The sequence below is a fragment of the Chelon labrosus genome (genome assembly GCF_963514085.1).
Source record: "Chelon labrosus genome assembly, chromosome: 23".
Lineage (NCBI taxonomy): Eukaryota > Metazoa > Chordata > Actinopteri > Mugiliformes > Mugilidae > Chelon > Chelon labrosus.
The window spans coordinates 8897060-9182370 of NC_140356.1; the positions used below are offsets into that span (position 1 = coordinate 8897060).

Here is a 285311-nt window from a genome sequence, read left to right on the forward strand (position 1 = left end):
GCTCTGTTTCCATGACTCAGAGACTAAAATAGTAAAGCTGCCACCAGGCCCTGAACCCGAGGCCCTTTGTAGTAAAAAAGGCCAAATACCTTCGAACACACAAACACAGCGGCGAATGGTTAGCAAACGGGCGGTATGCGGATTACTCAAGCTGTAAAGCTCGCGCATTAATGCTGAGTGAACGCAATCCCATTCGGCTTTGATTCGCGTCTCAGCAGACTAAGTTCAGTAGACTAACTCATTGAAACACTTCTCATATTTGCTGTAAAGTGATTTCATCATTTCATGTGCGCAAACGGGTGGATGGAGGGAAAACGCAGCAATGACATAAATGACACGGACATGTAATCCAGTGGTCGCATGACGAATGGCCCTTTGTTTTGATGGGGAAACAACACGACAACACCGAGACAACAAGTCACCACATCAGAACCAGACCATATTTATTCAAATCACTTGTGATGTTGTCACTGTTATGACTGTAAGAAAACTGAGGGATTTGGGAGCGGGAAAGCAAGTTCCTGTGGATTTTTCTATTCAGCCACTGTCCGGGTCAGGTTCAAGAAAGACATGCTACTGCCCCCTGGTGGATGTGGAGAATACTGTGATCCTGAACTGTCATGCAGCACACGAAGCACATAAATCACCCCAAATCATTCAGTGACCCCTGCATGCTGATATATTTTCATGTTTCCTCTTTAATAATACTGTCACTTCCTTCATCTGGGTGATAAAGCAGCATTGTCCCATGGCAGGAGGGTGTGGTGGAGAAATGGCAGAAGAAAGTTGTTACCGCAGCCGCCTTGTCTGTGTCGCGATTCCTACGGCGACAATCCCAGTTTGTTGGAGTCCGTGAAGTATTTTCTTGTTTCAGTGCTTCTTCTCACAAGTTTGCGTCTTTTTTTGTGCAATTAGTGGCATTATTTCTTGGAGAGAAACTTCATTTTGTTTCCTGGAGAAACAGAAAAAGACAAGAGAGGTTTAAAATGAGCCTATAGAAGACTGTCTGAGCTTGTTTCACACTATGAATCAATCATCCTTACCCAAGCCTTTAAGAAACCTGTTAACCCTCCGATGTTCATTCTCATTGATAGAGTCCAGATACTCCTGCACTCTTACTTCAAACAGCCCTGGTGAGGATAAGAAAAAAAAAATGATGAAGCACTGGAGCAACTCCCAAAACCTTGAACCTCTTCTTTCCGCGGTACCTCTCAGTGCCTGTCTGTGGAGCTCCCTCTCCTGGATGAACCAGCCAAACATCTGGGTCTCCATGAAGACATCCAGGAAGCGGCGAATGGTCTTGGATGGGATGGCTTTGCGAAAACCCTCACGCAGGAACGAGCAAGGGACGGGGGAGGAGGACGAGGAGGAGTAGCCGTCCTCCCGTTCGCCGGTGATGAAGAGGGGATAGTGGCCCACGAGCTCCACGAAGAAACGGACAAAGGCCTCGGACACAACGGTGCTTAGATGGCTAGAGTCTGGAGGGAGAGTGGAAGTTAGATATGAGCAAATTAGAGATTACAAATGAATCCTGACATGTAAAAGTTAAAGTGTAGAAACATGAACTGGTCTCTCTGAACAAAATCATGTAAGTCTTGTCACTGTGATCTTATGATTTAGCTGTAGCTCAGCCTCAGAGTGCCTCAAGCATGGCCGCACACTGTCCATACACAATCAGAAATGCTCACAGGAGAGGTTTAAGTCTTCATTCACTGTCTCACCACCGGTTGTATCTCCTCCCCGCTCATTAGCAAGTTCTCTTCTCCTCTCCAGAACGTTCTCCAGGGCTGACTGGAGCTTGGACGGCAGGATGGTGTCCTCATCATCCAACTAGATGTGACGAAACAGGGCGGGAAATTGAAATGCATATGTGCTATGGCTGAAATAATTTGTTCCACATTTATATGCACAGAGCCACAGAAGAGCCACAAAAATGCTTGTTTGATGCCTACCTGCCTGAGAAATCGACTGTTTCCGAGATCCACAACCAGAACCTGTGCACAGATAAACCGTTATTGATGTATTGACGTACTGACGTGTTACAGCTGTTTACGAGTAACATTCCTCTATGTGACTGGGGTTTAAAGTCATGGTCCGTGGCTTAGACTCTTGACTCTTGCCAAGCAAATTTACACAATGCTAATTACATTAATCAGCGGCCAGTAAATCTGTCTGTATTGGTAGTGACTTTACGTCAGTCAGCAATGACTATTCGCCAGAGGTGAAGAGAGGAGAAACTGTATCGACGAGAGATGAAGCAGCAACTAGGAGTATGGCGGAGAAACTAGAGTTACAAATGTAACTACTGTTCTACAAAATCTCCATATATTATTTTGGCATTTTTCTTCGTTAGTGAGAGCTGAAAGAAGAGAAGGAGTGGATTAAATGTAAACTGTAGGCGTAAAACGCATGCGCCACTAGTGTTTGTAAAGTTAGAGAACAGTTCCGCGGTGTAACATAAAATCTGAAGTGTTTCCCCTCCCTCCCTCTCTGACCTCCTCCAGGGGCAGCTCAGTGAGCTGGGGCAGGGAGCTGGACAGCAGGCCGACGATGAAAGGGGTCGGGGTGCAGACGATGTCGAGCATAGCGGAGGGCAGCACGGGGATGTAGGTGTGCTGCCATACGAAGGGATAAAGCAGCGCCACGACTGCATGACAGCACTGGGAGAGAGTACTGCAGGAGAGGACAGGGGAAATTAGTGAAAAGGACGCATGAGGAGAAAAACACAGCAATGATATTATTACAACGCTTTAATTGCATGTTGTATTGCTTTTGTTATCATGTTTATAACTCAAAAGGTCAAAGGTGATGAAAGCTACAGAAAGTCGACTTACTAATCCTCACCACATGAGGGTGCTATAGTGTAAACACAGTCTAAACATAGATTATTCCCTGAAGTAAGAACATTTCCCAGAGAGGATGGCAAAGCTGCATTCTTCTCTCCTTTACATCACTGGACTTTGCATTCCTGTCTTCTACTACTGTGACCAGTCTTTCTGACTCCCACTGGCTTTCTTCTGTAAAACAAACAAACTGGCCCCAGCTCAACGGCAATTCAACTGGGCGTCCTCAAAATATCTCTCTGGCATGTTCCCTGAATGAAACCAGGGCTGGCTTAAATTTATTTTGCAACGTGGGTCCGGACCACCCGCGCTTCTTATAACTTTATAATGAAAACATTATTAACTTCCAGCTAATAACTGCCATCTGCATAATTACACAAACAGCGGTGGAAAAACCCAAGACGAGGATATCAGCGCGGCGTGGCTCCACTGAAAGGGACCGACCTGAGCTTGTCGGCGGTGAAGATGACCCGTCTTTCCAGCAGCAGGGAGCCGAACACCCTGAGGAGAAGCCGCAGACTCAGACAGGAGAAGAGACATTCAAAGTCAACATGCTCCAGGCGTGAGTCAGACGGTCGACAGAGCTCCATCACCTGGGAAATGAATGCACAAAAGGATGCTTCTTAATCCAAGGGCAAGACCGAACATCGCAGCTGTTATTATACAATTTGATTTTCATCACCCTTAACTACAAATTATGTGGCTGTCAGCAAATGTGCTAAAAAAGATGGAAATTTATGGTTTATGCGTGTGTGGAAAATCAAGTGCTTTTGTGAACATTTGAGTGCAGATACAAAGCAGAAAATTAAGTGCTCAGAGTTCCCATGATTTTCCGTGACACATTAATTCATATCACCTAAGATTTACTTTTTCTGTGCTGAGACGAGGAGGAGATTTTAACAGCCAGTATCAACTCCCTCACCTCAGTGCCTGATCCAGGGAGAAACGTCTTGATGTTGATGGTTCTGCCAGGAGCTGGAAACTGGGCCTCCATGATGGCTCTCATGAACGGCTGCACCAGGGCAGGAGACAGAGCCCTCCGCCTCTCCACCTCATCCAGCACCTACGATGCAAGCGAATACGCGCACAGTTTTGATTTATAAGATGTCAGTAATATTATCAGAGGGGACTAGTGGGATCAGTTTACCTTGGAGAACAGGTTGAAACAGCCAAGGTGACTAACAATACAATAGACCTCTGGCAGACGTCGGCCTTTTCCACTGGGCTGAAAAACAAGACGAACATTTACGTGCTGCTGCTTGAAATCCGCTTTAATGCAAATGCTTTCTAAATGTTTTTGGGGTTCAGCATTGCGAGATTTTCCCATGGCAGAAGACAAATGATTTTTTTTAACTCTTAAAGTATTCTTATGGTCACATAAAACTTAGGAAAATGGAAACACATTGACATACGCATCAGCACACGCACACATACGCAGTTCCCAGTCTCACACACTTCCGGCCAGACTCTGAGATGGACCGTTTTCCCACAGGCACGCCGACTATTTTGGCACGCTTATTTACTCAGCCGTCATTGTGGTATTTAGCCACTTCCTGCTCAGTAACAGCACCCTTATTTATTCGACTCATTTCTATTTACCAGTAAACGGCGGCAGTACCCGAATCTCCTGCTCCCATCCTCTCCAGTCAAAACAAAGGAGAACATCTCGCTGCCAGGGAAGAGCCACAACAAATAAAAATGTGATTGATGGTTTTTTTTTTTGTGTACATGAAAAATACACATACATATATCCACTATACTGATATTTAATATAGTTGTGCAGTCATTATGAGCTTGAAACCGTCAGCAGACACATCACGTGTGTCTTGGGTTAAAGAAACTTTATAAGATGTGTATTCTTTTATATTGAGATAAATGGCTCTGGGGAAAGTATTTCAACAATCTCACCTTGGGAAACTCTCCACCGGCGCCCAGTCTTTTGCGTCGGGGAAACAGAACTGAGGGATGATCCTCAGCTGATCTTCCGTCTCCCTCATGAACTTGAAGCTTCGCTCCAGCTGCACCGTAACACAGAACAATTTTTTCGTTCATTTTCAGCAGCTTTAGTTCGTCCACTATGTCGTCTAATTGTCCTCAATTAAAGCTAGTCAGCAGTCTGCAGGCAACTGGACACTCAGTCAAGCGAGTTTCTGATGGGTAACACCCACAGACATTCCTATTCTGCTTGCATTATTGGCAGAACGTCTTCAAGAAACTCTCTTCTTTGAGTGCACTCTATCAATTACTTTTTTAGACTCATTCTTACCTCTGAATGTTTTCTTTCTAACCACCAGGGGAAAATGGATTCATAGAACCATAGTCACATTTATAACTGTGTCTCTCTACCACAGGCCACGCCTCCATCATTGCGGCCCCTCCCCTCTCCAGCTCCGACAAATAATTGTTGCTTAGCTTACTCTGCATTGCTTAAATGCAACAAGTTCATTTGCGTAAAAAAAAAAAAAAGCGTCTTTTGACTCATCTCCTTTACTTCCTTTAGCTTCTTAAACTTTGCACTCTTGATCCCTTGATCCCAGTTACATTCTTAGATTTGTTTTTTTTTATGAACCATTGCCTGCATCTATTTTGGTACATTTGGAAATTACTAGAAACAATAATTCAAGCACTCCTCTGGTCCTGACCTTAGGGGGGAACTGCTGTGTGACCTCCGGCAGATAGTGGCCACCAGCCTTTGACTTCTGCAGCGACACAACCAGGAAATACTCAAAAAGTTTGCGCTGGTGGAGCTCCTGTTCCCGAGCGCCGTTTCTGCTTTTGGTGCCGTTGTAATGGGCCTGGCTCGGCTGGCTCAGAATTGACTGGACTGACACGAGACGCTGACGGTGAGCTGGGATAGAGGGAGTAAGATGTAGTACAGTTAAAGACGGCAATGACAAAAAAATAGAACAAAAGACGACAATGTGTGGTATCCTACCTTTTGCTCTTTCTTCAATTTCACTCTCAGAGTCGCTGTTCTCGTCTGTTACTGTAAACGAAAGCCAAAAACTCACATTCACAACTTAGGCATACAAATAAAATGAAGTTTCCTTTCTTTGAGATTGTTTCGACGTCGTCACCTCTCCCTGAACTTGTCTCTGCATAATGATAGATCCGTCTGAGGTGTTTCTTCCCAATCCGAGCCTCAAACGTGCTGTTGATCCTCAATACAACCTGTTGAATAAGTTATAAGACATTGTGAAGAAATATTCCGGTGTGGTGTTTGTTCCCAAGAAGGAGAAGAAAATAATCATATGACAGTAATATTGAAGTGGAATTAAACATCAACTCATTCTGAGAAGGTGATTGCAGGTGAGTGATAAAGAAATCTCAAAAAAATAAATCAAGCGCAGACCGTGGGTATCCTGCGACAGGTGCGGCTGTAGAGATCCCCAGGCAGCCAGGGAGTGTGTTCAGACCCGGTTGGGGTGGACGGAGGGCTGAGCTGGGGCGGAGATGAAACACCCTCTCTGCCGGCGCTGTGTGTCTGCTGGGTGGACTTCCGCAGGTCCAGCAGCTTAAAACTCCTGGCTGAATTCTGCCTGAAGAAACCAGGTCTTGAGGCCTGTGGATATATAAAAAAAAAAAAGATTTTTAATCTTTCTGAATCACCTAAATCAAGCGCTCGCATTATTATGTTTAACTTCAAAAACCTTAGCTGTATCAGCGCCAGGAGAAGAGGGCAAGGACTGCTGGGAGCACTGACTCTCCAGCTCTATGTCTTCATAGGGGTTCTCCTTGGACGAGTCTGCAGAAAAACACCAGCTGTGTTCAGTTCATGTTGTCAGTCATTTTCCAGTTGCTGATTGAGTGCATTAACATGATCAGGGTTCTGTGTCAAAAGAAATCTGTCTCATTCTTTCTATTGAATACGGCCACATTTCAGCGATGGAAAGCAAGTGTATCATTTAATCAAGTAATTTGAGAATTTGGAGCATCTTGTGATTAAGTGGAGTTCATAGATGCGTTTCAAATTTGTGTTTTACACAAAAGAAGGTCAGTTAAAGATTATAAACTAGTTATTCAGCCTATTTGGATGTGGGACTTTGAGGTCAGTGGTTCAAGCCCCTCAGTGTCCATGACTGAGGGGCCTTGAGCAAGTATCTAAACTCCCCCGGAAACAAATTCCTTGTATGTGTGTACATACATATATATGTGTGTGTGTGTGTGTGTGTGTGTGTGTGTGTGAACACAGTCTATATGGCAAACAAAGCTGATTTGGTTTTGGTTTGATGTAAGTAAAGGATCTGAATCACTGTTCATGATGCACAGATGTAGGAATATCCAGTATTTCCCAAAAAAGATCGGGCATTACAGAAATGCCCAAAAAAGGAATACTTACTTTTTCTATTCCCTGCTCCATTACTTGTCTCATGATGGCTTAAGTTTATTTTCTGACCCTCCTTTAATTGCAAATAATGTAGTAGAAACTTGCCTCAGGACCAGTTCCAACAGTTGTTGTTTGTATTAGCGATTCAGTAATGTAATTAATCATCTGGACCTATTACCAGAAGCATATCATACTTGGTACGCCCACCAGTCCTCCATTTTTGGAATATAATTATATTTACTGATTTCTTCTGCAGAATAGCGTGTATCATAAATACAGGTGTCTTACCCAGTATGTCTTCATAATGATGTTCCTGTGACAGTGAGTGAGTGAAGATTGGGCTGGTTGACCGTGCAAGGTCTTCAAATTCAAATGATCTCCTGTCATGGTGATCAGAAACAATTATTCCATGACATCTGAGTGAATTTGTATGAGAATAGAATATAGTCTAAATCAGCAACAGTGCAGTTTTGTACCTTTTGAAGCTGTCTCTTGCTCTGTCACCCCTGGGTCTCCCATAGACACCAGAAGGAGGTTTTAAGGACGTTTTTGAAGAGTTGGAGGGCAGTGGTGGGAGGTTCCTCTGCCCTCTTCCCTGCCTATGACTCTTTCCCATAGGGGCAGCGGCAGGGTGCTGGAAAGTACGTCGAGGTTTGGGTACAGGGTTGATTGGGGGCGCACCCGGCTCTGTGTACACATTGTCCGGAGACTCCTTCCCTTCTTTTTTCTTCACATCCACCTGTTTGTCCCTACTTGGTGGGCTGAAGTAGTTTCCAAGCTCTGTAGGGGTTTTCCCGTGGTTCTCACCCATAGCCTCAAGCTTTTTAAAAAGAGTAAATACGTCTCTCTTCTCCTGGCTTGTTTGTTCTGCTCCTCTCCTGTCACTGCTTTTCCTTAGTGTCCCCAGCTGCTGCTTGCCTATCGCTGTAGGCGAACAAGGCCTCGAATCAAGCTTGCCTACGTTTTCTTTCTCATGGTCCTGCTTTTCTTTGTGAACTCTTCTGCAGTCTTCCCCGGTTTGACTGTCACTGGACTTACTGTCATTGAGGGTACCTTTCTGCTGGTTCCCAGGTTCAACAGGTGAACAAGGCCTTGAATCTTCAAGTTTTCCCATATTCTCTTTCCCAATATCCTGCTTTTCCTTATGGGCCGCTCTCCTGCAACTCTCAGTACTCTTTTCCATTGTTTTATTAACGCTTTTTGTCAGGGATTCTGTCCTTTTTACACTAGCACACTGGCCCAAAGTACCTGAGGTAAGAGATGAATGAGCGGGCTCCTTGCACTCCCATAAAGAAATCTTGTCCTTGATGTTGCCTCCATTGGCTCTGGGCAGCTTGGTTCCTACTAAGAGAGCATTGTCATTGCTGTGAGGGTCAAACGTCTGCCTCCTGTGAGCCATCATGGATGAGTCTTTTCTCTGGTTGCTCAGGTTTTCTAAAGGGGTGAAGGGAAGTTTTGATATCCCCTCTTTACTTTGCACAGCTCCCTTGTTTTCCAATGAAGCAATGTGGAACCCGTTGTTTGGAACAAGATAGCCCCTCTGTTGCCTTAAAAGACACATGAAAAAATGACTTTAAAAACTCAAACACATTATCAAAACTAAGTGTCAAATTAGTTTCCTAGCCAATAGCTACATGGAAATATTTTGAATTAACTTAACCCCAATTAACCTTAAGCCTAACCCTTAAGCAGCTAATAGTTTAATAGTATTAAAAATGAAACATATCCAATTACATGTAGGTTAGCTAAAAGCTAAAGCAATGGCTAAATGTGTGAAATTAGCTAAAAGTTGCTAATTCATGAACTATCAAAAGAAATTAGCAAAACGCAGCAGATAAACAAGTAAGGTAGTGGGTATAGCTTGTGAAAAACTAGCTAAAAGTATAAATGTGTATAAAATGTGTTACTATGTAAAAGATGTTAGTGTCATTGTTTGCATCTACCAAACATTTAGAATGAGTGGGTGAAGTCAGTGGCTAATAGTTAGCTTAACGCTGAACAGTTGAAATGGCTATTTATCCACCCTTTAGCCATATATGTTTAGCTACTGCATAAAAATGGACTTGGTCAGCTGTATGAAAAAAAAATGCATCTGATAACCCTTTGTCAGAAATCACCAGTAGGCTAAACACTTTTTGCCGTATATATGAATTCCGTCAGCAAAATGCAAGCAAAAGGCGAACTGACTGCTACCAGAGTTCCCTGAACTTCCCTTTCACTGCTATTCAGGGGACACTGAGTCTTTTTCTGGCGACAGTGGGAAAATTAAGCCTGAGAGTAAATGCCAGAGGACAAGCCTATGACCAAGAATCTTCTTTCTCATCGGCCTTCCTAAATAAACACATACTTGGATCGATGCCCATTTCATCAAACTGTTATGTTTTAATAAATAAACGGGAGGAAATGGGAAGCCCTAAGTTGAAAGACCTTTTTTGACTTTTCCTTAATGGTTGTGGTGATTAAATGGTTCTTATTTCTCAGGCTTAGGAGGAAAGTATTGAGTTATAATGTTTCTAACGTAGAGAACTTGTTCTGATACCAACCTGTTGACAGTGGAGTAGATGCAGTCTTGCTTCTTTGTCATTATCTCAGCGGCCTCCATGATCACTGTACACCTGAGAGAGGGAGACAGTGTTACCTGTCAGTGCTTATAATGATTACTCTGGTTTGTTGAGTTTGATTACAAATAATTTTTTAAGTGACATCCCTTCTGGCTTTGCTCAAATTTCCGGCTCGGGCTCTTTCTGTGAGTTATATTGTCATAATGTTTTCACATTTCATTGTGAGATTGTCCCCTCGATAAGACTGAATATTCCCTCTATGATCGCTATTCAGGGGACAGCTGTTCAGGCTCAAGGAAAAACCCAACAGCCAGGGACTCATGTGCAACTCCCTCAAGCAGTACATCACACAAATCAACATTTCATTGAGCAGTCATCTGGGGACTCCTGCATTGCACGAATCACTCTTCTCTCCCTTTTCTTTCCTACGTAGTATGCTACTCTGACACTAACATTTGGCCCCCACAGTGACTAAAAAGCTCAGCTCTCCTCTTCTTGATTCTCATACTTTCACATCTCTAAGGCCAGTGCTTCAAAGTTCATTGTCCTCTCAGATAGTGCTTGGTAATTTCCTGGAATTGAGGCTGCTGTCACCATTTTTTAAAGTCCATATGACAGACTGCATCAGCAGAGGGACTCCATGTCGCTCTTAAAGCTGTAAAATAGATGATTATGAGACATAATCATCCACAACTGCACAATCAATCAAAAAGCACATAAATTGCTGCAGGTTCTGTTATACAAGAGACTGTGTGTCCCTTTCGCACCACGCATAGTGACTACTTTAATGATGGCGTCAGGTATCACTGTTTTATTTTCATCCCTCACAAATGCACTTTAGCAAAGACAACTATATTTCTACATTTAACTTTAAATAATTTAGTTTTAAAAGGCAAGCTGAATGAAAGAGTACAGACTGGTGAATCGTTTTCAACTTTATGCTATCAGGTTACAACATTAAATCACTTTCTTACCTCTTTCCATTGTACAGTTTCCATGTGTTCATTAGTGAAGTGGGAGCGTAATGCACCAGATGCTGCTATAACAGTATCCATTGGTAGTATTGCTTCCAAACCCCGATGGTGTGCTATGTCCAGGATCAGCGGACTAAATCAATTTGATTTAAGCCCTGAAGTGATTCATCGGATAAGAGTTTCACCTCAGACTACTATACATACACTCCTCTCCCTGTCTCTTCTTCAATCTTCAACTTTCATTCAACCCTCACTCTCTCCACGCCCTGGATGTTACTTCCTCCCTCTCTAGCTCTCTTACTGTCTCTCTCTCTCTCTCTTTATGTAAATCTGTTGTCTCTCTCTATCACAGCTGACTTACGAACTAACTACGTAACTGCATGTGTCTCCTAGTACTGACTGGAACTGCTTGGATGCCACACTTTTTCTTTTTCTTTTTTCTACTAGCTGTCTTGAGATTTGTGACACATTTGGGACAGACATCATCGAATTACGTTATTTCCCTCCAATTCTGAAGTTCATTGGAATTTTTGCCCCAACTGTTCTACAGTTACTCATGCAGCTGTGGCACAGTGGCCAGAAATGCATTTTTTCATTCCCATAAAGAAATTGGTAAGAGTAAGGGAAAAGGGAACAGCAATGGGCTTAGTGTTACATTAATTAATGTTGTTTCCTGTTATGATACATCTATCTATCTTATTGTATATAATAACTTTCCAAAGTTGCAATATAACTATGTCTACCTGTGTCTCTGTACATGCACGGTATCTTTGGTTTGAAAGTGAAAGCTGAATTCAGATTTCATTATGTACTGTAACTATGATTTGAAGATGTTCAGGTAAATAGATGAGCCGCCAATCTATAAACAAACTAAATAATTCATATATATTTTTGTCTTGACTTGTAATCAGTATAGTTTTTTTTTATCTAACATCAATTTGTCAAGCTAGTCTTCAAGTTTAATAATGTGCGTATAAACCTTTGAGTTTTTGACATGTAAAGCTATAAAGCTTTGCAAAAGTATGTGAATACAAAAAATACCAAAGACTCTTTGTTGAACTATAAATAAGCAGTTGAAACAAAATCCATTACCGTAAATATTGTCATAGTCTTACCAGAATCCAAGTGCTGTTCAAGTTCACTGCTAGATCCCTGCTGCCTTGTCTGCAAACTGGAGCATTTAACGACAGTATTTTTTGGCGGTGAGCTTTTTAAACTGGCAATAACAGTTGGTACTCGCATCCACAAGTGGCAAAGTGACAGGTGAAAGCTGAACAGCTGGCTCCTCTCCTAGTCGCTTGAGGTATTTATTTATTTATTTTTTATACCTGTAGTTCCACTCCTGTCCTGTGGGTGGCATCAGTGCGCCGCTTTTCCCTGCGCGCAGTGACGTCATGACGCCTCGGGTGACACAGGACTCCACAGTAAACAGACCGTCGCCCCACAGATTACAAGCTAGCTGAAGAGAGCCTGGGCTGAGAGGTAAGAAGCCACTATAGCGCATTTATTCCTTCTTCATAGTGTGTAATTGTCACCTTTATCCACGCAACAAATTGTTGAGAATTTAAGGCGTGACACAGCCGGTACTGACTGATAACCGCTGTAGCTAGCTTTAGCCTTGTCACTCAGGAAGAAAGAAAGAAAGACAGGTGGACATAAACTGTTCTGTAGGTGTAAAAGTGGCAGTTGCTAAATTCAAGACAACAAATTAAATAGCCTGAGCAGTCGTGTCAGCTCAAATAATATCGGAACTGTCCGTTTACAAACAAGCTAAGTCGTTTCTTTAATCACAAAAGTCAGAAAGTAGTGATTTACACGGCTGGCACACACAGAAGCTAGCCTTGTTTTCTAATCTACTGGACGCTGATGGCGTCCTTTGAACAGGACGTCCTGCTCATGGTATTTATTTACTGCAGTGTGGTGCAGACGGCGTGCAGCGTTATACCTGTCAGATAACGTTTCCGCAGGAGTTTAAACACCGTTACAACAGGGCAAATAAATCTTGACAGGTCGTATTTGCCTTTGAGGAGCTTGTGGGACTTCTTCAGGTTACAGACAGTCTTTAAAGAGCTGGTAAAAGTTGCCAGGGGTCTGTTAAAGCATGTGAGTTACAGAAGACCACGGGGTTGTGGTGAGAATCGCCTCAGTTCTCACATTCCTTGTGTATTTTTGGAGCCCTGCCTGTTATCCTGTTATTTGGGTGACACTTGGGACTTTAAAAATACAGATAAAAACAATACTTGTTAATGTGTAAAAAAGGTCACTTGCCTGGGTCAGAAGGACAAAAGAGTGAAACATAAAATAGTAATTAAAGAGTAATTGTTGTCTGACAGGTACAGTGACTTCTTGGATTAAATGAGAGCCATTTATTGAGGATGTGGAAGCGAGGCCACTGACTTTCACATCACTTTAAAAATCCAAAGTAACCACTCCAATTTAAGTTTCATATACTGCCCTGCAAAACAAGTGAATCAGTCCCTTCCTGTTTGCGTAGTTTCTATAATGTGTCTTAGCAGAAACTTGCACTGAACCAGAGTACAGGTGCCAAGAGGGCACATCTTAGTTAGACCTGAATTATCCCCTAAATGTTTTCTCAACGCAACTTATTAAGCAGCCAACATTTGACGGCAATACCCTGCCTTGAGTTATCGAGACAGAAGTTTGATTGTAGTTCTTAGTTTGGTAGACTCCTGTGCAAAAGACTTGAAGCAAGGCAATGTAGGGGCAGAACAGGCTGCCGGGGGAGGTGGCAGTTAAAATACACTGGGCCCCATTGATACCCGTTTTTAGCAACACACGCCCCGGCCTTTCAAACCAAGCGCATCTGTTCATATACAGCTCCCACCCCATAGCAGTGGCTGCTTTCAGCAAGATAGTATGGCCTGTCATAGTACGGGAACTGTCCAAGACCTGTTTGAACAAGTATTTAGTAGGTGTTTAAATAAGTAGATCAGGTAAATATTTAGCTCCGGGTCACCACAGTCTTGGGTGAACTCAAACACTGGATTCGTTGAAACGTCCACCATATTATACTCTGTGAAAATGCACTAAACATGGCCTGTTCAGGTTTAAACTTTAGGGACACAGGTGGTCCAACATGATCTTTTATGTTATTCACTGCATGTATGTCCATTTTGCGGAAAACCCTGAAGTTTTTGTATCTACTGTAGGTTTTGTTCTCCAAAAGTTTTTTTTTGTTGGTCTCTTTTTTTGATTTCTCTTTGGCTTCCTTCCTTCCTTCCTTCGCAGGCACAGTTCACAGGTTTGTTCCCTTAGTGATGTGATTTTCCCGTCTGGTGTAGTGCAAGACCCTAGCTGAACCCTGCTCCCTATCCTTGAAGACCTCCACCAGCGCCACCTCCTTCCTCATCCTAAACCTCCTCTTCCTCCCTCTGGCCACTCCTGTGATGCCTCCCTCGTGCTGTGGCTGTCTGTCACAGTACACCCATCATCACCTGGTTGTCTTCCTCCTCACCTTCTTTAGGTAACGCAGAAACTGAAAGGACGCCTTTGTGACCTGTGTGGTGTCGTAAATATACTCTTCGCTCTAGATAACCAGATATATCCACAAAGGAAGGACTGGTGCACCTGACACAGAAGTCCCTTGTATGGTCTTGTCCAGTGTTTTCTGTTGCTTCAGTGAATACTCACTTGAAAGAGTCACAGGATAGATTAGATAACTAACATTTTTTGCCGCAGCTTGGAAACAAATTGTCCGAGTTAGCCTCCTGAGCTGCAACAAAACGGTCGGGGTTACATAAGAGGATGCTAAGGGGAAAATCAATGTAGCTAGTGCAGGCACGCTCTGTGAATAGATGTGAGGTGTTAATTTAGGTTAAAGGTCTATGGGGCAAGGTTAACACAGGTCAGACAGTCTTAAGATAGCATGAACTGTCTTTGTTGAGTTCCAATACACAAGATCGCTGCCAGGAAAATGTACCATTATGTGTTTGTGTTGAGTTTTCCTGCCTGGACCAAAGGTTTGTACGTTGTAAATCGTTGTTGGCTTCAAAGCCTGTATTTTACATTCATTTTATATTCATCAAAACATGTAAAGCAATTCATTTAATACTGAAATGAGGAACATGGACATGATTTATGTTTCTGACCATCTGGTGAGCTTAACACGTTTCTTTCTTTCAGCCCAGCCTACTCATATAGTTAATCTTTAATTAGCGTAGCTGTGGTATCACACGCAACTACTCCTTATCAGGACACAGTGACCTCTGCTTTTCAGTAGAATATGGATTGGCTATTGGATTGGCTGCAATTCAGTGTTTACTGTAAATTCTTTCATTCCCTATAAATGATTTCCATTTTAACAATAATATAGACGTTAATTGTTCTTAGTAGTTTATTAAACAAGCATTGAGCAGGAGTGTAAACTTTTATGAATGCCTTTCAGTACATTTCGATCGAATAAGTTTAGCTTGAGTAAAACTGTTCTCTCTCTCTCTCTTTAGCTATGTGTTGCTGCATGCATCCAGGAAGACGTTCAGCAATGTGAAAGTGAGCATCTCTGCCCAGTGGACGCCGTCCATCCAGAATGACAGCGCACCAGCGTTCTCCCCCGGCGAGGTACGAGGCACCAAAACAGTACCGTGTCTTTTACAGTTAAAAGCTGTCCCTGGAGCTGGAGGATGGTTGTTTAGAGGGAAAGCCCAAAATTATTTGGGCTGGCGTCAATATTGTGATCAAGTACTGAGATTGCACAGCAAAAGCATTTATTTTACTGTAAAAATATTATTTTGTGTTTCCATGCTTATCACTGTTATTCTAACCTATTTTAACATAGTTAACAGTCCAATTTAACGCCAAATACACAAAAGAAAAATGTCTCCTATCACGTCCCTGGGAAAAGGTCCCTTGAATTACCCTTGTAGATGAATGCCGTTCAATTAAGTGTGCTTTCTCTGACTGTTCCAGACATGGGAGGACAATCACCTGTTTGCAGATGAAAATCAGGCCACTCTGTTTTTGGGAGCTCTGGACTCCATCTTCCTCTTCTCATATGCAGTGGTGAGTGGAGCACGTAGTGTTTTGGGTTGGCGCCACAGAATTGGGCAGTCTGTCTGACGCTGTGTGTTCACGCTGTGCCAAGTTGCACTGAAGGAGGACACCGGATTTCCCGGTTCCTGCATTTGTTCAGGAATGGTAGTTTCTGCCGGTGTTAAAAAGTCTGCATATAAATCATTTGAATCTCACGGTGACCTGTGCAGGTCGCAATATAAGTTAAAATGCCTCTTTAACACTTTTCAGACATGTCATTTTTGTTCCTGCAATCAATATCATGCCTTTCATTTGTCATTTCTGTTTGTTCCTGTCCACAGGGTCTGTATTTAAGCGGTATCATTGGGGACAGAGTGAACCTGCGATATGTGCTCTGCTTTGGCCTGTGTGGCTCTGCTGCAGTGGTCAGTACTCAGACAATATGCTAAATTATATATCTTAATTTCTGAACCTGTCTTATATATCAGCGTATACAGTACATGTTGCCTGATGTGTGCACAAACAAAAACTATATTTTAAAGAAACAAATAGTGAATTTTCTCCCCAGTGCCAACATTATAACAGAGTAAATTCCCTTGTGGAATAAATTAAAGGATTATCTTATCTCTGTCGAGATCAGAGCATGATAACTGACCTCACTGTGTGTGTGGATTTCCATGATAATTCGTAATACAACACTCGCTGTGTTTGTGTTTGCAGGAGTTTGTGTTTGGCACGCTGACCGAATGGCTCCAGATCTACAACGTCTACCTGTACTGCGGCCTGTGGGTGTTGAACGGCCTGCTGCAGTCGGCCGTCTGGCCCTGCGTGGTGGCCGTCATGGGCAACTGGTTCGGCAAGTCGGGGTGTGTGTGTGTGACATTTGTGTTGAACCAACAAGCATTGCTTGAGTTGTATTACTGGTGTTTATGTTTGAGCCACAGGCAAAACGTCCACCCAGCCTTGAAATATTTAGTCGAGCTCATGTCTGTCAAGTTTCTCTGCACAGTACAGCACCACACGAGCTCACACAGTGTAGTCCATTCACTGCTGAAGCGCTGGACGCCGGTCGGGCTCAGATTTCCTCCCGCAAATACGATTTGCTGCGCGTAAAAGCAGAAAATCATCGAGATGTCTCCTAAGTTACGCTTCATAAAGTAAAGATGTTGTTTTCCAGGCGCGGCTTCGTGTTTGGCCTTTGGAGTGCTTGCGCCTCCGTGGGCAACATCCTCGGTGCCTTCCTGGCTTCTAGCGTGCTCAAGTACGGTTACGAGGTGAGACCCACGCCCGAGCTTAACTGATGCTTTTTATTTAACACTAAATACTAATGCCCACTGTTGCTGTGTGCAGTATGCCTTCCTGGTCACCTCTGTTGTGCAGTTTGCTGGCGGAGTTGTGGTGTTCTTCGGCCTTCTTACCTCCCCAAGAGAAGTTGGTAAGGACAGCGAGGAACTTTTAATATACTTGAAGCCAAACATAACCCATAATCCTGCGTGGATGCCCATAACCTTGAGGCACATAAACTTAATTTCTTCTGAATACATATGTGTGTGTGTATGTGATCTTATTACTGCTTTTTCAGCAAGACCACCCAACTTTGTGTGTTTACTTTAAATTGACCTTATTCCCACGAAGGCCGGCGTGAACTGGTGTCACACTATGCCTGTAATAGAAATGTGTTTGTGTGACCTAAACTCTTAATTAAATTTGGTCAGTCTCCTTCGCGTTAATCAGTGTGTGTGTGTGTGTGTGTGTGTGTGTGTGTGTGTGTGTCAGGTTTGAGCTTGGAGTCAGGGACTGGACTCAGCCCGGTAGAGACGGACACAGAAAGCCACAAGCCTCTGATGAGCGACGAGGAGGACGAGGTGGAGGTGGAGGAGGAGGGGTACAGGCGATACCGGTCGGTTCAGGAGCCGGACGAATCTGTGGTCGAGTCTTCTCCGCAGGCCATCGGCTTCTTCCAGGCTTTCTGTCTGCCCGGAGTGCTGCCCGTGAGTTTTTCCACTCTCATCTCCAGAGATATTTTATAATAGAAATGCCATTCTCACTCCATTATATCTCTGTTTGGACTGCAGTACTCCCTGGCTTACGCTTGTCTGAAGCTGGTCAACTACTCCTTCTTCTTCTGGCTTCCTTTCTACTTGAGCAACAACTACGGGTGGAAGGAGGCCCAGGCTGACCGGCTGTCTGTGTGGTACGACGTCGGAGGAATCATCGGTAGGCAGCTTCTGTTGGTGTTTCCCCATCGAGCGAAAACAAAATTTGTATTTTAATAGTAAAATTGAGATCAAAATTGAGATCAAATTGAGATCAAAACAGCTGCCTCTCCCCCCTCCTCATTCCTTTTCACTGCTAGCACAGTGAAAAGGAATGAGGAGGGGGGAGAGGCAGCTGTTTTGATAAGTAGCTGTTTTTCAAGAAAATCATTCCACAGTTCCTGCTTCTTAAAAAGCAGAGTGTCTTTGAGTCTTAGACCATTAGTCATTCAAAGATAACGAGTGAAACGTGTCGTGGCGTATCTTTTGACAGTGATCAATAACTGCCAGATAAATCTATTCTCAAAGCGAGCACAGATTGCAGAGTCTTCATCTTTTCTTTTTCAGAATGTGTGATGCATCTCTCGCCACATTACTTCCTATCTTTCTCCACCACTGACTATCCAATAAAGACACAAAGAGCCTTTGTGGAAAAAAAAAAAAAACATATTTGCAGTTTGCAGATTCTCGCTTTGATTCCAACTTATTTGTTTGTGTCAGGAGGAACAGTTCAGGGTCTGATCTCTGACTGCATGGGGAAGAGGGCCCCTGTATTAGCAGTCAGTCTGGTGCTGGCAATGGGAGCCCTGGTGGGATACAGCCGTGAGTATATTTACAATATCTGTAATGTAGCAGCTATAAGCCACACACACAGGATGAATGAATTTCATAAATTTTGTTAGTTTATTTATTTCAACTCATTAGGCGCAGTGTTGCCCAAGATTTCTGTTGTGTCCTGAGTTTATCATTTGTCTCTCTCAGGATCACCCAATGACCAGGTGATAAACGCAGCCATCTTGGCTGTCACCGGCTTCTTCATCGGGGGTCCGTCCAACATGATCAGCTCTGCCATATCCGCCGACCTGGGGAGGCAGGACGCGCTGAGGGGCAGTCAGGAGGCTCTGGCCACTGTCACCGGTATCGTGGACGGGACAGGAAGTATAGGAGCTGCCGGAGGACAGGTAAACAAAATAACAAAAAAACAGGATATCCATTGCACACAAGAAAAACGCTAGACTGCATTCAGATCATTGTGTCATCGTCTGTCTTGACAAACTTGTTCTTGAAAAGCAGAAATCCTGAACATAGTTCTTTGAAATCTCCAGCCGGCTTGATCAGAATGACATTTAACCTTTGCATTCCTCCTTCGTCACGTAGTACCTGGTGTCTCTGATCGAGAGCAAGCTGGGCTGGATGAGTGTCTTCTACTTCTTCGTTGTCATGGTGAGTTTTTTTCTAATTTTCCAAAATGTCTGAGGAAAGTAGCTCGTGTTCCCAACAGCTTCATCCTTTCATTACGCCTTTACACTTCTTACGTTATGCTACCCGCTCGTTAGCTTGCTAATAAGTTAGCCTCGGTGGCTTATAGACTTTCGGCTGATGTTAAAATATGAACGACAAGTGCTTCATGTGAACACCTTCCCATGTCATAATCATGAGCTCACAAGTTCCATTTTAAAGCAGCTTCTATGAGAATTATAGTAATGGTGGCTGCATACCATTTAGCTGCTTCCGTTTCAGACTCACGGTTGGACTTTACTTGAATATATGTCCATTTTGATTGTTTGTATAGGTACACCAGCATAAATATGACCTTTTCTTTTAGGTACATAAGATTTCTTTTGCCTTTTGCCTCTCTCTTGGGACTTAACATCTCATGTTTTTACATCGCAGACTGGCGGCTCCATCTTGTTCATCACTCCCTTGCTAATCAAAGAAGTGCGTGCCATGTGGAGAGACAGACAAGCGCTGCGACGTCAGCTGTGAGAACCTCAGCATCTGCCGGCCTTAACATTTCTACCCTACTTATCAGCGACGGCGCAGCAGGTTTGGTCAGTCTCAGCTCCTTAGGTGAGTTTCAGGACGTAGAGAGATTCGGCTTGGATCTCCCACAGCTAAAAAAGTGTTAAAAGTCCTTAAACGTTGACTTACACTCCTTCTAAATACAAACGTTTGGAGGTTGAGCTGAAGTACCGCGGTGGAAAAAAAAAAGGTTTTGAAATGGAGCTTTGCAAGACTATGACAGAACACACTAATGTACATATTTTAAGTTTTAAATGGATGTAGATACTTTAAAATATGGATGTACTTGAGACAACATGACTGAATTTGAATTTTATACGAGGAGTTGGAAGATCAAGCCCTTTGAGACAGCTTGAGGGTCAGAATCATCTAAAGAATGTGAATAGTGATTGCAGTGTGTAAATCCAAAGTTAGCTGTTGTAGATATGTATGATATTTTTAAATATTGCACTCTAGGATATGAGTCCAGATAATTAGACAAAGTCTGAAAAGACATTTTAAACCACTTATATTTTAGCCTTTCTTTAGCAAAACTTTGACGTTGCAGCCACTTGATTTGTTGTTTTGTACAGTTTTTATTCGTAATCGGGTTTAAAAAAAACTTTACTGTAAAGCCTGTCCAGGACAAGACTGGTTCTCATGGTTGTCTATATGAATCGCGCTCTGACTCACTCGACATTCCCCGTTCATGTTTACACGTTACGTTTTAGTGTCTTAATGCACAATGAATCCACACACTTGCAGAAACACACTTGGAAATTTGTGTCTGCTGCTGTGCTCTCGTGTTTTAAACTGACTGTTTAATATCTGTAAAAACTGCACATTTGACTCTTCAGGAGACTTTTGCATGTTTTTTGGGGGGGGGGCGTTGGTAGAAATTTTGTTCTTATTTCATATTTTATTACATTTCAAAGTTTCTTTTAACAAATCTGGTTATTTGCTAATTATTGTCTGGACAGTTCTACATTGCTTGACGCTTTTGGTCAGTGTGCAGCTATCGTCCTTGTTAAGACTAGCACTGGTGATTTACTTTGCACTACTCCTGGGCGTCAATAAACCAATCATCTTGTCAAGTGCTTTTAACATATAGGAATAATGATGTCAAGGCATCTTGTCATCAATGTGAGACCTTCACTGCTCAGCGCGAGCCGAGCAGATGGAGTAGAATGTAAATGGGAATGTATGTAACACTTAATGTGATGTATTTTAAATTTGTTTTTATTTATGTCAGTTTTTCTTTTAAATAAATGCAAATTACACTTTGCAGATGATGAATATTTAATTTAAGGTTCTCGTGTGGAAACTTTCCTTATCAATAATATAGAAACGTATGTGCAGTGTTACATCGGAACCACCAGGGGGTGCTATGATTGCAAAATAATGCCAGCCTATTTTGTGTTAATACTTTACGTAAAAACAAAAACTTAAGAGGAGACGGTACGTTATGGTTTATATCAATATCTTTCATCGACGTTTTATTCATTTGAGCACACTATATGAAATCAACATTATAAAAGGCAACAGTGCACCAGCAACCCAGCAATGGAATCTCTTAACATGTTCTATAAAAACATTACCATCAAAAGAAAGGATATGATTCTGATCTCGTACAATTACACTTCTTACATGTTGAAAGGATACATTAAATTACAACAAAATTATTACAAACATTACACATTCATGCATATACAATGTCAGAAAAAAAATGACACCTTGATACAGCTGCGACGGGTGAATTAGGAAAGCAAAGTTTGCTCGAGCACAGTGAGACACCGACTGATTCATCTCGGTATTTTACTTTTGAGTTTTTTTATTTTTTATTTTTCCTCCCAAAAGACAGGAGGAAGTCTAACAAGGCTACAAAAAGAAAGAAACGTTAGAAATCCGCGTCCAACTGTGTGACATGTCTGATGGGAGGAAAGAAAAAAAGGTTTATTCGAACCTGTCTCAGTTTCTCATTGAGGAATTGTATGGTTTTTGCTTTTTTTTGTAGGTTTACCTTAAAAAAATAGTTCTTTCGTCAACAATGTTTAAAGTAGTGCAAAGATATAGTTTCAGAAATAACACAATTAGTTAGTTATAGCGAAAACGGGGAACCTCTAAACATTTCCCCACAAACACAAACTGAAAATAAGTTAATATAGACTTTTGTAGGTTTTGTCTCAAGAAGATAGATGCACACAAACGCTGTCACACACTTACACACATAGATAAGCTGACAAGAAACATAACAAGTAATCCTGACAAGTTTAGATCGACTCTAATTAGCCGTGTCTGCTATTTTTAAATTTGTGAATTTTGGCCGTGTAGAGTTATGAAAACCCCAACATGTTTATGAACAACTGCTTTCATGCAGATTTTTCACAGAGGCCGAGGCAGCTGGTTCATAAAAGAGAGACTTTTAAGGGGGCAGACAATAAAACGTGTCTGAATCACAGACCACTTGTCTGGTTAGAGAAATCCTTTGATCCAGAAGGGGTCTGAGACATTTTCTATTAAAGTTTGTCCCTTTTTCCTCATCCTTCCCCCCACCGCTATTCCTCTGCTATGTCTGTTCTGGGAAAGCTGTCAAAGCAAAGTGAGGCAGGGAGAGAGGGAGCGACAACAAAAGCTGTCTGCCCGTCCGACCCACCCCCCTTGTGGGAGCAGAGTTTCCTCTGCGTAGAGGAGGGCCCCGCACTCTGACACACTGACTCTTTTACCTGATGTGAAACTCTACACAGAGCTCTGAACTTCAACAGCTTTGACCACAACAGAATAACAAGCTCCCCCCCCTCTCTGTCTCTCTTTCGTGCCTGTAGACACAAACAACCTGAGCTAGATTGGCTTTTTTTTCTTCTTCTGTTTTTCTCGTATTTGTGCCACTGAATCGTTTGATGAGGTAGTAAGAGCGGATGAATCCAGGTTATGGCTTTTTATCCACACACAAATTGGAATTAATGTAGCCGAGGAAACAGAAGTAGCCACGTCCAAATTAAGTCAAAACTACTTGAGCAGTTATAGACCTTCAGAAGAAGGTCAAGGCCACCATTAGGAAGAAAAGTCAATATTCTGAAGAAACTTGCAAAAAAAATCTGCATTTTGGATAAAACTAAAAATTCTGTGGTAAAGAAAAAGTCAAAATCTGGCTCTTAACTCAGAAAAAGAGGTCAAAGTTCTGAGTAAACAGGAAAAAATCTACAGGAAAAGGATTAAAGCCTGGATTATGGATAAAATGTGGGGGGGGAAATGCCAGAATTCTGGTTTTGGGTTAATTTAAATTTTGACTTTAAAGTTAGAATTCATAAAGATAAGTTTAAAAGTTTAAAAAATGAATTCTGGTGTAAAAATAAGTCAGAATTTCAACTTTAAACAAGAAAATTCAGGGGGGAAAAAAAGTAGTGGCCCTAATCATCTTCCATGTTGAACACCTAACTTGCCTAACTTGTCTTTAAAAAAAAAAAATGCAAGTGTTTTTCTTAACTGATGAGTCGAACATTTAGCAACGTTAAAAAAAAAATCCTAATTTAATGCCTCAGCTGCCAACTTTAAATACCTGTGAAAAACCTCATGACTACACACCACACCAACACATTCATACCCGAAACACATATATCCTTATATGTATATATACATAATGCCAACACCTGCACAGCGACAGAAAGTGTGACACAGCTAGTCTCTTCATATAAAATAATGATCAAGGGCGGAACCAGGAAGTTTTGATTCCTCTGAGCTGCAACACAGTGATTAAAAAAAAAACAAAAAAAAAAAACACTTCATTCCCTTCATGGAGAAAACAGGCATATAGAAAACCTAGGAGGTGGACTTCACATGAAGAAGAAGAGTGGAAAATGCTACATTAAAAAGCACAAAGCTGATAAAGACATACCGTCGTATAAGGTACGTTTAGGTCTGTTGCCAAAAAGAAGAATTTTATAACCCCATTATGCAAATAATACAAAGCAAAAAGAAATATAGTTTGTAATTTTTTGCTACGATGTTATGAATATTTTTAAGTGGTGGCTTGAGTATGAGCCATAATGACTTATAGTCTAAAGCATCATTTAGGGGCAATGGCACGCCTTATTTTACCTTGTTTATGCATTTCTATTTTTGAAATTTTAAATAAATATATAATAAGAAACATCATTATTATTATTATTAATATTACTCAAATTTTAAGTCCCTATCACACAAGTACGACCGCATTACCTCTGGAGCTGAACCTCCACCGCCGACCTTTAACTTGGAGGTAATCACGGTCGCGCCGCCAAATTTTAAACCCCAGTCGAGGTTTTGACCTCAGGCTCAGCTTGAGCTTTCGGAGCTGTGGGGTGAGACTAAAGGCTTGTGTGTGGAGCGTGGGCCAGGAATAGTAACTCATCTAATCAAAACCTCTTATGACTCATAGCAAGAGGGGAGGGGAAAAGGTCAAGGCCTGAGGTCAAATACTATTCGAGGCCTGTTCAGAGGAAAATTAACCTCTTAAAAACTAGAGCCTGTTTTCTTTATCCTGAAAGAGTGCATTCAAAAATGATTTCACAGTATAGTTAAGAAAAAAAAGAAAAAAAAAAAAGCTGAGTTAAAACAGAATATACAGTATATATAATATTTATCCACAAAAACCGTGTCTAGAGTCTGTTAAACTAGGGGAATGGTAGCTTCCTTGTGCTGAATATTAAAAGTATGTGGTGTCAGAAGTTTTTTTAAGCTCATGTATGTGTGAGCTTGTGGACAGTCATTTACAAATTGCTACATAATATACACATGATCTATGTGAGGTGACGTGTAGAGGGATGTCGACCACTTAGTGATCTTCCACCGGGCCCCGTTGTGTTTTTCTACTGCCGAGACGATGCCTTATGATGCTGGGGCGTCCTCTTCTTCGCCTTGAAGAAATCTGGAGAGGGAACGAGGACAATGTAATGAGTATTCATGACAGAAATCAAAGCAGTTCCAAAGAATAATGTGCCAGGAGATGGTTAGCTTAGCATAAAGGCTATAAAAGGAAATCGGCTAGCTTAGCTCTCTCAAACGGAAACACAATCTGTCTACAACTTGCCAAAAAAAAATGAAGTTGTGGTTTTTAAGCCAGGCTAGCGGGTTTCTAGCCTAGAAGCCAGTCTTTCCGCAAAGCTAAGCTAATGGCCGCTAGCTTTAGCTTCCCATTTACGTCTTCTCATCTGATCCAACTATTTATTTATTGGTTGAAATTAAAATATTTTGCTGAGCTCACCTGTGATGGCCGACTGCCTTCGCTTCCCCAACCGGACTCTGTAGCACCCCCTTGTGGTCACCTCTAGGTACTCATCCCCAGAACCCGCCCCCGACGAGCTGCTGGACATGGGGGAACCCTCGCCCGACGAGGACGACATCCGCCTCGAGCACTTTGTCGTTCTGGTCTGCGCCGCCGGCCGCACCATGCAGCTGCGGTAAAACGCCGGCACGTCCTGGTAGCTGAGCTCCTCCCACTCGATGCTGGAGCCCTCGCCCGGAACGTCGCCCTGGAAGTCAAAGTTCCAGCGCTTGTTGGCCACCTCCACGCTCATGCAAAGCAGCCGCTGGAAGTCCTGCTGCAGCTGCTTGTGGTCCACGGGCCCGAAGAGGTTCCTCCGCACCGGACCCGCCTTCAACCTCAAGTCCTCGATGCCTCCCAGGCGCGAGAGCTCCGAGTCAGACTCTCTAGTTGGTCCTGATTGTGATGTAGTCGATGTAGAAGCCATCTTCATGTCCCTATCAGAGGGCAAACGCATAGGTGAGAAAGGAACAGTGGCAGAGGTCAAGTGTTGCCTCTGTTAGGTCTGCAAAGTTTCAAAGAGGTGTGATCTGTTTTTTTTTTGTTTTTTTTACACACACACACATACAAGCTATTAAAAGTCAAACAGCAATATCTGCCCTCTTCGTGTTTTATGTGATCAAACCCACATGTGCCCCCAACCTGCTGAGTAATTACAGCAGCGACAGGTACCTGGACCGACACCAAATAAATCTCCGGCAATGTTCACAGCCGCGCCGTGTCAAAATGAAACTGATTCCCCCACCTGCTCTGGTGCTTGCCAGTCAAAGGTCGATAGTAGAGGTCAGTGGGTCACACGGGGAAAAGGGCAGGAATGTTTAATGCATCTGCCACATTTAATTAGACGTGGTGACCAGTATAGCCTGTGTTACACCTAGAAAAACAGACAGAACTGTAGCTCCCACTTAGGCTGTATCAGCGAGGGAATCCGTTATCTGGGGGAGGGGCAGTTATTTCTGTAGAAATATATGGTTTGAAAAGTTGCTGGCTGCAAACAGAACACGGTTCTGAAAAGGTAATGTGTTAAATCACCAACAAATGCACTTTTCTCGGTCATAAAATCCCCAGGGGTCCCGAAGGCCCCACTAGCACTTTCGACTGATATATGGTAATAACATTAACTTATGTTTTTTTTTTTCCATATTCACACACAGTTTACAAATGTGACCGGTCCAACGTGTATTTCTAAAAATAATCCAAAAGAATAACTTCTATGATCAGCCTGAAGACAGCAGCAAGGGAGAAAAACACCCGCAGGGGGGCTGACAAGGAGTAAGAGCGTTGCGCAACTGAGTGACACCTAGAGTGCACAGTCTAAGTAGGAAAAACACTTTCACCAGCCATCTAGACAGTTTTTATGACTGCCTGTCTGTCTGATCATTCCGCCTCCTAAAAACACCGTGTTGTAAACCATAACAGGCGACGAATTCAGACTTTTTATAAGTGCGTAATTTGGACAAGTTGCAGTTTATGGCATATTTACAAGGCGCAACTTCAACTTCTTAGTGTGTTTCTATAAGAATGTGATAACAACTACAGTTTTTACATTTTCTCTTTCTTTTTCTTTCTTTTTCTTTTTCTTTTTTAATAATAACACACATATAATTGCTTTCTGCCGCCGACGGGGCCGCTCTCGCTCCCCTCTCCGAGTGAAAGTTGTTTGCGTCGAAAATGAAGTGGGCGCGGTATGCAGGTCAGGTTTCCACTGTGGTCGGTGTCCCCACTTCCACATTAAAAAAAAATTAAAAAAATAATTCACACATTAACCCCCAAGACCCCACCGAAAAAAAAAAACTGAACAAAACCTAAAAATGCACCGACTATCTCCACAGCGCCAACAAACCGACGCGCAAGGGTGAATCAAAAAAAAAAAAAAAAAAAACAGAAAGTGCGTTTTCTGACTTTTTTTTCTTCTCTCCAAGTGACTTCAGTTCGGAGGTAGAACTCGTCGTGACGCAGTTTGATTCACGGAGGATGTGGGTCAATGAGATGCGGCACACAAACAGTCCGCATCTTGCCAAAGCGTTTAACACATTGCACACTGCGGCAGCATCGCAGTTTTCTTTAGTATATTAGGAGCAACAATGCAAGAGTGTTTACCGAAATATCCCGAGGCTTATTAGTGCGTCCCAACATATGGCACAGCGAGGACAGCGACTGTGCATTAAAACCGAACAAAACAAACCCAAATGACAAGCCTCTTAAACAGCATGTATATGTTTTTAAATAATAACCACATAAACTACAACTTCAACCACCGCTTATATCCAATAATATTCTCCTCTTACCATCAGCGTCTCAAAAGTTTTCAAAGCGGAGTTTGACGGGCTGCGTTTCGTTTTCCAACTCTTACGCACAGTGGGTCATCCAACGAGTCCGAGGAGCGAGCGAAAGGTGCTTCTTGACAGCCCCGTGGAAATAAACAAGTGTCACGTTGAACGGTTTCAGTAGGTACTGCCCACGGGAGGGTCGTGCCTGTCCCCTTATCTACGACTTGTTTGTTATGGACTCTGGAGAGACAGGGGAAGGGGGACGTCCTACTAGAGAAGTAGGTCACGTGGTTGCCATCAACACAGTCATTGTTGGAGCGCGGCCAGGAGGTAAACAACGCTATCATAAACCCATACTATGGCTATAAGGTGCTGCACGTTGACTGCAGTGGATGTTGCACACGTGCACGAGAAAAATGCATCCAAATTGCATGCGAGGAAAAAAAATAAGTTCTGTGGTTGCATGTATGTGTTTATTGCATATGCGTTAAAATGTTAATAATAAATAGTTTAATACCTTGTTATCGTGAAAATCCCCTGGATGTCTCTTTGCGTGCGCTCCCGCTCCAAAACCTGCTGCGCCTGCGCTCAGCCGCGAACACTGAGCTTCACTTCTCCTTCCCGGCCTCCAGAAGTAGGTCAAATATCTTTGGCAGTGGCCGCCATTTCCCCTTCCCTCCATCCAATGTGACACACATTCTCGTGTAGTGCTTGCGTCACGTTTGGTTTTGGCACCGCGCCCACATCCTCCAGTCACGTTGAGCTGCAACGTGAGCTCCGCTTTGGCTCCTTCTCCCCTTCAGGTTCACCACATCCTCGTCTGCACACCATGTACTTAAGTTTTACCAAAAGGTGTGGAGAAAGAGAAGAAATGAAGTACATAAACTTCCTTTACGTGATTCTGAGCATGTAGTTTCAAAAGGAAGAGAAAGTACAGCGATTTCTCCAGTTGACCTAGTGACCTCTTAATTGACTTCGTCTCATAATGAATTGAAAGTCTGACTGTAATGGAAAAACTTCTTTTTTTTTTATCTTTAGCCCTAGTTGCATACAAGTTTAGCTTAATTGGGAGTTACATTGAAACATCCATATTAGCAGCACTACAGATGCACTTTTCTAATCTGTTCTACTTTTTTCTTTTTCCAATATCTTTGCTTCCAGTTTTTTGAATGACTGCTTTTATTACGACACATTCTTTGTTTCCACTCTCTGTTACAAAATACTCTTAGGTTCTCCTTTCCTATTGTAATTGAGGCGACCTATTTCGTATTATTACCCGGGCTTTTACAGGCGGTTTACACGTGCGGCAGATTTACGGTTGGAATTGCTTCTCGGTGACCTAATGTAGGAGTCATCCGAGAGGCTGCTGGCCGGCCAACGCCCCTCACAACCAAAGGTTATTCCAGGTTTTAAGTACATACACAGTACGCTCACTGTCTATTTTTACACCACTTAGCGCCTGGGCTGTCTCATACAAGTCATGTTTTCCCTCCACAGACGGCACCTTCCACAAATGCACCCAGTGTTTCTACAGAAGTTTATGAGATATACTGCTTAATGATGTCAAAGTGACTGACAGCAGTGGTCATGGGTGTGCAGTGTGTGACAGTAGTGGCCCAGATGTGTCACCACCATGACCATGTTTCCTGGACAAGGCTAGAATCAAACGGGACAGTTTCCCCAAATGCATCCAAGTGTGCTTATGACGTTTACCATAATCTGTTAATAGGACCTTATTCATTAGGATTCTGGATGGTAAGGCGCTGTGGAAGAAGTCTTAAGGTTGGGGGATGGGGTGCACCCAAGTGGAAGCCTTTGCGGCTGGAAAATGTGGCTAACGTGGAAATGGCAAAGCCTGCAGTACCTTGGATGACCACTAGAGGCTGGCGCCAAAAACAAGTTAACCTCATGTTCAACAAGCTTACACCTTGGTTTAAAAAAGTTGACAATTTTGTGTAACTCACCTGTTTAAACTGCGCTGACGCTTACAGGTGGTCAAATTGACGCAGAAGCTGCGTGGACGTGTAACTTGAAATGTAACTACACTTTGCGGCGACGCAAACCGCAAAAGCTGTGATCGGTGCGCTTGGTAGTAGCGTGTTTCCACTTTAGTATTTTTGGCTGCTTCTCCATCTCAACAGTTTTCAAATTGATTGTTTTGGATCAATAAAGACGGGGCACGTTGAGGAAAGGTTAACTGAGGAGGTCCGGAGATACAAACGTTTGTACGACTCGTCTTCTGCGAAATTTCGGCGAAAGTTTCGTTCGCCATTGTTGAAAGTGAAGCAGGAAGTAGAAACAAAAATTAACCCGACTGGCAAAAAAGGCACAGCGCCGACTAGTGTGTGGATGGCGTTTTTACAGAGCGAGCCAGACTGACGAGCGCACAAGTATAAATGCCTCGCGCCGGCGTAGGGTATGTGCAGAGGTTACGGCGTCTACGTCCCACAGTACTCTAAAAGAGCCTTCAAGGTCAGGCATAATTATTGGCTTGACAAATTTGAGTGACAGGTTAGTACCGGCACACGTTGTTAACTGTCACCAGAGACACCACGATGAACTTTAAAACCACTCTTCAGGAAACTTACGAGCGACCTCATGGAGGGTTCATCCATCTCTATGTACGGTGCATGACTGAACCTCGAGGACATCCCGCTGAAGCGTTTTCTAGTGTGACATCACTGTCAGCAGATGGCGCGAACACCTTCATGAATATCTTGTTGAGGTCAGCGAAGCTTTGTTGTCACGGTTGCAGTCATAACCACGTGGTTACATGTAGGGGACATAAGCACAAGCAGTGAGCAGCAGTCTCCAATGTGTAAGTCAGATGTTTGACTGACCCATCCATCCGCCCCACCTGCTGCAAAATGTGTCCTATTACGTAACAGTATGTAAACAAGGAAGTACTGGTTGAAATAACTGATATTGCTTTTCTTATGTGCATGGTTTTGTTAATTAGCAGTATGTTTTTAATATTCATCAAATCAAAACAAATGTTTTAACAAAAACACTGTACGGCTGCTAAATGGTGAGGTTGTTCGTTTTCCTCTGTAGAAGAGCCGCCGTGGTCCGTGATGACAGCAAAAGGCATTTTCTCACACGTAACAACATTGCTATTCATTTAGATTCCATGAGAAACGATGCATAACCCGCCCCCCTTTTCTGCCGCCATAAGCTTCATAAATAATAATAATCTCAGGATGATGTGTTCACTGACATTTATTCAGAGCAAATTTCTATTGTTTTTTACTGCGGAGTTATTTTAGCTCTCTCTCTCGACACATAATAGTCAATTAGGGTTGTGGCCCAGTTCCCTAATGCCTTACTAATCTGTGTGTCAAGTGGTCTTTATGCACTGTCATTTGAGGATTCAGTGAATGCACAATGAGGCCTGAGCAGCATGATTCCTCCGTGTTTTGTCAGCGCTCCGACCTGTATTTACAGTCAGCTTATTGTCCCGCACGAAATTCCTAATCCTCCTCTTGTTGACAACAGTGTCATGTGTGTTTTGGTGTGCCCCCTCCACCCTTCTTTAATCCTGTGCTGTATGTTACAGTTGGATACGCAGTCATTAAGCCCATTGTTTTCCCCTCCACGGTCAGTGCCCTTTGAATACATTAGCACGCTCGCAAAACAACAGTCACATAGCATGGTGTGACTCTGGTCAGAAGACTGGGGACTGTCATGGTGGGTCTTGTGCTTGCAAAAAAAAAAAAAAGTTCTTTTTTTATTCAAATGTTACTGATTCACTGTGGAAACGAGGCAAACAAAGGACACAGCAGAATCCATTTTGAAACTTGCCGTGCATGTCCTGCAGGCCTGCAGTCTTTTGTGATCGTACTAGGTTCATTCATCATGAGTGAGGATAGTAAATACAACAAAAAAAGGACCTAAATGAACTAATAATAGATTGTGTTTGGTGTGTCGTCAACAGCTGGATTCAGGTTTGATTTTGATTGATGACACTCTATCAGCTGAGGTATAACCAGATACACTCATTACACTTTTACAAGGTGGTTGTCTAATTAAAGAAACAGACAGTACTAGAAAATATGCCTCAACTTTGCACAAGCAACCCTATATCCTAAACTACACATATAGCTATTGCTAAATAGCTTTCCTAATGAAATTGTGCTGATAAGTCATTATTTTTTGAAGAGCCTCATGTGAGTTGTAGGGTCTGGTAGAAACTGCTGGACCGTGACATCAATTGCACTGGAGGAACTTTGGTTACGGTTATGGAAAGATGTTGTCCCAGGATAAATGTTTAAATCATTAAACACATTACATACAGATGCAGTGTGGAATATAAGTGACATATAGCGCATGTTGCCAGTGAGTGTTTCGCTGATATTGGTATTTGTGCAACAGCAAATGCCAGTCAGCATTACATTTCCTCCTGGCTCATATCAAAGGTCAAAACCTGACAAACTGTGGTTTTGTGGTGGGTTTGTGTGCGTGTGGTTTGTGTCACCTAGCTATAAAGGAAGACATACCTTTACCTGATCCACTTCACAGTCGTTGGGTGTATTGATGTGGACCCGTGTGAGTTGAGCTGGAAGTCATTTCAGTGAGCCTAACAGCGCCTTTCTTTTACACTCTTACAGCAATTTTCAATCACAATCAATCTTTTCAATCGTCATCTTTTGACAGGTAGCTACTTGAGAAACGTAAAGCTACCCGCTTAGGGTAGCATAGTGTTGGAGGAAATGTGGTACGTCGTCGGTAGGCCTTTTCAACTGACAGCATGATCAGGACGTTTTTTACTTACCTGATAATTCCTCAACTAAAGCCGGACAGGCAGGGTTTGCACAGGTGCTACACCGTTTAAGGAAATTAGGAACGTCGTGACACAGCTAACAAACTCCAGCTCATTCAAACTGGTACTACAAATGGCTACAAGTCATAATCAGTCCTTTACAAACACCTTTTGAACGGTCACTTTACCAGTTTCTAAAAATGTTGAACTATTCCTTTAAGGTCAGAGTTTTCAGACTTTCAAAGATCACACATCATATCTATATGTATCTCTATATATAAATATCTATATCTATATATCTATATAGCTATATATCGGATCGATATATATATATATATAGTTTCAAAGACGGCATGCACCAAAGACGTCAATCTATGAGTTTTAATTGACGTAATGATACAAAATCCATTAACTAGGACGGGATTTTCACATTTCCAAGTTCACAAGTCCAAAAGTAACTATCCAATACCACCTCGTTTCGAGATTTAAAACCTGCTCGGTTTCACTCCGGATGAGAGGTTTTCAGAGAGCTGCAGGTCAAAGGTCATTGGCCAAACCGCAACCTTTAAACTGAGAGTTTGACGCCAAAAACGCTCTTCGGCAAAACGCTTTCGTGCGGCGTATGCCGGTCTCGTTTCAACAGGAAGTCACCCTCTTGAGGGGTAAGCTGTGACAGAGAGAAAGAGGGCAAGAAGCAGAAGAGCGGAAGTTGTTGGTTGACAGGTGCAGCGCGGGGGTTTCCACATCCTTCTGCCCTTCGGTTGCGGAAGCAAATACGGAGACGAGTCTCACCACAGGCAGGAGATTGTTTACGCCGTCATTATTTCCTAACATACCACAACAAACTTTATGCAAGGAGACGAACGCACAAGTAGCAGAGAAACATGGTAAAATGTCAGGCGGCTGTGGTAAGAAAACTTAAGACGTGTGTTACATCATAGATACTCAGAAGCTACCAGGTAATATAAGAGATGCATTGCCTTGCATTTGCAGATTTGTGTCGACAAGCCCCCCTTTGTATGTGCCGACATGTACATATACACGTATACATGCAAACATTCATCCAGTTGATAGAGATCTACCACAACACCAGCTATGCACAACTGCAATATGCATACCTGTAGGCTATAACTGTGCAGCAGCTACATTATGTACAGAATGAAAGAAGTACGGCAAAGAACTAGTTAAATCTGGGCTTCATTTTGGTGCTTTTGGTAGGAAATGTGTTCTACGCTGACTGGTAAATAAATAGTCACGCTAAAAGAAATGTTCAGAGCAGACTGGTGACTCATAAATCAAGGGCCTTTTGGATGTTGTTAGCCTTATATGGACTGCCCTCTGCCATGACACTGTCTAGATTTTTTATTTTCTTTGTAATGTGTGAATGAGTCGTGTATTATGTGTCCTTGCATGCTACTGTTTGCCTCAGATTTCCCCTTGAGGGACAAATAAAATACTTTGAAATTGAAACAAGGAAAAAGACAAAGGTACAAGAACTTATTGTTTTAGAAGCACATTGTAACAACACACTGGTATATGGTTGCTGTAATCAGTGGTGGTTCTAGGTTCTTGGGGGGCCCCAGGCAAAGAGTACGTGTGTTATCCCCCGTGGTCCAACCTCAACTCAATTTGCCTATAAGAAATCTGTCATGGGTTAGGTACAAGGGGCCCATTGAGGGGTTGTTGAGTATTGTTGATGCACTGTAGGGCCTTCATAGGTTGAAAGGGGTTTATGGTGGCCATTGCAAAATAAGCCAAAAGGTAGCCAGCTGGAGGCCTGGTTTGCCTGTCCTAACGGTACGTCCCTGATTCTAATGGCGTCAACAGAAGTCTTTAAAACTTTGACATATTTGGTTTCTTACCTTGTGAATGCCAGTCACATCTGTACAAAAACTGAGTAGTTGGAGCCTGTGAATGCTTAGCTTAGCTTAGCTTAGCTTAGCATTACTTAGCATTACTTAAGATCACTTTTCTTAACTTAAATACTGTAAGCAGGTTAAAACAACTCTCCGGGCTCTGCATGAAGGTTGCAAAAAGAGTAATAAATGTATGTAATGTGTTTTTCACTCGCTGTTTCAACCTGTCTTTATGCTAAGCTAAGCTAACCAGCTGCTGATAGTTGTTCATATTTATTACTCAGATAGCGTGACCTATAAGCATGCTGTCTGCTTAAGACTGGCCTCAAGCAGATGGATCCGTCCGTATGAGCTGGGTTCTCCTCAAGGTCTCCCCCTAACCATGGTCACCTTGGTGCTTGCTCTGGGGGTTTTATAAGGGCAATCTTGAGATGGTTTGTGACGCTATGTAAATAGCACGAACATGAAAGTGGTATGACAGCGTACATGGCGTTTTAGCCAAGAAAGCAGAGGAGCTACTTCTCCAAAACATCAAACCATTCCTTCAACAAGAGCTACATGTTAAAAGCTAAATACATATGTGTCATTTATTCACATAAATATTGTTTTCATTTGGCCTAGTTACAACATCCAGACATCTGACCTGCAAAACCCTACGTGTTTTAAATGGACCAGATACTGAATGAAAAACAGACTCTTCTTACCTGGGGTCTAAACTCAATTAGGATCTTTGAACTTCTAGGGTCAAGACAAAGACGAATAACAAAAAGTCATTGAGCGCAGAACTGCATTTGTAAGTGGGAGGAGTTTCTATGGGAGTGTTCGCCCAGCTGTGGAGGCCACAGGTGGGGTTTTTGAGGGGAGGAGGGGGGGACATTTGCCATTCTCTGATTTCATATGTGTGTGTACTCTGGGTCCGGAGAAATTTGGGGTTCATGGAGAGCGAGGCAGCTTGCTGCCAGCTGGATATTGTCAGGGGTTCACTGGGGGATCTTGTGTGTCAGGGTGAGAGGGTTTGAGATGAAATGTGCCCAAGGAGACCCTGACTCACTGTGTTTGTTTTGGGGGCTCCTCAGGGGCTGGCCTTGGGGCTCCCTGAGTAACATACAGATTTCTTTGGGTGGGTTCTCATATTTATTTTCCTTCAGCGGCAGAGGCTTGTGCAAGTTTTCTGAACCTGTGTACCGTGTGTTGAACTTGTGCATTTATCTGTACATGTGAAGCCGTTTTAGGAGCGGGCCGTGCTTTGAGGTGATAACATCGTGTTCTTTGAAATATTGTTTTTGCAGAGTGCGTTTGTGGGCGTGGGGAGAGGGAGGAGGAGGGCCGAGGAGGAGGAGGAGGAGGAGGAGGCAAAGGGGGTTGTAAGGCGGGGCGAGGCGGGTGTAAATCGATCCTTTGTTTTCGTCCCTGCATATGTGAGAGAGGAACTTGTTTTGGTCCCGCTGAGTTAGCTTAGAGGCAAGTTCAATGTCAAAACCAGCGAGTAAGTCGCTGCAAGGCAATCTGGAGTTATGTGAAAGTCGAGCAAAAGCAGAACAATGAAACCCTGCCTTCTAATGAAACCCTGTATTATATAAGCTTATTTTCAATGCGGTGCAACATCAACAAATGCAAGGAGGGCACTAATAATCTTAACTCACTGAAAATATACTGTACCCGCCATTCATAACTCCAGGAGGTCTGTTTCTTCTCCGTGCGGCTGAGGTGAAAAGGTGGTGCGCTCCAGCTGATGTGTTTTTTACCCTTATCTACATCTGGGGAACATCTGGTTTCCATCTGGCCCCGGCCGTGTCGTGTTGGAGCACTGTGCGTGAGCGTGACAGTGTGTGAGAGCGAGACGGAGAGGGGCATGGAATATATTTGAGAGTTTGGATGAGCGTGACTGGCGGGCCGGGGGGGGGGGGACAAATAAATGAAGGAGAGAAAATATGACTGTGCTTACGAGAAACGGAGAGAGAGAGAGGAGAGAGGGAAGCGTGCCTGCTACCTGGCCTGCGCCCAATAATGTTGCAGTTTCAAATTGCGCAAATGTTGACCACATGTAGGAGTCTGCACGTAAACGGCTAATCTGTTTGTTTACACGAGAAACCAGATCTTTTATCATTCAACACCTGCCGCTGTGATTCGAATCTGCACGGATGACTTGGAAGGCAGACTTATCTGTTCAACACCGTGTAGATGGACACCTCGAAATGAAGCATGGCATTATTATTATTATTATTAACAAAACAACTAATAATGATTACAATCACGTGCAGAATGCATAATTAAGTGATGACATTGCTCAATCCTGACAGTGAGCAGTGAGGCCAGATCCAGATTAAGATCTTTAAAAGAGGAAGTGTGGTGAGATAGAGATGGTAGAGGAGAAGGAGGAAGAAGAGGAGGAGGAGGAGGAGGAGGAGGAGGCCTCCGACTCCTAAGGGGGATCTCGTGAGTTGGGGCCACATGGTATTGATGGTAACAGGGCCAGCTGGGCTTTTGGTTTCAGACTGTCCAGGGCTGTGGACAGTAGAAAGACACAAGAATGATAGATGGGGAAAAAGGAAACGACGAGAACTATCATCCTCCCTGTTGACAGTAAGGTCAAAAGATATTTATCTTGACGTGAGGTTATAAAAAAAGGACAAAAACGTCTGAAATATTTAGTGTGAAAACTTCGGATGATTTTCATAGTCTGTGGCAATAAACGGCGCACCATACAGCCACAACATTAAAACCACTGACAGGAGGTGTAAATATCACAGACCATCTTGTGACAATTCAGTGTTCTGCTGGGAAACATTTGGACCTGGCATTCGTGTGGATGTTACTTAAACATGTACCACCCACCTAGACCAGACCAGACCAGGCACCCCCGCCCCATTGCAATGACACTCCTTGATGGCAGCAGCCATCCCCAGCAGGATGCAGCCTGACACAGGCACACACACAAAAACGCTTTAGGAACAACTCAAAAAAACATGAAGAACAGCACAAGGTGTTGACCTGGCCTCCAAATTCACTAGATCACAAACTGATCAAGTATCGGTGGGATGATCCACAGATGGAGACCCCTCCCCTCAATCCATAGGACCCAAAGGCCCCCTACTAACAACACTGTGTTCCCAGACACCACAGGACACCCTCAGAAGGCCCATGTCCATTCTCTGTCACAAGGGAGAACTACATCATATTATGAAGGTGGTCATAATGTTATGCTTGATCAGTTGCAAGACAGCAAGTAAACATTTTGTCCTGCAGTTTTAACTTGCAGATTAATGGTCGAAAAAGTATATATATTACTTAAATACCTAATACTAGTCAAGTTGCAGTTTACACCTGTGTCTGTACAAACATAATACATAGATAGAGATGGTAGAGGAGGCCTCCGAGTTTAAAGTGGGATCTCGTGAGTTGGGGCCACATGAAATTGATGGTAACTGGACCAATTCATTACGGTGACCTTTTGATTATTACCACTTAAACTGCGGAGGCCTGCGGGTGGCTGGAGCCTGACCCAGATATCATTGTGCGAGGGGAGGGGCACATCCTTGTCACGTCACCGGACTATCGCAGGTCTAAAAGAGAAAGATAAAAAATAAATCATTTATATGCACAGCTACGGCAATTTAAAATCAATAATTAGCATGTTTTTGGAGCGCGGGAAGAAGCCTGGAGAGATGGAGAACATGCAAACTCAGATAGGTTTGGTTATTTGTGTGGTTCGCGGTCACCTTCACCTTTGACCTTTGGGTACTACATTCTAATCAGTTCAGTGGAATGCTAGGGAACGTTGGTGCCATATTTGAAGACGTTCTGTCAAGGCGTTCCTGAGATGTCACCTTCACAAGGCTGTACCAAGAATGTACTGAGGAATGGATGACCCTAAAGACACAATGCCTCCAACTACAACTGTTGTAGTTACAGGCATGGAAACATAAAAACACAGAAGTCATTTAACAAACCTACATTTATTTTTCTGTGTCAAACCACTGCTGTAGACCCTCTATTGTCCATATCTAAACTGAATCAATGAGGCCTAAATTAGGTTAAATTATAGACAACAACCTTCACATAGGACCTCTTTATGTATCTTATCAAACAGATACAAAAATAGTTTCAGTTTTATCTTGTTTGATTCGTCAGTAGGTTCGTAGGACAAGGAGGTGAGTGTCAGGGAGACATGGCGTTTTTTCCATCCCTGGCTGGAGTGCGTAGATGAAGGGGCGTCCACAAATCTGGTTAAGATTCCACATAACTACGATCTGGAACAGTGATCCCGGAGTGGCCAGCGCCGGTGTGGGCTGCAGAGGCGAAGAGAGTTCCCGGGTCTTTTTGGCGGGGAATAACGCCTCTATTATGCTCGGCATGCGGCGACTCCTCCGTTCCTAACGGGTCGCCGCCCGATCCGAGGTGCTCTGTGTGCCGTCCACTGCGTGCACCTCTTCGGCTGCTTCTGCCCACGTGTCCTTTTTCGTTCTGAGTGGCGGGAAAAGCATGCACGAAAGCCGTAGTGACAGTGAGAGAGCAAATATGTGTGTGTGAGAGAGCAAATATGTGTGTGTGAAAGTCTGTGTGAGTGCGAAGGAGTGAGACAGGAAGCAACTAGGGGCCCCACTCTCGGCCGCAAAGTAGTAGTAGTGACTAAAAAGATTCACTTTAGGGGGGAAAATTGGTTGACTTAACTGTGTGTGTGCATGTGTGTGTGTGTGTGTATGTGTATAAACTTAGCATGGGTCTTAACAGCACACCGAGGCGTATATATATACATGGACATGTGAACACGAACTGCAGCTTGTGTGGGTATATTCACACTGTTTGCGTGATAACGTGGTGCGCTTCCTCTTAGGGGGGCCCACTATGGAAACTCATCATGATCACGCATGTTGCGATTGTGCGATAACAGCCGAAACAGACACGAGGGAGACGTTACTTTTAAGTGTGTAGGCACCTGCCAAGATGTTAGATAAGTGCTGTAGCTGGGGTAGAAATTTAGAGGGCTTTCTTTTCATTTAAAATGATAATCCTTGAGAGAGAGGCTGCAATAAACTCAGAATGAAGACTAGGAAAACACATGATGTTGTGAGGTCTTAGAGCTTCAGGCTTGGGGAGAATCACATGTCTCTGTGCTGAAACACAGGGGTCATGGGTTGCCTTCAGGCTTTATCTCAGGGATGCTAAAGCGCACGGACACATTCCTCCACAGCAGCTTAATTCCGTGCTCCCGAGTGCTGTCCAGAGGCTTCAAGCTTGTGACCTGTGACATGAAAGTACTAGACCAATACTACTACATACTGTATTTACATACTGCATAAGTGACTTTTCATCGTTTGTTTCACGTTGGAGAAGAGTTGTGTTCTCACTACTGGAAGGTCTTCTTCCTCTCATGAGGAACATAACAAAAGAATATCAAGGCAGAGAGAGGCCGAAAATAGCTGACATACTTTTGAGGAAGTCTCATAATTGTGCCGTTTTCTCCTCATTGTGTTGCGCCATCTGGTGCTCATTGGAGGCTACAGCGTCACAGTCATGGCTTTCGATATGAGTCTCAACGACTCTAACAGGCAGTGCGGACTGACAGCTCCCTCTGCTGGTGACAAAACATGAATGCAGCTTTAATGCTCTTAGGATCCAGAAAGTAGGAGGTTTTCTGATCAGCGATTTGTTTTTAAATCCAGAGGTGAGCGTGCTGGTATATTTTGAAACAGCCTTCCCCATTTTTTTCAGATCTGTTTAATATATCTGTTTAATATTTTTGTTTGTATGTAGGCATGTGTGTGCTCTATATTTTTAACTTATATTATATGGAAAGCACTTTGTAATTATGTGTTTTAGAAAGACCTTTGTAAATAGGGAAGCGCACTGACAATGCACTGAGAATTTAGACTTGCATGCCGCCTCACGTATTAAAATAGCCAACTCTCAACTTTATGTTTGTTGTACTGTACTGTAGATTATGTAATGAGTGTGATCGATGGGAGTGCCCTATATTGGCATTGTCAAACACGAGGTTCACCCACGTGTGTTGCCAGGAGGAACCAGGCTTAGTCGCACCCTCTGAATAATCAAAACACAGTATGTGTTGTCCGCACAGCCTGCCTCAGTTGAATATAGCAAGAGCTGAAAAGAACGCATGAAACTCCTGTCGAGTTGAAAGACTCGCAAGAGATTTGAAGGTGCTCAAAATCTGTGCAGAAGAGGCTGACATTAGACTTTAATGTTAATTCCTTGCATCTTCTGGGCTTAAGATCCTACAATTCCCATAATGCAACTCAACTTGGTCTCCTTGTTAGATCATACAAAGCAGATAAACACCAACCTCCATCAACCTTTACAACCCAGTTCATAATGTGACGTTTCAATCAAAAGCCAATAGGGTTCAAAACTCAACCTGAGACCTTTAAAAATCTTTCCAATCTTAGGTCTAAAGTTAAAGTCGGATATTTTTATCCTGCACTTTTGGGGCAGGGGGAAATTAAATTAGGAAGTAAAAAAGTGACACAGTGACAAGAGGAAAATAATACTGGTTGTTGTTGTCACTGGAAAACTGTAAGTCTGTATTTCAAACATAAATGTGTTTTTTATCAGTGCAGTAGCAGGAAGTACTTTCTGTAATGTACAGTTCTCTCGAAGTACTTTTGTTTTTGCATGTTAATAATACTTACACTTGATGATTCTTTATTATTGGGCTAAAATTTGTCAAATTTGTATTTGGCCTAAAATATACAACGCCAAATGTTTTTACAGTATGCAACTGTACAGATAAACTCTACAGTATTTCTGTATCTTCATCGTGTTATGAACATTTGGCATTTGTAGGAAGGAAAATTAATTTCACTTAAAAAGAGTAATCTGATCTTCAGGTATTTTGAAACACTTGTGCTTAACCTGAGTGATTACATGTTAATAATAAAAATTGTATTTCTAGTTCACTATATATCAGGTGGAAATGTTTACTCTACTACAATACATTTTGGCTCATTAACTCTTTCAAACAGACAATGTCTGACAAATGTCATCATCAAATATCTCAGAGTTTCGTTTGATTAAGTCTCTGACATACTTAACCATCAGACAATGATAAATGGGTTGGATAATGTTTTAAGTTCCACAGTTGCAGCTCCACCTCAGCCAGCTACAATAGAGAAATGCTACATTACATTTGTTCCTGAACATATAATAACATTATTGGAATAGTAATTTTCTTACTACTTCTTAGTACCTGGGTACTTCCTCTGCTGTAAAATATTCCCCAGTAGTACTTTTACTCCATTTATTTTGCCTATAGAGGCTTTATTTAACATTTTGATGGCATTTTCTTCCTTCTTAGATGTTGCAGCACACTAAAATCCTTCCTTTAGTGTTATTGTGGATCTCCATCCAGGCAGTTTTAGCCCAACGTAATGAAAAACATGTGCCACTGATTTTCTGTTGCCATTGATGGCCCGAACAGCTGAGGGCTCTTAGTAACGATGTTTATTTCAGTGCACCGAGTCAGAAATCTCCCTGTTTGTTTGTCTTAACAGTTGCGTTCGGCACTCCTCACCTCAGCGCTTACACAGATTGCATGATCACTCATCCTCGGGTTATGTCACATTCCTGGAAACATGTTGTGACACAGTGCGCACCCGAAGCCATGAGATCAAAATAATTGCATGCGCTCTCTTTTCTGTCAGCGCAGGAATTTTCATGTTTAAGTTGGAGGATGATTTTTGGAGAACTCAGCCAATTCTTGAGCTGAGAAACACTTTCGGAGCTTGTTTTCCACCTCTATCCTTTCAAAGCTTATATGTCAGCTGTTACTGATGGATACAGAAGCTGTTGTGATCACACCTGCATCCTCTTCTCGAACCGCCCATCCCCGGGTTCATATTCACATTTCCTGCTCTGCGCTTATTACTGTTGTCTTTTCTCTTTTATCCAATCCAGCCCTGCCAGTTTCACCCATCTCTCCACCCCAGCTCTCTCTCTTTGTCACTCTCCATGTCGATTAACCAGTCGTGGCAGTGACATGTGGAATTTTTCATTACCTCGCCCCAGGGGCACCATGCTGCCCGTGCCTGTGTATCATGCTGCTTTTTTTTCCACTCCTGCCTTCCCTCACTCGCCCATTCTCCCTCCCTCTGTGGTATTATTCTGAGTCAGCCAGCGGCAAGCTGAGGTTTGTTGTTTGTGGTCGAAGCCAGCTGTATGGAGTAGTAGTAGCTGTCAGTGACTGATCCCCTCTCCATGGCCTGTCATCCCCCCGGCTCTGGCTCCTACACTGTGGTTATCATCCCGCTCAAGACCAGCCTTTACAGCCTGGACGCACTGCGCTTCTACCTATGGGTGAGGCTCACATCATGTGTTTGTTTCCCTGTTTTCAGCACAGTTTTTATAAAGAGTCTGAAGTATACTGCAGTATACTACACACTGGTATTGCCAAACAAACAAAATTACACACCAAATGTCAAGTTAAGTATTTACTGTTTCTTGTTTCTGTCAATGTGTCACCAGTTTGCCACATGTGGCTAAGCTGCATTTACGTGACCTTTCATGCTCTTCCCGAATGTAGCACCTAAACGTACATTTTGCATAAGCAGGCACGCTGTGGTGTTAAAGATTTGCTAAAAGGACGTTTTAAGACGCACATAAGACGCATTTTTCTGTAGCTGATTCGGGTCCAACTGCAGCACTAAATCCAGCTTCGGCTGATTTTACAGTGTATTTAATATATACCTTGTGCATCTTACCGAGTACAAGCAAGAACAAGCCGCCAGGGAAGGACTGCCTAAGTAAACCAGAAACTAAAATACAGAGACGTACTGTAGCTCCAGATTTCAGACATACAGTACAATCTGGTGTTTAGGACTGAAACTGTTAAATAAATTCATTAGCAAATAATCCACCGCCTACCTCTGTTAAAATACGGTGAAAATGTCCAGTTTGCTAGTGTCCAGTATTTTTTGACAAAAAGAAACTGCTAGAGCATTAAATTAATACGATATTTAAAGGACCAAAGTGTAGGATTTAAGTGTTGCTCAAACTGTACTGTTGACTGAGTAATATTGTCTTGTGGAGGTTCGCCAAATTTCATTGTTTTGCAGTGACACAGATTTGATTGACTGATCAGAACACTGTGTTTTTGTTAGCTTAGCCTGAGCTCTTTGTATGAATTAATGTCGTCGTTCACGGAGCCTACTACATTTCTTAAAACACTGTCTCAAAAGGGCCCTTTGTGTCTTTACGGTGAACCACAAGTTCTTTTAGGTTGCTTCCATGGCTTCTTTGGTACGATATTAGGGCTACACAGAACTTCGCAGACGTCTACCTAATGTAGCTGTACCGTCTGTTGCCACGTGATGTCAAAAAAAAAGATTTTGAACAACTGTATTGGTAAACTACTTGTGTCCATGTTTTATTTGTTGTTGTTCATCTTTTCATTTTGGGAAAAATTCTCGAAAAAAAACGTCATTGTTGTCAAGTGAAATGCAAGTTTTGAATATGTAGCCTTTTTTTTTTATCTGCTTTGTCGTTCTTAGTTCCTTTTTCATGCTTTTCATAGTGAACTCTATGGTTACTCCCTTTGCAGTTCAAACCAATGTTAAAACCAATCAGCATTCAACCTACGCCTAATGTGGTTACCCAGAAGTGACGTGAGTTGTCGGGCCTTCTTGCTAGTTGAATTCCCATAATCCTTCATGCTAATCCTTCAGACGCTGAATCATAAATTGTCTGTAACTCCTACACACACTTTCACCTAAATTATTAATAACTCATTATCAAAATAGTTTGTAGCTGTAATAGTTGTTACAGCTGTAATCATAGTACTAGGTCACCACAAGTAACCACTCCCTCCACAAAGTATTACCAGCAACAGAGAAATTTAAGATATCCATGAATTTACTGATACCACCAATGAATTCAAGAAAATTGTTTGATGACACAGTGATTCAATGATTTTTTAAACAATATCACCCATTCTAAACTTTGTCCGTCAAATTTTAAAATTTGTAAAACTGCCAAATGCAACAGAAACTAATGAACTGGTTCACCTACTGGCGAACTACTGTTTTTTACAACCTGGACCTTATTTCTGGCATAAAATACAGTCGTTTACTCACCCATATAACTTTTGTGTAATTCGTATTCCTTCGGGAGATATTTAGATCAGTGTATATCCATTTAGTGGGAGTGAATGGGGCACCGAAACACAGCCTCTAAATAACGCATTATGCTAGTTTTTTTGCAACATGGCTGAATATTTTTCTATAATCTGAGGTTGTGGACGAATCATAGCAGTAGCAAATTACAGGTAAACAAGCCGACCGTCGCAGGAGCGAGGGGCGCTCAGAGACGACATCATCCAGGTCAAAAGACATCATCCGGGGTCTGGAGGTCAATTTACAGACCCTGGATGATTATAAAAGCTAACTCCAGACTCAACGGGGAATAGCACTAGCATACGATAACAAAATATTGGTGAAATGAACGAGTTTTGCGGCAGGTAATGCGTTATTTAGAGGTTGCGTTTCGGTGCCCCATTCACTCCCACCACATGGATATAAGCTGATCTAATTATCTCCCGAAGGAATACAAATTACACAAAAGTTATATGGGTGAGTAAACGACCGTATTTTATGCCAGAAATAAGGTCCAGGTTGTAAAAAACAGTAGTTCTCCTTTAACTGGAACACTTACAGTCTGCTGATGTTTTCAGTCACTTTTTCCACCTTTCCTCCGTGACTGAGTGTTATATTGGAGGTTGCATGGTTGCAGTCGTCCCAGTGACACATTCCCGCATGTCAAGTCTGATCCTCACAGCTTCCTGTTAGAGGCTCAATATAACCGGGTTTCCGCCGACTGTAATGATCATGATAATTAGATCATAGGTTCAGTGGACTTTATTCACTCACAGTATCATCAAATTAGAGCAGTTAAAATAAAATCGGATGCATCCAATGTGACAACGTTTAATATAAATCATGTCATGAGCTTTTAGCGTTTGCTGTCAATTGCCTTCGAAGTGACAAAATGTCTGAACTCGTGATACCAGAGGTGAATCACTGCCACCATATATCACGATTCCCTGCTGTTTGTGACACTGTTATCTTTGTTTGAGCCCATTTAAAGTGCATGTAATCCAACTGAGTGTAGACAATAGAACTAAAGGCCTCCTGCTGCTCAGTAGTTTGTTGGTACACAATGCGTTGGGGCCTCTGGAAGACAACAGGCAGCACTGTGCCAATCACGCTGCTTTACATCAGGCTTGTGGTCCAGCTTGTATCATTAAAATACATGAACGTGTGCATCACACAACCAAAAAAGAAAGTCATCTCACTTGTTCTTGTTTCAGATTAAGCGTCTGAAGGATCTGGAGAAGGAGAAGGACGCACTGTGTTCTGGGCTGGAGATTCTGGAGAAGGCTCGTTTCTGGTACCGACAGCGTCTGGAGGAGAACCGGGCCAGGCAGGTCAACGCTGATAGCACAAGCGGGTGCAGTGGAGCAGAGGTACGTAACAGGGCCTGCATGATTATACTTATTAACTTTAGTGACCATCAGACAGTGTATGTTGTGTTTTAAGCATGTTTGAAGCAAGAGGCTGGAATGGAGCAAAGATTGGAGCAAAGCAAACAGTTGGAAAGTGGTCTCAAACGATAGGAATAAGGATTTGTCTCCAAAAATGACCAAACTAATTAATAGATTATCAAGGTAGCTGTAGTTGTGGTCTTTGTACCAAGTTACTATGACATGCTACTCCCCTAAAGAAAGTTTTACCAGACACAAAATATAGCGGTGGGCTTGCTCAAGAGTTCTTAACAGGTACTGTTAAGTTCTTAACAAGTCTCAGTTCCATCTCTCTAACCACTCGTCCACAAGCTTCCTAAAGAGTGGTTTCCATATGTCCGCCTGGAAAAGATATGTCGATGCCAGGAATTAAGAAAACTTTGAACCATCATCACTATTTTAAAGTTTGTTTATCAGAGAGAAGTTTGTAAAATGACCTGTCCATTTTAACCTTAACAATGCTTTATCAGTCAAACTATAAAGATTTTTTTAAATTATTTTGGGGGATTATTTATTCAATTTCCTGAAGATGTTCCCAAAACTGACTCATAAATGCAGTTTTTGAAAGAAATGTTCTTTCATGAGTCATTATTGTCAGATTTCATAAACAGGATCCGATTTAGTCTCTTGATCTGCGTTTTAGAGTCACAAATTTGGTGATATGTGTTAATATTTTGTTGCTAAATCTGTGAATTTGTTTGAAAAGTGCTTTTTCACTTCAGCTTTAATGCCAAAATTAAAATCACTACAGTTTTCAGTGCGACTTACAGAGCATTTATCTGATTCTCTTATGCCTTTTGAGTAAGTAATCATATTCACCAGTCATCTCTTAATGGATGCCACAAGATGGGACTTAAGCCTGTTGTCACCTCAGGTCTTTCTAAAGTCCCTGACTGTGCCTCTCTCTTTCTCCAGGCTCACTCCTGCCTCGTCAGGTCTCGTATCCAGCGGGTGAATGGCTCTCTGGGCTCCATAATGACTGAGCCCAATGTCACCAGCAGCTGCAACCTCTCTCTGCCTGAAGCAGCGGCAGACTGCGACCTCCGGTGGCGCAACTCAGTACTAACTCAGGTACAAAAAGACAAAAATAATCTGTAATAGTTGTTATAGTAGCCCTACGACCTGTCCAGGGTGTACCCCGCCTCTCGCCCGATGACAGCTGGGACAGGCTCCAGCCCCCCTGCAACCCTTCAAAGGACAAGCGGTTACAGTTGTTATAGTCACATAATGTTTTAGCATAGTTATATGAAATAATTTTCTGCAGGATCTTTCAGTCAGATGATCCTAATGGGTTATCTTTGGTCATACATATTACTGTCATGTTCATTTTCATTTTTTCAGGAAGTCAGTGACAAGAACAATCAGATCTCCCTGTTAGAGCTGGAAAAGGACGCGCTCCTGAAGAGCCTGGTGGACTGCAGGGCTGTCGACTACCAGCAGCACACGAGCATGTAGAATAAACCTACATGTGCCGCTCTACCTTTCTCTGAATGTCACAAAATTGCTGACATTTATCCACTTGTAAATATGTACTTAAATAAATAAATTACAATACAAAATGCATCATTTGCTCCTTTGTGTTACTTCCACTGCAGTGAAGCAGCTTTACCAAAGCCTTTTTCAATAACCTCAAGTGCAGCTTCTCATCAGGGAACACAGGCAACAGCTTGTTTTGGCCCCAGACCGGAAGGGGGCACCCAAGGACTCACAAACTTTAAACCACAGACAGTAAGTGACCTCCCAAAGGGGCCCTATTTGACACAACTCTGCCTCCCGTTACATGTCATTAGCATGACTCTAATTAAGTTGTAGTTCAGTAGTTAACTCAGCTGGCAGTGGAGTGTGTCCAGCTCTTTGGAGTTTTTGGCTTAGGGTGCCAAGGGGTTCTTTTAATAACTGACATGTGCTGCAATGAGTCCGCAAAAGACTTTATTAAAGCTGAGAGAATTTAAGAGAATTTATGTGCTCACATCAGATTTTCTCTCTCTCCTCGTCCTCTCCTCTCTTTTCTCTTTTTTTTCTTCCTCTCTACCTGGCTAGCCTCAATAAGCAGATGTGTCCTCTCCATATATCAAGGTTTCTTCCTGTTAATCTGGAATTTTTTTTGAGACAACTATATAGATAGATAGATAATCCACTACCATCTCCTCAGTTTTAGCTGTGTTGATCAGAAGATGGTTCGTGCCGCACCATGAGACGGCGTTGCTCACCAGATTCTTGTACTCCTGCTCCTGTGCATCCCTGATACAACCCACAATTGCAGTGTCGTCAATACAAATATATATAAGCATGAATTCAATAGATGCCATGTGAAGGTACATCTGCTAGAGTGATCTATATCACAACAATGCAGCATAATAATTCTACGCCACTACATTTCAGGGATTAATATTGCTCCATTATATATTTCTCCTACTTAAAGTTGTCATTTGAAATATTCAGGATCCCAGAACCTTAAATGTGCATCCAACAACCTCATTGTCAAAAAGGCCCAGCAGAAGATCTGCTGGTACGTTCTGCTGATCTAGTTCATCCATCTCTGCCTTCCCGCTCTGGGTCTGCCACCAAACACTACAAAGACGACAGAAGGCTGGAATGGACACTGCAGAGAAAAATAACTGGTGTCAGCCTAACCCCCATCCAGGATTTATACACGTCCAGAGTCAGGAAGCATCATTGCAATGCCGTCACGCCCTGGAAACAACCTGTTCCAACTTCTCTGGTAGGCGCTACAGAACACTGCATATCAAAACAAACTAGAAACATTCATCCCACACACCATCAGTGTGATAAAAAGTTAAACTAGTCACAGAGTGTCAGCATGCGTGCACTATACATAATTATCCACTCTATCGATAGCAATGCAATATTTATTTCCCTTTGTATCTTTATTTAAAATACAGTGAAACTAATGAAGAAATCAAAGCCAACTCTGATTTAACAGTTGCTAATTGTACTTTTCAATTTAAAAGCATGGGTAGATATAGTTTATGAAATATGTATATTCAGTAAATGAATATGAAGCCGATATAGTTAGATCTGGATTACTGCTCCACTTTAAAGCGTGAACAACAATGATCCAATAAGACAATACAGCAGGAGTTTTACCTATACCTATATATTTAAAAATACTATTGAAGTAAAGCTTCTAAAATACTGTAAAATACAAGAGACGTCTTATCTGATGTGGCTCATAATGTATTGCAAGTTATACATTCACTACAATATAATAATATATAAGATCCCGATGGAAGTTTGTCAGCATTGCTACATGCAAGACTTGCTTCTTAAATTGTGGACATTAAGTTCTGAAGTTGTACCGCACCAGTGTTTATCTGCAGCGTAAAGAGGCTCACCCAGCATCTTTGTGCGTCCTGTTTCTCCCGGTTGTTCCGTTTCCGTCCCTGTATGAGGGCTGTCTGTCTGAACACGTCGCTGCAGCCTTTCCCGGTGGTCCCGCACTGATCTTGCTGTGACTGATAAACTTTATCTCGCCCAGTCATCGTGCGTGTGTGGAGGAATTTTGTCTCCTGCCCAAATGTATAGCCTTGTACACTCAGGAAATCATTAGTGGGATTAATAAAGAGCTCGGAGAGAATGTATGTCTGTCTCGTAGATGCTGAAAGGAGAAAAAAATGAAATAACTAAAACCAGTCTAGCATCTGTCTTCCTTGATTATTCTGTGTTATCGCACTCGTGTGTTTTCATTTTTTGCCATGTTTTTTGTATTCTTAATCAAAATCCAGGTCAGATTGCTTGTCCCCATAAGGTGAACTATAGACTCATCATTGTCCTCAAGAGTGTGTTTACTCCGGGGCCCCATGGCGGCCCTGTGTCTCGGGCTCTCTGTTTGGATGAGATGTTGTTGTTAGTCTGAAAGGAATCAGTTCTTGGACAGAGCTTAAACAGAACTGAAAGAAGAAATTATGCAATATAATGTTTGTGTGTGTGTGTGTGTGTGTGTGTGTGTGTGTGTGTGTGTGTGAGTGTGTGTGTGTGCACTCTTGTACAGCTATCTTTCTGGGGACCAGTGTTCAGTTTTACACCTTCGGAGTGAGGACATTTGTGCAAAGTGAGGACATTTTAGCTGGTCCTCACTTTTTACAAGGCTGTTTGGGAGTTGAGACTTGGTTTTAGGGAAAAGGTTACAGTTTAGTTGTGGTTAGGATTAGGGTTAGGGTTAGCGCTTAGCTGAGATGATTAGGGTAAGGGTAAGGGGCTAGGGAATGCATTCTGTCAATGAATGTTCTCACAAAGATATCCATACAAACATGCGTGTGTGTGTGTGTGTGTCACATGTTGTGACAGATTCCCAAAACTGATGTGTGGGAGGTTAGGACACAATACAAGAAGATGAATTAGAATTATCTCTCTATTGCATGAATTGTTCCTTATACATGAAAAAAATAAGAAATAAAAAAATAAGGCAGTGTAATTGGTTCCAAAAATGCAAAATTATGAAAAGTGCCATAAAATCAACTTTGTTCCCTAATAACAAGTTTTTATTGAAAACAAAACTAAACAGACCTAACTTATACTTAATAAAATGTATTTATACAGTGACATTAATATAACTTTAATTGTAGTTTGTAATATATGTCAATAATAACATTGTAATTACTGTACTATATGGATTTTATCACGGTGTTTTTACAAGCTGTGGAATATTTACAATATACTATTTTCCAGGAAGAATATTTTATTTACTGTATGAAACTTGTTTGCAGTGACAAAATATCATTTCAGTTAATAATTTGCCTTTTAAAGTTAATAAATACTTGTAAATAAAATTGTGATATGTAACGTTGTTATAGTCTATTAGGTTGACTGCACACAGTTCAGTTCCATTTGCATATAGTTGCAATATGGCAAAACATTTTTTTTTTCAAAAGACATTATAAGACATTATAATTGGTTTAAATGCTAAAAAAAATAAATAAAATAAAGTAGGCTTACGTCGGATAATTCTAAATTAATCGAAAACTTTTGTCAAATTTCTGCGACTTCAGGTCATGACCTGTACAGTGTCACATGTCCGTGGAAAAGGAAGGAGAAGACAGGATTTTCTGGATAAATAAAATCAAAGTATATGCCCATTTTCAGAATTAAACACGGATTTTATGTGACTTCCTTTTAGTGCAGTTGAGATAAAGTAAATGTTGCCATATGGCTGCACCAAGCAAGTGTTCAATCATGATCCAAATCAACCTTGTCTAGTATCTCATGGATTCAGCCTCATGCATGCGTAGGCAACAGTGAAACCGAGCAGGGCCTGCAAGGAATCTGTGCAGGAATCTGATTAGAATCTGCCTGTGTGGATGTGGAAAGAAAACATCCATTATGACGGAGGCTTTCATTTAAGTAGCTTCATGTTTTCTATCTCCGCAGTGCCACTGAACCATCAAGCCCAGGGTACCAGCACTCGACTAATTATTGGGTCTAATTCACACACTGCTCTGCCAAACACCTTTTGTCGAAGGGTTGTCACGCCTTCGTGGCTATCAATGGCATTCTCCCATACCAGTACGGTTCACTTGAACTGCGCTCTGCAGGTTTTTGCAAAACCCCATTACTTGTATACAACATAATGTTAACTTTTTTTGTTGTTTTTTTTATTTGTGGTTTTTAGTGAAAATCAGAAGAGAGCTGTTTCCATGCAGGTCAGCGGAGGTGGGAAACATAAACACCAAATAGTATAGTAGGGGAGAGGTGCTCTTTATGAGGCTGAGGGCTCCCTGATAAATACATTCCTTAAGCTATTAGGAGAGGAAAACTTCCTGAGAAAAATGAGATGGCACAGTAAGTAGGTGGTCTTTGAAGAGCACTTAAAAAAAAAAAAAGACATTCTTATTCTTTACTTTTTCAAGCTTGAGATGTAATTTCTCCTCTTAGGTTACCACTTAAGAACTCGGTTTTCCATAACTAAAGCTCAAGAGTTTTAATCTCTTGCTTGACAAGTCAAAAGCAAACATGTGCTGCAAAAAAAGGGTCTTTGTCAAATGACACAGATGGAAAAAATTGCCATCAGCTGCTGGTTAGAGCAGGTCGTCTAATTTTAACGCCACAGGACAACATCATGCGTGCATTAGAAAAGTTCAAACATTGTAGGAGTTGCTCAGTAAGCCACTATCAGTGATGCAAATGCACATGATTAAACATGAGTGCATTTAAGGATCTGTCAACTTAAAACGTTTATTTCTGTGAGAATATATGCCAAGAGAGTTTAAGAGAAAACAATAGAGTAGAAACACCGTGCAAAACCTTTGCTCCTTGTGTGGACTTTCCAGTCTTAATTTAGAGCTTTAGAGGGGAGTAATTTAATTTGATGTAATGATGATTGAGTCGTTGAAGGCCACAGTAGCGTAATATCCTTCAAATTACGCCTTGATTCGTACAAATTTCTAATTTTTTACTGCGCAAAAAAGATGAAGTGATCAACTTGTCACAGATTTATTCAAAATCCTAATTTGCATTCATACAGCACGGCCACTCGGCTGCCCTATTAAATCACAATAATGACACCAAACACAATCACGGTCAGAGGCTCACACAGCTAAGACAGAGTTCTTTTCAGGAGTTCAGAGTTTCACAAAGGGGAATGCATTAGTAATAGAAAGCACATGGCTGTCAATGTGCATTCCCACAAGTGAAGGAAGGTCAAGGAAAAGTACAGTTTCATTTATTTATTTTCAGTCTATGAAAGGATTTCTAGATGACATTGTAACATGTTCTTAAAAGTCAAGGAGATCCTTTCTTTCTCTGATCACATCCTAACTCCCTATGTTTATTGTCAATGTAGACTTTATGGAACAAATGCAGACAGTCACAGTATATTAATTAATAACTATTACAGTCTATTTCATTCATGTGCACATTTACTGTAAAAAACACAAGCTCATCTTGTATTATCTGTTAATTATTTTGCATTAAGGTTGTCTTTTTTTTAGACTTTATGAGAGAGAAACAACTAGTAAACAATCTCCCCACTGTCGCTCAGGCTGGTTTTGGACTCTCCGTCACTGTTACACTCGGTCCTGGTTGGCATCGGCTCGCGGTTGCGCGCGTCTCCAAGCGACATCTCCATCCCGGAGACGTTCAAGTCCAGCAGGCTCTGCAGGTGTTTGATATAGTCAATAGCCGCACGCAGTGTCTCCACTTTGCTGAGCCGTTTATCTTCGAACTCCTGCGGCAGGTGCTCTCTGAGACGCGCGTAACCCTCGTTTACGCAGCGCACCCGGTGCCGCTCCCTCTCGTTTCTTTTCCGGATAAACGCGGGCTCGAAGGAGTAATCGCACACCCCGAGGGGTCCGTGGAAAGGGAAGTAGGATAATCGTCCGTAGGGTAACCTCTGGCCGTGCACGGGGTCAAGGTATGAAGCCTCCAGGTGGAAGGGCAGTCCAAGCCGGAGCGCATCTTTGTAGTGCGCTCCCCTGTTGTCCATGGAGATGCTGTGGAGAGCCAGCGGAGGAACAAATGGAATATTCTCCATTAACTCCTTACCATGATAAGACATCTTTCTAAAAACAAGAAAAAAGTAGACACATTTATGTTAAACACATAAAAGGAAGAAATCGACGTAAATAATTCTGCAATTGACCTGTAATCGTTTCAACTCACCCTGTCAGAGTCTCCTCAGAATCATCTCGTGTGTTTTACGCAAAGGTTTCCTTTTCAATCTCGGCACTTGGTGATAAAATAAGTGTCAAGAAGGTCGACTTTCCTCTATCAGGACGCTGTCAGTGTAAGTGACACCGTGTTTGTTGGGGTTTTGAGGCGGTAGATAGCGTGTGGGTGTGATCCTGGGCGGAGATGCAGCCATGTAGCTTTCTTATCAAGATAAATCTGTTTACATAGCATTTGCTTCCTTCCGATGACACCGTGAAGCAGTTCTCATCATGAAATAAAAACAGCCGACTATTAGGAAAACACACTTTATCGTTTCCAGTAAATCGTTTATTAGCAACCTCTTTATATCAGTAGTGAGGCTTAAGCTCATATTTTAGGACAAATTTGGACAGGAAATCTCAGTTCAATGTATCATGATTTTTGTTTTTTTTGTTTTTTTTTGTCATATGCTGTGCAAAAATCTGTAATATGAAAATGATTACTATAGTCAAACCATACTATAGTATAGTAGAAATGTGCTACAAGGCATAATCAAATTGCAAAGGTTAAGCTTTGATGAGTGTGGATTGGAAATGAAAACCACTCATGAAATTGTACATGTTGGTTGTGTTGTGAGCTTATTTATGAAATATAGAAGTTGCTGAACTTCTTTCTTTCTTTCTTTCTTTCTTTCTTTCTTTCTTTCTTTCATCAGCACTTTTGGGTGATTTTGTGTCTGAATTTGGCCCCTATAATAACGTCAGATAAAGACAATATATTTAGCATTTCTCAGAACCTCTCTTAGCACAGCTTAATACAATATCATAGTACTAAAAATAAGCAACGTTTAAAGTACACCTTTTGGGGCGCCTGAGTGGCCTCAACAGGTTTTGACGCTTGGACAGAGAAGCTGACCTGACGTTCGCTTGCTCTCTGTTGCGCATGCGCCAAAAGGCAGCGATACTGTCATGGCCCCGTTCAGGGAGGTATTGTGTTGGTATGTTGTCGTTTTTATCGCATGTTCCTTCTCAAATTATCAGTGTTTCTCAAATGAACCATCACAGCCGGGTGTGTTGAGGCATGCCAGTCCTCTTACCGAGCCGAAACACGCGAGCTGCTTGTGTTTCGGCGATTTATTCTTATGCAAGCTAACGATGCTAACGTTAGCACTGTGACAAAAACTGGCTAGCTAGTTGCAAATCAGCTATTTAAATGAAACATTAGCAGCTCTTTTCGCTGTTTGAGTGAGAATTTTTATATAAGGAGCCTTTGGCATGTCGGTGCTTTACGTTATTTTTTATACTCGGTCTGTTATTTTACAGGGAGAGATATGTAGAAGAACATTTCTGCTGTTCACGGTTACTAATGGACATCAGCTGTTGAATTCAGGTAAGCTAATGGAGCTGACGCTTTATCATCTTAGTAGTTTGTTGTGTGTCAGTCACGACGTTACGGTGACCGAGAGAGCTCAACGTCCTCATCAAATTGACAGCAAATGCTCTGCAAATGCTGAAAACAAGAGCAGCTACAGAAACGTGCTGCAAATACTCACAACAACAACAAATAAAGAAAGGTGCTGCAAGTAGCAGAGACGACAGCGCCAACATTTCCAGGGCACTCCAGGAAGTGATGAATAGGCTGTTTAAATATTGATAACGCTGTCAATCTGCAAGTGGATTGCGCCTGTGGTCAGATTATTTCAAATTGAAAAGCTAATAAAAAGCAAACAAGGCTTGTAAGGAATCATGTGATCAGGATGCCAAAACTGAAAGTGAAAACAAGCAAAGAGAAAACTTCCAAACATTTCCATCGTCCTTTTTCTTCCCACATCATGTTTCTGGATTTGCTGGTGTTGTGATATTTGCAGTGCGTGGGTTTGTCAAATTGATAAGGAAGTCTTATTTCTTATGTGTGTGTTTTCTTGAGTTGCAGTGTGTTGAGCTCTCTCGTCCACCGTCCCAACATACCGTGACATAAGATTCAAGATGAGGTTCATGTCACATACTAGCACCTTAACACCTGAGCACTTGGCTAAATTTATGTAGGCGTTGGTTTACTTTCTGGCTCATTGCTCGGTGTTAACTCTGACGTTGACTCTCCAGGATGAATGACATGAACTTGAGTCCCGTGGGCATGGACCAGCTCAGCGTGCCCTCAGTGAGTGCCAGCCACCTGGGTCTGCCTACATCCCCCACGCACAATACCATTCCCACTCCAGGTATGGAAGACGCTAATTGTCTCACCTCTTTACTCAGGCAGAAAATACCCTTTATCAGATGTTTAGCGGCTACCTACACAGGTGTATAGAGATATTATGCATTCTTTTAGTATTCCACTTGTCTTAATAAAACTGGTTTGATGTACTGGGGCCAGTTTGAATCCTGTACTTCAAAATTCCATATAATAACTTGTATTGTCTTTATAATCTGTTTAATTTAGCATTTAAATATGTTGTTTCTTTGTCGTAGTCTCACCTTACATGTGTGCATTGTTTAAGGTATGCCGGTGGCCATCCCCAGTTTGGGTCCTTCCCTTGGTTCCCTCCCTTCTGCTCTATCGCTGATGCTCCCGATGGGTCCGCTAAGTGACCGAGGAGTGATGTGCGGCCTGCCGGAAAGGAATTACTCCTTGCCACCTCCTCCATACCCACACCTGGAGAGCAGTTACTTCCGACACATACTGCCAGGTTGGTTAACATTCGTGAAATAAATAAATCACCGCTCTTAAAGCACTTGTCTGTGCTACTGTTGGATGAATGCCTCTTTAATCGGCTTACGTGTTTATTTGCTCATGTAAAATTAAAAGAAATAGTAGATAAGAGTTAAATTACACTGTGACAAACTTATCCACTCTCTGTATGCGCTACAGGAATTCTGTCATATCTGGCAGACCGTCCACCACCTCAGTACATTCATCCCAGCAGCCTTAACATGGACGGGACCCTGTCTGTGGCGAGCAACAATCCCTCAGGCCTGGACCCCTACAGCGGCCCCGGTGGCCCACTGGAGCAGGGCCTGGTGCCCATGGACTCCAGACAAGTCAGCGGCCAGGGAGACCTCCACCAGGGTGGCGCTCATGAGCTGGACTCTACAGGGTTGGCCATGGAGTCGCGTGTCAGCAGCCCCATGTCCCCAGACCGGATGGGAGAGGAATTGGCGACGATGGATGGGGTTGGGGTGGTGGCGGTGTCTGACACCCAGCAGCAGCTTGGCGGGGGAAGGCAGCCTCAGCCTCACGAGGGCCTGACGGGTGTGGACTCCTCTGGAGGGGTGATGCCCCTCCACGGGCCCCCTGTGCTTGAACTACCAGTGGTAATGGAACCAGATCATATGGGGCCGCGAGTGGGCAACTCTGGGGGAGGAGGAGCAGGAGGACTTGGGGAGCAGCTACACTCAAATGGGGAGCTGAACTCGGGCGTTGTCAGTGTAGTGCTCACTGGCTCCATGACCAGCCAGAGCCAGCTGGAGCCGGTCTCTCTCCATGGACACTCTGGGATGGGACTGGAGGCCGTTAACGTGTCCCCCATCACTGCGGAGGTGTCTCTGGGGCCAGAAAACAACCTGGTGCTCGTCAATTCCACCCTGCAGCTGGAGGATTCTACATCCAACAAGGAGAACATGGTCAATGGCTTCACCATCTGTGAGTTTGTTTTTTTATTCTTTCAGGAATTATTATAAAAAGTGGATATGGAAATTTTTGTTAATTTGACAAAGGTAAATCACAGAACTCTATAGAGAATGAGAAATCAGGATGATGATACTGTTGTTAAGTCTAACCTCTACTAACTTTTGTTCCGTTGATTTTTCTCTAGGGTGCACACTGTGTGAGCGGTCGTATACCTCTGACTGTCCAGAGCATGGCCCAGTCACTTTCATCCCTGATGCACCCATCCAGAGCCGGGCTCGCCTCTCTCTGCCACGCCCTCTGTGCCTGCGCATCTCAGTGGCCGACGAACCACTTGGTTAGTCAAGCTATTAATAAAGATCAAGTCATTATTGTATGAACTCAAGCAGGCACAGATTCCTGCTGGTTGCTTTAAAATTTATCTGCCATATTAGTTCTTAAATGTACTCATGCCTGACTCTTAGGAGTTTTTGCACGGGATGTCATTCCTCAAAGGACCTGCTTTGGACCAATGGTGGGCCAGCATTGTGGCAATGTTGATCTCTCTGATTGGCCAGAAAAGGACGCACCTCAAGTATGGAAGGTGTGTGCCGTGGCTTCTATTCAACTAGAAAATAATTGTAAGTAGATTGAAATAATAATCAATTATCGTTTCACAGATGTATCACAACAATGTGCTGGAGTTCTATATAGTGACAACGGATGAAAATGAATGCAACTGGATGATGTTTGTCCGCAAGGCAAGGTATGACTTTAAGAGACTGAAGCTGAAGAAACTGATTGTTGGGTCAAAGAAAACTGAAGTTGAACATGCTGTTAACATGTTGACATATTATCAGAGTTACAGTTTGTGTATGTGTTTGTGTGTTTAGGACACATGAAGAGCAGAATCTGGTGGCGTACCCGGCAAATGGTAAACTTTTCTTCTGTACAACCACCGAGATCCACCCCGACCAGGAGCTGCTCTTCTACTATAGCAGAGACTACTGCAGGCTGATGGGTGAGATGACAGAGGAAGACAGAGACTTGTTGTTCTGTTGTTGTCATCACTAAGCCACCGAGTGCCTTTCAATTGATATTAATGACATTTTTATGTTCCCAGGTGTTCCTCAAGTACCTGAGGGCCAGATCTGCCAGTGTGGCAAAGAGTGTTCCTCCTTCCCAGAGCTCAAGTCTCACCTTAGCAGCCATAATAGTAACCACAGCCATAACCAGCCTCCACACAGCCACAGCCCGTCGCAGCAGGACCACTCTCAGCAGCAGCAGCAGCAGCAACAGCAGCAACAACAGCAGCAGCAGCAACAACAACAAGAACAACAACACAATCACCAGGACGAGAAACTAACCAATGGAACCTCAAGCTCTTCCTCCTCCCCTTGGCCCTGTCATAACCATGCTCCCGGACAAACAAACGGTGACAACAACAGCAGCGGGGCCAGCAATAATAGAAACTCTAATAATGTTACCTCCAGAGCAAAAGGTCAGGGCCATGTGCGGGAGAAGAAATTCAAGTGCAGCATGTGTTCCCGGGCTTTCATTACATCCACTAAGCTCAATGTGCACTTCATGGGGCATGTGGGGATGAAACCTCACAAGTGTGAGTACTGCAGCAAGGCCTTCAGCGATCCCAGCAACCTCAGGATGCACCTTAAGATTCACACAGGTACTTTACAGGGACAATTTAAGTGTTAACAGTGAATTTATTATTGGTCTCCCGAAAAACACATGTGAAATCGCATAAAAATAATCAACTTTGCCAGAAGTTTTTCAGAAGAAGTCTTGTCTGGTACATTAAAGCTTACCCCAAGCTTCTTAAAGGAATAGCTTGACATTTTAGGAATAAGTGAAATACATGTATTTGCTTTCTGGCATAGAATTCAGTTGAAAAGATCAATGAATTGATATCTGTCACTTTAAAAAGTCGATTTTGTGACTATTTGATAGATTGCTCGACTCTCTAATACACATTTTCCCACTAACAGGTCAGAAGAACTATAGATGCACGGTTTGCGAGAAGTCTTTCACTCAGAAATCCCACGTGGCGTCGCATATGCTTATCCACACCGGGGCAGAGAAGCTCAAGTGTGACCTCTGCGATCGATCATTTATCAGGAAGCATGACCTGACGCAGCATATGCTCTCCCACACGCAGTACGTATGGATTACTTATTATAAAAGTCGTCCGACTGATAGATTGTGGTGTGTATTTGGAGCTTGTTAAAGTGGTGTTTTCATCTTTTGTCTCTGCTCCACATCTCAACAGCGAACGGAGGATCCAGTGCCCAAAGTGCAACAAACACTTCCTCAAGACCAACCACTTAAAGAAGCACATGAACTCACACGAGGGCCGAAGAGATTTTGTCTGCGAGAAGTGCCACAAAGCTTTCCTTACAAAATACCACCTCACCCGTCACCTCAAGATATGCAAAGGGCCCAAGACGGAAAGATCGTCCCGTAAGGAGCAGGATATCGAGGAGGAAGAAGAAGAGGAAGAAGAGGAGGAGGAGGAGGAGGATGGCAGAAGAAGTGGAGAGAGACTTGTTGACAGTAATGACGACTGTGGTTTAGATGTTGGAGGTTATAACTCTGAAAAATCCCTGTCACCTGCTCATTGACGACACTGTGCCTCTTTACATGTTTATTTATTTACTAAAATACCAACGTTTACCTCTATTTCTTTTGCCAAATGTTATAACGTCTATTCTAATAAATGAAACGTATCTGCCAAGTTATTAATTACATTTTTTAAAGGCTAAGCATATCATTGCTGCTAAAAGAATCTTTATCATGGTAGAAGCCAACCTATAGAGATTTGACTGTAATCTTTATTTTCTGTGAACCTACTCTGTTTTCATTAACTCAGGCCTGTGTACATTTATTGTGAGTTGTAGGGGTTCATATAAGCTATCATCCATCCTTTATATAAATTTCTCAACTCGTTAACATGGCTGACATACATTTGTAGTTGCGGAACAGAAAAAAAATCCATATTTCTGCATTTTAGTCTTGAACATATATAAATATCAAACGGCCTGTGCTTTCATTCTTAATTTATTAAAAGGATTTTGTATTCTTTTTTAAATAATTTTTTTCTGTGTGAATGAAACCCTTTAAAATTATTTCAGAAAGTATCTCCACCCTATTTGTTGCATATGTTAATAAATAACCATTTCCAGATGTGTTGTTGGTTAATGACTGACATTATTTTGTGTGTGTATGATTTATGCATCCATTGTGGATTGATAATCATAGCTAACCTATTTTATTTGTATTAAATACATGATCTCATGTACAGGATGTAATATTTGATATTTGAAAATAAATATTTTATTGTATTTAAATGAGCTATCGATACTGATGTGACATAATAATGTTTTACAACACTGTATGAATGAAATACTTTTATTTTAAAATTAGACCGGGCGGAGGTTACGGGTACGCTACCGGAAGTAGAAGTGGTAACTTCCGGTTGAAATACGAATTATGCAGCGCCGCAGTTCTCATTCACTTCAGCGTGGTATGAATTTATAATTAATTTTTCCCCCTTGTATTTCTATTAAAGCGCCTTCGAAAAAATGTTTAAACTGGTTTAAGTGTTGACAGGAAATCTTAACTGAAACCCAGCTTCTGCACATTCAACACTGTTTTGTATGTAAGCTAGCTAACTTTAGCTAACCTAGCTAGCAGGTAGGCTAACTTAACTACTGTGTTCTGTGCTACTACTAGCTGTTAGCCAAGCACAGTTGTCATGCTGCGGTCATGTCAAGCTAAAGAAAAGTGGTTTTGTCTAATGTTTGAATGTCTTTTGCATAAAGCTCCTTGTTTGCTCATTTCTTTTTACCTCTGAGTGCTTCTCTTCTTCTTGTCCTAGCCTAGCTAGTTTGATAAAATCATGTTGACCCCACCGAAGGAGGGGATGCCCAGTATGATTGACAGGGCACTGAGGATGAGGAGGGAAGAGCAGGCTCGGCAGGTGGTCCTCGCCTGGGCTGTCCTCAACGTGTCCCTAGCCGGCATGATTTACACTGAAATGTAAGTAGGTTTGAAGTTCCTTTGTATGAATCTCTTGTCTCTCGACTTCCTGTGTGCAGTGTAGTTATATCTTTGCGTCTTTTATTACTTTTATTAAAGGTCAGGGAAACTGCTGAGCCGATACTACAACATCACCTACTGGCCTATCTGGTACATCGGTAAGGTCCTGTACACCATAAAATCAGGTGTCTGAATTATGTGTATTTGCTTAGGTGTTCACACACTTAATTTCCACATTTATCATCATTTAAACACCAGAAAATGATCACACACCAGCTGTTTCTCTTTGCTCCATTGTGTTTTTCTTTCTGTCCTCTTTTACAGAACTGGTGCTAGCTTCTCTCTTTAGCCTCAATGCTCTTTTCGACTTTTGGAAGTATTTCAAATACACGATGGCTCCGTCCACCATCGGCGTGTCCCCTGAGCAGCATGTCCTTCTGGGTCTGAGAAACACAAGTGAGTTTCTGATTTTTAGTGATGGGATCCTTGTTATGTTTATGACTCTTTGTAGTGAGTATAATAGTGCAGTGTGAACGACTTTATCCTAAGACGAGGTGGTGGTTGTTGTCTGTTTCCTTGCAGGCATTCAGGCCTCTCCGCCTCAAAAGCCAGAAAAGAAGGAATCGCCGGCTCCAGCTCAGTCGTCCCCGCTGCAGGGCCAGAGCGTGCTGAGCTTTAGTCCCTCTCGTCCAGCCTCAAGTAGCCCCAAGTTCTCCCCCAGCTGTGTCCCTGGGTACAGTCCTTCTCTCAGCAACCCAGGCACCCCAAACAGTGCAGGGGGACCATTTTCTCCCTCAGTGGCCTTTGAAAAAGTATGTTTTGTTTTTATTACAGTGATATGAGTTAAATGTACATGTTCACAACTCTGTATTGAACCCATTATGTTTTCCCTTTTTCAGGTTTTGAACTACAGTCCATCCTCTGGCTCTTCTCCCTATTCTAACAATATTGGCTCAGCAGAGGGCTCCAGCTTGAGGGCTCGATATCGCACGTCTCCCTCGGTGTTCAACTCCCCTGGAAGCAAAGAGGACTACATGCAGGATGTGAAAAGTCTGGAAAGGTTCCTGCGCACAGAAGAGGAGAAGAGTCACCGCAGCCAGCTGGGTTGGTAGCTTGTAGGAATTGTGTTAATAATAATAAAACCGGAATAGATCAGAAAATGAAATTGCCTTGGAATATTACTGACACAGGCAGATGCAGATAAAAAAAGATATACAGCGTCAAATAATAAAAGCCTTCTAATACTGTGACTATATGATTCCCTCTGTAGGCAGTCCAGAGTCTGTGTCCCCAAACCACAGCCCAACATTTTGGAACTATAACCGCTCAGTGGGAGACTACGCCCAGAGCCTGAGAAAATTCTTGTACCAGCCTGCATGCCGCTCTCAGGCGCCCTCTGCCCACAAGGATGAGACGGATCTGGGTTCCAAACAGGCAGCAGAGGAGGTTTGTATGTTAGCATGTCATCGTTTGTTGTTACTCTAATAAATTTGGTGACTTAATCTTGGCTGACCAAATACTAGTTGTCATCCCTTGGTCTGTTGACACATTTACATTTTGGCATTTTTAAAGTAAGTATTTGATTTAAAAATGTCCATTTGATACGTAGGTGTGGGCTAGAATCACAGCCAGTCGCCTTGTGGTGGATCGCATCGACAGCTGGACAGCCAAACTCAGAAATGTAAGTTATGTCATTTACTTGATTACAGTCATGTTTCTCATTATACTGCACCTACTATATACGGTTGAAATGACAATTAAAAACCTCTTTGACATTTGTTTAATGGATCCCAGGTGTGCTGCTAAGGCTATAAAAGGTCTAAAGTCATACGTAAAAGTCCATATAAAGTTGATACCAGTAAGAAAATGCGTCACTTGTGTCAACAGTGGATCAGCGACACCATCTTGGTCTCCTTGGTCAAAGAAATAGACTCTGTCAACAGCCAGCTGAGGAGGATGGGCTGCCCTGAGCTGCAGATTGGAGGTAAACCAGTGGCCAAATAATGAAATCAGTATCAACCTAGAAATGTATTTTATTATATGAGGTGACAACTGTATCTGTTCGATACTATTTTATGTATTAGGTGTGGGATCGACAACACGATTACTGCAGTTTTAAACATTTTGCAATAGATTATTGAGATGACATTCAGTATGTTGTGAGTTATTACCGTTTTCAGCTGTAAATTATGTCCCCAAAGGAAAGCTTCAACAATTATTCTATCTAATAAGATAAATATCTAATAAGATAAAGTTGCTTTTCTCGCCTCTGTCATTGTTATTGTTGCAAATATGTCAATCAAGAATAGGCGCGTTCGACTTCATGCAGATCTGAGCAGATCTGACTTGACGTGATGCATGCTGGGTAGAACAAGTTCATTTTAACCAATCATATTCGAGATCTATGAGCATGACAACCCAGCATGCATCACGTCAAGTCAGACTCAGACAGATCTGCATCAAGTCGAACGCGCCTATTGTTGCATGCATGTGACAAACTATAACTAATTTAACTCAATGGAGGATAAACTAAACAGCACCATCTAGTGGGTGGAAAAACAATCGCTATATATTTGTACTAAGTATAATATTTGCAGTTTATACAATAAAAAGTTAATATTTGACGGCCATGTTTCAATACAGTTTTGACACACAATTTATTGCAATACTGTGCCATATCCATTTTCCTCCCAAACCCTTTGAATTTAAATGTTTTATTGGTCATAAAATAACACCATTAACACTTGAACACTGTAACAGGCCTCTTCAGAGTTGGTTCAGATGTTTTCTTGCTTCAGTTGTGAAGCCAACTCTTTGGATGTTGACATATAAATATCAGTATCAAAAAGGCAGATTGTTTAGGCCAATGTCTAACAGACATTTCCAGTACAGTGGAAAAATGTTACAAATTGTCACTACTGTGATTTTAGTGTCATCATGCATTCAGGTCTGACTAGTCTTCTCTCTTTCCTCTGCCAGAGGCCAGCATTAGCAGTCTGAAACAGGCAGCGGTGATGAAAGCCTCGTCGATCCCTACTATGAACTCGATCGTCCAGTACCTGGACATCACACCCAACCAGGAATATCTAGTGGACCGGGTCAAAGGTATGTTCAACAAAACGACCTGAGTGTTCCTAAGATTTAAGTTTTCTCATATTAACACACATATACTTGCATATAACAGAAATTTATTGTGTGCACATTATTTCATTGATGAAAACTAATTGTTTAATTCTTTGTGGTTGTATAAGAGGAACAATGATTTGATTCCATGTTTGTTGTGTGTTTGATTTATATCTTGTCAGAGCTGGCTCACAGTGGCTGCATGAGTTCCTTTCGCTGGAATGGTGGTGGAGATCTGAAGAACAGGAAGTGGGATACGGATCTACCTACTGACTGTGCTGTGAGTCAATACATACATAGAGATGTTGGTGCTGCCACCTGTTATCTTATTGTTTTTGCCATGTCCTGAATTTTGATTTTAGGAGTTCTGGACAGAACAAACGCACAAAAGGCCGTTTTTGGAAATCCAAGCCAGATTAATTTTGATTTTATAAGTATACCTTGGTTTGGACGCTCACATTTGATTACACTGTACTGTGCATCACTCGCAGTGTGACACACTGGCAACATCAAATTGAGAGTGACAGAAGCTGGGCAGAATCCATGAAACGCTGCTTCTAGCAGATTGAGATGGAGCACTACCTGGGGACAAAAGCTGAAACAAATTGTCTGCTGGCACTCTCGGAGGAGGCCTCTGTACGGGCAAAGCTGGACGAAATCTACTGGAACAAGCCCCAGCAGTTACAAACAAATCAAATGATCTTATTATTTGCATCTGACAGTGTCGAGAGTCTGTCCTAAAGATCTGATTTGAGAAACAAATGAACCTCTGCCCTCTTTTTGCAGTTTCCTGGTTGTGCTTTCCTCGTCTCCTCACCTCGCTTCTTAAGCTTGGTTTACACTGTTGCAGAGCCTGTACGAGTGGTCTATATGGAGTCAGAGCAAATAAATCTTGATCATCTGTTACTTTGACTGAAATCACAGTCTAGCCAACGTCAATGATGGAATATCCCACATGGGGAAATTGAACAGCTTTTGAGTCACTTAAAATATAGGACTGTGTATACATAAGGCTGCAATTTCTAGACCTTTCCTCCAATTTTTATGTGAACACTCTCAAAGCCAAGAGTCTCCACTTCAAGCCCATAATCAGTAATAACTGCAACTTTAGCATATCTTGGTATACAACTAAAATAATGTCTATTTTATATGTCGCGGATGCTAAAAAGACTTTTACAAACTTGCTTATAGCCCGTCCAGCAAGCCTCTTCTCTCCAGATGTATTTAGGGAGTTGAGACATCCGCGCTGTGTGTGTAAATTTCCAGGTCGCAGGCTGGAGAATGAAGGAGAGTCTGTTCAAATGGAGATGTGGACATTTAAATTGCAAAGAGTTGGATTGTTTTAAAGGTTTCTGTTTTTCTTGTTAGCTCCACTGGTTGGGATTAATTAACATAACAATGATTTGGTTCTTAAAATGAAATGTGAAGTTTCCCTCTAAGTCTTTTACTGTAAAAGTTACGTTACATTAGCTGCTATGGTTTGACCAATCAAACCATATTTGTGAATTATTTTCCTCCTAATCAACGTCTTTTGTCTGTCTCCTCAGATCCTCATGCATATGTTTTGCACATACTTGGACTCCAGGCTGCCCCCTCATCCAAAGTACCCAGACGGGAAGACTTTCACCTCACAGCACTTCAGCCACACCCCGGACAAACCTGGTAGGTGCACTTCACTGAAACGCCCCCTGGACACATTTGAAGAAGAAAATATTTCCACCGTATGCTTCTCATCATTGTAATGACAATCATTGTTGTCCCTCGTGTAGATGTTACCAAGGAAAACCTCTTCTGCATCCACCAAAGCAGCACCACTCCCCCTCACTACCAGCTCATATACCAAGGACACATCTATAGTCTTCCCAAGGTGACGGCAAAAACTCCTTTATTGTGTTCCATCTAAGTTGTGCTATTTATAGGTATCACAGAACAAAGCACAACTCTTTTATTTTTTAACCTTTGTGTCATACATTTTTTCTGACATTATAATCTTCTTGGACTTAAATTTGCAGTTATGCTTTTTCAACAGAACATACAAATCATTTTGCAAATAAATCTGATCTCCATCTTTATTCATTTAACAGTTACAGTGAAATACAATTAAGGACTCATTTTAATTAGTTTTTATTCCTCACCCCTGGTCCCACATGTAATTTCCTTCAATAACAAATAAATAAATAAATAAAAAGAATAAAATACAATTAATGATCAACCATTTCTCTTTTAACACAATGGTCCTGAAGTGTCTTTAATTTTATTCTGTAGATAGTCTTTTTTTTTTTGGATAATGAATTGTTTATTTATAACCACAGGACCCAACAAACCTTCTTGTTAGGGTGTCCATGGAAAGTGTTGTACCTGACTCACTTAATCCTGAGAAAAAGCCACTATCACAGCAGACATCTTGTTCAATAACAGTCTTGACGCTTTCGCTGCAATAACATGAACCCTTTTTTATTTCTGTTACAGGGCAGGAACAACCTGTTCCACACTGTCCTTATGTTCCTCTACGTGATTAAGACCAAGGAGTCAGGGATGCTGGGGTGAGTACTTCTGCCTCTATAATCCTTTAAAAGGTTGGCTAGCGCAAATAAATCTTGCAGCCATTTTTAAGTATTAACTCATTTTCAATAAGAAGTTCTTACACCAGAGTACACATGGCACATCGTTCCACCTTACTTGTCTTGTGTAGAACCATAAAACAGATTTTCCTGTTTTCTTTAGGAGAGTAAATCTGGGCCTCTCTGGTGTGAACATCCTGTGGATATTTGAAGACTGAAGACTTTATGAACAGCTTGCCCCACCCCCCACAGTGTCACACAGGTTGGAATATCGCCTCAATTTTTGGACCGCTCTTTCAGGAATAAAGCTCTTCGAGTTGGAATTAGTACGCACATATTTTTTGGACATTTTCTCTATTTCACTGCAGAAAATGCTGTACTTTCATCAACATTTTAGGAACTTTTACACCTCAGAGTGCTTACGATGCAACAAAGAGCTGTATTTTTTAACGTTTGGTTGTCTGATTTCCGTGTTGTGAGAATGTACCAGCATGGCAGCCTTGTAAATAAGATACCTCAGATTTATCTGGTGGATGGTGAAGGGCTCCGACCCATTTGCTTTGAATGTAAATACAGTATGTGTGCCGTTTATTTTTCATTGTTCTGTTGTAGAAATGAATGTCTGCAACAGTACGGTTACTCCTGGCATGTGCCTGAATCAAGTGTACAAACGGCAATACAGAAACATGGTATTGTAAAGTATTCTATTGTTGCAGACTTTTTCATTTTAGTAGGCTGTAAGTGATGGAGAGCAAATGCAAACTTTTGTGTATAGTTTTTTACTAAAAAGCACTGAATGCCATCCATCTTGACTTCACATTTCTGCCATTGGTTATATTTCCAAACACAAAAACTGTTTGCGTGTTTTCAATAAATGACGTTTTACAAATGTGACATGAGACTTGAAAATTAAACTGAGAACAGAAGCTTTTTAACTGTACGTGGTTTGTATTTTTGACTATCATAGACATCCACTTGGTGTCTCTGTAGCTCATTTTCAACACTTTGACCTTACCCCTGCACTCATTTTCTCATATGATGCAGAACTGCATACGAATTGTAATGTGATGCAGTGTCTTCTGCAGCCACATCCATTAGATGAGCTGAGGCTGGAGAATATGAACAACCCTGTTGGAAATCTTAAAATAAATTTGTCAAAACATAACGAGGCCCATTGAGCATGCCTACTGTAATGTGTAATATTAAGAAAGTGCTTATACTTGAGGTAATTATTGTTAAATATCTACGTGTGAAATGGAAAATTAGGGATATAATTTGTGAAACGAGAATAATTTGACAAGCATCGTATTTGTTTTGTAGTTTCGTGCCGTCCTCCTTTATTACGAACTACATTTTCCATAATGTATTTAATAATACGACTTTCCTTGTTGGGAAATGTAGTCCAAATGTTGACTGACTTTTTTAGCTTACTAAATGGAATTATGTTAATATTTTATCATATCTCTTATGCAGACTCATGTGTTTTAAGGGTCAAATGTTATCTCATCATTCCCATGAGAAATGTTAAATGGTAGAGAAAAAAAAGGGTTAAAATGCTTAGTGGAACTACAAGGACCACAATGCATTTGGCGACCGTTGCTCCTCCGCTCACATCCGCTTGACTCGCTATCAGCGCTGGAAAAAGGACTTTGAGAAACTGCAGCGATGTCAGTCCAGGTTGTGGCAGCGAAAATGGCAGAGGTCGAACTCAAAGACGTCCCCACCGGCAAAGACTTGCCGGCTCAATCCCCGTTGACTCCAACGTCGGAGGGCAAGAACCTCGGCAGAAACGACCCGCACGAGGCCGGCTCCTCCGCCGCTACGTCCCCCGCCGCGGAGCCCTCCGCGAAAGCCGGGGAAGGCAGCCTGGGATTGCTCACTCCGAACCCCGCGAAGATGCCTCAAGCGTCGGCTATGAAGCGCACGGACCCGCAGCAGAACGGCGGGGAGGCTTTTGTCAACCGAGACGGCACCGTTGCCGAGGCTCCGCGGATGAAGAAGGTGAGTGAGACAACATTTTTCTCCATAACTGCTACAGAATACCCTCGCTGTTATTGGACCACCACTAAGGACCTCGCCGCAATGAAAGCTCCTGTATTGTGTGGCGATGCTAACAGGCTAGCTGGTCCCAAAGCTGATTCAGCTGGACCAGTTAACGCTTTTAATAACAGTCCTCTGTGCTAATAACACGATGGAAGCTATAATAAACGCTACACACCTTTTAATATATATATTTAGTTTAAGGTTGTATCTTTAAGGACATGAACTTAAGAGGTGGGTATCCAACTGTTTTTATAAGTTTTGCTGAGATTGAATATTTAAGAAGGACTGGACTAATTCCCCCTTTTAAAATAACATTTATTTTTATTGTTTTGGTGTCCTCATTGCTATGCTGAGTAAAATAATACACAAACATGTTAACACGTGTGCACTCAGTTCCTTAAATGATAGCTTGACTTGCTGTCTAAGCTTGGTTAACATGTTAGCTTGAAGGAAAAAATTGACAGTTTAGTAACTTCCAGATTCAGGACACGTGGTGCCCTGTTGCGGCACTGTGCTAGCAAATCATACATGGTTGTTGTCAGCCAAAGCTTGTCTGTCTCGTATGGCAGTCACTGTTGCATGAGTTCAAAGATTAAGGCACAGATAAGTTGTTGGTGTCCCACCGCGGCAGGCTCCTTGTGAGTTCAGGTGAGCCTGTTTGACCCCAGATTAGTGTATTAAAAATATTCACTGCTTAAAATACACGCCACGTTAAATTTAGTCAAGTTTAAGCAGTGCCACCCACCCAAGGTGTGTGTGTGTGGTGTGATCTAACTGAACGGCAGTCACTAATCCGTGACCTCGGGGCACTCCTGTCACCTAGTTTTCGCAAGCCAGGTTTGGAAACTTCTGCGAAGGGAGTTCCCTGCCCTTGTGGATTAATTTTAGAGGTCATGTTGTCTAATCATGTCTTTTTCTTACTTGACTAATACGGATGGGGAAAAAAAAAAACACGGCTTGGCTTTGTTGGTGACCTAAATACATCTTATCTTTCTGTACCTTACAAGGATTTTATTAGGACAGAGGTGGGAATGAAGGGCAATGTTCAAGGAAGGTTTTGGATAAGAAAGCTTTTGAAGTAGTTGTCAGCTTTAGAGTTATTAGAAACTGCTGATATTAATGTACAACCAGTGATCACTGTAGTTTTTTTGTTTTGCTTTGTCAGTGGTGGCCAAAGTTGGGAATTGCACAGCTTGGGATTGATCGTTTATCTCAGGGAGAATGCTCTTAAGCTAAATTGTAGTTTTTACTTAGACTGAGTGTTCTTCAGTTTCTGCTCCACCTCTGACATTAATGCAAAAATACTAGTTTAGTGGCTTTTTCACTGAGATGCGAAACCAAAACTTGAGTGAGCCTCAGAAAGCCTCAGAATGGGGTGAAACCGAGAACAAGTCCGATTGGATGCACCACCCGCACCGGCTGCTACCCTCCCCAGAATGATCCCATCCCATTAGACAACCCCTAAGGAATCCCAGGGAAGAAAAAAAAAAAAACTTTAGTCAAAAGCAGGATAGCACAGTGAGAGAATGGCTTGCGCATCGACAGCGGCACGGAGCAGATGGGTTCACGTACCTCAGACCGCCGAGGCAAGCAAGCGTACGAAAGTCAACCAGCAGCCTGGAGCCACCCCAAAGCCAGATCAACCGGATAGCAACCGCCACATCTGGATTATTGAGGAGACAAAGTTCGCCTACAGGACCATGGTACAGAGAGAGTTCATATCCAAAACGCTATGGGTTCATTTCATTTCGTAGAAATAAAACCATAGCTGAGCATTTAGTATTTATTTTCTGTGAAGTCTGTCATTGAGAAATATAATAGAATATTTCTTGAAGTAGCGTCCAAGTTGTTTTTGTACTCATACTTGTAATTGCTCACAAAGGCTAGCCGTCTTTCAACAGCATATGTATGATTATATTTTATTTACGATATGTCATTATTATACCCCTTTTATCAGTACATTTAAATAATTACAGTGATGCATTGGATAGTCTCTGTTAGCACAAGTGTGTGTGGTTCATTTTAATTTAAAGGGATAATGGTAATGGAATGCACTACAGAGATCGTTTATCCTGAGCGCAGGCATCTTTGAAATTCCAGGGACAATGTCTTTTTTTAAATTCTGGTAAGCTTGAGTAATGTATAAACACACAGGACGTGGAAATCTGTCTCTTATGTTAACTTAAATACTCTTACTTTTCGTGGCTGCATTTATCTGATCATGCACTTTAGCATACGTGTACGTCCACTGGGACAGGAGGATGCCTGCAGTCTATTTATAGATCAGGAGCTATAGCGGGTCTCATGGCACCGTATTATAAATATGGCCACAGCCCGGCCGTGAGCGTCTGCGGATTCTGCTTGCCCGCTGCAGTGAAGGATGAGTGGAGCGCTGGGGCCGGTGCAAGTACGCATGCAGGCAGCGTTGACCGACTGAGTGACTAGATGGCTGGCTAGCTTTTAATCCTGGTCTTTGTCATGTCGCCGCATCAGGGGATTAAAAGGCCAGCTCTCTGTTGTAGGTGAGTCCAGATGTGAGCTTTTTGAGTCGGCCATGAGTTTGATTGCGACCCACGTAGCCTGGCACGAATAACTCTGGCATCTGGGAAGTCCGTGGGGATAACACCATCTGGGAGGGGATGGAGAGTAGCAAAGAGCTCTGCGGGACGCATGCTTTGTTGCTGTTATGGTCGGTGTCTGTGGCTCTTGGGGCAAGTAGTTGTAGTTGCTTATTGGTGTGGTAGGGGCACCCGCGTAATTGCCAGTACCTAATTTTAAGTAAGTGTTTAACCTGTTGCATGCAGTTTTGGAGTGATGGATCTGTACTTTTCTGTACAACACAGGAAACAAATTTATAGGGTGCACACTGTCAATAAAAAGCAGGCCGTGTAATTTCAGTCTCAGATTGCATGAAGAAACGCTGCCTTTCTCTCTCTTTGTCAACACTGAGGACATGGGTGCCTTGTTTGTCTGTAGACAATTTGTCGGTTCAGGACTTCGCATGTTGGCTGACTAAGCAGTCGATCGAACCCCAGAGTTTGAGCAGAGCGGCTGCAGCAGGTTGTGGCTGCACAGGAAGGCCTGGGAAAAACCCAATATGAACTTGTAGCGCGAGTTAAATCTGCTTACATACCGTACAACTGTCAAACATCAGTCAGGCAACAATCGGCTTGAACTAAGCTTAGCATGGCATGTTGCTAACTTGTTAAGGGCTTACAGCTTAAGGTTTCCGGGTGCAGTTTGGTTTTGTGAAATTAGGTTTTGCGTTGTGTCGGTCGGCTCGGAGTACATGCACCAAACTTTAACATCCGCACCATGACTGCTGAAGTCTTATTGCGCACTGGCCAAACAAACACGGTGCTCACCGTAACAATTTCCCACCGACTATGATTTCCAGTGGTTTTCAGGAAGCATGCACGGTGATATTTTTGAATGACTGTGCAGAACACATTTGGTTAGCGAGATCATCCCTCTCCGATGTAACGTTATGTCACCCTTTAAGCTGGTGTTCCCGGTAGTGCTCACTGTTTAACAGGCTTACAGTGACCCGTGGCTGCTCTGCTCGGGAAGAGAACTGTCTGGAAGAGGCTATATATCCAAGAACTAAAAGTGCCTTCTGCACTTTAGCACTCTGCTGGGTCATGCAGTCTGTACCGCAAGACTCTAGTTTGTCCAGTCATTGCTTTGAGCTAGCGAGTTTGCTCATTAGTTCCCATTCACATTCTCATTACTGTTCTAAGTCATCTAGTAAAGGATACGCAATTCTCTGCGGTTTGTCAGCATTACCATCTTCATGCAAGCTCAGTGAGCGTCTTCATCCCCCCCCCGTGACTGTCCTCTGCTACAAAGAAGAGTCATGTGTCATTTTCCGTCCCCCTACGCCTTCTCGTTTGTGAGTCACTTCTTCGATTGAGCTGATCTGTGCACGTAGTTGTAATCACATGCAGTTCAACAGGGGATTCCGTCTTCTTTCACAGAAGTCACCATTTTCTTCACTAAATAGATATTTTTGAGTCTCAAATCAGAGATTGCCAGTTTGCGTTTTAACAGAGCAGTTATGTAGATAATTGGCCCAAGTTTGTAATATGTTAATATGTCTTAGTTTTTGTTTTGTTCACACCAAAACGCTGTTGTCTTTTTTGTTTTAAAGATACTAGAGCTTCAAGAGGAACCGATGGCATTAGACCAACATATCTTTATGCACGGTGACTACATTTAAATAAAACAACAGTGCTGCATTCCAAAGCAAATTTAATATCGCTTGGACCCTAGACATTTTAACAAAGGTGTAAAAAATCATGCGCACATACTTTTGCTGTGTGTATTGATGGGGAGGAATGTGGCATCATGGTGTGAAGTTTGAGAGACGCCACGAGAAAGAGAGGCCATGAAAGGGAACGTTGGTTTTCCACCTATTTTTCCGTGGATGTTGAGCTAAAAGGAAAAATGGGCCGTCCACAAATTAAAATGTGGAGGGTTTGAGAGAACCTCTGTCAGTGCACCATGTACCACCCTTTCCTTTGGGACAAACGGACACCCCTCCAATTTATTGCCGGATTCACTGAAAGATTAAATCAAATAAAATGTTCATCTGAACTAGAAATCCATTTAAGAGCCTAGGGATGCCCAGATCAAGTTTGATTTCCCCCTATCTGATCATTTTTATATTGAGTATCAGCCAATAAGAGTCCTGATCCAATCGCATTTCAATCAATCCACTGTAGGCCTATGTGCCTGTCAGTTGAATAGGTCTGAAATCTACTACTACTTCATGTCTACTTCAAGTGAGAAGAGGAAGAACTTAGCGAGGCCTCAAAGTCCCTTTGAGCTTTAGCTCATTGTCGGAGGTCACTGAGGAACCAGGAACAATGATGGATGGATGGTTGCCCAGGAACAGAGAAGAATACAACAGAGATTTAAAGAGATATCCTTAATGGGAGGCCTGGTGATAAGGCCCCCAACCAGACCTCCATATGATGCTCCTGCTAATGATATTGCAGGCCTGGTTAGAGCTGTAATGACAAATGGGGGCGGTGAGTGGATGAAGAATGTTTGAGTACGTACCTTGGGATGTGAATGATTAATCGATCAATTAGTCACCGGTAAGACTCACTTGGCGGTGTAGTTTTAAGTGTGTAGAAGAAGAGGAGAGCTGTTTGTCTGCAATACTGCGTAACTCTTACCAGAACAAGTAATGTACCCCAAAGTAGATGCTTACTAGGAACTAAGTGGTGCTGTTGTGCAATTTGGCATGTCTTAGCTGCCTCTGCCACTCATGAAAGAGGGTGTATATTTGGCAGGCTTTGCCCTCGTTGCTCTTAGCCGAGGTTTATCACTCTTTTTAATGAGCCACAAGTGAAACCCTGATTTATCTGATCTTTCTCTGGTGCGCTCAGTATACTCTTCCTCAAATTACCATGTCACAACACTTTTATTTTTGCTTCATCTCCTCCCTGCTTTTTACTCGCTCTGTTTGCCTCATCTTACTCCACAATTCTTCCCAACAAGGGCGACTTAAAATAACCTCAAAGACGGTCTGGGTTACAAACTACGCGCACCCCGGGACGCCGCGTCCTCCGTTGTTTTTATTGTTTTGTTTTTGAGCCCTGTCGTGGTTTCTCACAGTCTCATTGTGTTCCTGTACCGCGCATTCTCTGTCTGCCTTCTCGCAGTGTAAATCTCGGTGGCGCACGGCAAAGACGTGCGAGATCGCACCTCCCTAACCATCTTTAGCCGTGCCACTTAGAACAACTCAGGAAACGGACTGTTGGTACTTTGCACCAGCTACAGTTTCTCTCACCCCGGGTTGCCAGATAGGGATCTCTTCATCACTGTGCAGACGGCTTGTTGTAGCGGCTGCTGTGCTGTAGGGCTTAATGAATGGGTGGATGAAGTTCTGACTTTCAAAATGTGCGATTTTTCTCTTGGTCTCTTTGTCTAAGTAGAGTTACCGTCGCTCAAATGGGCAGTTGATCCGGTCGTGACAGGCAGCAGAACCAACCGATAAAGATAACGTGCTGTTTCGCGTCTTCCATCTTTATCGGTGACAATGGTGACTCTACCTGGACGTTGACAGACACATCCAGAGTCATTCGGTGCTGCAGATGGGTTAATCACTCTTTAATCGTTAAATTTTTTAATCAGATTAATCCTGATGATGGATTAATCCGCGCTTGACAGCCCTAGAAAAATTCTACATTTGCTGTTCTCAACAAAATCTCACTAACTTTAACCGTCGACATGATAACGAATGCAATTACATGAAAGTAAGCGATTCTTCTTGGGTTAAAAAGCTAAATGTCACCGGTTTTAAATGGGGATTTGTAAAACGAAACTACAGCGACACCCGTGCCTTAGGTACAGACGCCGAGTTAATAAGTGGATGCTTTTATTACGTAATTCACGGAAGCAATCAACTCTTATTTGTGTGAGGTCAGAACTACAAACTAATGTGGGACAAACACACACAACATAAACGTGTGTACTGCAATTATTAACTCTGTCCTGGCTCAGTATCAATAATATGATTTAGTGGTTTCAATGCAGTGTCATAAATGAAGTTTCATAAATGTGTCTGCCAATTATTGCATAATCACAACACATTTTCTGTGGCCTTTCAGAGAACAATAATTAATTAGGATGTGACATTAAGGTTGCTTTGCCCTTTCTTCTGGCATGTGGGCCTGGGTTTTCAGCTTCTCTAATGAGGTTGCTCTGTTTCTAGGCTGGCATCTGCAGTGCAAGTGTTCCTCAGTGTACCACACACACACACACACACACGTATATCTGCATCTGTGGTCCCCCAGTTGAAACTCATTTCCTGCCTCGTCATCCCAGCGTGCTATCACTGAGCACGTTCAGCTGATTGAGTTACACATCTTTCCATCAGAAGGCTTTTTGCAAACCTGGGGAGCAGAAGTGAACAGAGTGAAGGGAGAAGGAGAGCGCTCACTTTTCCTGGAACCTGTGTTCACATGAAGCCAGTGTAGTGTGAAATTTTAAACCCCTCTGTGTAGTTACTGTTGAACAAGTGGGCGAGCAGCAACCCAGTTATGGTGTGTGTATGTGTGCCCTCAAGCTGTAAGTGTTGAGTTTATATGAGGATCAGCAGACAGTAGTGGACATAAACACTGAACTCGCTATATGGCATGACGAGGAATGCAGCTACGAACTAGAGCAGTGCGTGTGAACAAAGGGCCAACATTGTTTTGAAAAAGTGCTGCCTCACAAAAGGGCCCTCACAAAGCCTGAAATGAACCCTCGCACATCCATCGGTCTACCCTGCTTCCTATTAGTCAGGCCAAACCGCCCACCCCTGGCAGACAGAGAAGGAGGCTGTTGAGGCCTGAATCACCTCAGGAACAGGATATTGGGTTGAAACAAATTTTATACATCTAAGTTCCCGAGCTCTTTAGTTCCAGGGTCTTTTTAAGTGTCTAAAAGGTTCCTGCAGCCATACTTTCTGTGTTTCCTCCTTGTTCTAAAGAGCCACAAAGAAACAGCAGCATCTGTTTATACTTCATTTTTGCTTCATACTATATAGTAACCTACTCCAGTTCTGTGAGGGTGGTAATATATAGTGTGCATGATTTTTTGAGACTGTGATATTACATTTGCTTGGGATAAAACAAAATAATGGTTTGGACAAGCATCGGTAAGCTTGAGGAGATTCCATGTTTTTATTGGGATAAGACAAAATTCTGTGAAATGAAGGAAATATTCTTTCCATTACAAATCCCCAGAATCATTAATCTGTGCTCTTGCTAATCAGATAGCAGTTCTGCAGCCATAGTAGTGTTTACTAAACATTTCTGGAAATGATTTGCAGATATTTTCAATATTATTTCAGTTAAAGGATGCATTTTAGAAATAGAAAGTGAACTAAAACCTTGAAATTGCATTTTTAAAAAACAAAACAATGCTGATAATGCTGAATGATGCTACAATCCTCCATAAAGCTCAGTGGAACTGCAGAGACAAATTCATCACATTACACAAAGTCATTTAGAAATCAAGAATGCTCATTAGAGCTAATTTAAACTACACATTTTCTCACATTGCATATTGTTTGAGATTTATTCAGTGGGATTAAATAAAAATAAAAAAATCAAATCATCCTAGTAATTAATGAAGAATTGCGTCACACTTCTAATTAAACCTAGATCATTGACCCCATAATGGGTTTATTCAAAAATAGAACAGCACCAGCCCCACATGTGAGCCTTTCATGTAATTATACCTTCCCCACAGGGAGAGACTGCTATTTTTGGAAATTCAAAAGGACACAAGAAGAAAGCAAACATGCAGCTCCGGAGATGGACCACTTAGTTTTTTTTATTTTTAATTATTTTTGCCGTTAAATCATTTGCCGCACTTTTGATTCTGCTTCCCAGCTTGTGGCGGGATTTCATTTAGCTCAAACGACGGCTATCAGTGTAGGTTTTGTTCCTATCAAAGGATTTATTGACACCGCAGTAGCGGAGCGGTCGAAAGAAGTGACTAATATGATGGATCTCATGTGCTGATGGAGGTGGATGATTGTACGAGTGAATGGATGGCTGGATTACTCTGGATACATAGAGTAGATACAGTGATATTTGCAGAAAAGCCACGGTATTTTTTTGATCCATCTTTGGCTCAAATGTCATCCTCTACTTAATGCAATAATTAGTTTCCTTTCGGATTTGACAGCCACACAATTTCTGGAACAATGGATATAGATGAACAGTCTGATCAATAGTAATGCCGATTACATTGCTGCCAGTGTGAATGGAGGTTATTTGACTAGCATCGCTGAGTGGGATCGTTAAGCCTTGGGGCTCTAAACCGTGGCCTCATTTGGTCTACGTGGGGAACAAACACTTGTTACGCAACTTGTGTAACGTGTGAGTGAGAGAGATAAATGTTAGAGTTGGACTAGAAAAGAAAAAACGTAATAACTTGAAAGAGAAGATGTAAGAAAATAGATTCTGAAACAAGTTGTTCAAATAGCCTTTAAATTCTATTTATCAATGGCATTTCATGGGTTCAGTGCAGATTAAACATTTCAGTTGCGTGAAAGACAATCAGAAGGCGCAGAAATTTGTCCTTGAAAGAAGTGAAGAATGCAATCTTGGCCCTCTTCCTCTTCCTCCAGTTAGTAGTGGATAACAAGGCATGTGTTGGAGAATAAAGAAAGCCTCAGAAAGCCCTGAGTGCGTTGTCCTCTCCCTGTCTCTGTTGAGAAGCGGGTTGGGTTTAATCTGTCACTAAACCCCATCATTCATTGCCTGCACTCCTCTAGTATCAGTGTCCCTGGCTTTTTACTGTGACTATCAGACCATATCAGAAGGACAGGGATTGTTCTAGGAGCAGGGGAGTGCTGGGTGTAGATGGCCCTGCATAGTTTCCATAGTTTTATAGCGGCGCTGGGATCATTCAAGGCTGCGGCGGTCAGATAGAGCCATCCACAGGGAAGCCGGATTACTTGGCGTTCGCACATTTTTGGACACCCCAGAGTAAAAATATTAGTGTAGCTCATGGGATGACACTAAAGCTCACCGCTGTAGTCCAAACTGAAATAAATCTCCTCTTGTGTTGGATTGCTGTGATTTTTATTTTTTATTTTTCATGTCCAGCTTTAATGATAATGATGATCACCTGTTTCTTGTGTGCCGTCTGCTCTTCTTCCGTGTAAAGCCTCTGTACGAGGTTAGACACTGTATATGCTGACGCTGTATGTATTCAGACTGAGAGCGGTGGGTGACTTCCTCCGGGGTTGCTGGTGACGTGGCTGCACTGAGCAAAGTGAAGCTCTGTGTGGCACACAGCCTCTGGCTACGTATACACATTGTGTGTGTGTGTGTGTGTCGGGGCACGTGTTGGGCCACTGGTAATTGCGTGTGGGCTGAGTAACTCCCAAGTGCATGCGTGGTAAACGGGGGGCACATTTGACTCGTGACTGCGTGTATATGTGCCATTATTTACAGGCCGAGCACTTGTCTGTGTATATAAATCAGCAGGAGCCGTTCTTACATCATAGCCACCCTCAAGGCAGCACACTGTGCTCTGATACGCAAGCACAGTCGCACGCACGCACACCACACCGCCCCACACTGCTTCCTTCCATACATGTATGTCTTCTATTGGTTCAGGGCACTCAAAAATCCTCTACTATTGGATGAGAGGAAGGCAATTGAAGCAGCCACCTTTTCTTTTTTCTCTTTTCACGTAGATATGTTAGCAACTTGTGGCTTTCATATGTTGCATAAATCATTTCATACGTGCCATATAGATACCTGAATGTACAAGTAGTCCAGTGGTGGCACACTGCAGCATTTTGAGCCTAGCATGGAAATGACATGTCAAGGTCATAACAGGGAGCTGTACCAGCTGGCTCACAGATACCACCCATCCCTACTCATGAACATTACAGCGAGGCATATAGTTCCAGGCATGCATTAGTAATCCCTGCGTTCTGTACTGAATATGTGCAGCCTTAATGTTTCTTTCCCGTGCTTTCTCTCCTCGTCTCAGTGCTCGTCTACCAGCCTTTTTACTCGCTTGTCTGTCCTGCGCTCGCAGTGCCAGAGCTTAACAACTACAGAGCCGCTTCACTAAAAGCCAGGCCTCTCTGCCAGAGTTTGATGCCTGTTTTTGTGTCTGCAGCAAAGTGCCTCAGTTCAGGACACGACCTCTGCCAGGGGCTTTTCCGGTAGCTCTAGTTGCCACCCAGGTAGCTGTAAAAAGCAGCTTGATTTTCAAATGCCGCCATTTTTCTTGAATTCCTGTATTTACGCAGAGAATATTTCTAATTTCACTCTGACAAAGCAGTTTTTCTCTCTCCCTTTCATGTGTAATATGTTAGATAGTAACTCGACTTTTGACTCAAAAAGTGCCAGTGATGTGCAAAATGGCACGTTATTCAGACATAAGGTGCACAGCGGGGGTGATGACTCTCATTAACATGCACATGTTGCCTCCCTGCTCGCCAGTTAAAGCTCAACAGACTGTGACCAGTATAGGGATTCATTGTGCATGCATGAAGCTCTAGGCAGTTCTTGTTATCTTGAAGGTTCAGTGTCAAGACTATAACAAAGGCACAAACGGCAAAATAAGAGGGGGGGGATTGATAAATTTGTACCTATGGAGTCAATTTCGGTACAGCTATCATGCAGCGTACGGATCATTTCCTCTTAGAGGTCAACAGCCTTTCAGTGATCTCCTGTGTGGTGTCCGTGAGCAGTCCTCTACGACAGGGATCATCTTCAAGGATCTCTCTGCCTCGTTTGAATACATCAGCCACATTGTTCACCTTGCTGTTAAATGACGCACCCTCCCTTCGCGTTGACACCGTTTCCTCATAGACCTCCTTGTGACCGACGTAGTGGAGGACTCCACTAAATCTGATGTTGTCCATCCATGACTTGCAACGTAAATACCACGAGTTGTTAACTTAAAACTTTCTTCATAACCACTCAGAGTTCAACTGCACATACATGTTATAAGAGCTCAGTCACCCCTTTTGAAGCAGTGAAACCACGTATGTCTCACAGGCCTTTGTTTGTTATCATACTATTTCCTTTTGTAACATTGAAACCATTAGGCACACATCTTGATACGGTTCTTCCGAAACAGTAACACTAACTAGAGATGAAATTCAGCTGCTCTGGCGTCATCCAGTAGCGTGGCCTGTGGTGTGACAGATTGTCCTATAGTTGACAGTAATGGCAACAGGCTCAACTGTCAGCCAGCGTGTCAATCAACAGCCCTGTGCTCGATCAAGACCAGGAAACCTGTCGGCTGTGTCAAGTTGATAACAATGGGAGCCAGATGGATCAGTTGTGAAGGTTCATTCTAGGTGCCTAAAACCTGGCTTATATTTCTCAAAGTTGTAAAAGGACAGCAACCAGAAGGGAGGGGAGAATCGTAAGAAAACAAAAAAAAATAAACCTGCATCGTCTCATCTTTTTTTCTTGTTACCACAAGTCTATATGCCGCACGAGCTGTACTCGTAAGTTCTTGTTAAATGATGCCATGTGAGTTGAATCAGAGGGCACTGTATCCCAAGCCGGCTGCAACTGCGTTTGATCTAGTGTCCAATACGGAGACGGGGAAGTTGTGAAAAGACTAAGATTGTACGTGCGGAACGGTGACGAGGAGACAGACCACGAGACCAGTATTTTTAAAGAAATGAAGGCACCTCTCTGTCTGCCGCGGCCTATTTTAGTTTTTCTTCTACACAAACACAATAGTAATCCAGAAATAGCAAGTAGAAGCACTGTGAAACATGTCCACAATTCTTAGATGTGGCATCCAAGAGCTTCTTAAAAACATGGCCATCATAAACTGTGGGCTGCTCTCTGCTCCGGATTAAGTAGTGGACGGAGGGAGAGACTGAGAAGAAGCGGAAAAAGCATGAACAACTGCACGTCCGCTGCAGGGAGCTGTGCGTGGGAGATCTAGAAAGCAAGACATTTGTTGCTTTTTCTAGTGGACCCTCATACAGGCATAAGAGACTGAAAAATAAAGGACTGCTTGACGGGCTAAGGCCAAATCTTCAGGTAACAGGATGTCACAACAATGTGCTTTTCCATCTCAGCGCGTTGACAGCTCATTGCTGCCAGTGGATTGTTTTTAACAACCTTTTCATAAAGGAGTGACACATTGGTGATGTTTATTTGTGCCCCAGGAGCACAAATAAACAGAAAGTTATATCCTAAGTGCAGAACGTACATGCTAGTTTAGTTGTAGACACTGTGTTCATTGATGTGTGTAACTTTTTGCACAGACACAGGAAACATGAGGCAACACCACAGTCATCCACCTTCTGTGATGTTGGTTTGTTATTTGGGCCTTCATCTTCATTTTATTGAAATGGCCCCTTATATCACTTAAATAGAGAGATGTTTAAATGTATTGTAATATTGAATTATGTTTTGTGCCCAATATTTTGCATATATAGTTTATCACATCATTTTGCCTCATATAGTTTTTTATAGCGAGCTAAAGGTCTCTGTTTTCTTCCAAAATAACTACCAGATTGAGGACAGTCAGGCAGAAGCACTTTTAGGATTTGGCTTTGAGGATATTTCCAGATATTTGTTGGCGGCATTAAGCCGTTAACAGGACATGTTCCTTTTTTATGCCATCACTCACTTTTCCAGGCCTTTTGGCAGACGACATCTAAACATAAAGCTATTAAAAGCTCACTGGCACTTTGATTTAAGAGTACTCATCCTTGCACTTAGCCCGTCTGATCTTCTCTGCCTGTGTGTTCTCCTTTTAACTTTGTTTAGCCGTCATCAGCTATTATCCTGCTATCATAACACAAAAACCAGACCCTAATGTCCAGCAAAGCATTATGGAAAAGGAGATGCAAAGTTTTTCTACCAGTAGTTTTTCTGTCATTTATCCACATATCTGGATAGAAAGCATGTCACAAGCCGAGTAGCTTCCTTCCAACACTATCTGGTAATACTAGATTTCCTGGTCAGTGCTAGCTTCCCGGAACAGAGCAGGTGTTGACACAACACTCACTATACTGTATAGTAGCAAGTTCAGTTTTCAGTTAACATTCACTGAAATGGGTCACTGGTGCGTAGTGTTTTTGGTTTTGGTTCAACAGCTGCTCATGGTGTGACTCAGTTTTAAAGAATCACTCCTTTCCCACCAATTTCTTCAATATATTTTTCACAATTTTTTTTATTGTGTTAAACTTAGAGAAGTTAGTTTTTATATCTTTGTTACTGTGTCAAATTGGTGTCCTCTGTGGAAACTGACATCAGACCACAAAAAAATAATTGGAATAATATATGTAAAGTATAACTTTCAGGATTTGTCTTCTAAGAGGAATAATATCAACACAAAAAGACTCCAACCAGACAGTCGTGGCACATTACATGTGTGTTCATGGCTGGAGCTCGGGATGTGTTGCCATTAGTGGAGGCCGGGTTCCCCCAGAGAAGAGCAGCAGTGAGGAGATATAAACAGCCAGCTCCCCACTGGCCCCCATAGAGAACACTTCCTTCCCTCTTCTCCCTTTGGGTTTCCTCACAAAGGACCTTGCATCAGGCCTCTGCTGGCCCAGGCTAGCTTGCCTCGAGTTCATCTCCTCCTTTGTTTAGATTTAGAAGCACAGCACTGAAAGCCCTGTCATACCCTGTTAGCATTCAAGCTAGCAAGTTGTGTTGGAACTGTTTTGTAGTGTTTTTAAATTGTTAGCTGAGTATATACTAACTGGTTGTACAAATGGTCTCTCAGCTCTGACGTCCATTCTCACATCTCACGTTGCTAGACAGCCTGTAAACAAGGCTCAGCACACAGAACATAAGAGTCTTGGCCCGGACGTCCATTATCTGTTATCCAGATATCTGCTGGCTGCATGAGAAACCCAGAAACATTGCCTGTTGCCTCCAGAGGCCAAGTCACCAGACAGTAGCTGACAAGCTGGAAAGATTAATGTTAAGATCCATTAATTGAAAAAAGGTATAAAAAAAAAACTACCACTCCTGTCTGAGCTGTCTGTGATCTATGAAGGCCTGCCTCTCGGTGACAAATCCATAACTCATTCTGAGAACAACTACGCCAGCAAGAAACACGCATAAATCCTTTGTAGTGAAGTCATAGCCAGTCAGAGGTCTTGTAATTCTTTCTCAGTGTTGAGCTTTTTAAAATGACTCGTGATGTGTCATGCTTGCTTCATCAAAATTGATTTGTGCTGTGATTCATTGTGCTATTATATATATTCATTGTGCGATCTTAACTTTGCATAACCCCATCTCACGACCTCTCTGAAGGTTTGTGCACGCTAACAAAAGTGGAAAATAAGAATTTGTTATTTTTTTTTGTCTATCATTGTGTCTTTTCACAAGAGTTTCAAAAGAAATGACTCGACATAATGGAATGCTTCAGAAATCGCAGCTTTTTTTTTTTTTTTTTTTTCTGTATCAGAGACGCACGCACACAATCTGATCTCGTCCAAACTGGGCTCCATTTCACTGCACATGGGCCCTCAGTATCTCTGACACAAACATTCACAGCTCTCTCCCTGTGGACAATAGCTCTTTGGTTTGGGCTGGAGGAGGAGGAGCTGGGATGGCCTGGCTCATGATCATCTGAAGCTCTTTAATCTCTAGAAACAGTAGACAACTGTTTTAAATTGGCGGGTGATCCAAGTTTCTTTAAGGCAGTAATTAGAGATTAAACATCTGCCTTGAGGTGATAAAATTGAGGGAGTGAATAAGATTTAATGACGGGAGACATGGCTCTCATTTTGTCAATCACTTCCTCTCTGCATGTTGTCCTCACTTCACCTCAACTAAAAAGCTGAAAATGAAAACTTCTATAAAACATGACACTGCAGACAAATATCTGCACGTCAGTGTAATTTGAGGTCTGTTTATGTAATGGCTTTGGCACCAGATGGAGCAAACTAATCTCCTGTGAAAAATCTGTGTCTTTTTCAGGCCCTATGTTGTGTAGATGTGCACAGACACATAGTAAACAAACCAACATGGAGCCCACAGGGCCTATGCAGGACAGTCATGACCTTGCTGACCAGTTCAAGGTAATTGCAAATTGTGTAGCGGTGAAAACGGCTGAGTAAAAATGATTTTAGCCTCTGTGCATAGCAAATGAAGCCAAAGCAAGCCTGCCATTCTGCCTGTGTGACCGTCATCAAATTTCAATTTTCTTTCTGGTTCATTACCGCTTCCCAAGAGCATGTCAGCGGCAAACTCGTTAGTTTTCTATTCTCATTTAGGATTTCTCATTTTGATAAACGTGGCAATCTGTGAACAAGCCACGCTCTTGCTGTCCACCCTGAGGCTGCATGTCTGCTTTATAATCATGTCTGTTAACAATGCGTCAATTAGGACGGGGAAATGAGCATCAAGCAGCAGCTACATGCAGATCAGTTTTTGATGGGCTGCTTAAATAGTGAAGTGCTACTTCTGTAGTAGCGCAACATTAATCACATTAAAATTAGGCGTGAGCATCGCTACTGACTTCCTGAATCGGTTTGACTCCGATTCAGTTCAATTCAGTATCGTTTCATTTGAAGATATTTTAATTTCGAAAGCAAGTTTTCTTAGTTATGAAAGGGATTTTCACAAAACTAATGCTACTGTTGGTTTCGTTGGTTTGTGGTATTTTCACACTGTTTCACAGTATTCTGTCCAGCCCCTGTTGTCACACGTTTTAAATTCAAAATGCTACCACCCATCAGCTTTCAGGTGTGACAGTGGAAGTTTTGTGACTCCCTCACCCATGAACTAATCTTGTTGTGCGTCCTCGCAAGACTAGCCATGCGAAACCATTCTCACCAGATCGCAGCGAGGCCTCCCAACGAGAGGATGCAGGAAATGGCATATATTTAAAAAAAACTACCGAAAGATTTTATAAATCCATATCAGATCTTTCAAATGAAGATCAATATGAATCAGATTTTTTTTTTTTTTTTTTTTACTACCAGCCCTTATTGAAATGTAATGAGAGTTTGACAAATGTCCTTCGTGAAGCTCGGGTAACATTTTTCCGTGTGCAGAGTAGAAATGCGAACTCAATCCCAGCTGAAAACTGAAGAGGCTCAGCGTTATTGTTGCTGCACGGGTCTCTCTGTTCCATCCCATGACCCCACTGTGTTTGACTAAGATCAGATTCCATGCTGCACAGATTTGGAAACATACAGAAAATGAATCACTTCTGGTCTGAAACAACTAAAGAGGCCCATAATTTGTTCTGTTGTGCTGCCAAACAATTTTGAGGGCCTGAGATGTTTCCAGAACAGACTTGAAGGAAGAAATTTTCCACCAGGACAAGTGTAGAAAGCCTGCGGACAACACAGCTGTGAAGACATTGCCGAATTCTTTTGCGTAGCTTGCCAGCTTGTGTCCCTTCGGTTACAGCTGAGTACACACAAGGCCTTTATTTGAGAAATATTTGGCTGGAAAAACTTCAAGCCCTTTCATCTATGATGCACGCTAATGTAGCAAAGAATAGAAGAGATTATTTTTATGCAAGTTGCTAATTTTATTTTGATGAATTTGGGAACACAACTAGCCTTAAATTTATTATCCATTTATCGACTGATCATTTCCGCAATTATTCATTTGGTCCATTACATGTCAGGCATAAAAAAACCACCTGTTTCGCTACCTCTAGAGTCAAAGATGATGTCTACAGATGATGTGGTAGAAGTTGAAGAGAAACAGTAACATTTTCCTCCCCAGAACCAGTATATTTCTGACATTTTTGTTCATAAAATCCCCAAGCAGCAGTCCAAATTACAAATTAATTATTCATATTCTAACAACAAATTTAAGTGGTTTGAAAGCTAACACAAAGCTGGACTCAGCTGTGGAAAACAGACTCCCACGGTTCTCAGTCTGAACGTCAAAATAAAAACTAATTACTCATTTGAATCCAGACTTTATGCAGAATTTTACCCACAACACATGCCAGCTTCCTTAAACTAACAATGAAAGTTTTGCCTGACCCTACCACCCCGGTCCTCTTTCAATGTCGGGTCTGTTATCAGATGTTTGTGTAACTTTGTGTTGATATTTCCGGGGAAAAAAAATCGCGAATGCCCAATCAACTCTCCCTGGTTAAACACAAACCAAAGAAATGTGGGTGACGTCAAACACATGATTTATAAATGTCCTGTTCAAATACTGAAACGTCAAACTTGAGCTCTAGTATGGGCATAGTCCTGTTATCCTAACGTTGATACTGCAGTAATCCTGACTGTTTACATGCATATATGTTTAGATGTCTGGCTAAACCTCGAAGTACTGTTTAAAGATGGCCTCAAGGTTTCCTCTAGAGTTGCTTGAGAATAGCTAAACATTCATTTTTAGGGGATGAAACGTTTTTTTCTTCTTGGAGTTATGCCAGTGGCTTATTGAGTGCAGCTGAAATTCAGAGGGGAGCATGAGGGGAGCACTTGCCATGTGCATTGTTCGGTCCAGAAATCTATTGCACAAAGACGTAACAAAGGGACTGGCGCTACAACCAACCCCCCGGTACCTGTTTTCGCTTCTTGGCATATGTGTGTGTTTTTAAATCCAGCACTCTGCCCTGCAGGTTTTTCAGGTAAATCTGAATGAGTCTTTTTACAAAATGCCATGTGCTCCGTATGAACCTTGATTCTCATAGAGCAAACACAACCCTACCTGTAACCAGGTAGTGTTGTCTTTTGTTAATGTTTTGTTCTGTTTTATTGGGTACAGCGCCAAAGAAATGCAAAACATTTGCCATCAGTTTGGGGCCTAATATAGCCAGCTTCTCTCGTAGTAGCTTCATCCTGTTTCTTCCAGTTGGTGTATAAACAAGTTTACATTGCTGTAATAATTAACACCGATACACTTATAAAGTGTTAACTGTTTGTGTAGTGTGTGTTTGTAATACTTAAAAAGCATTCTCCGTATTTAATAGCTGTAACATAAATGTCTGAACGGCCAGTGGCACTGGAAGTTCAATTTATGACGACGTCAGCCGACCATCTTCCCAATTCAGCTTCCTCTGCACTAAACAGCTGTGGGGAAATGGTACAGTATCACATCACACTTGCCGCCGCCGCATCTGTAGCCTGTTTGTTTTCTCTTTCTCTCTCCCAGAGGGGTTTCTGTTTTTTCACCGGGCCGGCTTAAACGTTCTCTTTGCCCCGTGCCGCAGATCCCATGGCTCTCAGCTAGCTTGTTGACCGTATTCATCTGCAGATCCCCTGTCCTGTCCTAAAACATAATGTCCTGAAGTTAAAACAAAGCCGTCTCTTCTGGAGCCCCGTAGAACTCGCGCTCAATATGACGCGGGCCGGGATATTGAAATTTCTGGTATTTATGGCATAGTAAATATATAACAAAGCCTGTTTGTGCGATGTCTGAGGTCAGATATGCCTTCAGCATGGATGTTTTGAAACGCTGTAGGGCTTCCATTTAGAGTTAAAGGGATATAAATCATTAGGTCTACCCCTCTCCAAAACACAACCGGAAATGTTCTTTTTATTTTTATCCTCCAGTTAAGGCCAAAATAGCTTAACTTTACTCGTATTAAATAGACTATTGCCAATAGATTGGACAATGGGAAGATACACGAGTAAAGCCAGAATGTATTAACTGTAAAAACTATTGGAAACAGATTTGTAAAATTAGTTTAGAGACATTAAGAGCTATTATCAGCATCTGTACAGGCCTACAAGCGCGAACATGCCCTCCCAGTCCTCCTTGCTAAGCAACACAGTGCACCGTAACCCTTGTTGTTTTCCCCTTTCCTTTGTCACTACTTGACACGCAGATGTGCCCCATGTGTCCCAGTATTGAGTTAACATCCATTATTCACATGTCATTAGTCTCCCAATCAGTCAGCATCCATAATGTAAAGAGGATGCTGCAAGGTTAGAGAGAAGGCGAAAGATCAGAAATGTCAAAAAAGCAGAAGAAGACTGACGCAAAAGAAAAGTAGCTGCTTTAGATAGAGCTGCCTATACTGTTCTGAGGGAGGATGTTTTCCACAGCCTGTATACGTTATGCAACAAACTACTTTGGATTGATGCGGCGGTGTCCACAGTGCAGTTTGTTTAGGGATTCTCTGTCACAAAGATGAACTGTTTCCTTAAAAAATGCAACTCTACGCTCTTCACGAGTGTAACACAGCTGAATGAATAATCACCTCGCACGGTATCGAAGAATAAACTTGTAAATATTTGGAGCTTCTTGAATAATCTTTCTGTCGCCAGCTTCTCTCCAGATATTAGACAGATTCAGTGAACTCTGCGTAATTATTTTTCCAAACTAGTTGCCGGCCATTGTTTTGGAAAATGACCTTTTTATGTGCTTCTGAGTCATATAGACCTATTCATGAGTAACACTCTAATGTACCAGTACAGGAGCAGAGTGTTGCTGTCTCCATTAGTTGTTCCTCAGCAGTGAGTCTCTTTGTCAGGCTTGGTTACTTCAGGTTATTTAAAAAAAAAAGACATATTTTCATGTCAGCCTAGGTTATTCACTGTTCATAAAAAGCATGTGCGCTCATTGTTTTAAACCTTACAAGAATTATTACTGCCCATAATGCCACAGGCTTCATTCACAAGTAGGACTCATTGCAGGGTAGTAAGCCACGGGAACAGCTGATCAGCATTTGGCCGGTGGGTTATCGTAAGCGGATGCTTGTTAAATCTCATTGTTGCAAGCTGATATGCAGATTAATTGAGATCTTTTTGGCCTGTTTAATTTGTTAAGTCATGATTTTATGGTCCTTTTTATAAAATGTCTAATACCTGAAATCTGTTTGCTCGTGTATACTATGATAGCCTAGGTATTACAAGTCAGATCACGTTTTTGCTAATAAGGATCAGCTACGAAATCACAACATCTTATTCGTTGCTCTCTTCCATTTTGGCTCGCTGGAATAGGCAAACCCTTTTTCCATTCTCTCTGGCAGTACCCCTTGTTCTGAGCCCTAATCTAACCTGTGGTAATCTTGTCCCAAAAAACAACCTGTAAGCTCTCTATCCCCTCTTCCTGAGCTCTCAAAATGACCTTCAATCCTTCAGTGCAACTCTGAGCTTTTAAAGCCCTTCGTCTAACCTTCGTCCAATAACCCTGGAGAGACCAATAGCCCCATTATGCTGTGAGACTGTTAGAGGTTCGGGGTATTTGCACCAACAGCTGTTGTACAACAGTAGATTTGTCTCGCAATGGCAGGGAAACTGCTGGGAAGCGCATCTATTGACGCTGCCATCCTTCCTTTAGATTTATTTCACATGGTATGGTTTTGATCTAGACTGAAATATCTCAACAACCATCTGTTTGATTGTCATGAAATTCTGTACGAACATTCGTAGTGCCCAGATGATGAATCCTAATAACTTTAGCAACCCTCTGATTGTACCCCTAGCCCCATTAGATGATCTAATGTATCAATCTGGCTAAACAATATATATGCTATTTGAATAAAATATGGTGGCAAAATGGATGGTCCCCAGAGGATGAACCCCAAAGACTTTGATCACATAGTTGCTACATCCCCAGATTCTTGTTGCCTTTTTAGCCTTTTTATTCATCCCATTTATTATTATTTTTTATGTTGAATATATGTTGAATATTTGGTGTTTTGTGCTACGTTCAAATTATTCCTTAGTCCCTCCGTAGATTCCCACTTAGGTTTTTGATCCTCACATGAACATTGATTCTTTTCTTTTTTCCCCAATAAAATATCATTCTGCCTACCTTTTCCTTTTCCACAGAGGGATAATACCCTCCAGTTTCGACTTTTCTGTTGCCAGTCTTAATGCTCTTACCTAGTGGACTACACACCATATCCATCACGGGTCAGTGGGGGTAAAGCTTTGCTTCATTTTGGATACCAACATTTCAAGGACCCCAATCTCTCAAACAATCGACAATTAAACGAGAAAACGGAGAGAGGGAGGGGAAAAGAAAGGAAAGGAAAGGAAGGGGAAACAATTCATTGCATTGTGTTTGCTGGCACATGGTTGGACCAGTTTGGGCTGGATTGCTGGAAAGCAGAGGCTAAAAAGAGTAGCCTGTGAAACGGTCAGAACTGAAGAGGAAGGCCTCGAATTAAAACATGCACCATTCTTGGTACATGGCTCTATGTACATGTGGCATTGTTGAAGAAGAATGCAGCCCTGTGTTGAAAAGAAAGGTGAGGATAATGGATGTGAGGTGGCTTAACCTGGCTTTAGAGGGGGTTGTAGGAAACGGATGTCCTGACATTAGTACCTGGAGTCTGAGAATATCAGTCTCTGGATGCAGCTGAACTGGCAGTTTACTGATACCGGAAGTGAAGTAATCACATAGTTTGCATTGGGTTTCAATAATTTCATCATCAGGAAATCGTTTCCTGGCATGCGTGTGTGGTTTTCTTGCTCTGAGAGCTTTAATGTTATGGACCTCTCCATGCCTACTTGACCACTTGGAAAGGTGTCAATTCACCAGTATGTAATATAACCACGGGCAGAGGCACTACTCAAGAGACAAAGAGCAGGGTACAGAAGCGAGGAAAAGGTTGATGCAGTGGATCATTTCAGACCCGTGGTTGTAATGACTCAATTTCCCTTTTGTCTCACACATGTCTCACACATTGTGATATTGAAAAAGCAAATAAGAACACCCAAACACAGGATGTTTTTCATCGTTTTCATTTTTTTCTCTCTCTCTGATTGAAAGTGTTTTGCATTCAAGAGCTTCCCTTTGAAAACGGGAAAGAATGAGTGAAAGCAGAAAGGAACAAAGACTGAGACATTGTGAACATGTTTCCAATGCACATCGTGACAGAAAGATTAGTTCACTGCCGTCTTTTAAGGATGAAAATACCTTTTACTTTTTTTTTTTTATGCTTCCCAGACTGATGAGTACTGCAGACACCTCCACTAGGATGTTTCGTACTTGTTGCGTGGTTTTATTGCAGGAATAGGTTATCCATTCATACTCTGTAATATTATCACTGCATGCATTATGGCGTACTAGCGGAAAGATCAACAATGTGATGGTGTTTAGAATCACTTTAGTGGTCTGACTACAGCGAAAAACCAAACCTCTCTGAGAAGCAGAGTGAACTGTTGTACCTTGTGCCGCCTTGTCACTGGTTGATAATAGCTTCATTGTCTCCTTTATCTTTGAAAGTCAGCATGAACTCAAAGCTGGTCTCCCTCCTAGGAGACAGCAGCGTACTTGTTACGTCTACCTTATTTATTATCTGCTTTTTTTTGTTTGTTTGTTTTTTTTTTATCTCTGAAACATATTGTATTTTGTCATGTTTGTTAAGATGCTGACCTTAAAGACAAAAGAGATGACCTGATTTAAGTAGAGCCTGAACCTTTTAAGATGCATTTTAATGGCTTGATACTGTATTTCAAGTGCCGTCAGACTTCTAGGAGTTAATGTATTACTGGAGCTATTATGTAACAGTAATTGTATACGGGTGTATTTGAAGGCTGGTGGCAATTTTTCAGATGCCTGATGTGTCGCTCTGATAATTGTCCGCAAGTTCTGATCTCTGTCCCCTCCGCCTGCAGATCCAGTTTGCCGACCAGAAGCAGGAGTTCAACAAGCGTCCCTCCAAGATCGGCCGGCGCTCTCTTTCCCGCTCCATCTCCCAGTCCTCCACAGACAGCTACAGCTCAGGTACACACACTGTGTTGCTACTCCTCGTTGGCCGTAGCCTGCTGCTTATCAGATGTTCCAGTGGATATATGACGGGTTTCCGTGGGATTCCACCTGCATGAACGGTTGACAGACCTTCTGTCTGCCTCCATTACCGCCACCTCTGTCCTTGTGTCTCTGGCTCTCACACTCTGACGCTGTGGTCCATGTGAAACTGTGGACTTTGTCTTTGAGGATTAATGGTCTGCTGGTTAACAGGTAACAGGAGAAAGGAAAAAGGAGTGCTGGGAAACACTGGGTTTAACTGAAGGGCTCCCCAGTCCAGTTATACAAATAGTGATGAGAGAATAGAAAGTTGGTGTAGATAAATGTGACAAAATAAATCATACAGTTTTGTTTCTGCACAAATAGGTTATGTTGCAAACTTTGTGTGTTTCTTTGTTCATTTAAAGCAGTGGGTGGTGCACATAGGATCGATATGTAACTAAGGAAAAGTAAACGTGGGCGTGACCATTAGTGGCCGAAGAAACATAGTAATAAAGGTGGAGGGAGAAGAGTGACGACTTGGAGGTTGTTTTAATTGATCTAGTGCTAAAATAATTTGAAGGGCACCTCTTAAAAGGTGTTTCCATAGCAACCTTACAGCCTACATTACACAATTCATCGCTGGATAGACACTCAGTTGTCCTCTATAGAAAGTAGTGTAAGAATAGTTTGCAGTTTTGGGAAATGTGTTTCTCCTCTTTTATTCCTAGAGTTAAGTAGAGAGACAACTCATGAATGGAAGGCTGTAGCCAGGAGGCTGTTATCTTATACCAGCCATATACCACAGATACTGGAAACACTGAAATGGCTAATCTGGTAGTGTAAACATTTGACTGCTGGCAAAGACCAGAGAAAAGTTCTGCCTTTGAGAGTCCTCAGTGATCACGTTCTCCTTTTCAGCGCCGTCTCCTCCAAACATTTTTAACCTTGTTCCCTCGTTTTTTGGAAATGTGACAATACAGTACTGGCTAATCTGCTTGGACTCTGGCTCTGTGACTTCCCGCTGTGTGTCGCAGTCATTGACAGGGCACGCAATTTCCAATGACACCATTAACGTGATGAATTAATCTGCTGCTTGGTCAGCACCGCTCCTAGCTGCGCAATATGATGGACAAACAGATGGATGGCAGATGGACACACGGACTTAAAGTCAGTATTAGTGCGCCGCCGTCATGGGTCCCTCACATCATGCACGCTAAAAAGAAGTCTACTCTGTGCTCTTGATGAGAAGAGATGAAACCTTTTGGTCTGGTGACTTCCCGCCAGCACATTCATAGACCACCAAGCCACACCACAATCGGGGTCAGCTTAGGAGCGTATCGTGTGTTAAGAATAAAAAATGCCAAAAATGTGTTGTGAAATGCACATGTTGCCTCTTAAGTCTTGACACCCCTCTGATAATTATCTTTAATGAAAATGTTCCTCAAGCAGAAGGCAAGTCTCTTAATTAAGGCCACAGAAATCTGCTCTACTGTCTCAAATCTGCTCTGGTTTTCGACTCAAAATTGGCACATTTGACATTCAAACCTCTAAAAGGTGAAATTGGATTTATTCCAGTTCCCCTAAATTTTAATTTTAAATTTCTTCCTCTTCACTTTCCTTTTTTCTTTAAACTTCACCTTTTGTTCTCAGCTTTCCTCTCCAACCTGAGGCTAACGTAATGATCTTCAAAACTTGAGATACCGATAAGTGCCCTTGATCTCCCATTATTTAAATCAAGGATTTGACAAGTGGTACTTTTTGTCTTAACTATTAACAGCAGCCCTTGTACAGTGAGTAAAACCTTCCTGAACATAAGGTTAGTTTCAGATACATGTGCAACCTTGTCAACTCAGTTTTACGCGCTTTCCCTTTTCTCTCCTCCCTCCCTGTCTCCTCCTATAATTCCCTCACCACACTGATTCTTATTTCTCTGATGGTTCCCACAGTACAAAGACCAGACTGAACACCAGTTCTTTTTCCCAAGACATTTTTTTTCTTCTGTTGTTATGGACTGTGTTTGATGAAGGGTTGCGCTGAATATAAATCAACTTGTAAGTTCAAGATATCAGTATTTTAGGGGGCAAATAAATCATATACAGTATAAACTTTATATTTTTACATTATAGTAACACTAACATGTTTTACGGTTTAAAAAGCTCTAAGTGAAATTCAGGCCAAGACTTCAGTTTGAGTTATTTTCCCCCTATGAGCAGCTCAGTGGTACGTAACACTTGTCCTTCACCGTCACATTTTCTATACCTGGCTTTGCCCCAGAATCCTTTGCACGTATCCGTACGTCCCCCCTCATGATCTCCTCAGCTCACGCTCTCCCCCACCCTTTCCTCCTGTCACTACGGATGGCAGATTTCAAAAGATTTTTTTCCGAACTCGTGGATTATTCCTGTCCCTTCATGGCACGGTACGGCATGTTCTTTAGCTTAGTATTGTTAGAGAGTTGGCAAGGTGTGCAGTCTTATCTGGGTAATGGCCCTCGGTCATTTAGAAAGGGTAGTAAGAGTGATATTGGTATTGTGTTTCCGTTTCCGCTATTGGACACATGTTCAAATGCATTTGCGCCGCCAGATACTGTTGAGAGTTTTGAGTTGTTCTATTAGAGGTACTTTTTGGCAGGCACCTTTATAATCGATAAAACTCAGCGCTGTCCAGAATCTGTGGCCTACCAAAGTCAAAATTGCAGAGCTGGGAAAAGTGCATGCTTCAGGCAGATCCACACTGTGTTTGCTCTGCACTTAAGAATCCAGTGAATCCAGTTTAGGGTAAGCTCACACACGAATTTCTATTACAGCTGTCATTTCTTTTTTTTCCTGGAAAATCCTACTTTTGCCGGCGTGATATGCTGACCATGCCTGCGCGTTTGTTCACAGCGGCGTCGTACACGGACAGCTCCGACGATGAGACGTCTCCCCGGGACAAACAACAGAAAAACTCCAAGGGCAACGGAGACTTCTGCATCAAGAACATCAAGCAGGCCGACTTCGGGCGCCGAGAGATCGAGATCGCCGAGCAAGGTAAATCAAAGGACTTTCTGACTTTAAAAAGTTGCCATCTGAATGAAATGCAGGGAGTTTTACCACTGTAGAAGAAGAAGTCAAATGTTGGATCCAGAAATGTTTGAGGAGCGTTACAGATCTGACATTTAAGCTAGCTGAGTGAACATTTAATTCATATACTAAACACAATAAATCAGCTGTTCTTCTATTGGCACACCAAATATAGAATATAAGACATGCTGGGTAGCCATATGTCCCCTGCCATTGCAAGTGAGAACACCATTTAAAGTCGCGTTATTGACATCTTTCCATAATTATTTCTCAGTATATACAGAGAGCCTCAGCTGAACCCTGTGGGCTACACACCCGCATTATATCCTCAACATCAGGAACTCCTTCAGCTGGATGAGTCGGGGGATTAGTAACATAGTATTAGATCGAAGGATTAAGTGGGAATTCCTTAACCATCCGGCTGATTCCCGTTCATGCGTGCGCTTCCTTCTCTTCCAGAGATGCCGGCGCTGATGGCGCTGAGGAAGCGAGCGCAGGGGGAGAAGCCCCTCGCCGGTGCCAAGGTGGTGGGCTGCACCCACATCACTGCTCAGACTGCTGTGAGTAGGAGTGCGGGAAACACGCAATCTGATCGGCATCACTCCAGCAGCTACAAGAAAAAGTCCAACTCGACTTTCTGCCTCTCCTCAGGTGCTGATGGAGACCCTGTCGGCTTTGGGGGCTCAGTGCAGATGGGCGGCCTGCAATATCTACTCCACCCAGAATGAAGTGGCAGCTGCTTTGGCAGAGGGAGGTGAGAACATGGGATATCCTGTGTGTGACACCTGACCTTTTCTTCTCTCTCCTTCTCGCTGCCAAGAATATTAATGTGGTCTGATTCACATCACACCCCTGTCCATTATCTTTCACACTTTCCGTCTGCTGCGTTTACAATGCTTGCTGTCTTTTTGTAGGTTTCAGTGTATTTGCGTGGAAGGGTGAGTCAGAGGATGACTTCTGGTGGTGCATCGATCGCTGTGTCAACGTCGAAGGCTGGCAGCCCAACATGGTAGGACACCCACACCCTAAACAAAGCTTTCTAGATCAGGAGAAAAGTCTACATCCTCATTAGTAGTGCTTGAACCTGCTGTTTATTTTTACCACTACATCATTTTAAATATATCTGCTCAATTTTTACAACATGGTTGGTAACCTGCCAATGTTTAGGAAGGAACATAGTTGTTTTCCCCCCAATCTTATTCACTCCCCCCTTTCCCAATCTCGCTCGTCTGCCCATCAGATCTTGGATGACGGCGGAGACCTGACTCACTGGATCTATAAAAAATATCCCAACATGTTCAAGAAGATCAAGGGCATCGTAGAGGAGAGCGTCACCGGTGTGCACAGGTAGGACACGGAGCGCTCTTTGTTACAGCCTTAAGCAAAGTTGTTGGTGAAGACTGAGATTAAACATTACACTGCTTCAGATGAAACCCCTTCTCTGTATCATAGAGGAGAGATCGGACAAGTACATATTTACACAGACCAGCAGTAGTAGGCTTACTGGTGTGGTAGCATCGCCATCTAGTGGTCAAAATGTTGTCTACTGACAATGCACTGTAAGCGTGCAATTGCAACTTTGTATTGTTGGCAAAGAAAATCTTAATATTTATCATTTAACAAATACACATATATGAATAATACATTTTAAGATTGTAGAGTTTTTTTTCTGCTTCATTTTAACGCGTTCCTTGTGTGTATGCAGGTTGTACCAGCTCTCCAAAGCAGGGAAGCTGTGTGTTCCAGCCATGAACGTCAACGACTCGGTGACCAAGCAGAAGTTTGACAACCTCTACTGCTGCAGAGAGTCCATCTTAGACGGGTATATAAGAGTCTAGTGTTTAACCTTATTACTGATTATGAAACAGCCCGCCTTTGTTGCCTGAACTTTTACTGTTGCGGGGCATTTACGCTCACCTCCTCTCTGCTCCAAACCGTCTGAATAAACATTAGACTGCACGTACATAACTGTGTTTCCATCCTCAGGCTGAAGAGGACCACTGACGTCATGTTTGGAGGCAAACAGGTGGTGGTGTGCGGATACGGAGAGGTAAGGCTGGCGTCCTTATGCACCCCGCTTGCTCACTGACAGATTTACATAGAATTTAAAAGGCAAATAATGGTTTCCCTTCTTTTAAGGGGGGCACAATTTAGAATCTATGAAGTTTAATTCAATACAGTGCAGGCCTGAGCTTGATGAATCTGGCAGAGTCTAGCCATGTTTCAGGGTGTATTGTCTGAAGTCCAGTCACAGCACAAGATAAAAATAATCTAAGAAACGAGTAATAAATCATAGACCTATCAAAGAACAATAAAACAGTCTTGACAGCATACAGTGATAAAAATAACAGTGGAAATTCAAAGTACAAAATGAGTATTAATCAATACATGCATACATACTGTTGACAGATTCTGTTAGACAATTATTATCTGGGTTGGTTGTAGTTTAAATAAAAGCCCAGATAGCAACAGTCCTCCAGAGGTCTTCCTCCAGCGTGAAACTGATTGTCTGCATTTGTTTTCTGGGTGCAACGGCTTCCGAAGACATGCATGTTAGGTTAATAGGGGTTATGGTCTAAATTTGCAGTAGGTGTACGTGTGTGAAGGAATAGTTTTTTATCTTTTGTGTTCACCCTGTGATAGACTAGAGACCTGTCCAGGGTGTACGTACCCTGCCTCTTGCCTAATGACGGCTACATTAGGCTCCAGTATGTGATCAGACCTGGTACAGACCATGAATACGACACATTTCAGTTCAACATCCTCTCTCTTGTCCTCAGGTTGGAAAAGGCTGCTGCGCTGCCCTCAAAGCAATGGGCTCCATCGTCTACGTCACAGAGATAGACCCCATCTGTGCCTTGCAGGCCTGGTGAGCCTCACCTTTTGAGTTTCTCTTCTGGCTCGCTGCCAGCGTTCGCATCCGCATGAGTCTTACACAATTTATTTTTACCAATCAGCATGGATGGCTTCAGGCTGGTGAAACTCAACGAAGTCATCAGACAAGTGGACATCGTCATCACCTGCACAGGTTGGTTCAGCCTCCCTGCATTTCTTACATAAACCACAGCTAAGAATAACGCAGCCAATACACGGGGAAAATATTAAATTATATTTTGTGCAAGAAATAAAACAGTCAGTCTTGGCGTTCGGGGTGACTAGACAGATATTCAATCACTGTAATCAGTCCGCAGCAGTTACTAATCAAGTTGTCAGCGTAGCAGCCAGGAAGCTGAACACGTAATTGGAGCAGAGAATTACTTGTGCCACTGCTTCATTACCTAATCCTGCTGGCAGGTCTGAAACCCAAGGCTGCCTTTAGAGTTCAACTGCAATTGAATGGGGAAAAAATAATAAAAGGATGCATGGAATTAGTGTAACATTTTCCTAACAAACTTCCAAAGTGTACAGGCAGCAGCTCTAATAAGGTCATGTACTAGTAGCTCCTTTAAGGTCCACTCATTAGAGAACAGTCCGCAAACCTCACAAAGTTTGTTCGATTCAGTTGGGGGAAAGTTGCTGTGCAGCTTTTTGTTTTATGTTCATTTATATGTTTAACTTATTCATGCGTTAAAGAGATGTTAGTTTGCTTTGTAAAATAATTAAGCTCCTTGATCTCAGTGCCAGGTGTAGATCCTTTACAGTGTACTGTGCACACAAGTGGAGCATGTAACTAAATTGCGTTTCCAGACCTAATTAACTCTGCTCAAGTTCTGAGATAAGTAATTAAATCACTAAAGACTGTCTACATTGGGGTTTTTGTTCACACAGCCTGTTCCTTTTCAGCCTGACATTTGATAAAACCTCCTTTATTTTCTGCCTCTTCTTTGTGTCCCCGTCTTCTTTCCCCTCATCAGGCAATAAGAACGTGGTGGTGAGAGAGTACCTCGACCGCATGAAGAACGGCTGCATTGTCTGCAACATGGGCCACTCCAACACTGAGATCGATGTGGTCAGTTACCAGCGTGCATCATTTTGTATTTATCCTTGTAGTTGTGTTAAAAAGTCAAAAGCCTGGATGGTGCCAAACTCGTTCTGTAGCAAGGGAGAACGTTAAAACACAGTCCGATCCTGTCAGCTTGTCAAATGCCGTTCTGTCCGCTGAGCTTGACCTTGGGGAGGGATTGCTCAGTGTTGTCATGGTAACGGACAGCAGAGTTTTACTTGCAGTAATAAGACCGATCCGCAACCTCCAGTAACGGTCTGGTTTAAGCTAGTGGACATCAACAACCTTTGAAAACGTACATATATGGGCAGTCTTTCTTCAGCCCGACTGAAACCATCAAGAACTTGTTCATGTTTCTGCCCGTCCTAGAGACTCCTCCCGTCACCTGAGTTTTACCCCAGTCCAAATATTTCTTCCAATCAGGCCAGTGCTCTCTGTTTGACATGATTACATGAGGCATTTTATGCTGACTGGGCTGTTGTTCTGATTATTGATATAATGCTAGTTTCCATATAAACAAAGCCACTGTGTATGTGAAGCTCGTTCTGAGGACAACTCAAAGACGACAGGTTATATATATTTTTTTTGGATGGAAATAACCAGAGAGGAATAAAAGGCTTTTTTAAGGGCAGCAACCAGAGCGAGATATGTAAAGAGGAGGTACTTGGGTATTACTTACTAGAGGAAGTAGTGAGTCATTTTAGTCCTGGAAAAGCAAGTTAGTCAACATTTGACCTGTGATAACATGTGTTTGACAGTTTATCCCAACAGACAAGAGAAGTGGTTGAGAGGGAAAAAAAAGGCAAACATAAATAGGTGTGTATGATTTTTTATTTTTTTTTGCTCACCCTATAGGCAAGCCTGCGGACTCCTGAGCTAACCTGGGAGAGGGTGCGCTCTCAGGTGGACCACGTAATCTGGCCTGACGGCAAGAGGATAGTCCTGCTGGCAGAGGTACGCACTCACAAACACACCCTGTTAGATTGTATCAGTGTGACTGATCATGGATCCTGCAACAAAACAATGGTTTCTAGTCCAAACTGAAAGCAGCGTGACAGCACGCGCACCAAATACTGTTATAGAGACATTAGTGAGAATGCAGGCGGTTGGATGTAAAGGTCAGCAAAGCCTCCGGCAGTTTTTAGGCTCGCCGAATCGATGAAATTTTCAAATTTAGCCAACAAGCTGCAGGAAACATGCGGATAAGACACACACATACTGTACTGAGTCCACTCTGCGTGTACATAATGCAGGTTGAGATGAGGTGTGTGTGTGTTTTACAAGCTATGACAGAATGAGAGCAGTCCGTCGGCGTCGAAAAAACCGCCAGCGCATCAATACCTGCGTCTCTGAGGCCGTTTGATCTGCAGCAGGTTTCAACCACATCTCTGCTCCTCCGTCCTCACCTCGTCTGCTCTGAGATCCCACTCAGTTTGCATCATAAATAGAGCGGTGCTGCAAAAATCCATCTATTATAAGTAAAAATACATCATCAGTTTACCATTTAGTGTAACACACATCTGGTTTTCCTCAGAAAGTAAAGCACTTTTTAAAAACTTTCAATAGGGAATATGTCAAAAGAGGAGCTATTGTTTTGTTTTACAGCTTCACAGTGTAACTCTATACACTGATGTATTTATACAAATTGTCAAGTTATGACAGACAAGATCTTCTCAGTTGTCTCTGCGTTATACAAAGAACAACTCTCCACACGTAGAAAACAACCACACATCCTCTCAAGAGTGAGGTTAGGTGTGCGTACTGGACGTTAACGCCCTTTTAACAGTTTTTATTCTGCTTTCATCATTCAGCAGCAGCATTACAACCTTTCTCTGTTCCCCCTACTCCTATATTGTTTCAGTTTCTGGGGTCTCAATGCAGTATTGACAACAGCAGCAACGGTTCGGAGAAAAACAAGTACATATTTAATGCTGTCGGTGAGATGATGCACTGCGGTAACCAAACTGCTGAAGGTTGATTCTTAAAAAAAGCGAAGGACATATTGCTTGCAGTGTCTCCTTTGTTCAGAGTGTAATTTTGACTTCAGGTTGCTTTTTATAATTCATGGGTAACAGCTGTCACTAAATACATCTTTTTTTAACCTGCAGAGCCTAACCCTGTTTGTGTATGCCACTTAGGAAGTCATTACCTTATAGCTGCTACCTAATTGTGAAGCTTTGTAGGGAGAAACAGTGCCGTCAGATTGGACTGAGGCCAAGTGGCTCAGTCAGGACTAAGGGCGCCCTTTCACTCAGAGCACATTCGGAGGTTGTCTGGACCACTTGTGACCAAACTCTTTCAGCAACATGAGCGCAGAATGCGTCCTGGCTGCATTGACGGTCTGCCTGCTAAGCCAAAGTCCTCTGTATAAGCTGAGTTTCACCTTGTTCATTCAGAGAAACACACAGCTCTGATTATGGATGATCACAAGGACTGGAGTTACAATCTGAGCTTTGAAAATAATGTATTTCTGGTGCAACTTCACCTAGTTCCAAGGTTCATGAAGGAGGACCAACTTTATTAAGCCGGCAGGTTTGCGGCTTGTTGGAGTTCAACTTAATGAAGGAAAACGCCTCATGAAGTTCTTCCATATACATATATATATTGCTGGAGTGTTGGCTTCCTCATAATCTGAGCTTCGTGCGGGTCTGTGCGGTAATAAACATATAGATAATGTGTGAGCTCTCTTGAGTGAGACTTCACCACTCATTGTTTCCACAGTTTGTAATATTCATAAACAGCACTGGTGGTCCATTAGAGACAGCGGATGTTTCAGTATTCTCTTCTGTGTTCCAAATGTTGGCGTTTATTTGCACGCAGAGCGTAAAACCGAGATTGGATCTCAAGTGGACACATTTTAATGACAGGCGTACACACACCTACTTAAAGGTTGTTACATAATCCGCGAGAAATTTGTTCTCTCTCCTAGTCCTGCGAGAACAGGAAAAAAAGTTCGTTTCGGCCAAGTAATTTATGCTTCACGAGAAGCTCAAGTGCCGAACTCTAGTCTAAGGCCGTCCCACTGCAGCATACGTCACACGCGCTAAGCATTGTGGTAGATACGGAATAGGAACCGGACACCACGTGAGAAAAAATTTGCCCGGTTGTGTCGAGAACAAGCTGCGAGAACTCCCAGACGAGAACAAATTTCTCGCTTCTCTCCCTTAAAGGTAGCCGGTTGTGAAGCAATCACTGAGGACACATGTTGATACCAAATCTGCACAGGGTTTCATATTTTTGTCATCTCACCCAGGTTGCACATATTCTTGGGTTTTCCTCGTCTGCTCTAACCTCATGTACCTCCTTTCTTCCTCTCCTCCAGGGCCGTCTGCTGAACCTCAGCTGTTCCACTGTGCCCACCTTCGTGCTCTCTATCACTGCCACTACCCAGGTACCCAACTGTGGACCAGTGTCTGACACTGTCTCGTCTTTTACATTTTGTCCATTTCTCTCATAAATGAGAAGTTGTTTGTGGGTAACACGTGTGCGTGTGTGTCTCTGCTCAGGCGCTGGCTCTGATAGAGCTGTACAATGCCCCAGAGGGACGCTACAAGCAGGATGTTTACCTACTGCCCAAGAAGATGGGTAAGATATGCTTTATTTCATTGGCAAAAAGCTGAAGCACTCCACGCTAGGATAATATTAAACCGCATAAATACCTGCTGTATATAAACTTGGTATGATATCAGGCCAGATAGAAGCATGCTGTCAGGTACACAAGTGGCCACCAACCAAAGAGATTTACAAGAAGTAATTACAGCTAGTTTGTTTTGGCCTAGCACCAGGCCTGCAGGCTCACTGCATTTATCTCCATAGACGACACAGGCAGTCTCATCTGTTCAGTCCAGAGTCATCTCCCCGGACAGCAGATCATTCACAGTGGAATGAATCCTGTGTCTGTACACATGTGTGTGCGTGCATACAGCCTCCAGCATGTCTGCAGCACCTCTTAGCTTTGGTGGAGAGCATAAAACAGGCAGCAGAGAAATGTAGGTCATTCTGTCAGCACAAGACACACCAACGTAAAGAGAGAGGGAAGGGATTAGATGAGGAGAAGGAAAGTCAAAAGGAAGATAGAAGACATTAGTCACCGCAGAGGAAATAATCAGGTAAAGCCCAGTACCTCCCCGCTACTTCCTTTTCATATTTTGGTTTCAATAATTAATCAGTCACAGACGCCTGCTGAATGTTAACGTGTCCTCTCGCCCTTTCCAGACGAGTATGTGGCCAGCCTACATCTCCCAACGTTTGACGCACATCTTACAGAGCTGACTGACGAGCAGGCCAAGTATCTGGGCTTGAACAAGAACGGGCCCTTCAAGCCAAACTACTATAGGTATGAAACCACTTCAACACACTTGGTTTAGATAGGGTTCATTTTGAATAACATTTTATTAAGCTGAAATCGCATCTGCTTATTCAATATAAATCGTTTCAAATGCTATATTGGATAAAGTTTAGACAAACAAAGTTATAAATGCCCCTCAGACTGAAAATCTAACTCATTGAATCAGCAGCCACAACCCTTGCTCCTGTCCTTGACAACAACAGTGTCAGTTTAACTTTTCATCCAGTTACGTTGGGTTTAAACATTAATCAGTTACAAATGAAAAGCCTGCTACCACCATGTTTTGAAGATATAAGAGATTTTTGAGCTTTAGAGTTTTATGAACGTGGCTTATTTCCCCCTACCTGAATACGTAATGGAATCACAGACTCTCTTATCAGCTAGTTCATTGTCTAGTTTTGTATGCATAGAGTGTTGCGAGATCAGATTATGGCCAAGTAGCTCAATCAGAGCCGAGACCCCAAAAAACACCATTACAGTATTAAAAAATAAATAAACTTTCCTAAGAGATACAGACTACATCCACAGTTTTTTGCTATGTGTACACTCGGCATTCACTCTACTCCGGCATTTTAGGACTTATAAAACAGAGACAAGTGTTTATGACCCTGTTTGAGTTTGCAAACTCTTGGGTTGCATTTTTGTCTGGACATGCAGAAACTGAGACTTTAATAACCGGCTGTTATCCGTCACTGCGCGTTCCTCCCTGGTCGGTCACGTCCTTACCTTGACACTTTTTTTCCTGAAGAAAACAAGGACATCACTGTCGACTACCGGTGATTAATTCTACACGGATAACAACTGCACACATCGCTGACCTTGTTGTCTATGCCAGCAGCTGTTACGCAGTTAAATTCTGCAATTTATCATGCAAATAGTGCTTGGAAATGCAGGATGCAAGCTATTATACTGAGCAATTTGCAGCAGCCCCCAGTGGAGTTAACACAGCCCTGTATGAAACACCTGACGTTTTTTTCCCTTTGTCTTTGTCTTTAAGGTATTAAACCAGTCTTGGGGTTGAACCAAGGAAATACCAATACTACATGAATCGCACAGACTCATTGAGGGAGGAGGAGGAGGACGGAAGAAGGAAGGACGGACAGAACAGTCAACACACCTGCTTTATATCCTGGGGGAACAAGGGGGAGGAGCTCTGACCGAGCCCGAGGGGCGGGGCAGGGAGGGGAGGGGGAAGAGGCGGAGGGGGTGGGGGCATGGTTTTTCCCTGCGCTTACGGCAGTCCTTTTTATTTATTCACACTTGACAATAGTAATAATAACGTTAACTCGGAGCTGCACCTGCCATTCGCCACTAGCTAGCTTCCCGACAACTTCTTCTTCTCTGGAAGGTGTTCCCTTCCGCTCGTCGTTTCGCCACCGTTTTCTCTTTAGACGCTCATTTGTGTGTCGAGCTGTATGTAAATCCTCCATCCTCCCTTCCCAACGCCAGATCTTTTATTGTTTCTCTATTAAAGATTAATTTACTGACGCTAGCAAGATATAAATGATATAAAAAAAAACACAAAAGAACTTCATTAAAAAAAAAAAGAGTGTATGAAGTTGACCTTTGAAGATTTAATAACGGACATTTTTCCTGTCTTTTTTTTGTTGTCTTTTCTTTTCTACTCTTTGTGATTTTTGTTCTCTCTTTGTTTAATATTGTTATATTTGGAATGGGGGCGGGGCTATTGTTAGTGGGAGGGGTTAGGTGGGGTCTCAGGGTCCAATCATATCATCTTGTTTTATTTGACTGAGATTCACCGTTGTCTGTTTTTAAGATTTTTTTTTTTTTTATGACGTCCCTTCGGATCAGCAGGTTTAGGGATTTATTTTTTTGTTTTGTTTCGTTTCGTTTTTTTTTTTTTTTTAAGTATGACTGGATGGTGACTGGTTCTTCCAAACTGTCACTCAAACCCACAGTGAGACCATCTCATTGGCTGCTTCTTTCTTCCTGCTGCTCACATGGTGATGAAAATGAAAAGCCTTTTCATTTAGTCTTTTCCTTTTAATGACTCTAACGTATTAGAAGCATGGCAGGCTGTCGGATCATTACAAGGGTATACTGTATATTTAGATATTTATATAGAAATTTTCTATCTTTTTTCTTTTCCTGCTCCATCCTTACTTTTGGAAGAAAAAAAAAAAAAATATGTCATGCAGATAAACGATTAAATGTTCTAATGATAAGTGTAATAAATGTACTGAAACTCTCATTTTGAAATACTGTGACAAAATATTTACAGATATACCAAAACCAGGCCGGTACTTAAGCAGATTTCTTCTATCAGGTCCTCATGAACAAGTATGGTGCTGTTCAGATTTGCTGGACTTACCACACACACAAATAACACAACTCTTTGGTACTCGAGTCCAGTCCGATTATTCAGCTTTCCATCCAAGAAACTAATTTTACATGAAACTGCTGAGCACCTAGAAGGGATTTGTTGGGATATAATGAGCTGCGTTTTTCGCCATCCTCAACAGCTCCTCCCCGGCTGACCTGACGGCAGAAATTAGAAAGTCCTGACAGTGATTTCACCCGGCTGCCAAGTACGCCCCGTTGCTATACCGACGCTGCACCTGAACCAGTCAGATTCTCTTCTCTCCTGCAGGGAGACGCCGCCAGCTCTGTTCGCAGAGTGGGATCTAATGCTAAAAACACACATTTTTCCATTGAACGTTCACCGTTTTGTAAAAAAAGTGGAAAATAAGTTAATCATGTTACAACAACAACAACAACAACAACATCAGGCAGAAATGGCACAAAAAGCTTTACATTTCACTTTGGTTTTCACGTGACATCCTGACTTATATCAACCAAAGTCTTTAAAGGAGAAGTTCAACATTTTGGGAAATCCACTTCTAAACGTGCAATTTTTCCATCTTCTCGTCAACCTTTAAGCAAAAAAAGAAGAAATAATTGTCTTTCCCACAATGTCAGAATGTCCCTTTAATTATAGAAGATTGAGAAACGATATTTTTTAAATATCTGTGTGTGGGAACCTCTCAGATAAACCTACCATGCGCCCGTATCACGATATAAAACACCATCCTTTACTGTGTCCAGTGTCACATTTTGCCCCTGCCAGTAATAGTGCATTCTCCTCCTTGTGCTGTTGAGAATCATTTCTTGAAGTTGTGCGTCTTAAGTCTTACTTTTTCCCGCTGTGTGTGTGTGAATGTGCTCTCGAGAGAAAGATGAGGTGATTTAAAAACAAAAACAAACAAAAAAAAAAGATGTGTCTAAATGTCTTTCTGTATTTGTACACATCCTATTTTTTTTTTTGTGTGTGTGTAGGCCTTAGTTGCTTTGTTAACAGCTGCCTCAGGATCCTTAGCCTTGTGCGTTAGGGGCAAAAAGAAACCGTTTTTGTAAGTTGTGAGCTGACCGACACGTGGGCGGGCGGGGGAAAGACACCAGCAATCGTATATGTGTATATGCACACAATATACAGATATGACAACCTTTAAAAGTATAGGAAGGCAAAAGAAGAATCGACTCCTGTATTTATTGTTGTAAATCCTCATGCAGTGCAAACTGGCAAAATTCTCAAACATGTTTTAAGTTGTCTAATAAAGAAAAAAAAACGACCTATGTTTAAATATTGCAAGTGATAATGTTAGATGATGAGCAATAATTAAAAAGAAAAAAGAAATCTGTAATCTTAATGAATAAAAATGTAAAAATCGTAACGTTTTTTGAGTGTTTCTCCTTGACTCCCGAGTGAAGTCCATATGTGGATGCTTGGTGTGCTCCGGCCTGAGTGCGTGTATTTATGTGTGCAGGGGAAGGAGGGAGCCCGTGTGTGCAGCTGCCGAGGTCTGTCACGGCCGCGGTGAGCTCATCTGAGCCGACGGCGATCGGACATCACTGACATCAACGGGGCTGAGCTGGCTGTGAGCCTTTATTTATTCCTGACACATGCGTAAGTGTGCAGCAACAGCTTGAACTGAAAAGGACGCAGTTCATGCCAGTTTAAACTAGGATTTAGAAAGGTTTTGATTCAGCTCCAAAAGTAAAAAAATATATATAAAAATCAGGTTTTATTATTGAGAAACTTATTTTTTGTGTGTGTACATTTGGGCGTACTAGAACAGTACAGAGTATATATGGTCAGTTTAGTCAATGTGTTGATATCAGGGGTGGAGGTAAAGGGTGGCCAGTGGTGGCCCTGACTACACCACACAGCACCAACGCTGTATTCTTACACCGTATCCTTTAAAAGATACATTTTGTTGCATGCAGGCAATTAGTATGTACACACAGGGCGTTTATCACCATTTATTTATGGTGGACAGAGTACAGTCGTTCTATTATTGGAATAGCATTGTACTTGACCTCTGGAAAATGCATTCTGGGATATCCGGCTGTACCCAAGTCCACACAAGTCACCTCCCAGCGGCTCCTCGATAAAACGAGCGGGGCAAGAACACATCCGGGGCATTTGGACTACTCCACAAGTACTGACAATAATATAAAAACATTAACAGATTGTATATAACGATAGACGACATGACAGCTCCTCAAAAGGGAAGCCTAAGCATGTGGAGCTTCCCCTAGAGGCTAACTACGGTGCAAGTCATAAACCCTGTTCATGGGACATGAGCCAAACTAAAACTTCAAAGTACTTGTCAAATGTGTTATTTCCAAAGTCGGTTTCTTGTGTTGTTACATTTCCAAGTGTTTCATTTTCGTTTTGGCGGTTATTTGGCACTACAAAAACAGAAAGGGACCTGATGGTCTTGATTGACGGCTTTTCTCTGGAAAGCAGTCGTGGAGTTTTCTGCGTTCTTTGGAATGACAGTGTTATTTTTAACTTTACATGACTTTCATGTTCTGTTTCTGCAGTGGGGCTAAGTTGGTAGAGCAGGTTGTCCACCAACCGCAGGGTAAGCAGTTCCAGTCCCCGGTAAATGCGCCAGTCGGTTGAGGAGTCATTGTGACTCTCAAGTGCTGTTAAGGAGTACTAATAGTAGTAGTAGTAGTAGTAGTAGTAGAAAAGCACGACAGGTTATGTCAAAAGTTCAAAGGGTGAACAGTGATTGAGTCCAACGGAGGTATGGGCCGAACATCGATTCCACCATCGGACACTACTGGGCAGACTCTGGCACAAGTTTGGGGGGGATTCACAATGTTTGCCTGCATTCATGCTGCTCAGAGGATACTTGTTGCCAACTAAATTAAGTTGGATAACTTTTAACTTTAGTTAATGTGTTTAAATGTCTGTAAAAGTTCCTTTTCATCCAGGTCGTGTTAGATCCAACAGACAAGCTAAATATAAGGGCGACTGGACTTGAGGAGTTGGATGAGTGGCGAAACCTCTTCAAGCAACCAGTTGCCCTTGTTTTCAGCTTGTTGTTTGGATATACCCTGATAAACATGAGACATAATCCAATGAGAAATCATTGTAATGTGTGCTCAGGTCTGGAAATCTTAGAAAGTAATTAGTTTGGATGTATGGTGGGTGGATGATTTATGTGGCCTCGGAGACAAACCGTGCATCGCTACTGGCTTGCACACTGTCGAATGTGAGCAGATTTAGTAACAGCCTGGTTCCTCTGGCATACTGCATCGAACATACTAACTCTTTTTCTGGCGTACTTGATACTACAGTAGTACACTCTGTGTTTTTCTTGTGCAGGCTCTTTTCTCCACTCCTGCAGCTCCACTGGGGACGCTTTGTTTATCATGTGCACTCAACTGGTTGTGCTGCCCCTCCCTCTCCGGTTTACTGTTTGTTCTGCCCGCTCCTTCAGTCGCACAGTAGATCATCAAATACATCTCTGACTTCTAACTGATAACTGATAACACCCAAAGTGACGACTGACTGAAAGACATTTATTTGCTGGAGCTTTTCCACGAAACAACATGGGTCCATGTGAAAGCTTTGACCTTGTGGTTTAATTAACTGCTACCATCAAATATCTAAATGAGGTTTTGCTGATTGCCTGTCTAAAAATTACACAGAGATACACATCGTTTGGCAGAGTGGTGCTTTCAGAATGCAGAATTTAGTCATGTTTCGTCACTTCTGCAGCTCCTCTGCTTAGTCCTTAGTTCCTCGATGCCAGCTGTCAGTATCAGATTGTAAATAACTTTCATGCTGCCATTCACGCAGAGACCAACATAGTTTTTTTTTAAGTAATATGGCTTGTTGGACTGACTGCATGTAAAGATGTAAAGAGAGAGACGAACCCCTTCTTGACCTCACCCAATGGCAGTTTTGAAGCTCAGCGTGGGTGACATCGGCCGACGCCATCTTGGTGGCACTCCCAGCTGAATCCAAAAAACGTGCGAAGACGTGGAACGAGCCATTTAGTTTTAACTCAAACAAGTGACGTATGTTTTTGCACCGGTTTGGAAACACATTTATCTGAGCTGCAACTTCGGACGTCCGCGCGGATTGACTCAGTTTTGAAAACAACCTCTAGTGGCCGTTTGTGGAACTGCGATTTCGGCCACTTCCGCGTTAGCTTGGTTTTTCCAACCCCAGAAGTTGGTTTATTGTGCGTATTTCTTCGTCCGACGTGAATCCAAATCGATGTAATCACCAGTGAACGAGTCATTCAGCCGTGAACTCCTGCTGTCCCGGCCATGTGGCCATGTTCCACCGTAAGCTCGCGCCTACTCTGAACTGTACAATCCAATCATGTCATCTTAAGTGGTTTTCACAGTCGGGGGCACGTGTGTTGGTAGCCAGGAGTGTGTGGCGGACGAACCACCACCTGCACACACAGTATAAATAATTCACTGTGGCCGCTGAGGGGTGAAAGGAGGTGAAGTGGCTGCGGGGGGCCACCACCTCCACCTCCGCAGACAATTACAATGGAGACACATGAACTCACCTGGGGCCCTGACAGCTGATTGTGAGGGACATTTGTATTTTAGACTGAAAATCTAATTTGTTAATTCATGTAAATTCAATCATCCAGTAGTATGTCTTAGAAAATGATTATATTGTGGTTGTTTCTTGTTAATAAGGATGCTGTGTTAGCGCACTGACTTCGTTTTCATGTGGTCAGCTGATGCTCCTCTCTGCTGTCTCTCTTAACCCCGCCCTCTCGTGGCGCGCAGGGACAGCGAATCAAACTGATTGGGGGAGATCCTCAACTTGGCTCTCCGGAGCGGAGTCGGCGCTCCTCCTGGCGCGGTGCAGTCTCAGTTCTCCAACCGGACCGGCATGCACTACCCGCGGAGGAGGAAGTGAGCCGCTCCGACCGTGAAAGATGCAGGCGGAGGACATGGAGGTACCTATCATTAATAACCTTAACGATAGCGGCGACAGACAGAGGCCGAGAGGGAAAGATGTGTTCAAGGATCAGCAGAAGGAGTCGGAGGTAAATCCGAGAGGCGTTTGTGTACAGTCGGCTGCCGCGGCTCATGGCACAGGAGCGCACTGGTGGAGGGATGTGTGTGTTTGTGCGTTCTTGCTGCTGCTGCTGCTGTTGTTGTTGCTGGGGAGCTTTCAGATATCAGCCGAATGTCCTTTCCATGCGGTGTCTTGGCTCGGCAGCGTGTATGCATGCGGGCTGGCAGGCAGGCAGGCAGACAGACAGGGAGGTGTTATTTTGGCAACCGGCTCCTATAAATAACCCCAGCCGTAAGCCAGCAGTGGAGCTCAGCGTGGAGAATGCAGGTGGTGAAATGTGGCTGCTGCTGCTGTCAGGATCACACCACCAAGCATGTCTACACATCTACACGTTTGTGTGTCATTATTCTCTTAGTCTGTCCGAATATCACACCTGTCCTAGTCCTTGGACATTCGGATGGTGGCCTTCCTTTAAATAATGAATTCCAGTTTTGACAGTCTGCTCATCTTTTAAATGAGTGTTTGATGGTTGTAGCTTTACTTTGAGATTCAGGATTTTGGATTTTTTGGGAAAATTACATGGGGTTAAAGGTTAAAGCATTATTCAAAGACAGAGGGACAACTTGCAGCCCCACACTCAGGGTAATAACTCAGAAAGCGTGCTTTTTGTTTACATGCTATAGGGATGTTATATGGAATGCTTTTTATCACAGCGCGTTGATTTAGGATTTTTGACCCTTTCATTGTGCCAAACTGACAATATTTCAAAACTAAAATGATTATTAGATGTCTAATTCTTGTCCGGTGTAAGGTTTTGCTGCTTTTTTGGTTTTCTGACGCTGTCAATGTAATATCTTTTCATTTTAAACTGCTCTTTGGACGAAACAAGCAATTTGAAGACGTCACCTGGACTGATATCTCTTTTTTTGGGCTGTTCTCTTATATAACCAACAGATTCATCCTAATAACTTAGTTAGTTTCTGCCCTATAATATTTCCATTTATTCAATCAAAAAGCCTGCGAACGTCCCCCGGGTCAAGTTTGCAAACTGATTTCATTTTATTTTAAAGCAGCACTCTTAAAGATCTCCGTCGCTTTCTCTTTGGCGACATCTGTGGCGGTAAGTGGTAATTACAGGTGCGTTTTTGAGCAGAGATCCAAACAAAGTCTCCACAGACACCCACCACCAAACACTGTAAACACAAGAACCTTCTTTATGGTCGTTTTACTGTATAATAGTAGGCTCAATCACCGTTTTGTTACCTCATCGAGTGATAGAACGTGATTTGACAAATAAAAATGTCAATGAAAATCTTCGAGATTGACACTTTAAAAGTGTCCGTAGTCCTCCAATATGAGATAGTTGTAGCCTCCACTGCTTTTCTAAACGTGAAGCCAGCAGGGCTCCAGTTAACTTTGACATCTGCCTTTTTTAATGCCGTGCAGCTATAATTCATTCTCCTCATGAAAAAATTACTAGAAGACTGGGGTTCATTCCTGGGGTGGCTCAGCCCAGATACATAACAAATGTAAGTCAGGCGGACAAAGCCAAACCATTCTGCGAGCTTAGAAAGAGCACGCTGAATGGTTTTGAGGGAATTAGAGCATATTCGTCTCACAGCCGTTGGATTCAAGGCCGGGGAAGGTGGGGGGTTGGTGATAGTACGGCTTCTGAATGACACGGACGCTGAAAGCCTTTAACGTCAAAGCCATGTGCTGATGCTCTGCCTGGCCTCCGCACTTGAAGCAGGATCTAGCGTCCGGGGTGAAGTTAACCTCAAACCTGATTCATTCATGAGTGGGAATTGTCATCTCTTTGTCCGTGTGGCATATGTTGGTAGGGGTTGGGGGTGGTCTGCGTTGACACTGTGCCCGGTGTTTGCTCGCTGATGTGGTGCAGAGTGTGCGGGCACAGAAGCAGTGCCAGGTTGGAGCAGGGACGGCTTTCGATATCAGCCGGTGGCAGTGGATGGAGAGAAATAAGATAGATTAGAAAAAAAAGGAGAAAGAAAGAGGGAGATCTACGAGAACAGAGGGCTACTCCAACTCCAGCAGGATGAGGCTGATCAATCATTTAAGTCATTTACCAAGAGAAGATATTAAACATTCCCTGGTTACAGCCTGGAATGTGCTCCTCTTCTTAGTTTTATGTTATTATAATCTAAATACCTTGGAATTTTGCACAGTTTTTTTTTTTTTTTGACAAAGATCAGCTTTCCACTGGTTTATTGTAAGTGAGAGTCATCTAGAAAAAAAAAAATAGGTGTTGCATATTTGCATACATTTGAATTTAGCAATATTTGCATCAAAGTGTAATGTCAGGGTGTTTGTTTCCAGGCTGCTTGGCAGTAATGAGCGATATTGCATGTTTTTTGCTGGTGAAAATGTGTCTCGGTTAGTTGAGGTTCTTGGCTTTTTATTGGCATTAATCACGCAACATTTATTATGTAGGAAGTTAAAGAGTCCTTAACAGCTCTCCTAGCCTGCACCAAAGTTCTTCTCCCGGCACTGGAGTCTATTTCCTAATGATTTCCAGAGCTTGTTACAGGCAGCACCTGGTCACAAACCCACAGACTTTCCTCATGTGCGCTCTGAGCAATAATAAGTCATTTACTTTAATCATCTGCTCTCCTAATTGCTTCTCATTTCCTGGTTTACAAGTGCAGTAACGACATGAAATCACATTACTTTTGACTCAGTGTCATAAACAAACCGCTGGCTCACGTCCTGCGTGTTTCCGCCTCGTGCCGACTCGGTTGCAGCAGGTATTTATAGGAGACAGTTCCATGGCAGCAAACGGGAGTTATTAAAGCGGGAGAGCTGACTCAGAGAGAGCACGTCCTTATTTACCGTCATGGGTTGGCCCCCGAGGCGGTTTTCACGGGGTTAAACACACCTTACTTCTGGAGCCTTCTGAAGCCTGTCACATCCGCCACGAGTGTTTCTTAATTCTCATTAGCATAAAATGAATCTTTAATAATCCCTGTAGGGAAATGTCAGTTCACATCCCCCACCCAAAAGGCGGTGGAATAAGTTTTCCAGTCCCCAAGCTATGTCTCTTATTTATTATCCTATTATCCTAGTAGTGATCATACATTGTTTCACTATTTCACATTATGCTATGATGATCTCTTAACCACCTTTTACACCGTTGTACACCAGAACGAAAAAGCCTTAACTGATTCTGCACTGGCTGATTTATTATGCAGTATTATCTTCCTTTCAGTGAGGTGTTATTATATGTACTGTACACTCTGTTTCCCTGAGAAATTGTTTCACAGTACTGCTAAATGTGTGCCTCGTTGTGAGCTTGTCAGCCTGTCTCTATCTAGTGTGCTTGTGTATAAAAGCTTTTCAGTTTTGGTTTTACTCATTTAGATGAATCAAAATTCATTCAAAATTGATTAGACGCCGCTTTGTCATTAAGCTAACCAGAGCTGAGTCTACTGCCATGCTAGCAGCTCCGTTAGGCTAAACATAGAGTGGTGCTTTAAGATGCCATACATGCTAATAGCAGCATGCTTGTTAGCGTGCCATATTTATCCTGGTCTGTTAGCATGCTGACAGCATGGTGTATGCTGCCTTCAAAAGGAACTTGTTTGATTTGACATGAGAAGTCGCGTACTAGTCAACAGTTAAGCTAACAACCGAGTAACTTAATGTTGTAAATTCAAAAGTATAGTGAAATGACATGTTGTATAATTTTAAAAGAAAATTCTATATGACTAAATTACAATATCTGAACTCCTCTAATTTCTGAAAAAGTCACAAACGCGTCACAACTTGTGATATCAGAATACAACCCAATTTAGCGTTTTTTGTGTGTACCTCGTATCTAAAGTAGATTCACTCAGAACTGTTAAACACATGGTTGCTAGCCCTGCACGGTATGAGGACATTCTGCGTTGTACGTTAATATTTTTCGATATTGACCTAATTAATTTGAGGTTAACTGACCGCTAGCTTTAAACCCAAGCTACCCGGTAGCTAACCTGACTGGCCAAATGGTTTGACTGCATAACTATATCCAGGGCTCCATCTGATTGGTCAGAAGATTCTTTTGTGATATGTTCACGGTACATGATCATATCTTGATTATACATAATACAAATACAAGTTATTAGGGCTACAAGGCAAATTACAGGACTACAAATTCAGCAAGATTAATGCTCTGGGGAGCCTGAATATCTTTCCATAGTAAGATTTTATTCAAATACCAGCTTGGAAACAGGAAATAAAGACTAAACATGCAGAAGATAATCGTGAATTTTTTTTGTAATTTTTTACGCCTTTTCATTGTGCTGTTCCATGTTATTTTTAGTGATCGTATAGTACTGTATGCTCTCAGCTACTGTTTTCTTTTTTTACAATAATCAAAATGTGACTCAACGTTACAGTTGTTTTTTTTTTTTTTTTAGAATAGAGCTTCTGAATGCCGGAAAAAGTTGGTGTGATTTCATGTACCCAGTGACCGTGTTGAAGTTAATGTGTGCAGTCTGTCTCGTGGGCAGTCACAGGGTGAGGCTAAAGTCAGAGCCAGGAGGGACCCTTGCCCACTAATCGGCTCTGAGACGGGGGCCATGCTGACTCGCCTTCTATCTCCTCAGTTCTTACTCTGGTGTTGTCAGAGATGCTTCAAGAGTGGTGCCCTAGGCCAAGTTCCCCATTAATACTTAACTGAAGTTACAGAAAAAAATATTATCCAAATCGGCTTATTTTACCCTCTTGTGTCCTATACAACAACAAAAAACCTTCCCACATTTCATTGCGGTAGTTTAAAGTTTTTCATCCAACTGGTGCCCACTGATTGCCTGGGGCCCCAAGCAGTTGCCTGCCTTGCCTGTTGACAAGCTTTATCGGTGTTGTTCATTTCCACGCCAGACTAGTTTACAAAGGAGAGCCTCCCGTGTCCGTTCAATTAAACTGATTAAAGCAGAAGCTGTGTGTGCCCATAGAGAGCACCTGTAATTGTGAGCGCCTCTGCATAAGAGGATCGGAGAGGACAAAATGTAAATGATTAATCACCGCTGCATGGAAATCCAGCGGCCAATAATAAGTGGAAATATGCACATGATGAGGAAAAACGAGTGTGTGGGTGAAGTGTGCGCTGTATGTGTGTGACAGTGAATGAAGTAGTGGTAGTAGGTGTTAGGTGTAATATGGGAACAGCCTACGGTATGTTTGTATGCGTTCGTATGTGGGAGTCAGGACATCTGTGATTTACTGATACATACTATAATGTATACAAATGTGTGTGTTCTTGTTTTTCACAGAGCTCCATGGAGTCTCCAAACCTGGAGTTTGAGTACGGAGACACGGACACACTCACGGCTGAGCTTTCAGGTACGACTGATCGCCTCCCGGTAACTGCAACAAAAACTTGCTCTTGCTTTACTTTCCACTGTCAGACTTACAGATATAACATGTTGCTATAAGATTTCACCTCCATTGATACTTAGCATACACGACAATTGCAATTGATGGTTCAATCATTCAACTTTCACATTCTTCAGGATTTATTCAGCCACTCTATGTTACACATAAAAACAACACAATAAGCAGGAGGCACATAACAGATGCTCACATGTTTTCAATAGAAAGCCATGTATGAGTAATGTTATGAGTAATCATAAACACTGTGATTATACATAGGGAACTGCTGACCAGCATCTGCGTAGCTGGTAACAGCTTGTTTGTGACTAGGAGCTTGATTAATGAATCCTAAAAGAAGCATCAAAAACAACGATGCTGATAGATGTTTGTAACTGGACTTTAGTACAACAGTTTAATCCAAGTTTATAATTTAAAATCCACTCCTCTCCAAAACTTTTCTGTCTCTCATCCAGCCACTGTGCAGAGAGAAACGTCGAACAAGTAATAAAAATATAAATGTGCTCCTGGTGGATGGCACGCGGCGGCCGGTTAGCCAAAAGTGTTAGTCACACCGGCGAACACACACAAACAGACAGACAGTCACAGGGCGACAGCTCCTCTGGGTCAGCGAATGACGACTGCTCTGAGAACAGGAGGAGGACAGTGTTACGAATCAATAGGCTGTGTATGGAACAGATGAGAGCCACAGAAGAAGACAGAGCCTCCAAGTCTGTCCATTTGTTTCTGTAGTGTACCACATATTATATTCTATTGTAGTCCATCTGTTATGACCATTTGGGTATTCTATTCTGTTCTGTTCTGTTCTATTCTATTCTATTCTATTCACTTGGATGTTCAATGCTATGCTATGCTATGCTATGCTATGCAACACTAACTATTTGGGTGTTCTATCCTATTCTATTCTATTAAATTCTATTCTAACCACTTGGGTGTTCTATTCTATTCTATTCACTTGGGTTTGCTATGCTATGCTATGCTATGCTATGCTATCCTAACCATTTGGGTGTTCTATTGTATCTTATTCTATTATATTCAATTATAATCAATTATAATCTAACCACTTGGGTGTTCTGTTCTATTCTATCCTATTCTATTATATTCCATTCTATTCTATTCTATTCGATTCTATTCACTTGGGTATTCTATGCTATGCTATGCTATGCTATGCTATGCTATGTTATTCTATTCACTTGGGTATTCTATGCTATGCTATGCTATGCTATGCTAACCATTTGGGTGTTCTATTATATCCTATTCTATTATATTTAATTCTATTCTATTCACTTGGTTGTTCTATGCTATGCTATGCTATGCTATGCTAACCACTTGGATGTTCTATTCTATTCTATTTTATTCAGTTCTATGAGCTTTAATTTTAACCCGATCAATGCTTCAAGACCATCAACTTAACTGCAGATTATAGCTAATCGATCAGCCGGCTGTTTGTTTCATCTCTTATTCTGTTTGTTCCCTCCACAGAGCTCTACAGTTACACAGAGGAGCCAGAGTTCGCCCTGAACAGAGACTACTTCGAGGAGGACTTCAGGAGCCATGGTGGGTGCATGTGTGAAACTAAGCGTCTTGTTGCGCGTCCCTTAATGTGTTCAGAGTTGCTGCAGTATACCAGGTGTGCGGCTGCCTCGCAGTGGGAGAGAGGTGGAAGAACCGAGCTGTTTGCTGTGTTTCCCACAGATTCTCTAAGCCAAGACTCCTGCTTTGCCGTGCCATATCAAGCACACGCAAGTCAGCAGATAGTAGACTGGATCTGCTGTTTATCACAGAGACCTTGGCTCCTCTAACAGTATCCATCAGAACAGGACTGGCTCTAGTGCTAGTTGATAACAGTGTCCTTAGGTGGAATGTTGAAGGTTAACAAACACACAGTAACGTGATTACTGAAGGGATTATTACTGGAATTAATACATAAATTAAACAACATTTGATTTAACCGTGATGGAGAATCCTGAAATGATTTACCTAGAGTTATAAAATGTGCTTTAGTGTGCTGTTGTGGTTTTTAAGCTGATGGGTGTGAGACGAGGGTGAGCAGACACATCAAAGCTGTCTGCTCTTTTAAGCTGTTCAAAGAATGAATATCCCCACGGATACACGAACGTGTGATTAATGTTTGGTCACCGAGAACAAAGAGACTTTTCCACCATGAACTCTTGACATTATCGTCAGTGTGATGTTAGATCAGGCTTTAATACAGTGTTTCTCTACCTGATAAGATTATGTCTTCATTGATAAGTACAGTTTTTATAGAAAAATAATACATATTTGCTAAACTGAAGTAGAATATTATTTTTTCAGTGCAATTGATAGCAAAAAAATATGATTTTTGGCAATGACGGAGCTGTAATTTCGAGAATAACAGTGTCATATCATGTCCAGCATAGCACAGGGATTGTACGGAGAATAAAAAAGGAGCCACAGAGGTCTCAAGTCACTCTTAGTAAACAAAAGAGCATCTTTTCATTTGAACCGGGGGAACAAGAGATCCTCTTTCTCTGTCACCCCCTCTCCAAACCGAGGAGTAATGAATAGCGGGATTAGATGAGGGCATCTGTGGCTGCTGTTTTACAGAGATAGAGCACAGAGCCGCCTCCTCGCATCCCCGTCCTTTCATCCGTGCGGGGCGTGTTTGTGTTCGGCTACTTGACGGAGGGTGGTTTTCCTGTTCGACTTGTGCTCTTTGTGCCGTGCGCCGCGCGAGGGCCGCTGACGGCGTGCTCATCAATGCTTTATGTCTCTACCCACAAATTCCCGGTCAATCACTCACATAAATTACAGTGATTATCGTGACGTGTCTAATTTAAGCTCTTCACTGTAAAAAAAAGAGAAAGTTTTCTGAGTGCAGAAGGGAAATTGACTTGAGCGCTCAGAGTCTCTTAAGTAGGATAAGATCGGTGCTTTATGGTGTTACGCTGCTTGACGGCGTTACGCTGCTTAATGCCCATTACTGTCTGCTTAATCAAATGAAGGCTCTAAGAATAGACAACTTCTCTGGCACAGACTCAGGCCCATTTGTTTTCTTTTAGTGCTGCACTGTAGCCTGGCAGCCAGCCTGACTTTCCCTCAGAATCTTTACAGAATCTTTATGCGGCGGGAAGTTGGTCTGAAACCGCTCCGTTGGGAACTGATTATGCTCCGGCAAAGATGTTTCCGGGCCAATCAAATCGTTTAAGTGGGCTTTATAGGGTGATGGATAGAAGGATAGCAGCAACGTGGTCATACACGTCAACTGTGTCCTTGAATTTGAATTTGTGCTAAAAAAAAGTGTCTCTGATTAGTTGGAGGACTGTCCACATGCATGCAGAGCTCAGCCATTTACTAAATTTGCCCCTTTTAAAGCATACTTTAAACATCAAAAAGGAGGGGATGAGAGATGAGAGATGGGACCACTGTTGATCTAAACTATATCATCAGAGGTGTAAACTGTATACTGAGAGATACTGTTCCGAAAGTAACCTTGCGTCCTCCCTGCAGCTCGACACAGGCGGTGGATCGAGCAGACGGTGGAGGAGCAGAAGGCGTACGTGATGAGGCTGCTGGACGCCCTGGAGGTCACGGACAGGGACAAGAGGCTGAAGGTGGCCCGGGCCATCCTCTACCTGGCTCAGGGTGCGTGAGGACTCGGCAGGACATCTTGATTAGGAAGCAGAAGTGTTATCAGTACTATTAACGCTGGCTTGTGTTCAAATGTCCCAGTAGATCAGTGAGTCAGATTGCACACTTGCAGGTGTAAATTAAATCCGGCCACCCTTCATTTTAGATTTTATACATGTAAAAATGTCTTTTATGCAAAAGAAATGTTGCACCTGCACCCAGAGCCGTTAATCCGTTTGCTTCCAGGATTCATTAATGCTGTAAAAGATGCAAGCAATTTAGAAATCTCTCCTTGTGTCCCAGGAGTGTTTGATGAGTGTGACACCGAGGTGGACGTGCTCCACTGGTCCAGGCACAACGTCTTCCTGCTCTACGACATGGGCATCTTCACGGCACTGCTGGAGCTGCTCAGCATGGAGATAGAGTGAGTGAGACGCGCCGGTTTACGTGCTCCGTGAGACATTTCTCCTTTTGCTGCTTTAAAGTTAGAGTGTAAACACCGGGTAATGGGGACAGACACAAAGAGATATCGAGCGCGAGGGGATGAAATGCAGGGACGCTGGTAACGCCGGCCGCCTGTGATCAACACTTCAAACCCTTCGTGAAGGATGCGGCACGGTGGCGGCTCCTTTGAGTCAGCTTTGTTGCTGCTGGTGTCATCCTCAGTTGGGATCCAGCGCTTCTTTGTTGTTACATAAGCTGTTTCGATGCGTCAATGGCACAGTCTGGAGTGTCACCAAGCTGCACAACAGCCCTGGGTCGTAAAATCTGTCTGGTTATTATATTCGTACCTGTGCTCTCTTTGACTGCATGAATGTAAAGGCTGCCTCATGTGTTTTTAACCTCTTAAATAATGCAACTGCTGTGTGTGCAGTAACAGTCAGGCGTGCAGCAGTGCAGTGAGGAAGCCCGCCATCTCTCTCGCAGACAGCACGGAGCTCAGGTAAGCGGCATCATCGCGTCGCTCCGCCCTGCTTAATGCTTAAAATCCAAACCTCTGTGTCATCTGGCCTCATGCACACACAGACACACACCCAGCCTGCAAAATGTAATTATGCTCTTTTGTCTCTTTGTCTCATATTCATTCATTTTCATCTCTACTTCTGCTTAATGGGATGGATTTTTTTATTTTTTTTTAACAAAACCGCCCGAACACAAAGAGCTCCGTCTGTGCGTTCCCCACATGAACACTTACAAATAATTACAAGCTATAGAGGAATGGATTTGCACAAAATTGAAACCCATTCTTAGTTATTTTGAACGGAGTGAGATGCTTTGTTGATTGAACAAAGCGTTGAATGCACAAAACACCATATCAGATCATTTACTTTATGTTATCCTTCTTGTAAAATCTCGGTGCGTTGCTTTTCCTTGCAGAGTGTTACTGAGCATCATGTACCTGATGGTGGAGACCATCAGGGTTCAAACAGAAGATGACCGTCCCGAGTGGATAGCAGCCAGAGAGGCCTTTAAGAACGAGCTAGGTTTGTGTATATCTGTGTCATTTAGTGTTTTTTAAATTAAATGAGGGTATATCTTTCATAGTCAATCATTATATTTCAACCGGAAATGTTGCCTTTGACGACTCAGGTTCACCCCTGTACAATGGAGAGCCCTTTGCCCTGCTCCTTTTCACCATGGTGACCAAGTTCTGCAGCATGAACGCACCACACTTCCCCATGAAGAAAGTACTACTGCTGCTCTGGAAAACAATTCTGGTTAGTACATTAGAATCATTTAGACTGTGGCATAAAATGCGTAAAAAGGCATTTTAGCATCACTGTCTTACTTGAAAGTTAAAAACATTGACATGATTTGAAAGTCCTCAACAAAAACAAAAACTGCAGGCTGACCAGGACAGTGTACATTCTCCTGCTTTTCCACACTCTCCTTGAATTCCCTGCACTTAAACCTGTCTTTTTTTTCCGTCTTCCAGTTTACTTTGGGTGGTTTCGAGGAGCTCCAGGAGATGAAGGTGCGAGGCCGGGAGCGTCTCAACCTGCCCCCGTTGCCGGAGGACAGCATCAAGGTGGTCAGGGCCATGAGAGCGGCCTCGCCCCCGGCCTCCGCCATGGAGCTCATCGAGCAGCAGCAGCAGCAGAAGAGAGGCCGGCGCAGCCGCAGGGTACAAGCCTCGAAAACACACACACACACACACAGACTCCACACGGATATTTAGAGACGGAAAGTTTCAGCGTGTGCATCATTCACACATATACATATATGGCAGTTCATTAGGCACACTGCTGATTACCATAACCTTCATGAAGAGATGATTTAGTGCAGGGCTGGTACATTAGAATGCATTCGTTTTCACTAGTTTACCTAATGTTTTGGCAATCGAGTGTATAGTTTACTTACTGTTCTTCTGACACATGTGCGCATTAAAGTTTTACTTATTTAGACAATTCCGGGTGTCCAAGTGTAAATGCATCAGTCAAAATAAAAAACTACATGCAGCCTGTGAAAATGTCAAGAGTTTAAAGACGTCCAGTACATCCAGATGTTTATCTGAAGCCACACATAAGTGTCTGGTTCTCTAACCTAGCTATATTACTAACATGCCATTGAACAGTTTCCTCTGTTTCTAGTAAAGTGACCCTATAGAATTCCAGCTCGATCTCACCCTCTAACTCTTTGCTGGGTCAGCTCCTTCCAAAAGTGCTTTGGTGCCAACATCATCAGTTCCCTGTTGTAAGTCGGTAACCACAGATGATCTTGGCGCTCCGACGGCTTTGAGAATCCCAGCCTGTTTTTTTTGTTTTGTTTTGTTTTTTTATAGTAGAGCTTTAACTGGACAGGCTTTCTCGCTCTCTCTCTCTCTCTCTATCTATCTATCTAATTGCCCTCTGGTTTCTTATTGCCCCTCTTCCTTGTGTCCCCACAGAGTGCCTTTGTTGATAGCTTGGAAGGAGACAGTCCCTTTCCCAAGAAGCAGGTCTTTACCCAAAAATTCCCTCTTTTCCTCCTGCATTTCCTCTCTGCATTTCCTCTCTGCATTGAGCTGGACTTCTTGCACTCCTCTCCTGCATCCCACCAACCCCTCCTCAGCCTCTCTCCTCTTTCTGTTCCTTTGCCTCCCGTTCACCTTCTTGCTCTGTTCTCCTGTCATTTAACCTCATCTTGTCCTATTGGGATGCACCAGACTTATTTTGGAAGTTATCTCTAGACACTCTATTGAACAACATCTATATCAAAGTAATCAGATACTTTAATTCTCTCTAATTAATTCTCTCGATGGTTTTGGTGCAGCCTTACATTTTGCCATTATTTTAATACATTTAATTAACCTGCATGCATGGATCATTTCTTAATTTTGTCTTGTTTTTTCATCTCCTGCTTCTACTTATCTTCCTTTCACATGAACCCATGCGATTATTTTTTTGTGCGTGCCATTTTCCTCCATTTCTATTTACCCTTCATTTATCATTCTCCGTATGTCCTTCATTTCCTCCTCTACTCCTCCACATTGTCTTCTCCCATTTTGTCATTGTCTTCCCACTTTCCTCTCCTCCTTCTTTTATTCCCCTCTCGTTCCTCACTCTCCTCTATTCTCCTTGCTCTCTCTCGTTCTCCTCCTTCACTCTGGCCTGCTCAGTAGGGGTGGTGGGGTTTGTGGGACCGGGCCTACTTGCTGGCTGTTATCATTGCCTCTGGAGCGGTCACTGCCCACTATCCCATAAAGACAGTTTCCACTTCAAGCATCCAACAGTAGGAGCATCTCCCTCGTAGTCTTCATCACATCGCTACCGGGTTTGGCCTCAACAATCACCTTGCACCGTAGACTCAGGACTAGGGGTCAATGTCTTTAAAATGCATTCATTGAGGAGGTGAATTGAGATCATGGTTAACATGCCGCTGTAGGTGTAGTTTTTTTTTTGGGTTTCAGTTGACCTCTCTCTTTAAATGGATGTCATAAAGCAGTTGCCCCCTAACCCCGACGGAGAAACGCCAGCTTTACCTCCCACATAGCAGAGAATGGCTTTTTTCATAGAGAATGGCTCACAACACAGTCTCACCTTCTCCTCTCTCCCTGACACCTTCCTCCCACCATGCACTCACTATACTCCTCACGTAGCATTAGTACTACCACCGACACGCCATACATCGACTGCAGCAGCTCAACTAATGGCCAGAACGCTGACTCATGCCTGATGCTTGCACTATCGTCACAATCATTCATTGGAGAATTGGAACAAAGATATTGTGTGTGTGTGAATGTGTGTTTTGCACTTGGGGAAAAAAAAGTTTGTGTTTAGACAAGAGTTCGATATATTGAGCATTGTTTGCACTTTTTGTCTGTTTCTCCTGAAGTGCAGATGTGTGGTAAGTTGGATCACTTGGAGAAAATGTCACATTGATTTGAACTTTCCATCTTGGATTTTAGTAATCCCACAGTTTTGATGAAAGTAATATGAGAAGAATAATACCAGTCTCTCATTTGTTTGATAAAAGTTAAGCAAGTGCAAGTAGCGAGTTAGCTTAGCTTAACATAAACACTATAACGGTAAAGTATCTAGCAAAATATGCTCCTACTTTCTAGGCTGGTGTAGCCATTTGGACCAACTTTCCGCAAAAAAATTGCGCGCACATGTTTAAAATGTAGCTATGTGTTAATGAAAGAGTTTTAGTTGTGCCACATTAAATGTAAAACTATGGCTAAGACAATGGCTAAAGTAGCTTAGAATAGCATTAAGGCAAACATGGGGAAAAGCTAAGCTAGGTCTGTCTAAATGTTTAAAAATGACAACAACAACAACAAAAAAATGCCTGTCACCATCCAAAAATAGGATGTTTAAATTTGTGTATGTCTAGCTGTGCTGGTTTGCAAATAATATGAAAGCTACATTTAGTTAGCTTAGTTTAGCTTAGCAACTTTAAATGTTAAAGTTGCCATTGACTAATGAATGGCATTTATACCTCCAAATATAATGTTTGCTAATTAGTATACTTTAGATGTGCTGACTGGCAGATAATATAAAACTATATAAATATGGATGAAAAGCTTTGTGAAATATAAAATTATGACTAAAAGACACTTAGCTAATTAAGTTAATTAGCAAGCTTTAAATGTGCTGTTTGACAGATTTAAATTTTTATTTTTATTTTTTGCAGCTTTTATACCAAACTAAGCTAACCTCTTGTTTGTGTTTTCACATTTAAAGCACAAATTCACCCACATAGATGTTTTTATTCCTGCTGTTTAATTCAACCTCCTCTCAGATCTGTGTGGGTGTGTACGAATCGTGTGTGTTGACTGACACAACCTCACTCTTCTGTTTGTTTTGTTGCACCTGTTAGAGAGCAAACAGTCTACACCTTTATCATTTGCACTGGGACATGTAGTTTGGTGACGTGTAATTGCCAGCTCATAATCGCCTTAACTTCTGCTAATCTAAAGCTCTAACCAGCTGTTGGGTTTTATAACAGCTGTATCTATGGATCATTTTTCCAAAAAGCAAATAGGTGCATTTTCCTGAAAACCAATAACAATAAGGTTGGCGTTCATTTTAGTTTGGCCCCAGTCTTTTGGATTGCATTCACACTGGAGACCATACAGCTTTTATTATTGAAGGCTGTACACAGTATGTTTTCAGGCTGTCTAATATGTGGTATATAAGAAATACCTACGTCAGCATCTTTCTGTTATGCTTTGTCTGCAACAAACTCACCTCCTTAGGATTGTTAGCCTTGAGGTTGCATTGTCAGAAAGTTTATTCTCTATGTACTGAGTTGAGGACCATATGTGAAATGTCACATCAGTGTTTTTTAATCCTACCTGGGCCACTTGGATCTCCTCACAGTCTGCGTCCTAGGCCTTCTCTGAATGTGATCTTAGATCGGATCACTCAAATGTGGCATCAGTGCGTCCTGGGCATGTTCACACTTATATTTTAAACTGGCCACTGGTGATCCAATTGCCCAGGACAGATGTTAATTCAAGGTGTGAACGGGGCCTAGGTGTAACCTGCAGCCAGTAAAGATATGTAAGACATCAAATTTGAAGTACTGCAAAAAAACAGAGAACTTAAATATAACCTGTAGGCTTCTTTAATGGGATCTCCTCAAACTAAATAGGTTGGTTTGATACATTTTTTTTTAAATATTTATATTCCAATATACTAAATCTAGACAGTAGTAGTAGTAATCCCAGTTTAAATATTGAAATCTTGCACCTTTACCCCTGGGATTTACCACATCTTTAAAAGTAAATTAAATGGGTTGATTACTCCATGATTTATTGCCACTGTCATTTTTTGGCATGACAGTCCCTTCGAGCATAGCTCACCCTCTGTCCTCTCTCTGTCTCTGTCTCTCTCTCTCTCTCTCTCAGCCCCTGGTCAAGCAGGACAGCCTGGACACGTACAACGAGCGGGACCCCTTCAAGAACGACGACGCCCGGGACGAGGAGGAGGACCCAGAGGACACGGACAGCGGCATCGAGGGCGAGGTGGACCCTCTGGACCGCGACGTCATCATCCAGCCGCCGCCTCCGCCGCCTCCTCTGAGACCCCCGACGGAGAGGGTCAACTTCCCCAAAGGCCTCCCCTGGGCCCCTAAAGTCAGGTTAATTGATCGGGTTTTTATGCTCTTTGTTTAGCTTTTAGTCTAAAATAAATACCCTTTCATCCTCTCATCCTCTCTCTCTCTCCCGATTACCTACTGTCTGTCTCCACTACCACCTATCAAAATAAAAGCATCAAAGCCCCAAAAAATTCCTTTAAAAATGCTACAAATTGATCCCTGTCAGTTTTTTTTATAAGCCTAAAGCCGCAGAATAACACCTCTAATGTGGCTTCCTTCTGTTATGACCATTACAGTAGAGAAAGCCTTCCCACCATTTGTAGCTGGTGTCAGTTTCCAGCCCCGATTCCGTTCCACCATGTGAGAAATTAAAACTACACTAGACCTTTACAAATATCTCTTACAGTTTTCCCTCCCCTCTATCATGCAGCAATATGCTCTCCATCTGTGTATCCCAGACAGTGTCCTGGGCCTCTCTCCGGGGTGCCACGTCTGCCTCGGGGACACTTTATAGCGCAGCATTAATCATTCATTCATCAGCAGCAAACCCCTATTTTGCCTCGCCGCTGGTGAACTTCATCATCCAACGTGCTCGTTTTCGATCGGAGCGCCGCAGCATTCGGGGCTGATGAAATTCTGAGCAGTGGGAGGTTCTGGACGGAGAGCAGCAGTGTGACTGATGAGATTCGGGAAAGCTTAACGCAGGGCTGTGTGTGTGGGAGAGGAGCAGAGATTTTTAGGAAATGCTGCTCCTTTGAAAGGCGGCTGCTCATCTGCTTGTTCCGATCCAGAGCTGCTGCTGCTGCTGTGGCGGGTGTTCTCAAAATGAGTCTCAGCTAATCTGACTGCAGTCTGTGTGGGTTTCTGCAGGGAGAAAGACATCGAGCACTTCCTGGAGACCAGCAGAAACAAGTTCATCGGTTTTACTCTGGGAAAGTAGGTGTTTGCTCTGAGACATTAAAAAAAAATCCTCATATGATTCGTAACTTATTTCAGTCCGACGTAACTGTTCTCTGTTTTATAGTGACACAGAAACCCTGGTGGGATTACCCAGACCCATCCATGAGAGTGTCAAGACTCTTAAACAGGTGAGTGGGCTGCATCTCATTCTCTCGTCACATTTCTGAACATCCTTCCCCTCCTTCTTCCTTGTGTCCTTTGCTTCGGCTCATTATGGACACAGTGTTTCCTAATCAATACTCCCACGCCGCCGAATCCCCTGATATTAGCATCCCACTTAAAAATCCATAACCCCTGTTTGAAGAGACGGAGAAATGTAGTTACACCGATGAATACCCCTCTGGCTGTCAGTTAACACTTATTCTGAAGCCTTTTTATACACTGTTTTTTGTGTTTTTCCTTCTCTCCTGCAGCACAAGTATGTGTCCATTGCTGAAGTCCAGATCAAAAGGGAAGAGGAGCTGCAGCAGTGTCCCCTGACTCTGGTCAGCAACATTATCAGCAACTTGTACTTGTATAATCTCTCTAATTACAGTTGTGTCGCAGCTTTTTTTTTAATCGATTGAATGCTCCTCTAATAGACTAATGAATCCCTCTCACAGAACACAAATCATAAGCTAAATAGATTTTTAGGTTGCCGAGCTTACTCATTTGTGGATGTGGTTGCCTGGCTGGACTGTGACTAAATCGCATCTGGCGTTGTTGTGTTTTCACTCCCTATGCATCAGTTGCAGTTGAGACATAGGTGTTAACTGACTCATTGTTATGACTGATGTATTCTGGGGGCAGCGGGGCCTCGCTTTAAATATTCTCCCAGCTGTCTCTTATTCATGGAGGCTATTTGTAGAGGTGCTGCTGACTGAAATTTCAAGGTTTCAAAAAAAAAACCTTTAAGATTTGAGGCGTTGGAAGTCGTCACCTTGGTGATGTTTGTGCTGCGTACGCGTGTGTGTGATTTGATGTGTGTGTGTGTCGATAGGGCGAGGAGGAGGTGGAGGAGACACCGGCAGAGATGTTGTACCTGGGAATGCTTCCCAACCTCTCACAGTATGTGGTGAGTCCGTTTTAATAGTGTCCCGTACTCCTGAGCTAAGGTGTGACAGGGTTTGACTTGGGCTAGATGCAGTCAGAAATGTGTTTCCCAAACTTTGCCTTGCTTTGGTAATGTTTGATAAAGTTTGGCATTTTCTTCCCCCGTGTCAGATCGCCCTCCTGAAGCTGCTGCTGGCTGCAGCTCCCACATCCAAAGCCAAAACTGACTCCATCAACATCCTGGCTGATGTGCTGCCTGAGGAGATGCCGTGAGTGCCGAGGGGAAGGCGGACGCGCAGTTTTTTGTTTGAGTTTTACATTTAGATCAAGCAGCTCCAAAGAATAAGAATAATTAATTAATTTTAAAAAAAATAATGAAAAAAAGATAATCCTCTCAGGAACATTCTCACTTTACTGCAGATTTTTACATAACTCATGATAATTAGATAATTTGGCTACTATTTCTACAGAAAGACAAGTCTGCTGTTCATATCTTGGCTGATGAAATTCTGAAATACACTCCTTTGTGGGTTTCTTTTTTGCAGCAGACTGACTGACACTCAGCCAATGAGATTATCTAAAAAAAAAAAATCAGTCTGACATTTTCATGGCTGAAATCCACATTTCCTTCAGCTTGGTTTGCAGTTGCACTCTACCTAGATACCTGGAGCTTGTTTACATGATCTGAATTCTTTATCCTGCGTGCGTGCGTGTCCTTCCTCCAGGATCACCGTCCTGCAGAGCATGAAGCTGGGGATTGACGTGAACCGCCACAAGGAAATCATCGTCAAGGCCATCTCTGCTCTGCTGCTGCTGCTCCTCAAGCACTTCAAGCTCAACCACATCTATCAGGTTACCGACACACGTGCACCTCCATCGTTACCATTTTTCTGTCCTATTTTCTCCATTTTGCCTCTGTAGTGCATACACACTAATATCCGTGCACTTCCCCCTTGCTACCTTCTCTACCGTCCAACTGATTAACCGGTCAAGTGTGCCATTACTTTCCTCCTATTATCCTCCTCCTTTTCTCCCTGCCTTGGACTCCCATCCCCCCTCACGACCTCCTGCATCAACCTGATAGGCTCTCGCTTATCACGCTGTCTGAAATCGCCTCTCTCATAAAAGAGGATTTGTCCCCATTTCAGGTGCTTAGTATCGCTCCTCTATCAGTAGTCCTCTGGTTCGCTGGGATGGGGACAGGTATGCAGATATTTTCTGTTGCTAGGAGGGGACATTCCTTCACACTCTTTTAATTGGCTGCTCAGTGTAGTTATAGTGGTGCTGCCCTCTGCTGCCACAAAATGAGATTACATGCTGAAGATGGAAGAAATTGGTTATTAAGTCAGAAATTAAGGCTACATGTAGCAACATTGCTGTGATATCTCCTGTCGAATTCAGCAACAAAATTGCTTCTGTTTTTAATCTTGCTGAAGTGAATGAGGTGGATTTGTATATCTCCTGCATGAGAATTAAAATCCCCTTTTTCTTGACCTTTATCCCACACAGCAAATTCATCAATAAAACAGGATTATCACATAGCGGATTATTTTTTTTCTGCAGATCATAATGCCAAAGAAATATCCTTAACCTTGTCTAAAAATGATCGTTCCTTTATTAGATCTCACGGTTTATTCGAAGCAGTTACGTTTTTAGCCTTCTAACTATTTCTCACCGCTACGCCTCCTCTTTTCTTTCCCGCAGTTCGAGATCGTCTCCCAGCACCTGGTGTTTGCCAACTGTATCCCACTCATCCTCAAGTTTTTCAACCAGAACATCATGTCCTACATCAGTGCCAAAAACAGGTGGGATTGTTTTCTCCTCCTCCACGCCCTCACTAGAGGCACCGCCGTGTTTGCTTTGCCGTCGAACGAAACTCTGCTTCGCCGCTAGTCGGGGACTGTGCTTTACTTCCATCTATTTTTAATCCTTTTAAGCCATCAGCGGTGGTTAAAAATAGATTGAAATAAAGCAAAACAGCAGAGTGCCCACTGTTTAAACGCTACTGCAGGAGTAGAAGCACGTTTCCAAATCTCACCCAGGCATCTATTTGATATTATTACCTCAGAGTTGTTCTTAGTTGACTCAATTATGTGCATATCTGAGTATGAGCGTACCTGCGGTTTCAGGTCTACAGGAGGTGGCACAGATGGCATCATAGTTGGCATAACTTTGACAGTCAGGTGTGAAATTTAAAAATAGACTTTACGTCACCAGTGTTTGTCCTCCTGCTTTTAAGCCCTCTGTATCAACAAGGTTTCTGTCTCTTAGAACTTTCACAGACTAAGTTGATGTTCAAAAAGTCAAGGACACTAAAGAGATTGAGGTGATTTACAAAGTGATCCATGTGTGACTTTGTGTGTTCACTTTGTAGCATATGTGTGCTGGACTTCCCCCACTGTGTGGTCCACGAGATGCCCGAGCTCACGGCCGAGAGCCTGGTGAGTCACCGTCTGATTGATCCTCTCCGGATGAAGGTCGACTACAGATGCAGCCTCAGTTTCGTTTTGACCTTGGTCTCCTTGTGTGTGTTTGTGTTTTCAGGAAGCGGGAGACAGCAACCAATTCTGCTGGAGGAATTTGTTTTCTTGTATCAATCTGCTGAGGATCCTGAATAAGCTGACCAAGTGGAAACACTCCAGGACCATGGTGAGTTATTCTGCACCATTCTGCAGAGACAGAGAAAGGAGCGACCAAGCTGACGGTCGGCTGTTTGGCGGTGTCGGGGCGTAGGTGCAGAACATACGTGCTAGCCATTAGAAGTACTAGTAGTCTTTGCGGTGCATTCAGTTGCAACCATTTGGTCCAGACTTGAGGCCATGTCAGAACTTTCTGTGCTTGTCCAGCCGCTGAGACACGAGAATAAGGAAATACGTTTTCTTGACCAATCACAACCATTGTGGTCTGCGTCACAGGGACACAGAGCTCCATTTTTTGAGAGGGGAGCATCAGGTTACATCGTGGGCTACGACAGGAAGCGACAGGCGATTATAAATTGAGCTTTAGTCCTTGGATGTCAGTTTGGTGTGTCCTGGCATTTAGGGTAGTACAATGACTTAGTCTTGAAGTAACGTGATATCTCCCTCATTACAAGTTCCAACATATTTGCTTATTGTTTGGATTCATGTCAAAAAACAAAGTCTTCTCAAAAGATTTTTTAAAACAAATGTTACTCCTGTTTCCAGATGCTTGTCGTTTTCAAGTCTGCCCCCATCCTGAAGAGGGCCCTGAAGGTGAAGCAGGCCATGATGCAGCTCTACGTCCTCAAACTGCTGAAGATCCAGACCAAGTATCTGGGCCGCCAGTGGAGGAAGAGCAACATGAAGACCATGTCGGCCATCTACCAGAAAGTCCGCCACAGGCTCAACGATGACTGGGCCTACGGAAACGGTGGGCACCGGTTTTTGTGAACTATTTAAACAGTCCACTCCAGTAGAGAACCATTAGACATTTTAGAGAGGATGGCTCGTATCTAAACTCAATTAAGATTCTTCAGTTTAGATGTTTGGTCCACAAAGGACATTAGGAAAACACTGTCACTCTTATTTGTCACAAGTCAGTTGAGGCTTTAAAATCTTCAAAATGAAGTGGTCGTGGAGCTAAATATTCCCAGCAGTCCTCCTCTACCTGCACACAAATCTGATTTAACAGGAATAATACGTATTATAACTACTCCATGTCTATTAATTACTACATGTTCATGTCATGGTTGTACGAGACCTCTATGTTCGTGTGCGTGCAATACAATACTCCAGCAGCCACTGCTGAACAGTCTGGATTGTGTTGCCATGGCAACATGCAATGGGGGGACTTTCAGGGTCACCGTCCCTCACGGGAGAGCAAGTGATCTGTCAGCATGAGTGTCGGAGGGAGAACGATAGATAGAGGCAAAAAGAGGGAGAATTGTAGGAGATGGAAAGGAAGTAAAGATTAACAGAGCACGGAGGAAAGGGATTAGACGTGAAATCGATGCGCGCGCAGGTGTGTGTTTTGCTTCATGGCTCAGAAGACAATTTGCATTAAAGAACAAGGTTGAATTGATTTTTTATTTTTTTTGTAAGCGTTTAATAAAAGACGTGTCCTTTGCTTAAATAATTCCTCCGTCTGCTCTCCATCCCAGACATCGACGCCCGGCCCTGGGACTTCCAGGCGGAGGAGTGCGCCCTCCGGGAGAGCATCGAGAAGTTCAACAGCCGCCGCTACGACAAGAACAAGAACGGCGACTTCGCGCCCGTGGACAACTGCCTGCAGAGCGTGCTGGGCCAGCGCGTGGAGCTGCCCGAGGACTTCCACTACAGCTACGAGATGTGGCTGGAGAGAGAGGTCTTCTCGCAGCCCATCCAGTGGGAGGGGCTGCTGCAGAATCCATAAGGGGTAGGAGAGAAGGAGGGGAGAACGTGGTTCTAGAGCGTGTTCTTGCTGAAAGAAAGTGAAGGTCATATTGAAGAGTAACGATGGAAGAAAGGGGGAAGGTAAGAAAAAAAAGAAGCCGGAGATTGTGTTGTGACCTCCCAGGTCATGCGGCGAAGGAGAAATGAAGAGAAGCTGGAAGCAGGATGGTAAAATGAAGTTGACAAGCTCACTGTGAGCTTGGCGTCCATGCCGCACACACACACAGACACTTGACGCTAACATGTGCCTACGACTACTGTGAACACACATGACAGGCAAGAGCAGAGGTAGCAGTTCATAAGAAACATCTGGTATCACTGTAGCAGGAGACTGTTTCTGCCCCCGTGTTACACGACGAAAATGTCCGTTTATAAAGTACGTCCCTCTTTTTTAACACGTCGGTGCTTTTCTGACTCCCTGGTGATGTTTTACTATTCATTTGTATCGGTGTGTGTGTGGTAGACATTTTACGATTTTTTAAAGAAGATGTACATTTGAATGATTTTTATTCGGTTCCTTTTTTATTATTATTTCAACATAAGAGAATAGAGTAGGGATTGGGATTGTTGATCATCGGTGATGGATTTAAAATGTTTCTTTTTTACGTATTTTCTAGAAAGAAATTATTTAAAAAAAAATGACAAACCACAGGGTCATGATCGTCCAAATGTAGAAGTGGGAGCGATTTGCTCTCGTGGCACCAAAAAAAAAAAAAAAAGTGGATAAAATATACCAGCTGTAAGTGTAATGGCGTGTTTGTGGGTGTTAAACGTTTGTATGAGCTGAAAGGAAAAAAAAATAAAAACGGGAAGAAGGTTTTGTGTTGAGTAAACGACTATCCTATTTGTTTTCTTTTAAAGCTGCAGTGCGGAACTTTTGTCTCCCCCTTCTGGCGGTGGGTAACAGTGCACATGATGCATGCAATGAATTAGTACCTCTGGAAAATGTCTCTATGTTATTTAGAGTTGAGTAAATGTAATAGCTGGTTAGTCTTTTACAAATATTTTACAAATACCTTCCTGCTCAAGGGTAATTTTCTTTGACAGGAATCCTTCCTCTGAAAGTTTTTTTTTCACGTGGAGCATCAGATACTTTTCTAGGACACTTCCCGGTTTCTGTTTCGGTCTCCTCGACTATTTGCAACTCTTGTTCCTCCACCATACCCTTCTTTGCTATGGTTGCTGCCCCCGTCAGCTCTTGGAAAGCACTTCATACTAGTTGATTGTAAAACGCACCAGCGCAGGAATGTCACCGTAGACTCCAGGTTTAAAACTCCAGATATTGTGCAAAATGCAGACTTTGAACTGCCACTGAGCAGCTAAATCCTTACCGTGTCATTTTTATATTACGGAAAAGTCCCGCACTCCAGCTTTAAGAATTCCTGCAAAAGTCAAAGCTGGTGTCCTCCAGGATTTGTCCATGTACATATCACGAACCTTAGCTTTACTCGAGTTCTAGATGGTTCCATAGAAAAGTCTAGGGTTGCTGCCGCTAACCGCTAACACAGCCGCTAAGATTTAAACAACAAATTTTTTGGTTGTTTTTTTTTCTTTTTTTTGCAATATTTCAGTCTGTGTTTTGGTCTTTAGGCCTCAGGAGTTAATATGGAGCCAGTAATCGCCACAAAGCATGTTTCATTTTTAGACTGGAAGAGAATCAACGGTGAAAACTAGCTTGCGCGCAGAGTCGCTTCCCTGGACTTTTCCTTGGAGCCGAAAAGCGGGAATTCTGTGCGACTCCCTGCTTCCGGCCAACAGCGCCCTCTCCAAATACCCGACAACAGCGCAATACACAAACCACCAACCACATCGGACTTTGCCGCCCCCACTCGAGAGACCCCAAGCAGTCGTCACGAAACATGGTGCTGTTTTTTCTAGTTGGTCTTCACTGTAACTTCCTTCAACTACCTAGTGAGCGCGCCTCCAGATCTGAGAGCTCTGAAGTCCTTCCTGGACATGTCTCTACTCAAGCACAAAAAGAAGCACAGAGGACACACGGCATGGATTTTTCTTTTGTACAACTCTTGCTTGATTCAGATTGTCACCCGCTAACTTTGAGCGGTCCAGAACCAACGTGTATTATCTTTGTATAGAGTAGTCTTTTCAACACTCGGGTTTTGTGCTTCTTCTCTGTAGAAAATGTGCATGATCACTGTTCTGTTCTGTACCCTTAAATATGACATTTTAAACGATATTTCCAGCACAATTAGAATTGTATTTTTTCTCTTAAAGTCATGGTGTACTGCATGACGAGGGATTTTATTTATTTTTCTTGACACCTTGAAGATATAATAGTATATATTTCATAGATTCTCAGGTTTACGGAGAAAATATATTGCAGAGGTTTTAAAAAGCTTCCTTGCCATCGTCAGGCTCACTACCTATAGTAAAATATTAACATTTATCCTCATATTGTGGTACTACAGTCACATGTCGGTCTCATTTCTGGTTCAGATGGGTGTTTTTTTGTTTTGTTTTGTATCTCGTGCCAAATTTGAGTGCCATTTTTTATTATTTTTTTTATTTTATTTTTCTGTTGACGCCTTAATCATTTTGAAAGCTCTGCTTTCGAGTCACTACTGAAGGTTTGCAATACGAAAACGTCATTTTGTACCTAAGAACTATTACAATCAATGAAAATTGCTGTTTCTCGTATCTGTTACAATATTCTACCAGGAAGTGTTTAGCATTGTGTTGATGTCGCTACGGTAAATGTGTGTGTTTGTCACTCACATTTCTATATCTGTATAGTCTAGATACAGTAATTTGTTCAGGGGTATGTGCAATTGCAGATAGAGGCATTATACGATAGAATGACAAATTACAATATCAAGAGTTGCTTATTAAAGGATGTTGAACACTCGCAAACTCGCTTTTCATTCGCTTGGGGAGTCTTGCAGCGGGGTTCACAGATGGCGGGGAAGCCGGGTTCGCTCGCAGAGGGTGGCTCCGAAGGTTGCGCTGAATGCACACACACGTCTTGTCACGCACTTCCTCAGGCAAATGTTCCAGCAGTTTGGGTACAGCTGTCGAGGATGGGAAAGCGAGCGCGTGTGACCTCCCCCCCTCTGTGACTGGCCGGTGGTGGGATGATGCAAAACTCCACAATTCGTCCTTCCCCCTCACAAAGTCGAGATACACCACTACAGTAAGCCGGGAGTGAGACATATTTAATGCTTCAGTTGGAAAGTTAAGTATTTGGAATGTATAAAACCTGCCACTAATACTCATGAATGTGTTTTAGGAATAAGCGTGGCAAGTACTCACAGTTGTTGTGCATAAAACAGAGTGACAGGAGACCAGAAAAAAAAATAATAAACCCAATGTGATTTTGTAGGTGAACTGACGCTTGCAGAAAGAGGCGGTTTCTGTGCCGGAGAGCTGCAGCCACCACAGCAGGAGACAGAGCCAAGAGAGTACCTCTGAGCAACAGACATGACTCATGGATTTTGCAGATATTTACCCACTATTATGTACATATACATGGGCAGAATATTGTACATAAAATAAATTTATGTCATGCACAAAATGAACCATGCACCGTGTGTGAAGACAGTAGATAATTTTTTAATGTTTCGTACACAGCAGGGATATTAACGCTAGTTTCGCCTAAAGGTTGAGCTGCATTTTGAGACCAAGCGCTGCCTTGCTGTGGAACTCGCCCGTCCAGACCAGTCCCTGTGTGTTAATGAAGGCCCCGTCTCCTTCCAACCTGCGACACACCGGTTAAGACATCTTAAAATCGTACACCTCATGCAACTAAGCTGCCGTAACATCAGAAAAATGATTGGAACTGCTTAAGAATACATTTCATATACACTGCCTGGCCAAAAAAAAAAAAAAAAGTCGACACCTGGATTTAACTAAGCAAATAGGTAGGAGCCTCCTATTGGATAATTACTGCATGGGTGATTATCTTTCAATCCTGATAGCTCATGATCGATGATCACTTAAATGTTTGGTGAAATCAAATTGAAGAAAAACAACAGTAGAACTCGGGGCTAAGTTTAATAGTGAAAGTAAGAGCATTTCCACTTGTACAATGTGAAGGGAACTCAAGGGATTGGGACTGAACAGCTGTGTAGCCTTAAGAAAACCACTAATCAATGAGGCTAACCGGAACAATTCAATTTGTTAGGGAGCATAAAGATTGGACTCTGGAGCAATGGAAGAAGGTCGTGTGGTCTGATGAGTCCAGATTTACCCTGTTCCAGAGTGATGGGGGCATCAGGGTAAGAAGAGAGGCAGATGAAGTGATGCACCCATCATGACTAGTGTCTACTGTACAAGCCTGTGGGGGCAGTGCTATGATCTGGGGTTGCTGCAGTTGCTCAGGTCTAGGTTCAGCAACATTATGTTGCCCAAAGAATGAGGTCAGCTGACTACCTGAATATGTTGAATGACCAGGTTATTCCATCAATGGATGTTTTTTTCTTCCCTGATGGTACGGGCATATTCCAAGATGACAATGTCAGGATTCATGGGGCTCAGAGTGTGAAAGAGTGGTTCAGGGAGCATGAGACATCATTTTCACACATGGATTGGCCACCACAGAGTCCAGACCTTAAGCCCTTTGAGAATCTTTGGGATGTGCTGGAGAAGGCTTTGCTCAGTGGTCAGACTCTCCCATCATCAATACAAGATCTTGGTGAAGAAATACATTTTTTTTTGCCCAGGCAGTGCATATATTAACAATGTCAGGGTTTCAGTTTTTACTGTAATAACATATATAAGACCACAGCTGTCAAAATGTTTAATCCTACCTCTCAACTGTATCGTGAAGTGTCACATTAAAGAGGATAAAACCACTAATTTCTTTTTATCCAGTTTACAATAAAATTGGAATAAAAACATTCGGCCAAACACTCCAATCCATATTATTAGTGCAGTTGTGTAACCTTTTAGTTTAGGAGATTACACAATATAAAAATAGATGCCTTTTCTTTCTTTTTTTTACCTGTTCTTGTGAAAGTGACCTTTATACACGGTGCTGTCTGGGAATGTGTACGTTCCCGCGCCGTGGTACATGTTGTCTTTGAATTCTCCTTCATATTTGGCTCCGGAGGGATGCTGCAGGGTCCCTCTGCCGTGCATCTGGGACAGGGGCGGAACAAAACAGAGAGCGTGCATGACTAACCGGAAACACTGACAGGTGCTAGTAAGGAGGTAAACACATGAACACACAGCAGGTACAAACTTTGTCCTCGCTCCACTCTCCAGTGTATATGATGCCACAGGCTGAGGTGTGTTTACCAGTACCACTCCTCACCATCGCTCCGGATTCAGATCTGCTGCACTCCCCTTCTGTTGAGACACAGATGTTATGTAGCTGTAGTAAGTGTGCAGAGCTAAATCAACCAGTTATCACTCACCATATCTGTCCCCATTAGGGAAAACGTAGCAGATCTGAATAGGGCCTTCTCCTGTAAACAGACACATTTGACCTCATGCAAATTCCATGCAAATAATCTTTCTTTTTTTAATTAGGCATCATAGCAAAGACAGAATGACTTGTGTGTGTGTGAGAGAGAGCTGGGTGTTAGAAATCAGATCTTCACACCCCACCAGACATCCGTGACAGCTTCCCCCAGCTGGCAGATGGTTGTCGGGAAATATCGCTGTGCCAACTTTGGAGATTTGAAAAGACGTCAGGGACTGGAAAGTTGATGAAATGACACAAGCCAGCTCTTTATGCTTATATTTGTTCACTTAGACGGCCCCCAAAAGATAAACAGTTCCAACTGTAAACCAACTTCCGCGTTGTGCTGGTGTTACCGTGGTTACCAATTTAGCACGAAGCTAGTTTTGAAAAGTTTTAATGTCAGAATTTTCTTTTTCATTCAAGGCCGGGTTACTCAAACATATGTCGAATTTAGTGTAGTTGAGTGAACAAAAAAAATAAAAAAAAATAAAAATTATTTATTTTTTTACAAAAATCACAAAAACCGTAAACCGGAAGAGAAACTTTAAACCCTGAGTTTTCGGCCAATGGAAGGCATGCAGGGTAGCCGGTGTTCAGAACAGCTGGCTCAGGTTTGTTCATATTAGTAATTAAAGTTTAGTCTTTGTGCTCATTTTGTACTTCATGATACGTCTCTGTATTTTATGCCATTCTTTAGCCCTCTCGACTTGTCAGGAAGCTTCTCTGAGCTAGCTCGACATAGCAAAAGTGAGGAGAGCTAGCCGTTAGCATGTTAGCTAGCTGAGCTGCCAGTTACTAGAAAATGAAACTTAACTTCCAGACAAAACGTGACGTTATTTGTAAAAAAGACAAATGCGCCGCTCTTTTGTACTTTGCTAATAATACACACTGCCTAGCCGTCTAGCCGTGGAATTAAATGGCCATGCCCCCCCGGTAGAGTTGTTAGTGTTTCCCTTTGATTGCATAATTGTAGCCACCAGCGCCGTGTGTCAGCCACCATCGAATTTGCTCGCACTTGAACCGACAGTGCTACAGCGAGCGACCCCACAGCTATTATCCGACTCTGTGCTCTGCAGTGGATGTACAGTATCTGCCTGCTCTGCCTCCGCAACCAGCAGCTCTCTCTGCTCCTCTCTTATCCAGGATTATTGGAGACTTCCAAAGCCCAGTGCATGCGTTTCTCCTCCAAGATTGTTTGCTGCAATGAAAGGACACTGACTGAAAGTGAGTATGATTATTTTAAGAAAGGAGTGGTGTTTTGGTAGTGATTTTTTTTCAAGGTAGGCTGATTTTAAAGATGGTATTGTTTTGGCAGAGACATGAGCGCGAGGAGGAAAGGTGGGAAGCCGAACAGAGGAGGAGGGAAATTTAACAAACCAAGAGGAGGTGGTGGTAGGGGAGGCGGAGGCGGAGGTGGAGGTGGAAGTCGGAAAGCAGGAGCAGGTCACTGGCTCGATGACGACGATGATGATTTCAGCCTTGATTTCAGACCCGCTCGTCCCAGCAGGTGTAAAATCAAAGTCAAGCACTTGATTATCATCTTTGTGCACATTTTATTTCATTTTATTCTCACCTCCTTCTGTGTTTTCCCTGGCAGACCCAGTAGAGGACGAGGCGACGGTGGACGTTCCGGTGGCAGGGATGGGGGTCGCGGAAGAGGAGGCAGGGATCGAGAAAGGGATAGTAGAAGGGATGGGAAAAGCAGCGGTAAGGCTCTCCCGAGGTCCCTGGCGAGTACTAGGGTGTACCCGAAGCCCGGGGACAGCTTCAAGCCAGAAGCGAGCAGCATGCCCTTGCAGAGGATCTTCATGACTAACGAGAACCAAGAGCAACTGAAGGAGCTGCTGCGGCATCTACAGACCCAGGGCTTGGATGAGCCCTATGAGTGAGTACATGCTTATGAACATGCACACACTGAGCTTCATTTGCTGAAGGAGACTAATTGAAAAGACTCATACCAATATCTCCTCTTCAGTGAATCTGGTTCAGATTACTCAGGGGCACAAGAGGAAGAGGAGGAATTCGATGAACTGGATCACCGTGACGAAGGCCAGTTCTGGGCCACTAATGATGAGCCTGTGGAGCGAGCAGAGAGCCCAGAATATGACCCAGATTATGATGATGAGCGGCCAACACCTGAACCTATCATCTCCTTATTTGCAATAGGAAAACTCTGCAGGTGATTGTCTTTTATTTCGTTTCAGATTTTGAATGTTGTACGTGAGCCTGCCAAGATTGAACCTAAAAGAGTTTGGTGTATATTTACTTTTTCTCTGACCCCTCTCTTTTCTCACCTTTCCTCTGTATAGGTATGGTTTTGACAGGGAGCGCAGCAAACAGGCCCTGGAGTCTGGTGGTGGAGATTTTGGAGCAACTCTGGAACAGCTCCTGCTTCAGGTTTTCACGGAGCGCTACGGCCAGAAAGCGGTTGGTCCCGATGGCGTCGACGGCATCCCCATGGATGAATGCTTGAGCCAGAGACAGGAGGAATCTCTGGCCCTAGCTGCCATTTATGGCGACCGTTTCAGCGAGCGCATTGCCAACGCAGTCTGGACTGTAACCCTGGACCTCTCATTCCTCTCAAACAGTGCTTCCAACAGCGCGGGAGTGGATAAGGGTCGAAATGGTCGAAAAGCTGCAAACATCCGTGACATTTGTAGATTCTACCTGAAAGGTCAAGGCTGCCGGTTTGGAGACAAATGCAAGTTCAAACATGAACCCCTCCCAAAAGAGAATCCTGGGTCTGGTTCCTCAGACCTGATGGGCCCGAGCCAGCCTGGCTTCAGCAGCTATTCTCCTCCTGAGTATGAACTAGAGGTTCGTTTCCCCAAAGGGAACCGTTACCCATTCCAGGCACCGATAGTTGCCTTCAGTACCAATGACAAATCTTTCGGGGCTGCGGGGAGGATCAGTGTGACAGAGAGATTATTCGGTGAAGCGTTAGCTGCAGCGAAGTGCAACGAACCTGTCGTTTACACTCTGATAACTTTATGTGAGGACGAAGTTACCATGAAGGAACTGTTGGCTGTCGGCCATCACAAATACAGCACACCTCCACCTGTTGTGGTGGCTCCTCCACCTTCTCTCGCCATAGCGAAGAGTAAGAGCGTGAAGAGCAATGCTTCCGAGGAGACCAGGAGTAGCAGCACCACCAGTAGTAATCACACAAACAACAGGAGGACGGCTACACCCAACAACCAGAGACACATAGATGGTGAGTCAACTGGATCATTTCATTTACATTTTCTTTACATTGAACTTACAGAACTGTATTTATATTGAAATCCTGTGTTTTAAGTGAAAGATACTGGAGAGGCCGAGGATCTTTATGAGAGGGAAGAAGACGAGGAAGACAAAGCTGTTCCTGTTGTGGACGAGAGTTACGTCAATCTGAGGAAGAAGATGGTGAATAAGCACAATCAGAAGATGGGCAACCTACTGCAAGAAAACGGCAAGCTGTGCCGGGAGTTCCAGAAGAAACAGGTGGGACTGAGCAAAAAAAAAATAAAAAATCTCGTCTTTGATTTATCTTACTCGACAAGCTCTCCGACACAGTGTTTTAATGCATTCTTTTTATTTCTTCTGTCACCTTAGTCATCTAGGAAATTCAAGTCAATGCTGGAGCAGAGGAGTAAACTCCCAGCTTGGCGAGAAAAAGAGAACATCCTAGATGTGTTGGACCACTGTCAGGTGCTGGTGGTCAGCGGGATGACAGGGTGAGTTCAGGCGTACACAAAACCTCACACATGCTGTTTGTGCAAACTTGATTTGGTTTAACAGAAAGCTGAAATTATTATTATACTTTATGAGGTTCATTACTCTCCTACTAGTTAAAATACATTCTCAAAGTATAGTTTTGTATTGAAAAGAAAACATGTGTTAGGTTTTGTTTTGTTTTTTAAGCTCAGTCTGTACTTGACCATAGATCTGTCCATTTTCTGTTACTTTCCTGCAGGTGTGGTAAGACCACTCAGATTCCTCAGTTCATTCTGGACGCCTCTTTAAGCGGTCCAGCGGATCAGGTGGCCAACATCATCTGTACCCAGCCGCGCCGCATTTCTGCCATCTCTGTGGCTCAGAGAGTGGCACAAGAGCGCGCAGAGAGTCTGGGCAACTCTGCGGGCTACCAGATCCGCCTGGAGAGTGTCAGGGTAAGAATTCATTCAACATGCACTTCTAGCATCCAGTATTCTGAAGTACTGGCTTTTTAGTAACTGTGTCTAATCGACGGTAATTGTCTCGATTAATGTGGCAAAATAACTTCCTTGTTCAGACGTCAGCCACCAGACTGCTGTACTGCACCACAGGCGTGCTGCTGAGGAGATTGGAGGGCGAGGCAGACCTTAAAGGTGTCACGCATGTCATTGTGGATGAGGTGCATGAGCGGACGGAAGAGAGGTGAGATTGTTCACTCGGATAAGGTGCAGAAAGTATTTTCATTAATTTGTAGTTGTCAGTGTCAGGTTGATCTCAAATGATATCCATAATTTTCCTTTTTCTAATCATTTTCAGTGACTTCCTCCTGTTGGTGCTCAAAGACTTAATTATTCAAAGGCCAGACCTGAAGATTATTCTAATGAGTGCTACTCTTAACGCCAACCTCTTCTCTGAGTATTTCTACAACTGTCCTACTATCCACATACCAGGTAATCCTCGTCTATATTACACTCAACCTGTGAGTTTTATATTCTGTCTGCACCTCAGTGCAGTCCATCTTTTCTCTCCCTCTTAATGGATATGTCTTGTTCCAGGGCGTACTTTCCCCGTTGATCAGTTTTTTCTTGAAGATGCCATCGCTAAAACCGGGTAAGAGAATCCTCCTCCTGTGTCTCTCTACATGTTTAATAACCAAGTGTCTGTGTCTTGTACTCACTCCACACACTTTGCTCTCTTGTCCCAGTTATGTCATTGAGGACGGCAGCCCTTATATGCGCTCAGGGAAACAGAATTTCTCTTCCGGGAGTGGGAGAGGAAGCAAAGGCAACACAAGGGACGTGGTGGATGACTTGGGCGATGACGTTTGGAACTTCATGTCTTTCTGTAAGAAGGACTTTGTCAAAGACTCTATCCCAGACCAGCAGCTCAGCCTGCAGGATCTCACAGTCCGATACAAAGGTAACAAGTGGACCTCCTGAATTTAAACCAAACAAACTGCTGCTTCTCAGTGCATTAATATTAAATACTGTTTTTGCTGATGCAGATACTAAGAAGTCTGTGCTCAAGACGATTGCTGCAATGGACCTGGACAAGATCAACATGGACCTGGTGGAAAGCCTGCTGGAGTGGATAGTGGATGGAAAACACAACTACCCACCAGGTAAGAACCCTCTGTATAAAATCAGTCCAGCTGCTGTTCCTTCAGTTTGTGTGTTGATATATTCTTGGGGTTTCTTCACAGGTGCCGTGCTTGTGTTTTTGCCTGGCCTCGCTGAAATCAAGATGCTGTATGAGCAGCTCCAGTCCAACAGGATGTTCAACAACAGGCGCACGTCCAGGTCTGGGGACGACAGTTCCTCTTAATCGGCAAAAGTCATGCTTTGTGTTATTTTCTGTTTGTTACCTCCAGCAGGAACATTCCCACGTCATTAAAAAAACAACATGTAAAACCTTCGTTAGCCAAATTCTAACTGTGATTGTGCTTCTCCCACATCAGGTGTGTGGTGTATCCACTCCACTCGACGTTGTCCAATGAGGAGCAGCAGGCTGTTTTCAGCCGGCCTCCAGAGGGCGTCACAAAGATCATCATCTCCACCAACATCGCTGAGACCTCGGTAACCATTGACGACGTGGTGTACGTCATCGACTCCGGCAAGATGAAGGAGAAAAGGTAACGTTGTAATATGCTCGCATAGAAATTTCTGGGTGTAAATTACGTTGTTTTATTAATTTAACAACCGCATTTAAATAGCCGTATCATATGCTTGGAGTCACTGAAGGAATATTTATTCACATTTCTTGCTTGTGTTTTCAGATATGATGCATCTAAAAGCATGGAGAGCCTGGAGGACTCGTGGGTTTCTCGGGCCAACGCACTGCAGAGGAGGGGTCGAGCAGGTCGTGTGGCCTCGGGCGTCTGCTTCCACCTCTTCACCAGCCACTGCTTCCAACACCAGCTGTCTGAGCAACAGCTGCCTGAGATCCAGAGAGTACCCCTGGAGCAGATCAGCCTCCGGTACATCCATCTGTTTGCTCTTTAAACGACGCCAAGTGGCTTTGTTGTCTCTGCAAATGCAAATAGTGGAGATTTATGTACGACAAGGCTGTAGGGATTTATGCTGGAAAATGGAGGGGAAGCTGGTTTAGCACCTGTGAGGGTGTCCAATGTGGTTGGGTCAGATGAGGGTCCTCTTCACCGTGCTTTTATTTACACTCCCTTCGACAGAATCAAGATCCTGGACGTGTTTGCGGAGCTGACGCTGGAGTCGGTCTTCTCTCGGCTCATCGAGCCCCCGGCCATGGGAAGCTTGGACGCGGCCAAGCAGCGCCTCCAGGACCTGGGAGCTCTGACTGTCGACGAGAAGCTGACCCCGCTGGGCTACCACCTGGCCTGCCTGCCCGTCGACGTGCGCATTGGGAAACTCATGCTGTTCGGTGCAATCTTTCGCTGCCTCGACCCGGCTCTCACCATCGCTGCCAGTCTGGCCTTCAAATCACCATTTGTAAGAGGCAGCTCGACACTGTTGAGAGACCATATGTGTCACTTTTCTGCAGCCGCAACGCTAAATCTAGGATCATTTATGTCGCAGTACAGTTTCTTAACCAGCTACTTCATCTTTGTGATTATTCTGACCCCATAAAATTATAAACAAAAGCGTCTTGGTGCATTTACTTTCTGCATTTGGTCTGTTTCCAGGTGTCTCCTTGGGATAAGCGAGAGGAAGCCAATGAGAAGAAACTGGCCTTTGCTCTGGCCAACAGTGACCACTTGGCTTTGTTACAGGCTTATAAGGTACTGACTGTGCTTATTTCTATGGAAGCCTGTGTTGCTATGTAACTGCGTTGACATAGCTTTTGATGGATTATCCCTCTCTTGCAGCGATGGTGCGGTGCTGCACAGAACGGCCACCAGGCTGGCTTCGTTTACTGCAGGGAGAACTTCCTGTCTTGGCGTGGTTTGCAGGTAAGGCAGCCCAGTCTAAATATGGACCCGTTGACATTGTGGATTATCAGACATTGTCCGACAGTAGCTACATTTACACGGACACCGGTGTTCCACTAATAATCAGATTAAGATGTTATCCATATGAACAGTTAAGTTGGAATATCTAATCAGAATGTTTTGATGAGGTATTCAGATATTATTTCTGAATCGTGTACATTTCCTAAAATGTGTGGCCTCTACAGGAGATCGCCAGTCTGAAGAGGCAGTTCGCTGAGCTGCTGTCTGACATCGGCTTCATCAAGGAGGGGCTGAGGGCCAGGGTTATCGAGCGCATGTGCTCTAAGGGCACTGATGGCGTCCTGGAGGCCACTGGTCCTGAGGTGACACACACTCAAACACTCATTCAATGATCTAGCATTAATTCTGATAAACATAATGTCTGAAAATGTATGTTTTGCTTCTCAGGCAAACCTCAACTCAGAAAACATCCGGCTGATGTCCGCCATGCTCTGTGCTGCTCTCTATCCCAATGTGGTCCAGGTGCGTTTTTACCGCCTCCGTCGTTAGAATTTAAAAAAAACAAAAAACTATGAGAAACGGCCTCATGCTTCATATCACGTGTTTGATGTGGTGGTTTTCCAGGTACGAGCTCCTCAGGGGAATTACAAGATGACCAGCAAAGGAGCGATGAAGATGCAGCCCAAAGCCAACGAGCTCCGCTTCATGACCAAGAACGACGGCTGCGTCCACGTGCACCCGTCGTCTGTCAACTACACGGTGAGAGGATGAGATGCTAAACTGAGTCATTGGATAAGTTGTCTTAGGCATGGATCGGTCAGCTACATCAATGAACCATATGATGCAGGAGAGGAAACACGAAAATAATCCTACAGTTTGAAGAGCTTTGAGACTAGCATCTACCACAAGTGTTGTTGATTTCAAACCCTGTACCTCTCCTCCGTGTTTCAGGTCCGCCACTACGACAGCCCCTACCTGGTTTACCACGAGAAGGTGAAAACGAGCCGTGTTTTCATCAGGGACTGCAGCATGGTGTCGGTCTACCCGCTGGTGCTGTTTGGAGGCGGTCAGGTCAACGTAGAGCTGCACAAAGGAGAGTTTGTCATCTCCCTGGATGATGGATGGATCAGATTTGCTGCATCTTCACATCAGGTCAGAGGGTTAAACGATAACGCAGAGCGTATCGCTTTAGGAAAAAAAAATGTCTCTGTTAAATGATAAATTAGCATGGCCCAGACCTCGGCGAGAAAAGATGTTATAAAAAGTTTACAAGCGGTTTGTAAAGTAGTTTAATATGCTTTAAAGGTTTAACAGGCTTTTGTGAGGTCACCACACACAGCCAAAAACATAATTCAGAAATACTGTTACATAGTAGGAAAAAAACTGTAATTACACAGGGATATAATATTCAACTAAACTTGAATCTTTAAATGTGTGCGTGTTCCCCAGGTGGCTGAGCTGGTGAAGGAGCTGCGCTGGGAGCTGGACCAGCTGCTGGAGGACAAAATCAGGAACCCGAGCATGGACCTGTGCAGCTGCCCCCGCGGCTCCCGCATCATCCGCATGATCGTCCACCTCATCTCCACGCAGTAGCTCCGCTTTGTCGTCATCAAAAAGGGCTCAAATGCAGGCAGCTCTGTTGTGCAAATATGTTTGTGCTCCTGCATCACTGCCACAGAGTCATTTTTTAATGATCCGTTGAAAGGAGAGACGGCTGGAAACGCGTTCAAGGTTCGACAGGGCGAACGCTGTACTTGAAGGGAGGTCCTCAGCTTGAAGGACGATCGCCACACCACCCCGTTGCCACCTGACACTTTACCACAACTATCAGTTTACACAAAGATGTTATTCTGTTGCTGCACTACTGGCTTTTTAAAGAAATGGCTCTATGCAGGTGATATGTTAAAGCACTTGTTTCTAAAGTCTTGTTTACAACATGCAGCAATAGAGGAAAAAAAAAAAGGTCAGTGCAGTAAATTGGCGCTCAGCTGATTGTTACATTTGATGTCACGTACAGTGGTGTGAAAAAGTGTTTGCCCCCTTCCTGATTTCTTATTTTTTTCCGTGTTTGTCACACCGAAATGTTTCAGATCATCAAACAAATTTAAATATAAGACAAAGATAACACAAGTTAACGCAAAATGCAGTTTTTAAATGAATTATTATTATTATTATTAAGGGGAAACAAATCCAAACCTACATGGCCCTGTGTGGAAAAGAGTTTGCCCCCTGTTAAAACTTAACTGTGGTTTATCACACCTGAGTTCAGTTTCTCTAGCCACACCCAGGCCTGATTACTGCCTCACACGTTCTCTATCAAGAAATCACACTTTTTCACACCGCTGTATTTTCTGTACTGTACATTTTTAATTTAAGTTGTGTGTCCTGCTCACAACTGAGAGGTTTCTTGGGTCCATATTGGATTTCTTACACTTAATGAACTGTGTATAAACAAAGCTTATGAGTATTTATTTGTAATGCATGACTGAGAGATCCAAGAGCTTCTGCATGGTATTCACTTGTTCTACATTTACTGAATGTATTTAAACATTAGTGATGTCAAAACCACGCAAGGGCTTTTACAACCAGGTGGGAGATGCCAAAGAACTTAAAAGCCGCTGTCTTACCAAGTGATGAATTCCACCGCACTACAGATAAAAAAAAAAAAACTAAATAAAATGAACATGGCTGACTGTAATTTGCTCTTGCTCAGTTCTTGTAAGCGGTGTTGTGTTTGAGCCCTGGCTCGGATGCAGCAGAAGGATTTACAGGTTTGTGGGAGGAGAGGACAACCCCTTCATTCATGAGTAAGTCTGTTCTGTCTCTACGACAACAGGACATAAACAAATGGGGTATCAGTATCCCAGCTGAAGCTATTTGGTTGCCACCTACAACAGTGCCATGTCCAGAACTGGTAAGATATATATTTTAATTTGTTATATATTAACCACTGAATTAAATTATTTTATTAAAGCCTTCTTCTATGTGAATATGTTGTTTAACAGATGGGTAAATAATCTGATTAAACTGGAAGTGCCCTTGACATCTTCCACTATGGTAAAGTATATGTGACAATAACTATCAGGACTATAAAGTGATTATATAATCAAGCATATATTTAGTAAATCCCTTATTTTCTTACAAGGCCACCAAATCTAGGAAATCAAGGTCCCTCAGTTCTAAGCCGACCAAGAAGAACGGGAGTCCAAAAAAGCCCAAGAAGAGATCCTCTAGTGCCAAATCCACCAAGACAGACGTGGACATCCTGAGCCCAGCAGCCAGGGAAAATGTCTACTACATTTCCCACAATGCAGCTGACTGCCTGGAGTTCAGAGGCTTCGGCTGGCCAAAGTCAAACAAGAAGAAAACGAAGAAGGGGACAAAGCGCAAGAAGAAAAAGTAGATCCTAAATTCTGCCAAAGTTAAGCTTTTTTTCCCCTCTATTATAGTTGAAGGGTAAGATTTAAATGCCTCCCTGTGGCGCCATCTGATGGACATGTGTGTAACGACAAGCAAACTGTGCCAGTTTAGATTTCACAATTCACGAGACAAAGACTTTAAAATTCATTATCTGCAACTTTATTGTGCGCTTAAATGATTCAGGATTGTATTTGTACTAATATGATAAAAAGTTTGGCAGTTCTTATTGACAAGATGGAATACGTAGAAGCAAGCTGCATTAATGTTCACCTCAGAGAACAACACACACATCTTCTGAATGACATGTGTAAGTTAAAACACCACAGTGCATTATTAAAGAAAAGAAAAAAGACCAGCCACCAGTGCCACAGACCTGGGTTTAAGATGATCCCACTGGTTGTAATATTCCTTAAATCCAGTCATTTTTTACTAATAAATACAGGCTACAATGAGAACATGCCTTTAAAACTACGGGCAGAAACAAATACTGTTCCAGGCACTGTTTGTATTTTACATAGTAAATCCTTTTATCAAATGTACACATGTTATATCAGCACCCTGTAAAATAAATATTTCCTTTGCAGACGGAAGTCTGTTCTCGCAACATGGTCCCGGTCTCCTCACTCTGACGGCGGCTTCTTCTTGGCCTCCACGTCTTTCTTAAAGGCTTCAAATTTCTTGCCTATGTTGGGAACCTAGACAGGAAAGATTACACTTATTTATAGATTATATATACAGCCTTTCTTTTATTATTAAAGTTGTAACATTGAGTCATGCTTGAATTGTGAGGTATTGCTGTCAATCATCCCTTCTGTCCAATCCCAGCTTGTGGTGCAAACAGCTGCGCCTCTGATTGAACGGCTCAGTTAAAGCCAGTCTGGAGGACTTAATGCAGAACCCCATTGAAAAAACTCAGGAATTTAGCTGCAGAGTTCTCGCTTTTTTCTTCATATATTTATTTATTTTTAGTCTTTTGTACAGTTAAATGTTCTCTGCAGCTGCTCAGTCAGTGCAGACAATGCGTGTTTGAGTGGATTAAGACTATGTAGTTTCATGAATTAGATTTAGATTTGTTTCAGCACCTCGTTATAACTGTTTTACCATCACCACCATGAAAACAGTCACTGTTGTAGGTGTAACTTTTGAAGTGGCACGTAATGTTGTTGACGGAAACATTTCTCTAGACACGCCTGGTTTGTATGGTGCAGACTAGGAGATAACAGCTAATTCGTTGAAAAACAAAAAAACAAAAACAAAAAGTTAAAAGGCTGATAAACTTACCTCATAGTTTTGAGCGAGGTACATCCCCACTACATTCCCCAAGGTGAATCCAGCCTGGAAGACAAACACAAGTTTCATCAAGGTCAATCTCTAATCTCTGCTACTGGAATTATGATTTGACCCAATAAACATTTATTTCCGTATTTACGCAATGCTTTACGACTTTTACTGACAGCCAGTTGTCACTATGCTAACACATTAGCTAAGCTAGTTTCGCTGGCATCTCTCAGCATCCCTGACAAATGCCGACACTGTGATTAAAAATATCCATTTAACTCACCAGAAATTGTAGCATGGTTGAATAACGATGCCACCAAAGGTCTGCGAATGGAAATGCGGTGACAAAAAAACAGGCAGTCGGTTCAAAGTTAGAGTGAGACCTCGAACAAGCCAGTCCAGCGAAGCTAGCCTGTCATCAACAAAAATAACGCGCATGCGCGAGATAATTCAATCTCGCGTTGTCTTCCCAGAAGCTGCGCTGTAGTCTCTATTCAGCCATGAGCCGTGGTAGATCGCCGCTGAAGAACTACAACTTCCGACACTTCTCAAAACCCCTGGGCCGTCCAGTGGGTGTTGTTGCAATGGTGGTATCGGTGGGACATTGAATGACTTTGGCTCCATCTCGAAAAAACAGGTTTAACGGTTTAATTCAGTAACCGACGAGCATGGAGGCTCTCATTCCGGTGATAAACAAGCTCCAAGATGTGTTCAACACTGTGGGTGCGGATGTTATACAGCTGCCGCAGATTGCGGTAGTGGGGACTCAGGTAAAATGTGTGATTGTGTGCACTTTGTGTGTACAACTGAGCGGCTGTCATGCTAACTATATAACCTTGCTTCAGAGATACACATGTATGCATGGGGACTAACATTAATTATTACAATAGTGCTATTTGACGTGCTAAAATGAATTCCCAGAGATCGCGTGGAGTCGTGTAGCTATGCTAAAATCCCATTTTGACTGCTGCCATTCTCATCTGCACTGGTGTCTATTTTGATTAATTAGAGCTATTTCAAGAGCCGCATGCACACATCAGGCTCTGTTGGCTAAAACTAGGTCAGTGTTTGAGGAGGACAGGTGCCATTAGCTCTGCTGGCTCTAGGTGTGATGCAGCATGTTTCCATATGAGGCTGTGCTGGTGTGTTGAATCAGAAATGCTGACCCCTCTGTGTCTGTATATGCAACTGTGTGTCTCCAGAGCAGTGGGAAGAGCTCTGTGCTGGAGAGCCTGGTTGGCAGAGACCTGCTTCCTCGTGGGACTGGCGTTGTAACCCGGCGACCTCTCATCCTCCAGCTGGTCCACGTGGAACCTGGAGACGCCAGGAAAAATGATGACGGCGGTAGGTGCCAACATCCAGCAGATCTCTGCAGTGTTTCAGACTCTAACACAGAGGCACTGTGATACCTAAGCTAAGTTCCTATATCTACACCTACAGAGCTTTCAGATCCCTACACACACACACACACACACGCACACATGCATGCAAGCATCAGTTTTAAAGTCAATGTCTTTTCAATCACTTGCAGGTGCCATGATGTGAAAAAAAACACTGTGCTTCACAAAGGTGCTTTCATTTTTAATACCCTGGAGTAGCTTCTTTTAGCCCCACTACCCCGCTCCTCCTCAAAGCTCCACCTGTGATTCCAGCTGCTTTCGTTCATCACAACAATAGCCGCCGCCAGGCATCGATCCTCGTGTTAGTCGTGCTTTCTTAGCCTCCCGCAAAGAGTAGTTCCTCCTAACAGTTGCCATCTGCCTGAGTATGCTAAGCTATAACTGCAACCTGTTGTGTTTCATTATGGTTTACAGGCAGAGAAGGTGAAGAGTGGGGCAAGTTTCTGCACACGAAAAACAAGGTTTGTGTTTGTGTTATACAAAAAGTATTTAATTAATTAACTTAAGTTTTACTTTTTGTGACGGCTGTTGTTTTTCTTCTTTGCAGATCTACACAGATTTTGATGAAATCAGGCAAGAAATTGAAAATGAAACGGAGCGAGTGTCTGGGAATAATAAGGTGAGACATGGATGGATGGAGGGAGGATGTTTTCTGGTGAAAGTCAGCTCTCAGAACGACTCAAGGATGTTATGATGAACGTTTCTGATGACCTAGTATTAAGGCACGGGTGGAGGAAATCTGAGATCTTCACACATTTAACCAGAATATATATATATATATATATTTATATATATAAGCAGTACATGAGAAATGTATTCCCAGTTTCTTTAACCAGCCAGAAACCTATCTCCAACTTCTCTGCCAGCTGCAGGCAAACTAAGGATTAGTGTCTATTAACGCATGTAAGAGAGAATTAAAATATCCCAGATGCAATAAGATGAGGACACACACAACTTTCCCCCCCAGCTCTGAGAAAGTGAGTAAAGGCTTAGGATACTGCCCCGAGCTGCAGAAAGTAGATTTCACAGCAGAGCTTATATGTTATCAAACTTTAGGTCACGGTGGAAAATCACACTAACACTTCATGGCATGTAGTTTAAGGTCACTGCTCCCTAGGGCGGTGTGGAGGCTTCTAGAAAGCTGACAAGAAGCCAAAGGAAGAGTTGTTTCATTTAGCAGTGTACAACTTTGAGTTATTTACGTAACCCCGGCTCTATGAGTGAGTGGTCTTACTAGCTTGTTAGCCGCTAACTGTCGAGAGTAGCATTATCCTTTAAAGTTAGCCAGAACCTCAAAGTTAGCAATAGCTTCTCAAAAAAAACAAAAACGTTATCAGCCCTCGTGAAGAGATGATTCACAATAGATGTTCTAACACAATGAAGGCACTAATGGTATGAAATTATATCACAAGTCCCACGTGGATGGATGGAAGATATATGTTTCCTTTTGCTAACATTAGCTACTTAAAGAGCTAGCAGACATAGTTAGCATTAGGATCGTTTGCCTTCTTAAATGTTGCCTGACTGTAGCTCAAGATTTTATGATAGTCAGGAACACCTGTTGGGAAATAAATATATGTATCCAGAATATATCTATATTATTTATTATATAATCTGTCTCACACTATAAATGTGAAGCAACTTTTTTTTCCTGGTCCAGTAGCTTGAGGCTAACTGTTTTTTTTTTGGACACGTTCAGTGAAGCAGTGCACATTTATTCTTTCCTTGTCCCTCTGCAGGGAATCAGCGATGAACCCATTCATCTTAAGATATTTTCCCCTCACGTTGTCAACCTCACACTGGTGGATCTGCCAGGAATCACTAAGGTAACTCATGCTCTACTTCTTACTTCCAGCTCCCCAAGACAAGGCTTTGATCTGCTGGCACCCCTGGGGAAAACAAAATTGTTATACGACGCTTCCTTTCTTGAAACTTTAAATTAAAGAAAGGCTTGAAAACCAAGATTTACCAGATATTCCTGGTCACCGGTGTTAATATCCCAGCCTGGCCGACACTTGTGGATTTCATATTTGTAGACGACGGGAAATTAATAACTCAGTCTTGATGCTTCTAAACCGTCTGCTTTTAAAGCTCAAGTGTACTCAGGCTTTGATTCCAGCCTCATTAGTTCGCCCCCTCTGGTTGAACATGTTAATTTGAGAAATCCCTTGCTTTAGTGTCTAATGAATCAAACTGACATGTACTGTGTCTTTTCCTTTAATTGGCATTGTTCCGTTCAGGTCCCCGTGGGTGATCAGCCTAAGGACATTGAGGTTCAGATAAGAGATCTAATCCTGAAGCACATCTCCAACCCCAACTGCATTATCCTGGCTGTCACGGCGGCTAACACAGACATGGCCACCTCGGAGGCTCTCAAGGTGGCCCGGGAGGTCGACCCTGACGGTGAGGAAAACCGAAATGAAGACGTTCTCAAAATAACGATGGCCTTTACCAGCCTTTATGATCGCAGCACTGACCTTTGTGAATTAATGTGATTCATCAGGCAGGAGGACACTGGCTGTGGTCACCAAGCTGGACCTGATGGACGCTGGAACCGATGCTATGGACGTACTGATGGGCAGAGTCATCCCCGTCAAACTGGGCCTCATCGGAGTAGTCAACAGGTCTAAAAATACAGTGTTTAATACTCTAGGACATAATGCACTTCTCATAATGGAGATGAGTGTTTAATGTAAGTGATAAGTGGATCCAATACAATAGAGATGAGTGTGCCACGATCAATTTTTAATGCTGATAGTGAAGTATATGAGAATACACAGATCAGAAAAAAAAAAAAAACAGCGGTCAAGAGAATAACATTGATGATCTCATTACAATGTAGTGTTCTCCCGGGAAAGCTTGGTCCTGGCGTTTATGTGGATGTTACTTTGATATGTACCACCACCTGAACATTGATGCAAACCAAGCACATCACCACGGCAACGGGTGAACTTCCTTTCCTTGCATCCTGGTAGCATATTTTCCCTCGATAAGGGACGTGCACGCACCCAGCCGTCCACAAAGCGTGACGCATCAGAGCAGGCCACCTTCTTCCGTTGCTCCGTCGTCCAGTTCTGATGCTCGTGGTGTCATTGCAGGAGCTATTGGCAGATGACAGGCGTCAGCATGGGTACCGCGACTGGTACAACGCCAGTCATCTAGCCATCACAGTTTGGCACTTGTCAAAGTCACTCAAATTCTTCCACTTTCCCATTTTTTTTCCCCTACTTGTAACACAAAAACCTTGATCACAAAATATTCACTTACCGTCCAATATATCACCCACCTACTGACAGATACCATGACAACAAGCTTGCTTGACCCGTGATTATGATCAAGTGGTCATAATGTTATGGCCGACTGGTGCATATGCAGTATTTAGAAAGCAATAACAGATCGTAGTATGGAAGTAGACTTGATCCCTTAAATATCAGCGTTGTTGCCTTTAACCGTTTAGGAGCCAGCTGGACATCAACAACAAGAAGTCGGTGGCTGACGCCATCCGGGACGAATACGCCTTCCTGCAGAAGAAGTACCCGTCTCTCGCCAACAGAAACGGAACCAAATACCTGGCCAGGACCCTTAACAGGTAACTGTGAATGTTAACCTTGACAGTAGTACAAGAGTATAGTTGGAAGAACGGTAGAACAAAAGAACAAAACATCAGAAGCCTGTGTGGATCCAGTCTGCGACAACAGCTGCTTATTTTGGGTGCAGACATGACAGAAATTAACACATTTAAAATAGACAAGAAAGTATTTTCACCTCGTTTGTGCTTCCAAAAACCTGGTTAAGTGTTAGAAAAGGCCGTCGTTTATTGTGGGTGTGTTGTTTTCAGGCGTAGAATAAGGGATAATTAAATGAGTGATTGTGCAGCTTGTTGGTGCTTTAGTTGTGGATCATTTTTTATATGGATTCAGCATCATCATGTCTGATGTCAGAAGCAGCCCTGGCATTAAAAAACAACCTTCAGACACTGCTGCTATTGTTTGTCATGTGAAATTCAACGCTCTGCCCTTTTACTGTCTTTAATGTCAGGCTACTGATGCATCACATCCGAGACTGTCTGCCCGAGCTCAAGACACGGATCAACGTCCTGGCAGCCCAGTACCAGTCCCTGCTCAGCAGCTACGGCGAGCCCGTCGAGGACCAGAGTGCCACCTTGCTCCAGCTCATCACCAAGTTCGCCACAGAATACTGCAACACCATCGAGGGCACGGCCAAATACATCGAGACGGCCGAGCTGTGAGTACCGGCCGCTGCCGCCTCTCTCGCTCCCCGCCACACGGTGATGCTGTTGATCCAGCGCAGGGGAAATGAGCAAAACAGCTGCATTGGTTTCATCATTTGATGTAATGCAGCTTGTTAGTTGAGGCACGCACAGCCTCTGTGAAGGAAGAGCTGACGGGAGAGGAGGCCAACGGGGTTCACGTTGCAGCTAATATCCCCCCGCTGATGTTTTTTATTTCAGGTGCGGAGGAGCCCGAATTTGTTACATATTCCACGAGACTTTTGGCAGAACATTAGAGTCTGTGGATCCTCTGGGAGGCCTGAGCACTATAGACATCCTAACAGCCATCAGGAACGCAACAGTGAGTGCAGCCGCATTATCTCGTGAATGCCACATCATTAGCGTCCCTGCAGATTCTCCTTTTCATTCTGCTTGTTGCTCACTTAGCACTTGTTGCCCTGCTAACCCGCCGCTCCCCCTCTCCTCCTGCGCTAGGGGCCCCGTCCCTCACTGTTCGTGCCCGAGGTTTCCTTCGAGCTCCTGGTGAAGAAGCAGGTGAAGCGCCTCGAGGAGCCCAGTTTGCGCTGCGTGGAGCTGGTCCACGAGGAGATGCAGAGGATCATCCAGCACTGCAGCAACTACAGCACTCAGGTCGTCGACACCGCCGCGCGCGCACGTTATCTTTCACCTCGCGAGCAGCCATTTGCAATCGTGTCGTTTCGTCTTGCAGGAGCTGCAGAGATTCCCTAAGCTGCACGAGGCCATTGTGGAAGTAGTCACCTCCCTCTTGAGGAAGAGGCTTCCCATCACCAATGAGATGGTAACCTCTCTTTGCATGTGTGCAGCCGTCCTTCAGGGGGTTTTGTACGTAACAAGTTATATCAGAACGCTTTTCTCACCACAGGTCCACAATTTGGTTGCAATCGAGCTGGCCTACATCAACACTAAGCATCCAGACTTTGCAGATGCCTGCGGGGTCATGAATAACAACATAGAGGTCTGTACTCCTAAGACATATGTGTATTTTCCTGGCGGAATAAAATAGGTGCAAACCTAACCTTGCTTTTTTGGAAGTCTCACCTTATATTTATTTCCAATAAATTGTCTTGCACATTTTCCTGGACTGTGTTTAGACTGTCTATCAGTATTAAAGTATGTTTTTCTGTGTTTGCAGGAGCAAAGGAGAAACCGGATGCGAGAGCTGCCCACCGCAGTGCCCAGGGATAAGGTAAAAGAAATAACTGTGATACCTGTAGCTCACGTGTTCTGACATTTCTGCAGCGTCTCAGGTATAAAGAGGACTTGTGCAGCGTTTATCACTCATACCACTGCAGGATGAGGATCTGTGAACCAAATGCTTCGGATAGTTTCCGTGGAGGAATTTTATCCCACATCTCCTCTCTCATTCTCAGAAAGCCCTCCTCTCTTCCCCTCAGCTTATACGACTGCCAGCCTCCTCTCTTCTCTCCTTCCAAAATTTCTTCTCAGTGCCTTTTTTTCTTTCCCTCTCTCTTCCCATTCCTGCTCTCATATTCCTGCTAGTCTGTTGGCAAAGGCCCGGCAGGCCCAACTGTGGTTTCTGGCGAGCCCCCCGCGTCTGGAGCAGACATGGACGGTGCCAAGGTGGGCACATACGCAGCTCGCTGGCTCTGTGCCTGGCTGGTGGTGGAGCATGGAGGGATGGATGGATAAATGGGTGAATGGATGAATGAGCATGGGCTGCTAGCATGCACTCTGATTTTTGTCTGCTGATGCTCGTGTTTCGCTCTTCCCCCAGCCTGTGTGGACTTGCTCTAACAGACGTGTGTTTTCTGCTGTATGTTTTTTTACCCAAAGATTGTCTCACAGAAAAAATATTTCTTCTCGTTCCTTTTAACACTTTTGATTCCCCGCCTCGAGTGGTCTGGCTTTTTTCTGTTGCCATGCTATCTGTGCTTCCTCAGGGAAGGCAGTGCAGCTCTGTTCATGTTCCCCAGAAGATAACTGACTTTGGAGATTTATTTCCTCTTTTTTTAGTGAAATTTATCACATACTAATTGTTGGATGGATTTCCCTCCACATGAAGTTTGGCAACTTTAGTTTTTGTGTCTAGCGTTAGCCTCGTGTGCACTTTATGTTTAATGCTAATTAGCAAATGCTAACACATTCAGGTAGATGGTACAGATTAGCATGTTAGCACTGTCTTTATGCGTGTGGTAGAATTATAGTCTATAAGAACAGAACTGTTAGCACCTGTTAGCATTGCTAATGGCTAGCCTTTATTAATGGGTTTTCTTTAACATTTTGATATATAGCTTCCTGTGTCTATAACCCTCATGTACGTGCCTTTTTGACTTGTGGTTGCATATTAATCAGTTAATGCTACTCTGCTATATACCCTAACCATGCTTTCCCATTTAACCCCTTGGTGAACCTTGGTGACAACCTAGAGGAGCCGCTCTACTAACTTAGAGGCCTGGTTAAAATCATAGCGGCCATCTTTCCTCATGTTTCAGCCCCCAGCAAGCGGAGCCCAGGGCGAGCAGGACGGCACAGGGAACTGGAGGGGGATGCTGAAAAAGGGAGAGGAAGCCCCAGGATCTGGACCCGGAAGCCCCCTCAAAGGAGCTGTCAACCTTCTTGACGTGGTAATAAAACTCAGACCTACTAGCATGCCCCGATAATCAGATTGTTTTCTTCACTGATTAAACGTTGTTTCTGCTTTTCCACAAAGCCCGTGCCCGTCGCCAGGAAGCTGTCGTCACGTGAGCAGCGGGACTGTGAGGTCATCGAACGCCTCATCAAGTCGTACTTCCTCATTGTCCGCAAGAACATCCAAGACAGGTAGGGCTTTTTTTTTTTTTTGTCGACAGTAAATTCAAATAAAGATCACAACTTATTCTTCTTCAAGTAACAAATGCTCAGAAATATAGCGCCCAGCTGTTTTAGGACAATACTGAGCCTTTAAACTTTATATATGTGATTTATTTTAGTAGAAACTATTTGGTTAAGTAGAACAGGCAAGAAAGTAATTAGATTAGTGTTCCTTTAAAATGTCTCCCTGTCCTCCTGAAAATATTTTCACGCTGGGGTTGTTAGACCCCGTAGAGGTCAGGAGGGTTAAATATTTCACATTTAGCTCCTACTTAAACAGCTCAATACTTAGAAGCTCACGGCCACCTGCCGGGTCAAACGCGAGCCCCTCCATCTGGGGAAACCACGCAGTCACCGGGCCATCTTGCCGCCTTGTTCTGAACCATCTGCTCGGTCTGTTTCCTCTCTTTCTCTCTCCGCCGCCACAGTGTGCCAAAAGCAGTGATGCACTTCCTGGTCAACCATGTGAAGGACAGCCTCCAGAGTGAGCTCGTTGGCCAGCTGTATAAATCTGGCCTCCTCAACGACCTGCTGACCGAGTCGGAGGATATGGCCCAGCGACGCAAGGAGGCTGCCGACATGCTCCAGGTACCAGGCTCCCACCTTATAGTGGCATTGTTTTCCCAGGTGTACTAAAGTTCTTTTATCACTCCTGTCAATGTGTTTATTTTTTTTAATCTCGTCCCCAGGCGTTGCAGAGAGCCAGTCAGGTGATCGCTGAGATCAGAGAAACACATCTCTGGTGAAAAATGAAGCTGTTATCTCCTCATCATGCCCAAAGGAACGACGCCCCATCATGTCTAAACTTGAAGTTTTGGATTTGCCACCATAAAAATGTTGATTCCTGCTCTAGTGTACAGTAGGTATCACACTGGCTTAGAAAGCTACTTGAAAGAAAATGTAAGTTCATTGAAGTTATTTGAAATGCTTGTTGTCTAGAGTACATGAAAATGCACTGCCGCTGTCTGCTAATGTTCAAGGTAAGATTTTAGAAGCTGTAGTCACCACCCACAACTCCAGAAAGAAGCGAGTGCAGCCGAAGGCAAAGTACGTTTCATTTTTGACAGGCTGTGGTTAACCCGTACTGAAATGGACTTTGTGGAAATGAAAGTTTTGACGCTATTTTTGGCAAAGCACTCAGAACAGTGTTTTGGCTTCGGGTTATAAAGAAAGCAAAAGTAATATTCAGCCGCTCATTTGGAGACTTTTCATAGAGGAGTAGCTGTGATGTGTCAGAAACCATGGAAACCTCCATCACTTTAATTTTTGCACTATCGTCGCCACACTGTACTGTACAGCAAGTCCACCGTCCTGACACTGTATTGCCGGCCATCTTTATTTATTAATGTGTTATTTAAATATGTGGATAATGTCATGAGCACTATTGCAGTTAGTCATCTAATTACGTTTACATATCGCTGCCTATCTGTGAAATTTAACGTGCACTGTGCTTCTGTGTATGGTTCCCAAGAGAAAGAATAAATAAGAGGTATTTTACTGCCACTTAACTGGGTTGGATTCACATTTCTGGATAGAAAACTGTTTCAGAAACGAGACAGTTCACAATTAAAACACACAAACAGGCTTGAAACACGGCATAAAAGCACAAATCTGTTTATTGTTCGTGTCTACAACTATCTGCTGCAGCTTTAACAAAGACACAGCGCTGTCTGCGCTGAAGCAGAGATTGAAATTCAACACTGCTATTCATGTTTAGACGGCTCCTCTGAGAACTTCTGTTGGTGTCTCCGTCTATCTCACCCTGCCCTTGGCCTTCCCTCTTCCTTTGGCGCTGTGGAGTCACAGACAAAAAATAGAGCAGTTGAGTGTTACAGGTGTAAGCGATGATTTAGGAGGCATGTTTGTACTTTAGTGACAGCGTGGTATGGAGGTTCAGATTATTCAGTATTAAATAAGTTAGGCACAGTTATGTTGTAGTCATGAATACAAATGAAGTGCTATAAAATGATTAAATAATTCAAATTTTAAAAGTCTAAGAGGAAAAAATACTTTAAAGTTTGGAGAAAATACAGCTGAATTTAACAATTCAATGGTTATACTCCTTAGCTTGTTTGTAGCTATGATCATTTGATGACGTCTATTTAAAGGGGAATTACCATTTTTTACAACTTTTTTTTTACTCACCCATATAACTTGGTGTCATTTGGAGTTGTTCGGACGATATTTAGATCCAACGAAGCGCCGTGTATATCCATATAGTGGGAGTGACTGGGGCACCAAAACGCAGCCTCTAAATAACGCATTATCTGCCGCGAAACTCGTTCTTTTCACCAATATTTTGTTATGATACGCTGTTATCATCATCTGGGGTCTGTAGATTGGCCTACTAACCTCTGAGCGCCGTGCGCACCTGCAACGGTCGGCTTGTTTATCTGTAATTTCTACTTTTTTGTAACATGGCTGAATATTTTTCCGATTCTGAGGTTGTGGTTTGTTTATGACGAACATCCTTACCGCTCTGAGCCAGAGTATACGGATGAGGAGCTCGTTGAAAAGAGGATGCGGAGGCAGAGAGAGGAACAGCTGGCCTAAGAACAACAAATTGCTGCACGTCCGCGAATAGATAACAGGTAACTCTGGACTCAAAGGGGAATAGCACTAGTGTATCATAACAAAATATTGGTGAAATTAATGACTTTCACAGCAGATAATGCGTTATTTAGAGGCTACGTTTCGGTGCCCCAGTCACTCCCACTATATGGATATACGCGGCGCTCCACTGGATCTAAATATCGTCCGAACGACTCCAAATGCCACCAAAGCCATATGGGTGAGTAAACGATCGTATTTTATGCCATAAATAAGTTCCAGGTTGTGAAAAACGCTAATTCCCCTTTAAAGCTACAGTGCGGAGCTTTTATGTCCCCCTTCTGGCAGTCAGAGTAATTACACAAACACGGTTTCAGCACTCTTCAATGAGGAAAAGTCACACCAATGGAAATCCATGTGTGTCCTCACCATCGCTTTCTGCAATCTTACACTACCTAGGTTCTATTTAATTTGTCCTAAAAACTAGACACCAATTCAGAGAACCTTAATCACATTTGTAACTTCTTTCCACTTTAATATGGACTTTGAGCTAATACATGCCAAACAACAAAAAAAAAGGAAAAAATTTTGCTTTAATCCATCGCTATGGTTTCTCCTCTTTTAACTCAGCACAGGAATGTTGGCACAGACAACAGATTTAAAACTACGCTACTAGTATAGAGATGTACCTGACGCTGCTTAGTTTGGTCAGCATCGTGTAAACCTGTTTGCTGAGGTCCTGAATGTAACGGACACCATTTACATGTAAAAGTCCCGCACTGTAACTTTCAATGCCTTGGGTCTTCCCCGTTGAACTTCGCTTTGGTTTTACTACAAATGCCTGTTTTCATTTAGCCAAAGAAGCCAAAACTTCAAGCATTAAATATTAACAAGCTGCTTTACAACTTTGACTGAACGCAAACTGTTTAAAATTGAGAAATCGAGCATCGGAAAAAGAGACTAAAACGACTCCTGCCAGCTTTCATACCACATGTTCCCCATGTGCTGTATGAAAATGAGAGGGACCAATGGAATATAGATAAAAGAAAAGGGGCAAACACCAAAGATTCATGCTATTAGTGGAAGACAAAGGACACAATTTCACACTGGACACAGCTGGCAGGCGATGATAGTGTCCTCTCGACAGCAGCCCTACCTTTGATCCTTTGCCTTGTTGTGTCCTGTTTGCACTTTTGCCCATATTCACAAATATCTACCAGATATTTGACAAGCAGACTATAAACACTTACCAGCTGGTTCAACACAGACATCTCTTTCTTTCCGTCTTTGATTCTGACACACTAAACTCTTCAAGGACACTCTTCCAAGAACGTCTGTGCCGATCGGTTTACATTTCATAATTTATAAGCATCCGAGGCTTTGTTGTCTCACTCAGAGACATTTCATCAGGGCACGTGGCTGATCTAGTCTCTGACTGTCTGGCTTTTCTGTTTTTTGGGGGGATGTTTCTTCTAACCACCAGAATAATTATTTTACCAGCTTCAAAGCTCAATCATATCTATGGATCAGTGTTTTCAGACTGCCACGATGGAAAAAATGGAAGGGGTGATGAGTAATGAATGAATGGAAAATGATTGATGTATCAGTTAAAAGAGGATAATGAATATTAGGGAGCGTAAGAAGCAAGTACATGATGGTAAAGAGGTAATCACATACAGCATGCCTACCCCAACAAGAAATTAAGAAAAAAAGTAATAAAAAAAAAAAATCTAAGACTTTTTACTAGTGAGGAAACAAGTAGACTTTTTTGTGCCTATGTTAATCTTCATCACAAATTCCTACTTTGTATCAAGTAGGATTATGTGACTTTAAAAGGCCTTGGGCGTGAGAGATAATGTGACAAAATGATGCTCTCAAAACACCGAAGAGATTTGGAAAGCAGCAAATTCTCAGCGTTACTAAGAGACAATTATTGAAAGTACTAAATACCAAATTATGTTTGCACAAATAGAGTCTCACTTTTTGAGAGTGGAATTGTCTCACTAAAAGATTTCCCGAGGCTCTTTAATTGAAGACCAATACCAACTGTTATATTACAACAGTGGCTTTATAAAAAAATAAATAAATTTCTCACTGACAGTCTAAGACACCTGAGATTTTCCCCCTGGATATTTTCATATGAGATATCCCCCTGAAAAGTCTGAAAAGAGATTCCCACCCCTGGAAAGTCTCCCCTGAAAGATCTCAGGTGTAGCTCAAAGATGGCTACTACTTACCTCTGGTGATTCTGAACGCGAGCCTGGAGCAGATTGATCTGTGGGGGACAAACATGGAGGACTGGCTAAGCCCAAGAAACACAGCAGACACAAGAGGATGCCAACTGAGCCAAAGAGCGGACCTGGTGGTCCTAAAGAACTCAGCAGCAGTTGCCCCGACATCCAGATAAATACAAAAGCGAACGAGGGACTCTAGTTTTCCATAACTGAGCTGATTATTTAGCTGTAGCGAAGCCCACAGATTCTCAGAAATGAAATCTTTATAACATTTCAGCTAGAACTGAGGGATGAGACGCTGTCCTGACTGACAAAATGTGGCTTCAGACCAAATCATAGCTATCAAAATGAGGGGAAAAAGTATGACAGCTGAATAATGTTCTGAAGACACAGATCTGTGCCTGGAGCAGATTATGAACATGTTCCAAAATTATACTTGGCACATCAGTCTCCAAGAGTAACTTGGTGGTGTATGAATAACGCCTTCAGACACATTGAATGAATTATATAGCATATTGAGAGAGATGCTTTTTGTGTATGAAGCTACAGCTAACAGTTGGTTAGCTTAGCATAAGGACTGGAGACTGGGAACTGCTATTCTAACCTGCATGAAGTGTTAACTGAAAAATATCCCACTGCTGCAATATCTTCCACTTGGTGCATGGATTTTCAACCACCGGTTTCCAGGGGTTACGCCACAAGTTTGACCTCTTGTCTGAAACTCACACGCTCGGCAGCTATCCAGCTTCGGTCCGACCCTCCGACACTCGGTTTGTGACCCTCTGACACACGGACAGGAAAGACTACACAACAACCACGAGGCTCACACTCGTTTTAAGTTACGGTTACTCACAACTTCTGCTGCTCACTGATTCGGGCCTGGAGTATATTGATCTGGAAGTCAAGTCACATTCATTTAAACAGGAGCCCTCGGGACAGAGCGCAGTAGAGGCGCGGCGCACGCAGCTTAGCTTTCTTATCTAGTGACATTTTATCCCGTAATCTAAATTCATATAAATTAAAGTGTTTATCTATTACTGATCTACTTTAATAAAAAAATAAAAAATATGACATTTTGAGAAATATATTCCTTGTCTTGCTGAAATTTCAACGAGGTTCATGCTACTCTCATGTACCGACATAAACTTCTAGCATCTTACAAAGCTAGGCTAACGTTTCCTGTTTTTTTCTAAGCTAAGCTAACTGGCTACTAGCTGTAGCTTAGTATTTATTGCAAAACTAATCAAATAAATATATTTCCCAAAATGTAATTTAAAAATATTTTACACTTTTGCACTGACCCCGTCTTTTATGGGTGATAACAAAGGTGTAATCTGGGCATGAACACCCTGATGCGTAGGACTCACATCATATTTCTGTCTCTTCAGTTTCTCGGTGAGGTCAAACTTCTCAGCCTCCAGTGTCAACAGCCACTGCCACATCTCACTGGCCTTCTCCCTTTAAAGCAAAAGCCAAAAAAATAATAATTAATCACCTGCATCGGACTGGAAGTGTAGATGCATGCTCACAGAGATGTGAACCATAGTGTCCTTACTTCACTTTGTCCTCGCTGAGGTTGTCAATGTTGAGAGGTTTCCTCCTCTCCGCTAGGATCTTCCGTTTCTTCTCTCTCTCCGTCTGCTTCTTCGCTCCGCGCTTTCCATCTTGCTGGAGAGGGGAGTTCATACAGGAGGCGTGAATGAACCACATTTACACGATAAATCTGATCACCTGTTTACGAATGCTCGTGTGACTGACCCTCTGCTGGACGCCACCGTACTGCTGAGTTATGTTGGTGAGAGCCTTCTTCTTCTTGGCGTCGTCGTCGAGCTTCTTGCGCGCCTCCTCCAGCTCCTTCCTCTCCTTTTCTTCCTGTCACACAGATTGTTAAAAAAAACGGTGACGTGGAACAGAGTTACGCCACCTGCGCTCTTGTCTCTCCACCTGCTGAAGCAGTACTGAAGGCGACATCTTCCACAGACTTTTACGCTGTTGTCATGAAAACAGTTACTGTTCTTTCAATAAAAAACAAATAACGGAAGGTACAAATTAAACCGACAATAATCAGTTTTTCACTAAGGTATGAGAACAATATTAGCATCTTTTAAGATCATGCAGTTCCGTTTTTAGAAGGTAGTACGAACACTAGCATTCATTTGGCTTTGATACTCCTTTTAGCACTATCTTGGTCCTCTTAAAGGAAACATCTAGCTACTCTTTAACTACTAAATGGTCCAAGGGGTTCACCTGATGATTGTTAGATTTGTTTATCCAAAACCAGCTGCATTTTTGTGGCTGAAACAATGCAGCCAGTTCAGTTTTCAGCTTAAATTCAAAACAATGAGCTGAAAGACGCTATAAAGCTCCACAAACCTGAATGGTATTACAGATGTTGGGTCATTTTCTCTGTGCGTTCGTTGCTTTGAGTTGACAAATTCATATTAAACAATAAGTATCTTTACCATAAACATATCGAGGACAGCTTTACAGTGGTTGTATAGTGGTCCTGACTTAGATGTGGATCATTTGCGATTGACAGGATAAAGAAAACAAACCTCCATGTTTTTCCATCCCATATAAAGCTGGTAAAAGCTGAATGAGCCAAATGACTGGTGCAAGACAAACGGCTCAAGGCTGTGGGGTTTGAGTTTTGTTTATCAGGATTTTGTTTGACACCCTGCTAGTTTTTAGGAGAGCATGCGATAGGACACTATTTATTTATGGGATTCAGGGTCATGTCCTGAAAAAGCCTGAGAAAGCTGCAATTAGTAAGAACTCACAGCGAGGCGAGCCTGCCTCTCCTTCTCCTGCTCGGTCCGGATCCTGAGCTGGTCGGCTCTCTCAGCACGGCGCTTCTCCTAATCATCCGTGCCCACACAAACACAAACAGTGTAATTGTTTGCTGGGTGGTGCATCACTCCAGTGATCTGGCGTGCTTTCCTGGAAGACTTACAATCCTGTTAACAAGAGCGATGAGCTCCTCCTCGTCCTTCTTCCTCTGGATGAAGTGGGCCTCGATCAGAGAGTGCAGCTCGGCCAGATCCTTCTCCTGACGCTTCCTGTGGATGTCCTGCGGTCACATGCACACGTGTGAAGGACAACACTGAAGAGGATCCACTCACAATAACACATTAACTAGAACACAATCCTTATATATATATATATATATATATATATATATATATATATATATATATATATATTTAATACTAGAAAAGAAAAACAGATACACTGAAAGTATTCAGAATTATTTTTTTATTAGAAATCTATACTTGGGTAGCTCCTAAGCTGCTAGTTTGGTGAGAAGATCTATATCCCCCATGTCTGAACAATAAAAATAAGGCCAATTACACAAAAGCTACTCGGGCAATGTCGAATTAAAGTGTTTAATTTATTCAGTTGGTGCAAAAACAAAAACATAAAGGTGTTAATTCATGGATTTACAAGGGCAATGTGTTGGACTAATTCCTGGCCAAGACATTGACTTCCTGTACTCTTATTATTTAAATGAGGAGTCACTGCACCTGGCAAAGAAACAGCAGAACACATCACAAAACCAGAATTTTTACAATCTGATTTATTTACACATCAAATGCACAGATCAAAATATATATATTGTGTTAATTAGTGAGACTGAGAGGAGTCCGTTATCTTTAGACAGTGCGAGGCTAGGTTTGTAAGATCTTCTCGTCTAACCCTCGGCAAGAAATGTTAAAAAGTCAAAGAATTTCTTTAAAAAGGCATCAGTCACTTACATCAAAGTCGACTTTGTCTCCCTCGGGTATCTTCGGCACAGCTATCGGTGGAGCAAACGCCCTGCAACGCAACGTCTCCGAGTTAGTCTGAGGAGGACTTTAAGCGCTCTGTTGCCGGTTGTTTGAAGTGAATCGATTGAAATTCAGAAACTTACTTGGGTTTGGGTTTGGATTCATCTGTCACAATGAACAGAAAGCACACTTTGTTTAGTATCGCTGCATTTGGATTTATGCCTTTATTTATCTTTAACACAATTTATTGTCTATTTCATCAGTTTGACGCTGACGTATAAATCTTCACAACAACACCTTTCCAGTCCTAAAATCCACAACTCATGCGTCAAACAGCTTTATCTTTGACAGAAAAAGATGGGTTTCACTAGAAGAAGATACAGTGCACAAACACTCATAAATAATAATAATAATAAAAAAAATAATCCTGCAGGATTCAGTGCAACTGTTCTGGCACCTTTATTTTATGCATGATGTCCAGCACAGTCGTTTTGAAATGAACAGCAGGCAGAATATTTAACAGCATGCAGAAAATCAGTGCTCTCAGTATAAAAACAGGATTTCTTCATAGCCTCCTAAAAGCTGTTTTTTTTTTTGCAATACCACATGCAGTCGCCTTTATTTTGGCAGTGCTTGTGTGCATGCGTCTTTTTTTTTCTCTTTGCAGTAGTTATGAAATGGACAATAGAAGATGTCAGACGTTCATGTTAAACGACAGCAATGATCACAAAACGTTCTCACAGAGTACCTTCGTCTGCAGCTGGAGGCTCTGCGGCAAAGGACAGGAGGGTAAATGTTAGTGCTTCGGCAGGCGGAATACAAATTCCTTTATTATTTCCAAAACCCATTTCCCCTCAGGTCTGATATTTACTCCATATATTTTGATCCCAATACCCTTCTTGTACGTGCGAAAGGAGAAATGGAAAGTCTGAACGGTTTCTGTATGCCATGTCATACTGAGCTAGTCTAAGCACACTGTGGGTTTCAAGCCATGAAATCTTAGTTTACCTTCAGACAGTGGAAGCAATTGTTTTATAGAAGTGTGTTATCAGGAAAAATATTAAGCCATAGGAAGATAGCAGGATATTTACACTGTAAATGAATTCATTCGCAACACAAAATTGAACTTCCTATTACCATTTCCAACAAATATCTCAACGCTAATGTCTCCTTGCCTGAAGTAGGTGGCAGTAAAACATGGCAAGATATGTTTTAACAAACTAGAGTGATGCAGACTTATTTTCTTCACGGCATGCGCAAACGTTTCAACAGACGGACAGAATATATGCTACCTTCTTCTGCAGGTTCTTTGTGAAGGTAATATGAGTGGGAGAGGATGATGAGTGGAAAAGAAGGAGAACAGATCATCAGTAAATGTTGAAGGTAAATTATATAACTTGCAAGTGCAGAAGTTAAAGACACAGAGGGGTTACCTTCGGCCGTGGAGGCTGGAGGCTCTGAGAACAGAACGAAAATATGATTAGATGTTGGCACAATAATTTCACAAGATTACATTTTCTATTGCAATCTCTTCCTCCTTAAAATAAATAAGTCATCTCTGCAGTGAAACAAGTCAACGGCTTGTCAGGAACCACCAATTCAAAACCTCAAAAATAATCAGTACTCACTTTTTCTTAGAAACTGCAATTTTTGACAACACAGTTTTCACAAAATGAGTCTCTAGTCTTGGAATGAATTCATCCCAGGCCACATTTTTGCAGTGAGTGAAATACACTGAACATGAGAAAGCTATTGATGATTTATTTGAAAGCTGACAGTGGTGAAATAAATGAGAAGCAATTAAAAGTTAACATAACGTTAACAATTATGACATACACCAATCAGGCATAACATTATGATCACCTTCCTAATAGGTTTCCCTTGTGCCTCCAAAACAGTTGTGACTCATCAGAGAACAGACATGGGGCCTTCTGAGGGTGTCCTGTGGTGTCTGGCAACAGAATGTTGTTAGTGGGGGGGGGGCTTTGGGTCCATCCCACAGATACTTGATCAGTTTGGGATCTAGTGAATTTGGAGGCCAGGTCAACACCTTGTGCTGTTTTTCATGTTTTTTTTTGTTTTTTTTGAGTTGTTCCTAAACCGTTTTTGTGTGTCAGGCTGCATCCTGCTGGGGATGACTGCTGCCATGTCTTGCCTATGGGGTGGGGGTGCCTGGTCTGGTCTAGGTGGGTGCTACATGTCTAAGTAACATCCACACAAATACCAGGTTCAAAAGTTTGCCAGCAGAACATTGTATTGTCACGCAATGGCACACATTTTAACAGAAGAAATATAACGTTACCTTCTTCTGCAGGTTCTTTGTGAAGGCAAACCGAGGAGGAAGATGATGATCAGTGCAAGAAATGAAGAAGAGCTTATTGATAAATGTTGAAAGGCAAATGGTTAAAAAAGAATATGGTTTAGGAAAAGACGTCAACTAGTTACCTTCAGCTGTGGAGAGAGGAGGTTATGAGGTGGTAAGAAAGAACGAAAACATCGTTAGATGTTGACACAATCATGTCATAAGATTACATTTTATAAAAACACTTCTCTTTTCTGCCTTAAAATAAATAGCACATCTCTGCAGTCGAATAAACATGAAACACGTCAACACTGAATCTAAAGAATAAATCACTTCTGAGATTTTCTGTAACTGTAATTTCTTACATTATGATTTTCACAAAAAACACAAAAACACTGCACAAATTAAAAACTACTAAATATGAGAGAGCAGTTAATTATTTATTCAGAGGTGGACGGTGCTGAAGTAAATGAGAGGCGATGAAAAGATAATATAAATTTAGTGTAACATGCAGGTGGACGTTCAAACAGCCGATTTCAGACAAATATTTCCCGCCCCAATCAAATGACATCCAAAACACAGACTGTTACCTTCTTCTTCTGCAGTTTTTTTGTGAAGGTAATCCGAGGAGGAAGACGACGATCAGTGCAAGCAGTGAGAAAACAGCTCGTCAATAAATGCTGGAAGACGAATTAAGTAAGCAAATTGTTCAAGCTGAAGTTGAAGAAACCCAGAAATTACCGTCGGCTGCGTCGACGGGAGGCTCTGAGGTGGTGAGAAAGAAGGAAACTATGATTAGGTGTCTGGCACAATCACGTCTCAAGATTACATTTTATAAAACAACCTATCTGTTCCGTCTCGAAATAAGTAAGACAACAGATAAACATGAAACAAGTTAATACTCTTGACTTTTTCTTGGAAACTGTAATTAATATGATATCAGGATGTTCTCAACATGGATATCTCATTTTGGAATAATTTCATCACATACTAATTTAGCAGGCGGTGAACACGTTTTTACTGCAGTGAGTAAAAATACTGAATGTGAGAAAGCAGTTAATGATTGATTTAAAAGTGGACGGTGCTGAAGTAAATGAGAGGCGATGAAAAGATGATATAGTGTACTGCAACATACAGGTGGATGGTTAAACAGCCTACTCAGAGATTCCACTGAGGCTGTGTTATATTAATATGAAATGGGTGCGTATGTGATATTTATGTTGGCTCAAGCAATGCTGCTCATAAAACTATTATAATATGAAATGAAACATTTAGCCTCAGTCTTTATAAATATTATTATGCTCTACAAAAATTAGCTGGCACACAGAAAAATATTTTAAGTGGAGAATTACCTTCTACTTCGGGCGCAGCTTCTTCTATTTTAAGATAATATAAGAAGAATTATTGCAGGTACGCTCTCTTATTAGTGGACAGAAACATGACAAACGAAGACACGGTACTACACACACGCTGATCTACAATGCCACAAGGGTTTAAGGAAGAAAAAAAAGGAGGAGAAAAAGAAAAATGGACAAAAAATAAGTCATACAAGCCCTTTCCCTTTCAGCGTCTCCATGACTGAGTAAAAATATGGATTAGTGGATCAATGAGATGCTGGCAGACAGCTTGCGGCTGGGATTCGGTCATACTCTGAGCACTGTGATGCCGTCTCTGGTCTCTGGGGACGCGCCGAAAAACAGCGCTGGTGTTTGACATTCATTCTGAACAAAGCTAAAGACGGGGTATGATCTCAGATCACAAGCTGAGCCTCTGAGCGGTTTGTAGCACGTCAGATATGAAAGTAAAAATCTCAGCGTAGAAGAGGAAAACTGCAAAAACGTTGTTGTGTTTCCTGTCTCATTTAGGACTTCAATCCAGTGCTCATCAGAGGTGGAGGAAGTGCACAGATACATAACTTATGACAAAAAAGTGCTAATACAATGTAAATATAAAAAAAAAAATCTAAATCCTATATATCAAAATCCTCCTAAAATATAAAATTCTGCACAAAACATGTCCCCAGTGTCTTATGTAAATGACTATTAGACTGTTGTTGGTGATCCATCAATGCGTAAGCAGCATTTTACTGTTAAATATACACTCACTTGTCAATTAGGTACTCCAGTGAAAACAGATTCATTCTAATAAAACAGTCCTGCACTAAATCTAAGCTTCAAGAAGGTTTATTTTCTTTAAAATAACAGAGAGAGCTTCAGATTTAACTATGTTTTCATTTTGGAGGCTGTGGTTCGTAGTACCTTTGAACTGCAGTGTGTTGTATCATAGTATAACAAGTTTCTATTATTTTCACAACCCCTTTTTAATCAGTGGGCTAGGCTAAACAATAGAAACACTTCAGCAGTCCAGTTTAAAAGCACCACGAAAATACCTCCTCCAAAATGAACAGCCATGAAGCTAACATTCAGTGCAGGACTGTTATGGTAGGACGCATTTGTTTTTAGTGTACCTAATGAACTGGCAAATTCTTTATTCAGTTTGCCAGAGATTAGATTTAAGTCTATCTATGGCGTAGTTAACAATTCAGAAACACAAGCTATTGTGACCATGAATCTCTTATGGAATAGCTTCACACTTTGAAATATCCTTGCTCATAGTTAGAGAGAAAATTTACAGCACATAGATATTTATTAAATTAAAAGCTACAGCAGCTGCCCATCTTAGCAGAAGGGCTAAATCCCAGTGACAACAAGCTAGCCTTAAACTAAAACTTTTTAGCTAACCTCAAGCTAGCTACAACCACGGGGTGTCGTTGTTACACATGTTGACTTTACTACAGTAACATATAGTGTAATAATTGGTTAGTTTGAGATATGCACAACAGGTGTTTTTGTGTTACCTTTCAACAGCTAGCTGTTTTCCGGTTTCCGGTAGTTGTGTTAAGCTAACTTGATAACCTGCGCAAAGCACGTGCAGCTAGCAAACACATTCACAGCAGCATTAAAGTTAACGCACATAAATAAAATGGTACATATTTTTGAAGAAGAAAAGTCCTGGCCAACTTACAGTGACAACCAGTTTTCCCCACCTTGTTGCATTGTTACATGTCAAACGATAGGAATATGTTTTCTTCTCCTAGGAACTTCAGGCTTACGGCTAAGCTAGCGTGCTAGCCTGCAGTTTCTGAACAGCAGACGCTAGCTGTCCATTGAGAGATTGCGTAGGACGGACAGGTGAAGTCCTTACAGAAATAGCATATCAGAAAAGATTGATCTTTTCAAGAAAAATAAAAAAAAATACACACTATCTGAATGCTGCTGATTTTAATTAGTTTGAGACCATCTAATTGCGTGCAGAATATTATTTTTTTTTCTTCCTGAATCAGCCTCATAATGCAATTCCAATGTTGTGTTTACAGATATTATTCTATATTCTGATAAGACAATGGCGAAAAGAGATTTCTAACTTTTGCAACCAATAGGTGTGTCGCCTCCAGGTTACAGACTCGATTATAGCATTGTTCTGTGGAAATTAACTCCAGCATGGCTATAGTTTGTCTTACCTAGCAACAGTAACACAGGAAGTTGGGACTTGACAAATGGTAGGAGCCATCTGGTTGGTTGTCAACAGACCAATCAGAAGCCAGCAAAGGGCCAATTATAAATACATGTTACCGCCACAGGTTACCACAGAAGCCATGTTCAAGAGATTATTTAAAGAATAGTTATTGGTTAGCATTCAGTAATTCACGTCTTTGGTATGGGTGGAAGCAGGCCCATTCATGCATATGTATATTGTGGAGTAAAAGGCACAATTTCCCCCAAATGTAGTGAAATAAAAAGCAACATATGTAAATATAACATATGTAAAATAAACCCAGATTATACATCAGTCAATTTTATTAAATGTTTTCCACTACAATATAAAGTCTTTTCAAAGTCAGATTTGATCAGACAAAATCTAATCTTCAGAGGGCATCAGTCTTCTGTCAGAATATTGAGACGTACAGTATATATACATGTGAATCAAGCTAAAAATGAGACAGAGACCAATTCCAATAAAACCTGACAGTTATACACGAGTTGACAGATCAGCGTTGACAGCAGAGGTGTTAACATTCAAAAAGAAAACACTCTCAGCTAGCTCTCGATGGCTTTTTATCACTGACAGCAACAGAGACACCGGAAACAAGGGGGATGCACACGTGAAGCCATGCAAAAGCCTCCAACTTCCTCCCGCCGCATTTCTACCTCCGAGCAGACATAATCAGGTCAGCTGCGTCTAGCAGTGGAAGCTAGAAGTGACATTTTGCTTTCAAAAACACAGCGGATGCTCACAAAGTCTTTTACTCACCTTCCTCTCTGAAAAGAAAACAAGTAGAGGAGTAAACTTTTGGAGCGATCAGTCAACATCAGCTCAGTTTCTGGATTTAAAACACAGCTTCAAGGATGTAGTGAAAGTACTCACGGCACCTCCTCGACTACTACCTCTTCGTCAGCCATTGTAATTTACAATTACCTGCATCAAAGAGGGAAGAAAGGGCTTAATTTCACCACACATAGCACGATGCATTTTAATAAATGTCCTTATTTTGAGATAAGAAAGGAATTTTAATGAAGCTATTTAAGGACACAAACAATGATGCTGTTTGGATTTATTTTTAAATATGTAATCCTTTCCTTGCTGCGATTTGTATGATTGTTTGCCCTCTTGATATTCTCCTCTTTATCTCATTGACTGTAATGTTTTCACAAGCCGCTGAAATCTCTTCCCCTCGGACAGATGGTTTGTATCCCGTTATTTTCTTCAGCTTTCAGTGCTTTTATCATTTGTGCAAACAACTGAACGAAAATCTACAAAAAAGAAATCTTGGCTACACGCTGTGAGATTGGAGCAATTGTAGAATCTGAAATGATTCCACCATGGGCACTGCAGGCAGAGGCCCAGGGCTTTAAACAGCTCCAGGCCTAATCCTCAGCCATTTCCTCTTGGCACTGATCAAGGCTGCAGGCGGCCGACGAGAGTCTGAGCAGCACTGAAACTACCAGCACGAGTTCTTCAGGGAGACACCGACGTATCTGAGGCTGTGTATATTATATTAGCTTTGATATGTACACTCGTAAACTATTCTTCAGGTACTCCAAAGACTTTGAAGTGGTGTGCTGCAAGAAATGTCCATCATAGCGATTGCGATTTGGTCTGATAACATCCTCTTTTTTCTTTGAACATCAGTTCCGTTTGATTTCAATTCAGTCTCAATAAAAAAAGTTTACTGGACATTAAAGAGACATTCCCCTCTTTTTGTACATTAATATCAGTTCAGTTGGCATTAGAAGTACTGCTGTGAACACAACACACGAAAAGAGGTCCAATAAAATAGGGAAGGAAAGTCCAAAGGTGGACCAAAAGTTGCTTTTTAAAAACCCCGTAGTAAGTGGTGAGAGACAAATGATATTATTTAAAAAATTGTCTCTCACCAATGACTACTGACTTTTTTTGGTCCAGTTAAAAGGATAATTTTGCAAGTCAACAAATTCACAATTAGCTATTATTTGAAGGACACGTGTGACATTATTCTCACTTCTTTCTTGAAAATTGATAATTTGGAATAACGAAGTAAAATGTGGCAAAAGGCGATGTACAGTATATTGTGTGGGACAAGAGATGTAGGTTAAAAGGGTTGTTCTTTACGCCAAAACAGTGACCTTCTTGAGTTACAAAACTGACTTTTAAAATGAACAAAAATCATGCGAAATTCCCGGTCTAATTCAAACAGGATCAAAAATTATTTGCTTATCGCTATTGACTTCATGACTTTTTTGTGGGGTCTTTTTTTCCATTTTTTTTCATTGCTGCCATCTAATGGAACTTATGGTTATGACATGGGAGGTGTTGTACACAAAAATATTTTCTGTTGTAGTCGCGATATTAGATGTAAGTCCTGAGAACAGAGTCCAGGTGACTCCTGGGGCCTCATGTACTAACAGTTGCGTAGATTTCCTTCTAAATCGTGACGTAAATTCAGATTTAGAAGCATTTCGAAGCACATTTCCTTTGTAAATCCCGATTGAACGTACCCGACTCCTCCCTTTCCACGCCCCTTTTAAATATGCAAATCCCTATCCACGCCCCCTTTAAATATGCAACTCCCTGTCCACGCCCATTTAAATATGGAAATTATATTTAAATTGACTCTGCACCTGAGATTCCCATCTCTGCGCGATCAGAAAACGAAAACATAAGAATGAGTAAGACGGGAAAGAAGAAGAACTTCACAGAAATAGAATTGGAGACGCTACTCACTGGAGTGGGGATGCGTAAAATGTGCTCTTTGGCACGCTGCCACAATGTTTACTTGCATTTGCGCATCACGTATGATCTGCACACTGATCGAATGAAAATGTTTCCTGACATTTACAAATTCATGCGATGGCGCTTTTATATCAATGTGTGTGCAGTCGATAGCTCTGATTACAGTCAGAAAACCGTCTCTCGCTGCAAATTGCTCTTTAATGTTGACCTGTTCAGATGCATTATATGGGAATCTGATATACCTGGCTGACATGCGGATAATTCCGTCCCACGCGGCTGGCATGGCTCTGCTCAGGGTCGACCGGCACAGTCCCGATCGGTCGGAGTAATAGTTTTCACATTGATGACAGTTTCCCGGCATCACCTCTAAGTGTCGCCAAAGGATCGACATCTGTAGAATCCTACTTACGCCAGCCACGTCGTTGGCGTAGGGACGTACAAAATTCACGGACATTTCACTCTTGATACATCTGAACTTTTACGTGAGCGAGTACTTACGTAACGTTTTTGTACTTAAGCAACTTTCGTACATGAGGCCCCTGGACTCTAGAAGCTACCGTTGCTAACAGTTTAGCAAGCTAACAACCGGATATCTCAATGTAGGAAGTGCAAAGTCATCATGAAAGGATTAGACCATTGAGAATTTTAACCCCTTAACACCTGAATTGATTTTTCAGTTATATAAAGAAATAAATTATTTGTGTTTTTGCTTGCCACTCCGACCGGTCCTACGAGAAACTAGTGCTTGCAAAAGGTTCCTAGGAATTTTTTGAATGTGCACAAACCGACATTGGAGTATTACATGCGTTATTTTGGCTGCAGTCTGAGCGGAAACAATGCGTCGCGAATTCGCGACACTAGGCGTTAAGGGGTTAACATTTTTCTCAGACAAAAACTCTATATGACCAAATTACAATATATTGGGAAATTTGACTACCATACATATTTTTTAAGCGTCCACTAACTGGTCTAACTTTGCCTCACCCTGATGTGGTCACGCTGGTCTTGTATTCATATAGCACTTTATTTTTATAGCACTATTCACTTGAATACCAATCGGTATTCAAAGTGCTTTACACTCACAATGACACATCTACCCACTTACACATTCATACACCAGTGCCAAGCAATGGAAGCAACTTGGGGTTTAGCGTCTTGCTCAAGGACACTTAGGCATGTGGTCCTTGTACCGGGGATCGAAATGCTAACCCTCTGGTTCGTGGACAACCCACTCTATCCACTGAGCCGCAGCCACCCCAGACTGACCCCTGACTGTAAAAAGAAATTGTGCTACTAAATTTAAGTGTCTAGATCCAGACACAATTGAGCTGCATTATGGGAAATATAGGACGAAGAGTTCTGAAGGTCGAGCCAAACAGGATCAAAAGTCGAGACATCTCTGCCCCTGCTTCTTTGACTTTAATCATTCCTCCCTCGAAGGAATCGTTTCTGGAAATACACCTTACACTTTTAACAGAGAAATGACAAAATTACAACCACTGTCATATCTGGAGTAGAAGTGAAAGGAATATTTCCCTAGATTACCCAGAATTTTTCATTAAAAAAGGCTAAAGTATAACAGGATCAATCATTTAATTTAAACCGGATAAAGTTATTTAACTGTTTCTGTATTCCTAGGTTTGTTTCACATATGTCCTTGAACTTTATGCAAATTGGGACATAAAGAAAATAGAGGTCACATGCAGTGGAAGAAATTCATATTCGCACGTTGATTTAGACTTTTGTTCAAAACAGTGTTGTATTGGTTGATCCAACCTTTGTAGCAGCTACACTGAAATGTTTGGGGTCAAGGTCGTGCTTAAAGGAATGGAATCAATTAGAGTGCCATGTCCCTTATAAATATCCGTTACATGTTAGAGTATAATTGTCCACAACGGCTCCTTGGGCCATGTGTTTTTTTTTCCACAGGCTTGTAAATCACGAGATCATAAAAGCCAATGTCAGTAGGGCTGGACAGTGTGGGGAGAGTCTATTTTTAAGAATAATAGATCGAGCCTTTGAACAGGTGTGGAGCAACTCCTCCAGACAATGGGTTTGGCTCACCTCGGCCGCACTCACAGTAAATCAATGAGCTGGGACCCACATTCAGACAGGCTATTTTTGTCGATGCAATTTGGTCAGCTGCCGGTTTCGGGGGAACGTTTTCACAACAATATCTCTCAGGAGCTTGCTTTACGGACATTGTAGAAACTTCTTCCAACTTTTCCTGGGGCAATAAATAGAGATTTATATTTTAAATAGATGCTGAGTGGATGGTGAAGTACAATTATCTCCACATCTCCAGTTCCACCCTGGTGGAATGCGAGGAAGGGAAAGTGAGCGGGGCCGAGAAAAACAGAACGGCAGAAATAAAAGAATACCATCTGGTTGAGGAAAGGCACTGACTGGAAACCCAGAAAGAATCCACAGGGTATGAGGGGCTGTCATGGCTCGGGTATTAAATGTGTATTTGCTTTAATGAATGCGGTCAGTCCCCGTCTGGCTGAAACTGTGGAACAACACACAGTCTGACAGTGGCAGGAATGTTGCGGGTGCTGGTTTCAGTATTAGAGCAACATTAAGTCAAAGCCCAAAGCATGCTACCAGTACGACAATCTCAGGGGTGAGCTTAGCACCCTCTTCACCAGCTCAGATCGAAATGCATAAAAGAAGGCCATCCTAAAATGTTTAAGAGTCCACTTATGCAGTATCTGATATAGTTTAATTCAGCATTTCTGACTTTGTTTGAGGAACACTTAGCTATTCAAACACACTGATGGGTTTTATCTGTTTAAATCAGGAGATTGAACTTAAATTTGATTTTAAAAAAGAAAGAAAGAAAGAAAAAGCAACACTGGTTTCCATTAAAAAGTGCACATTAAATGCAAATGCCATTGTTATTGACCTTTTCTCTGTCATGCACCCAGAGGTCATGGTCTCTTACCTCCTGTAGACAGAGCAGCGATGGGAATAGCAGCAAGTGCCGGTCTTATTATTCTTCTACATCCAAGTTCAATCACACGACCCCCCCCACTACCAAAACGCTCACTTAATACAGTCCTGTCTATCATGTGACCACATATCTTTTCTATGACTGGTTAGGATGGACAGTTCTATTGTTGGAGGCTATATACCTGGAGAGAAATGCTGCCTTCAAGTGCTCGTCTTCAGCTACACATAAGGGCAGAAATTCTACTTTCATTTACTGGTCGTGTACTAGTCTACAAGTAATACTTGTAGATATGCTTATGGTTGTTGTTTTTTAGAGAAATTACATATTACAAATGCTGTGTTGCAGAGGGAATATGTAAGAAGAAAAAGCAACAATATTCATTTATGCAAAGCTATACAAGGACCTAAATAAATACCGCTATTCGGCTTGACACCTAAATAATACAGAAAACACAATGAAATGTTTTTTGCTCAAAAATGACTCTTTGGTCAACTGTGGAGGCTCAAGCCTGACGAAATTTGACTAAAATTTGATGACTCAAACATATAACTTAATGAACAGCATATCTTATTATGTTATTTGAATTATTTTTAAAATCAAAGCAACATACTTTTCATTAGTTTCCGTTTCTAGCATTCAGTTAATACGCCAAATTTTGTTACATAGCCAGCAAGCTAAGTTATGGCTAGGTAGCCAAATGTTAAGAATGACTTGCAGTGAATTTTTTTTCAAGCAGTTTCCTCTTCTTAAAGTTGGTCACTCATCTTTTGGCTGCTATAGAACAATATACCAATAGCAGGAAATAATGATACACATTCATGCCTTTACGTAAAGTTGTGTTATGAATCCGTTATCATGACAGCAGTGACGCTCATATTCTTTTGTGTTCTTCATAAAACAACCAAACTCATCATTTCGAGATAATAGCATTAAAAAAATAACTAAGGTTACAGCAGTTCTTGGCTTCCGTATATTTCGCACAATGCCGAATAAACAACACATTTATAGTTAGCATTAGCTAGCTAACTTTGCTACCGTTTGCTCGTAGCTAAAACATCTTAGCCATCTTACATGTCAGACCAGAAGAAGAACCAAGTGCACTAAAGATGGCTGAACTCCATTTAGCTGAGGCCGTGCTAGTAGTTCACTGTAATGGCTTACCGTGACTTCTGTGAAAAGTCAAAACGTCGGCTCTGAAAAAGTTTGTTGAAAAACAAAAATGGAAAATTAGAACACTTTAAACGCTCCATTTTAATTTCGCTAACAAAATGATTTTCATCTCCTGCTGTTTTGACCAAATACAATTTTTATTAAACTTTGTCACTTCCAGTTCTCCTTAATCAACTAACTGATGAATTAACTAGCCATTTGACTGAAGATCATAATATGGACTTATGAAATGAAACTTGACAATGTGAAATACCTCAATGTCTTTATTGCTGTTGTTGAGTCAAGGGTACAATGTTTAAAACATTCATCCAAACTGCCCACTTGTATGACATTGGGAGAGAGACTACAGATAGTGTGTTTTGCATAGGCTTAGCGCTACACAAACAACAAAGTGTCTGGTTAAACATGGAAATAAAAGAACCTTTTAAAAAAAAAACATTAAATGGACACAAAGATGTAAAAAAAAACAATACAGCAATATGAAACAACTGTATTAAAAAAAAAAAAAAAACATAAATGTCACATTAAATCAAGCTTAAAAAAATGTTTTGGTCAAGCTCCCCTGCTCTTTTCAGGAGCCGTGGAATGTGATTGTCAGACTCTTGAGCAGTAACATCGATCAATTTAATGCCCTGACAAGCCGTTCATGTTTTCATCAAAACCTGTGCTGCGCAAAAAAAAAAAGCCCCAAAAAAACTAAGAAAGGGAATGTGCTACTTAAGAACATGTCAGTGAAAAATAAACATGAAAATCACAAAGTCATACTTAGTTGCTGTGAGGCTTTAATGTAATGTACCTCAGCTGTCGTAAATGTTGTCATTGCAATCATAAGGCCAGAAGTTTTACATAGTGGTAAATATCCTTGCTATCTTGCTATATGCTTAGGCACCCTGATTTTACTTTGTATGCCCTCAAGTAGAAAAGCATTGCTGAGCATAAGAGTGTGCATAGAGACAATAAAGAAGTTATAGGTAGATTAAAAAAAACAAAACAAAGACGGTCGCCTACATTATAAAACCTACAGCTTTTAAGCAGCGAAGGCACCTTGTGCACCTGCTTTTAAGAGGAATGTCTCAAGATTTTAAAGTGATCGAACAGGTACAAAAGCGAGAGAGAACAGCTAGAAAATGACATTAAAACATAAATTAAAAAAAACAAAATGACATAAAGGATAATAAAAGTCATAATGGCCTTCTGGATATTCAACACTCCAATCACCTTCAAAATTAACTGCCTGTTGTTGATGAATAGTTTGATATGGAAAAAAAAAAGAAGCAAAAATACCTTTTATTATGAGTATACGGATGTTATATATGATACAGTATGATATTCAAAAAAAAATTAAAAAAACGTCACATGTGCTAACATATATTACTCAGACCATTGCTGCACTATTGGTAAGACATAATAAAAGTGAAATCCGCTAAATTCTAGAAGTGCTTATATTTCTATCCTGAACAGGTGAACGTTGAATAAAATAGCAATGTGTGAAGCTTCTGCTTTAAATATAAATTAAAAAAAAAAAAAGAGAGAGAGATGGAAAATAATCTGCATGAGGGAGAGAACTGATTTCACCCATCTCTTTGGAATGTGGAAACTTTAAACTCATCCACTCGGCACGGAGTACAAAAAAAGATAAATCGAAATTTAATTGGTTTCGTCTTCCTGGTAGGATTTTGTAAAGTAATTACTAATATCCAAATTTCACAGCATTTTGTTATTTATTTTATTTTTTTTAAGAAACAAAAAATAATTGTGCAAAGGCACTATACGTGGCAACCCTACAAAAATATTCTGATGCTGTCTCGGTACAGTGCTCGGACAGCGTCCCCCCCTCCTGTCCCTCCGTGCTCTTGGGGTCCCCTCTTGGGAGTGTGGTCATTATTTGGTTCTCAAGAAAAAAAGTCAAAGGAAGAGTCTTGGATTGTCGTGGTCCCCAGCTTTAGTGGCTCCTTCGAGGCATTAGTGTCCCATACCTGAGTGGAAGACACAAAACATGTTTGTCTATCAGTCAGCAGACAGGTGAGGGTTAATGACTCTGACCCTCTGACACGTCGAGCATCAAACACCACAGTGAAGTCTTGAAGTCATGCAGTTAACCGCAGTCAACAGGCACTTTAAAGGCTACTTGATGAGGGCTGCAAAAAAAAACAAAGATGTTTGGCTGCATTGAACAAGACCTCCTGCTACTAGTCAGAGTAGGTTTACTGATATTAATACATTTGTAGGAAACTATTTAACATTTTTGCTCCTCTAATCTTTAAAAGCTGCTAGCATAGACTCATGCTGTGTTCTTGGCTACAAGTCATTTTCAATGGAAGCCGTCGACGTGACGCTACAGACAGACGCCCGACACGTGTTCCCAGTTGAGTTGGCTTCAACTTTTTCAGCTCTCCGGTGGCGCAGTCAAGCACCGGCCAATCACATGTCTGTTTCATCAGTTCATTTATAAACGGATGACGACATCCGACGACTTTAATCAGCGCTTGAGCAACACGTTCGTAACTTTGAATAAGGCATTAGTCTGAACTCCGTGACTAAAACAAGCAAAAAAGTATTATGACCAGGTGTCCTAAAATATTCCGCATCCTTGATTTATTAGATCGTAGAAAAAGGATTCTTCATGATAATTTTTTGCATCTCTGACATGTTTAATGAGGCACACTAATTACAACGGCACACAAAAACATTAATCTATATTACAACCAAGCAGAGAAAGACATTTTCTTCATCTTTCTGTGTATTTCAGCATACATTATCAATAGTCATCCTATTACTAACTGCTGCAATTCATTTTGAAGAGCAAACAATGATTTATGAGCGTCACCAATCTAAATCCAACGCTGCCAGTCAGAGTTAAATATACACTCTTTCCAAAATGGTCTCTGTTATTTTGGAAGCTCTCTTTTAGAGCCAAACATGCGGGGAGTGCGTGCTTGTTAACTCGTATGTGTCCATAGTGGTGTCAAATGTCTATAAGGTGCGGCGGCCAACTCCAAATCCAAAATCTATACAAATCCTTATTCATCCTTTGAGTCATACTGCGATGGTGTGCTAATCTCCGACATGCCGGCTATTAATGTGACAAACCGGCCTGGCAGCAACGCCGCTTGTAACACTCCTGTGCTTTGAGGAACAGAAGTGGACATGTGCAGGAGTGGGAATGCTGAAAAGTTTGAGTGGCGTCAAGATGGCTGTTGAGTGTGTTTATAGAGGTGAAATTGCGGTGTGTGTGTGTGATGCTGTGCACTGAACGAGCAACACATTACGCTGACATGTAAGGAATGTCTCAAGGCCAAAACCCCTTGTCTGCCTGCCGAGGGTTGGGGGACAAAAGGAGGAGGAGGAGGAGGAGGAGGAGGAGGAGGAGGAGGAGGTTGCACTCGGATCAGATTTTAAAATAGCAAACAATGTGTAAGTGGAATCCTAAAACTCTGCAGAGCCCAACAAAAGGCCAAACAGCAAACTGGGAAGGACTGCGTGGCAGGCCGTGCTAGGGCCAGTTATTGCTTTTAGGACACATGGTGTTGTATAAATGAAAGCGCACACTTAATGGGAAGGTCATGCCTCTAATCTCTGGAAACACCACCATCTTTACAACGTGCCTGTGTCCAAACAAACACAACTGGAAAGGTTTGCTGGTGGGAAGCCAGCGAGGGATCATGTGCACGAGCGACCGGAGGATCAAGACTCATGAATGGACGCTGGTGACCTTGAACTTATTTGCTCCCCGCTCATCTGTCTTTGTCCTTTATTTAACTGATTAGCAACCATTTAAAGGTGTAGCATTTAAATTTAGAGATGGCCAGCTACCCCCGGTCTGTCCCTTCTTGTAATACCACTTTGTACCTCAAGAGGCAATAGCGCAGCCCAACTTGAGCGGAAGTTACGCTGCCTAAAGGGCAAACTTCTAGCCAATCAATGGTAGCTACAGTAAACACAACAATGGCTGAAGGACTTGCCAAGCAAAAAATAATAAAGGAAGTTACAGAAATGGAAGCAAAACAAGCAAGTGCTAAGTTTCTTCTAAACTAGTAAGCCAAGAGCTGCTAATGCTAACTTTAGCTATGCAGCGATAGCTTCTAAAGGTAGTTGTATGACGTTACTGACTTCAGTTAACTAGTTAGAAAATCTGTATGAGACTGGATCAATTGGCTCAACCTTTAGCTACCATATCTACCAAACAAAATCTTTCATACTGTCACTTTAAATTTTGTCTGTGTGGTGCCTACAAGCATGTAAAAGGTACTGTCAATGTCACTCTACTCAGTTTTTACTTCTCCATTCGGAAACCACATAGAAAAATTGAAACAAATAGTGTGTCTGAGCGAAGAGCAAGGCAAGCATTTAGGAGGTTGTGAAAGGTTGACTTTTTTCAACAACTGCTGTATGCATGCCCACATGACTGGCTAATCCAGATGACTGCGTGTTTTCTTGCACCACAGCTTGTGCCTTATAAAAACTCACCATTGGCGACTGATTTGGTCTCCCCTCTGCCTGCCACCTGGAAGAGATGAAGACAGGGAGGTTGTAATGCGTCAAAGATGCAGAAAGTTTGCAAACCTTCAGGGAAAAACACTATTTCACTCTCTTCATGAACCTATCCAGTTCTCTCCTCGTCTCCCCTGACATCACGGCATAGCACGGTTAGCTAATAACAAGGTCGCTAACCGCTAACTTTCCTGTCCAGGGCCCTTTTTACGTCAGCGGAGACCACCGCCTGTTGCCCTCCAGTCCCACTACTCACTGGTGGACCACAGCCTCCGGCATGCACTGCAGCTGTTGGCTGCAGGAACACGCTGCTACCAGGGGAAGAAGGGAGGAAAGTTTATAGGAAAATAAGTGGGTAGGTAGGATATCCTAGTCATTCTCACTCTCTCTCTTTTTTTTTAACTCTCAAGTTTCACTTCTACTAAACAGATCTATTATACTCATATACATTAAACAGATTAGACAGTTTATTCATGCCCAGCTTAGTCAGACTTGTTTGAAAACGCCAGGCGATGAATGGTGATTCAATACTGTCAAACTGCCACTGCACGGCCCAGCAAGACGTCTCTCTTGTAAAGAATGCTGTAAACAGTTTCTCCATTAGGGCAATAAAAACTTAAGTGAAGTCGGGCTGAGAGCGGTGATTTGTGGTTGTCAGGAGAAGGAGCGGTGATGTGATACAGCCATTTGTGAAAAGCGTTCAGCCTGCAGTTGGACAACAGGCGTACTCTTAAAATTTTTTTTTTTTACGACGCAGAATTTATACCGAACTGTAATCTTCTGGATTCTGTTGAGTCGGCTTTAACAAGTTACGGGTGTTAATGGAGTTAACACTCCTTTAAACTGACTGTTCTAAGGCTTTGCTGGTGTTGTCACTTTGTGCCTTTTATACTAAAGCACTTAGCAAAGGTCTGGAGGCGAACTCCAAATGCTCTGTCTATACTTTTGGAAAGTATTTTGGTAAGTTAATATTTTTAAATTGCCCAATCATGCATCTAATTTTACACTGCAACTCTAAGCTGTTATGACTACAACTAAAATAAGCAGCACTGTCCAACCACGGCTGAACAAAGTACAGCTGTGCCGATGAAAAGAGAGCAAAAAAGAGTCAATAGTGTGACAGCAGAGAGTGAAGTCATTCTGTGATAAGCGCGTTGAAAAAAAACGTAGGACAATTACTCTTTTACCTCTCCAGGCTTATTCCAGATTTAACGGTGAGGTCAACTAGCTATGAGAGTTCTTTGAAACAAAAACAAACACAAGTGATGGTTACTCCCATTGCTGCCGCTGCTGGGTCAAAACATCGTGAGATTATTCTAATTTTTCCTCCCCACGCCTTCAGCAAAACCTTATCTTGATTGACAAGGAAGAACCACGAAGAAAAGGATTTTACTCGGAGGCGCGAGGTGTTAAATGAGGACGTCTACCTTGGTTGGAGAGGCGCCTTTGTTTTCCCATAGACTCCTCTTGTTGGTGACGTCGACAGGCTTCAGGTCCTGTCAGAGGGAATCGGAAAACAAAGGTAGATAACTCGTCATATGGCGGCTGTGACAGAGCACCTGAGATGCAAATAGGAAGGAATGACAGAGAGCTGAGCAGCAGAGAGCGAGTTTGTCTGGAGGAAGTGGAAAATAGCGCTCTAACGATGTGCAAGGGTTTTTCAGAGCACTCCATCACGGTGCAAACCGAAAGATGTTTTAATGTTGCAGCGCTGGAGAGGAAATAAGTCCCCACTTTTGAACTCACTTGATGGACAGTAAGTTTCCTTGATGCCCTCCCTCTCTCCCTTCTCTCTGTTACTTATTTTAGCTCAAGCCATAATCCGCGACTCTAGCGTAAATATTTGGATAAAATATAGGCATATTACGCTGGTATGTAGCGATACGCTGAAACAGGAGAGGGAAAATAGCTTGCTCTCACTCTACCAGCAAACATTACTATAAGCTTAAATGCTTGAGTGACACTGTATACCAAAGTAGTGCCAAGTCTGCAATATGCACATGCACCCTATGTGGATATTATAACAGCTGGAGGGTAGCAAGGTCAGGGATGTCACTTTCATTCCTGGCCACCAGGTGGTGCCAAACAGGTGTGCGCGCAACCTAACTTGCTTTTTTTTTTGCATCTTTTGAAACATTTATATTTATTATATAATTATAAAACTCTTCACATATACTATAAAGATAGAATACTGTATTTTATTATGAGCTTGAGGACCGCTGTTCTCACGGACATAGGTGAGGTTTAAAAGGGTAAAGGTTGTCTTAATGTATCAAGTTAGATATTATTATTGTTAACTATACAGATATTATTATTTAATATACTATATAGGTGTGGTCTGATATATATTTCGTTGACAGTGACCAAAAAACTCTAATCAAATATTGCTGAAACCTGATTGGTGCACAGAAGCACATGACATCACTCTGTTCTTGCCAAGCCCCTCCCACTTCAAATAGGGCAAAGAGTCCAAAAAGAGAAATGCAGGAAATGGTCAATAAACAATTAAGAAAATATGTTTTTAACGAGTTTACGTGTATAGATGCTGTGATTTAAAGTCAGTCAGTAATAATGCAGGTCAGTCAACACCCTCCCTCTGTCGTGCGCCGAGCTCGACATTACATGCCCCGTGTTTCCTAGCAGCAGTGACAGGGGTTGCTACGGCGGCGACCTACCGCTGGCCTTCCTCCTGACGTCTTGCCACTCTCTGGGGTTTTATTCAGCCAGTCGTTGATGCGGCCTGCCACGCCCGTCTTCATCACAGCTGCTTCCTGTTTGGACAGGGTCAAAGGTCAGCCAAGCCTCGTCGTCATCATCGGAGAGCAGGAAGCGCCAGTGAATCGGGCTCTTTCCTCTCTCTGTCTTTCTCTCTCTCTCTCTCTCTGCCCCAGTCGCACAAACTTTTCGCCGACCCTCTTACATCCTCACTTTACCTTGAATGTGCTGCCGCCGCCGCCGGGCGAGGTGAACACGTTGCCTTTCTCCCACATGCTCTTGATGTTTCGTATGCTGTCGGTGACCATGGGCAGATCCACCGCTCCGGAGCGAGGGGATCGAGACTCTTTGTTCTCTCTCTGCAGAGGCAAAATGGAGGGTTTTGACGAGGGAATAATCGGGGACGGCTGTTCCGATCAAAGCTCGGATACATGTTTAAAAACCCCACATGAGCCCGCTAATAATACCAGTGACAAATTTTCGGCAGCATCTTTGATATGTCTTCAAAGTGCACTGAGATATATGACTGTGACGCTTTGGGTATTCAATTCAAGAGAGGAACAAGCTGGGTACGACTTTAAAAAGAATTAGCATGAGGGAGTGACATGTCAGGCTAATTCTGCCTGTTTATGTATTTCAGATTAAGGACGCTTTGATAGAATTTGTACTTTTAGGCAACTTACAGACTCAGAATGATGACCAAAATTAGCATTACAGAAATAAGATATGGAAATTACTGCTATTACTGCTAGATGTTTATTACTGCTATTACTGCTAGATGTTTTCACAGTTGATGCAAAGCTAACCTGAGCAGCTGAGGTGTACTGCTCCAGCCTGTTGTCTATCTTGGACACCATGGGAGAATGAGACGTCTTCACGGCGCTGCTGGGCAGAAGCAAGAAATCAGCACACGCTATATGAAAAATGGGACCATTTAAAATATTATATATGCATTATATATGCATTATATACAATTTGGCCTTTAGCTCCTGCAGACTGTAGACACCCAAGAAGGATGCAACGCTTCAGCTCTGAATTATATTCTTCCTATTCAGCATAACTAGACCGCTGAAAAAGCTTCGCTAGTAGTGGGACACGAACTGATTAAACAGATGACGCTTAGGTTATATTTTTACCTTTTCTGCGCCGACTTGTTCAGAAACTCTGCTCTCTCTCCGATCTGAAGGGAAAGGTTAGAAAGACAGGGTTATAAATATCACAGCGGTGCTCCAAGGATGTCACGGATTTCTGTGCATGTGTGCCTTAATTTTCGTTTCTAAGAAGCCATTTTCGGAAGCTGTACGACATGCAGACACGCCGGGGATTTTAAGTGAAGCCTTGATGATTTCCTAACAAAATGACTTTTTCAATGACTGTTCCCTCTGTGTGCAAAATGCTCCGAAAGACGTGGACACATAAACGGAAAAAAAAGAAAACCACACAGCAAGCTTTTTTTTTTTTCCTATCTCTGCCTTTGGACTGTGGGAATCTCAGAGGATTGTTTATGATATATGAAAGGAAGACTAAAAAAGGGGCCAACACATGCGCTCTTTACGCTTACAAAAATATCTTAAAATGGACAAAAGTAGAAACGGCAGAGAACGCTCTCTCCCCCTCTCTCTGTGAAAAAGGACCTCGCGCTCGGCTGCTACCGAATGTGGGAGTTCCCAAAATACTCCCCGACAGGAAATTCCCCATTCTCAGACGCGTTTTAAAGAGCTGTAGCCATCCGAACGCAGTTACAGTAATCCTGTTAACCCTAATCGCTTTCCTGCATATCCCCACAGCCTGTCCTTCATTTGGTCCCTCTGTCCTTCCCCTGCCAGAGAACACTGGCCTTTATCTACAACACAGAGCGGGGTTATGCTGGTGTACTGCTGATAACATGAAGGCGAGCTCCTGGGACTGTGCATTCCACTGGGAGCTGATTCCTGATAGCGAGGCGCATATTTCTGTGTTTTAGTGTAACCGGAGCCACAAAATGGCAGTTGTCAGGCAAAAAGCACACAACGGCGAAAAGGAAATGAGGACAAAAAAAAGGAAAAAAGTCCACGTTCTCAAAGGCATGCATGTAATTTTTGAAATATGCAATATGCTTTTGATAGGTTTCACAGAACTGAAGGGCCATGAAATTCACTCAGCACAGAAATTGGGCAGGAAATTGCTCAATTTATGTGAGAAAAAGCCTATTTGCTGCTATGCAGTTTTTATGGGGCAGTGCAGCAGCAACATGAAATGGATTAGCGCGCGCTTTCCACGTGTTCTTTTACAATTGTGGGGCTATCCCGCCCAAGTTCTACGCTACAACAACAAAAAACAAGACAATACGAAGATTTTTTTTAAAGCTGGACTAGTCAATATTTTTATTTTAGCTTTAGCTTTTTTTTGCTCCTTGTTTGGGTTTTAAAACCCCCAATTTATGTATTTTTACAACTTAACGGAAAGTTGTTTTGACTAAAAAGGTTGATATCAAAGGCACTGTATGCTAGCTGTCCAGTACCAGCAGCATTTATAAGCTAAAGCGCTACATACTGTACTTCTCTCAAGAGCTGGTGGAGACCAAAAACCGAGCTAAAACTGTGAATAAATAGTGGATTTTGATTCGTCAAGTAGCTTGAATGCTAACATTGCTACGTGCTTGCTAAATGTGTAAATAATCTAGTCGCTAGCCATATCAACTATCTTTCCTAATTTCCCCAATTTCCCCACGGGGATGAATAAAGTCCTATCTTATCATATCTTATCTATCTGTGTTGAATATGTTGCGTTTACACCTCCTCCTGCTGCCACCAAGTGATCAAACAGATCCATACACCTTTAAATAACTCATAAAACAGTGCTTTGATTATAAATATAGAAGATAGTGGTCTGCAGTTGTGTCAGTTGTCAAAATAGTGTGACACCCAATTCAAAGGTATTATTTGCCACATAAACACACACAGGAACACTCAGACAATGAAATACACAACACACAGATGTACCTACGGTGAACATGATGACAAAGTAAAGCTGTGTCTGTGAAAGCAGCGGGGTGCAGAATCACAATTGAACAACATTATTTACAAAGCTGACCACAATCACCAGAGCTCACACGCCGCCAGAGCCAAACTTCGACTGTAGGGTCTCACTGGGACGGGCCAGATGGATATTACAGCTAACTGTCACTAATTAGATTTTCTCCACTGGCTGAAAATCCTCCTCGATTTTCAGTGTGTGGGAGTCGGCTTTTGGCAACACTGGAAACATTTATTAACATTTGAGTCGATGAAGCGTTCCTTCGCTGTGACAAACATTTCTCTTTGAATAAGGAGGGGATGAGCACCCACTGATTTGATTCGGGTGGATTTTTTCTTCTCTTGTATTCTTTTTTTTTTTGCAAACATGTCAGCAGAATTTTAAAATGTAGTCAAAGAAGAAACAGATTTTTTTATTTTTTTTCTCAGCAGTTGACTTTTCCTTTCATCAAGCATCTTTTCCATTTATGAATACTCCTTGATCTCAGTCAAATAACACTTCACGCAGAGAGCTAAAAGAGGTGAGAGGTGCAGATGCGGTTCATCTGGCGCTTAATCTCTCCAAATATTTTGAATGTTTAGCTTAAGCTTTGCTGCTCTGCCGGATGAGTGGGATTTGCAGGTTTTGGATAACTATTAAATTCACACCATTCTGCTGACGACTGCGCTGGACCTGATGCAAATACAGCAAAGGCCAAGAAAAGTACAACGGGCACATTGTTGTTCAGCAAAGCAGGCAAAGTGGTTTAAGGAGATCTAGATGAACTGAAATATCTGGGTTTATGAATAGGGGGATGGTGCATTGACAGTAGCGCCGATTGTCGGTTGGCTTATCAACCTTAGGTTATCTCAGAAACCACAACGCCGTAGAGCTAGAATTATGTTTTGTGAAGTCAACATGTAAGGAATTTAACTAAACAATGGCAGCATGCTCAGCTCACTAGCTTACTATCTATGGTAGTAACTGAGTGTTGCTTTAAGGACCTGATTTCACGATTGTGGGGTTACTGGCGTGGGAAAATAATGAACCACGCACAACCAGCATTTGTAGCAGTCTGGGAGCTGGTTCCAGATGCTATCAAAGTTTAGGCTAACAGCGCCGCTCCCACTCTTCATGTGATTTGATCTGAGATGATGCTCAGACAACCCCTGCGAGTCTTATTGTTTCTGATCAAAACATAAAGTCAGAAAATACAAACAAGAATGCATGCTAAGCAGCGATACTTCGTGTACTTCGAACATTAACAAGTGTGAGCTTTGTTTATGTCTCTAACTTGATCAGCTAGTAGCTTAGCTCTAGTGTACAATTTAAGGTCCCAACATTTAAAAGTTAGCCAATCACAGCATATTCAACCAACAGACCATCATCAATCATTCATCAATAGAGCTATCATTAGAAGAGGGACAAAGGGATTAGCGTACAGTCAGGTGAGAGGTTGAAAAACGGCGGACTGACCTTCAGAGAGGAGCCTCGCGGGCTGACGCACTTGAAGGGCTTGCCCTCCCCGTCCTCGGTGTCCTCCACCTTCTGCCTCTTCTCAGCTGCCTCTGCTCTCCTCCTTTCAATCTCCTCCTTCATCTTCCTCTTCTCCTCCTGAGGAACATGGAGTTGAAGCCGTTCTTAATGGGAATGTCCATTTTCAATTTCTAGCGTCTTTGGCGGTGACCGAGAGCCAGATGTTTCTACTTTCTTAGGAACATTTGCTCAGTGCCTGTCCAGCCTTTTATTATATACAGTCAATGGTCCAGCCATGTGCAGGGTTAGGATTAATGCTAATAAGTTGAATGACCTGACTGAGAATTACAAAATTATGGAAAATTATAGATTCGTACATCAACCAGAATATGTCCCTGGCCGTCAATGTAATCATGATTGCAGCTGACCCAGGCAATAAATACATGGCACTTTTTAAGTGATTTACTGACTTTCTCCAATGAACCACGTCACAAATTCAATTATCCAGAGCAAATTCTTATTTACAGTGATCGCCTGCTTCTGGAAAGAAAACATACACATGCAGACTATCAACAGTTTAAAAAAGAAACAATTAATGTATGAACCATTTATACTGTATTCAGAAGAGGCCTAATGCTTGGCAGTATATCAGCCCTCTCCAGCAGCCTTGTCTTGGTTAATTAGTCTTTCTGTATCTCTGGGCCATCTTTTAATTACAAACCAAAAGGCCTCATTAACATCACACAAGAGGAGAAGAACAGGGGCAGATAGCAAGAGACGGGCAGCCACATTCAGGGCCAAGATCAACAAAAAAGACCAGCCGGGGCAACAGTGAGGAACGCACGGCCTCGGAGTGGGCGACTGAAAGGGAAAACAAACGTTGTTGCTCGTTTCAGCGCAGATGGGAACACAAAGAGAGGAGGAGGTTATCATGTTGGAGATACGTAAGGATGAAGTTGATTATCGTCCAGTTGCCCTTACATCCCATGTGATGAAGATGCTGGGGAGGTTGGTGTTGGCCCACCTAAGGCCGCAGGTGAGATCATCTTTAGACTCCCTACAGTTTGCCTACCAGCCGTGTCTGGGGGTGGATGACGCTGTCATCTATCTGTTTCAGCTCACTCACTCACACCTGGATGGTGGTGGAGGCTCGGTGAGAACCACATTCTTTGATTTCTCCAGTGTCTTCAACATCATCCAACCCTTTGTTGCTGGGTGAGAAGCTGCGGACGATGGGTGTTGGTGCGTCCACTGTCTCCTGGATCACTGACTTCCTGACAGACAAGCCACAGTTCATGCGTTTGGGTCATGTCCCGTCTGATATGGTGGTGAGTGGTGTGGGAGCCCCCACAGGGCACTGTGCTTTCTCCGTTCCAGTTCACCTTATACACACCTGACTTCCAGCACAACTCAGAGTCATGTCACATACAGAAATGTTCAGGGACGAGGAGGAGTATAAAGGGCTGGTGGACGGATTCGTGGGGTGGGCTGGAAGGAATCACCTGCTGCTTAACGTGGACAAGACCAAAGAGATGGTGATTGACTTCAGGAGGAAGGGAACAGCTCCTCTGCCCCTCAGCATCCTAAGAAGGGATGTGGAGGTGGTGGAGGATTACATATACCTGGAAGTGACCATCGACAACAGACTGAACTGGAGGACCAACAGTACAGCTGTGTACTGTTGTGGCCAGCACCCTTTTCTCTGCCGTGGTCTGCAGGGGGAGCAGCATCGCAGCCAGTGATGCAGCCGACAGACTGAACAAACTAATCAGGAAGGTTGGCTCCGTCAATGGCTGCAGTCAGGAAACTTTTGAAGTGGCGGTGGAGAGGAGGACTCTGAACAAACTGTTATCAGTCATGGATAACCCTGACCAACCTCTCCACCACACAATAGACTGACAACGGAGCACCTTCCTCAGAAGGCTCAGACAACTTTGTTGTCTCAAAGAACGCTTACAGGAAGTCTTTCCTGCCTCAAGCCATCCGCCTGCACAACTCCTCATCTGTGTGTGTAACCATTTTTTGCACATTTGCACATGGTTGTTTGGTTATTGGTTGTAAATTCATTTCATTTCATTTCAATTGAATTTTTTTCTTTCTTGTTTTTTAATATTCACTTATTTTATTTTATAATTCTTGTAAGTTTTGTGTGTATGTCTATCTATCTTGTCATAAGAGCAGAAAGAAGGGATGACATATGATAGTTGGGAGTGGGGACCTAAACGATAGCGGTGGCGTACGGCGAGATAACGTCACAGCGAGCGGCGCTGGTGCGAGCGTGATGCATGAGTTTCAGCTTGTACAGGTACAAAGGCTAAATCAAGACGAGAGAGGCGAGACAAAAATGACAGATTTCAGTTGTAAAACTTTAACATTTAGAGGAAATTTAAAGAAATGAGAGGAATACATGAGACAATTAAAAAAAACGCTGTATTATTATTACACACAAATGTTTCCCACAGAAAAGAAAAATATGTGTGTGATGACTTAATGGTTTTTTACTGCTGCACTGGTAATTTGATTAGTAAAATATCTGTGTGGGCGTGTTTTTTTTTTTTTTTTGCTGACAGTCCAGCATAAGACATAAGACGTTACGCCCGCATCTGAACTGACAGGACTAGCAGTTCTTATGAGATTTACCAGTCCCAGCGTCTAACTAGAACCTAACAGCTCATGCTTAAATGACACGATTGACATGGACTGGAACAACATGATGGACAAACTTCTTCTTTTTATATATATATATATATATATATATATATATATATATATATATATATATGCATAAACAACCCCTAATGTGTCTCAGTGGCAAGTGTTATCTTGCAGAGTTATCACTGCAAGCTATCTAACAATCAATTCAAGCAAACTAATAAGCTTGGATTGCTTCCACTTTCTGAGTAAAATACTGATTTAAGAGATGTTTTAAATTGCTAAACATATATCACAGTAACAAATGCCGTGAGGGTTTATTGAAGGCTTTTTCGACTACATGGTCTGGCTCTTACCTGAAGTTTAGGCACTGTTTCTTAAAAAAAATGATCTTTTGAAAAGTGTACCAGTGTGCACAATAACCACAGTATCATTTTAGCTTAGGCCAATGCATTTTTTTTTTGTTTCTGATGAAAAAAAAAACATCTAGGAAATTAAATTTTCTATTTCTTACCTCTTCCTTGGCTTTCCTTTCCGCCTCCTCCTGCTTCTTCTGCCTCTCCTCTTCCTCCAGCACCTTCCTCCTCTCCTCCCTCTTCTTCTTCAGCTCCTCCAGCTCGGCCTCGGCCTCCTGCTGCTTCTGCCTCATCCTCTCGAACTCCTCGCTCTCGGCGTCGTCGCGGCGGCGCTTCAGCTCCTCCAGCTTGCGCTCTGCCTCCAGGCGGGCGGCGTCGTCCTGCTCGTCGCCTGCGGACACCTCGGGGGAGCGCACGCTGCCGCGGCTGGGACGGACACACGAACACGGGTCAGCGTGCCCGGTCGTCAAGCAAAGCTGCTTGACATGCGGGTTAAAGCTTGACATTTGATCCGAGCTGAATATTTAAACGAGGAGAATTCCGCTCTTTCACGGGCACTCGGACGTGCATAAAGACACATCAACATGTGCAGACGTACAAATACCAACAAAGATAAGGTTACTGCTCAAGTTTCAACATGTGGGCTCACTGTTGCTAACGCACGACAGGAAAACATTACTGCTCTGCTACAGCTGAACGAAAACCACTTGTCTGCTTGAAATTCTGATTCAGATTTGCTTTTCAATTATTCCGCAGACGCCTTAAGGAGCATTTCCGTGCTTTTACAGCCCGCCTGGGTCATAAACAACACATGTCAGACTGTAAAATCAATAAGTTCCTGTCTGATAAAACTGCCTCGTTCAGCATATGCAAACACTATGGGCAAACCTGACTACTTCTCCTCCATAATTTTCAGATAAAGCCTGCACAAATGTCTTTCATGTTGTACTTCTTGATTTATTCAGTATATCTTTTCTATCATAGGAATGTGCATCTTCTCGTTGGTGGTTATGTAGCTTGATCTTTTCATGTGACCTTTGTGTCAACAATATTAAGTTACTGCAGTACTTTTCCACAAGTGGTCAAGAGTAGAGAGGCACTGGTATATGTGAATACTGTCCAGCATTAGCTTCACAAAGAAGGACTGCAATTCCTCAGGTATTATTTTTTTCGATCACAGAGAAGAGCTGGAAGCTTCAGAATAAAAGCATCTTTTATCCAACCATTCAACTTGGATTCCTCATATTAATCACATTCAAGTGTTTATTTAAATTTTCCATGTGCTTATTTTTAACTGGCAGCAACTTGAAACATGAATCTGATAAATACTGTTGAGCTTCTTGAATAATTCATAAGTCCTGGCTATCCCCAGTTTGGCTTTGACACGGTGTAGGTGTGTGTGTGTGTGTGTGGTTGAAAGTGTGTACCTGAGGGTCCTCTCAGGTTTCCTGTGCTGTTTGGGCGCCGCCTCGTCGTGCAGCCCTCCGTTGTGCTTCCTCTGATCCTCCGCCTCCTCCCTCTCATTCACCTGCGGCCGCACACGCAAACAAACGCAGCGGGAGTGAGCAAAGACGCAAAGAGCGCGCCGGCTGAAAGGTGGCAGTGGGTGGCATGGGTGGTGGTGGTGGATCGTGTAACGTCACGTGATGAGACAGAGAGCGCGCCCCAAATAAAATAACACGGAGCATCACATCTCACTGCGTCCACTCCAGAATTACAGAGGATTAGCAAATGTGATGACACTAGGAGTGACTCCGGCTGTTGTATGTTGTTGACTGCACCGGAAAAGTTTTAAAGACCTGACATTTCTCCCACAGGTGACGCTATTGACAGTTTAAAATAAACATTTGCTGGTCTTCTGATTGGTTCATACCCTTTGTCAGGTTCCAACTTCCTATGTTACCTTTGCTAGGTTAGACAAGCAATAGCAATGCGGGACAATTTGCTAACCATAAAAACATTTAATTGTGATTCTTATAAAATGTGAAAAACCTGTTGTCCCAACTGTTGTGGGAACAACGGAGGAAATAAACCACACATAAAGGCAGAGAAGACTCGGAATTTGTCCAATGTCGGCCAACTTTAGCACGGTTGCTAATGTTAGCCGTCTCTCCTCCACTTTATCTAGTCTATTATTACAGGTTTTTAACATTTTTCTATGGGAATGGACCCCCGCATTGCTATCGTTTGTCTTGCCTAGCAAGAGTGGAAGTTAGAACTTGACATATGGTAGGAGCCGTCTGGTTGGTGGTCAGCAGACCAATCAGAAGGCCAACGAAGGGTCAATTAACAGAGGAAGTGCCAAGACACGCAGCTGGTCTACAAGCTGAGAAGAGGTTTGGTCAAGGTAAAATAAAAGTGAAGTTCATAAGGATCAGTGTGGGAAGTGTTCAGTCAGTTGGACTTGAAACACAATGAACTACTGCAGATGAAACCTAATTAGGGATTTGTGCTTCATTTTGGCATTGAATATTATGCTTAGCGTCTCCAGCAAGCGCTCGCTTTCCTTCTAAAATACTTTACATAAAAAGATATAGTGCGAATAATCCGGTATGGTCCAAATTATTTGAGTGGAAGTACACCAGATGAGATGGCTCAGTTACTTTAAATGTGTTATTTCTCCGCTTCAGCGGTCGGAGTGGAGGCGGTGTGATGTGAAAGTGTTGTTGCTCTCATAGTTGAGGTGGAAGACATGCAGAAAAAAAAAATAAAAAAAACACACACACACATACACACACTGTGACCACTCAGTGGAGCATTAACCTTATTAAAGATCTGACCGCACGGCTGCAACCGCACCTCATAAAAAGAAGGCTCAGTTACCACCAGTTTGCAAATGGTGCAAACCACACTGCACGAGGTGTTCGGGTAATTTCAGCGTCCGGCCCTGACACAAGTCGCTAAGTCGACAAGTTCGTTTTGTGCGGTTTGTTTTCGAAGGATTTCTGTTTACAAATCTCCTCAAAGACGCATCGAGACACTGAAGTTACCCAGAGAGATTTTCTGTGCTGTGCATCACACCTCTACAGAAATTCTTACCGCATGAATGATACCTCATTATCCTCTGAGTGCAGTATCTCAGATACCTCAAAGTCCTCTTCTGTGTTATTTCTTAGTAACATAGGCTTGCTCTCTGCTGTATTATCTACATTATCTTCCTCAGGTACCTCTTCAGCCTCGCCTGACGCTACTGCATCCTCCTCAGCCTCTGAATTTGCTGACTTGGCCTGATTTGAACTCTCACTGACTACCGAATGTGTTCCCTCCTCGGTGAGGTCCTACGAAAAGGGATTATAGGAGTTCTTTGAAACAAATATTAGTGATTGGCTAGGGGTTGTGCATCACAAAAAGTCAGTGAAGCAATGACAATACCTGGCTTTGCATTTTAGGCTCCTCGGTTGACGCCTACAGAAACAAGCATCACATTTGCGGGGGCTGTCAATCACAAAAGATAAAAACACAAAACAGCTGAACAAGAATGAACAGAAAGACTCACCTGTTCTCTCAAGTAAGACCTTCTTGGTTTGTCCTCCACCACTTCAACTTTCTGCTCCTCTTCCTCCTCTTCATCTACGCCCTCCTCCTCCTCCTCCTCTTCTTCTTCCTCCTCTCTCCCCTCAGGAGCAGCCTCCTCTACCTCTCTCGGCTCCTCTCGCTCCTTTTCCTCCCTCCTGGAGCTGTAGGTCGTCGCCTTCTCCTCTTCGTCCTCGTTTTCGCGGTAACGACCCCTGCGCCAGGAGGGCCTCTCCTCTTCTGCGTCCTCTTTCTCCATGCCGACGCCGCCGTTGCCCTCCGTGGCGGTGGGGTCCAGCTGCCTCTGCCTCTCCAGCGCCTCCTGCATGCGCCTCAGCCGTCTCTCCTCGCGTTTGGCCATGCGGTCCAGCAGGGCTTGGTCCTCGTCGTCTCCACCGCCCCCATAAGAGGAGCTGCTCACAGACACAGTCTCTGTCACACTAGGAGGAGAGAGAGAGAGAGAGAGAGAGAAAGAGAGAGAGAGACAAGCGTTTCACTGTGTGCTTTTTTTTTGTCATAAGGAGGAAGCGTTGAGGTCAGAACAGACGTCAGTTAAGAAAATGTGGGCAGAGGAAGTGAATGCATAATATTATCTACTCTTACCACCGTGATGCCCTTGATCAAGGCCCATAATCCTTAAAAGTGGCTCTAATGTGCTCTGTAATCAAAGCTTCCAGAGAGTGGTTGTCGTGTTATTGTCAGATTCAAAGCCAGTACGGGAAGATTGCTGACAAATGGCTTTACTGGCAGGTCTTCACCACAGTTAATCTTTCAGTTAACATGGGCTGGGCTTTGAAACAAACAGAAAATCAGCAAATGCCTTTTGGGTTCTGCACTTAGCAGCCGCCTACTCACTACAATGTGACTGAAAGTTTCACCATGTGCCAAAATCTCTGTGACCCTAGGCACAGCGGTGCTTTCAGCTAAATGCAAACTTCAGCATGCTAATATATAATGGTAATAACATGCTAATATTTAGTGTGCTATCAACATCAACAATACATACAATACAATACATCAAAAATCTACAAAAAGTCTTGGAAATCCACCCAGCAGCCTTAAAGCGAACCATCTGACACACCAAAATAACTGTCCTTAAAGTCATGGGTCAGTGTGGCTAAAAAGTATGTACGTTTTACATAACAACCACCAAATGAATATCCTTCCACCTCACTCCAAACAGCATGACTCAAACTATTCTGACCGAAAAGTCTGGCAAACATTATCCTTGCATCCAAACAATCAACAATGGCTAGCAAGCGCTAAGTCCATGCCTCAGCATCCTCCTGCACAATTCCCTTGTTGTTCGACCGGCCCAGGATGTATCTCTGAGCTCACAGAGGGGAAACATTCATAACCACAAAGCATCGTCTGTGTTGGTAGATGTCAGAGCGTCCCACCACTTCCACCGTAGCCAAGCCGATTTATCTGGTAGCTTTAAAATGCTAGAAACCGATAGTAAGCGTCTTTGTTTTCAGGAAGTCATTTTGATGGATAGGTATGATTAAGCTGAAGCAGTGAGCATGGGGCTAGAGTGATATTGTTCATTTAAAGAGTTTGAAGGTTGGTTTGCATGTTTCAAAACAGAAGTGTTAAGAATGTGTACTTGTCTCCCCAAACATAGCACTGTTAGCATGCTTAGCTAACTAGCCTACTTCCCCTTACATTCAGTAGCATCTGAGAGTTACCTTCAAGATCACTCGATACATGAAGTTGAGCTTTAAAGGCCCTGTTTACAGCTAGCAAAACTGCAGCATAGCATGTTCCTGCTGTGTGAGAGCAGCTGCTATTAGTGTAACATTAGCAACTCTGACCTGGTTTTGTTTGGCAAACACATGAGTTATGAAGGGTTCACACTAAAAGTTTCAAAATGGCTAACTGTGGGCAGCTACACTGTTGGGGAGTTGCCGTTGAAGCGATGCTTGTTGGCGCTACTGGATGTTGTCAACCGTTTGAACATTGTCGTTGGAGCATTGAAAAAAGCTGAAAACAAGAGTGTCAGATGCTAGTTTGTCACTCCAAGTTGCCGAATTACATTTAAATTGAATCGTAACTTATGAAGCTTCATGGAGCTACCATTAGCTTAACAAGCTAGCTAATGACAAATGATGGAATCTGCCAGAAGCCTTTGTGCTGCTATGCAAGATTCACCTGTGACTGTTGGTCATGACCATGCTGTCTGGCTGGCTGCTGGGCTCCTCACTGTCTCTGCTCCTGAACCTCTCCTGGCGCGCCCTGCGCCTCCTTTCACGGGCCGCCTCCTCTTCATCATCGTCAATCCTCGCCATCCTGAGGGAGTCAAAAGAAGAAAGAGAGAGTGTAAAGACAAAGAGAATGTGTTTTTTTCCTCACAAAAAACTTCCAACCCTTCATCTCTTTTTCCCCTTCCTCTATTTAGCTTCGCAGTTAGAAACTTCAAAGTGAACAATTCTTTAAATTGGACTGTAATCATCACAGCAACCAAACCTGATGGATTTTCCCAGAGTTTTTATTTTTTTTCCCTCTCTGCTATCAAGACAACCTGTCAGCTGTGCAACAGCCAATACTTCTTATCATGGCTGCAGTTTTCATGAGCTGATAAAACCTCTGTCTGGAGACATGGGTTGGCTGAGGATAAGAGAGAGTCAACAAATGGTGTTTCTGGCAAACAGCTTGTGCTGGTTTGGTCAGAACAGATCCAAACTACAGAGCCAGTCTATTTAGCAGTATCTTGTGCTGAAATTAGTGGAGCAAATTCTGCGTTAAAGACACGGCTTCTTTATTTGATTTTAACACAAATATTCCAAGTTCAAAGTCCCAACCAATATTTTGGAAAATATATTTTTGTGAGAGATGAAAGCAAAGATACTAAACTCATTTTAGCTTAGCTTATCTTAGCACAAAATCTGGGGAACATAAGCTAGCTTGACACTGCTCACAGGAGAAATATATACGTTGTACATACAGTACGTAGATATACAAATACAAACAAGACAACAAGTGTAGAGAATGTGTTTGTCTCCTCTAATTTAAAGTTGTTAGCTCCCTCCATACGGTAGTAACTCAGCATTACCTCTTGGGTCAATGAGCGCATTATTAGCTCAGCCTAATTTAGCCTTACAGAAAAACTGGCGGACATGCTCAAAGTGACTGTTCGCCTAACACCTTCATTAAAGCTAATTAATTAACACATTGTACTTCTTTACTTTTGGTAAGAGCTAAGCTAGGTACAACCCTCTATTGCCTGTTTTTATGCTAAGCTAAGCTAAACGACTGCTAGCTGTGTAACAGACAGATGTTAGAATGGCTTTGAACATCTGAACCTGTTGAAAAAGACATTGGACTTTTCCTTCAAGAGGCAGTCTCAAGCTGTAGTTAAAATATTTCAATTGTCAAAACTACTCTGCAGAATCTGATGCTAAAAAGCATTAACAAGCTGGAAAATAACTTTTAAGCACAGCTAAATGGCTGCTGGGGCTGCACCATGGATTTTCTACTCTCCTTAGTGTTGTGATTTCTCTGATTACCATGCATAACTGGTCAAGCATACAGTAGATGAAGCGAGGTCATGGCAGGTCGTGTAAAACGTGGGTACACATCTGGTTTTCGCATTAGACTCTAGGAATTTAAGAACGCCTTTCTCCATTCACTTATCCTGCCCTGACATTACCATGGATGAATCACCGTAAAGATCCACAAACCATTCATAACATTAGCAGGGAAAATTCAAAGCAGACATGCTGTGGATTAGGGATGCATTTATTCAATGCAGTCCATCAAGTGAAGGGTGCGGCTGCGAGCTATCATAAACAAGGCTCCAGTGTTCACAATCTAGCTGGCTACAGAGCTACTGTATATTTATGCGCTTATATTTGATTGAAAGCAACAAGTTCAGGCTTTTCTCTGGGGTCTGTCCAGAGTCAGTCTGGGGAATGCAGGAAACTCTGTCTACTAAAGTACAATAGACAGTTTTAGTGAAGGAGGTTACACCCACATGTATATTTGATACTTAACTATAAATTATGCATTTTAAACTGAAGATATTTTAGTTTTCAATGCTACACAAGAGGGAAATTCTCATTTTCACCCAAGTTTCGAATCTCAAACTGCTGGCCACCTGACATCTATGAACTCAGCTCAGTGCTTGATCTGTGCTGCCCCGACTGACCTTTACACTCCCACCGCTAACCACATGCCTAGCTACCTAACATCCGACTTTGAGGTCAGCCAGCGAAGCATGCCATTGCATGTTAATTGCAACATGTGTGGTGAGCCGAGCTAAAGCTGCTTGGGTTTATGTGAGGTTTTGCAGCTTGTGAACAACAGTTTCCCTCATCCTTTCCTTCCTCTCCTCTCAGCCGTCCCCCCATCTCCTCTCTCTCTGATGATAAATGTTGTCATAACAGAGCAGATGAATCTGTTAACGCCCAAGTCAGACCTGTGGGACGGTGACATCAGTGATGTCAGGCAATGTTTTACATATGTGCACGTGTGTCTGCTTAGTTCAAATAATTTAGCTTCTTAGGTGTGGAAAACTGGCCTAATTCAGTGGGGCGTCTATGCTCAACACCAGCTCCTGTGGCCACTATTTACAGTGTCACTGTATAATAGGAGAGGCTAGCAAAACATTTGAATTGAATTTGCGAGAAACGTCATGACACTGACTCACAAATGGTGATAAATCAAACCGGAGCGGCTGCATTTGGCCAAAATAAAAGAAGAAAAGAACAATATACTGTTTTCAAATGACATTTTTTCTTTCTAAATTGTTGTTTTTTCTCAGTTCCATTCATATTACATCAACTTCAACTGAGTACCCCAGGAACAGAAAGTACATTAACCCTTATTTAAAAAAAAAAACAAGAACATGTTTTTGTGAGTGAAAAAAAAGAAGCTGCGAAACAACCGCCGTAACTCCCGAAGGACCGATCCGTCCCAGAAACGGCACCAAAATGTCATGAGAAAGAGAAAACGACAACAACCAAAAACGGAACAAAAGAGTAGCCCTCGGTGGCGGTGACGGCGACAATCTCGGGGTTAAAGATTCCTCAGTGGGAGAGAAGAACAAACTCCTAAAAGCTGAATTAGCATTCCTGTCAATCACAGCCTTGGCTAGAGAGACATGCACAACCGAAGGCCTGATTTAATATCCCTTTCCTTACCTAGGCCCCAGACTCTATCAGCATACTGACAGAAATATGGGATGAGGTGGAAAGGGGGGTGGGGGTAAGGGGAGAAAAAAAAAGGAGAGGAAGTGAAACAGCAAGTGAAATGGAGAGAAGGGATAAAGAGGAGAGGAGGGAAATGAAAAAAAATGGGAAAGGAAAGGGCGTGCGCAATAATGAAAAAAGGAATAATCTGCAGATTTTATCATAGTCGACACCTTTTCCTGTACAAAATGATGTGTAGCCGCAGTAATAACCATCAGGTATAGGTGCCTGCTAGCATATAGCGTGAAACAGATTTCTTGGGTGGCCAAGCACAGTGTGTTAACAAAGCAACATGCACACTGTTGGCTGACAGCTACTGTGGACACGTATTTTTACATGTGGCAGCTATGATGTAGCTCAAAATGAAATTCAAAGTTTTCTGTGCGTGTGCGCAGAAGCTTTCGCATGCCGAGCGGCACAGTAAAAGCTGATTTAAGCAGGACTCCGCAGTCACAAAGCAACCGTCTGCGGGGCTAGCACACAAGACGTCGCCATCAGTGAGCCCATTAGGGAGAAATATGTCCAAATATTTTCTTTACGGCAAAATATCTCAGAAATGTCAGTGAAAACAATTTGGGAAAAGCCCATGAGAAAAGACTTCTTCACCCCTCCCTGGCGAGAGAGGGACAGAGGGAAGAAAGGGAGAAAAGTAAAGATCGAAAGAGAAGGGGAGAGAAAAAGCTGCTGTGAACAGAGGGGAGGGGAGAGGAGTGAAGGAAGGGATGGATAGGGAGAGGGAAAGAGGGTGGGGGTTTTGGCTAGCGCTGTCAGAAATGCTGACCCATTCCCACGCTGGCCTCACTGGACTATTTCCCTTCCTACTGCCGGCCCACAGGACCACAACGTCTCTCTCCCCCCACCCTCTGGGCCCGCTCCAAGAATACACAATGTTAGCCATGATACCGTTCCCCGAGAACTGCATTCATTATTACTCACAGAGAGATGAGGCAGTATAACATGCATATGGAAAAGGAGCAGATAAGGAGTAAGGTTAGGCTTGACTCCCTTCCAAGGTGATGTGGTCAGACAGAAGTTGGCATTTGAGGAAAGGTGGTTGCAACCTTTCCCTGCCTATCTCGATCTATTCTGTCACTTCCCGTCAGAACCAAAGGTTTATGATGCAGGACCGGGTCATGTTTGGAGTGGTCCATTCACCCAGGGCGGGGATTGTTTGGCATGGCTCATTCACGGAGGATGGGTGTTATTTCCTCAGCCCTTCCTGGTCCCTTAGGCGGCGGGCCAGTGCAGATGTAGAGAATGAAGAGGAAGAGGAGGACGGTGGAGAGGGAGAGAGAGAGAGAGAGAGAAAGCGGAATTAGTGAGGGAGAAGAAAGACGAGACTGAGAAGCAGATGCAGGAAAGGAGACACAGAGCGAGGAGGAAGTCGAGAATGTAGCTGATAGCGAGGGGTTGGAGGTTTAAGGGGAAGAAGCAATGAGAGGATGAGGGGAAGTTAAAGGTGGCAGTAGAAAAAGGAAGGTAGTGAGAAGAAAGAGGAGAAGGAGGAACAACGCGTTGAAAATATGATGTGAGGGGTCAGGAAGCTGAGAAAGAAGGAGGAAGAGCAGGAAGATGGGGAGCGTAAGAGGAGAAGAAAGACACTGACACCCAGAGGAGAAGAAGGTAAAGAAGGAAGATGAGAAGCATAAGAAATGACAAGAAGAGGCAGGCTGGGGTGACAGAAGGAAATGGCAAAAATAAACACTTTCCCAATGGGACGTCAAAAAAGGAATGCTAAACAAAGCCTTATCTGTATATTAACTTGACATCAATATACAATATTTAGGCAATAGAACAATATTTTGGGAAATATGCTTATGAATATAAAATGTCACACTATTCCTTTGAAACAGTGGTGATCACTCATGATTGTGGTCATACAGACAATCACCTCCCTACAGTGCAAATATTGTGCACCTAGAGTTATGCTAGGTGGTTCTGCTTTCATAGGTGTCATAACTGTTGACAGAAGGACACCCAACTTTGTGCTCCTGCACTGCAGGAACTGAGAACATTCGTAGAGACCTTCTTAGCCCCAACTTCCGGGGAGGTCTTTTCAATGGCGACCCTAGGTTTTGGAGGTCCTCAGGCAAAGATGTACAGCACATGCGCTGTCCCCCCTGTCCAAACTAGCAAATGGATGGACTGAAGGGGCCTCTTGGGGCAGATGTGGAGTATTGTCAATCCACTGTAGGGCCTTTATAGGTTAAAGGTGTTTGTCACTGAAAATATGCCAAAAGGCCATCTTGGGGGCCCCCTTTCTCATTTTTGTGCCCCAAACAGTTGCATAGTTGTGCCTGTGGGCCCCTGAGTACTTTCCCAACACGAGAGGAACCTTTAGTGGTGTGGAAGTTTACAATGTTGGGTTCAGACGTACAATAAGTGTATTTTGCTTGATCAAAATGACGACTGTCAGCAACCATTGTTGCACTCATGAAAGAAACATCGGTAAAACCGTAGCTGTGCAAGATTGACAGTAGCATTAAAAATGGACAAAACACAGAGATTTGGACCAACATCAAAAGCCAGGCTACTTCTTTATGACACGCAGAACAAAATGACAATATTATATCAACTATTCCACTTCAACTTCCCTAAGCCCTTGAACGTACGCAGTTCCCGGAGGAGCTCCCCAGCATATACAGAGAACAGAACTTTGTTCCAAAAGCTGCGTGTGTTGAGACTGAACCCAGAACAATGAACTGCTCAAGTACACCATCTTCTTTTGGCAGGCAGCGACAGCGTTTTTAGTAAACTATGTGTCCTACCGCTGTTACAAAAAAAGACCATTTTTAGCAGCAGCAGATACCCTCTGGTCACCGAATTAACTGGGAAAATTCCACATCCCTGCGCCTTCTTTGGATAAGACGGAGGGGAAAAAAAGCATGAGACATTCCTGTCTGTGTGTTTAAGTAGAGGGAAACATGCTATAGCTGCGATGAGCAGCATAGACCGGGACTTTAAGGAGCCCAAGCAAGTGTGAGAAACTTTAGATCATACAATTATGTGTATACGTGTGGCTTTTGCTGAATAAAAATAAATGTGAGTAAAGCCCTATGCACGTCTCTGTGTCTATAATAATTTTTGTCTTATAACTGAGGCTGATGTAAGACAGAACGGGGAAGGCTTGGCTGTCCTCCCATCCACACACACACACACTTGTACACTTGGTTGTAGTTCAAACGAGTGAATGGAGCTCGTTGAGCATTCATCACCTGATGCTGATCCGAAGCACGCCAATACATACTGAAACAAACAACCACTGACATGCATAGTACACACAGACACAGCCTGAGCACCATTACACAAACTAAAAGACACATTCAACTAAACATACACACAACCTCTCACACAGACAATCACAGTGTCCCGGCATGTAGGAAACAGCTCATGGAGACCTGGCCAGTAAACACTTATAATAGCCAGGAATTTGGCATTCCTACAGCCGCTATTATATGGCCCCACATTCTCCCTGCACTCTCCGTCTTCTCACAGCACGCTCAGTGATGGTTGAATGGAAGCGCGCCAGTGAGACAACATGTGGTTTTGACTAGTCCAACCAAGAGGGGCATGTAAATATTGATTGTTTCAATATATTGGCAGAAATGGAAACAATGTAGAGATGTAATCTTTCATCAATAACAGGAGCGGCGTGTCGCCTGCCAGCTGAAATTATTGCTGCCCTGACCAAATAAACTGTCACGGTCAAACCCCCGCCGAGCCGAAAATGTAAATGTCCGAGGTGCTTACAACTTTCTTGTTTTCGCTCTCTTTTGGTCTGTTCTCATCTCTTCTCTATCGCCTCTTCTTAGTCTACGATTTCTGCCAAATTCCAATCCTTTTAACATAAACACTTCAAAAATGCATAAATAATTCTAGCAGCAGGGGGTTTATGGGTTTTGCAGTGAAACCTAAGAGGTTTTAACCTTCACTTAAATCAGCTATTCAGAGTGCGTATGGGGAAATGAGGCATAACAGTCTACAAGATGTCAAAACTAAAAGATGCCAAGAAAGTTAACATAACTGTTAAAGTAAATCAAAATGTAGGGACTCATTCATCTAAAAGTAATACTTAAAAACACATTAGGGTTTTAAAAGTTGTAGAGAGTAGAAGTACAGTACATATATGAGATGCAACAAAATTTTGTATATTAATAAAATTACCAAAATTTACTACCAGAGTCTACATACAGACATTTTAGATAGTGTTAGTTTGTTACCGTAAAACATAATGTAGACGTTTTTATTAGGATCTATTAAAGGACCAGTGTGTAGGATTCAGTGACATCTAGTGGTGAGGTTGCAAATTACAACCAACTGAATACCACACCCTAACCCGACAATCTACATGGCTACTGCTTCAATGTAAAAACACTACGCCCTAAAGCGAGTGTTTATTTGTACATCTGACCTACCGTAGAAACATGGCGGCAAAATTATTAGATGAACTCATCAATAATATTTATGTAAACGTTGGAACAAATGACTAGGGGTAATGCTGAAAGGAGTGAACGTAGTAGCAAATCTGTAGATTTATCACCCAACTCTGCAGCTCTGTTCCCTGCAGAGTGGGGAGCATTTTGGTGTGTTTTAGCTTACCTTTTGGTTAGCCTGCCTACAAAGAAAGCTATCATTTATGGTTTTCCTGGGTAGGTCAGAGCGGTGTTTTCAGCAGAAAGCTGTGATAAACTCACTGTACGGTGCCAGTCTAGCACCAAACAACAGACAGTGTGATGGTAGAGACCAAAACAAAGCTGAAAGTAAGAAAGTATTTAATTAGCCAGTTTGCCGAACCCAAGAAACTAGCTGCGAATATTGTGGCTGAAGAATATGTACAAAGGCCACCAGCCTATCTACAGCTAACAAACAAACATGTTAGCTGTAGAGAAAGAAACAATCTTTTCGGGTATATGCTTTCTTTTTGAGCCTACAAAGCATTTATTTGGCATTTCCATTCCGCAGTTTGTTGTATTTACCAACTCTTCAACATGCTGATACCATCAGTGGTCTGTGAGGGATCAAATAAAAATGTAGCGGTATCATTTGGACTATAATTCCATCTATCATTCTTAGCTATTAATTTCACTAAGTTCAGTTTGGGTGTAAAAGATCCTTGTAAGTTTGCATGGAAATAACTTGAACACCTTCCATATAGCAGACACAAACTGGCAGGCACCTTGTTTTAACGACTTAACCCTGAATTATATTGCCTGGACTGACTATACTATTGTGGACATTTTCCTCTACACCAGAAAAGCTTTTTACCTTGAGCCTTGTCCATCACTATGGTAAATGCTTCTCACGTATTCTTTGTGTCATAAAAATGAATTATCTGGGAAAAACATCTGTGTATTCAGCAATGGCCAGACCTATGTCAGCTTGTTTTCCAAGAGGGATGGAGTAACTGGCTCTAATAAAATGCTTCTCAGAGGCGAGTGACCTTGGCCAGTATCTGCATCCACATCGACCTCATCCTTAATTGCGAAGAGCTGCAGTATAGATGAAGAGACTTTTGTGAAAACGCTCTATAAAATACTTCCTTGGCACACTACGTATTAAGTTCTCACAATAAAAAAAAAAAAGACTTTTTACTGTTTTTGATTACTGCACTTGGCGGGTTACCGTTCAATCAATTTGCTGAAATGAACTTTAGTTTAATCAGTTTCTTCCATTGAATCAAAGAGGGTTCACAAGGCCACGGTATCTGGGAGAGAAAATTGGAAAGGAGGAGGGAGGGAATGATTGTACATTAAAGGTCATCAAGTTGCTTATCACATTTCTTATCAAGATTTTTTTTTTTCTAGCCTGGACTGGGAGCCAATATTTGCTGAGTGGAGTTTTTAAGACCCAGCTTCTGGCTCCCTTCTCTTGGCGTCAGAGGAGGTGCACTGTGCCCCGACAACCACAGCTTCATTACACTCCACACAGTTCCAACACTCTGTTTCAACAAACTGAAATCTTAGATGACAGCAGAATCCCCCCCTCTGGACTACAGGTGTTCTTTAAGCCCGAACTGTCTATTTAAACGCTTTCTGCTTTGCGAGAGAATTAGCCGGGAAAATCCTGGAGTGCTAATCCGCGGATGTGAATCTAAAACGAATCAACGGGTCTTTACCGTTCAGCCTCCAGGCGCATCTCCTCCCGCTTCTGCCTCCTCAGCTCCCGGCGCCGCTCAAAGTCCATTTCCTCCATGATTGTGCCCTGTGGGGTGACATCATGAAACACAGATGTTTTAATTTACAGGAAAGAAGACAGGAAAAGGGAAATACATTATCGTGCCCTAAGAGAACAGAACTCCTGATTCAGACTTAGGGCGGTGATACACGGAGCTAATGGTCAGCCGGCATCAGGCCAGCAGTGACAGTCTTCGACCTTTGGTGGTGTGTTCCTCACCACTGCCGCCAGAAGAACGCTTGTTGGTAAATTTTCAGACGTTTCAGCCAAAGAATCAATGCCAGTGTGACAAAACTACGAAGTCAAGAAGCTCTTTTCATATCGCACATTCCTAGCATCTCCTAGCATTTCCCTTTTAGAGTGAGTGAACACGGACTACTGCCCCCTGCTGGTACTGAGAGGTACTTCCTCCCGCATAGACATACCAAGTAGTTGGCCGTCGGCTGTTGTCTTTGCGAAGTGTTCAAGTTCAACTTCAGACACGGGCGATATTAAGTGACGTCACCATCTGACTTTTTCGACGCTAGATCTTTGATATCAGTTTGGTTTGTGTGTATCTTAAGTTTTCTGATACCTGACTATTAACATACTGTATTTAAGTTGTAATCCTTATGAAATCAAGCCCATTTTTGATATGATTTTTGCACATTCTTTAAATAGCAATGTCAATTTAATGTGTATTGACAACTTTAATGTTAGTGGAGAAGTCCGCCATTCAAACTGTTTTGACATACTCACTGTGCAAAGGTGAATCGCAGGAAATGAGCCATTCATTCAATTTATCTCATCAATAACAACCTTACTGTTTGCTGTTTTAATCCATATCAGAGAAATCTGTATTCATTTAGTACTCAAGCAGATGGAACATCCTATGACTGCTGTTTCACACTAAAAGCGTTTATCTTTAAAAACACTGGCTGGCTTTTATTGTGAAGTGGTCAGAGGAAATCCTGAAGCTTTTAACTTTTAAGGACTACACTATATACCTTTCTACATGCCACAATGACCAGAAGTGTGCAGTCATATCGCTGTGTATTCAAGCCTTGGAAACCAGGTGACAACATGGCTGGGATCTAAATTTAGTTTGAATTTAGTTTGAATTTTGGCAGAAACGGAGGAAGAAGAACCAAAGACAGGATGTTAACTCCATCAGCTAAAAGCATGCCGCTAGGGTACGGTGACTGTGAATGCTGTGAGGCCCGAGACCACCCAGGAGCCGCAGAGCCTCCCATCGTATATCTACGATCCCTGCTAAACCACCAACAACATCTACTGTACTCAACACCGGAGCAAGGCAAACACATGATAAGTGAGCAGCTGCTGGAAAAAGACACCGGTGCGTGACAGTTTTGAATAGAGACATATTAATATGCTACATGAGTATATTCAGAAAGTAAGATGCTTTAAAGTTCGTTTTTGGAGAAACAAAGGAATAACTATGCATTGCATACCTTGAATTAGCCTCCGAACAATGTCTTTTCCTTCACACCATACCAGCTTCTCACAAAGACGTCTCCAAGCAAAGATACAGAGCAACAACTTCTAGTAATAGTCTCCCACGGTCCAGCCTCAGCTGACAGAAAAGGCAAATGCCTACTTTTTTTCCCCCTCCCTGCAAGTCGTCCCTCCCTCCATCCCTCAGTGACCTCCTTCCTTCTTTCCCTCAGTCTTACCCCCTTCGCCCCCCTTCGCCCCCCTTCCTTCCCCTCGTCTTGTCTCTCTTTCTCTCCCTATCTGCGCCGCTAACTTTTCCTGCGTTGTTTACTGACATGTCAGAGCTTGGCTAAACTTTGTTGTCGGTCACGACTCAGCTCTTGAGCCCGGCTTCCTGTGGGCTGCGAGCGTGCTTTCTGCCTCCGTCTGCAGCCCCACAACAGACATCTGTGCGCAGGTATAGATTACGCACTCATATGCATGCTCATGCGCTCCCACAGATGTATGCATGCATAAAAAACACGCACAGGACAGACATGCTAAAAGAAACCATGACTCCAAGGGATCCTGCTCACCCTCCCCTTTGCATCCCCCAGTCTCCTCCTCCTCCTCCTGTGAGCCTGTACAGTAAACACAGCCTTGCCTCTCCGCTATTGCACTGTTAACATACCCTGTGACTCGGACGAGATATTCAGAAAACCGCAAGAATTCACTGTCTATGTTTAGACGCGCGCTTGGTGTCATTTGTGAAATGGCGGGGAGGCAAATGGCGCTTGGATGCGGGGCTATTCATACAGCCGTAATTAAGACGAAATGAGAGCAATAACTAAAACCGACAGGGCTCCCAAACATCACCAGTCTAATCACATCCTTCCTAGAACCAGCGACGCCAAGGGAGACAAACTTATTAGTAACGCAAGCACGGGCGCATATAAATTTGGAGTTATTGTTGCAAATAACGTATGATTTATTCGGCTGAGAGGTTTTTAGTTTAGGTTTTAACAGAAATGAGTTATAGATCACTTTAAAAGCGCTTACTCTAGTAAAGTATTATCTAGGTTTGTTAACAAAATAGTATACAACAGTACATAACATATTCAAAATTTAAATGAAGAATAAAAGTGAGATAATGGTATTTTAAAAATGATTCAAGGAGTATGACTCCTATGGCTACTCTCTTTGAATGCAAAACTGAATGCAGCAGTCACAATGTCTTCCCTCTGCATGGGGGGAAGGCCGTGTTGAACACCAACAGAAAAGGTCCTCAGTAAGACGTAGAACTGTTGTGTACATCGCTGACGGGACCACCCAAGCTTAGCAAAAGCTAACAGAGGCAAGGGAAGAGAAAGACAGCATTCCATAAAGTTGAGCAACCTGCAGTCGCAGATTTGTGACATTTTCGGACTTTTTTGCAAGTTCCGCCTGCCTGAGCTTGTCCGCCTCCAAATGTCTTCTTCCCTCACTGCGTATGTCCATTTACTCCACCATCTATCTCCAACCATCCATCCATCCCGACCTCCCTCGTTACTCTCTTTTTTCTCTTTTCTCCTCCCCCTCTTTCTCACTCTCTGTCTGCCCCAATGTTTCACAATGGCTATAATGACACATTAACCAGTCAAATTACTACCTGTCGAGACTGCCAGACCCTGGCACAGAAACCAGAGTCTAAGTGCCAGCCTCTTGAAAGGCCTTAAAATCCAAGTTGATATTATCCTGACAGCCACTGGGATTACACCACCTTATAATGTTCTCACTCGAGTTAAAAGCGCCGAAACAATGGGCCCCTATCGGCCACATGAGGCACAAAGAAGATCAAGAAAAACTCTGGGAGTGGAAGTCTGGAGAATAAGTATGGCCCAGCAGCGCAGCATCTATTTTTGGCTCGGGCAAAATGTTCCTTACGCTGGTTTAGCATTCTGGGGAGAACAGAAGACTGCAGCTTTTTGAACCGAGTGTGTTACTGTGATAGAGCAACTATCCCCTCGCAACCTTTCCACAAACACATTAATCTCCACGTTTTGGTTATGGAGCTATGCGAGGAATGCTCCTATTTAACCACTGATTTTAGCAGAGGGGGACTTGAAAGAGCCTCCAAATTACTCATTCACATGCCAGTCCAACACAGCTCCTCCTTTGGATCTTTGTGCGTGCAGTGACTGTTTTGGTTGCTGAATAAAGGGAATTAATGGGAAGATAAACAAGTAAAAACTAGCTTAGCACAAGTTATGGGCTTGCCAGCTGTGAGGTTGGCAAATAAAGGAACAATGGTGACTTGTTAGTGGTGGTGGTTACAAGGAGGAAGCAGTCACAAGTCAGCTGCAGTTCCTCCAGTTCAAACCAAGTTCTCTGCTACATACCAAAATCAAATATGATCGAACATGGCATTTTTAGTTTTGGACAGAACCCCTTTATTGGTTACTGCAAAATAGATTTCCACCAGAAATGTCCATGTGAGCTGCGCCCTGTTGTGGAATTCACAGCATCAAAGTGGACATCTGATGAAAAATTGACATGACATAATGGCTAGAGCTAGTGCTAGTGCTAGTGCTAGTGCTAGGGTTAGGGCTAGGGCTAGGGCTATGGCTAGAGCTCGGTCTAGTGCTAGGGCTAGGGCTAGGACTAGGGCTAGTGCTAGGGCTAGGGCTAGGGCTAGAGCTAGTGCTAGTGCTAGTACTAATGCTAGGGCCAGGGTTAGGGTTAGGCTTAGGGTTACCCGGTCGATAGCATGCTAAACTGTTAGCCTCAATGGCTTCTACGCCAACAACCACTTTTCTTTCAAGCATTTTCTGTACAAGACTTCCCATGTTTGCAGCCGTTGTTCCACAATCAAGTAAACTACGGTCAACTGTTGATTAGCTAAACACTAATCATCATCATGGTAACATGCCCGGAAAGCAATGCTAAATGGTTTTTACCATATTTTCCATTGCAGATTAGCAAGTTAGTATGTTTATACTTAGTAATTAGCCCAAAAAGCTAAGACTGATTTAATGCCTATGATATTTGGTTACATAAAAAGCTAAAGATAACAACCATCCGCCACTGCATAAACAAGGCACAGCCTGCATCTACCATATCCGCACATATGCCCTAAAAAGAAGAAAGGCCGCAATATTGCTGGGGTTGATTTTGTGGAGTGAGGGCATAACAGCAAACACAGTCACGCTACGAATCCTGCTGCTCTCCTCTCGGCCTTCAGAGGAACACACTGTTCTCTGGGAAGGAGAGGGGAGTAGCACGGATGAGAGGAGAGGATTAGTTATACAGTAGGTCTAGCGGTCACAGCTGTGCAGGTGTCCAGGTGAGAGGAGGTATTCCAGTAAAGTGGAATGTAAAAGAAACGCTGGCACAAAGCCAGGCTCTTCAAGTCATCATTGGAAGAAAATATTTCGTCCACCTGCCACCGTTCTTGGTATGCTGGAGAGTTCATGAGTCACTCACACAACCAGCCAGGTGGCATTTGTTTTTTAGAGAACCAACTATCTTACAAGGCTAGATGTCACACAAGCTAAAAGTGAAATATGTTGTTATTACACAATGATGCCCAATATCATTGAGAAAGTACAGAATGGGCTATATATATACAATGGGCCGTGGAAGAAATGGCCTATTAACTGGGATGGAGTATTTCATGTATTTTGACAACAGCTGTCTTCGCCTGTCAATATTTAGTCAGCTGGACTTACACTTTAGGGCTTCCAGACAAAAGTTGCAGGAGATGAAAATACTTTGTCCCCACATTTTGACAAATTTGAGGCTTTTATTGTGACAGCAGGATTGCCTCTCTTCCAGGACTGTCATGGGACTGCCAAACTCGCCTGACACATTTGATTCCCTTCCTCTTCGCACTGGAAATGTCTGCCACACAGCCTCTTTGCCTGCCTCTGCCTAATTGTCACTTTACCAAAAGGTACTTTCAGGATTTATTTTCCATAGTTATTCAGTGTTAGGGTTTATGCACAGTTAAAGAGACTGAAATTGATCATTTAGCTTGCTAGCAGTATTCCTTTTTTGTCTGGCTTTTGTGGGCGTACTGCTATGATTTGGGCCAAACCAATGGTTTTCTTCAGGCTTCAACATTTTTGTGTCTCCGGCCAAGCCAGTTGAAATTTTGCATTGCTGGGACTTGCAAGACAATTTGCAAGTACCAATGGGATAGACTGTAGTACCTGGTCCACACTATCTATAGTATGTTTCCACCCAATGAACTTGGGACATTTAGTGCCAGGAACATTTTTCCAAGGTACTTTAAGGTTCCTTTAGACTATTGGTTGTGTGTGTTTCAATCTAGGTTTGGACAAGAAAGTAACGACGACTATCCAACAATCTTCCACACTCCATTCCAGTAGGTGGCGGTAAATCAAATCACTACAACAACAAAAATACCACATAAAGTGCCAACACTGCAGCAACACTAAGCATGGAGGAGATTCAAGCCGTGCTGCCATAGACTGCAAAGTGAAACAGCCAAAATGCTAGACTTAAAGTGCCCAAACTGATTTTACAAGTGTTTCAGGCTTCCTGCAAGCCCCACCCCAAAGTTCATGTACTACCCATCAAGAGGAGGTTAAATTATTGCCTTAGATCTTAATTTAGACCCTGGTCCCTACCCCTAAAGGTTTCTAGTTCCTGGGAAAAGTTATAAAAGAAGGAGATTTACGTTCTCCTGTGAAGTCTTGTAACTTCACACAATTATTTGTACAGAGGGTAAATACGAAGCAACGGAGACTCATTCATAGGGTAAGATGCAGAAGAGTCAGAAACAAGTGTGAGCTGGTTCAGTCTGAGCCAAGATATAGTGATAGTGTATTTTGGCAAAGTAAGAACGATCATTTTATGGTTATTTTATCACACAGATAAAGCTCCTGCAGTAAAACACGGAGGAGGAGAGAAATAAAGAGAGAGATAGGGTTTGCCTGTAGGTAGCGCGCACTAACAGCTGTTTTGGCTGAGGCTCTGGGGACAGTTCGAGTTGGGTAAACCTAACGTTTTCTGCAGGGGTAAGGAGTCTCCTGAGAGCACGCTGACAGAGCTGCTAAAATATGTTCAGTCTGGGTGTGCGAGGGTGCGTGCATCATGATAAACAGAGTTTAACAAACAAGATTCCCATTTGGAAATGTGTCTGCGCGCGTGAACATGTCCCAAAATGTCACGTCATGCATTTGTGTACGAGGTGGGTAAATATATCAGGGATGACGTTTTTACTACTGCGGCACTGCAAATGCATGAGGTAAGTACAGTGTGTGTGTTTATGGTGCAGTAAGCATGTGTACACGTGTGATATCCATCACCACCTACGGCGCCTGTTTGCAAAGTTGGCCTTGCGGTTGTGGGTTGTGTGTGTTGTGTGTTTCCTCTCGTGCGTCCAGACCTAGGCAACATTAACACGTTGACAGTCCCAGGATGCGGAGCGGCTGCGGATGAGCATTCATAAATTCAACTGGAGGTTTTCTGGCAGAGAATTTCATATTTTTTTCTTTCCATCTAGTCCTTCTCTTGGCTTCATCTGACATCTAGAGTGTCGGATTCCCTGGCTGTCTTTCAGAGTCTGACTGACTAATATTGGCCCGTAATTGCTGTTTATTATTCAAAATTCAAGGTGAAGTTAGAAAATAACTTTAATCTTTTTTTAAAAGCATTGTGTACAAGAACACTAGTAGGTTCTGAACGTGCATTTAGTCTATTGCAGCAAACTAACAACCACTATAGCCTCTCCTGTCAGAGCCGACGACTACGATGCGTCTATATATTCGAGGCAACATACGAAGCGGCCAACTGCATCAGCTCAATCTCAATACCATCTGCTTTCCGCTCACATCCCCTCCAAAACAAATTTTTGAAAGAGCGGCTTCGAATGAGGAAAAATTTCACAGAGCGGGAGCCGGCAGCACTCGCAGGCGAGCCCCGAGAAGCGAACGCCAACGCAAACTGAAAACGCAGCGGCGTGAAGCGGTGACGTTCGTCGAGAGCGAGGACAAGAAACTGGAACGGGGCCCCGGATGCCTCAGAGGCGGCGTCACCGATGACCCGAGATGCGGGGATCGCACGGAGCGTCCCCCCACCGCACCGAACTCGCGCTGCAGCCGCCTCCGTGCTGACTTTGGCTGCGAGACGGAAGAAGCGGGTTAGAGGGGGGATTTCACATCAGTGTAAGGATGAGACGTGAAGGTTATGGATGTTAAGTTTCCATTCGGTGGAGAAAAAGGAGACTCCTGCATTCCCAGACAATGGTTCACATTCCATAACACTTCTCTGAAACCGGTGAATCATACACGCAGAGACAGACTGACTGAGGTTATCTGTTCATACACACAGAGCCAAGAAAATCTCAATGGAATACCTCGGGTGCATTATATGTTTCTAGCTGGCTGCAGTAAGCAGCGATAGGATTAAAAAAAAAAAAAAAAAAGAATCACTGTGAGCCAAAGGATCATATGCAATTCAATATGGAATACTTTGTACATTTATATAAAACCTGTCAAGTAGAAGTTAATTTGCACACAGTAGAAATACGTGACAAAAACAAGTACAACTGCTGAGTTATACATAGTACATGCACCATTTGTATACATAGCTCAGCTCTTCCCCTCAAGACACAACGGCCTTTTGCGATGAACTCACGATCATTGCTTAAATGATCTTTTAAACTGACGAATCCCTCTTGGACAGGAAGCCGTAGCTCGATACTTTCTAAATACTCGGCCTGATAAAAACAAATCACTCTCCATGTAGCATTCTTGGATCCTTGTGTTTTATTTTCCGCTGTCCGCGAGACAACTTCTCAACGCGGCGTTATCTGTTGTATATTTAGATTGTGAGTCACCGTTCTTTTAATATTCTCTCCTCTTCTGGTCCAACACATACATGGAAGGTCTGAGCCGTTCATCACGCTGAAGGCACCGGCCGCGTCCTTTTCCTTTCTGCGGACGGACGGCTGAAAACACCGGCACGTCCCCTTCGTGTTTATGCGTCCTCAAACCTCATGCCCGGAGCTAAGTCGCACTTAAATTGCAATAAAAATAATTCACCAACATGCCCTATCCATCATCTGAATCTCACCACTTTACAACTGCAGGTCTTTTGTACACAGACGCTCCATTAAAACTGCAAACACATCATTTTTTGTTCCCATTTTTGGGGAGATCCAACTAAATCCGGCTTCAAATTTTTTACTCGGAGCTCTTTAAAGTTTACCGCTTGAAATGAGATGATAAATTCTTATTTGTCAGCTGCTGATTCAATTCACCAAATTAAATAACTGCCCCGAGAGGAGTGAGTGCAGCGGCCGGCCAAAAAAACGGGTTATAAAAAGACGGGCTGTAAAACACTGTCTTACTTTTAAATGCCGCTTTTTAAGAGGGACATTTGCATTAGGGCTTGGATTCTTTCTACCCGAATCATAAATAATACTGTAAAAAGGCAACTTCTTTGTGAAACAGCAGCGAGGGACAATATAATTCCTCTCTAGTCTTTGACTTGTAAAAGGCTTGTGTCCCTTTTAAAAGTGCACTTTCAGATGCTACACCCACAATCAGGCAGAATTGGAGAAAGAGGCATGCCAAAAAGTACAAATCCCACACAAAATAGGGATGTTTGTACGGCATCAAAAGGCTACTGCTCACTGGCGGAGCTCCATATGCCCAAATATGGAGAGAAAAAATGCTGCCTTTTCCCGTAACCAAACTGGGAAAAAGAGGAAAAAAAAAAGGGAAGGTTTTCTTGCATGCTGTGTGCACAGTGAGATAGAGCTCTCACACTCACTACAGTGGCCGCAGAGTTGGCTCGCTCTCAACACGGCATGACTGATGGTGATGTCGGACCTGCCGTGACATCTGGGCGAACGCTGTCGGGCACATGCGCGCAAAGCACGCGCACCTCCGCGGCTCAGGGGCCACGAAAGAGAGCGGGTGCGCAGATCTTTTCGCCGCGCTGACGTTTCATTTTTTTTTTTTTAACGCACACAAAAGCTTTCTTCACTTTCACATACGAGCTCCGCACCAGAGTCTCTGAATCGGAGCCCCCTGGAAGGGAACATTCCTCTTGGTGAAAAAGCGGCCGTCTCCGACGCCACAGTCCTCCGCTCAAGTTAGAAACGGTTTGTTTATCTGGCCCCCGCCTCGCTATATGGAGTGGCTCTGACATTCTCCTGCCACTGCCTGTTGCAAGGAAAATGACCGTGTGGGCATGTCATGTCACAAGAAAACTTATCGAATTATCTGGGATATTTATTGGATTGTGGGTGAGCTGCCAGCAACGGACAAAAACTAGAGGGAGATGAAAAGTCTTCTGCAGTCAGCACAAAACAAAGAAATAAATAAAGTGAGGAGTGCTTCTGTTCTTAGAGAACTATTCAGCTTACCAAGTCAGTAAACCTTTGTATTAGACTTAAAGGATGAACAGCTAACAATATAAACCAATCAGGTTAAACATTATATCAGGTTAAACATTATAACCACTTTCCTAATATTGTGTAGGTCTCCCTTGTGCCTCCAAAACAGTTGTGACTCATCAGTGAATGGACATGGACCTTCGGAGGGTGTCCTGTGGTCTCTGGCTACAGGATGTTGTTAGTGGGGGCCTATGAGTCCTAGGGTTGAGGGGAGGGGCCTCTGTGGATCATCCCACAGATACTTGATCAGTTTGATATCTAGTGAATTTGGAGGCCAGGTCAACACTTTGTGCTGTTTTTTTGAGTTGTTCCTAAACCGTTTTTGTGTGTGTGCCTGTGTCAGGCTGCATCCTGCTGGGGGGTGGGTGCTGCCGTCAAGGAGTGTCATTGCTATGGGGTGGGGGTGCCTGGTCTGGTCTAGGTGGGTGCTACATGTCTAAGTAACATCCACATGAATGCCAGGTCCAAAAGTTTCCCAGCAGAACATTGTAATGTCACAAGATGGTCAAGATGATTGGTTGTAATGCAAACTACGAAAGTTACGTCCAGACTCAGCGTAGTGCCGGACAAGGCTAGAGCTTCCTAGCTTATTTGATTTGACTTGAATTTCTGGTCTAAATTTGCAACAGGTCCTGTAATGGAAGTTTGACCTTCTCAAAGACAAAGGAGGTAGAATATAGTCATTTTACAGTATTGGAATGAGCCCACTATCACCCCTAAAGTGCATTACTTTCCATGTCTTGCAAAGCGGAGAGAAAGTACTCAAAAGGCAAGTTAGCATGCACAAAACCAAAATTAAAAATAAAGTAGGTTAGTATTGTTTCTCACTGCTTCCAGGCTTTCTGTTAATATTATTGATTTTAGGATTAAGTAAGTCTCTCTTTAAGACCGTAATACTTTTATTTTTACAGTGAACGTCTTCTGATTTGCTGCCAAGCCATGAATAGGAGAGAGAAAAGTGATAAATAAGGCCTTCTGGCTCTTCCTCCTCCTATTTGCTCAGGATCCAGGCCGTTTAAGTTTTCAGCACAGCGGCCCTCTTATGTAAGTGTCTCCTTGGAAAAAAGAAAAAAGGAGAAAGAAAAAAAAAAAAAAAACTGGCCCAAATATCTAGAACGTCAATAATCTCAATATATACGCGCCCCATGCACTTGACATGCGATATTAACCGTCTGCTGTGTAATTCCACGAGGACGTTAGCGGCCAAGCCTCCGTCTTTTTTGTCGCTCAGAATCAAATGCGGTGTCACAACTTGCCTGCTACAGGGAGGGGGGGGGATCGGGGCGGCATCAGACTGTAATAGGATCAAACTAGACAGGAATAAAATGAACAAATAGATGAAATCTCTCTCCACATCCTTTTCCTGTCAAAACAAAAGCACAGTCACGATGAACGCACAAGGACACCATCGTGGAGTTTCTCTGTACCTCGGGGTGCACCGTGACACTTTTAAGTCTATTAAATGGCATTGTAAATAAATAATGAAGGACAGACGCTGAGTGAAGTCAAAGACAAAGGAGGTGATCTCAATGCACGGGGACAGGTAATCTGATGGGCGAGGACACGTCCTGCACGATTAGATTTTTCTTCCACTTTAAGCTAAACACACGAGGACATGCGACTCCCTTTCTCATCCCTCTCTCAGATCCATTTCCAGGACAAAGGCGGCTTCCTGTCGTTCCTTCAGGACAGCACGTCTTGACACCTGCATTCTGTCAGAGTAAATGAGGCCCGGGCAGGAGTCTGCGTCTCCTCAACGGGACATTAATCTGCTGCCAGCGAGCTGACCAAGGAGACTAGTGGAACCAGAGTGCTGATATACACTGAGTTTAAGTCTAAGCACCGCTACCGCCGACACCAAAAGAACAGCTTACCCAGCCGACGGCAGTAGAGCAGAACTGAAAGGGGAAAGGATGAAAACGGGACGGGATTGAACAGGAATGACTCAGAGAAAGGAAGAAGAAGCTCTCTTCTTACAATCAATAACTGAAAGGTTACAGTTTAAGGCAATGCTAAAACAGCCGGCTCATCTGGCTGAAAGGTCCGCAGGCAAGATTTTGAACTTGTACCATTTTAATAAGTCACTCTGGCCGTGCACCAGAGCTCAATGACTATATTGTAAAAGTGTATGTGATTAGCATGATCCACAGCAGCCCCACTGCCTCTGGTACACGGGCAATAACATGACATGCTGGAAGCATTAAGCAGAACATAAAAATGTATTTCTCATAAAGCTTTAGAGGTTCCTCATGTGTTTCTCTAAGGCAAAAAAAAAAAAAAGAAAAAACGGAAACTAAATGGATCTGCTGAACACTTGTGACATGCCTCCTATAAAAGCCACATTTCGGTCGAGGCGCACGTGTGGCTCTCTCTCCGTGGCCGGGGAGAAATTGCACTCCGGTGAGAAAGGGAGAAATCGGAAGGATGACAAAGTGAGTGATTTATGTGGCTGACTCAAACAGAGGGAGAACGTCTTCCCATCATACCTTACATGGAAACATACGTGAGGTTAGAGTGCGGCTAAAAAGCATGATGCAATGCCCCCACACACTGAGAGCCCGTTGAAAACATGACAACTGAGTGAACACCCTGACACAAGTTTGCCTTTTTTGTGCATGCACCACGGCCTTATCAGGAAAACACAAGAGAAAATCACTTTAACGGAGGACATATTTATTTAAATTGCTCCAAAATGTCATAAATCCTTATCTTCCTTGCCTTGTTTTAACACACAAGTCAGTAAATCATGCTGTGGAATGCCAATTTTTTGAAGTGTGCTGCGAGGCTTTTCAAGGGTATTACATGACAAGGTATTTTTCAAAATAAGGGGCTGCATTCCTGGAGAGAGATAGGAGGAGATTAAGGAGCGGGCGGTTGGGTGGGTGGTTGGGTGGGGTGGTGGGTGAGCAAGATGACCTGACCGAGAGGGTCTATTACTCACGCTGGATGTGGAGAGGTGGAGCGATCCCCGGCGCTTCTTTCGGTTCCGTCAAAACCGGACTGCTTCTTCAGGCGAAGCACAAACAAGGAGCGCGGCGCGACCACACGAGCCAGAAAAAAAGTCTAATAAAGATAATAGACAGCCTCTCACCAGAGACGGCCGGGGATGTTTTTATTCTGTCACTCCCGTCTCTGGGCATTCGCGCCCACATGCCCTCGGTGAACTGATGCGGGGCAAAGTTGCTTAACGGTGGATGTGCTGGGACTCCTCAGCCACGTGTGGAGACTGGAAGACGTCTCTGAGCAGAGAGCTCGGCTGACGTTTGACAAATGGCCTTCACTGGCCATGACAGTGACCGAGACGATAGGGGATTCAAACGGGTTTACGGCACTCTGGAAAACTACCGCCTTCTTTAAAGGCGCACGCGGGTCCTGCCACAACCATGTTGAGCATCCTTAAACCTAATATCTGACATTTACGGCCACTTGGCGGCAAGCAGTAAACACAACATAAGCAATCTCAGCTTAAACTGTTAACATAGTTCCTAATTAAGTCATTCAACGGACACAGCGGTCTGTATCTGGTCAGCTGTCAAATATAATTCTCAATACTTGGCTTTTAGTGCTATTTTATTCTCCCCCGGATGTGTCCCTTTAGCGGCTAAATGCTAAATTGTGTTCAGCAATTAGCTAACATGTTGAAAGAATTTCGTGTTGCATAACCACCCACAAAGTAGATGTTCTGATTATTTTCAAATCCTGAATTCCCTGCCTTTTGTGCATTAGGGTAAGGGTTAGTCACTGAAGTTAGAAGAAATCCGTTTTGCATTGTTCTAGGTCTGAATTCAGTACTTAACCTCGTGAATGTTACAGTAATGCTTCTCCTGAGTACAAGCTAACACAGGCCGAGAGCACAAAGGCCACGTGGAGCAGAACAGTTACAAGAACAAGAGGGATTGTAATAGGAAAGGCCAGGTCATAGCTCTTGACAAAGGACTGCAGAGGTCAGCACAAAATTCAGCAGAGTAAACCAGCCTTAATCCCAGTCCACCTACAACAGTTGATAGATACGATGCCAGGAACTCGACACATGGAGCTCTTTCATTCAGACAATGATAAAATTCCAATAAATGCCATACCCTTGCGGAAAACTTGCTTCTCAGTGGTTTTCGGCGAGAGATTTTGAGATATTAAAGCATAAGAATTGCTTTTGAATCAGCGGATGCACATTCTCCAAGTGACAGAGAGCTCACCTCTCCTTCCAAAAAATACATTCCACACTTCTCATACCTCAGATCCTTTCAGGGCTGTGCGGGGCTAAAGTTCACTAGCTTTACCAGATTTCATTTTCGTGCATGGCTGTGCTGGCTGTTATTATTAGTATGGCAGCCAGCCAGCGTGGACGGGTACATGTCTTCTGTCTTTCTAAACCCCACCCCCCTCGAGGTGAAAGTCCCAAGCCAAGGTTTTTAAGGTGCTTGAATCGAGAGGGTAAACGTGAACGCTTCCAGCTAAGGAAGACTTAGATTTAATGCACAGTTGCGTTCCGTTGCATGCCACCGGAAAATGCTCGGCGCAGCTCAAGCGAGAGCTGCAGCTCGAGCTTTTTCAGCAGGGATGACGACGGCGTGAAACCACAAGATAAACTTTACCGTAGCTGAACTCTGTCAACTCTTCACTCAGACAGGAATTATTTATGCGTCCTCCATGAGTGATCCAAAGGTTGCACATCACATCTGCCTCTTTCTTTAGCAGAGTAAACAGCACATATTCCTCCACGGACACCATTTTTTGTTGGTCATGGAAACTCTTCTTAGATTTATGTCTACGTTTTGGTCTCTCTCACTTCCTTGAGGACCAAGATAGATCGCTGCACATGTTGAGTACATTCATGGGGATCACGCACTTGCGGGATGTAGACAAGTCCTTGCCATTTGCGTACGTGTGCTTAGCATGTCCCAGACCTTAATCTCTCTATATCCAAAAGGTTGTGCAACTGCACCCGTTGTCGTTGCCAGCCCAGAAGCTGAAGGTGCAAACACCTGCAGTACAGAGTGGCAGACTTGAACTGCGTCCTTCAGGAGAGTTACCCCACGTCTGTCTCTGTCTTCTCGCTCTCTGTGGTTATGTGACTTTGGGATCCATTGCCAAAAATTCCAGGAAACCCTAGAGCTTCATGAGACATAACAAAGCTCTCTCTTTTCCTCTGTCTTTGACTCCTTCATTGCAGATTACACTGTGTTTCTCTGTCTGTCTCAGCAGGCCTGGAAGCTCTGCAGCTCGTTCTCCCTGGGAGTTAAAAGTAATTTTATTCAGTGGCTGATTGACTCATATCATATCATTTTAAGTGTTCGAGTTTCTTGCTTTTAATGCCTCTTGCTAATTCCAGACCACAGACTATTTAGACCGTGGAAGACGCAATCATCACTGAATGCCATTAGCATGATGTGGCATTTACCACTAAATTGAGGATAAAATTCAGCTTCAGAGGTTAATATATGTGCGGCATTTAAGCCTCCTAATTCCTAAATTTATTAGAATAACACATATCTCAGACAGCCATGAAATTGTAAATAATTGAGCAGTGCTCTTAGGAGGCGTCTCTGGTTGCTCTGTTGAGGTTGCTGCGAGCTTTATTTAGCTGATGGCAAAACTGGAAATGAGATTTGGTTCACAAAGCAGCAGCGCTAAATGGGAATAAATCCCAAAACCACAGCCACCCCCCCCCTCGGCACTAATCTGTCCACGGGGGTTCAGCCGTGTCCTCCGGTTGGAAAATTGTCTCCTCCACCTGGGTCAACTTTGCTCTCAAACACAAAGATGCACGTGTGAACCCCCCCCCATACACACAGACGGGCACCTACAGACATACCTATTCACCCACCACCCACCTTGTGTTTATGTTCAGAGCTTGAGTGACTGGTATTTCATTTCGGCCTGCTCGGAGCCCTTGTGCACAGTTTGGCTTGGCCGGTGTACCATTACTGGTCATTAAGTCTAACCTGAACTAATAGGGGCCCATTTTCCAAGGTGGTCTCCCAGGTGGCTGTCATAGGAGTGAGTGGCACTGCGGGGCTCAGGGGTTGACTCAGGCACACAGAGTCTCATGAAAACTCTGTCGGGACGCAGGCCAGACTCTATCATACATGGGACGCGAATTCTTTGATAACAAGAACCCATTGTTCCAGGGGGTCGTCTGGGTGTTTTGTTTCTCATTAAGGCAGGCTTAATGAGGCCAGCCAGAATGAGCCCATCACCACATCCCTCTCATACTGTATTTTTACCTTCTTCAAACCAATAAACCATCAGAAATTCACCTAAAACCTCAAGGTCCCCAGTAAAGTCAGGCCTTGAGACTTAAGATACCGATACACCAATGTCTTGACAAAGGTCTACATGCGTAGGTGTTTGCCAAACGGAAAGGATCATAAACTGTACTATATTCCCCAAAAATGTATACCTGTTTTATTTCTACTAATCAGTAAAATGCACATTACAACTTCTTAGAGCCAACTGCTTGTTTTGGTCAATGTACGGTACAAGACCCGTGTCGTTTGCTGCTATACATATGAAAGACGAGCCTCAAATCCTCACAAATCACATATGGATGGAGCCAGCAAACATTTGGCATTTTTGCATACAGTCTACTAGTGAATCATTCAATCAATCAATCAACTAATCTTTGCAGCTTTAATACAAATCGTTGCTATCCTTTCACTGACCAAACCAACATCAAACAACTGCCGGCAATGAAGGCCGACAGTGACAATTGCCTCTCATCTCCTGTGTGTGGACCAACGGCCAGGTGGCACATCGTACCAGCCGGTGGCAGTAGCCTTTATTCGTCATTGAAAAGGGGAAACTGTAAAGGCTAGAAAGCCATGAAGAGCTACTAATCATTGTACAGAACGTGGCTGTACAGGAAATCAGAAGGATCTCTCTGACATTCTTGTTCTGCCGCCAGTTCAGCATGTTTAATCAGCATCTGAAAAGCTGCTGACATTGGTCCAACAAGCTGCAACTGCGAGGGACACGCCACCACTACTAGCGCCACAGATGCTCCCCTACGGCATGACGACATCAAACAATCGACCACCTGCACTGTGTGTCACGGCCTTAGACGATTTTACTGTATCTCTCTACAATCTTGTTACTTTAGGCTTATAATGGCAACGCCTTCTGCTTATGCCATGCTGCTTTGTCATTAAATGCCCTCCGCAGCTAACAGTAATCTAGCAGCATTCACTGAAGACAAAGAACACTTTCCGATGAGCGGATTTAATCAAAACCTTACCTGCTCCTGTGGCAGATATCTTATTTTAGCATTAAACACTTCATATGTTTTAGCTGTGCCCTGCTCCGTTGTGACATGTGTCATCATTAATCAGAAGAGAAGGAGCCATTAGTCTAAATGCGGCGGTAATTAATCCAAGCTCACACCCCATTAGATGTCATGCTCAATTTGCGCAGAGAGCTGTGTACTGAGTAAATAAGCAGAGGCGATGGGACCCACAGCTATTATTCCTCAACAGCGTGGCATCTCAGGACTTGTTCTGGTACTGTCGAGGTGCTAACATGCACTCAACCAAGATTGCCTAAACTACTGAGCGGACATACTGTAGTTCAAGTGGATATTACAACCCAAGTAAAAATAAATAAATCACTATATTAAATGATTGTAATCGTGTGGTGCTTTTTATATAGGAAATTTGTGAACTCTGATGTCTGATCATAGGATAATCGTACGCATATGTATCTCAGCCATAAAAAATGTGACTGGACTTCGGCACTAAAGCCAAACCATAAGCCTCCAACAAGGTTAAACCACAGTAGGCCATATAGAATGAATCAGCCCTTAGTTTAATAAGTACCATTTGGCTGTCACCTCGGCGGCCGTGGAGCTGCTCTATTACAGTAAAGCCCCTCCAGTACAGCGCTGGGGTTATTCAATAAAAACCTGACTGAGTGTTTCTCCCAATCACCACTGGCAGAGCTCTGATGAGGTAAAGAGCTCTCCTATGCCAGCCTCTGTCCCTGCGGAGCAGTGTCTGATTAAAATGGTTTTCTGAGGCCATATTTCTGTTCTCCTTGTCCCCTTGCCAGACCTAAGTTAGAGTACAGAGAGAAAAAATTGACAAATTACCTAATACATACTGAAATGAATCCATGAAAACAGATCTAATCTATAAAGGTCTCAGATAGGTAGATAGATGGGAGCACTGGATTACTACTTTTTTTCTTTTTCTTTAAAAACCCTTGGTATTCATATCTCAAAGACACAGGAAGAGAATGTTGAAACTGTGCCTAAACATACTCTACATTTGTTACCAGCGTTGAGCGAGGAATGGCTTTGCATCAGCTATTCTGTGCTTTTGATCTTCAGCCGTAATCACTTTCAACACACACACCCACTTATCCCTCCCCCAAACAGGGCAGTGACATATGAAGTGGAAAGAAATGGCAACAACGGAGTGGCTTACTCTCCTGTCCTCTCGCCTTGCCTTTTAATACATTCCTGAGCGATCCTCTGAGGCTCGTATGTAAATGCCTGAGTATGCTTCTGATTAGGAGGCACAAAGAGTACACTCTATAAATGCACTCTTAAACAATTACCACTGCTCCCAACTGCAGCCCCGACACAGACCTCAGACTGTGCTGCTGCCTGACTGGCCTATTCAGGTGGGAAAGTTGGATGTGGACCATTTACAACAATGTGCCGAGCTTTTAAGACACGTGCCTCAGTCAGTTTAAGTACCACGGCGAGAAGGTTTGAGAAACATTCTGAATGAATTTTATTTAGTGATGCAACAAGCTGATTAAAATTATTATACTTTTGAATGTTAATAAATCAACTTCCTATACGGAATATTTTTACACAAGTAATGGATCAAATAGCTATGTGCGATACATCATATTTAACATCTATGCATTTTAGCGTCTTTTAGCGGGTTTTTTTTTTGTTTTCTGGTTGACTCTCATGGCTCTCATCATTGTCTCATCGTCTACGTTTTTTTTTTTCCTCAGTGAGCGAGTTCTACTGTCCAGAAAAGCAGGAAAAATTAGCAACTAGCTAATTAACAGACTTCCGATCATGGTGGCGCCCTGAAAAGACGTGACTCCACTTGAACAACCCAAACTTTAACAAAACAATAGGTGTCGCACAAGTGAAAACTACCTAACTAATGAACGTAGCGAAGGCTTTAGCAGGTAAAAAGCCAGAAATTTTCAGGAGTTGGTGGAGACCAAAACAGAGGTTAAACAAAGTGAACCCTGAACTTACATTAGTCACAAGCCAAACTGCACAAAGCTATATACAACCTTTTGCGAATACATTTGCCACGCCAGCTAAATTGGTCATATATCACAGTGATGTGTTTGCACTTTGTTTTTACTTTGTTTCTACTGCCTCAAAGTGTCCAATAAAGTTATAAGTGTTAAGTATTTACTAGTTTCTCAAATTAATTGTATCTCTGCTTTTTACTCTTCTACAAAGAGAAAATTATTTTGATTCGCTCGACTCAGACACTCAGTTACAAGACTTAAAATATGTTCAAAAACAGCTATGAAACTCATCCAAAGAATGAAATAGAGTTACAATAGATGTCTGACTCATGTGAATAACCATGTAAGGACAAAGTGATTGTTTTATGGGTATGAGCTAAGTCCTCACTTCCATCATTACCACATACAAGCCCGATCTCGCTCTCGCTCTCGCTCCCAGGATGGCAGACGTCCAACATCCAAGCTGTCCTTCACGTTTGCCATGCACACTTCAACACGTTCAGCACCTCCATGGCCGCGAGCATAAATCCAACGGGCCTACGACTGACCTGCACACTGCCCTGTCTGTTTTCCCTCGTGCGATTCATAAGAGCAGTTAACCTTGCTAACTGTGTAAACACATGACCTCACCCGTCATGTGTGTTCACACTGAATGGTATTTTTCACACACTCCTCTGGGATTTACATCACCTTATTACCTCCACGTTCCCCTTAATTCCCCATTACCCTAAAATATGGGACTTTTAACCGGCGATTTGACAGGCCCTTGATTAGCCATGTTTGTTTAGTTTTGGGACTCTTTGGGAGGAAGACGAGAGGCTGAGCCGAGAAGGGAAGAGGAGGAGGAGGAGGAGGAGGAGGAGGGAGGTGAAGAGAGGACAGGGGAAAAAGAATGGAAAGTTGGCGAGGAGAAGAAGTTGGGTGAAGTGAGAATGAACGTTATAGTAATCATTTCTTTTCGGGAGAAAATAGCTGAGGTGGAATAGATTGGCGTTACAGGAAAGAAGAGAGGCGGAGGGAAAGCTGCTGCTAGGAGAAAGATGTAAGGTGGTTTCGCTGCCACAGGGACACGCTGTGCACGTCTGAGGTCCCAGTGGGAAGACGGCGAAGGAAAACACAAGGCCAATCAGCTAACAGAGACATTTCCTGTGCTTGTTTTATCAGATGAGAAGAAGCCCAAAGGCTAAATGTCCCCTCTCAACAAGGTTGTACACTTCTCCGAATAACCCGCTTTGGGGAACGGAGGGGAAGAACATGCATCTTTGTAGGATGACATCAGGAGCGCTGCTTAGGAGCACTGACCTCACTCTCGCACAATCAATCATCCACAAAAAACCCATGAAACGTAGACCACGTGAGTAAGAGAGGAGGTTTTACCTTTGGAGATATAAAGCAAGCTGCCTCGTGAATTGAATCATCTCCTACTAAAAGAACTCAACATTTAGTAAAAGCTAAAGGAATACAACAGTCCCTTTTTTTTTAAAGCTATAAAACCTCTGGCATAGCTTGGCATCTGGCAACTAGCAGATGGCGGACCAATACGCCAATTACCAACGCTGACATGCCATGCTGCCTATTAGGCAATCTGGCCTTGAGTGATCGCACTTTAAAGTCAGAAAACGATACGAGAGAGAGAGAGAGAGAGAGGCTGATCTAACAAACCGTCTTCATCAGAGTGTGACTAAAGCCCAGAGGAATTCCAACACAGGTCTTTTGTGCCCACATGACTGCTTCAGACAGAAAAATCAAAGTTTCAGAGTTAGTTTGGAAAGAAAGGAAGCAAAGATACAGACCCTGGGAGAGAGGGTCATTATCAAATTCCTTATGCAGGTACAGTGTATTGAATCCGAGGCTTGAAAATAGCTATGTAAGCGTGGTTTGATTAAAAACGGCTTAATTTGGTGGTGAATCTATTATAGGGCAGGGGAAAAAAAACTAAAAAAAACAGATGAGACTTCTCTATCACCCCAGAGACAACCAAAGACAAATTGTGCCGTGAGGAAATTCCAGAAACATCCAAGAGAACCGTGCTCCCCCTTCATACAACTGTTCCATGTCAGTCTGGCTGCAAAATGAGGAACAACAAACAGAATATAAGGCTAAATTACACACAGGGAACGTGGCAAATAAAAGGCATTTTAAGATTTTCAAACCTCTCGCTTCATAAATAAACATCATCTAAGGTTTCATGAACATGCGAGTTCACGAACAGCCACGCAGCCCTACTGACCGTTGTTACCCGGTGAAAGAGTTAAGAATTCTTCTCTGCCCGACATCTGCGCGTCCGTCCAAGCTCACCATATTATACAACTTACTGTGCGGTTCTGGATGCAGCGCATTCAAATTACATGCTATCGAATTCAAAGGCGAGGGTGGGGGGGAACGGAGTGAGTACGCCGCGGGGCACGAGTCCCAGGCCAGAGACCCATGAGCGCTATAGCTGCACGTCAATCACAGTCGCTTGAAATGAGCCGGACCCCGTCCTGCTCCTGATGTCGTCCAGAAGACACAAACCTAAAACCTAAACTGACTTTATTCCAGGGACACTAATGACAAGGACACCGCTGATAAAACAGAAAGCTCTCATTTCGCTCGTGGCTCTGCAGGCATGCTAGTGGTTCTGCGGGCTGCATCCTTATCGCGAACCATATTCATACAGAAAACGAAATCTGCATAAAATTAAACCGAGGGGCAAAAAAGACTGGAGCACAGGAAACGTGCTTGACATATTTTCACTGGTCCGGTATGAGAAGAAACCAGAAAATAGCTCTGGCACCTGCTGTGCAGAAACAATGTATGTTTGGACTGAGATGTCAGCATGTGATCACTGGAAACTGAACCACATTTGGAAAGCTTTAACACGAAACACAGTATAGGTAAACATCTATTTAAAAAAAGAATGGAATGGTACAATCATTTGTGTTAGAAAATGGCCTCTGCCAGGTTTCCATTCTATTCAAATTCAGTTCGCCACTTGGTTGGCTGCCTTCTCTTAGTGGTGGTAAGAAACTACTGCCTCGCAAGGAAACTCTGAATTCTTGCTTTGGAACTTGATACTGTGGTGGATTATGAGTATCAAGCATCAAACTATAACAAAGCACCCACATACATTGCATGCATGTAAACACATAAGTGTGCATGCTTCATGCTTTAGCGTTTCTTGATTGTGATGAGAATAAGCCACAATAATCACCCAATCCAGCATCAAACCTTAATCAGTGGGCAAGAGAAAGAGAGAAGGAGAGGGAGTGATGGGATGGAAAGGGAGATGGAGGGAGAAGGAGGGAGCCAACATACAGTAACTAGAAGCCTTCACCGCACTGCGCAGCCCAGAGCCAGACTCCGGAAATGCATGGCAGTGTTCCCTACATCCTGCCCGCCCAGCCCTAACCCTGGCCCTGGCTCTCGCCCCACACTGCCAAACCTCTGTTATCACTCTGTGCAATTACCTCCAGATACTTCTGCGGCCATTTCATATCGTGCCAATTATAAAATCCCCCTTTGACTACCTACATGCATTTCAGTTTAAAGCATGCAGTTTTAGGCGTGTTTCAGCCAAGTAATAGCTGTGTGAGAGAGTATCCATGTGTGAACATGCATGCAAAAACTTGGGGACTCCTGCAGCTGCTAGGGAGCAATTCAAAAAATACAAAGAAGCTTTATTTATTAAAAAAGAAAAAAATAGTATTACATGACTCCATGTTGTGACTGGCAATGTGAGGAAACAATTGGCTATGTTAGCAGTGCAATTTGAACTGCAAAATTAAATGGATAAATTGTTGAAATAAACAGTGATGAAGCTGATATGTGACAAGTGGTGAATATATGGCTGAAATAGTCTGCTTAAAGTAAAAGTGGCAGCCATAATGGGACCTTGTTTTGCAAATAAAAATATGTCCGGCTGGAAAGAGACAATAATATGTTGATCCCACCTAAATTGTGCTGTTAATTCAAAGAGAGAACTGTGCAAGTGAAGAATGTCACAGAACTTAAACCACCGACTGTGCAATGAGCAGGTAACCCACTTTACCTCCTGAGCCTCTGCCGCCTTTAGTTTATTTGTTAAAAGTTGAAACAGTTAGCTGAAGGTCATAAACTAATAGCTGAAATAGCTAACTAACAATTATAGATTAACAGTTTAAATATTTAGCTAAAATTAATAGATAAGTAGTTGAGTCAACAGCTAAAAGTCATGGATAAATACCTAGTCATAATGGTTAGCTAAAAGTTATGAATAGTGAATTAAAGTAGTTAAAAGTTATGAACAGTGAGTTAAAATGGTTAGCTAAAAGTTACGTAAAAGAAATTAAAATATTGTTCTGAAAGTAATGATACGTATTTGAAATAACTAAAAGCAATGAATAAAGAGTTAAAACAGTTAGCTAAAACTCATGGAGAAACATTGTAAATGGTTAGCTAAAAGTCACTGATAAACAGTTGAAATATGTAGAAATCACAGATAAAGCGTTGAAATGGTGAGTCACAGATAGCCAACTTGAAATGATTAGCTAAAAGTTATAAATTAATAGTTTAAATAACTTTGACTTCACTGTTTGTCCGTGACTTTTAGCCAAAAGACTATTTAAACAAAACAGTTAGCTAAAAGTCACAGACAGTTGAAATGGTTAGCTAAAAGTTACATATACATTTTTTAAATATTTTACTGAAAGACTGAAATATTCAAAATAGCTAAAAGTAGTGAATAAACAATTGAAATAGGAAGCTAAAAGGAATAGATATACAGTTGAAACAGTTAGCCGAAGGTTGTGTATAAAAAGTTGGAATAGTTAGCTAAAAGTAATGCTAAATATTTTAAATAGCCAAAATGAATGGATAAATGGTTAAAATGACGAGTTATAGGTTACATTTAAACAGCTGAACTATTTTGCTTGTAGTGATGACAGAATTTGAAATAGCTAAAACATCATAGCTAAACATAATGGAAACTGAATCGATTGCTTAAAGTAATGGATAAATGCTCAAAATGATTAGCTATGGTTAGTTATGGGTAAAGAAACAAAGAAATGTATACATTTCTTCTAGTTCAGGAGTACAAATAATGGATAAGTGGTTTCACAGCTAGAGGAAGTAACTTAACTTTTTCTTTTCTGCTCTTATGTAATAAATGATGATGTTGCATCCAGTTGAAATACAGTTCAGATGTTAACAGGAACCATGACTGGCTGGTGTTAGTGATACTGATGATGCTGTGACGATGCCTGTGTGTGGGTACAAAACTTTGGGAACCAACAGACTGTTATGCATCACATTCCAGAGGCTGCTGCAATCATCTGTCACCAGGTCGGGCCTGCACCTTATAAGGAGCGCGGGGCATTCTCCACGTGTTTTCCAAACACTGCACAACTTATCAGATTCGGTTTCATGGACAATTACTGTGCTGTCTCTTGCCCGAAAGCATTGAAACACCCTACAGAGCTACCTTCCGCGGCTCCCGCTCCACCCTCTTCCATTTGCCATGCTTCAATTTCACACATACTCGTGTGTAATAAAGCCGAGATCAAAAGACTTTATGCCCAACTCAAGCACAATGAGAGCTGAGAAGTGCTTTCTGCCGCAGGGCTGGCGGGACTGCGAAGAATGTGATACCTTGAAACGATGAGAAGCGGATTCATCTGCCAGTGAGCAAGGCCTGCCCTATGAAAGGCTGCCCCGAGGCTTCATCTGCAGGAGATGCTGGATGTGTTTGAAGCTGATACGTCAAAAAATAATGCTGTATCTCAACATGATCTTGTGGTCAGACTTAATCTCTGAGGTGCACATGATGTGCCTGTAAGAGGCTCATCCTAACTTATAGCCAACTTACACTTTTACCAACAGGTTTAAGGATTCTGCAGTTTTAGGTCAAGAGCACAGCAGCTTTCCTTTAGGATATGAAGGATGCTATTTGCAGGCAACAACCAAACTCCTCTACGTATATTTGCAACTTTATCCTGCAGATTAAACGTGTCCCAGGCTGTTGCGAGGGTCATGTCAGCTACAGAGATGAGAAACTTGGCTGAGAGGGGTTTGGAGACACCCCTTCTTCCTGCGTCCCCTCATACTTTGTTCGATAAGAATCAGAAGCGCGCATAGCAGGAGCGGGCATACGCTTTTCTTTGTGCAATCGCGCGGTTTTAGACCCATTTACATGACAGCCCGATGGCTTGGGCTGCAGAAGAGCCGGGTGTCGCTCGCGATCGCGGTTTTACTTTGCATAAAGTTGGCGTGAAAAGCGCACAAAGGAGGGAGCGGCTTGCAGCCAAGACACTCTGAAAAGCGGAGCCCATGCGCACAGTGGAGATCCAGTATGATAATGTGCCACAGCGTCACTTAATGCATCGTGTTTTTCACGCGCTGCAGCATCCCTGACTTTTTATTTTTTGAATCCAAACGAGGTTTGGTGTCACCTTGAAAGAGTTGAGTAAAGTTTTAGCGCTTACCTGTGGATCCTAACGGGACAAAGTAGAACTCTAGAGTCGAGTGAGAGGAGAGGAGAGGAGAGAGAGCCAGTCTGCAGTCGGTCCTCCACTACACTCAATGATAAAAGCAAACTGAATGCCCGCTCAGGCCCCTCCCTTTTTAAGACACGGTCGCACATCTACTCTTGGCTTGTTGTCCGCCTCCGTGTGCTGGTGCAACGCCAAGCCACTGCAGGCTCAACTCCACTCCACAGTCCAAAATGAAAAAAAATGTCAGCTCTGCAAGGAACTTGTGCAAAACTCGCAATATCTAAAGTGACTCCTGTTGGTTATCCTCCTGGGGCCCCCCTGAAACAAAATCATCTGTCAAAATAGATCACATGAAATCGTGAACTAAAATAAGGGCCGTTTGCTCAAAGACAAGTGAGCAGGCCCAGAAAGTTGAATTACAGTGTCTTGGTAATGACAGAAGGATCATTAACCTAAAGTAAGAGATCATAACATGGCTGATAACCACAACGATCAATTATAGCACTGTCACTGACATTCATTTGCACAATTTGTCTGGGCAGGCGATGCTGATTTAATAATTACCATCACATTTAAGTCTAAGGATCCAATTTTCCTCCAGCGTTTCAGAGTTCTCTTTTAATAGGTGAAAAAAAAAAAAAAAAAAAGTGGAATAGAATTTGCGCCCCTTTTTGTTTCATTTGGACAAAAACTGGTAGTCGTAATTGACATGGGTCTTTGAATAATTTCTACATGGCAAACATTAAATATGAATTATACTGGTACACCAATCAGGCATAACATTATGACCACCTGCCAAATATTGTGTAGGTCTCCCTTGTGCCTCCAAAACAGTTGTGACTCATCGGAGAACGGACATGGGCCTTCTGAGGGTGGGGGCCTTTGGGTCCTGTGGGTTGAGGGGAGGGGCCTCTGTGGATCATCCCACAGATACTTGATCAGTTTGAGATCGAGTGAAGTCAACACCTTGTGCCGTTTTTCATGTTTTTTGAGTTGTTCCTAAACCGTTTTGTGTGTGTGCCTGTGTCTGGCTGCGCCCTGTCATTGCTATGGGGTGGGGGTGCCTGATCTGGTCTAGGTGGGTGGTACATGTCTAAGCAACATCCACACGTCCAAAAGTTTCCCAGCAGAACATTGTATTGTCACAAGATGGTCAATGTTATTCACGTCTCCTGTCAGTGGTTTTAATGTTGTGGCTAATCGGTGTATATGTTATATTTTTATATTGTTTTATAATTGTCTATAAAATGCCTTGCTAATCAAAATTCTATAAACCGGTTCGTATGAACTAGCTCCTGGCGTTAATTGCATAGCCTAACTTTGAGCTAAATGCTAACATGCTAAATGGGTATGTTAAAACAACAATGCAGGATACAGTACATGCTTAACTCTACTCTGTGAAATAGACATGTGACAGAGATTCAGAGTTGATTCAGAAGCTAAGTGACAATCATATTAAGCATAGCATGCTAACACTAGACAAAAAATTCAATTTGGACCTTGTGGTGGCACTAAATAAAAAATTCAAACTACCTAATAGTTGTTGAGGTCTTTTACTGAACCAAAAAGGCTGCTAGCACTGTTACAAGTACGAAGAAGAGTCATCATTGCTGGCTATCGGGGAAATAATACAACTTTAAAAATAGGTCCGGAATCCTTATTTTTGTGTGTGACATTGTTAGTTGAAATAGTTGTTGAGTGTGATACAACTAGAGCTGCACCATACGATGCATTGCACCTTGCATGGATCAGTTCTACAGATTGGTTTCTGAGGTCAGACCATCCTATAGCATCTCTGAAGTTTATTCATCAGAGCCAGGGAATCAGGAAATACTGAATTATTTAACTGTATTTTTTTTTATCTCTTGACGTGAAATGAAATTTAAGTAAACAGGTGCAGGAATCTGAATACACATTCTCACTATAGGTTTTTAGGCTGCTAAATCCCCAGAAAAATACAGAGGACGTGACCTGGAATAAAAGCTATTGCTCTGACTTTCAGCATCAGTTCTTAAACATCACTTATAAAGAAAAGTGTAGTTTCATGATTGATTCCCTTCCACCGAAAGCACCTCTGCTGTTCGTGACCCTCCGTCCGTCCGCAAATGTGCCGGGGATACGGGGAGTTAAGAGGTGACGAACACAATAGCTGCAGTGTTCCACTTTTTATTATGAAACAGCAGCATGCACACACAGCCCTGCTTTGTATCCCCCCCCCCCCCCCCTTAAAACAATGATGCTCAGAACAAAGAAGGAACTTAAGAGCATTAGGCCACTGGTGCAGAAATGAGCACCATATGCGCTGGTGCTCTTTTTTGCATGTGTCTCTTTAAGATAAAGCGAAGTAAATGCGCTCCGTTGATTGTGTGCAAGCGCGGTTGTACGCGAGCGTTTGGCGTGCACATGCTTGCTCGTGGGTGTGCAGGAGGGGATAAAAAAAAATGAAAGATGTCAAAGGATCCTTCTGCTCAGCAGATCTGAAATGCATTTTTTCTTCATTCCTTTGAAATAAATGATGCGTTTCGAGATAAACCCGTCACTCCTCCAGTTTGCACACAACATCGTGGCCTCAGAAACGCCCATTATCGCAATGCTGAATCACTTCATGGCATAATTTCATTACCAAAGATGATGTTTAGACTGGAGTATGTTTATAGTTTACTACAATGCACTTATAGTAAAGCCCGATGCTCACTTGCTGTATTTACATCATGAGCTCAGGTGTTTACCTCAGCCACACGCTCCAATTTACTCTCCGCCTCCTCAGGGCTCTGGCCTTGCGTGAGTGAATGTGTGGTTTAGCTATTGAGTTTTGAAAAAGTTGCTGCAACTATATTGGTACGTCACCCCCCTTAAGTCATAATCGTATTGGTTCCAGCAGAGGCGGCGCTGAACGTACGACCAGGCGGCTAAAAACATCACGACTCTTTGCTGTTTTGCTTTCTGTGAGCCGTTTGCGGCTGCTGTCAAGGACTCCGAGATCTTAGCAGCCTCAGGCCAGAGAGCTTCACATCGCCAATTTTATCTGACATATATACCTTAAAAAATGTTACATCAGATGAAACACCTCAGAAGCAATTCCAAAGGGTTCAGCTACACCCTGCCTTTACCAAACCATTGACATTTTTTTTTTTTTCCATTTCATCAGATTGTTTCGAAATCAGTCGCCATCGTGCGTGAAACTGACATTACAGGTGACGGTAGGATTTTGCCTTCAGTCGCATTCAGCTGGTGAAAGCGCCATTCTTAATGATGCATGAATGTCAGTAATTTCAACAGTGTCGGACATCAACTTGAAATTGATTAACATGTACGGCAGCTTTGCTCTGACTGTGTGTGTATGATGGATGACTGGTATCTTGGATGTCTCGGCGGCTGAGCTGAGGTCGATGAGCATACCAAACACCTGCAGCATCCCGGGCACAATCCAGGACTTTTATCCCTTTTATTCCTTCCTGCGTCTCCGCTGCGTGCTATCAAAGACAAAAACGCCATCGAAGGACAGACTCCTACAGTGGCAAACATCTGGATTATTTCCCCGGTGCATGGCTCATGTTTGACTTAATACCGACTTCTGGTTTGCTATATTTCGTGGACAAACACAGAGATTACTAAGAGAATATGACCTTAAGGTGTTCTGCATCTGTGGCACTGCATTTCTACATAAGAGCATATGTGCATAAAAATATGAAACATTTCAGCGCAGGTCATAGGAAAATGTGGAGGCAAATAAAGTTGTATTGTGTATTTGCTAATTAAAAAAAATCACTTAATCCAAAGTACAGCTGAATCAAATGGGAATGTCATCAGTTTTGCAGGTATTTCATCTCAAAACAAAGCAATAAACACATTTGAATTAATGATGACACTGGACTAAAGTTTAAGTGATCACAGTTCGTCCTGAAAGTGACATGAAGACTGCATTGAATTAAACACAGTGGTTGTTGAGACTTGTCTCTCAAAACCACAAAGATCCTAATTGTAGATATTGAGATATTTGACTGAATTCATCCTCTGTGGACCATGAATGAAGAATGAAGGCCAAAGTTCAACAAGGAAGATCTTCGCCCCTGACGATGTCTTAACTTCCGGTGAATGTGGGCTCACTCACAGTCAGGCCGCCCTCAATTTCTACATCACTACTTCCATCCAATGAATTATTTGCCTGCCTCCTCTGAGCCAATCATCCTGTGCTTTAAATTAACTGTCAAACTGTGCGTCTTCCTTGTCCCAATCTCCACCTCTCCACGGTCATCCCAAAAGTCTTCATCAGAGGTCTCTTTCAACCACCTCATCAACTTCTCCACTACCACCAGCATCAACAGTAGACTCCATCCCCATGCACCTTCATCATTCGGGATTCTTCTCTGATAGCGCTGTTTCCTCAATAAATATTCATTCCCCACCCATGTGATCTCCCCTTACTGCAATCATGTCATAGCAATCAACTCAACTGTTGAGACATTTCACTAAAAAAATAAAATGTCAACCTGCCAGTGTTGGTTTACAAAAAAAAAGGGCATCTTCAAATTAAGCTGGTGTGAACCTCTGGGGACCATGAATGGCTATACCAAATGTTATGATAATTGGTTGAACAGCTTTTGAAATATTTTGGATGGATATTGCTAACCTAATAATGCTCATTAGTTAATATGTGACATCATTAGATTGAGGTAGAGTAGATATTTGGATCACTGCAAGATTAACTATAACGTGTATGCGCGTGAACGTGGCTTAATATCCTCCCCCTGCTCTGAACCCCCCGACCTCCTTTCATAGCTAATTCTCATTGTGTAAAATGATTTATAATGATGAATTACTTGTAGCGTGCAGGAGGCTCAGCGAGGGATTAAAGGCCTTGCTGTGACACACCTGGCTCGAGTTCTGCCTGTTTCACATGTTCAGGGGCCCCGGGACAGATCCCTGGGGGACTCCGTCACACCACCTATATAAGTCTAACAAAAGCAAACACAGAATTCCCTGTTTATTGACTTTTTTTTTTTTCCTTTACCAAATGTTGAACCCAGTCAGGAGAATATGAGGGTGTGTCAAAAGTCTGGCTCATACATTTATGCGAAGAATGTGGCTTAAAGGTAACAACTCTTTCACGTCGGGTTTCATGACATCAAAGTACCTCTGAAGTGAACTCCCATGAGGTGGTGTGAAGCATAAAGCCCCACTCATTACAAAGAGGTGTTTTAACATTCTTTCGTCATTACTCTAAAAATGTGAAAATCATCTCTTTTTTTTTTTTAAGACAAAAACTTACACCAGGGGAAAGATTTATTGCTTCTGGCTTGCATACTTAACCTGAACTCACTGTCAGGTGTGAGAACTTTTCAAACAGACCAAGTGTACAAAGGAATAACTTGTTTTTTTTAAAAAAAAAAAGAAAAAACACATGTGCTCACAGTTGAGCTGTCAGAGATGGTTGTCTTTTGCAGTCCATCTGGTTCCTCAGCCGATGCCAAGATCTCTCATGACCAAAAATGCACCACGGGCATCCACCTGATGTCCATAAAAGGATGTCAGTGGGTATTTCCTTACCCTGTCATTTATCTGTCTATCATGTGGCTGTTTTCATTTACTCTTGATAAAACCAGTGATGGTGTGCGGGATGTATTCCATAAGTCCGTATTGATACACAAGCTAGAGAAAGACGGGTGAGTAAGAGGAGTAGAAGATGTCACCGGTTATTAAGTGTGCACCTCCCATCACAGATGTTTAACTGAATCACTCCCACGATACCTCCGCGAGGCTCCTCCGGTTCTCAGCGCCGCCACATCAGCAAACATGAAACTTAGCGATTTATTGCTTATTTCTTGCTCGTTTCAGTCGAAGCAGCAGTGACACACTTAAGGCTCCAGCAAACAATAAAATAAAAAAAAAATAAAAAAGCAAATCCTGCCTGAGAGTCAAAGCTGGGGCAAATATAACATTGTGTGGGATGTTTGATATTACCACGGAAACCCCATCTGCGTCCAATCACAACAAGGCCATCTGTTCGGCATAGAAAAACACAGGCATAGGCGTAGAGCATGGGAGTTGAGAAAACCGTGTGTGATGGGGTTTGTATGTATTTTATAGATATATTTGTATTTATGTACGTGCACATGTAGTTCAGGCACCTGCAAGCATCAGACACTGAAACCTTACCCGCTCACTCACTTATATTGGTAAGAATGTCATGCACAAACTTGTGTACACACTCTGAACACACAGCGGGCCAAACCGTGAGCAGCCTCCCGCAGCCCTCCCTCATGCACCAGTAAAGAATGAATGGATGAATGGAGGGTGACGCTTGGACAGCCCCTGGTGGAGATTATGATAAAGTGAACGTTGAAAGTATGAGTCAGACGCCCTATTTGTTATGGCGTCAGCATCCTGACCTACACTGCCACCAACAGTTCAGAATGTAAAGTAGATCTCACAACAAATGGAAAATGCAACTGGGTCTAATGGCGATGCCGTGACTCTTGTGCAGTCGTGTCAGGCTGCTTTTGAAATCGCCTAAAAAGCTTTTTAATGCTATGTTTGCAAGGTTATAAGAAGGTCACAAGGATGATTCACTTTATATATTTATATTTATTTAATCAAAATAATTAGTTAAATGCAATAAATGTAAGAAAACATGATAAATTAAAGCAGCAAAACACATATGTATCATATGCCCAATGGTTACGGTACCTACGGCGTAAAGCAGAGTAACGTGCTCCTGGTGTTTATTCTCTACACCTTAGGTTTGGCCTCATATGAGCCTCCTACTCCAACATCGTCAACAATCCAGATTAAAACTTGTGATCAGTAAAAGAAAACAAGCAAGGCAAGGTGTTTCTGTGTTTCAACTATTTTTTTCCCCCTTTGAAATCTTGGATATGTTGCAGGCAAATACGGCGGGAATACAGAACGCCTCTCTCCTGTATCCTTTGTGGATTAGAACAGATCACAAAGTCTGCGGAATACAATTGGACGCGATGCGTTGTTTTTCAAACCAATCTCAGTGCGACGCGCCCCAAGATCATAATTTCTCTTTGTTTGTGGCTGGAGATGTAAACAGATATAAATCATAGGAGGAGGATTAAGTTGAGGGTGCGGCATCTGATCTTCAGAGAGCTGGAGGTTATCAGGTGTGGTTAGCTTCCATAAAAATTCTGACACAGAGTTTAACTTCTGTTCATTTCCATTACAAAGACGAACGGCTCTTTCTCATTCGCGGCCACCTTCACCTCTATATCGCGGCGCTCATCATCCGGCGTGTCAATCTTTCCGTGTAAATCCTTACAGAGCTCATGTGAAGACTCGGGCTTCTTTTAACCAATAGAAAGAGGGGAAAAAAGGAGAAGTAAAAAGAAAGAAAGGAGCGATTCATCATCAAATGGCATGCAAAAGCCTCGGCTTTCAATTTTCACTCAGCTGTCAAGAAGACAGGTGATAGGTTATTTTTTTAACTGGATTTTTAGATAAGCAGGGAGACATGCTAGGAAACATGTGGGAGCGGCCGCAAAGGAAAAAATGTTGGATTTTTACAGACGCTTACTCACACATCAGCCCATTCTGGACACGAGGATGGAGGAATACAATAGAGACGAGGACCTGTGGGGAGCAGTAAACTGGTCGTCTATTCAGCATCTGTCAGTGGCTGTTGGTAGTGTGAAATAGTATTTGACAGCTGAGTGACAGCGATGACAAAGACGCAGCATAGACTAAAGTCACATTTTTTCAGTCTATGAGCGAGGCCCAGACATACACAATATGGATTATTTGGTATTATTTAAAATGCAGAGCTACTTTGGACCCAAATATTTAGGCCTACGCATCCTCCAGCGAATGCCCAACTTTCTTTGCCGGCCGTTTGGGGCGATGTTGTACATTAGTTGTGTGTCAACCCGCTGTTGTTCCTGTTGTATCAACCTCAAAGGGGAACAACTGTTTTTTGCAACCTGGACCTTATTTCTGGCATAACATATGATCGTTTACTCGCCCATATAACTTTGGTGTTAAATGGTGTCGTTCGTCAAATATTTACATCCGCGTATATCCATATACTGGGAGTGACTGGGGCACCGAAACGCAGCCTCTAAATAATGCATTATCTGCCGCGAAACTTGTTCATTTCACCAATATTTTGTTATGATACGCTAGTGCTATTCCCCGTTGAGTCCGGAGTTACCTGTTATCTATTCGCGGACGTGGAGCAGTTTGTTCTTCTTTGGTCAGCTGTTCCTCTCTCTGCCTCCGCATCCTACTTTCAACAAGCTCCTCATCCGTATACTCTGGCTCAAAACGGTAAGGACGTCCATCATAAACAAAGTCGTCGTCCACAACCTCAGAATCAGAAAAAAATTCAGCAATGCCGAATAGTACTAGCGTATCATAACAAAATATTGGTGAAATGAACGAGTTTCGCAGCAGATAATGCGTTATTTAGGCTGTGTTTCGGTGCCCCAGTCACTCCCACTATATGGATATACGCGGATGTAAATATCTGACAAACGACTCCAAATGACGCGAAAGTTATGTGGGTGAGTAAACGATCGTGTTTTATGCCAGAAATAAGGTCCAGGTTGTAAAACACAGTAGTTCCCCTTTAAGATACAGTAGACTTAGACAATTAAAAGAATTTGCAAAAAAGGTCCACTGTTTCCAAAGTATTTACCCACATCTCATCTTTTGCATGAAATTATTACAGCTTAGGTTCAGGGGCATGATGGTGTGTCAGTATCCATCTATGCATTCCACCCCTCTCATCCCTTTCTCATACCATCCCTTCGACTCCTCTCATTCCTTTCTCATCCCTTCCTTTTGACTCCTCTCATCCATTTGCCATCCCTTTCTTTCAGCCCCTCTCTTTACCTCTCTTAAACCCCTTCAATTCCTTTCTCATCCCATCCCTTTGACCTTTCTCATCTTTCCCTCCTTTCAGCTCATCTCATTCCTCATTCCTTTCTTATTCCTTCCTTTTGACCCCTCCCATCCCTTCCTTTCAAGCCATCTCATTCCTCATTCCTCTCTCGTCCCTTCCCTTCAACCCCTCCCATCCCTTCCCTTATTCCTTTCGCATCCCCTCCTTTCGACCCCTCGTGTCCTTTTTACCAATAAACTTCCTTGCATAAGGCCTGGTCTTCATTCGGGTGGTTGCCCTTGAAAAACAGATGCGATGAACTTCCACAGGACCTCTTTCTGGTCAGCGCACCCAAAAGTTTGAAATTGTAAAGACAGCCCTCTCACTTGTACTCACGGTACGATGCAACTGTTCTGTACCTGCAGCCCCCGAGCAGACTCTGAGAGCACTCAGACTCCGCTTTATCACTGCCACTGCAGTCTTGACTCTATTCCACAGCCAGCGAGGCCTCAGCCCCACTTAACAGCCTGCCACGTCGATTAACCATGTGTTAAGTTTATAGCGCGTGGTGGAGACAGCTAACGCAGTTCATTCAACACGCCGGGCACAAACAGCCATTAGACTCATAATACCCGAGGCTGCAGAGTGGATTACCCTTCAGTGATCAGCCTGCAGGGATGTAACCCAGCACGGGGGAGGTTGTTTGAATATAAACAGATAATGCACTTAGAAGAGGCATCTGAAATGGAGCGGTAAGGATGTTTTATTTATTTTTTTTACACGGGACTGTCACAACATTGCAGGCAATTGCAAACATGAATGCCCCTCAGACTAAAGTTGCCGTAAGGACCATTATTTTTAACCCAAAGCCCCGTAAACAGTAGTCAGCGAGTCAGAGTGCGTTGCAAGACCTGCTGGAAATAAAGGATGTGCACGCGCAACTCAAACACGCACGTACATGGCCATTTCTTTTTCATATAGAATTTCAATGGAATTACAAACCTTGTCTTTTGTAAGATAAATATGGGGAGTTCGATCTGACGCTTCCATGGTTTGAGCATAATATATTTTGTAATATAATGTAAGCAAGATTGTTTAATTAAGACAATAGTAAAAGAAAAACTGAAACAAAACAAGCTTTTAGTATTGAGTGAATCTAAGAACCTCAACTGTTCAACACAGACTTTTAGCCATGACTGAAAAAAATAATGACATAAAGATGAAAAGCAATTGTCCCGTTGATGATTTCAATGACACTATTTCTTTCTTTCTTTCTTTAACCCCATTGGAATAAATCTGATCAGAGATTTCAACCTAACTATTTACATGAACATGTGTAAAACCTTCATCAGAATAGAATATGTTCTGATCACTAATTCTGATTACTCTGATTACTAGCGGAATACTAGCATCCATGTAACATTGCCACTCATCTCATTGGACCGTCAAAATTTATGCTCAGTACATTTAATTATAAAAAGTGAAACCATTGACTTCCACTTATTCTGCATTGGTTTTACAATGGTGTGTATGGTCAACGCAAGCATTTTAGGATTGCTTTTGTGAGAATGTTAGACTTTAATAAATATAATAATTACAAAACCTAAAGCCATTTACGTCAGACTTATATGGATATATATATGTTCGGGGTATATAACGTAATAAAGTTAGCATGCTAAGTCATTGTGATAACACAACATGATGGAAATTTTAGGATGGTTTATACATTGCTTTTATAAAAATGCAAATTTTTTTACAAAAGTACATTTTACTGGATTTGGTAATTTGTATACACATACACCATTTTATTACATTTCAATTCCTTTTGCTGCTCAGTTTTGAGGACAGATGATGTTTTATTTATTTATTTATTTTAAACAGAAATAACTCCAGGTTATAACTAGCAATCAAGTGTAAGATTAAAGAAAAGAACAGAAGGCTAATCCTTCAGACACAAAATCATTAAAATGACTCTTAATTAAAGGTTGGGGACTTAATGGGGTGAACAACACGGCTGACAAAAGAAGCAGCAGCAGCAGCAAAAATGACAAATCACTACAAGTAATTGTTCTTACATGTTCGGTGTCGAGGCAGAGGACAACGCACAAAAGAAAAAACATCGGGAGCAAGCGAATAATTTCTGAGCTGCAATCAATAACATGGGCGATATTAAGGAGATGACTGATAGAAATGCAGGACAGTGTGACAGGCAGACAATCACCCCTGCTTGTTGTCCTTGTTTAGATTTCCTGATGGAGTGCGCCAACACAGTGCGATAAGCAATTGGCTGGCCTACATTCACAGCTGTGGCATGTCATACTGGGCACCATATGGCATGAATTACAAGATCATGAGATTTGATTATATGCCATTAGATAGCATGTTGTAAGTTACTTGCATTGTGATAAATGATCAAAGATGTGTGGCTCAATTAATGTAACAAAGGCCGTAATAGACTACACTTCATAATGGAAAAATTAATTATCAGACCACTATGTTAATGCATAACACAACATAGAGCGCTGATCTTCGCACATGCTCTGCCAATATCAATACACGTTCGACCCATAGGTGGAAGCGAGCAGCTCTAATTCAACATTCATCACACTGATTGAAGGTGCTGTTGGCTGAGACAGCACTGATTATCAGGGTGTAATTGTGTTAGAGTCCCATGGCCGCTCGGGTCCCCTCTCCTACACGGCTGACCCTGGCCCCCCGGCTCTATCTTGTCCTATGATTTCTGCAGAAAAATGCTATTACAGTACAGCCACCTCTCCGGGGACCTGATCGACAAGGTCCTCGCGGTCTTGGCTCGGGCTAAAAACAGCTGACCCCGTCTCCCTCATCACAGACGGAGATGAGGGTACCTGAGCGCGGGGCAAAAGTTCATCCGGCGGGTTAATAGGGTCCTCGGATGAAATCATGTGTGTGTGTAACACGAACACAAAAAACGGAAGGTGAAGAAGTTTTTAAAAAAGACCCTTTCCACCGTTCTTTCATTTCCTCCTCATCTATCCTACTCGTGTGGCCGATTGTCCTTCAGATGTTTTGAAGGAGAACACCAACTTGAAGGAGATAAGATTTCATGCCGTAATTGAAGCTTAGGGCGCAAAGTAGTGTTTCCGAGTGGTACGAGGAAGCTGAGTTAAGAGGCCATGTGCTTTAAAGTCACCAATGTGACATTACACAGGGGGATTGAACTTGTGACCTTCACTGTGACACATCGTGCTAGTTCCAGTGGCCTTATTAGCTCCACCGAGTTAAAACACATAGTCGCGCACACACTCATGAGCTGTGTACTCGGTGTCACGGCGTTACCAACCAGGACGGGGCCATCTCGTTAAAAGGTTACAATATGCTACCTAGAGCCTCTTGACAGGAGCTCATTTTTCTCGTTTTCACACCAACGCGGCGACACACACACACCCACCTACACATGGCGGCATCTCGGGTTGCAAATGAATAAGAATCAGAAGGACGGGAGGGGAATGAAGTCAATGCACCATTTTACAGGCAAGCGATCTGACACCAATAAAATGCTGCTTTATTGGGAGAATAACGCTCTTAAAATATGAAGGATGTTACGAGCTGTGACCTCCAGGAAGACCGAGAAAGGTGCTGCGCCGGCAACGCGCAACTCACGTGCACGTACCGCACAAAAGAAATCAGGCCAGTACGCGTAAGACTTGACCTTTTTGCATTAATCATCGCTCAAGCGTCTTGTTGAGAGAAACACCCACTAGACAATTAACTCAGAACTATATCAACCAAATTATATTCAGCCATGATTAATACGATAACGCCACCACTACAAAACCAGACTCTCAGAGTAATTGTGTTTAGTTCAGTAACACTTCATTACCTCATAATTTACTTCAGAGAGGCATTTCGGTTCAGGAGGAACTGTAAACCTGTGACTACACTAACTGCAGGGAAAATTGAGATGTATATAAGAGTGATTATTTATACTGACTGCTCCTAAAAGCAACTTCCTGAGCGTCATATTTTTGTGGAGGAACAATGATCTTATATTGATTCTTACTAGAACTCTGTGGGAAATAGCTAACCGGTAACTTGCGGTGCTTTCCAATGGGGTCGTAGGTACCATCTTCATAGGAAAAGTCTTCCTCTTGTGATCTTCCCCCTCTGCTAAGTGGAATTTCTTTTTTTGGAGGACTCAAAAGTTCATGCTGATGTTTTTAGGAATGGCAGAAGCCATGGAAGTTCATTTTTTTTTTTGATGCATGGTATACAGTGTGCACATAAATTGTAATTTATGTGGAAATGGTTAATAATTTACATTTACTACCAGGTTGTTAGCTTGCTAAATTATTAGCCTCTGTGTCTTCTAGATGCCTAGCACCAGTGTTCTCACAACATACCGCCAATGTTAGAACAGTTAAGCAAACTAACGGGTGTTAATAAGTGTTTTTCTTTCCAACTTTTTGTCTAAGGAAAATGCTAATATTACCAGTGGCCTCATCATTTCATTATGTTAAATGCTACCTGCTCATTAGCGTGCTAAAATGTTAGCCTCAGTGGCTTCTAGACAGTCGCCTCAAAGCAGTGTTTCAACATCTTATATTTGATGCAACCACCTGGTACGCCAAACATTTTGATTTCAAAAACTGTTCATGTTGTAATCACAAGCTCACAGGTTCCATTTGAAGGCATGATTAATTATTTGTGAAGTTTGATAACATGTCATTATCTGGTCTGAACTGCAAGAACAATTCCAGCTGATGTTCTTAGCAAGTATGCTAACTGGTGTTTTATGGCCTTATATTATAAAGCATGTATATCATGCTAACGTAGCCATGCTATTTTGTCCTTTACGCTAACTGTATCCGCATAATGTTTTTTGTACTTACTCTTGTTTTACCACTATTACGTAGCATTTTAATGAAGTGTCAAGTCCTTTTGTGGACCTTCGGTCTAAATGGGCCATCTGTTAGCAAGCTAACTTTAGCTGGGGATTTAATGGATACTAGTCAGTCAGGCTGAACTTCTATTAACCCAAACAAAGAAGATGCACCTCTGCAGAAGATTAGATTAGTTTAGTTACACAAGTTAACACTTATAACATAATACTACCATCGATGTCAATAGGTTAAGTCTGAATTTAAGGTTATGGGCTAAAACTCTAATGTTTCTAACATTGGTTGGATTATTGCAGAGAACACCCTGGAAACTTTGTCTGAAGGCTCCTATTTAGCTCAGCAAAGATTTTTTTTATTTTGGCCACAATGTGCCACTCTTTTTATTGTTTGGTTTATTTTTAGAAACACACCACCACCACCATGCATTCTTCACCTTTAATTTCAACAGCAGACCTCAGCCATTCGTTAGTTTTCAAAGGCCAGTGCCTCAGGGCCCGAGTTCATTTCATTTAAACTTTCTGTGGCTCCAGCATAGGAGGAAAAGCTCACTTTAAGTGGCGCTCATATTTGTGAGTTGTAAGGACTGTTGCGACCGCTGCTCTCTCTTTTAACGTGGCTTAAACTGCTGTAGTGGCTTTTTCTGTCTTTCACTCCTGCACATAGTTTAATAAACAAGGTCGTTCCTCTGTGTATAATTCATTATAACATGTTCCACTTCTCCTAACTATGCAAGCTGCTCTTATTTGGACAAGATCCAGCTCTTTCAGCGTCTCACTGTTACCGCATAAAAACAGGCCAGGCAGCCGGAGAGATTTAGGGTCAATCATTTTGAGAGGTAATCAGCCCGCGCCACATCCCCTATAGGAAAACCCACCCGCCCCCCGTCTTTTCGCCACCTCCAAAGACAACACTGGCTTGTGATGTACTTACAGTCAGGTGGTGCAGTTGTAAAGCCTCATAATTGTTTAATGGTGCGTTTTATGAGGCTTCACTGTGAGTCAGTGCGGCCCGAAGGCCCTGAATTCCAGACGATAACACGTTGGGTTTGGTAATGCGGGGTTAATCACAGGTGGATATTAGCTCACTGTAGGCTATGCGCAGCTGTTCAAGGTGTGTGCCGCCTTGGGGCGGAGGGGGTGAGGTGCATCCGATGCTTTCTGGCCTTCTGTCTGAGCCAGGCCGACCTTGCTGCTGTCTGAGCGCAGACAGACATCAGACGGGATGGGGACATGCTGTTCCCCCTGCAAATACAACACACAATGAGATGCACACTCAAATATATCGTGCATGTAGACACACAGAAGATTTGCTGAGGAAGGAATCCACACAATGCTTTGCTCCGTGATCAAAAATAACTGTTTCGCAGCTGTCTGCGTGCAGTGATGCAGGGTAACCTGATACAGTCCCATAGCGCTGTTCTGCATGAGCTGAACAAGGCCCTGTAGACCGTCCCCTAACACATGCCAAGTGACACACACACAATGCAGTCACGAACATGCACACAGACAAATCCAGTGCACCAACACTGAGCAACTAGGCACCTAAAATTAGACTCCATGTAAAAGTGAATAAAGTGAAATTTTAAACGTGCACCTTATTTTCTTAAGTAATGCGAGTGCATTGGCTTGATTTTAGACAAATACACCCTAAATCATGAACATACACAGTTTACTGCAGCACAAATAGCCTTTAACCATCACTCCAGATTATGCTGCAGGTGTCTGAGAGTTCAAAGGAAAGTCAAATGGGAACACTCTTCAGAGGGCTGTTAAGCCACTTTAAGGATTTAGATGTACTGACATCAATCAGATGCAAACATGACTTTCTTTATCGACTAGATTGGAAATCTAAATGTGCATTGACATTTAAATATGCATCAAAGAGCCACGCATCAGAATATTCTTTTGTGAAGCCTCTTTATAAATATTCATAAATATGGATTCTGATTCATGTCTTAAATTACCTGTTTAGAATTAATTTACCAGTAGATTAGAGTGCGTTCAGCGTTTCCCCAAGCGCTTTCCATAGTGCTGCCGTCCTGGGCGTCCTGTCACTTTATCGACTTCGTAGGCCCTAGTTTGAGTTTCTTTTGTGCAAATGAAAGACTAAACTGCCAGAGGTGTTAGAGACGAAACAAAAAAGACTTTCCTTCTGTGCAGTCGCTCAGCTCCAGAGCGAGAGGGCCTTCTTCATATTTTAGTTTGATAGCCGAGCCGGCGCCGCGGCGCTCTTAATTTATTTATTGTCACCAAAGGAATCAGATTTCTTTCCAACTTTAGTTCTGCTTCACATTTTTCCTCATGCGCAGCAGTATTGTGACTTGTCGAATGGGCAGCTCCTCTCTCCTAATTCCAAAGAAATGTTCAATTAGAAATGAGAAATTATTATAATTAAATACGCACTTAACAGTGGAAACTGCGAGATAAGACCAGCGTACATCTGGTAATCCCAAGTGGGCCGGCAACGCATGAGAGCATGACACTGAGATAGATTAAATTAAAAAGTCTGCCCCTCGCTCGTCTCCACTCGTACAGTTACTGTACATTACACCCACGCGGGCCTGGCGTTGGCACGTATCAGAGCGAAGGAGTTTAAGCCTCCTAATCGGCTGACAGACTCTATGCAGTCACGGTGTTAAAACCAGAGGCCTGCAGCTTGGCTCTCATGCTATCAGGCTAATCCCAACTTGGGCGGAACATTTGAGGAGAGGTTTGACGTGTCATCAGGTGTCACGGCGCCTTCGAAGGCCTCGTTCGCGGCGCCAGCCTGCAATGATTTCCAGTCAGAGTGATGCAGCGCCCTGCGGTTCGAGTCAATAGGCCTGGCGGCGCGCGTTGTCGGGGAACACTCTGGATCACGGATGAAACAGTGGAAAGAGGAAAAAGCGTGATCTTATTTCAGAAAGTCTGAGATGGGTCTGCATATATCTGAGCCCAATAATGTAGCTCGGTTATTTGTTTAGATTACTCCGAGATGCAGCCAGATATGAGTGCGAAGAGAGTCGGCGCACTTTGGCGAATTGGGTTATGCAGATGAGGCCCAATAATAATATGATTTAACAGCCCTTCTCCCCCATCCATACCTTAGACCTGACTAGTGCGGCTCTAATTTTAATTTGATTGGATTTACATAACGATTTCCCATTAACTGGGTCCCCGGTGACCCCTTACTGATGCCGCCAACTGGTTATGAACACACACACACACACACTTTCTGTCTTTCTCGCTTTTACTTTGAAGCCTGTGGGCGGTGTGACTACTCAGCAACGACAGGAGTGTGCCATTAACACGACGAACAAGTCTGATGATGTCGCTGTATAAAAATGTTGTCAAGAAGTGTTAAGTCATCAAGTTGAGATGGCCGATTCGAGCCAACGCTCCATGCATGAATTTTAATGACCACCTCATAAGAACTTCCAGGAAAAAGTCCCGTGTGGCAGCTCCTTCAAAGTAAAACAATGCTTTCTCTAAAGGGTGCAATCAGCACATTATTTGGCCAAATGTAGATGCATTTGCATATATTCAGGGGACTTATTTTTGCAATCTGATGTAGGAATCTCATCTTCAAGATGCACAGAGCACTCACGTAACTGGGGTTCAATATACGGCACCACGCCACAACTGTGGACTGCATTTTCACATCTGTTTTCTCCGACATCCAAACAAACAAACATCGTTTCTCAAGTCGTCTCAGGGTTATCTCCACTCCTCTGTTCTCCCTGAGAAGGTGGCACATTGTTTAACACGCATGAAAGCCCTGAATCGGCGAGGAGTACCCTGCGGGAGGAGTGCGAGAGGCAGGGGGCCTCTCCTCCGTTATCTCTTGACACACTTACGCACACATACTTGATGCCGTTTTCTCTGAACTGGGGCAAATTTCAAACAAATCTCCCCCGCCTATCACATCCTGTCCTTTGCAGCTTTCACCGGGAGCGAGCGAGCGAGGAGGGAGAAGAAGAAGAAGAAGCAGAAGAAGAAGAAGAGCGGTCTTAGAGATGACCTAAAAACAACTCCTCGCGGACGTTCTCCGTGTCTCAAAGACACAAGGCCAGACTATCAAATATTTACCGAAAAAGCTGTACCCGATCACTGTGCAGAGGGGTGGGGGGGCGCGTTGGTTAGAAAAGGTCTTTGAAAAGGATTCAGAAGCATCTGTGCAGCAGCACGTCGGAGCTCTTTCTCTCTCTGGTCTTTGAATGATGATTTGCAGAGAGAGAGAGAAAAAACACACACTTCCTTTCTTTCCCACTTGCCCTCAATTCAGCTGAGTGATTATATGGGCCAGTATAGAGTCTTTCAGTGTGACGGATGCTCGCTGTAATTCTCTCAATGCTTTGGGATCATGAGAGAGCATTTGCATATGTATGATCAGGCTGCACAATAAGTAATCTTGCCAACACACGCATGGATTCACTACACACCAGTGACTTAAGCCTCCAAACCCAATTTCACATACTCTTTGCACTTACGGTGCTTTTTTGGATGTTTTGCAATTTCAGATTACCATTACTCGGCTTGATAAAGTTGAAAAGGGAACTCCGGAAACCGTATCATTCATATGAATATGAGTCAAAATAATCAGCGGTGCGCAACCGAGCCTTTTCCCCCTTGCTGCTGAGAAAAGCGTTGGTACAGCAATCTCTCAGGTGCAGTGCTCATCCCGGCCACTAGGGGGTAGAGGTCCTCTGCTCTGATTAGCTCCACGGGGCGTTGCAGGGAGAGGAGGAAAACTGATGCCATGATTTCAAATGAGCGGCCTTGTAAACATGCCACAGACAGTTGTTAAAGATTATAATGAAAATGAGGGGGTGCCAGAGTGCACAGCGCAATGACTCCATTCTCCAATATGCATAACGTGGGAGGGGAGAGCGAGCAGAAGGGGCCTCCAGTAACTACAGTAGAGGTGAAAATTTTGATTTTACATCAGGCTTTACAATGCTGCTGTCTTAAATCCTTCATCGCCCTGACAACATAATAGCCCCATTCACTCCATGTAGGCAATTATTGTAGCTTTTAATTGCATTGTTGTGGAGAGGGACATCGCTGTCACTCAGCCGCGTTTCGTTTTCGGCGTAAGCTGCTGTCACTCAGACCTGCCAGGTGTTCGTTCGGATGTGTGCACGCGCCTCCTCCCCCTGCGCACAAAAAATGTGTGTGGTTGCGCACACGAGGCAGGGCGGCGGTGACACATCTGATCAACTTGTGTGCGGGGGTGACAGTGTCTAGGAGTTGACAACGGGTGGTGATAGAGGCTGATTTGCCTTTGTACAGGTGACACAGTGTTGGCACCCACAAAGTCTGCATCACCTGCAGAGGGACAGTTCTCTCCCCCTCTCTCCTCTTCTCTACTGTCACAGGATTTGACGGGAGGTGATCCAAACTGGGAGCCACTCACGGCCGCCTCGAAGCACTGAGGGGGTCAGAGTCCGCCTGCCAGCGCATCCATCACGGCTCTGACCTCTGGAGAACCCCACGCCTTTGCTGTGCCTGAATCTTTTCCGGGGAAACCTACACAAATACATAAAGTGTGTGCATATACTGACTGCCCCGAGGCAAGTGAAGCAGAGATGGTGGATGGAAACCACGTGGACAGCTGAGGGGGAAACCAAGGGAAGATGAGGAAACCGAGAAAGGCGAGGATTTGACCCGGGGCTAGGGAACTGAACATTGGGCCGCAGGAAGAAATGGAAGAAGTAGATTGGGAGAGAGATGGAGCTAAGATAGGCAGCCAGAGAGAAGGATATATTGGATCAAGAAAGATAATTTTTTTATGAAATGATAAGGAGGAGAAAGCTCTCACGGACAAGATGATGGGCTGGATTGGAGGCAAGATGACACAGAGGAATGAGTACATGGATGAAATATTAAAATGGAAAAAGATTACAAATCGTACCCACCATGAGTCCATGGTCCCGGTGTTTGAAGTTAAGGTCTTCTGTCAGCATATCCTTTGATTGCCTAACTTTCTACACACGTTTCCCAAAGTCACAAACCGTTAAGAGCCTCTGCCGTTGGGTACATAAATCACAATGCGGCAGAGTGTTTTATGCTTTTTATGCCGAGGATTTCTCATAAAAATGATGCCGAATACAGTTAGAAGTCTGCATCTTTCAGCTTGCTCGTGACAGTTATGTTACAGAGCGGAAGTGAGTTTAACAAAGTTAACTTTGCTTTAGCTTATGCTGGAGGCGAGTGCGACTATGAACAGTGGAGGGCCTGGTTGTACTGGTGCACAAGGCAGAATTTCATTACATTTCAAACTGGAAGACGCTCTGGGGAAAAGGAACCCAGATAAACAAAAGAATAATACTCAGATAAACATGCGTATTTCCATTCTTGCCAGGAGTTTGGTGACAAACCTCTCTCATGTCTGTCAGCTAAAGTTGCGGGCAGAATCAGAAGTTGGTTAGCTTAGCTTAGCAAAAAGACTGTAAACTTAAAGCTAATGTGGCTCTGCCCAAAGTTTCCTAAACATACCTGCCAGGACCTCTAAATATCAGTAATTAACAGATACAGACGGTGACTTCCTGTCTCTGCAGGTTGCCTAGCAACTGCTCCAGGCCAAATGCAAATATCTTCGGATTTCCCTACAGGTGCAAACTAAGATTGACTCGTAAATTTTGACCAATAGCATGTCATCTGGCAGTGGGGGGATTAAGGACCTAAGAGCCCAGACAGGATGAACTAATGTTGCCAGCATGCTCAGCTAGGGTGTTAGGTTACAGCGACAGTACTGCGTCTTAAAACGTAACAATATTCACCTAGGCAAGGGTTTTCATACTTCACTCCTGCAAAATTGCAGAATATAACTGCCAAGCAGCTGCTAGCATAGATCAGCAAGGGCTGTATGTTATCCATGCTGAATTAACCCACTGGTAGACAAGTCACATGTCTTTTTTTTTCCCTCCAGAAAAAGGTCATGTGATGGAACGAGACAATAAAGGGAAGGGCATGCAATGACTGGCTTGAATTTCCCTTGGGATTAATAAAGTATCTATCTATCTATCTATCTATCTATGACTGAGATTTTCCAATCAGGAAGCAAATGTGGTTTCCAAGGATGTACACCGATTGGGCATATCATTATGACCACCTTCCCAATATTGTGTAGGTCTCCCTTGCGCCTCTAAAACAGTTGTGACTCATCAGAGAATGGACATGGGCCTTCTGAGGGTGTCCTGTGGTGTCTGGTAACAGAATGTTGTTAGTGGGGGCCTTTGGGTCCTATGGGTTGAGGGGAGGGGCCACCCCACAGATACTTGATCAGTTTGGGATCTAGGGAATTTAGAGGCCAGGTCAACACCTTGTGCTGTTTTTTAGTTGTTCCTAAACAATTTCTGTGTGTGTGCCTGTGTCAGGCTGCATCCTGCTGGGGATGGCTGCTGCCATCAAGAAGTATCATGTGGTGGGGGTGCCTGGTCTGGTCTAGGTGGGTGTTACATGTCCACGTAACATCCACATGAATGCCAGGTCCAAAAGTTTCCCAGCAGAACATTGTATTGTCACAAGATGCTCAATGTTAATTACTTCTCCTGTCAGTGGTTTTAATGTTGTGGCTGATTGGTGTATGCTTCTGCCCATCTTCACTGAAATGCAAGTAAAGAGTTTGCATTGTTTCAAAAAGTCCCTGTTTCAAGAGCAAATGCATTAGTGCGGGGTGTAGCCTTAGCCGTTAGCTCATCAGCTACAGCAGTTCAACTGCCAGTGTTACAAATAGCAACTAGCAAGATTGTTGACTTGTGGATTGATTTCACCATAGCACTTTCATCTGTGATGAGGTCTTGACACACATAAAACATAAAACAAAACAAAAAAATATTGTGCTGGTAGATAGAACGTGTTGCTCTTACAGTATACAAAAGTAAGCTAACTGTTTTGCCCCGTTTTCAGCATTTACAGTAGGCTAAGCTAACTAAAAACTTAGCTATCTCATTCTTTTCATCTGTTGCCATCAGCAAGAAAGCAAATAAACGTAATTACTTCCTTAAAAGCCTTTAAGTCTACACGCTCATGGATGTAATACCTCATAACCTCCCGCAAATTCCATGCAAAACACATTTTTTGAAATTGCCACATAGTTTCTTTTGGGAACAAGGCACAAGGTGCTGGCTAATTAACTTATAACCCTGAACAAATTGCTTTCTGCCTGCTCCAGATCCACCAGATTAAAAATACACTTTTGTTGAAATATAGTGGTGATGGAGGTATGAGAGCATGTACAACAACGATGAGCCTTATCAATCCGTGCACACACAGTCCATTAGCAGGCGCCAAGTCTTTGAGCTGATTAATTGATTTTTAATTGGCTGAGGTGATGTGGCCACCGCAGGCACCGCATGATGGCTTTATAGTGGGAAAAGAATCAGTTTAACAACCCCTGGCCACTGTTATCCCTTACATACACACACACATAAGTGCTGAGTGTGGCTGTGATGATGTTAATTGAGTGGTAGCAACTCCATGCTCCACATGCCACGCAGCTTGGCGGGAACAGGATAATCATCGCAACTATGTACAGTCTCAAGCTCCCTGGCCCACAATCCTTTGCTGCCTCGAGTTCTCAGGGGCTTAGCTGATGTCAGGAACCCTTTTCATCCCCCAGCTCTGCTCTGACAGTGGAGCTTATTAAACGTGCCTTTATTATACCGGGTCCCTGTGCACCCTAAAATAAAGTCTGAGAAGAATATCACAGATGCTGTTGGTTTTATTTCCACGTTTATTATGTGCACCCTGCACTGCGTGACATCTAGAGAGCTGTTATCCGAACATCACGCATCTGCAAAATCAAATCACATGCACACATGCAAACACACAAACAATACGACTACATTTTCTTTTGCCACGTGACGTCCTCGCTGCTTTCCGAGTTTAGATTTGGGTACAGGAAACAAGCTTGAGGTGCTGTGTTTGTACAAAAATATAACGTGATTGGGTACGGATCGCTATCTGATACCCCCCCACTTTCCTCCCCCAAGTCTCTTCACTGAGCCGAGCGGCTTGATAACTTTTGAGGAGGGGCTCCTGTGATTTGATGCAATCTCTGAGGTAAACATGAATCTGGGACGTGAAAGCACTGGAGACGTGGGGCATACTGTAAAGGCAATTATCAGTGTACAAAACAGACACCGCTGTTGCAAAAGCGTACTCTGTGCAAAGGGGAATTTATTAGCATTAGTCATTGAACAGTGCAAATGGGCTCATATACAGGAAATTGCCTGGTAATGGAGAAAAAAAAAAACACCCTCTTTTGTCGAGGAAGCTATTCAAGTTGCGGTTTCATTACCACAACCCATTGCATCTACTTCTGAGGACATTATGTTGCCAGAGAAAACTTATTCAGAGTAATCAGAATAACAGTGTATAGATATACTGAGCCTTATGTGTACTGTACATGTCACATAAACGAGTGGCAGCGTTACATACCAGGCCGGTCTTATCTGTTGTCGTATTTTTTCTAAGATTGGGGAGTATTGGCTGAAGAATAATTACACTTGCACTCAGCTGCTTAGCTGTGAAGCAGCAGCACAGCGAGAGAGACCGGATGCCTCTCAGCATTAACCATCTCCCTGTGAAATAGCGCAAATGAAAAAAGATTTGGGTATTGCCAGAAACTAAAAAGGTTGAAGTAAACCGCTGTGGTCAATAATCTAAGACCTCCAATCCTAACTCCGCTAGCACACACACACGCGCCCATTTTCCTCTGATTTGGACCCCTGCAAAGTCTGTTTAACATCCTGTTCTTTTTTCCTGTAGATTTTTTTATTCCTACACCAGGAGAATTTTTTTTCCACAGCTCTGTAATCCCCGAGGAAACTCAAATTTAGGACACATTCTCATTTTCTGCATTTCTTATCGTCACAAATGGAACTTAATGTGAAAGTTACATTGAAGCGTAACGCCGCCGATCAGGAATACCAATAAAGTGTTATCTCAAACGCCTCGTGTTTCTTTGTCCATGTAATTGTTGTCACCATCTAACTGAGGAATCATGCCGGTTGTCGCATATTGGCAAAGAGTCACTTTAAACCTCTTTTCTCGCTCTTTCCCCTCTGCAATCAGTATCTTTAGAAATGCCCCGATTTCCATCTTTTCTCCCCGAGTGAGTTCAACATTAATACTTTTTTTTGTGTGTGGTGAATATGTATTGCCATTAATCACAGATGATAGAAATTTGCAAGTTTAATTCTGCCCTGTGAAATCTCAGCTGAGCACTGGCTGCCTGCATTTTTGCAATAAAAAATTATTACAGCTGGGTAAAATGCCTTGATGATAACTCTGTGATTTCAAGTGCACTTAATGGTCTATTGTCTAAATTTGTCAAGCACTAAGAGTTGTTTTGCTGTCTCTTAGAACCATAATTAGCCAAGTGCAGTCTGTCCTCAAACAGCATATCTACATATTTCAGCCAATTTATCTCCAGGCTGTCACAACACATCCAAGCTATTGAAGACAATGGGCATCTCAAACGTCCTATTCAAAAACTTACAATGAAGCGCCCATTGTTTCAGCAGTACAAACTGCTCTTTATGACAGCTTCCTTCAACTCCACTCAAGTTCCGCATTAGTTTGTTTAATGTATTATTTGAAATATTAAGTCCACAAAGACAGTGGCTGACGAACTGAGTACACATCCAGAGACAACTCCATATTCTGTGCTCATTTGAAGTGATTTTAAACATTCATTAACACTCTTTATTTTATAAATGTGTAAATGAAAATTTCAAATGTCACCATGGTTAGCATTTGAAGCTATCTTTTGAAACTATTTATAAAATGATTGTCTATTGTGACTTTCTGTCTACTACATTTACCTATCAACCATCAAGCATATATTATTCGCCAAATATTTTTGGCAAATCTTCTGCCATTTATCCATTACCTTTAGCTAACTAACTTAGTAACTTATGTTACTTTTAGTTAACCCAACTTTTATTCACTACTTTTATCTAATCTAATCAAAGTTTTGTTCCACTTTTAGATAACCAGTTTTTATCCACTACTTTTAGCTAACCTTATATTCGCATATCTTTTAGATAACCAGTTTTTATCCATTATCTCTAGCTAACCGACCTTTTATTTACCACTTTCAATATACAATTGCTAACCAACCTTCTATTCATTATTTTTAGCTGACCAACAGTTATCTGTGATTTTTAGCTAACCAGTGTTTATCCATTACTTTTAGCTAACCGACCTTTTATGTACCACTTTTAGCTCATTCACAATCTAATCCATTAATGTCAGCTAATTGTCAAATGTTTTTTTTTTTCATTACCTGTAGTCAATAACTTTTACTTTGAGCTTCCCTTTGCCCATTACCTTTAACTATCTGTTACCTTGAAAAACTTTTGCTTTTAGCTGTCCAGACCTTTTGCTAACTATCAACCAAAAGTCAATTTCTCTTATCCATTATAACTGTTCAGCGTGTGATGTGATACATAACATGGTAATTTATACCACTATATGTTTTTAACATGATCCGCATTAATGATGTTCTGTTCTGGGGTGCCTTGAAACAGTATCAAAATGGTCTCTAGGTACGTTAATGTGGAGCGTAGTGTTCCAATCACTTTAAAAACACAAACAGGAGAAAAAGTAATCCGAATAAACACCTATCTCATAATTAAGAGCCTCAAACAAACTGAAATTTCACTTGGTAACAGGAGTAGTTTAAACCTTTTCAGAAGTGAACTGAACAAAAGCATTTAACTTTCCTGGATGCCTAGACAGCAGGAAAATAGGAAATAATGAGAACGCCTGCTTAGGAGATAACATCCTTTGAGGAAGACAAATGACATTTTCATCACTTTCATGCATGTCACACAGCTGTTCCAATTAAAATCATCACTGAATGCAAACTAACTGAACGCGCAAGATGGTATGTTACACAGACTCCTCTGAGACTTCGTCTTTAGAAACTGCTGTAGGGTAGGTAAGGAACATTTAAAAAATACAATGCAGGTGCATGGATAAACCATCTTTCATGACTGTGACCTTCGTCACACCTTAGTGTGCTTTCACACCTAGGGCGTTGTTCAGAAAACCATGGGCATTTCCCCATCAGGTTGTCTTTGTTTGGTCAGTTCAATGACCTCCCTGAGGTCCACATCTCTGTAGATCAGGCACAATTACATACACTATATTGCCAAAAGTATTTGCTCATCTGCCTTTACACGCATATGAACTTAAGTGACATCCAATTCTTAATCCACAGTGTTTAATATGACGTCGGCCCACCCTTTGCAGCTATAACAGCTTCAACTCTATGAGTGTGTTTATGGGAATTTTTGACCATTCTTCCAGAATGTGAGGTAAGACGCTGATGTTGGACGAGAAGGCCTGGCTCGCAGTCTTCACCCTAATTCATCCCAAAGGTGTTCTTATCAGGTTGAGGTCAGGACTCTGTGCAGGCCAGTCAAGTTCTTCCACATCAAACTCGCTCACCCATGTCTTTATGGACCTTGCTTTGTGCACTGGTGTGCAGTCATGTTGGAACAGGAAGGAGCCATCCCCAAACTGTTCCTACAAAGTTGGGAGCATGGAATTGTCCAAAATCTCTTGGTATGCTGAAGCATTCAGAGTTCCTTTCACTGGAACTGAGCTCCTGAAAAACAACCTAACACCATAACCCCCCCTCCACCAAACTTCACACTTAGCACAGTGCAGTCAGACAATTACCGTTCTTCTGGCAACTGCCAAACCCAGATTTGTCCATCAGATTGCCAGACGGAGAAGCATGATTTGTCACTCCAGAAAACATGTCTCCACAGCTCTAGAGTCCAATTGCATTGCACTTAGTGATGTATGGCTTGGATGCAGCTGCTCGGCCATGGAAACCCATTCCATGAAGCTCTCTACGCACTGTTCTTGAGCTAATCTGAAGGCCACATGAAGTTTGGAGGTCTGTAGCGATTGACTCTGCAGAAAGTTGGCGACCTCTGCACACTATGCACCTCAGCATCCACTGACCTCACTCTGTCATTTTACTTGGCTTGCCACTTCAAGCTGAGTTGCTGTCGTTTCCTTTCACTTCCACTTTGTTATAATACCACTGACAGTTGACTGTGTAATATTTAGTAGCAGGGAAATTTCACGACTGGACTTGTTGCACAGGTGACATCCTATCACAGTACCACGCTGGAATTCACTGAGCTCCTGAGAGCGACCCTTTCCTTCACAAATGTTTGTAAAAGCAGTCTGCATGCCTAGGTGCTTGATTTTATACACCTGTGGCCATGGAAGTGATTGGAACACCTGAATTGAATTATTTGGATGGGTGAGTGAATACTTTTGGCAATATAGTGTAGCTTGAAGCCTAGTAACACGGACTGTCACGAGATCTCTGATGTATCAAAAGACATCCCCTGTAAGGAGCAGACCAGAAATTATTTCTGTTCTGAGCTCTAGTTCGACTTTTATCTATTTTAAATATGTCCTTCATTACACAATTTACAGTGAACACTTTAGCCCTGCATCAACATTTGGATAACTGAATGGGTTTACATTGACATACTACATGCCCTTTTCTTTTGATTTTTATTACAACTGACCTGCAGGATTTTCTATAATATTCACCCAGAGAGGACCGGAGTACATTTTAAATCAGTTGTCAGGCAGTCTAGACAAGATTTAGAAAGGCACTTGTCAACCTTGAACACAAAACTGAACTCATAAATTTCAGATAACACAACGCCGCAGAGGTACGGCTCATCTGCAAAATGTCACTCCACCAGACTCAAAACAACTGCTGACTCACATGGCTCACTGCTGCTGCTGCTGTCATAATTAACTGAAACGGATCCACTGTTTTTACATATTTTGTGGTTAAGTGGGTAACTCACAATAAAAACATGGAGCACAGAGGGCCGCTCGTTACGGCTGTCTGTCAGCAAACATCTGGATTTATAGCAAACACCTAGTAATCAAAATGCCCCGGATTTGCTAAGGCTTGGTACATTAATTGCTTTAATTTCAGGGTGTATGGTAGATAATTATTTATCATTATGGGCTTTGTATTTGCTTAATCCGCCGACTTACCGACAGTTGCATGGCTGGAGTTGAGAAAATACCTGCGCACATATAATCCGGATTCAGTCTATGAGTTTAATCCCACATGTGGACACGTGTGTTGAAAATAAGCGGCCTGGTTATTTATCCATGCGCTTGGTGCGGCGGCGTGGGCAAATTAAAAACGGGGTCGTAAAATGATCAGCGGGTTAATGATGTGACGGTGAGTGCATGAATGTTGCTGCATAGATTTTTCTCCAGAGGATAACGCTCTCTGTTATGCAGCACAAAATGAATGCAGGTGCTTGTTGAGAATTTTTCAAAAGTTTCTGCATTTAAACATAATACAAAATGTAAGCTATAAACTTCCACACTTAGTTTCCCCCTAAACTAAAGGGGACTCATACAGGAAGGCATTCTGCAATCAGGTGTTGCCAATGCTTCACTGTCCATAAGCTCATATGACAACAAATTACAGCTATGCTAGCTTTATTTCTAGCTTTTTATGGGGAATTAGAAATCTTGCATTTAAATATACTCAAGTAAAAGTAAACTTGATGATGTTTAAAAATACCCCCCAAAAAAGAACAAATACATAACAACTATTTTGGTACAGTAAAGTAGAGCTAATGTAATTCATTGCTAAAAACCCCTGGGTATATTTGACATTTCTAGATGACGGCTGACTTTGTTAAAAGCGCCAAAGCTGAGGGATTTATTGTTTTATCATTTTTTTATGGCGCATAACCTCCCATCTCCTTGAAGCGGTTCAAAAAGCGAGCCGTACTGTAGGTTCACCATCTCTCCTGCCGTCTTCATTCGCCTCGTTAGAAGACTTTCCTCTTGTTCACTGGTGTATGTGCCACAGAATGATAATAGAGTCCCATCATTGTAAGGCGATTGTGTCCTGAAATGGGAAGCAGTGGCAGCTGAGTCCTTTGGATCATCTCTCCACAGATTAAAAGCTTATTCAAATTATATTTCTCTCTCTCTCTCTCTCTTATAAACAAGGCGAGCTTTGCATTCCCTGCAGAGGAGTGCTGGTAAGTAGCTTTGCAAACATTTGGGTCTAGAAGCGCACAAATTGAAGCTTGAATGAGCTACTTCTTGTTTGTGAAATGAAAGCCCAAAGACGTAAATGGATAATAAGTCATTTAACAATATTGTGGGAGACAAATGTGGTAATTGTTTTTGTAATCTGATATTGACTTAAGTGAATTTTTGCTCCATTGTTTGGGCAGAAAAAAAAAACCCACAACAACAAACCCCTCATCTGTCAGTACTGCAGCCTACAATGAATTCTGTAAACAAATCTGCCTTGAGCACTACCAAATGTAGTTTAAAAGAAAAAAAAAAAATCAATGTGTTCAACCCTTTTTGCTGAAAACTAAATGTGATCTGTCAGAATGACATTTCTCAGGCACAGTCAAGCCCCCGTGGAGCCCTATTAGCAGACGGGTTTGCCGTAAAGTGGAAAAAAGCAATGGACAGAAGCAAATCACAGCAGTATAGGAGCATGAAGGCAGTAAACAGAAGAATTTCTTTGATCGCTCCATTTGCAGGCTGCTGAGCACTCGTCTTGCTATGAAAAAAAATGAATCACGTGCACTTTGAGTGGAAGAAGCTTAGATCTCCACAATAGCGAGGGGCTGCGCTGTACCAGTTCTGCTCCATTCCAGCTTTGGCAGCTTGGCATTCCCACCGCTTTGCATATTCATGTGAAACTGCGCCTGACGATGAAACTGCACGGCCCCGACACCTCGTTGCAAACACAGTCGATAGCAGCGAGACGCCGGCCCTCAGCATGGAGCTGCAGATCTATTTTTTTTCTTTTCTTTTCTTTTTTTTTTTTTGACTGTCAGCTACGTGTCTGCGTCTCACTGAGTGCAGTGTTTTTCGCTCGCCAAAAGCGTTTTAATAGCTTGAAATTCCAAGCCTCATCGTGCATCAGCGACGGCTGGTGATGAAAATGAAACGGCACATCACCTCAGAATCCCTAAGAGACAGAAATTGTTTTAATGAGCTGGAGTCATCCTCTCGCTTTGTCTTTAAAACAAACCCATGGAATACTGATAGTGCAGAAAAAATCTTTTGAGGGTTTTCTGTCTGCTTCACGACCAAAATAGCGACGAAGTTTTATAGTTTTATCCATGAATTATTACAGTCTAAACTCTCCGTGTCCACAGATGCTAACTCAACCCACAAAGCCTACATGTACATGAACACCAGAACTCTAGAAGATCACAATAATAGCTCCATCAGAATAAAAAGGCCTCTATCTAAATACCTCCATGAGAACAAGGCAGCCTGGATAGAAGGAATTTTCAATTGGGTTGAGTGGCCTTTGATAATCTGCTCAAAAGCAAAATATAAGCCTAATAACCACGTGAACACTCGATCTGATCATTTCCATTTCCATTTTATATTCCAAATGGGTTTGGCCCACCAGGAATGCAGGGTCGTTCTTTTGGCAGAACCCTTTCGTGCATGTCAAAAAAATTCTAATTGTTGTTTCGGGGCATGTAAACACACAGTGTATTTTATCAGATGGTTTTAGTTAGCAGCCACGTAAACAGTTAAGTTTGAAACTCTAATGCGGATGATTCCAGCGAGATTGCAGCATAATGAGCACATTACACACCAGCAAACATGATCATGACAATAAATACATTCACGCACTAAATGACTCGCTCAAGCCTAGAGTGCAGGACCGCGCCGCTTTGCTGTTCAGAAAGTCTGAGCACTTTCCCGCTGGTAATATGGTGCTAACTTTCCAGTGAGCATTCGCATTACAGTCAGGTCGCATTCAGATTCGTCCAGATGAATGATGTGCAATTATGGCCTGTGCTCCCCCACTTCCCCCCCGCTCAACCCAACCCCACGCCACGGCACACTGCCTCGACTATTCAAGCCGCGATGTCATATCGCATTATGAAGAATGACCTTTGCCGTTGCTGTACCACAAGCCTGCAGTCTGTACTTAATCAAAGACGATTAGTTCAATTTACAAAGTCTGCTCCGTAATGGGCGGAGAGGGGACCGGTGGCACTGGCGAGAGGTCAAACTGAGGCGGGATTCGCCCCCTCTGTCATTACAATAACATTTGTGGGTAAACATTCATGGTGGCTCTCTGGGTTAGGATGCACAGCATCCTGCACTGCATTTACACTTGGTCTTGTGTTTTTATTTATTTATTAATATCTCTGCTGTACAGTCTACCTTGAGCTAATAATGATCACTAAATCACCATGAGTTCAAGGTTATCATGTTTGTTCCAGCATATACTTCATTTTCATATGTGCACAAGAGAAAAATACGTAAGAACAACGTCTGATTGAGAGCCATTAGCTGGGTGTGTTGGATTTAATAGAATAGTAATAGAATAATCACATTTAAATGTGTCAATAGTCATAAAGAAAAAGATCAAACAGCTCAAATTAAATGTGGAATTGTCCATAAAGATCCATTAAATAACATGAATTCTTTCTCATTTCAGATAAAAGATAGGAGCTGAGATGAAACAGTACTGGTGTGTGTACGTGCTCGTGCTGACTCTCGTGTGCACCCTTTAGTATTTTATATGCAGAGCCAGATGCCTCCCTGTTCCTCTTAGACATGTAGGTCCTGCATTTGCCTTTTGAGAGCCCCTGTCACACTTAGGCGCTCCCTGGCTGTCAGATGTGACGACATGCAGATAAACCGCGGCCAGACATGACGGTCGCTGATAAAAACGTTCACAAATGGCTCGCCTTCGTGAAACGGTCACAAATTAAAATCCACCGCCTACTCCCTCTAATTCCTGCCGGTGTCGGACATGCACCGGGAACAACAGCGCTTCTGTAATGTCTCAATGTGTCCTTTTTTTTGACCACTGGAGGCTTGTTTTTGTCGGCTCCTGATGTGCCTGACTGTTACATGGCCTTCATCAGAGCTGCGCCTCAGTCTAACTTGTTAATTGGATGCGAGAGCCTTGCCCAGGGCACCAGCTCCCTCTGTCAATTAAATGAATGCCAATTAAAGCAATTTAAGCAAAATGGAACGATTCAACACAGGTTGCTTGCCACAGGTTATAAAACTCAGAGTTGAGGTGAACACATCCAGTGGGGAGAGGTTTCTGGGGACAGTTAATCCATAATCCACCCAGTGCAACGTCTGCTTTAAGGTTAAGGGCTAAAGCAGAAAAAGAGTAGTTTTAAATAAAGACCGTGTATACTGTCATATAAATTGTATTTTTGTTGTAAGTGTTGCTAGGTCACACAAACAACAGCCATGCAATCGTTCAAAAAAGTAAAAAGTGAACAGCTGACAAGTGTGGGTACAGCGGAGGAAATCAAAACTGTTTTTTTTCTTCATATATTTGCTAACGTTTGTTGTCTCGCCTTCTCCGCGTCACTGACAAAAGTAGCTTAGCTGACACATTACACATCTTACGTAGGTTTTTTTTAGCTAATTATTGTTGTTTTTTTTGTTTTTTTTTTAATATGCATGGATGCGCTACTGACATCTATCTGGCTTGGTAGGCTAGCACTTAGCTAGCTTAACTACAGAAGTAGCAACATTATAAGCACACAGAAGGTAGTGAACATGACTGGAACATTTAGAAAATTATCTTAACCTTTGAAAATATGTAGGTATTTTTACCGTGCTGCTCTCTAATTTAACAAAACAGTTTTTACCGCTCACCGGAGGTATGTTAGCAACGCTTAGCAATGCTAACGCCAGCCCTCTGGTTGGTGGGTCATTAGTGACAGACTAATTATAAAAAAGGACAGCTTACAAAACTTACAAGACTTTTATAGTTTGCCATACTAGAAGCTACTGACATTGGTGTTGTTGGTGAACTATACTTGCTTTATACCCACAAAGTTTTTGGTAACTGTGATGGACTTATTCACTTGAAAGGAGACAGAAACTTTCAGGCATCTCGCTGCCGTTATTTGGTGCCACCCAGGTACGAACGGCATTATTCACACCTGTCCAAACATATCAGGCTGAGGGAAGTAGATGCACTAGTGTTTGAATAAACAACTTGTGGGCCAAAAAAATAAAAAATAAATAACCCCAAAATTCAGCAAAGTTTCATTCATTTGTTCAGGCATCCTGGAGCATGATTCTGCAAGGTATATTATGATGGCACGGCACATAATACAGCACACTGCAGCAGCAATTTGATTCCCTATGGAAATCACTTTTAGTATTCATGATGTTGTGATGCTTGGAATATATATACTCCACATGAATGCAATCGTTTTTTGTTTTGTTTTTAAAAAAAAACAATAGCTGTGAATTTGCAGACAGGCTCAAACAGGTGACATTTCTTTTTATCAAAAAATAAATGTCTCATTGGAACTGAAGGTTCCTGTGAAGAACCCTGTTTCTGATGGGCATTAGTATGTGGATGATGTGAAAGGGGCTGATTTTAAAAGGGGAAAGCACATGATAGATGGCAGAATGAGAAGAAGGAGCGAGGTGGAGGAAGAGACAGTGAACAACTTGCGGTAGATATTTTCCAGCCTGCTATCAAATCTGAGCCGTATGAGACTGCAAAACGCATTAATGCCTATTGAAAATATCCGCGCTGCCAGATGAAATCCCATAGGAGATATGAACAGTCTTACCTCAATATCATCTCCTGATCTAATTTGACAAATGGATACCTATTATACAATTTCCTATGATAGGTACGCCAGGCAGTGGAGTGCGGGGTGCTGCCACTTTGAATTTAGAAATAAAACATCCCCCCTCTAAATTCCTCCTCTCCTGTACCTGATCCTCTAGATCTGCCTGGATTTCTGTGTTATCTCTAGGATGTATTCTGATTGAATTTGGAGGAATGCTGGCGATGCAGAAATCCATTAACAGCATCTTCAATATGTCTTCATCACGCTGCACCGCAGAGGCAAAATGAAAGTTGGTGTTCGACACGCGGCTCGCTTTCTCCTTTGAACGCAGTGTTTGACCTTTTTCTGAACTTGGTGTAATTAGCATTGTGCAAACACATAACTCATACAACGTGGACGGACGTGACTCCAATGAGTCATTTGTGTCGCAAAACCCACCACCAAAACACACACCCATACGCTTTTTGCTCATATCCTCACATCTCCCGTTCTCACATAATTTTCTCCAGAACTGAATTATTAATTCAGGGTGGTGTCAAGCGTGTGACAGGGTCTAACAGTAAAAAGTGTATTTTCTTTCCCTCAGATGTGAATTTACCTGAAGATAATGAATCCGCTGCTCTCAGATACTTAATTAGACTGCCCTCTCAGTGAGTCTGTGACATCGCAGGAGATGTGAGAACAAACCACTTGCTAGGACACCTGGAGAGCTGGGAAGTGATTTACTTTTCTAGTCCTTCTAATGATCCAACTCCCTAAAACTGTGAAAAACACTTAAAGACAATAAAGTAAAATAACTTTGCTCATTTTTCACTGGAAACTGTTTTTAAACAAAACACCTTGAAATTAAGTTTCAGTTTAAGAGACAAAATTAATTCTATTGTTTGTGGTGTATGCGTTATTTTAAAAGTACATCCAAGGCAGGGGTGTCCAAGTCATCCGGCACAAAGTCTTCCCTTTGTTTTAGTGCAAAGAAGCACAAATGCATTATGCAAATGTTTACATTACATTAATAAATTATTGTAAATTACTATTTTTATGTAAAAAATGTAAATTGTGCTTGTGCATTGGCACTATAAATAAAAGGGAACAGAAAAAATAAATAGTAAGTGCAGCCATTAGCTACCAGGTCCCTCTCCTGTGGAACCAGCTCTCAGATTGGGTTCGCGAGGCAGATGTCCTCTCTATTTTTAAAGTTGGGCTTAAGACTTTCCTTTTTGGTAAAGTTTATAGTTATTACTGGGGGATGTTGCACTGAGCACCTGTCCTCTACTTTCTTCTCTCTAGCACCAAGCGCCTATCCTCTAATTTCTTCTCTATTACTACTTATGCATTTGTGTGCTACTACTGTACTGCTTCTCTATCTCCCTTTCCCCCTTGAGACAATTTGTGTTGTTATTGATGTTATATAAATAAAATGGAAATTAATAGAAGTCAACTGACTATAAAAATAGCAACAAAAACTCCCCAAGGGATATACCATCACAGGACTCTATTCATTTTATTAATAACACTTGTGCTTTTCTTCTTTGACATGTCAAAATGTCCAAAGTGTTTCTCCAAGGTTTTGTTAACAACACGACACACACTTCTCTTCGCACACCTTGCCGAGAACCAGTTCTGTCGCCTCTTTCCTGCCGACGCGGATGCACTGGAACGATTCACCACTTTAACTGCTGTAGAAGAGGACAAAATTAAAACCTCTGAGGTCCTGCTTGTGTCTCCAATTGATCCACTGATTAACTGCAGACTTGTCAGGGTTCAGTTTCTCAAAGAACATCTTGTTCTGAAAATGATTCCCCCTATGTGTAATTTTCCGCAGTCAGTGCAGTTTGGGAATCGGCTAATCTTGTTTTAAGTTTCTAGTCGTAAAGAGGAAAAGAATTCGTGTCTGACAGTGTTTGTCTTTCAGTTCCAACAGAGAATATTGCATTATTATTTCATCGCAGTGTTAAAAAATGGCTTTTCATACATAAAAAAAAGGTTATCTTGGTGCAAAAAATGTAATTTTCACAAAGGCAAATAGACTACATTATACTTAATTAAGCCAGACCTTGAAACCTGTGCATATATTGCGGTGAAGAAGTGATAAAATAATGGCAAGCTTGGGCCTGAGCTCTAAATAAGCTTTTGGGTCTACAGCCTGTGTTCTTAAACCCACATTTTAAAGATTTCCGAAGAGCCCTGGCTGCGGATCTGTCGCTGGCACCAGATATCGGAGGTTAAAAAGTTTGCAACACAGCTTTGGAACAGACCCAGTTCACCCTTTAAAGCTCATCAGCACATTCCCCAAAGCAAATCTACATTCACATTTGACATAAATTTGAGATATTTTTTCTGTCTGTGCTGCTTGAAATCATAGATGAAATACGGTGCAGCAGTTTAAACACTGAGGGCATAAAGCATGAGCATGAATGACGTCCTCCAGATTACTAAATGGTAAAATGGGCATACTGCTCTCTGATAATGTCAAATTCTGCTTCTTTCAAAGAAACTAATCAGAATAGTCCGCACTTAAACTGATAAATGTCTCGAGTGTCCCAAAACTGATACGTCCCCTCTCATTTTTCAGCATGATAAGGGACTAGATGAGAGAATGGCATGGGTCTGGTTGATGGATTTACACTGTTCATAACCATTCTGAAGATAGCTTCTCACTTACAGCTGGCACTACATTTTGCAGAGTGTTTCCTTGCCAGGAGCTCTGACGAATGCAGGAGTTGTCAGAAAGATTATCATTGCTTTAATGTAAGGAGGTGAACCAACACTAAATCTTGATAACAGTGGCAGGCAAATAAAACTTCAGCGCGTGCCCTTCCCCTGCTGTTGTGGCGAGGTGTGCGAAGTGTTTTTCCCCCGATGCAAAACACGCCTCCGTCCTCCCGTTGTTCATAACTTCACACCTTATCGGCGGCGGTAAAAGGGACGGTTTATTTGCTTAGCACTTATGGTCTTTTAATTTTTAATTTGGATTTCAATCAGCTTGCTTTTCTCATCTGTACAGAGGAAATTGCCAATGCTAATGAGCAGCAAAGGAGAATTATTCAGTTAGAGTCTAAGCCAAAGTAAATAGGGTTTAATTTCTCAGATAAATTAAGAGTATGTATCTGCTGCTTCATCTGTTCTGTGACCTGTGGAAGGTGACTCACTGGAACTAAAGAAAGCAGTTAAGTGAACACAGACTTGTGGTTAGACCACAGTTTTATTATCTGCAGTATTAAGTTTATTGTCCCACTATTGTTTATTACTAGGGGCTTAAAAACAGAACATCCTTTAGTGTTTGTCTGCAAAAACAAAATGTATTCCATGAAAACCAGATTTAATAATGTGTTGTTGTTTTTTTTATCTATTTGAGTTCAAGACTGTTAATATGTAAAACTTTTGTCTTTCCCTTCTGGCTGTGACAGTAATCACACAAACTCATTCGTAGGACGTGCCTACATGCAACAGTCGCTCAGTCCGTTCCCTACTCTCTATCCAGAGAGGACAAAACCACACCGATAGCAATTCATGTGTGTCCTTCGCTTTCTGTTTTGGACTGAGTTTCCATTTTATCTGGAGAATCAGAAACTTTTCTAGGTTTAATTCCCCCTGACTGCTAGATATGGTGAATTCATAGAACCCAGCTTACATTTGTAACCATTTCGCCCCTAGTCAGCCTACTCCATCTTCAGCTCTGGCAAACTCTAGGCATTGGCGGTTGATGTAAAATGCTTTGCTACTAGTTCACCAGATATAAAACCCTACTATTGAACAAACAACACCTGCCCTTTCTGGTGATGATTCATAGTATGTTTTTTTTCTGAACGAATGAAGCAAAACTTATACAGGATCTCTACTCTCTATCCAGAGAGGAAAAACCAGCAGTAATCCAAGTGTGGTCTTGCTCCTTGCTCATTCTTACTGCTTCCTGTGAATGATGAGTTTCCATTTTATCTGGAGAATCAGAAACTTTTCTAGGTTCCATTCTTCCCGACCGCAAGATATGGTGACTTCATAGAACCCAGCTTACATATATAACCCTCGTTTTTGAATTTCGCTCCCAGTCAGCCTGCTCCGTCTTAATCACCGTGGCTGCTTCCCTCCTCAGCTCTGGCAATCCAGGCACTGGTGGTTGATGTAAAATGCGTCGCTACCAGTTCATCAGATATAAAACTTTTATATCTGGTGAGTTTTATATCTGAGTTTCACCCGGAGCTGATTATCAGTATTGTGCAAACGCTTTCAACAAGTGCTTGAATGTAACGTACGTTAATTTATATGCAAATTCCCGCACTTCCCCCCCGTTAGACTTTGTCATTCTTTAACAGTGTTGTATGGCGGTGACAAACACAGTTGTTGTACCGATAACCTTTTTTTCCTCCTGCTTGTTGAGAAAGAAGTAGAATAATTGCTCTAAAAGCCTGCAGGGACAGCCACCCTCCATTCAGAAACATGATCTAAATGAAGTGTATGGTCCCCGTTTCCCTCCGATGCTTGCGCAGCGAAGAGATGACAGTTGGGAGTCGGCGGAGCGTGACGCGACGAGACTCATTTCTCACTTCAGACTCGTCTAATCAGTGAATTAGCTTTCAAAATCCATGCAATTTTACAATGATTGGCTTCCTGGCATTTTCGACAGATCTTTCCAGAACGAGCTACTCTGCGGCTAAGGCTTGCACAAACGGCGCTGGAGTCCCTCTGAGATCACGCTCTGATGAACACTAATAATGGATTGGTCAAACTAAAGAAAGCCCTTGGAGTATATGGAACATCTTTATTGTTAGACGTTAGTGATTTGGCATGTGGAGTTTCATCAGGGTCCGCACAAAACCTACTACAAGCGACAGCACTAAATGATATTACGCAGCACCCTTTGATTCTGGTTATGTAACATCTGCACATCCAGAAAATGTTTTATATGGACACTTTATGTGATGATGCGTTCTAACCTTGCATCTGTCTCTGCGAATGACTCATCATTCCAAGCTCTTAAACGTCCAAACACTCCAGCTCAAGCAAGTTTGACATACATAAACCCAAAGTCTCAGACAGCTGAAGTATCCTCCAATATTTTACTGAGCAATTCAGTAGTTTAAAAGTATAGCCCCCCCTCCCACCCCACCCCCACTGAAAACTCATCTTAATCTACCCTCGGGTGCCTCCTTCTGTGGCAATGTCATTGCCAAGGTTTTAAATATTTATCAGAGGTATCGGTTAATTAAAACAGAGAGGGGGCTTCAGATATCCTGCCCTCTAATCCATTTTAACGAGCATCTGCCAGCATTGCATTTGAGACCATGTCATTAAATTTAGCTGTAAAAGTTTGGTACTTTATAATCTCCTCCAAACCAAAAGAACGAGGCCCTCGGAATTATTGAATTCATTAGAACAAATCCAACTCCTGTTAAAAAAAGATCTGCTGAATAATCTGTACCCTGGGGCGACGAATCATTTTCTACTAATCAACCCGGCGAAGAGTATTTTTTTAATGCCAAGTGTTTTTCGTAAAAGTTGTGTTGTTTTAAAAGTGCAATAATTTTTTATTTTTTTTTTTCCCTGAAAGCAAGCAGCAGAACAATTGATGGGCACAGAATCCCACTACAATCCCCGCAAATACGAATTTGTCCACAATTCCAGTTCTTCCTCTCGGTTTAGCCGATAATCTAGTACAAAGCCAAGCGACTGTAAGATTTACCAGCCTAACCTTTCCCTACAAAATGCATGAAAAGAAGCAATTATGGGATGGAACAATACATGAAAGAGAGCCATTGCCACACTGCAAGATTCCCTTCTTTCTCAATAATGGAGGAGATAATCCCATCAAAAGTGAAATGCACGAACATTTCTGAGGTCAGGCCCTCGGACTGGGAAAAAGAAGAGAAGGGCCCTTTTCTCTGGTGCATTTACAGACGGCAGACACGCTGAGACAAGTACCACCGGTGTATTTTCATTATCTCAAAAAGTAAAAAACAGGTACAGTTTCTTTTAGCATGGGCTGTTGAGTTTTCGAGTTGCTGAGATCTGAAAAAAACACTCGAGGTTCTTTCTTTCTTTCGACCAACCAAGACACAGCAGGACAGAGCGCTCAGCCAACAGTATGAAATCCCTCGTAGCTTATTATCGGTTCGGTATCAACGCTGTGTGATAACTGAGACAATCAAATATCGAACGCAACACAAGAGCGCTGTGAGTTTTTCACCTAATTTACGAGGCCGCACGTCGTGCCGCCCCCAGCTGACGATAAGAAAGGCGAGGTTGAAAAAAAACGAGACGAAAAGAAGCAGAGGAGGCAGGAAAAAAAAAAATCCCCTAACTTTGATTTACAACTGGAATGGAGAGCGAAACGAATGCAAGGCTGTGAAGCTGAGACCTCCCATCTGCTGTGCTGTAGGACAGAGGCAGAGCAGCCATCTGCGCCTGAATCTGTTTTAACGTTTACATTTAGTGGGGAAAAACAGGCAGTCTAGATAACAAGGCCAATATAACGTAATCTGCCGCCACAAGCCTTCTATAACATAATACACCATGTACAGTACATTACACTACACGGCATCCGTGCGTCAGAAAATCTGCCAGGGGGAGGAAGTAATTTCATTTTTCATTTTCGCTGCTCATCTTCTTCTAACAACTCTGTAAGACATTATTTCGCAAATAAATGCAGCGTAGGGTGTTTCACCGCATCGGCCGGGATCGCGACGCGCGCCCACTTATTTCAAATATTGCAAATTCAGACCTTTCATTTGTAAGAGCCAATGCCATTTCGGATTTGAAATCATTTTCCCGAGAATCAAATGTCAGGACTCTAACTTTGAAAAAATAAAAAATCTAATCCCATCTTTTCCTCCACTGGACCCTGGGTCCGTGACAAATGTCTCATAATTGAACACCTGCCAGACGTCGTTCTCAGATTCTGTCTTGGGTTTTCACGAGGACAAAGAAGTGTTGAGGTGGATATATGGACTTATCGGGTAGGATAGATGGGAGTTAGATTTCCGTTGCTTCACAGTCACTTTGAAAATGTGTTTGCCTTTGAGGCCTATCAGATGATTGTCTTTTGTTTTGAAGTACAAATCATCAGGCACAATTTTAAGAGCATAATTACAGACAGATGGTGTAAAAGATAGATGGTTCTTTGAAAGCAAACCAACAAGGAAACTTGAGTGTACTACTGAAATAAAAAAAGAGAGCACAGATTATTAAGGAATAAGAGGTTAAACAACTTGTGACTTCAAATAGGCTGGAAAGAAAAAGAATTGGGCGGACAGAGAGAGGGCATGAGAAGGAGGACAGGGAGGTGGTGAGACTTCAATGCCACATATCACCCTGTCCCTGGATTCATTGCAAGCCACCCCGCGTGGATGATTCACATTGTGAGACGCAATTACCAGCATGACATTTCCTTTTAATTGGGTTACCAATGACTCCTTTCTGAGGCAAAGGTCATTTTCTGGCACAAGTCAAAGTCTTCTCCCGCCTATATTTCAGAGGAGGACTGATGAAAGATGGGTCTGGCGAAAGGCAGAATCACACTGGCCCTAACTGTGACATTTACATATCTTTTACAAGCTCTTTGGTGAGTGGAATTACTTATTCCATGAGGCATATGGTATATCAGTCCCTATGGAACCAATATACTGACATGTGTAGGGGTTAAGGTGAACTGTCTATAGTAAACAAATTGAGTCTGAGCCCATTTTGTAAACACGACTTTTACAGTATTGTCAAATGATAGCTAGGACAGGCTCCAGCCCCCCCCCCCGAGACCCTCTAGAGCAGGGGTGACCAATATGTTGATGGCGGTCGACCGGTAGATTGCAACAGTAGTCCAGGTAGATTGTGTGTTGTAGTCTGACATTAGTCTATCATTATCCTCACTATGGCATTTACGACACTTGGTTAGCGTATAATACAATAGCGGGCTGACGGGAGGCCAGTCTGAGATCGCCCCACGCATGCAAGCTTGACATACGGGTTGCAAAGCTCGAGCTAGCTAAGTGGTTAGCCGTCCAATTTATATTAACTAAACAAAGGGTATAAAAATAAGTGAGAAAATAAGTAAGAAACCAAAAACTTCTCATTAGACATCGTTGCATTGCGTTGAATAACTGCTTTTTGCTGTTCAACTTAGGTAGCCATCTAGTGGTTACTGCTGGTATTGCTGTCATTTATCAGGTCGCGTTTGCATTTCAGTGTCTGCAGTTAATATGAGAGATCAACATGATTTGCAGCCATATTAAAAACACCCCATAGGGGCGGGACAGCAGTACCCCATGGAACGCAACTTGACGCTGATTGAACTGTGTTCAGAGACACACAGAGAGTCTACAACTGAGACAGCCACTGACAGATAGCTAAGTACTGTGGTTAAAAAAAAAAAAAAAAAAAAAAAAAAAAAAGACTTTCTTTATTCCTTTAGTCCCATATCACTCCGACGGAGAAACCGCCCATGACATCTAAATTGTTTTAATGTGAGCTGCCGAGTTTTGGAGAGATTGGCTGCACAGATACCAGCCATCTCTAAAATATAATGGAACTAGAAGACACTCGGTGCTCAAAGTGCCAAAACATACATAGGTTTAGATGAATAAAAGGAAGTGGTATGACTTAAAACAGTTCAAGAATAAGAAAGGTAAGGCTTTCTTATTCTTTAAATATTAAAGACTAAAATGGAAAATAACCGAAATTATGAAATGATAAAATCAACAACCTACATCCCACAATCAGTTAAGACTAGTACTATCATGGTGCTTTAAGCCACAATGTCACTGATATTGAGTTTACTTCCCTTTGCATGCGTTACAACAAGGATGTTTGCTTCAAGGAGGTGACCATCACCTGCTAAATACCGGGGAGCTGCAGCCTGGGTAAGTCGATGACAGCAATTTTGCCACTTGCTCACTTTTTGCAATTAACTAATCAGGTCAGATACTAAGGGAGCAGGCCCCAAGGTGTTTCCTAGCAACCACGCCGCTGCGATCTGTCCGCAGTGTTGGTGTGTGTGTTTCCGTGGAGAGGGAGAGTTACTGCCGCAGTAAAACTGTCTCTCGGCCATAAGTGATTTGTGACTTCCCTCTCTTTTGCTATGTCAACGTAGTGAAAGGCACGTACCGTCTTTTGTTTGAGCGAGCACCCTTTTATTACAACGGGGAGATTGGCAGGTGGTGCAGGATCTAACTTACAGTGTAACCATGTTTATCCAAAGGATAGTGCAGCTCTCACTCACTATGAAATAAAGATGTACTTCAAGGAGCTCTGCAGGATATAATGTGTTTATATTGGTTTTGCCAAATGAACATATGTGGCTAACGCATTGCGGGGGTGCAGTGTCGCAATGGGTCAGACCAAAATGCTAGCAAACAAAATTTCCAGGAGGCAAAGAAAACAGCAAAAGTGCATACTTAGGATTCAAATATTATTATCCTGTTATCTAATCCATCTAAATCATGGTCTTATTGGTTTTCATGAACGAGTTTTAAGCTCAGCTGCGGCAAAAGGTAAATCTAATATGGAGTCAGCTGCAGAGTCGACACAAGCTACATGAGCTTTCCTTTGACCTGACCACTGAGGCTGGAAGTCAGACCAACACTCCTGCCCACAATGTTTGTTTTCTTTGTGGTTGGAAAGTTGGTCTGGAACCACTCCATTGGAAACTGATTATACTCGGTCAGTACGTCCCGTACGTCAATACGCCCCGTAATGAAATCCAAATGGTATGTTACCTAGCTACACCAGGCTACTGACTGCACATAAAGGTGGATGATAACCCACAAGATTCCCGAAGAGTGGTTTTAAAGCTCAACATGGGTGACACCAACATGGCAGCGCCTGACTCCACCTAACTCCTGGCTAATTCAAAAAATAATCAAAGAGCTAGAGCGTAAGTGTAGCTGAGGTGGGCAGGTGATGCCTACATAGACAGCAAGCAACCTGAGATGACTCCCAAAGCAGCCACTCCCTTAATTATCAATACATTTTAACCAATTTAATTTAGACAATTATGTTAAGTTGTTACGTTAAGACTGGGGACATTACTGTACCTGTGGAGTCCAAAATAATTTCTTGAGCTAGTCTGTAAGCATATTTCTGCAGTAAAGTTGGACATTTGAAAACAATTTTTAAAACTAAAAATAGGGAACCGTGAGGATTCGTTCACTTTTGGATCAACCCTCAAGTGGCCATTTGAGGAATTGCAGCTTTTGAAACGTCTGTAACCTTCCACCCTGGACGTTATTTGAGATGCCCAGAGGACGACTCTTACTGCCTTTGGTCATGCCTTGACACAAAATAGCTTTTTATGGATTTGTATTAAATTGTATTAAACGTGTTAACTAACCCCGCATTAGCACCGAGACTGTGAGCATGTTAGCATCTAGCTCAAAGGCACAATGCGTGGTAAAACGTATCAACTTAAGCCCCGAACAATGGAAAATAATTATCTTACACCGTATTGCACGCACACGTTATAGGCTATCCATTTTCTGGGCCTACATTTACAGCATGCGTAATGAGAGCCACATAATGGATTACTTAAATATTAAAATGGATTTCACTTCACTATGGCAATATGTAACGTCTTAATCACACACTTCATATTTTCTAAGTCTTAAGGGTGATTTTCGTGCAGGCTGGTAGATCATTCACTCCGTCCCTGAAGAAGAATTATTATACCAACAGTATAAATGTAGCCTTCTTATAAACAGAGCCATCAAACCACTGCGTAAAATGATGTAATACAATGCATGCATTGATTTAATGACCTGCCTACATTCACTCTAATGAATGCTGATCAACCTTAGATTAATGGACAATTACAGTTGTATTTTATTGCAAATCAACAATATGGCCAAGTGGACTGCTGGGGGGGTCGGCGGGTTGGCAGTTATGAAGCACAGCTACAGTACTGGACAGAACATGAGGGACATTTTCTTTACTTCTACATCTGACATTTCTCATGACTGATAGGCGCCCAGGAGAAATTAAACGATCCAAAAACACGTGAACATTGATTATCCTTGGCGGGCTTGTTCTCGTGGTGGGACGGGAGATAGACTGTGAAATCACTTTCCTCTTTTCTTTGCCTCTCGCCGCTGTTCAGCTTTGTGCAGCGACGTTTTTAGCCGTGTTATTCTTAGAATCTGCTGCGAACAACACAAAAACACTGTCATCTTCATTAGCTGATGACTTCATTAGCGCGCATAAACTGTTCATTAGCTTAAGAAGTTGGAAAGTGATAGTGACTTGGAACAAAGCTTTGCTTTGATCACATCCAGCCATCCCAAGAGGAGGCTGGCTCTTTGTCTTTATGATATCTTGACAACAAACCCCACTAGTATGTCCTCTGTACTTTGCATGTGTATGAATGTGACGGCACACATTTGGGGGTATGTGTGTGTCTCTGCTTGTAAGCGAGTCTGTTTTTTAGGAGGCTTGGAGAGAAGGAGTGTGTGCCTGTGCCTGCGCCCGTTTGTGTGTGTGAACTGACAAATCTGAAGTCGCCTTGGATCTCCCTTCGGCACCAGCTCCCGCTAGCGACTCTCTGTCTCTGTTGTGTTTGTAGATTACAGAAGCTGTTGATTTTGGAATGCTTCTTTTTCCAACTTCAAAGTTTGACTGATCTCACTCGCAGTGAGGGACCGAGCCACTTAAAACTTTCATTATTACAGTCTCTCCGCCCGATGTTCCCTTTACCTCAAACATGCAAGGTATAGTTCGCTACTTCCACCACAGCACTGGGGTTTGACGTACAGTATGACTGTATACAATATCCCAAGCCGTACTCATCTGATTTTTCCTTCAGAGTGTGAACTGAGCCTGGAAGAATTTAAAGAAACTGTAGCAAGATGGACTGCTCAATCAGGCTCGCAACAGCTTTAGAGCGCGCGTTAATGCGAGGCAGCGGGGGCTAAGGCATTTGCGAGTTGCCACTGGAAAGTAGACGCATTAAAAATCCGGCTGAAATCTAATACAACAACTTGAAAGCCTTTGAAAGCCCAAGAGACTTGAGAGTTAAGAGTGCATTACAGTGCGTACATTACTAAGTAAGGGAGGTTAGCAGCAAATGACATTAATCATGCACCCACTCAGTGTGTTGTGGAGGCTTTTGAAGTGTTGCTGAGTAAATGCTTGGGAGACCCGAAAGGACATGAAAACCGCCTCATGTCAATCACAGATTTAGTCCATACTTCATTTATTTAGTAATAAATATGCTGTAGTGCACTCATAATATAATATATAGCCTTTTTTCGTAATTGGCGATGCTGTGTTCAGTGGTCCTGATGCACGGATGTTCTTTTCAGTGTTTTTATTATATTTGTTCTGCACAAAGCAAAAAGGGGAAAAGGAGAATATCCTTTGTTGGATTCGTGAACCATGAGCTTAGGGCCAAATCAGTCCTTACCCACCTGAGTGGGTTGATTAATCTTGTGCCCGGCACTTAACAATTAGCAGGAGGAAATGCCCAAATAAACCCAGGTGAGGTAGAGCTGATTTAAGTGCCATTTGCAAACCTCAAACCACCTCGAGTTGACAGGCAATGTTAAAGTCATGCGGAAGAAATGTCACCTGAGGGCAGTGAAAACAAAAATAAATAAATAAATAAAAACAAGCCTGACTTCGCCAGAGACAGAAACTTAATCTGTTTAATCTGAAAGCGGACGCCAAAAAAAGGCGACTGTCGCCCGCTACGCAAACCATTACAGACACAGGAGGTGACCGGGAAACTGTCAAACTAACAGATGATTGAGCCTGTGGAGCCGTCATTTTAAGTTTCTCTATGGGTGTGCAGTCTTGTACTTCACTGGACAGTGACCTACCACAACCAGGAAACATCCCAGCAGCTCCAGACGGGATAACCGAGGATTAACTATCGCAAGATCTGAAGACGACGGTAAGGATTGACAGAAATATTTTCGTTTTATTAAGATGATTGTAGCTTTTAATTCCACATTTAAAACGTTTCATGTAATCTGTAGCCATGTGGTCATGCCTCAGAGGACCATCCACCATTTGAGTCAGCCCTAAATAAAGGTACTAGAGACTCTTCAGCCTACACTCAGGTGCCAATTCATTAAGTACAGAAGTGAAAGCGAACGCATTCTAATATACAGTCTATATGATGTCAATGAAGGTTATGGTATTCAGCATTTGTTTCAAATAACTGAGAGCTGATGATTCATCAGTGTTTTAATCTTGGAGGCTGTGCTTTGCAGAACTGTTTAATTGTACTGTGTTATTTTGACAACCCCTTCTTAGTCAGTGGGCGAGGCTAAAGGACAGAAACACTCCAAACACTTCAAAATGTTTAATTCAATCCGGTTCAACAGCACCGCAGACGACATCTTCTAAAAATGATCATACAGTTTCATTGCCACTCTTCTTACGCCGTTTCAACACAGACTGGCGGATTTAGCGCAGGGCCGTTATATTAGAATGCATTTGTTTACGTCAGTGTGCCAAATGAACTGGCAACAGAGCGAATGTCAGCTATTATTTCACAAATTAACGACAGCCTCAAAGAAATAAATGTGTGGAAATACCTTTAATAAGTGTGAACAATTAAAATTGTGAAGCGAATATTGAAAATAAATTGCTTTTTCAGTCGGCTTCGGTTTGTATTGGTCTAAAGCAGCAAGTACTGATTAATGCCAGGAAATGCAAGATGAAACTTGTGTATACATAGGATTCAGGCATGGCGCCCGATGTTCTTCCATTCATTCATTCATTTTCGGTAACCGCTTGGAGGGTCGCGGGGGCTGCTGGAGCCAATCCCAACTGTCATTGGGCGAGAGGTGGGGTACACAGTGGACAGGTCTCCAGTGTATCGCAGGGCTAACACAGAGAGACAGACAACCATTCACACTCACATTCACACCTACGACCAATTTAGAATCGCCAGTTAACCTGACGAGCAACTCCCCGGACGGTGGGAGGAAGCCGGAGTACCCGGAGAGAACCCACACAGACACAGGGAGAACATGCAAACTCCACACAGAAAGGCCGGAAATGGAACCCAGAACCTTCTTGCTGTGAGGCATCAGTGCCATTTATCTTTCGTATATTATCTTCTGATAGTACGGTGAAGCTGCTAATCATGTATATTAGCTAAATTTTACTCGCAAAATGCGATTTAAACTCAATACTGAGGGCAAACGTGTCAGCTTTTACATGTAGTGATTCAATTAACAGTAAGAGTTCAGCGTTGTTGTGTAACCAGGCTCATTATTTAAGTAATCCTATCGGGCCCTCTAGATTAGAATCATGTTCCTCTGATCAGTCAGAAAATCAAAGTGGGATTACGCCGGCCGCATCACGGATTTCTAAGAAGATTAAAGGCTGAAACACTCATTATAATCTGAGGATCGTTCATTTCCTGATTGATTGTTGATAAAGAAAATAATATTTTGCTGGGTGAAAAGTATCTTGGGAGTCAAGAGTCAGAGCAATTATGTTAGATCAAAACCGCCTTAGGATTTGATTTATGTCACTGGTGCTCTTCCTATCAGCGGTGTCCATGGCAACAAAACCCGGCATGTGATATACTTGAAATCTGACAGCTGATTGGTGTGAACATTTTGATTTCACAGTCTGAGAATGTCTGTCTGTTATGCTTTCTCTGGAGAACGTTCAGCTCTGAGATGATCAGATTTGCAGCTATCATGTCAATTTGTGGCGAAGCAAGGAGGCGGGGAGGAGAGAAAGGAAACAGCAGCCACGCCGCAAAAAAAATAAAAAAAATATGAATGAAGCACATCTGGGTTTTGCATTTATCTTGCGTAATGTGTGCACGCCTCATTTCTTTCACCATCAGAACCGGCCTCTCTGTGTTTATTTAATCAAACTGGCTGAAGAAATCGGTGTGGAACGTCCAACAGGACTTGTAGAACATGCTTCCAAACCTACTCCGGGTGTGTAATTAATCATGTGGAAATTAAAGTAAAAGGAGAGGGTTTGACCTTGTCCTCGGAGAGTTAACCCATGTCCGCTGCACACCACTATTTTTACATTATTTTCAATTATCATCTGAAACAGACTGGGACCCTTGAGGAAGGTAGCCTCATTTTTTTTGCCAAGTTCCTGTCATTGAGTCACATTACCACGTTCTTTATATAGCTGAGCTGCGGAAACACGGTCATCTGGCTCACACAGTGTCCCTCACTCCCATTCCCCTTTCGATTAGAGACTCGGCCTGACTGAAGTGTTGAATTCTGCCTGTGTCCCACATGCTCTATGACAAAGCGCGCCGTAAAAGTGTGTTGCAGCGGCGACTTTATTGCATCACATTACACATACACCAATGGAACGACTTGTTGTTTGACAGCTGCGTTCCCTGTGCATTGAAACCGCCCCGTATAAAAACGTCACTTGAGAAATAACATAAAGCATTCAGCTGTGCACGTAGTGTCCAGGATAATGACTTCAGAGATACTGTCTTGTTGTGCACCAAATACTTGTGCGTTCAGTGTGACAGAGTCTTAATTAATACACACTCGAGGGGGTGCTAGAGTGGACTGGGTGCCCGTGGTGATTGGCAGATAGATTAATATTGTCAGACCCCGGAGACGCATGTCACATTCCTCTTGAAGCCATTGTTACTTTTTTCAAGGACAGCTTCACCACCTCGACGCCGCCCCCTCCTCCGTCAATATTCCGCTGTTGCTGCACTGAGAAAGGAACTGTTCGTTCAAACCAAAGGCTCCCAAGACAACTGCTGCAGTAGATCATCCCATTGGGGAAAGAGCACTAAACACACCGAGACCTCTCCTTTCTGTGAATATTGCTTCTATAAAAAAAGTCCTTGGCATGAAATGCATGAAAGAGCCTTACCGTCTGTGCTGCTAACTACCCTCTACAAGCTGCTGTATCTGTATTACTGTATTATGTACTGACACTTACGGCTAAACCCATTCCCCAAACACCGGTTGTCCAATCACAGCTGAGTAACTGTGACATATAAGCACTGAAAACCAGCCAAGCCAAGAAGTTCTCCATAGGCAAAAGCGCGATGCTCATTATCTAAAGATATTGTGTCCAAAAATACAGGAGTATAAGTGTATAGAGGGTAGGAAACAGTGTTAGTAACTGCTCTAACCTGGTGTAAGAATGTCCACTTAGCCTGCTAGCTTAGTAACTCAACTTAGCATTTCTGGGGTTACAAGTAAAAACCTTATTCCTGAGTAATGCAGCAACGGTTGCTGGTCGAGAACGCCACCACGTACCAGTTTAGCTAACGTTAGCATCTCTAAACCTGCTCCATGTGTGGTTAAAGTTTACGCTCCATTAACTACAGTCAACCAGAAAGCGTCGACATAGCTTGCTGGCTAACAAAATGTACAGCCAGAAAAAATTAATGGCTGCAGACAAGAAATTAGCAATCTGCTCTTGTCAGGGCACTATTGTTTCAAATCTTACGAACAATTCTAAGTGATAAATGTTCTCCCATCACTATAAACTGCGCAATGTGCTGTGTGAAAATAAAAAAAGAGGAGTAGGAACTTTTCCGAAAAACGGTTCTGACGCTCAGTGTGTTGTCTCCAGCGGTAACCATCTTCACCTAACTCCTGATTACTTTGAGCAAAGATTTGGGACTTCAGTCGAGGTAAGGGAGTAACACCAAGGCCGACAGCTAGCATCTCGCTTTACCAAACAACCCTCAAGTGGTCATTTGAGGAACTGCGTTTTTGGCACCGGTTGCCTTCATTTTTCAGCCCCAGCGATCGCTGCTGGTTTCCCACCTGTGCATTAATAGCATTCACGTCATCATCCAAGTTTTATTTGTTTTATTTACGAGTGGGAGATCCAGCTGTGCTAAAATGAATGGATAGGTTGGCAAAAGCAAGCAAACATGGATGTCTATTGTTATCTGAAGTCCAATATTCAGGGTAATTTAATTCATGTACCCTATATTGATTTTTAACCTGCATGTCCATTGCTTCGCTCATCAGCCATTAATAGTTATTCAACAAAAAATGTGCTTGCTAAAATGTATAATGCTTGTGTTTCCATTGTGTCAGCAGCCATGGCAGCTGCCATGGTGAGTTGTCCGACGTGTGACGTGTGCAATAATCTTTCCCGGCATTGCCTCCTCGCCCATGTGCCATGAATGCATCATTAGCCAATGGTCAGTTATCAAGAGTTACATAATAAGACAAGACAACAGTTACTGTGGTTTGAGGTCAGGCCATTAATATGTGTCCCTTTCAAGGTTGCACGTTCTTATGTACTCATTATTTATTATGCTTAATCTTTTAGGAAAAGTGGTTATTTCATCATTGACAAGTGTCTTGTCATTTTTGGGACACTCTTCGTGTATTCATCTGTTCCGACTGTGTATTTTAAGGTCAACAAATAAATCAAAGACATGTCTGAAAGCCAGGGGTATTACACACACAGCTTTAACTCCACCAGGGGCTATCTTTCACTTCCCGGAATCAACATTTTATTTCTTTTTTTTTTTTTTCCCTGCACCTCGTCCCTTTCCCATATGGGTTCTCCTTCATGTTTGTACTCTGCTTCAACTTTGCCTTGGGCTCAACTTCGGAATGAGCCTCTCTCTGCAAGATGATTGGCGGTTGGGCTGCGGCCAGGGACAGCTGGTCTCTAAGAAACTCTCTTGGTGTTTGGAATACATTAACGGCCACTGCGCTCAAGGTGCCTTGATGTAGTTGAAGAAGTCATGCTGCCTTTGACACCCCATCTTCTTTCAATATCTTGTTTGACATTTGGGATGTAGATATATTTCTTTCAGCGTTTCCTGAAATGAATTTATTCCACCTACTTATTATTTTTCTTCTCCTATTGCTCAACGATGCATTAG

General features: G+C 42.7%; 16 protein-coding genes across 21 annotated transcripts; 9 read left to right on the forward strand and 7 right to left on the reverse strand.

Annotated features, from left to right (window-relative positions):
- Window positions 1-734: 734 nt before the first annotated feature.
- LOC311508962 (DENN domain-containing protein 2A-like) lies at window positions 735-11511 on the reverse strand. The gene is made up of 20 exons (XM_084573967.1): window positions 10706-11511; window positions 9710-9785; window positions 7647-8710; window positions 7459-7550; window positions 6494-6588; window positions 6196-6405; window positions 5921-6014; window positions 5779-5829; window positions 5486-5691; window positions 4752-4861; window positions 4443-4512; window positions 3991-4068; window positions 3766-3906; window positions 3288-3436; window positions 2496-2673; window positions 1953-1994; window positions 1722-1830; window positions 1209-1478; window positions 1044-1130; window positions 735-952 (listed from the first exon to the last, which is right to left on the reverse strand). The coding sequence occupies exons 1-20, from the start codon at window positions 10735-10737 to the stop codon at window positions 921-923; spliced, it is 3186 nt and encodes a 1061-aa protein (XP_084430093.1). The 5' UTR covers window positions 10738-11511; the 3' UTR covers window positions 735-920.
- Window positions 11512-12115: 604 nt separating this feature from the next.
- slc37a3 (solute carrier family 37 member 3) lies at window positions 12116-21020 on the forward strand. Of its 2 annotated transcripts, none has more exons than XM_084573069.1 (14): window positions 12116-12187; window positions 14008-14189; window positions 15169-15283; window positions 15632-15724; window positions 16036-16119; window positions 16415-16560; window positions 16872-16968; window positions 17045-17129; window positions 17471-17685; window positions 17770-17911; window positions 18451-18552; window positions 18712-18911; window positions 19108-19173; window positions 19624-21020. In XM_084573069.1, exons 2-14 carry the CDS (start codon window positions 14113-14115, stop codon window positions 19714-19716), a joined length of 1515 nt encoding a protein of 504 aa, XP_084429195.1. In that variant the 5' UTR covers window positions 12116-12187; window positions 14008-14112; the 3' UTR covers window positions 19717-21020. The 2 variants fall into 2 exon arrangements, with proteins under 2 accessions (XP_084429195.1, XP_084429194.1); XM_084573068.1 differs by having other exon boundaries at window positions 12121-12187; window positions 13955-14189.
- A 113-nt stretch (window positions 21021-21133) lies between these two features.
- On the reverse strand, window positions 21134-27615 carry cdkn1d (cyclin-dependent kinase inhibitor 1D). Its single transcript, XM_084573070.1, has 3 exons — window positions 27319-27615; window positions 24971-25467; window positions 21134-24634 (listed from the first exon to the last, which is right to left on the reverse strand). Exons 2-3 carry the CDS (start codon window positions 25461-25463, stop codon window positions 24576-24578), a joined length of 552 nt encoding a protein of 183 aa, XP_084429196.1. The 5' UTR covers window positions 25464-25467; window positions 27319-27615; the 3' UTR covers window positions 21134-24575.
- Window positions 27616-41228: 13613 nt separating this feature from the next.
- On the forward strand, window positions 41229-46976 carry sapcd1 (suppressor APC domain containing 1). The gene is made up of 4 exons (XM_084572974.1): window positions 41229-42228; window positions 45236-45391; window positions 46364-46519; window positions 46790-46976. Exons 1-4 carry the CDS (start codon window positions 42130-42132, stop codon window positions 46901-46903), a joined length of 525 nt encoding a protein of 174 aa, XP_084429100.1. The 5' UTR covers window positions 41229-42129; the 3' UTR covers window positions 46904-46976.
- Window positions 46977-52415: 5439 nt separating this feature from the next.
- On the reverse strand, window positions 52416-52937 carry LOC311508581 (achaete-scute homolog 4-like; the record flags this gene model as incomplete). The annotated part of the gene is made up of 1 exon (XM_084573404.1): window positions 52416-52937. One exon carries the CDS (start codon window positions 52935-52937, stop codon window positions 52416-52418), a length of 522 nt encoding a protein of 173 aa, XP_084429530.1.
- Window positions 52938-54260: 1323 nt separating this feature from the next.
- On the forward strand, window positions 54261-59968 carry prdm4 (PR domain containing 4). Its single transcript, XM_084573285.1, has 11 exons — window positions 54261-54442; window positions 55156-55271; window positions 55551-55739; window positions 55922-56692; window positions 56865-57014; window positions 57142-57260; window positions 57337-57422; window positions 57550-57677; window positions 57780-58340; window positions 58660-58828; window positions 58941-59968. The coding sequence occupies exons 2-11, from the start codon at window positions 55157-55159 to the stop codon at window positions 59290-59292; spliced, it is 2640 nt and encodes an 879-aa protein (XP_084429411.1). The 5' UTR covers window positions 54261-54442; window position 55156; the 3' UTR covers window positions 59293-59968.
- A 183-nt stretch (window positions 59969-60151) lies between these two features.
- On the forward strand, window positions 60152-67333 carry tmem209 (transmembrane protein 209). The gene is made up of 15 exons (XM_084573477.1): window positions 60152-60194; window positions 60549-60709; window positions 60809-60867; window positions 61034-61165; window positions 61292-61521; window positions 61609-61813; window positions 61980-62155; window positions 62319-62390; window positions 62597-62693; window positions 63689-63814; window positions 64015-64112; window positions 65380-65494; window positions 65602-65699; window positions 66302-66375; window positions 66557-67333. The coding sequence occupies exons 2-15, from the start codon at window positions 60570-60572 to the stop codon at window positions 66609-66611; spliced, it is 1677 nt and encodes a 558-aa protein (XP_084429603.1). The 5' UTR covers window positions 60152-60194; window positions 60549-60569; the 3' UTR covers window positions 66612-67333.
- A 374-nt stretch (window positions 67334-67707) lies between these two features.
- LOC311508660 (putative adenosylhomocysteinase 3) lies at window positions 67708-104082 on the forward strand. 2 transcript variants are annotated; one of them, XM_084573552.1, is made up of 17 exons: window positions 67708-68394; window positions 91457-91565; window positions 94457-94600; window positions 95093-95193; window positions 95285-95387; window positions 95548-95642; window positions 95874-95980; window positions 96339-96455; window positions 96620-96683; window positions 97414-97502; window positions 97591-97661; window positions 98488-98582; window positions 99432-99530; window positions 101899-101967; window positions 102083-102161; window positions 102792-102912; window positions 103922-104082. In XM_084573552.1, exons 1-17 carry the CDS (start codon window positions 68059-68061, stop codon window positions 103926-103928), a joined length of 1806 nt encoding a protein of 601 aa, XP_084429678.1. In that variant the 5' UTR covers window positions 67708-68058; the 3' UTR covers window positions 103929-104082. The 2 variants fall into 2 exon arrangements, with proteins under 2 accessions (XP_084429678.1, XP_084429679.1); XM_084573553.1 differs by lacking the exon at window positions 67708-68394 and adding an exon at window positions 70036-70139.
- A 6005-nt stretch (window positions 104083-110087) lies between these two features.
- Window positions 110088-135170, forward strand: strip2 (striatin interacting protein 2). The gene is made up of 21 exons (XM_084573607.1): window positions 110088-110261; window positions 115507-115576; window positions 117107-117181; window positions 119117-119251; window positions 119540-119660; window positions 120111-120179; window positions 120614-120720; window positions 120827-120954; window positions 121173-121361; window positions 125571-125803; window positions 126632-126697; window positions 126786-126849; window positions 127135-127206; window positions 127701-127775; window positions 127925-128022; window positions 128479-128605; window positions 129458-129558; window positions 130128-130194; window positions 130298-130402; window positions 130939-131143; window positions 131874-135170. Exons 1-21 carry the CDS (start codon window positions 110151-110153, stop codon window positions 132122-132124), a joined length of 2469 nt encoding a protein of 822 aa, XP_084429733.1. The 5' UTR covers window positions 110088-110150; the 3' UTR covers window positions 132125-135170.
- A 448-nt stretch (window positions 135171-135618) lies between these two features.
- Window positions 135619-137909, reverse strand: morn2 (MORN repeat containing 2). The gene is made up of 5 exons (XM_084573968.1): window positions 137710-137909; window positions 137517-137567; window positions 137342-137448; window positions 137102-137238; window positions 135619-135856 (listed from the first exon to the last, which is right to left on the reverse strand). The coding sequence occupies exons 1-5, from the start codon at window positions 137714-137716 to the stop codon at window positions 135754-135756; spliced, it is 405 nt and encodes a 134-aa protein (XP_084430094.1). The 5' UTR covers window positions 137717-137909; the 3' UTR covers window positions 135619-135753.
- Window positions 137910-138968: 1059 nt separating this feature from the next.
- dhx57 (DEAH (Asp-Glu-Ala-Asp/His) box polypeptide 57) lies at window positions 138969-147864 on the forward strand. The gene is made up of 23 exons (XM_084573286.1): window positions 138969-139073; window positions 139164-139451; window positions 139542-139745; window positions 139876-140780; window positions 140865-141049; window positions 141161-141282; window positions 141522-141717; window positions 141840-141964; window positions 142079-142212; window positions 142318-142372; window positions 142467-142681; window positions 142767-142883; window positions 142965-143061; window positions 143220-143393; window positions 143538-143738; window positions 143949-144225; window positions 144420-144515; window positions 144603-144686; window positions 144911-145048; window positions 145134-145208; window positions 145311-145445; window positions 145638-145838; window positions 146136-147864. Exons 2-23 carry the CDS (start codon window positions 139354-139356, stop codon window positions 146277-146279), a joined length of 3978 nt encoding a protein of 1325 aa, XP_084429412.1. The 5' UTR covers window positions 138969-139073; window positions 139164-139353; the 3' UTR covers window positions 146280-147864.
- On the forward strand, window positions 147793-148127 carry smkr1 (small lysine rich protein 1; the record flags this gene model as incomplete). The annotated part of the gene is made up of 1 exon (XM_084573291.1): window positions 147793-148127. A coding segment is annotated over one exon (297 nt), but the record flags the coding sequence as incomplete, so codon positions are not given.
- A 121-nt stretch (window positions 148128-148248) lies between these two features.
- On the reverse strand, window positions 148249-149829 carry stmp1 (short transmembrane mitochondrial protein 1). The gene is made up of 3 exons (XM_084573290.1): window positions 149668-149829; window positions 149388-149441; window positions 148249-148801 (listed from the first exon to the last, which is right to left on the reverse strand). The coding sequence occupies exons 1-3, from the start codon at window positions 149680-149682 to the stop codon at window positions 148727-148729; spliced, it is 144 nt and encodes a 47-aa protein (XP_084429416.1). The 5' UTR covers window positions 149683-149829; the 3' UTR covers window positions 148249-148726.
- A 93-nt stretch (window positions 149830-149922) lies between these two features.
- On the forward strand, window positions 149923-159384 carry LOC311508506 (dynamin-1-like protein). Of its 2 annotated transcripts, XM_084573288.1 has the most exons (19): window positions 149923-150154; window positions 150587-150728; window positions 151199-151245; window positions 151332-151403; window positions 152524-152610; window positions 153025-153187; window positions 153288-153408; window positions 154242-154373; window positions 154823-155029; window positions 155256-155376; window positions 155511-155666; window positions 155746-155835; window positions 155920-156012; window positions 156190-156243; window positions 156558-156638; window positions 157511-157642; window positions 157729-157838; window positions 158297-158456; window positions 158558-159384. In XM_084573288.1, exons 1-19 carry the CDS (start codon window positions 150053-150055, stop codon window positions 158612-158614), a joined length of 2127 nt encoding a protein of 708 aa, XP_084429414.1. In that variant the 5' UTR covers window positions 149923-150052; the 3' UTR covers window positions 158615-159384. The 2 variants fall into 2 exon arrangements, with proteins under 2 accessions (XP_084429414.1, XP_084429415.1); XM_084573289.1 differs by lacking the exon at window positions 156558-156638.
- Window positions 159385-159520: 136 nt separating this feature from the next.
- tnnt2e (troponin T2e, cardiac) lies at window positions 159521-173181 on the reverse strand (the record flags this gene model as incomplete). Its single annotated transcript, XM_084573866.1, has 15 exons — window positions 159521-159660; window positions 162656-162693; window positions 163506-163546; window positions 164020-164110; window positions 164208-164320; window positions 164411-164524; window positions 165433-165510; window positions 165606-165722; window positions 166408-166468; window positions 166563-166584; window positions 167168-167188; window positions 167712-167726; window positions 167853-167876; window positions 173033-173040; window positions 173147-173181. The coding sequence occupies 15 exons, from the start codon at window positions 173179-173181 to the stop codon at window positions 159626-159628; spliced, it is 813 nt and encodes a 270-aa protein (XP_084429992.1). The 3' UTR covers window positions 159521-159625.
- A 5839-nt stretch (window positions 173182-179020) lies between these two features.
- On the reverse strand, window positions 179021-234256 carry cald1a (caldesmon 1a). 3 transcript variants are annotated; one of them, XR_014699770.1, is made up of 15 exons: window positions 210126-210294; window positions 208616-208701; window positions 199463-199600; window positions 197295-197751; window positions 195226-195326; window positions 193957-194224; window positions 190791-190928; window positions 187457-187500; window positions 187127-187202; window positions 186539-186679; window positions 186281-186376; window positions 185033-185101; window positions 184793-184844; window positions 183582-183618; window positions 179021-181090 (listed from the first exon to the last, which is right to left on the reverse strand). XR_014699770.1 is itself a non-coding variant. In XM_084573804.1 (14 exons), exons 2-14 carry the CDS (start codon window positions 208690-208692, stop codon window positions 181077-181079), a joined length of 1656 nt encoding a protein of 551 aa, XP_084429930.1. In that variant the 5' UTR covers window positions 208693-208701; window positions 234160-234256; the 3' UTR covers window positions 179022-181076. The 3 variants fall into 3 exon arrangements, 2 of the variants coding, with proteins under 2 accessions (XP_084429930.1, XP_084429929.1); XM_084573804.1 differs by lacking the exons at window positions 184793-184844; window positions 210126-210294 and adding an exon at window positions 234160-234256 and having other exon boundaries at window positions 179022-181090; XM_084573803.1 differs by lacking the exon at window positions 184793-184844 and having other exon boundaries at window positions 179022-181090; window positions 210126-210293.
- Between the last annotated feature and the right edge of the window lie 51055 nt (window positions 234257-285311).

Coding starts and splice junctions, on each gene's coding strand:
- dhx57 (XM_084573286.1), top strand. CDS start 139,354: ATGCCCTTGCAGAGGATCTTCATGACTAACGAGAACCAAGAGCAACTG. Junction 140,781..140,864: donor CAACCAGAGACACATAGATG/GTGAGTCAACTG, acceptor CTGTGTTTTAAG/TGAAAGATACTGGAGAGGCC. Junction 145,209..145,310: donor TCTATCCCAATGTGGTCCAG/GTGCGTTTTTAC, acceptor GTGGTTTTCCAG/GTACGAGCTCCTCAGGGGAA.
- cdkn1d (XM_084573070.1), bottom strand. CDS start 25,463: ATGAAGATGGCTTCTACATCGACTACATCACAATCAGGACCAACTAGA. Junction 24,635..24,970: donor AAGGCAGTCGGCCATCACAG/GTGAGCTCAGCA, acceptor TTCCCTCTCCAG/ATTTCTTCAAGGCGAAGAAG.
- LOC311508962 (XM_084573967.1), bottom strand. CDS start 10,737: ATGAACACATGGAAACTGTACAATGGAAAGAG. Junction 7,551..7,646: donor GCAAGAGACAGCTTCAAAAG/GTACAAAACTGC, acceptor TCACCATGACAG/GAGATCATTTGAATTTGAAG. Junction 6,015..6,195: donor CCTGTCGCAGGATACCCACG/GTCTGCGCTTGA, acceptor CTTATTCAACAG/GTTGTATTGAGGATCAACAG.
- sapcd1 (XM_084572974.1), top strand. CDS start 42,130: ATGGCCTGTCATCCCCCCGGCTCTGGCTCCTACACTGTGGTTATCATC. Junction 42,229..45,235: donor CACTGCGCTTCTACCTATGG/GTGAGGCTCACA, acceptor TTCTTGTTTCAG/ATTAAGCGTCTGAAGGATCT. Junction 45,392..46,363: donor GCGGGTGCAGTGGAGCAGAG/GTACGTAACAGG, acceptor CTCTTTCTCCAG/GCTCACTCCTGCCTCGTCAG.
- stmp1 (XM_084573290.1), bottom strand. Junction 148,802..149,387: donor ACCTCGCTCAAAACTATGAG/GTAAGTTTATCA, acceptor TTTCCTGTCTAG/GTTCCCAACATAGGCAAGAA.
- prdm4 (XM_084573285.1), top strand. CDS start 55,157: ATGAATGACATGAACTTGAGTCCCGTGGGCATGGACCAGCTCAGCGTG. Junction 56,693..56,864: donor GGTCAATGGCTTCACCATCT/GTGAGTTTGTTT, acceptor ATTTTTCTCTAG/GGTGCACACTGTGTGAGCGG. Junction 58,829..58,940: donor CATATGCTCTCCCACACGCA/GTACGTATGGAT, acceptor ACATCTCAACAG/CGAACGGAGGATCCAGTGCC.
- LOC311508660 (XM_084573552.1), top strand. CDS start 68,059: ATGTCAGTCCAGGTTGTGGCAGCGAAAATGGCAGAGGTCGAACTCAAA. Junction 99,531..101,898: donor GGATAGTCCTGCTGGCAGAG/GTACGCACTCAC, acceptor CCTCTCCTCCAG/GGCCGTCTGCTGAACCTCAG. Junction 101,968..102,082: donor CTATCACTGCCACTACCCAG/GTACCCAACTGT, acceptor GTCTCTGCTCAG/GCGCTGGCTCTGATAGAGCT.
- strip2 (XM_084573607.1), top strand. CDS start 110,151: ATGCAGGCGGAGGACATGGAGGTACCTATCATTAATAACCTTAACGAT. Junction 120,721..120,826: donor GGCCTTTAAGAACGAGCTAG/GTTTGTGTATAT, acceptor TTGACGACTCAG/GTTCACCCCTGTACAATGGA. Junction 131,144..131,873: donor TGACTGGGCCTACGGAAACG/GTGGGCACCGGT, acceptor TCTCCATCCCAG/ACATCGACGCCCGGCCCTGG.
- LOC311508506 (XM_084573288.1), top strand. CDS start 150,053: ATGGAGGCTCTCATTCCGGTGATAAACAAGCTCCAAGATGTGTTCAAC. Junction 153,188..153,287: donor CCGGGAGGTCGACCCTGACG/GTGAGGAAAACC, acceptor GTGATTCATCAG/GCAGGAGGACACTGGCTGTG. Junction 156,244..156,557: donor CCGCAGTGCCCAGGGATAAG/GTAAAAGAAATA, acceptor TATTCCTGCTAG/TCTGTTGGCAAAGGCCCGGC.
- slc37a3 (XM_084573069.1), top strand. CDS start 14,113: ATGCCTCCCTCGTGCTGTGGCTGTCTGTCACAGTACACCCATCATCAC. Junction 14,190..15,168: donor TTCCTCCTCACCTTCTTTAG/GTAACGCAGAAA, acceptor CTCTCTCTTTAG/CTATGTGTTGCTGCATGCAT. Junction 16,561..16,871: donor AACTGGTTCGGCAAGTCGGG/GTGTGTGTGTGT, acceptor GTTGTTTTCCAG/GCGCGGCTTCGTGTTTGGCC.
- tmem209 (XM_084573477.1), top strand. CDS start 60,570: ATGTTGACCCCACCGAAGGAGGGGATGCCCAGTATGATTGACAGGGCA. Junction 60,868..61,033: donor CTGGCCTATCTGGTACATCG/GTAAGGTCCTGT, acceptor CCTCTTTTACAG/AACTGGTGCTAGCTTCTCTC. Junction 65,700..66,301: donor ACATCTATAGTCTTCCCAAG/GTGACGGCAAAA, acceptor TTTCTGTTACAG/GGCAGGAACAACCTGTTCCA.
- morn2 (XM_084573968.1), bottom strand. Junction 137,449..137,516: donor CCCTAATGGGGACAGATATG/GTGAGTGATAAC, acceptor GTGTCTCAACAG/AAGGGGAGTGCAGCAGATCT. Junction 137,239..137,341: donor GAGAGTGGAGCGAGGACAAA/GTTTGTACCTGC, acceptor CCCCTGTCCCAG/ATGCACGGCAGAGGGACCCT.
- cald1a (XM_084573804.1), bottom strand. CDS start 208,692: ATGGAGGAAATGGACTTTGAGCGGCGCCGGGAGCTGAGGAGGCAGAAG. Junction 195,327..197,294: donor GGTCTTACTTGAGAGAACAG/GTGAGTCTTTCT, acceptor GTGCGGCCGCAG/GTGAATGAGAGGGAGGAGGC. Junction 186,377..186,538: donor GCGGCGGCAGCACATTCAAG/GTAAAGTGAGGA, acceptor CTGTCCAAACAG/GAAGCAGCTGTGATGAAGAC.